We start from the raw sequence: 283,692 nt of genomic DNA on the forward strand, positions 1-283,692 counted from the left end.
TGGACGGCTGGCTCGGCATCCCACGCTAGGAGGTAGGAATAAAGAGCCTTCCTGCCCTCAGTGACTTCCAATCCCATCAGAATCACAGTGCAGTACAAACGAAGTGAAATATGAGGATACTTAACACCTGATTGGGGAACAGTTAGGACAGGGTTTCTCTGTGCAGTCCTGGCTGTCCTGGATCTCACTCTGTAGACCAGACTGGTTTCAAACTCAGAGACTGGTCTGCCTCTGCCTTTTGAGTGCTGGGACTAAAGGCGTGCACCACAACCACCCAGAAAACCCTTATTTCTAATGAACAAAAAAGCCTAAGACTTCAAAACAACCTTTTAGTATCTGTTCTTTTTCTCCTGGGCTGAGGTGGGGCACTCATCAGCTTCCCTGCAGTTTCATTATTTTACTATGAACCCGAAAGTCTGCGGATTCAGGCAGGTTCTTTCTGGGAGCAGCAGCTACACAGCACCCACACCTTCTGCCTTCACACTGGCTTATGGAGACCTCACTAGCAATAACCGTTGGGTAGCACATCCCAGGGCTCTGCAAACAGGCATCACTCTGCCTCTGAGTGAGTCCGGTGACTCCTCAGGGCTGAAGAGCTGATGCCCCCTGCTGGTGCAGAGGTGGAAGAGCACTTACCTGCATGAGCTCTTCCCTGCACAGGCTGAATGCAGTCTTAGAGGAAATCCAATTGCAGATTGTTTACACACAACTACTAAGTCCTCCGGCCTTGGCCTTCCAAAGCCTGAGACCCACTGAGAGCAGACACCAAAGGATCCATCAACCTGGGCAGATAGGGCAGCAGAGAGCTCAGCCGCACCGACGCTGTGAGACACAGCCCCACAAGGAGGTCACCCTTCCTGGGTTACTTATGCAGGCAACTCTGCAACACGTTCAGGCCTGGGAACAGGGTTGGAGGGACTTGTTACTTCCCTAAAGATTGCACCGTCAGCTGAGCAAAGTCACAAGCCACTGTTAAACCTGTTAACTGCATCCATGGTCCCTTTCACTGGGACAACACAGGCTATGAGTAGTTCCTGTAGTCATCCTATGTTTTTTTTATTACTTTTAAAAAATACCAGTCCAAATTCCCACTCCCTCCCGTCCTCCCACGCCCTCCACACATCCTCCTACCCCACCCCTCCAATCCTAAGAGAGCTGCTGGAGTGCTTGCCTAGCATGCACAGAGCCCTGGGTTCCAGCCCCAGCACCCATACATTGAGCATGGTGGTGCACACCTACAATCCCAGCACTTGGGAGGTGGAGGCTGCGTTATTGTCTTAAATCATGTGATTTTAGAAGTGGTAGCTGACATTTGTAGTTTTCTAAGTTTTATTATTAAATATATACCTGTTTATTTATTTATTTTCCTGTATAGGAATGAGTGGCATCCCCTGTCTTCCTCAGTCACTCTCTACTGAGTCTTTATGGGCTGGGTCTCTCACTAAACAGGACACTCACCTTTAACTAGCCTGACTGACCAGCAATTTTGGGGGATCCATACTCCCCACTTCCCACTAGAGTTACAGATGACCCAAGGATACCTTGCTCTTTATGTGGGTTCTGGGCTCTAGTTCAGGCCCTCATGCTTGTATGGCAACTGCTTCACCATCTGTACCATCTCCCCAGACCCTAAACAAATGTTTTTATTATAAGTGTGTTCCAGCAATTTGGACAACCCAATGTACTTTTGTTTGCTGTGTCTCTCAACCCTAAATCAGCACCGATAGGAGAACCACCCCTTTCTTGTGGATAGGAATCATAGGGAGTATAACCACGGGCTCCACTCAGTTCCTGTTTGGTTTCTCTGTAGACAATGCAATGGCTGTGAGGACTTCATCTACAACTGTGGCCACCAGGACACATCTGCTAATCCAAGGCTTCATATAATAAGAAGTACGGAAGTGTTCGCTGTTAGACTTTCACCTCGGTTCCTGATACAGCATCCCTGCCTCCCTGGTTGTGTTCACTACACAAAGTGCCCTCTAGTAAAGAACCTATATAAAAGCTCAGCCTTAGTGATTGTGTTCTCTGTCTACCAATCATAACTAGCTCCTCAAAAAGAATCATTCCGTCTATCCTGGAAACTGAAGGTTAATGGGAAAGATGTCGCCATTAGGGGAGCACCTTGAAGAGTGGGAGACGAGCCCAGCTATGGTTTCCATCCCAGCACGCCGGGATGCAGAGGCAGAGGCAGACAGATCTCTTGAGTTCAAAGCAACTTGGTCTAAAAAGCGAGTTCCAGGACCGCTAGGACTATTACACAATGAAACCATATCTGGAAAAGAAAAAAGAAGAAAAAAACAAGAAGACATCATAAAATACATAGTGGGAAGAGGGAACAGAAAAGAGACAGGGAGTGGAGAGATGAGGCAGGGATAGGGAAAGGAAAGGAGGGGAGTGGTGTGGAGAGAAGGAAAAAGAAATGGGAGAGGTGGGAAGAGAAGAAGAGAGAAAAAAAGCAGTGTCACATGGACAGTAAAGGCAACAATTTGATCCTAAAAATACTAACTCAACGTGCCTCTGCTGTGTGCCAATTCTAGGATGTGAGCATAGGAAACCAAACAGGACTGACAGTAAAGGACCTGAAGGCAGGATGACATCCTGGTGGGCTTCCTGTCTTCACTGTGCCTAAACACACAACACAGGATAATTGCCCTGCTAAAGTACACAACAACCTAAATATTTGCAACAAACAAAAAGAACACGTTGTCTTCTCTACCTTCCTCTATCATGAACCCCACAGGTGAAGCTAGGTTAATCTCTGGTTCCCTGGTCTAGCAGATTTGGGAAGATGTCTCATTGCCTGGTTAAAGCTATGGGGTCCTCAGTCTCTCTTTTTCTTTAATGAACAACAACACACTCCTCTGCCTTTCCAGCCCCTACCTAATCCCCACTCCTGCTCAGGCCTTGTCTCTCCCAAGGACAGGTGTGATGATCGGTAGGTGCAGCTAGGGCCCCCTGCCCAGGCTCACTGTCTGCTAGTAGCCATTAGTGTCTGTCCAGTGTCCTGCTGGAAGGGCAGGGGGATTTTGAGCGTGGAGAAAACCAACTCAACTCACCCCTATACAATTTTTATCTGGGGGTAGAGGTGAGAGGTAGAGAAAAAGAGGTGGTGGGTGCTAAGTTAGAGGGTACAGGAGATATGGCCACATCCAAGAGCAGAGAACATTGGGGCTACAGACATTGTTCATCAACCACCATGTGGTTGCTGAGAATTGAACTCCAGTCCTCAGCACGAGCAGACAGTGCTTTTAAGTGCTACGTTCTCTCCAGTCCCTGTAATATCTGATTGTCAGCTTCCCACACTGGGTAGGGAGCGCCTCAGCTGAAGGATGGCCTGCATCAGATTGGCCTGTGGGCTCATCTGTTGGGACTTTCTTTCTTTTTTACTTTTGGGGATTGGTTTTTAGAGACAAGGTTTCTTCATGTATCTTTGGCTGTCCTGGAACTCACTTTGTGGACCAGACTAGCCTCAAATTCGGATATACACCTGCCTCTGCCTTCTGAGTGTTGACATTAAAGGCGTGAACCGTGACTACCATCAGACTACCTTCCCAGTTTTTATTTATTTATTTATTTATTTATTTATTTATTTATTATGTATACGATATTCTGTCTGTGTGTATGCCTGAGGGCCAGAAGAGGGCACCAGTCCCCATTACAGATGGTTGTGAGCCACCATGTGGTTGCTGGGAATTGAATTCAGGACCTTTGGAAGAGCAGGCAATGCTCTTAACCTCTGAGCCATCTCTCCAGCCCCTACCTTCCCAGTTTTTAAATGGAATTTTCAGCCTATGACACAAGCCTGTAGCCCTGAGTTCAATTCCTGGAACCCACCTAATGTTAGAAGGAGAGAACTGACTTCCAGTATGCATACAAGTGCTCCTGTCTCTCTCTGTCTGTGTGTGTCTCTCTGTCTGTCTCTCTGTCTGTCTGTCTGTCTGTCTGTCTCTTTCTCACCTCCTCCACACACATTACTTAATTAATTCATAAATGGATCTAACTGAAAGACTCTGGCATGTTTTGGAACAGACTTATCACTTAGTTTATCCAGTTAACATGGAGGATTGTTGGGTCCAGCTACTCCTGCCTGGGTCCACACATCACTATCAGCATCCCTCAGACCCAACCCCAGGAGCAATGTCTATATCTCCTTATGACCTCAAAGCAGGGACTTGGCACTTTGCCAGTCACTGCACTGGAGCTGGTGTGGGGTGGTGAGCCAGCCCTCTATCTGTGCCTCTGCGACAGCACCGATTCAGGCTCTGCCACCATCTACAGCAGCTCTGCTGGTCAGGACTGTCTGTGAGGGTGGACATATTCTACTTCTGTGCTACTCACATGGTAGTCACAGGCCCTGCCTGCTGACTGGACCCTGTCAGAGCACAGCTACAGGACTGTAAAGAGAGAAGTCACTTGTGTCCTCCTCTCACTCGAGATGAAACTCCTTCTGCTGGTTGTTCTGCTCACAGGTAGGACCCCTGTCCTCTCCGAGTGCCCCCATCTGTCTTCTCTTCAAGTGCAAGCTCCCACTTGTCACACCTGAAGTTTTGGTTTCCTGTTCCTATTGGGGTCTAATAGCCCCTAGGTTGGGGTTCCCTCCTCACCCTCATGTCCTCAACAGCTGGCACATTGACCTTAGAGGACTCCTTAGAAAAGTCCACTGCAGCCAGGAGTTGGTGGCATTTGCCTTTAATCCCAGCATTTCAGAAACAAAGGAATGCGGATCCCTGTGAGTTCAGTGCCAGCCTGGTCTACAGAGTGAGTTCCAGGACAGCCAGGTCATGCTGAGATGTGCAGACTCAAGTCCACTGCATTCACTTGCACAAGCTAAGAAAGTCCCTCTGCCTGTGCCGTATTTCCCTGGCACCAATTTACCTGGCCCTAACGTGCCACGGCAATTTGATTTTTTCTTATCATTTGAAAAAAATATTTATTTTTATTTTATGTGTATGAGTGTTTTGCCTGCATGTCTATCTGTGAACTGTATATGAGCAGTGTTTACAGAGGCCAGAGGAAGGTTGTGAGAACTGAGCTCATAGACAATTGTGAGCTGCCACGTGGGTGCTGGAATCAGAGCCTGGGTCCTTCCTACACAAGTTCAGCAAGTGCTCCTGGCTGCAGAGCCATCTCTCCAGCCCTTACTGTTATTTTATATGACCTTAACATGTGGATCAGGATTCCTCCAGCTCAACACTATTTCCCACAATTGAAACCTTCCTGCCCACACCTTCAAACTGTTAGGGTTAAATAGGTGCCTGACACCCTTCTGAAATTTATTTTTCCATGTGCTTTGTTTTTGTTTGTTTATTTGTATTTTTAACAAGACAGTTTCTCTGTGTCTGTACTGAAAATAACTCTGTAGATCACGCTGACTTTGATCTAGGATATCCACCTGCCTCAGCCTCCAGATTGCTGGGATTACACAGTGTGTGCTCCACTGTACACTTCATTTTAGTGGGGACCAAGGATCCCACTGCACACTGAATCCTGTCTCATTTACCTGCTCCTCAGCTGATGAACAGTTTGTTATGTCATGTGCTGACATTAAACATAGTGATCTGACCATTGGCCTTGTGTATGAGCTGTGAATGGCTGTACAACAGATTCCTTCTGAGTCTCCAGTGTGAAACAGTAGGAGGTGTTGGCTGCTTCTCTGGCTCAAGGTCTCAGCTAGAACTGTGATGAATCCCACTGCTGGCTGAGGCCGGTTTCACCTGGGCTTGAGTAAAAGTGGGGCAGTTCTCAAACTCAAGAGATGGCTGGATTGCTGGGTAATTGGCTGCTGACTGCAGAGTGTTCTTAACTCCTCAACACAGGGACCACAGGGAAGCTCACAGTGTGGACACTGTCTGCCCTTACAGTCAGAAAATGAGAAGGCAAGCAAGGCAAAGGCAATGTGTTTAGAACTCAGTCTTGGAGAGTCAGCCCAGCCCAGTACAGTGGTGCACATTTATAACACTAACAGTTGGGACACTGAGACCAAAGGGATGCTACAGAGTCTGAAGCTAGCCTGAGTTACAGGGCAATTCCTTGTCTTAAAAAGTTAGACACCTTCCTGATTAGGCCTGGTGACTTGAGTTTGGTCTCCAAGACCTACACAGTGGAAGGAGAAAAGCAACTCCCTAAAGATGTCCTCTGACCTCCTCTTGTGTAGTATCACATTGTTGAGTGCTCCCAAGTGTGTGCTTGCCACCCTGTGTGCAGGCCAGCACACACACGTACACAAACACACACACACACACACACACACAATTCACTGCTCTCCAGACACAGCAGCTGGGAGGAGTCAAGGAGGAAGCTGGCAGGCAGGCATCAGACCCCAGGTAGAGCCAAGTGGGGTTTACTGGGATGTGCTGTGCATTCTTGCAGCAGGCGCTACTGCACACAGCATCAGCCGCCGGGCTGTGCAGAGGTTTAGAAATGCCTTTGAATGTAATCCCAAGAGTGATTTAGAGACACTGGAGCGTGAACCTGAGAGAAATTTCTTTTTTTTTTTAATAGAAAATGTTTAATATATTTTTTTTGGAATTTTTTTTTTATTGAGAAAAGGAGAAAAAAAAAGTTTCCACCTCCTCCCAGCCTCCCATTTCCCTCCCCCTCCTCCCACCATTCTCCCCCTCCTCCCACCCTTCTCCTCCTCCCCCCACTCCTCTCCCCCTCCCTCTCCAGTCCAAAGAGCAGTCAGGGTTCCCTGCCCTGTGGTAAGTCCTAGGTCCTCCCCCCTCCGTCCATTTCTAGGAAGGTGAACCTCCAAACTGGCTAGGCTCCCACAAAGCCAGCACATTACGTAGGATCAAAACCCCGTGCCATTGTCCTTGGCATCTCATCAGCCCTCATTGTTCGCCATGTTCAGAGAGTCCAGTTTTATCCCATGCTTTTTCAGTCACAGTCCAGCTGGCCTTGGTGAGCTCCCAATAGATCAGCTCTACTGTCTCAGTGGGTAGGTGCACCCCTCGTGGTCCCGACTTCTTTGCTCATGTTCTCCCTCCTTCTGCTCCTCATTGGGACCTTGGGAGCTGAGTCCAGTGCTCCAGTGTGGGTCTCTGTCTCTATCTCCATCCATCACCAGATGAAGGTTCTATGATGATATGCAAGATATTCGTCAGTATTGCTATAGGATAGGGTCATTTCAGGTTCCCTATCCTCAGCTGCCCAAGGAACTAACTGGGGACCTCGGCTTGGGCACCTGGGAGCCACTCTAGGTTCAAGTCTCTTACCAACCCTAAGGTGGCTCCCTTAACTAAGAATTGTGCTTCCGTGCTCCCCTATCCAACCTTCCTTTATCCCAATCCTCCTTTTTCCTCAAGTTCCCCCTATCCTCCCCTTCTCCCTTTTCTCTCCCCATCTCTCCTTACCCCCATCTCACCCCACCCCCAAGATCCCAATTTTCTCCCCGGCAATTTTATCTACTTCCCTTAGCCAAGAGGATAACTATATGTTTTTCCTTTGGTTCACCTTCTTACTTATCTTCTTTAGGATCACCAATTGTAGACTCTGTGACCCTTATTTATGGCTAGAAACCAATTATGAGTAAGTACATCCCATATTCATCTTTTGGGGTCTGGGTTACCTCACTCAGGCTAGTGTTTTCTATTTCCTTCCATTTGCATGCAAAATTCGAGAAGTCATTGTTTTTTACCGCAGCGTAATACTCTAATGTGTAGATATTCCACACTTTCTTCATCCATTCTTCCATTGAAGGGCATCTAGGTTGTTTCCAGGTTCTGGCTATTACAAATAATACTGCTATGAACATAGTTGAACAAATGCTCTTGTCATATGATAGGGCATCTCTTGGGTATATTCCCAGGAGTGGTATTGCTGGGTCCAGGGGTAGGTTGATCCTGAATTTCCTGAGAAACAGAAACACCGATTTCCAAAGTGGTTGCACAAGATTGCATTGCACCAGCATGGATGAGGGTACCCCTTCCTCCACAGCCTCTCCAGCAAAGGCTATCATTGGAGTTCTTTATTTTAGCCATTCTGACAGGTGTAAGATGATATCTCAAAGTTGTTTTGATTTGCATTTCCCTGATCGCTAAGGAGGTTGAGCATGACCTTAAGTGTCTTTTGGCCATTTGAACTTCCTCTGCTGAGAATTCTCTGTTCAGTTCAGTGCCCCATTTTTTAATTGGGTTAATTAGCATTTTAAAGTCTAGTTTCCTGAGTTCTCTATATATTTTGGAGATCAGACCTTTGTCTGTTGTGGGGTTGGTGAAGATCTTCTCCCAGTCAGTAGGTTGCCTTTTTCTCTTGGTGACAGTGTCCTTTGCTTTACAGAAGCTTCTCAGTTTTAGTAGGTCCCATTTATTCAATGTTGTCCTAATGTCTGTACTGTTGGGGTTACACATAGGAAGCAATCTCCTGTGCCCATCTGTTGTAGGGTACTTCCCACTTTCTCCGAGAGAAATTTCTTATCGAGGACCATTCATCCCTTGTCGGTGTACAGAGCATTTGGCTGCTTATGTCTCAGACCCCTAAGAATCAGCCCCCATGAGGTTGATATAATCAGGTGAGTGATCCACCTGGTGGGGACTGGATCATCTGCACTGGGATGGGGAAAGGACACAAACACAGCATCTCATGAGGTATGAACAAGAAGACAGGCATATTCACCAAACATCGTGTTTTGTTTGGTTTATTTATTATGTATTGTTGTTTCTTTCCCAACAGCGGTTTTCTGTGTAGCCCCAGGTGTCCTGAAACTCTCTCTAGAGACCAATCTGGCTTTGAACTCAGAGATCTCCCTGCCTCTGCCTCATGAATGCTCAGATTAAAGGCCTGTATCACCACTCAGCATGTATATTCAAGAAGTGTCTTGTCATATAAAGAAATTGGTCCAGAAGGGCCCTGTGTCTAGAGGTCCCTGAAGGCAGAATTGTGAGATATAAAGAGTGGGCCTCGCTGTCCTCAGGCCCCAGACCAGGGCACGGCCATCACAGCCACCATCAAAGTGTCAGCCTCGGCTTTAAAAGGTCATCGAATCCTGAGAATTTATAATTTCACTATATTCCTGCAGCTTTGTTTAAAAATCATTTTTTGAGGGGGCTGGAGAGATGGCTCAGAGGGTAAGAGCACTGGCAGCTCTTCCAGAGGTCCCGAGTTCAATTCCCAGCAACCACATGGTGGCTGGTTTTTTTGTTGTTGTTGTTGTTTGTTTTTTGTTGTTGTTGTTGTTGTTGTTGTTGTTGTTGTTTTGAGACAGGGTTTCTCTGTGGCTTTGGAGCCTGTCCTGGAACTAGCTCTGTAGACCAAGCTGGTCTTGAACTCACAGAGATCCGCCTGCCTCTGCCTCTGCCTCCCGAGTGCTGGGATTAAAGGCGTGCGCCACCATCGACCAGCACAACCATCTGTAATGAGACCTGGTGCCTTCCTTACCAGCAGTACATTGTATGCTTAATAAATAAATAAATCTTTTAAAAAAATCATTTTTTTGAGACAGCATCTACTCTTGTATCCTTGACTTTTCTCGAACTCAGAGAACCAACTGCCACTGTCTCCAAGTACTGGGATGAAAGACAGAAACTACACACAAGTTGCTTTCAATAAATATGTGCTAATGGAAATCAGAGATTATCAAGCCTCGGGACCATTTCTTCTGGATCATTGTGTTGTTTAAATTATCCTGACATGTTTAAGAGACTGCAAGTGAGAATTGACCTCCTGTGGGTCCTCACTCAGCCTCGGCTGTTCCTTCCTCTCCCCAGGTGCTGCGAGAATCATAAAAGGTGCTATGAAGAGGCGAAGAAGCTTGGAGACTGCAAAATTTACGAAGACAACCACTATGACATTCCCTATTATTACTTCTGCTCTGGGAGGAAGCTCATCTGCAGGGGTAGGGTTACCTCCAGGAACTCTGGATTCTCCTTGGCCCTGGGCATGTTTTGAAGGGGCATGGAAGTAACAAGGACAGTCAACATTTAGCGATCATTACTTTCATCTCATTTGAATCACCACAACTTTATTAGGTAGATATTAAATTTAGATGAGGATATTGATGAGGAAGATGAGGAAGACTTGGCCACTTGCCCAAGGGTACCAAGTTTAGAAGTAATGGTTTTTAGTTCTGGAAAACAGGTTTACATCATTCCAATGCTTTTTTAAAGAACATTTAAAGATTTTATATATTTCTGGGAGAGATATGCCTGTGCCAAACACAGATGTGGAGGTTGAGGGCAAAAGCAGGAGTCTGTTCTCCTTCTGCCACGTGAGTCCTGGAGCCGGAACTTGTGTTCAGACTTGGCAGCGAGTACCTTTCTCCCATGAGCCATCTTGCCTGCCCAGAGTCTCTCCATTTAGCTGCTGGGTTATACTGATTCCATATTTAATAAACAACTGAAAGCTACATCATGAGCTACAAGACAAACACTGAACTAAACGCCTACGCTGGGCAAGATTTTTCATTCCCACTTACAGGAGAGGTTCAGAGGGCTGGGAATGCAGCTCAGCTGCTGGAGTGCTTGCCCAGCATGCACAGAGCCCTGGATCCATCCCCAGAACCCATACATTGAGTGTGGTGGTTCACATCAGCAATCCCAGCACTTGGGAGGCAGAGGCAGGTGGATTGTCTGAAATTGTGTAATTTCAGAAGTGGGTGTTCATATTTGTCGTTCTCCTGGCTTTAGGATTAAATATCCGTGATTATTTATTTTCCTGTATAGGAATGAGTTGGCATCCCCTGTCTTCTTCAGTCACTCTCTACCGTGTCTTTAGAGGCTGGGGCTCTCACTGAACAGAACGCTCACCTTTAGCTACGCTGACTGTCAAACAAGTTTTGAGGATCCATGCTCCCCACTTCCCAATAGAGTTCCAGATGCCCCATCTACACCTTGAATCTTGCATGGGTGCTGGGCATCCTAGGTCAGGCCCTCATGCTTGTATGGCAACTGCTTTGCCAACGGTGCCATCTCCCCAGCTCCACAATAAATATTTTTTTGTTTTTTCAAGACAGGCTTTCTCTGTGTAACAGTCCTGGCTTACTGAGATTATATCTTTGAACCTGGTTGACCTTGAATTCACTGAAATCCACCTAACTCTGCCTCCCAAGTGCTGGGATGATTTTTTTTATTATTATAAATGTGTTTCAACAATTTGGCCAAACCAATATATTTAGTTTGCTTTGTCTCTCAAGCCTAAGTCTACACCTATGGGAGGGCCACCAGCTCCTTTTGCCTACAAATGGCAGTGAGCAGGGTCATAGCTCCACTCAACTCCCTTTCTTGATTCTCTGCAGATAAAAACAATGCCGATCAGGATGCCATCTACAACTGTGACCGCAATGCTGCCAGCTGCATCTTATGGGCATTTTCCGACACGATGTTTGAAGAAGTTGGCTTCAACACCTTCTGTTAGACTTATCGCCCCATTTACTGCCTACACCTCCGCTGCCTGACAGGTTGTGTTCACTACACACTGTGCCTTCCAATAAAGCACCTACAGAAAGAGCTAAGCATTGGTGATGGTTTTCTCTGTCTACCAAACATAAATAGATCCTCAGAGAACATCCTTTGCTAGCCTTGGAAACTGAAGGTTAACAGGAAAGACATTGTCATTAGCAGAGCACCTTGAAGAGTGGGTTGCTGTGGGACATGGTCTTGTACTATGTAAAGATTTGTCACTTGAATTGGTTTGATAAAACGCTGACTGGCCTGTAGCCAGGCAGGAAGTATAGGCAGCGTAGCCAGAATAGGAGGATTCTGGAAAGAGGAAAAGCTCAGTCTACAGTTGTCACAGACAAATCAAAAGAAGGCAAAATGCAAATGTCTCACTGATAAAGGGACCACGCAATGTGGCTAACACAGACAACAATTATGGGTTAATGTAAGACATAAGAATTCGTTAATAAGAAAGGCTGAGCTAATAGGTCAACCAGTTTATAGTTAATGTAGGCTTCCGTGTGTTTCTTTGGGACTGAACGACTACAGGACAGGATGGGACAGAAACCTCTGTCAACAGTGGGTGATTAGCCCAGCCATGCCTCTTATCCCAGCACTCTGGGGTAGAGAGGCAGAGGCAGAGACAGGCAGATCTCTTGAGTTCAAGGACAACCAAAGATTAAAAATCAAGTTACAAGACAGCAAGGAACATTACAAAAAGAAACCCTGTCTGAAGCAAAAGAAGGAGGAGAGGAGGAAGAAAAAGAAGAGGAGGAGGAGAAGAAGTAGCCAGCATGAGATACAAATGGGGTAGGGGTGAAGACACAGAAAAGGGAAAGGAGAGGGGAGAGACAAAGCAGGAAAAGGTACAGGAGAGGAGGGGAGGGGAGGTGTTGGGAGGGAAAGAAAGAGAAGCAGAGAGAAGGGAGGGGAGAGAGGAAGAAGCAGTGTCATATGGGCACTAAAGGCCACACCTTGGCCCTAAAATGTGGGACTCAAAGAGCATCTGCTGTGTGCTCATTCTAGGAAGTGAGATATAGGAAAGCAAACTGGACTGACTGTAAACAGCCTGAAGGCAGGATGACATCCTGGTGGGCTTCCAGTCTTCACTGTGCCTAAACACACACCACAGGGCAAATGTCTCACTAAAGTACGCAGCAGCCTTTGTGCTACAAAGAAAACATAGCACGTCTTCTCCTGTCCATTTCTCTATCACAGGACCCCGCAGGTATAGACAGGCTAATCCCTGGTTCCCTGGTCAACCGGAATTAAGAATAAAATGTCCTATTGGTTGGTGTAGGCTACATGGTTCTCGGTCTCACTTTTCATTTAATGGACAGCTGCCCAGTCCTCTGCCTTTCTACCCCCAAAGCCATCCCCGCTCCTGTCCCACCCAAAGTTCAGGCCTTGCCCTGCCCAAGACAGGTCTGGGGAGCAGCAGGTGCAGCTTGAGCTGCCTACACAGACGCAGTGACCTAAGTTCAATTCCCAGCACTACACGTCAGCCCACGGCCATCTAGAATGGAATATGATGCTCTCTTCTGGTATGCAGATGTACATGCAGACAACACACCCACACACAGAAAATACATTTTTTAAAAATCTATAAAGGAGGGGCTGGAGAGATGGCTCAGTGGTTAAGAGCATTGCCTGCTCTTCCAAAGGTTCTGAGTTCAATTCCCAGCAACCACATGGTGGCTCACAACCATCTGTAATGAGGTCTGGTGCCCTCTTCTGGCCTGCAGACATACACACGGACAGAATATTGTATACATAATAAATAAATAAATAAATAAATAAATAATCTATAAAGGAAAATAAAACTGAGGCCCTGGGGAAGATCATCCAGAAATCTAGGTGTACTCGATAGGGACAAAAGTTAACAGAATTGAAGCCATCTCCTTCTCCATCCTATACACTAGCCGTTGAGGGGGAGGGGGGACTTGCTTACTGTGGGCCAGATGCTCGGCCATGTGACTTGTTCTTCAAAACCCACGGAAGTAACTATTATTCTAAGTTTTATTTTTTGAGGGTCTAGTGTGCTATCCCAGGCTAGCCTCCAACGCACTACGTAGGCAAGGATGACCTCAAGCTGCTAATGCTCCTGTCCTCAGCCTGAGAGCTGGGATTGCAGGGGTGCACCATCATACCCAGTTTATGTGCTAGGGATATAACCTAGGGTGTTGTGTTGCCAGGCAACCATTCTACCAACTGTGCTGCATCCCTAGCCAATCCTTATGTATTCAAAATATGCCTGGAAATCACACAAAATAACTTAGGTTCATCTAGTTAGTAAATAGAAAAACAGACTGAAACCCACTTCTGTCTATTTTCCAAGTTTCAATTCCATGCTCAACTCCGTTTGTAGTAAGTGTAAATGAGAAAGAAAACTTTCTAGGACGGGTGTGCTAGCACACACCTTTAATCCCAGCACTCAGGAGGCAGAGGCAGGTGGATTTCTGTAAGTTATGGTAAGCCTGATCTTCAGAGTGAGTTCCAGGGCTTTGGGAAATACCAAGTTCTTCTTGGGGGAGATTTGTTTGTTTATGTATTTATTTTTAGAATTCCACCTCAGTATAGAATACAAAGAAAACATGTATGCCTACAGGTGAGCCCTTGACTTAAAAGAAAAAAGTGAGGGGTGAGTAGGAAGGCTAGAGACATGGCTTAACAGGTATATAGAGCCCTAGCTACCTGTTCAGAGTTCAGTTCCCAGCACTTTCATAAACCCGCTGATGATGAACTGTGGCTCCAGCTCCAAGGATTCCATGACTCTTTGAGCAGCTGCACATACACTCAAGCATACACATGAACAAATTGAAAATAGTAAAATAAGTCTTTAAGAAAAAATCCTGGAGTGAAATCTACAACCCTGTGTGTCTTCTGAATGAATGACTGGGAAGCCCCACAGCTCTACACAGCCCAAGACCACAGATTACCCTGTGAGCTGAGATTGCTCCCGAGGTCAGGACAGGGAAGCATGAGCTGCCTGTCCCCAACTCAGACATGGGGCTTTCCAAGGAAGAGCGTGAGTCTTCATGTGCCTCATGTTTCAGGACACACCGGTTCTTTCCATCGAGCGCAGTGATCACACATACCAGCTGAAGAACCCACATGGAATGAACTGTTCTCTCTTTACACACCAGGTTCAAGGCAGGCGTCCCCTTCTGAGAGCGAACATCAAGTAGAAATCCTTAGGGCACACTAGCCTAAACACCTACTTTCTTGTATACACAAATGTACAGTCCATACAACTTGGTACGCTATTTAAAATAATTTATTGTTTGGTTAATAAAATTTCATTGTGCTGTTGCTCATGCTGTTAAAATATCAAAGTGCTTCAGTCAGACAGAACCATGTGGAATTAGAAGTCAATTATAGATGCCCTTCTGGTTCTTCCCTGAATTAGTGAGGTCTGAATGGTGGCCTCCACAGACCACGCTGGCTCATGGACTTCCCAGGTGTTCCTTCTTCCCAGTGGGATGAAAAGGAAGGTGGCACAGTTGTGCTGTCAAGAACAGCTGCTTCTTTAAAGTCCTTCTTAGGAGGGCAGCTCTCATCTGCACGAGGACTCTGACAGCTGTCTGTAAACGGGGGTGTGCACTGGTGGACTGGCCTGCAGACATTGCTTTGTGCCCTCTATAGGGCGTAGTCAGCTTCCATTAGTTTGAAGGCAAAGGAAGAAACTTTCGGCATCTAAAAAGAAATCAAACAGGATAATATTAACGGAGAGGATGAAATGGTTGCAAACATCAACTTACCTAAAACAAAACAAAACAACAACAAAAAAAGGATGGACCAGGCATGGTGTCACACACATTTAATCCCAGCACTTTGAGGGCAGAGGCAGGTGGATCAGAGGCAGCCTGGTCTACACAGGCCAGCCAGGACTACACAGAAAGACTCTGAAAACCACCGGGTGGTGGTGGCGAACGCCTTTAATCCCAGCACTCAGGAGGCAGAGGCAGGTGAATCTCTGTGAGTTCGAGGCCAGCCTGGTCTACAAAAGCTAGTTCCAGGACAGGATCCATAGCTACAGAGAAACCCTGACTTGAATAACCAAAAAAAAAAACAAAAAGGACTCCCAAAAACAACCAAAAACCAAACCCAAGGCCTGTGAGAAGGCTCTGTGGGGAAAGTGGGGAAAGGAGCTTTCTACCAGCCCAGAGGGCATGAGCTCAATCCCCAGAACCCACAAGGTAGAAGGCAAGGGCTGACTCCTATACATTGTTCCCTGACCTGGACACGTGTGCCATGTTACCTGTGCATCCACACACATGCACACACATACAAAATAAAGCTGCAAAAATGTCCAGCATTTACAAACAGTGGTGATGCACACCTTTAATCCCAGCCCTCCAGATGCAGAGAGAAGTGAATCTCTGTGAGTTCAAGGCCAGCTTGGTCTACAGTGCTAGTTCTAGGACAGCCAAGGCTACACAAAGAAACTCTTTTTTCAGAAAAAAAAGAAGAAATAAAGTACAGAAATGAGTCTTAGTATATTATGGTAAGTAGAGAAAACTATATGCTGGCAGGGTGTGGAAGTGCAAACCTGAAATGTGAGTACAAAGATGGCTGAGGCAGGGGCACTTCAAGTTTGAAGCTAGTTTGGACTACATATCAAGTCCCTGTCACAAAAAAAAAAAATTAAAAATCTACACAGTCGTTGAAAAGTCCATGAACGCATGAATGTATGTACAGATGGAAGGATGGACACACTGACAGATGTATGTATAGATGAAGGGATGGACACACTGACAGATGTATGTATAGATGGAAGGATGGACACACTGACAGATCTATGTATAGATGGAAGGATGGACACACTGACAGATGTATGTATAGATGGAGAGATGGACACACTGACAGATGTATGTATAGATGAGGGATGGACACACTGACAGATGTATGTATAGATGAGGGATGGACACACTGACAGATGTATGTATAGATGGAGAGATGGACACACTGACAGATCTATGTATAGATGAGGGATGGACACACTGACAGATGTATGTATAGATGGAAGGATGGACACACTGACAGATGTATGTATAGATGAGGGATGGACACACTGACAGATGTATGTATAGAGGAGGGATGGACACACTGACAGATGTATGTATAGATGAGGGATGGACACACTGACAGATGTATGTATAGATGGAAGAATGGACACACTGACAGATGTATGTATAGATGAGGGATGGACACACTGACAGATGTATGTATAGAGGAGGGATGGACACACTGACAGATGTATGTATAGATGAGGGATGGACACACTGACAGATATATGTATAGATGGAAGGATGGACACACTGACAGATGTATGTATAGATGGAGGGATGGACACACTGACAGATGTATGTATAGATGAGATGGACACACTGACAGATCTATGTATAGATGGAAGGATGGACACACTGACAGATGTATGTATAGATGGAAGGATGGACACACTGACAGTTGTATGTATAGATGAGGGATGGACACACTGACAGATGTATGTATAGATGGAAGAATGGACAAACTGACAGATGTTTGTATAGATGACTATGGTCACAATGAAAGATGTATGTATAGAAGGAGGGATGGACACACTGATGGATGGATGTATAGATGGAGACATAAACACACAGAAAAATGTTATTCATTCTCAGAGGTTGGTTAATAGTGGTGTCAGAGTTATGGGAATTGGTAGGTTTCTTCCTGAAGTGATAGAAATTCTTTAATTATGTAATAACTACACCAAGTTTGAAAATGTATACTAAAATGTACCTTCAAGATTTTTTTTTTTAAGCTGAGCAGTGGCAGTGCACGCTTTTGTTCCCAGCAGAGCAGCCCAATCTCTGTAAGTTCGAGGCCAGCCTGGTCTACAGAGAGAGTTCCAGGATAGCTTGGGTTAAACAGAGAAACCCTGTCTCAAAACTCACCCTCAAAAGAGAGGTTTATTTTTAATTACATGAGCACTCATGTGTCTGTATGCGCGGATGTCCTCAGACATGAATATATGTCTATATACATATATATATACATATAAACTCAGACAAGAATACATGTCTATATACATACATATATACATATGTCCTCAGACATGAATACATGTCTATATACATACATATATACATATAACCTCAGACAATACATGTCTATATACATACATATATACATATGTCCTCAGACAAGAATACATGTCTATATACATACATATATACATATGACCTCAGACAAGAATACATGTCTATATACATACATATATACATATGTCCTCAGACAAGAATACATGTCTATATACATACATATATACATATGTCCTCAGACAAGAATACATGTCTATATACATACATATATACATATGTCCTCAGACAAGAATACATGTCTATATACATCCATATATACATATGTCCTCAGACAAGAATACATGTCTATATACATACATATATACATATATACATATGACCTCAAAGAGTTCCGAAGAGGATGTTGGACTCCCCTGGAACTGGAGTTCAGGCAGCTGTGAGCCACCAGCTGGGAAATGGGCTCTAGTCCTCTGCAAAAGCAGTGCACACCAGGGACATCTTGTGTTGTGTTGTTTCTAAAGAAAGACAAACAAGGGCTGGAGAAATAACTCACTGATGAAGAGCACTGGCTGCTCTTCCAGAGGTCCTGAGTTCAATTCCCAGCACCACATGGTGGCTCACAGCCGTCTGTAAGGGCATCTGAGGCCCTCTCCTGTACTGCAGACCTACTGGTAGACACAGCGCTCATAAACATAAATAAATACAGAAACCTCTAAAGAAAGACAAATAAACTAGACCTAAAACTGGGTGCACCCTTGGCAAGCTGGGTCAAGAGGACTGCAACAGATCCAAGGCCAGGCTGGGCTACATAGCAAGTGTCACAACAGCCAGGGTTACACAGCAAAACTATGTCCTTAGAAGCCAACAACACAGGGCTGAGTGATGGCTCAGCCTGCAAGAGCATTTGCTGCTCCCAAAGAGGCCCTGGCTTGGTTGCCAGCATCCATGGAGTAGATTACAACCTGTAACTCCTGGACCAGGGAATCTAATGCCCCCTTCTGGCCTCTGTAGGCACTGCATGAATATGTTGCACAGACAAATATCCAAGCAAAACATCATACACAAAAATTAAAAACAGGTTAAAAACAAAAACATAACAACAGTAAAAATCCTATCTACTGTTAAAAGTAAAGTTAGTTTTAATTTTTTTTTTTTTAAAAAAATGGTCATATGGGGGCTGGAGAGATTGCTAAGGGTTAAGAGCATTGCCTGCTCTTTCAAAGGTCCTGAGTTCAATTCCCAGCAACCACATGGTGGCTCACAAACATCTGTAATGAGGTCTGGTGCCGGGGGCTGGAGAGATGGCTCAGTGGTTAAGAGCATTGCCTGCCCTTCCAAAGGTCCTGAGTTCAATTCCCAGCAACCACATGGTGGCTCACAACCATTTGTAATGAGGTCTGGCGCCCTCTTCTGGCCTGTAGGCATACAGACAGAACATTGTATACTAAATAAATAAATATTTAGAAAAAAAAAAAGAGGTCTGGTGCCCTCTTCTGGCCTGCAGACATACACACAGATACATAATAAATAAATAAATAAATAAAGTCATATGTTAAGTCTAGAGCTGTCTTTTTTGTCTGCCACCTGAGTCCTTAATCTAACAGGAAGTTGAATCTGTCATCTGGTTTTTGTTTTTGAATTTGGAGTTAGGGTCTCATACCTGTGACCTAATCTAGCCTAGAACCCACTATGTATGGAGACTGGCCCTGACCTCTAGACCACCGTCTAATTAGACTCTTGAGGGCTGGGGTCACAAACATGAGCCACTACACCAGATTAGACCCTTCTGTCTGAGAAGGTGTCTTACCTTTAGCAGCAGGACTCAACAGGAACTCCATTCCCAGACTCTGAGCACCAGACCTCGGTCACTGTGGATCTATTAAAGGCAGCAACTCTCCGCAGCGGGAATCCAGCTTCAGGCAGGCCAAGTCATCTGACCTAGTGGGTCCAATGTTCAGAATGGCAATAGGAAGCTTCTTCTCCCGGGCAGTGAGGATGAACCGGTAACCAGAGTACACCTGCCCAGATGGAGGACAAGAGTTCGCTCTAGATCCAGGTAAAGAACCACCTCACCTCAGAAACAAAGCACAACAAAAAAAGATAAAAGGGAGAAGAGAAGCTCGGCAGGTAAAGGAGCCAGCAGCCATGCCAGATGGTGTCAGTTCAATTCCCAAAACCCACGAAACCCATGATGAAAGGTAGGTAGGGGAGAACTAATCCCACAAGTTGTCGTCTGACCTACAGACAATCAACCACCAACCAATCAGTCAATCGATCACTCAGTCTACAAGTCTACAAAGGGGTGGTGGTACTTGGGAAATGGTTCTTTGGAGAAAGCTCTTGCTGCCCAAGTGTGGGAGCCTGAGATCAGATTCCCAGCATCCATGTAAACACTGGGTTTGGTGGGAATCGTGTGTAAACCTAATGTTCACAGAGGGAAACCAAACGGTTCCTAAGAGCTCACTGACCAGCCAGTCCAGTCATTCCAGGGCCTCTAAGTTCAGTGAGAGACTGTGTCACAAATTATGCCAGGGATTGGAGAGATGACTCAGTGGTTAAGAGCACTTGTTGCTCTTGCATAGGACCCGGGTTCAGTTCCCAACACCCAGGGCTGTTGAAACCCTGTCTTGGGGGCTAGAGAGATGGCTCAGTGGTTAAGAGCACTGCCTGCTCTTCCAAAGGTCCTGAGTTCAATTCTCAGCAACCACATGGTGGCTCACAACCATCTGTAATGAGGTCTGGTGCCCTCTTCTGGCCTGCAAGCATGAATGTAGGCAGAATACTGTATACATAATAAATAAATCTGAAAGAAAGAAAGAAAGAAAGAAAGAAACCAAAAAAAAAAAAAATGTCCCACAAAGTGACCTTTTATAAAAAAAGAAACCCTGTCTCAAAACAAAAGCAAAAACCCTAAAGTAGGCAGTAACAGACACCCAACACTGACACGCCAGCATACACATGTGCACACTCATGCATATATATATATATATATATACACACACACACTCACACGCACACACTCACACACGAAGACTAAAAGGGAAGCTCAACTAAGAGCAAACCTCTAGGGCTTCACACCCTATAAAACGGGCAAGGGCCTCTGCAACCCTTACAGAGCCAGGTACCTGCAGGGACGATCCGACCACCAGTAGCGAATCAGCCTCTTTCACGCGCCTGTGCACAAAGTCAACCTTGTCTGGGTTCACTGTGTCCCCAAAGAAAACAACATCTGGTTTCAGCGGACCTCCGCACCGATCACAGGACGGGACCTGAAAGCTCCGGACCTGTTCCTCAGTGAGGAACACATCACCGTCGGGGGCCACGCCCTGCGCCTCAGCGCTCCAGCTGGGGTTCAGGACTTGGAAGCGTTCCTGCAGTACCCTGCGGGAAGTCTGTTCCCCACAGCTCAGGCACAGGACTCTAAAGGCAATATGAGACCTTCTGAGTATAGTTCCTGGGAGGGATAAAGCCCCAACCATTTTCAATCCCCCGACAAAAAACAATCACAAGTAGGACATCCAGTTTCATTTTCGTGTTCTCCTTTCCCTTCTTTGCAACCTTCTAGAACAGTGGTTCTCAACCTGTGGGCCACAAACCTTTGGGGTTGAACGACTTTTTCACAAGGGGTCGGATATCAGATATCCTGCATAACAGATATTTATGTTATGATTCCAAACAGTGGCAAAATTATAGTTATGAAGTAACGACAAACATAATTCTTTGACTGGGGTCACCACAACACGAGGAACCATATTAAAGGGCCGCAGCGTTAGGAAGGCTGAGAACCACTAGGCTAGAACAAGGTCCCGACTGATGTTTATCACTACATTTGCGTATGGCCAGCCACCATTTTGTCCACAGTCGATCACCTTGGTACTCAAACCTGTGCCCCTCCGCAGTGCCTGTGTGGACACTTTTTGAAGGGTGGTGGCGCACGCCTTTAATCCCAGCACTGGGGAGGCAGAGGCAGGCTGGGTTTCTGTGAGTTTGAGACCAGCCTGGTCTACAGAGTGAGTTCCAGGTTACTCAAGGCTACACAGAGAGACTCCATAAAACAAACAAATAGGAAGAAACAAGAAGTGAGCATGTTAGGGAGTTAATTCCCCAACAGTGATGCTGGACCATAGTGAGATTGGAGATGGTTTATTAACACCCTAGTTTTCTTCACTTTTGGTGAAATAATTCTCATTTTTTCAACCCAAACTCAGGGTTAGCAATACTACTCACCACCCCCAAAGTGGCTCTTTCTGTACAGTTGCGATAACTCTGAACTACAGTCTAGACTGGGGGTCCCCGAGGGGTGCAGCCCCACTCACGCTACAGTCTAGACTGGGGGTCCCCGGGATGCAACCCCACTCACGCTACAGTCTAGACCGGGGGTCCCCGGGATGCAGCCCCACTCACGCTACAGTCTAGACTGGGGGTCCCCGCGGGGTGCAGCCCCACTCACATTTTTCCTGGTGCTGGGAAACTGAACCCAGAGCTTTGCACATGCGAGCAGCGCACCACACAAGCCAGCCTGCTCCCTTCTCAGTTTCTGTCCCTATTTCCCCTCTCAGTTCTCTCGGCTATCTCCAAAGCCAACGACTTGCCCAGGAAGCCTTGGCTGCGGATCTAAGGCAGCCAACCGCCCTTCGCCTGGGGAACCACACATCCTTTTATGGGCAAACCCCGCAGACTCCAGCACCTGTGCATGCATCCATGGAGCTCTGTCAGCCGCTGGTTCCCCGCCTTAGAGTGCAGAGCATCCACGTTCTGAGTCACCAACCAGTGCAGCTTCCCCAATTTCTCCCAGTTGCTCAAGGCCCAATGTGCTGGGTTGGGTTGGTGAGAGGAGAACTGAGGCCAGCCCACAAAGTTTCTGGCCCAGTACCGCTGACGAACTGGAGCGCTGCGTATGAAATCGATATGCTGGATGGGTCTCCGGTCCGTGCGGGCGTAAAGACCCACCTTTTCCGACCTGTAGTCTGGGATCCCAGACTCCGTGGAGATTCCTGCGCCAGTAATCACTAGAAGTTTCTTGGAAAGGGTAATGAAGCGCTGTAACTCCTTGATCTTCTCAGGGTCCAGAGGAGGGCTTGGCGGCACGAATAACCCAGTAGGTCCATGAGAGCACGGCCGGCTGAGGTTCGCTGTCCAATGGGCTTTTGTTGACCTGAAAGTCAATCCACTCATTCTCCTTCTAGAGAAAAAGAAATCCATGAGAGAAGCTGGGTTTTACCAAGAAAGTTAACCACCAAGCGAGGAATGGATAAACAAAAAGCATGTCTATCCACTGCGGGTATACATCAGCTATGAAAATTCGTCATGGTGGTCCATGCCTAGAATTGCAGCACTCGGGAGATGGAAGCAGGAAGGTTAAGGGCTATCCTCAGCTAACGAGAGAGTTAGAGGCCAGTCTGGGCTAAACTCAAAAGAGAAATCGAGAGACAGTACATGGTGGGGGGTTGTGTTAAATATAAGAAGTCAGTTACAGGGTTGGAGAGATGGGTCAGAGGTTAAGGGCACTGGTTGTTCTTCCAAAGGTTCTGGGTTAAATTCCGGAACCCACATGGGGGCTCACTCTAGTTTCAGGTGATCAGACCCCGTCTTCTGGCCTCTGCAATCACTGGGAGCAAAGGTGGTTGGTACACAAATATATGTGCAGGTAAAATACACGGAAAATTTAATTTAGCAAATTTTAATTTTTTTTTTTTTTTTTTTTTTTTTTTTTTTTTTTTTTTTTTTTTTTTTAGTTTTTTCAAGACAGGGTTTCTCTGTGGTTTTGGAGCCTGTCCTGGAACTAGCTCTTGTAGACCAGGCTGGTCTCGAACTCACAGAGATCCACCTGCCTCTGCCTCCCAAGTGCTGGGATTAAAGGCGTGTACCACCACTGCCCGGCTAAATTTTAAATATTTTAAAAACAAACTTTTCTTCCTTCCGTGGAGCCCTGACTGTCCTGGAACTCATTCTGTAGACCAGGCTAGCCTCGAACTCACAGAGATCCATCCACCTTCTCTGCTTCCTGAGTCCTGGGATTAAAGGCGTGCAGCACCATATGGGTCTACTTATCTGTATTTTCGTTAATACTATCCATCAAGGGACTATTTGCTCTCTAACCCTGCTTTGTTTAAATCAGAATTATTACTTTTTCTTTTCTTTTCTTTTCTTTTCTTGAGACAGGATGCCTGTAGCCCGGGCACACCCAGCTAAACCAGAATTACCTTATTTCTCCATGAGATATTTGAATTCTAGTATGTTAGGTTTTTTTTTATTTTCTCTTTCGTTGGTGTTTGCTTTTGTTTTGTTTTTCTACATGGTGTTGGGTATCCACAACACTATGTAATCACTCATTCTATCACCAAGCTATACCCAGTCCAACATGGCAGTTTTCAGGACGTTGATCTGATCTTTCGGGCGTTTGGTTTTATTCGTGTCTTCACAAGCACACTTTAAATTACTTCATTTCCCTCATAATATCTGTTTAATGTGCTCTGTAAATTCTGCTAGTTGGACACAGAAGACAACGCGCGCGCGCACGCACGCACACACTTGCCTGTCTGGTTTTCTAGTTTTAAAAACAAGCATTGGATACATCCTGTGATATAATGCAGAAATTACCTAGCGACAGGCAAACATTTTAGGCTTGGCTTTCTACACATAAGGTCAGGACCCGGCTTTCTCCAGGACATTCCACAACTACACGTGAAAGCTAAACAAACAGTCGGGTTTGTTTTCCTCCGTGTCCCCTCGGGAACAAAGAGGACAAATGGGATCCCCTGTTTAAAAAAAAAAAAAAAAAAAAAAAAAAAAAGCAAAAAAGCACAACTGGAAACCTAATGCCGAATCGGAATACTTACTTACCTTCCACAATTTTCACCCAACAGTAGGACCAGCTCGCTACCTACCTGTGCATCTTGGGAAGTGTAGTCCGTGAAGCCTATTTAATTGGAAAGCAAACTACAAGTCCCACAATCCTGCGGGTCTCTCACTTCAAGGTCCTACCGCAGTCCTCCCCTGACTTCCGTTTGTCTTTCCTGGTCAGCTCAGTTAAGGTTCCGTGTGCGCTGCTGACACCTGGGATTATGCGTGCCTTTTGGGGGTTTTGTGTTTGGTTAATTGGTTGGTCTTTCTGTGTTACGTTGTTTTTTGAGGCAGGGTCTCTGACTCCAAATTCCTATCCTCCTGTCTCCACTTCAAAAGTGCTCGGATTATGGGCTAGTGCCACCATGCCTGGTAGAGAAATGGTTAATGTTTCCAAAGTCCTGTGTGCAAAAAAGCATCTAAACAGCCCTACTTTAGGAATTCACCCTATTTTTTTGTTTTTCGAGACAGGGTTTCTCTTTGTACCCTTAGCCTGTATAGACCAGGCTGGCCTCGAACTCAGAGATCTGCCTGACTCTCTCTGCCTCTTTTTGCTGGGACTAAAGGCGTGGGTCACCATACCCAGCTAAAATACACTTAATAATTTACAATTGACTTGTTTTCTTTTTTATTTATGTTGTTGTTCGTTTTGTTTCGTTTTGTTTTTTAAATGTAAGTTTTTTCTTTTTTTTTTTTTTTTTTTTATATTTATTTATTTAGTATACAATGTTCTGTCTGTATGCCTACAGACCAGAAGAGGGCGCCAGATCTCATTACAGATGGTTGTGAGCCACCATGTGGTTGCTGGAAATTGAACTCAGGACCTCTGGAAGAACAGGCAATGCTCTTAACCACTGAGCCATCTCTCCAGCCCAGTTTTTTCTTTTTAATATTTATTTATTTATTATGTAAACAATATTCTGTCTGCGGGTATGCCTGCAGGCCAGAAGAGGGCACCAGACCTCATTACAGATGGTTGTGAGCCACCCATGTGGTTGCTGGGAATTGAACTCAGGACCTTTGGAAGAGCAGGCAGTGCTCCTAACCGCTGAGCCATCTCTCCAGCCTCCTTGTTTTGTTTTTTGAGACAGGGTCTTACTATATAGCCTTGACTGGCCTGGAACTTGTTATGTAGACCAGGCTTGACCTCCATTTCATAGAGATTTGCCTACCTCTGCCTTCCCAGAACTGCGATTAAAGGCATGTGCCACCATGATTGGCAAAATTGACTCGGTTTCCTCTATGTATATTCTCTTCCATTTCAAAGTAATTAAATGTCCTGCTATGAGTTAAATATAAGCCTGCCAAGTGGCTTCTTTAATCCCAGCACTCAGGAGGCAGAGGCAGGCGGATCTCTGTGAGTTCGAGGCCAGCCTGGTCTACAAGAGCAAGTTCCAGGACAGGCTCCAAAGCCACAGAGAAACCCAGTCTTGAAAAAAGAAAAAGAGGGGGGCTGGAGAGATGGCTCAGAGGATAAGAGCACTGGCTGCTCTTCCAGAGGTCCTGAGTTCAATTCCCAGCAACCACATGGTGGCTCACAACCATCTGTACTGAGATCTGGCACCCTCCTCTGGCGTGCGGGCAGAATGTTGTATACATAATAAATAAATAAATCTTTAAAAAAAAAAAGAAAAAAGAAAAAGAGAAAAGAGAAAAGAAAAAAAGAAAGAAAGAGAGAGAGAGAGAAAGAAAGGTAAAGAATTATAGGTGCTGGGGGCTGGAGAGATGGCTCAGTGGTTAAGAGCATTGCCTGCTCTTCCAAAGGTCCTGAGTTCAATTCCCAGCAACCACATGGTGGCTCACAACCATCTGTAATGAGGTCTGGTGCCCTCTTCTGGCCTGCAGAAATTATAGGTGCTAGAGAGACAATACTCTACCTCAAAGGAATAAAGTAGCCAGGCAGTGGTGGTGGTGCACACCTTAAATCCCAGCACTAAGGAGGCAGAGGCAAGTGGCTCTCTGTGAGTTCAAGGCCAGCCTGGTCCATGACAGTCTCCAAAGCTACAGAGAAACCCTGTCTCAAAAAGAAAAAAAAAGGCATAAAATAAGAGTAATAGAGAGGGATCCCAAACACTCCTCTCTGGCCTCCACTGGCTCCCCTACACATATGTGTACACACACACACACACACACACACACACAAAACCAATATGGATTATGAGGAATACATCCATAAACTTGAAAAATGGATGAATTTGAAGTTAATACAAGAAAAACCAAGTATAGAGCATAGAGATTTATATGACCAGAAAGCATAAAGAACCACCTGCCTCTGCCTCCTAAGTGCTAGGATCAAAGGTCAAAGGTTCAACTGCTGTTTGATTTTTTTTTTATTTTTCAAGAGAGAGTTTTTGTTTTGTTTTGTTTTTGTTTTTGTTTTTCGAGACAGGGTTTCTCTGTGACTTTGGAGCCTGTCCTGGAACTAGCTCTTGTAGAGCTGGCTGGTCTCGAACTCACAGAGATCTGCCTGCCTCTGCCTCCCGAGTGCTGGGATTAAAGGCGTGCGCCAACATCGCCCAGCTCAAGACAGAGTTTCTATGCGTAACAGTCCTGACACAAACCAGGCTGGCCTCCAACTTACAGAGATCCATCAGCCTCTGCCTCCTGAGTGCTGGGATTAAAGATGTGCGCCACCACGGCCCAATTATACTGTTTGCATTTAATAAGTAGCAAAAGTCAAAATAAAAATGGAGAATGTCCCTCAGGAAAGGAGTTCAGACACAGGTCATGAACAGCTTTCTACTGGCCAAAGAAAAACAGGCAGAGGAACTTACTTCACATTTTATATGCTGCAGCATTTCTGAGGAGTAAAGCCACTTAACCTCTCCAACCCTGGGTTTCTCCTCCTCCTCCTCCTCCTCCTCCTCCTCCTCCTCCCCCCTCCTCCTCCTCCCCTCCTCCTCCCCCCTCCTCCTCCCCCCTCCTCCTCCTCCTTCCCCCCCCTCCTCCTCCTCTTCTTCTCTTCTTCTCTTCTCTTTTTTTTTTTTTGTTTTTTGAGATAGGGTTTCTCTGTTAAACAGTCCTGACTGTCTTGAAACTCACTCTGTAGACCAGGCTGGCCTTGAACTCACAGACAGACATCCACTTGCTTCTGCCTCCCAAGTGCTAGAATTAAAGGTGAACGCCAGCACCCAGTTTGGGTTTCATTCCTTACAAAGGGGTGGGGTTGGCTGTGATGGCCTTTAATCTTTGGCACTGGGGTGAATTCAATCCCTGGGACCCACATAGTGGAAGGAGAGAATTACCTCCCACAAGTTGTCCTAAGACCTACACACACACACAAACACGCACACGCGCGCATGCGTATGCACGTGCAAAATAAATAAATGCAATCAGAAAACATTTTTAACTGAAAACAGGAACCCAGGCTGATACTTGTACACCAATATCAGCATTATTTGTATTAGACAAAAGGTTCAAACAAGCCAATGAGGTTAATTAAAATCGCCATTATTGCTAACTGAAGAATAAGTAGATAAATAAAATTCGATTCGATGGAAAATTATTGAGCCATAAAAAGGCATGCGCTCTAGATGAGTATTACAATATGGATGAGTCATAAAATGTTCCAGTAGGCCGGGAAGTGGTGGCACACGTCTTTAATCCCAGCACTTGGAAGGCAGAGGCGCGCACACACACACACACACACACACACAAAATAACAATAAGGGACTGGTCAGAGATGATTAGCGGTTAAAGCACTGGCTGCTCTTGTAGAGGATCTGGGTTTAGTTCCCAACACCCACGTGGTGACTCACAAACCTGTGTGAGACTCCAGGATCTGATACCTTCTTCTGACTTCCATGGATACCAGACATTCCCATGAGGCACGTGTGCAAGTAAAACACTCGTACACATAAATAAATCTTAGCAATAATCTTTCCTTCCTTCCTTTCTCCTTCCTTTCTTCCTTTCTCCTTCCTTCCTCCCTCCCTCCCTCCCTCCCTTTCTTCCTTCCTTCCTTCCTTCCTTCCTCCTCCCTTCCTTCCTCTTGTAAACAGGGTCTCTCAGTAGTCTTTGCTGACCTCGAACTCAGAGAGATCCACCACCCGCCTTTGTCTCCCAAGTACTAGAATTAAAGGTGTGTGCCACCACGCCCAGCTTAAAAAGAATTCTTACGGCAAGAGAAACACAGACATTACCTGTTTTCAGCTTTGTAAAACATCTAGAGTGAGAGCGGTTGCCAAGGGCTGGCCATGAAAAGGGGCTAGGGAGATAAGAGTTTAATGTCAGAGTTTAAAGTTTTAGTTTGGGAAGACCAAAAGGTTCTGGAGATGTATGTGAATATATTCAACGATACTGAATTTACCCTTAAGACAGTTAAAACTACATTTTATGTTATATAGACTTTATACACATATTTTATTGTGTTAAGATCAAAAACAAGCCTCCTTACAAAACGTAGTAAATCGGAGCCAACGGAATAAATCACGCCCTAACGCCCGTTCCGCCAATCGCCGCTTGCACTCTCGGAACTGAGTAAATTAGCATGTTTGTTCCCATAGTGCTTTGCTGCATGTCCTCACGCAAACCTACTTAAATAAACCAATAATCTCCCTTCTATGTATCACACAGGGAGCACCATAAGATTGTAACAGGCGCTCTAATTTTCAGGCTAACAATAATAGAAGGTTTTCCCCCTCGACTTGAAAAAAAACCCCTTCCTGTAACAGGACCCTCGCTTCCTAGGGACGATGCGCGGGGGGCGGTGTTCTTTAGCTTTGCGCAGTGGCAGTATCGTAGCCAATGAGGTTTATCCGAGGCGCGATTATTGCTAATTGAAAACTTTTCCCAATACCCCGCCGTGACGACTTGCAATATAGTCGGCATTGGCAATTTTTGACAGTCTCTACGGAGACTGAATATTGTGGTCTGAAGAAAATATGTTGGTTTAGCCTTTCTGAGTATACATTTTTGTGACTTTCCGCGTTCTCAATCTCCTTTTGCTATTTAAACTTTAGTTTATTTCCTTTGTCCTACTTTTGGTATTCTTTTCTATTTTTCATCTTTGTATTTGTTACTGTCTTCTCTAATGCTAATCTGTGTTTTCTGCTTGCGATCTCGAGATCCTTGCCGAGTTCACGTTTTAAGTTATTTTCTTGACATTTTTATTTTCTTGACGTTTTTCCTCCTCACAACCGCCCGCCGTTTATTTGAAAGGAATCTCAGTTTTATTGACAAGAAGCATGATGGCGGAGGACTCGCAGCAGTCCTCCCGCCTCCCCAATGCTAGGGTGACCGACGGGACTCATGTCCCCTCGAGGTCTGTTTCTCCTTACCCGCGTTCTCCCGCCGCCGTCGAGTCTCCACCCCGGCCATCGCGATGACGTTAGCGTCATTTGCATAAGAGTCCCCCAGCATCCCAAGCGACGGTTGCGCTGTTTGCAAATCACGAGCGTCCGGACGCGAGATGACCCACCGGGAAGAATCTGTCCACGCAGATGACTGCGATGGAGCTGCTGGGCTTGGGCCCGTCGCGTGGCGGTCGCGCGTGGGCAGGAGCTCACCGTGACTGTGACGCGGATCTTCAGACCTGGCAGGCTGAGCGAGCACGTTTGTTCGTCAGCTTTGCGCAGTGGCAGTATCGTAGCCAATGAGGTTTATCCGAGGCGCGATTATTGCTAATTGAAAACTTTTCCCAATACCCCGCCATGACGACTTGAAATATAGTCGGCATTGGCAATTTTTGACAGTCTCTACGGAGACTGAACATTCCATGTTTAAAAATAAGGTGTGTTGGTCTTTTTTGGGGTTTTCTGTGGGTGATTGTACTTGTTATTTTCACTCTCTGTGGACAAAGCAGCTTTTTCTGAGAACCAAGGTTCGGTACCCAAACTCATATTAAGCAGCAGCTCCCTCATTGCGTGGGAGTGTGTTTGTGTGTGAGAGAGAGGTCACCGTGTGTGTGTGTGTGTGTGTGAAAGAGAGAGAGAGAGAGAGAGAGAGAGAGAGAGAGAGAGATCCCAGCACGTGGGGAAATGCAGGGGGATCAGGAATTTGGATCAAGTTCGAGACTAGAAAACTTAGCCTGGGGGGCTGGAGAGATGGCTCAGTGGTTAAGAGCATTGCCTGCTCTTCCAAAGGTCCTGAGTTCAATTCCCAGCAACCACATGGTGGCTCACAACCATCTGTAATGAGGTCTGGTGCCCTCTTCTGGCCTGCAGACATACACACAGACAGAATATTGTATACATAATAAATAAATATTTAAAAAAAAAAGAAAACTTAGCCTGGGCTACATGAGATCTGTAACAAACAAAAGACAAGCCAGTATTAAGAACTTGTGCTACACAAGTATATCAGTCCTGGTCTAGTATGATGGCACATGCCTATAATCCTAGCTACTCAGGAGCCTGAAGGCAGGAAGATCACAAGTTCAAAGTCAGCCTGGGTAATTTAGCAAGTGTGCTAAGAGGACTTTGTGTCAGACCTGATAGCCTGAGTTCCGTCCTCAGCTCCCATAAAGGTGGCAGGAGGTAATAACTTACAAAGTTGTCCTCTAAGCCCCACATAAGCATTTAACACAATAGCACCTGCCCACATGCGCACAAACAAAGAAATAATTTGGGCCGCACAGTGGTGACACATGCCTTTAATCCCAGTGCGCCGGAGTTCGAGGCCAGGCTCCAGGGCAAGTTCCAGGACAGGCTCCAAAGCTATAGAGAAACCCTGTCTCAAAAACCCCCCAAAAAATAATAATTTTTGCTTAATTTTTTTAATCTGAAATAAAGAACTTAATGAATAAATAAAACAAGCACTGTTTCTGGTTACTTATACCACAAATGGCTTCCATAGACACCAGAGTGGCAGCCTCATTTGAATATTTGCCTTCATCAGTGCGGCTCTGAGTTTAAAAAAAATTCACAAGCCTCATATGTAGCCTTGGCTATCCTGGAACTCACAGAGATTGCCTGCCTCTGCCTCCCCAGTGCTGGGATTAAAAGGCCTATGCCACCACTGCCAGGCTTTAAAAAAAAAAGAAAGGCCGGGGCGGTGGAGGCACATACCCAGAACCCACAGTATTTTATTAGGAGTACATAATTTAAGAGGGCGACAAAAAACAAACAAACAAAAAAACTCAGTGATCAAATAAATAATGTTTTTAGTGAGATGAGTCAAGGAGGGCGAGGGTAGATATGAAGGACAGGATGAGATCCCTCTTTGACACAGTCTCATTACGCACCGTCCTTAGCTGGAGTTAGAGGTGTGCGCACACCGTTTTCAGTTGTCCCAAAGGACACACAGTTTAGGCAGCAGTAGGAAATGAGCAGTTAGACTTGGCCACACGGTCCAGCTTATGCTTCTTGATGGCGTGGGAGTTGCAGGAGCCCTCGGCGTCACAGGTGAGCTCATCAGCAAAACACTCATTCCTGAGAGACCTGGGGTGGGAGCACCTTGGCGAGGGATGGTCTGAATCACTGGGCGGGAACACGTCCACAGCCTGCAGCTTCCGGTCCCTGCCCATCCAAAGCCTGTTGAGTCTTCCCCAGGGACAACGGTTGATGACGGCATTCAGCAGGAGCTGCAGAGGGTTTTTTACCAGTGAGCAGGGGATCTCAAAGGCATGCTTGACTATGTGCGCCGTCATGAGCTTTGTCACGGAGCTAGGAAGGAGCTCGGGAGGGGACTCTGCGCTCTGCGTTCCTCCCTGCTGTGCTGGGCAGGGGTGTTCCCACTGCGCTGTAACCGTGAAGGGAAATACAGTTGATCTGCGCGTCATCAGAGCTCCGTTTCCCCGACAGCGCAATGTCTGAGGTCTCTGACACTGCGGGTGTAGCGGTCTCCCACCCAGTCATTCTGAGAACACCGCCACCTGGCTTAACTTACTATTAATTAGACCTCAGTCTCTAGGAAGTTCGGGCTATACTAATGAAGATCGAGAATTCCAAACACTTCAAACAATGTGATTTCATTTTGTATTATATTGTTTTCGTACAGGGCATTAATTAGTTTTGGGGAGGTGCCTTTTTTTTTTTTGTCTTGTTGCTGTTTTATGGGTTTTTAAATGTTTTTCCTCTCTCCTATTATGCTGGCTAATTTCATGTCAACTTGACCCAGGCTAGAGTAATCGAGAAAATGCCTCCATAAGATCTGGTTGTAGATCCTATGCAGACAAGCCTGTGGGCCATTTTCTTAGTGACTGGTCTGGGAGAGCCCAGCCCATGGTGGATAGTGCCATCCCTGGGCTGGTGGTCCTAGGTTCTATAAGAAAGGCTGAGCAGGGGCTGGAGAGATGGCTCAGTGGTTAAGGGCACTGCCTGCTCTTCCAGAGGTCCTGAGTTCAATTCCCAGCAACCACATGGTGGCTCACAACCACCTGCAATGAGATCTGGTGCCCTCTTCTGGCCTGAAGGCATACCTTCAGACAGAATACTGTATACACAATAAATAAATAAAAACCTTTAAAAAAAAAAAAAAGAAAGAAAGAAAGAAAGAAAGGCTGAGCAGCCATGAGGAACAAGCCAGTGAGCAGCACCCTCCATGGCCTCTGAATCAGCTCCTGCCCCCAGGTTCCTGCCCTGCTTGAGTTTCTGTCCTGGCTTCCTTCAGTGATGAACTGTGATGTGGAAGTGTGAGCCGAATAAACCCTTTCCTCCCAGGGGCTAGAGAGATGGTTCAGAGGTTAAGAACACTGATGGCTCTTCCAGAGAACCTGGGTTCAATTCCCAGCACCCACATGGCAGCTCACAACTGTCTGAAGATCCAGTTCTAGGGAATCTGACACCAATGCACATAAATAAATATAAATAAATAAATAAATCTTTCCTCCCTAACTTGCTTTGGTCACGGTGTTCATCACAGCGATAGTAACCCTGACTAAGACACAATTTTTTTTCTCGTTTCCTGACTTTTTCTTCTGGGTTGCCGAAACATTAAGTCAGACAACACTTGCCATAGTAATGTCTGTCAAGTGGCCACAGGACTCCAGCATCCCGCGCATCTGAAGGGCACTCTCAACCAAGGAGACTATTTTACCATTCTCATCCACTCTGTAGTACTTCAACCTTTTCCTTATTCTTCGGGGGAAGATGTAAGACTTTTCTTGGCCACTGTTTCGCACTCTGCCAACTGCCTACCAAGCACAGGGCTTTTTTATTATTGAACTGCAGATTGTCCAGTAGGCACCAAGGTGCCGTTCTTGAGGAAGGGGAGAAAAGTCCTCCCAACATTGACACTGTCATTGGACTCCTACTCTCTCCCCCCCCACACACACAGCAGCAGCATGGTCTGACTGGAAGACTCTTGTGTGTGGCCCTCGGACTCGAATCTCTCTCAAGTCTGGGACTGTCCGTATGGGTGATATTTGTTTGCTTGTTTGTTCTGTTTTGTTCTTCATACTAAGTTTTGAGAGTCTAGGAGTTAGACTCTCTGTTAGACGAGGGGGGGGGGCATTGCTAGGTAATAAAATGGTGGATTTCCAAATTGGCCACTTTTTCCTTAAGGAGACAAAAAGTCCAACAGTTTTTGTCTCCCATCGGCAGGGGGCCGCTGATGACCTGTCTCCACACATTTAAGGACAAAACAGGCCATGTCACACAACAGTTTGAAGGCAATCAACCATTCTAGCTTTCTTCAAACTCAGGAGCCCTGAAGTAGGGGAGGGAAATTCTTTCGAGGCTTTAAAACCCCCAGTTCTCAAGAAGAGACTAGATTTTCCGTCAAGATTTTTCATCTTTTTTGGGTCCCGAGTGTCCGTCCCCTGGGTCCCTTGTCTGCTTTGCAAAGGATCTTTCTCTGTGTGTCTGCCGCCTGTGTGCGGTTCCTCCCCCCCCCCACCTGCCGCCTGTGTGTGGTTCCGCCCCCCCCCACTTGCCGCTCGAGTACAGTTCCTCTCCCAACTTGTGTGTAACTGCTGATTCTGTCTGCAGTGCTTGAGTTTTCTCTGTTGCTACCTATTTCCACCATAGATTTTTTTTTTTTTTCGAGACAGGGTTTCTCTGTGGCTTTGGAGCCTGTCCTGGAACTAGCTCTGTAGACCAGGCTGGTCTCGAACTCACAGAGATCCGCCTGCCTCTGCCTCCCGAGTGCTGGGATTAAAGGCGTGCGCCACCATCGCCCGGCCCACCATAGATTTTTTTTTTTTTCCTGCTTGAACAGTTTAAATCCCCAAGTAGTAAAGCCACCACTGATGTAAGTAGTCAGATCAGGCCAAATTAGTAAATCCAGTTTTAACCTGGACAGAGCAAAGCAACTCCTGGGTCACCTTTGGGAATGCAGGGGCGGATTCACACAGCAAATGTGGCTACCAGGTCTTATATAGCGTGTAGGTGTGATCTTGAGCAGCCCCAGGGAGGACCTGACTTTTGGTGGGCTTTCTCAGTGTTCAGGTGGAATCTCCATCCAAGCCCCTCCCCCATCTCTCTATAAACCCTGCCCACCAAGTGATGACCCCTCCCTCAAGAGGCGGGTTTGGAATGGAAGGAGTGAGACCAGAGCCTGGAATGGGGCTCCTAACTGGAGATCCCCTACATTCCAACCTTTTGGGGAATATAAGGCTGGCATTGGGGCTTTTAATTCTTTAACTGGCAAAGAAAACAAACCAGATCCAGACCCCTAGGTTACCATTTCAAGAACCCTAAACTGTCAGTTTCACGAAGTAGTTCTAGCTGGCCTGGACAGAGATCTTGCCACGCCCCCTTCCCCACGCACTCACACCCAGTGATAAAGGGAGTGTACTATCACACCTGGCGATGACTGGCTTGTACGTGTTTTACAACCCCCTTTGTGACGGTGTTTCTCTGTAGTTTTAGAGCCTGTTCTGGAATTAGCTCTTGTGGACCAGGCTGGCCTCGAACTCACAAAGATACGCCTATCTCTGATTCCCAAGTGCTGTGGTTAAAGGCGTGCGCCACCACCATCCAGCTCAACTTACATTTTCTTTCTACCAAACAATGTATCTTGAATACATTTTTCACGTCAGTAACCAGTTTGGCTTTCTTCTTGTGTGGCTGTGTCCTGCCAAGGTTAATCCCTTCTGTTGATGGACATTTTGTTTGTCCAATGGGAATGCTGTAAGTAACACTAGCTATAATAAATAGTCTCCTGGCTATATCACTTCTGTGAGTCAGTTTGTCTGTTTGTCTGTCTGTCTCTCCCCTCTCTGTCAGTTTAATGTAGCCTAGGCTAGCTTTGAACTGTGTGTAACTGGTGATGGCCTTGAACCCCTGACCCTCTTACGCCCATCTCTTCCAAGTGCTGGGATTAAGTGTATACACACCATGCCCAGCTTCCTTGTGGGGCATTGTGTGTGGAACTTTCTATAAGTGAGATTGTCAATTTAAGGACAGTGTACATTTTGTATTTTAGGGGTACTTCCAACTTGGCATCTGAAAGCTTGCTGATGTATTTGGCCCAAAACCCATGAATGAAGAGATTTGCAGATACACAAGCGTGCACACATCACGCACACATGCACGCACACGCCTCCCACACTGTCTTCAAGCTCGCCTGGATCCTCTGACCCGCTCCAGGGACTGGAAAGGGATTGGCTCCAAGGCTACCTCAGCAGAGAAAGAACCCACCAGCCGCAAACAATCTGCACAGTGTTTAAGTCTCCACAGGATGTTTGCAAGAAGCACCAGCTCCTAGGTTAAAAATATCCCGTGCCGGAGGGGCCTGAGTCTGTCTCAGAACAGAGCTGCCCCACAGTCCCAGGCTTCTCTGTCACTAGGGGAATCAAGGAGACCGATTGATTCCTCTCCTGCCGCCACAGCCCCATCACACTTTGAAGTCAGACTTTCTGTGTTCCAATCTGGCTCCATTATTCACTGGCTGTGTGACCCTAGGCCACACAATTAGTGACTCTGTGTCTTGGTGCCCATGGCTATAGAAGAGGAGTCATGGTTTTCTCCCAGAGGTCATGGACCTCCACCCTGGCTGCCAAGTGCCTGCAGAGCTAAAAAAAAAAAAAAAAAAAATTAATAAATAAATAAAAAGTCTGATACACTGAAGAAGGGGAGGAGGAGAAAAAAAATCCTAATGCCCAGACAGCATTCCAGACAAATTAAATCAGAGTGTCTGGGGATTGGGTCTGGGCAAACAAGATATTTAAAAGCTTCCCAGGTAATGATAATGCGCCTCCAGGGCAGAGGCGCGATGTGCGGGTGAGGTTTTGTGGGTTTTAAACAAGATAATTTGAGGAAGAAGATTTCATGATGACTGGCACAGGGGTGAGGTTGAGCAGCCAAGAATTCGGTCCCGGTGGTAGTCAGAGCTTCCCGGAGGAGACGGTAGGCAGGCTGTAGACTGAAAAGAAGAGGAAATTACCAGGACAGAGGGGGCTGGATGGGTTCTAGGAGGGTTTTAACACCTGCGGAGCCAGAAGCCCGCAGCCCCTGGCATCCATATATACACCCAGCGAGTCTGGAATGTTTGGTTGGAAGTTCCATCCCAAACCCCCTCCCCCGGGAGTTGCCTCAGTCCAGACTCCACCTCTGAGAAAGCCCGCCAAATGGTAACCCCTCCCCAGAGATGCAGGGTATTTAAATTGACCTCAAAGAAGAAACACGTGGTGTGGTTTTCCGGTGTCCCCCTCTTTCCCCCCCACCCCGTAGTCTCCTCTCTGGGGGGGGGGCTGGAAGGCCACCCAGAGCATTGGTATTCATTAAACCTGGGCTTTTTCTAATTTGGTTTGATTTGGTCTGATTTCGATTCTTGTGTTGCCAGAGAGGTTTATGGGATGCAGAAACTTTTCATGGAGCTTTTGGCTCTGGGAGGAGCTCCGTTCCTCTGTACCGGCTCTAGCTCAGTGGTAGAGTGCAGTCCTCAGGTGTCCAAGCCTCTAGTTCAGACCCAGCCACCCCCCCAGTCCCCCCCCCCCCCCAGACTGTGGGTAACATAGAAAGAAAGAGGGAGACGAAGGGAGGAGGCACAAGGCCCCAGATCATCTCCTGAGGTCAGAGGTCATTGGTGGTTCCTGAGATTGTTCTGATCACATCAGAGTTAAAATGAGACAGTAATGTATAGACCAGGGTTTCAGGGGAAGTCAAGTCTTTCCCAAGTGTCCCCTGTGAGACAGCCCAGCTCTCACAGCTGAGTGACTATGGCTGGAAATTTCTATATGAACCTCAGGTATAAACTAGGTATAAACCGGATGTGATAGCCCATGCCTGTGGCAGGCACAGAGAGGTCCGTGTGCTCACAGATAGGGGAACCAGGAATGTTAAACACACAGGCTTATCCCTTCAAAGGAAGGCGTGTATGACCTGTTCTCCACCCAGAAGGCTGGGAACAGACATGGTAATAGTCTTGCTGTGTGGGCAAGACCCCACTGCACCCTCCCCAGACCCTTCTCATGAGTTTCTCAGTCTATCTTTATGGGAGATATTACACATGTACTTTACAAAGAATTTCCACTTAGTTATGCGTGAAGCTTTGTTGTGCACACACGGGATTGAGTGGATTATCACCAGGGAAGCTTTCACCAAATTGTGCTGTACCTCAATATGCCTATAATAAACTATTTGGGGTCAGACTTTCAAAGTTAGACTCAACATCAGCTACTTAGGTTGACCAAACTGCCTTCTTGCCTCCCTCAGATCCCCCCTACTGGCCATGGTGATTGCAGATACCTCTGGACGTGCCTACGATCCAGCACTATGGAGGCTGAGGCAAGAGGATGGCCATGAATTTGTGGCCATTCTGGGTACATAGAGAGGCTATCTCAAGAACCCTCCCAAAAGAAATAAACAAAAGACACAAAACCTTTAGTAATTTAATTTAGGGTTTTCAAGACAGGGTTTCTCTGTAGCTTTGGAACCTGTCCTGGAACTCACTTTGTAGACCAGGCTGGCCTCGAACTCACAGAAATCTACCTGCCTCTGCCTCCCGAGTGCTGGGATTAAAGGTGTGCGCCACCACCACCCGGCATATGTATTTATTTAATAACTTGCTCTTTGACTGATTTTTTTTAAAATATTTATTTATTATGTATACAATATTCTGTCTGTATGCCTGAAGGCCAGAAGAGGGCGCCAGACCTCTTTACAGATGGTTGTGAGCCACCATGTGGTTGCTGGGAATTGAACTCAGAACCTTTGGAAGAGCAAGCAATGCTCTTAACCACTGAGCCATCTCTCCAGCCCCCTGACTGATTTTTTTTTATGTGTATAGGTGTTTTGTCTGCACGTACGTCTATGCAATGTGTCTGTGCCTATGTGCCATTAGAGATCAAAAGAAGGCCTTGGAGCCTCTGAAACTGGAGTTACAGATGGTTGTGAATTAACATATAGGTGCTGGGAATCGAACCCAGGTCCTCTGGAAGAGCAGCCAGTGCTCTTAGCCTCTGAGCCGGGGGCCGATAGGAATGCTTTGGTTTGTTTAAACAGCTCCAGGTAGCCTCTAGTTCTGTGTAGAGAAAGATGACCTTGAATTTCTGGTCTTCCCGCCTCCACCTCTCCCCTAAGTGTTGAGATCACAGGTCTGTGCCACCATGCCTGGCTTTTGCTTGGTGCTGGGAAATCAAGCCAGGGGCTCTGTAGGGCAGGCAAGTAAATACTCTACCAATTGAGCTCCAACTGAGTTACATTCCTAGCTGAGATAGGCTTTTTTTTTTTTTTTTTTTTTTTTTTTTTTTTGCGGTCTCCTGAGACAGGGTTTCTCTATAGCTTTGAAACCTGTCCTGGAACAGGCTGGCATCAAACTTAGAGAAATCCACCTGCCTCTGCCTCACAAGGGTTGGAGTTAAAGGCAGCAGCCACCATCACCCTGCCCTTTTCAGGTCTTTTCAAGACGGGGTTTCTCTGTGCAGCCCTGGCTATACTGGAACTCACTCTGTAGGTCTCAGAGAACCACCTGTCTCTGCGTCCTGAGTGCTGGGATTGAGGGTGTGCGCTATCCCCGCTAGGTTTGGGATAGGCTTCATAAACCAAGCGAGGTGGAGAACGCTTACTTGCTCCACACTACACAGCTTCTGAGTAGCAGACCGGCAGAATTTCACTCCCACTGTATAGACAAGGGTAAGTTGATGCTTGGATGGGTAGGACGCACAGGCGGCAGGTGCGGAGCTGAGATTGGACCCTGACCTGTCTTGGGGCTGCCAGACAATAGGGGATTTCCCTAGAAGTCAAGGTCTCCACTAGGATCCACCCTTTGAGTGACAGGGCTCCTCCTTGAGATGAACATATACATATTTACATACACTTACACATACATATACTTTTATAAAAATCTTTCTATCTATCCTTCCCTTCCATTCTCCTCCTATTTATTATTATTATTATTATTATTATTATTATTATTATTATTATTATTATAAGACAAGGTCTCACTCTGTAGCCCTGGCTGGACTGGAGCTCTCTATGTAGACTAGGCCATTTTGAACTCACAGAGATCCCTCTGCCTCAGCCTTGCAGCTGCTGGGATTAAAGCCAGGGGCCAATGAGTCTGGTTTTATTAGGCAAACCTCCCAGGCATCCCGTTTTGAATGCCAGCCCCTCCTTCTGGAATGTCCTTCCCACAGCCTCTGCTCCAAAAACCAAAGTTAGGGTTAGCTCTTCCTTCCTTCCATGAAATCATAGTTTTATTCTCTCATAGCAAAATCAGCTTAGAAATGTATCACTTGGCCTTCTCTCTCTCTCTCAAATATATTTATTTATTTTTATGTACACTGGTGTTTTGCCTGCATGCCTGTCTGTTTGTGCGTGAGGGTATCAGATGCCCTGGAGCTGGAGTTACAGACAGTTAGTTGTGAGCTTACATATGGGTGCAGGGGATTGAGCCCTGGTCTTTTGGAAGAGCAGTCATCCCTCCAGTCCCTCGGTCCTTTCTCTTACCATGACCCAATTTAAAACACTTGAAGGTCTCTCATTTATTTGATGGTATGAATGTTTTGCCTGCATGCGTGTATATACACCGTGTGCGTGCCCAGTGCCTGTGCAGTCCAGAAGAGTGTGCCCGATTCTCTGGAATGGGATTTACAGGCAGGTGTGAGCCACCATGTGGTTGTTGGGAATGGACCGCCGGTGCTCTTAACCCCGGAGACTTCTCTCTGCCCCAGTGCTTGCAACTCTTAGATCTGAGGTGCGGCCCCACACACTCCAACCTCAGCCCAGTCTCCTTTGTAGTTTCAGATAGAGAGAGAGAGAGAGAGAGAGAGAGAGAGAGAGATGGTAGATGATAGATAGATAGATAGATAGATGATACATAGCTGATAGATACATACATACATATACAACATCTCTAGAGTCTTGCCTGTGTTCCTCATTAGACATTATCTCCTTTTCCAGGTTTATTTTTATTTAATTTCATCATCTGATATTATATCCTGAATTTATTTACCTGTTTTGTTTTTTTAAAATATTTATTTATTATGTATACAATATTCTGTCTGTGTGTATGCCTGCAGGCCAGAAGAGGGAACCAGACCCCATTACAGATGGCTGTGAGCCACCATGTGGTTGCTGGGAATTGAACTCAGGACCTTTGGAAGAGCAGGCAGTGCTCTTAACCGCTGAGCCATCTCTCCAGCCCCTATTTACCTGTTTTTTAATTAATTATTTATTTCTTTGATTTTTTTTTTTTTTGAGGCAGGGTTTCTTTGTAATCTTTGTCCTGGAACTCTCTCTGTAGACCAGGCTGGCCTCCAACTCACAGAGATCAGCCTCTCTCTACCTCCTGTGTGCTGGAATTAAAGGCAAGCACCACCATATAAATTGTTGGGTGTTTTGCTTGCAGGTAAAACACATGTGTGCAGTGCCCAAGAAAGCCAGAGGAGGGCGCTAGATCCCCAGGAACTGGAATTATGAACCTCATGAACAGCCATGAAGCTACTGGGAGACAAGCCAGTCAGGGTCCTGTAGGTGCTCTCAGCCTCTGAAGCATCGCTCTAGCCTTCACCAACTTTAACACTGATTTGTGTTTGTATGTGCGTGTGAGCGTACAGGCCACAGCATTCCTGTGGAGGTCAGAGGGTAGCTTATGGCAATCAATTCTCTCTTCCCATGTGCAGTTTCTGGGGACAATCAATTCTCTTTTCCCCTGTGCAGTTTCTGGGGACTGAACTATATTGTAAGGCTTGGTGGCATGTGCTTTGCCACGGAACCACCTTGCTGGCTGTTTTTGTAGCATCTTAAAGAGGGAGAAAGAGATGGATTTAAAAACAAGTAAATAAAGCCGGGTGGTGCTGGTGGTGCATGCCTTTAACTGCAGCACTCGGGAGGCAGAGGCAGGTAGATTTATTTCTATGAGTTCCAGCACAGTCAGAGCTATACAGAGAAACCCAGTCTCTAAAAACCAAATAAATAAAGAAATAAAAAAATAAACCAGGTAAATAAATATAGGACATAATGTCAGATGACGAAAGTAAATAAACCAGGATAAAAAACTAATAAAGAACACAGACAAGAATCTAGAAATAACCCTGGTGCCTTTAATTCAAGTACTCAGAATGTAGAGGCAAGTGGATCTCCGTGAGTTTGAGTCCAACTTAGTCTACAGAGAGAGTTCCAGGACAGCCAGAGTTTTTACAAAGAAAAACCCTGTCCAAAAAAAAAAAAAATCAAACAAACAAAACAACAAAGACACCTTTAAACCCAGCACTCAGGAGGCAGAGGCAGGAGGATCTCTGTGAGTTCAAAGCTACAGAAAAACCCTGTCTCAAAAAACAAAAACAACGCCTTTAATCCCAGCACTCGGGAGGCAGAGGCAGGCGGATCTCTGTGAGTTCGAGACCAGCCTGGTCTACAGAGCTAGTTCCAGGGTAGGCTCCAAAGCCACAGAGAAACCCTGTCTCAAAAAAGCAAAAAAAAAAAAAAAAGAAAAAAGAAAGAAAAGAAAAAGAAAAAGAAAAGAAAAAACAGAAAAAAATAGAGATACAATATCTAGGAGGCAGATGAAAGGACATGAACAACCATGCATGCATGATCTGTAAAGACCATTCCAGAAAGAGCAGACCCGAAGCTTTGAAGGCCTGAGTTAGAGCTGGTTCGCTAGGCAGAAGCAGTAAGATACAAACCTGGGACAGGGCTATAGCTCAGCCCTGGAGCTCCTTCCTACCATGCATAATGACCTAGATTCATTGCCACAAAAAATAAAACACAAGGCCGGGCGGTGGTGGCACACGCCTTTAATCCCAGCACTCAGGAGGCAGAGGCAGGCGGATCTTTGTGAGTTCGAGGCCAGCCTGGTCTACAAGAGCTAGTTCCAGGACAGGAACCAAAGCTACGGAGAAACCCTGTCTTGAAAAATCCAAAAAAGGGGCTGGAGAGATGGCTCAGTGGTTAAGAGCATTGCCTGCTCTTCCAGAGGTTCTGAGTTCAATTCCCAACAACCTCATGGTGGCTCACAACCATCTGTAATGAGGTCTGGTGCCCTCTTCTGGCCTTCAGGCATACACACAGACAGAATATTGTATACTCAATAAATATATTTAAAAAAAAAAAAAGAAAAATCCAAAATAAATAAATAAATAAAAACACAAAAAGGGCATATACTTGGACCCGTGGTCATTTTAATATGTAGGGTTCCCCCATTAAAGAATTCTGCTGTCTAGGAGTGACGTCATGAGGGCATGAGACTAAAGGCATTGCTACAATTCTTGATCAGTCCATGCCTGGAGCCTTCAGAGGCAAACAGCATCCTCTACAATAGGTCCCTGCCACGATGGACTCAGAGCACCAGAGCAAAGCAACCTCCTGATGAGGGCGCTGTCAGCCTCAGCAAGCTGAGTCACAGGGCAGCAGTCACTGCTTCTCCGAGCTGCTCCCCAGCAGAGGAAACTGTGGTCCTGAATCCTATGACCTTGAACTGCTAAGTGTGTGGTAACACACCTACAGGAAACAAGTCAAAGGAAGGGATTTGAGGCGTGTTGCAAGGGAAAAGAGAAATCGCTTGCTGTGTTTGAGACGTCGGACAGAATGCTGAGCCAGGGAAGACTGTATGAAGACCAGACGGGAGGAGAAGAGTTGGATTTTATCCCAAATGTAACAAGAAACTAGCGAAGTGCAGCTGACAAGACCTAATTTACATTTTTAAATGTTACATTTTAAGTAAGTCAGTTGTTCCACTGTTAGGTATTTATCCAAGAGAAATGAAACCGCATGTCCACATGAAGACATCCGAACACCATAGCAAGTTTATTCCAAGCAGACCAAGCTAGAAAAACAAGCTCAATGTCCACTAAGAGTATAATGCAGCAGATGGTTCTGCCACCTCCACGCAACGGAGCACTACTGAGCAATTAAAAATGAGCAGAGTACTGACCCCTAATGCAGATGTCAAAGGAAGCAGACGTCCCCTGTGCACCCTAGAAAAGAGTACCCACCCCCTGAAAAAAGAAAAGAAAATGGTAAATTGAAGGTACAGAGGCTGGAGAATCAAGAAGTCAACGTTGCCTGGCAGTGGTGGCACACACCTTTAATCCCAGCACTCGGGAGGCAGAGGCAGGCGGATCTCTGTGAGTTCGAGACCAGCCTGGTCTACAAGAGCTAGTTCCAGGACAGGCTCCAAAACCACAGAGAAACCCTGTCTCGAAAAACCAAAAAAAAAAAAAAAAAAAAAAGAATATTTTCCAGTTTATTTATATTTTACATCTGAGTGCTCTGTAGGCCAGAAGAGGGCATCAGATCCTCTTACAGATGGCTGTGAGCCACCACAATTGAACTCAGGACCTCTGGAAGAGCGGCCAGTGCTTTTAACCACTGAGCCATTGCTCCAGCTCCATGCTGGCACTCTTTAACACAGTTCCTCATGCTGTGGTGACCCCCAACCAACCATAAAATTATTTTTGTTGCTACTTCGCAACTATAATTTCGCTACTGCTACTGTTATGAACCATAACGTAAATATCTGTGTTTTCCAATGGTCTTAGCTACTCCTCCCGGAGGGGTCATGGCCCACAGGATGAGAACCACTGCTCTGGATGCACATACAACTAGAATTGAGGGTTGGGTGTAGCTCAGTCAGAATAGTGCTTGCCTGGCTAGCATTTATGGAACTCTGCGTTCAGTCCCCAGCACTGCACAAAACCAGGCATGGAGGAGCACCCCTAAAGCCCTAGCAATCATGAGGTGCTAGGCCTTCCTAGGCTACAAATCTAGTTTAAGGCCAAACTGAGATACCGGAGGCCCCAAACAAAATAAAACAATAACAAAATAAGACAATAACACAAAAAAGTCTACTTATCACTTTAAAAACTACAAATATTTTTAATTTAATCTCTTAGTTAATTGGTTTTTTTTTTTTTTTTTTTTTTTTTTTTGGTTTTTTCGAGACAGGGTTTCTCTGTGGTTTTGGAGCCTGTTCTGGAACTAGCTCTTGTAGACCAGGCTGGTCTCGAACTCACAGAGATCCGCCTGCCTCTAAAGATTTATTTTATGCCAGGTGGTGGTAGCTCAGGCCTTTAATCCCAGCATTTGGGAGGCAGAGGCAGGTGGAGCTCTGAGTTTGAGGCCAGCCAGGTCTACAGAGTGAGTTTCAGGACAGCCAGGGCTATACAGAGAAACTCTGTCTCATAATAACACAACAACAAAAAGCAGAAAGAAAAAAGAATATTTATTTTTATTTATGTATGCTTGTTTTGCCTGCATGCATGGTGTGTTCCACATGCATGTAGTGCCCACAGAGGTCAGAAGAGGGCGCCAGATCCCCTGGAACTGGGATCACAGATAATCAACAGCCATGTGGGTGCTGGGACTCAAACCCAGGGCCTCTGGGAAGAGCAGACCCAGGGCCTCTGGGAAGAGCAGTTAGTGCTCTTAAATGCAGAACCTTGTGCCTCCAGCACCCTTATCTGTGTTGTTGAAATATTTTCCCCACAAAGAGTAACGATTGTGTAACATATTGCAAGCTCCAGAAGCTTACTCTTCCAAACTGTTTTTTTTCCCATAATTCCCTTTTTCTTCAGCACATCAACGGTAAAGCTATCCATATGCCCATTTCCTCGGAGACAAGGTCTTACTGTGTAGCCCTGGCTACCCCACACTTACTCTGCAGACAGATCAGGCAACACAGGTTTGTGTTGCTCCTTCTGCCTCCCTTTCTTGTGCAGGGGTTATGGGCAAGCAATGACTCTGCCCAGATTTTTATTTTTATTTATTTTTTTTTTTTTAAATATTTATTTATTTATTATGTATACAATATTCTATCTGTGTGTATGTCTACAGGCCAGAAGAGGGCACCAGACCTCATTACAGATGGTTGTGAGCCACCATGTGGTTGCTGGGAATTGAACTCAGGACCTTTGGTAGAGCAGGCAATGCTCTTAACCACTGAGCCATCTCTCCAGCCCCTTATTTTTATTTTTATTTTTTTATTTTTATTTTTTTGAGACAGGGTTTCTCTGTGGCTTTGGAGCCTGTCCTGGCACTAGCTCTTGTAGAGCTGGCTGGTCTCGAACTCACAGAGATCCACCTGCCTCTGCCTCCTGAGTGCTGGGATTAAAGGCGTGTGCCACCACCGCCCAGCCTCAGATTTTTAATTTTAATTCTTCTTCTTTTTTTTAATATTTTAAAAATAAATAAATTTTTAATATTTATTTAATATTATGTATACAGTATTCTGTCTGTATGTCTGCAGGCCAGAAGAGGGCGCCAGATCTCATTACAGATGATTGTGAGCCACCATGTGGTTGCAGGAATTGAACTCAGGACCTTTGGAAGAGCAGGCAATGCTCTTAAGCACTGAGCCATCTCTCCAGCCCCCTTTAATTTTAATTCTTAAAGACAGTGTTTAGAGCTAGGTGGTGGTGGTGCCTGCCTTTAATCCCAGCATTAAATCCATTAATCCCAGAGTTTGAGCCCAGCCTGCTCTACAGAACTAGTTCCAGTACAAGAACTGTGTAGCTCCAAAGCTACACAGAGAGCCCGGCAGTGGTGGTACACGCCTTTAATCCCAGCACTTGGGAGGCAGAGGCAGGCGGATCTCTGTAAGTTCTAGGCCAACCTGGTCTACAAGAGCTAATTCCAGGCCGGGCGGTGGTGGCGCACGCCTTTAATCCCAGCACTCGGGAGGCAGAGGCAGGCGGATCTCTGTGAGTTCGAGACCAGCCTGGTCTACAAGAGCTAGTTCCAGGACAGGCTCCAAAACCACAGAGAAACCCTGTCTCGAAAAACAAAAAAAAAACAAAAAAAAACCACACAAAACAGAAAAGAAAATCAAAGAAAATGTTCTATTTTATTTCTCAAAACAAGGTCTTACAACAGTTCAGGCTGGCCTTGAATTTGAGGCTACCACCCTGCCTCAGCCTGTCAAATGCTGAGGTCACAGGCATGAGCCAGCATGCCCACTTTGTCTTTGAACTTAAAAAAAAAAAACAAAAAAAAGAATGATTAGCTGTGTGTGGTGGTGCAAACCTTTAATCTCAGTATTCAGGAGGCAGATGCTGGTGGATCTCAGTGAGTGAGATCTCTTCTACACAGCCAAGGTCCAGGACAGGACAGTCAGAGCTATACAGCTACACAGTGAAACCCAAAACTCTATCTATTTCTTTTTTTTCAAAACAGGGTTTCTCTGTGTTGTAGCTCTGGCTGTCCTGGAACTTGCTCTGTAGACTAGGCTAGCTTTGAGCTCATAGAATATCCACCTGCCTCTGCCTCCCGACTGCTGGGTTTAAAGGTGTGTTGCCACTATCCTTCCAGCCTCAACTGTGGCTTCCGTTCTGTGTCTAGTGGATGGTGTTAAGCTCCTGGTGCTCCCTGGGATCTGGCATGTTACTCAGTGGTACTGTAGGTCACCAGTTCTAGTGCCGTGGATCCCACAGTGGGCAGCTCACAGCCTGGACTTCTGCTAAGGGGTCCTCTTGGCTTTTGGTTCCAGGCTCTCTGCTGGGTTGCCCTATGTTTGTGTGTTCTGAGTTTCTACTTGCTATTTATCCCCCCTTGTCTTTCACAGGTATCACCCCTAATTTGATCTCTGCATCTTCTTGGAGAACCTGACCTGGCACAGAAGACTTAGTGCCTTGGGCCTTGAGAAACAGGGAAGCTGAAGCTGTGTGTGCAGGAGTGTTTATATAATGACAGACTGCGGCACCTAACTACCTCGTGGGGACTTAGATAATAGCTACAGTATGTATGCCAGACACTTAGTAAACGCCAGCTATCTATCTGTCTGTCTGTCTATCATCTATCTATCTATCTATCTATCTATCTATCTATCTATCTTTATCACTTGTCTTAGTTATTTTTAAACGCTATGACAAAACACCATGAGCAAGGCAGTGTATAGACCAGTTTATCAGAAGCTTGCAGTATCATAGGGTGTGTATCCACGATCATCTTGGTGGGGTGGGCAACATGGCAACAGGCAGGAGTGGTGTTGGAGCCATAACTGACAGTTGGGTCTTGATCCACAAACCTCAAACTTATTCTCCAGTGACACACTTCCTCCAACAAAGGCCACACCTCCCAATCCCCCAATCCTTCCCAAACAGTTCCACCTGCTGGGGACTAAGTATTCAAATATATGAGCCTTTGGGGGCATTTTCATTTCTTTTTCTCTTTCTTTCTTTTCTTTTCTTTTTTTCTTTTTTTTTTAGAGATGAGGATATTGGAGATTAAACCTGGGGCTTCTTCTAGGCAGGCACTTTGCCACTGAGACATAAGAAAAGGTTTTTTGGGGGGCTGGAGAGATGGCTCAGGGGTTAAGAGCATTGCTTGCTCTTCCAAAGGTCCTGAGTTCAATTCCCAGCAACCACATGGTGGCTCACAACCATCTATAATGGGGTCTGGTGCCCTCTTCTGGCCTGCAGGCATACACACAGACAGAACATTGTATACATAATAAATAAATAAAATATTTTAAAAAAAAGAAAAGAAAAGGTTTTTTGGTTTTGTATTTTTTTTTAAGATTTATTTATTTATTATGTATACAACATTCTGCCTCCATGCATGCCTACACACCAGAGGAGGGCGCCAGATCTCATTACAGATGGTTGTGAGCCACCATGTGGTTGCTGGGAATTGAACTCAGGACCTCTGGAAGAGCAGATGGTGCTCTAAACCACTGAGCCATCTCTCCAGCCCCGGTTTTGTATTTTTGAGACAGGGTCTCTCCATTATGTAGCTCTGACTGTCCTGGAACATAGGCTGACCTTGAATTTACAGAGATTCACCAGTCTCTACTTCCCAGGAGCTGGGATCAAAGGCCTGTGCCCATGCCTGGTGAAGAGTTCAAATTATTTATTAGTTATTTTAGATAGATTCTTATATAGCCCAGGCTAGCCTCATATTCAGTGTGTAGCCAAGGATGCTGTCTTAATTAGGGTTTCTATTGCTGTGAAGAAACACGATGACCACGACAACTCTTTTTCTTTTTCTTTCTTTCTTTTTTTTTTTTTCCTGAGAGGCAAGGTTTCTCTTTGTAGCCCTGGTGTCCTGAAATTGGTTAGTAGACCAGGATGGCCCTGAATTCACAGAGATCCACCTGCCTCTGGCTCTTAGAGTGCTGGGACTAAATGTGTGTGCTACCATTGACCAGCTCCACAGCAACTCTTATAAAGGAAAACATTCAATTGGAGCTAGCTTATGGTTCAGAGGGTTAGTCCATTATCTCATGGTGGGAAGACACGGTGCTAGAGAGGTAGCTAAGAATTAGATATCTGGGGAACGGAGAGATGGCTCAGTGGTTAAGAGCACTGGCTGTTCTTTCAGAGGTCCTGAGTTCAATTACCACCAGCAACCACATGGTGGTCTCACAAATATCCATAAAGACATCTGGTGCTCTCTTCTGACCTGCAGGCATACATGCAGACAGAACACTGTATACGTAATAAATAGAAAAAATCTTTTTTTAAAAAAAATATTTATTTATTTACTTATTATGTATACAGTGTTCTGTCTGTGTGTATGCCTGCAGGCCAGAAGAGGGCACAGACCTCATTACAGATGGTTGTGAGCCACCGTGTGAAAAAAAGAATTAGATATCTGGATCCTTTGCAGTAGGCAGGAAGTGACAGTGACACACTGGCTTGGCTTGAGCTTCTGAGACCTCAAAGTCCACTCCTCTGTGACACGCTTTCTTCAACAAGCCACACCTCTGTTCCCTATGCCCCCCCTGCTGTTTTCGTTCAAACCATCACGATGACTTTGAATTCCTTACTCCTCAATCTCCACCTCCCAAGGACTAGAGTCTGGCAGGATTTATTTCTTGTGTCTGGCTTGTTTTATTTCTTTATTTATTAATTTTTTTTTTTTGAGACAGGGTCTTGCGCAGTCCAGGCTGAGCTTGAACTGTGGATGGTGGTGTTAAGGACAACCTTGAACTTCTGGTCAACCTGCCTCTACCTGCTAAAACCTGGGATTATAGTCTCGTGTCACCACACTCTGTGTGTGCTTATTTTAAAAAGTTATTTATTTATTTTTATTTTTCAAGACAGGTTTCTCTGTGTAACAGCCCTAACTGTCCTGGAATTCACTTTGTAGACCAGGCTGGTTTCGAACTCATAGAGATCCACCCCAAGTGCTGGGATTAAAGGCATATACCACCACACCTCCTGGCAAAAATGTTTTTTTGTCAATTTTTTTTTTTTTTTTTTGGTTTTTCGAGACAGGGGCTTTGGAACCTGTTCTGGAACTAGCTCTGTAGACCAGGCTGGTCTCGAACTCACAGAGATCCGCCTGCCTCTGCCTCCCGAGTGCTGGGATTAAAGGCGTGTGCCACCACCACCCGGCTTTTTGTCAATTTTTAAAAAATATTTATTTATTTATGATGTATACAATATTCTGTCTGTGTGTATGTCTGCAGGCCAGAAGAGGGCGCCAGACATCATTACAGATGGTTGTGAGCCACCATGTGGTTGCTGGGAATTGAACTCAGGACCTTTGGAAGAGCAGGCAATGCTCTTAAGCACTGAGCTATCTCTCCAGCCCTTTTTGTCAATTTTTAATTTTGAGACAGGTCTCCATAAATTGCCTGGTTGGTCTGGAAAGCTGTCTGGGGTCCAGACTGACCTCGAATTTGTCATCCTGCCTCAGTCTCTTGACTAGTTGAGATTACAGGCTGGACTACCATGCCAGATACCAGTTCAGTTTTTATACCGTTTCTAAGTATAGGGGACCAGAGCCCCCTGGGCAACTGTGCCACTCTCTGGAGATGGCTTTTTTTGTGGTTTTCGCTTTGCTGTAATGTTGGGTATCTCTGCCCAATGCAGAATTTGGGAGGTTTCTAGGACGGGTTAAGGGGGAAACACGGTAAAATTAAAGGTTTCATAACCTCCAAGGTACTGAATCTGGAGCCAGAATTTGTCGAAGACAACTCTAATCTCAGCAGTCAGGGGGCCCGGGTACAAAGGTCACAAGTTCCAGGACGACTGGAGCTACAAAGAGACCCTGCCTCAGAAAAACTACATCGGGTCACAGCAGAGTAGTGACCCGCACGCCACCGTCCAGAGGGCAAACCAAGGAACGTCCCAAGGCTCCAGGTCTTGCTGATTTAATCCTCCTGGGAGGTGGCCTACCGGGACTCAGATGCACAGGTGGACAAATCCGATTCTGACCGAGCGACACCGACACTTTTGTAAGTCGGTCTGAAGGTCTATCGGACAAAATGACTTTGAGAGTCGGACTGAACTCAGGGGTTACGGCCTGGAGACGCCTCCAGTCCACTCAGCCACAAGGGGGCGCCACCACCACGCCCATGGGTCGCCCCCCGCGGGACTGGGCGTGCTCGAGGTCGGCGGCGGGGCGTGGCCAGCGTGCGCGCGGGGGCGTGGCCAGCCTGCCGCGGGTGCGCGCAGCGGCGGCAGTGGCGGCGGCGGCGCGGCAGCGGGTTCCGTTCCGGGCCGAGGCTGGAGGCGGAAAAGTTGCGGGACGGAGAGGAGCAGCCCCGGGACGGTCAACGAGGGCGACAGCGAGCCGGGGACCGGCGTCTACGGACCGGCCATGGACGACCTCGGTGAGTGCGGGAGGCGGAAGGCGGAGCGGCCAGGGCCCGGCGGCCGCGAGCGGGCTCTGGGGTTTCCGATCCCACCCTGGCGCCCGGCTGGGCTGCGGTGCCTGCGGCCCGGGTTTGCGCGAGCCTCTCTTCGCTGCGTCTCCTAAGGACCCTGATCCCACACTGGGTTCAGGGACCCGTCCGGTTCGCCACGGGGGACAGCGCCTGGCTCCCCGGGCAGACGTCCTCCTCAGCTGCGGGACCCTCACTTCGCTTCCCCACCCCCACCTCCGCACGGCTGCCTCCCGGACTCGGTTTCGGAGGCTGTTCCCTCTCTGTGTGGCTCGCTTCTGTTCCCTCCAGGCCACCTCCCACTTTGCAGACACCCCCCTCCCCCGGTGTCAGGGACAGATCCCCTTTCGAGAGCCCACCCGTTTCACATCACAAGCTACAGGAATGCTTGGGAGGACCACACCCCCACTCGAATGACAAGTGTCCCAGGCTACTGCATAGACCCCCCCACAACCACAACCGCTTCAAATCTAGTCACCCCGTGTTAGTGACCAGTATGGACCAGTATGGACCAGCCCTTTCATTCACAGACCAACCCTTCCCCTTCAAGTCTAAACTTAGAAAGGCAAGTTGGGGGTGGGTTATGACTCCCGCCCCTCACCCACCATCCCCAGACCCGGGTGAAATGCCAGAGGAATGAGGAGGAGAATGGCCCCGCAGGGTATGGCCATCCCTGAATGTGTCCTAGCTGGCAAGGTCCCCCACCCCCAACGTCAGGTCTGCTGGAAGCCTTTCGGGTAAGGACAGGATGCCCAGAACAGAGTTTCACTGTCCTCATGTTATTGGAGCCTGGAGGCTGTTCTTTTCAGTCCACTCTTGGTCTGGTGTTAGGACAGAGGGAAGAAAGATTCTCCTGGAAGTTAATTCTGAACCCATGGGGATTGATGCAAGGGTTCTAGGAATTCCCCGGTCCCTGTCTTTCCTCCTAGGGCCCCAGTTGAGGAGGCATGTGTGGGTAAGTTCCCTTCTCTGTAGGAGCCTTGTCTTCTCTCTCCGGACTGTGGGCGGCTTGTGTGACCACTGGTGCCATCGGTGTCCCTGGCTCTGGGGAGCAGATTCACTAGATAAGACTGAGGGGCCTCTCTCAAGCCGCACAGTGCTCGAAGTTAAGATGGATTATTTGTAGGCACTGGACCTAAATGCCTCCCTGCAGCTGCCTTGTGGGATCAGGGAGCCCCTGAAACACCCTGGAGCTGGGGATGATGTTGGGTCCTGTTTGTTTCTCAGAGTGGGATTGCTGCCAGGCATAGTTATGCCTTTGGGTCAGGCTTGGCATCCGCATTCCCATCGCACTCAAGGTTGGCATAGCTTCCAGGCAGGTATTTTTCGTTTTTATTTTTCCACATAAAAATACCTAAGCTGAAAGGAGGCTGGGACGAGGTGCTTCTGATGAGGCCCCTGAAAGTCTCAGTGTTTCCCTGTGGGAACTGGGGAGCCTGAGCCGAGTCCCAGCGGCTCACAGGCTTGGGAGGGCTCTCTTGGTTCTGCACAGTCCCTGTGCTGTTTGAAGGACTGAGAAAGCCTTTGTAGAGTTTACAGAGTCCGGAATTCCCATCTTCTGACGGTCTTCCATTTAGGGCCAGAACACTGGGTTGTCTTTGAAAGGAAAGAGAGTGTCTGGCAGACGGGAATTGTAGGAATCAAAATGTGCTCTTTATGGAGTGCTTGCCCATGCCTGGATTTGTCCCATCCTCACGACGGCCATCCTGCACAATCACCCCAGGCCACCTTTTTCCCCATGCAAATTGGGGAAGCAGAGCCCAACAGAGGCTGTTTCTCTGACTCAAGGCTGCACAGCCAAGAAACACATCCGAGCCCAGTCCCTGTGCGCTCCTGTGTGCATTGCTTCCCAGGAAGGGAGCAAGCAGGCGCTGGCAGGAGGGGTGGCAGTGGGGCCAGCCTGCCACCTGTGACTTCTGCTGCCTTCCGCAGACTCTCCAGTTGCTGGATCCATGCTACCCGACTTGCATAGTCTGAGCTCTCAGGAGGCCGGTCACGCCTGGCTGACCAGAGCTTAGGGTGGGGGGAACGGGTGTTCAGGAGGGCAGAGGAATTTGCTTCTGAGCCTAGGCGGTCAGCTGTCTGGATGGCTGCTCAGCACCCTGCCCGTCAGCTGTTTTCCTAAGTTAGGGTGGATATGATGGCCAGCCCTCTTGTTTTTATTTGTTTCCCAAGAGAGACCTGAACTGTGACCACCCTGGTCACTGAACATGGAGGATAGTTTAGGGTGGGCTCCCTGTGGCAAGGCCACAGGGTATATAGATTCCATGATAACTTTGTTTTTTGGCTTAAGGGTAAAAAATAAATAAATAATTTGGAGCACTCCTCTCCTCCCCATAGTGGTCAATGAAAGAATCACCATGTGCTGTTTAATAAGTTACAAATTTATAGCTCTTTGGGCAAAAAAAACAAAACAAAACAAAAAAACCATAAACACAGTGTCCTGCCCTTCTCTGTGTTCTCTGTGCCTTGTGCTGTCGGGTGGCTGGTTGGTGGCTTTCCTCATTAGAGCTTAGATGCTGGTTTGGCTGGGAGCTCGTTCTGTTCACGTTCTGGCCGGAGTTTCCTGGACAGAGTTCTCACAACACAGATGCACTGATTCTGCTCTCTGCCCTGGCTCTTTTCTCTCCGTGTTCACATCCTTAATGTATTTGGGGAGGCCTGATGGTGGTCCCTCGTGCTCCACAGGAGACAGGCACTACGTGCAGCGCTCACTCTCTCTCTTTTTCCCCCTACAACTATTAAGAATAAGGTGTTTTTATCTCTGCTTCACAGATGGAGAAACCTGAGCTGGGGAAGTTATGTGACAGAGCTGGGGTTTGAACCTAGACTGATCCAGTTCTGGAGCAGATTGTCTTAATTATGAAGCCGCAGGAGCTAGTACTAATCATGGGGCGGACCCAGAGGCCTGCGAGGAACTGATTGTTACCTTTGAAATTTCTGCTCCGCCAGCCAGGGAGGTCCCTAGGAAATGACTTGATAGCATTGCCTTCTCATCCACTAATGTGGGACGCAGCCAGCTGTTGGCAGTGTCCAGTCTGCTGGAATCTGCTCATGTCTCCTTTTAACTTCTCAGCAGTCTTGACCCTTTGGAAAACAGTGCTGCTTTGTGTTTGGGGGCGATACTGGGGGGGGGGGAGTAAGGGATTTGCCTGGGGCATTCTGGGCTACAGAGCCGCTCAGTTTCCATGGAGAATTTGGCCTTAGCGCTTGCCTGTATGTGGTACCTCTGTGTGTCGGGCCTGGGCCAGGTCACCCAGTCACTGGGCTGTGGCAGAGGCAGCATCTATCCATGGAGCAGTGGTATCCTGGTGGATGTTTTGCAAGGTGCATGCTAGTAAGGGCTTCAGCTTGGATTTGAACCCTGGGTTGTGTTTGATTGTTAGGCAAATGCCTTTTTGGTAAGCTCAACATGGATGGAATGGAAAGTCGTGGGCTTTGGGCAGGGCATGGCCTTATCATGCTGTGAGTGGTGGCCCTAGGGAGCATGGCAGTGTTCTCTCTTTCAGCTTCTTCAGCGATGGCCCTGTGTTGGAGAGACTGGGCCAACCATTGGCTGGGGGCCTAACAAAGGCCAAGAGATACTGTCGAGGCACTGAGTGACCTCTCCATGTGCTCATCATTGGGGGAGCTTCTTGGGGAGCTTCTTGTAGGTCTTTACAACTTATTTATTTGTTTGTTTGTTTATTTAGACAGTGATTCTCTATGTAGCTGTGGCCATCTGGAACTCACTCTGTAGATCAGGCTGCCCTTGAATTCACAGAGGTCCTCCTGCCTCTGCCTCCAGATGCTGGGATTAAAGATGTGCGACCACTGCCCCTTTCCTGGGAACTGTCTATGCACTGGAGGGGCTGAAGGGCATTGGTGGTCATGCCTGCTGGTCAGTGGAGGGCTCTGTTCTGCTCTCACCAGCCACCTGTCCAGTCACCTGTCCCCTTGACACAGCTGTAGGCTTATAGCACAGCTGCCAGGAGTTGGTCAGCCCTTCGCCACCCTACACGGATGCATCCTTAGTTTCATTGGGGTATATGTACTTTCTGCCATTTGAACAATACCATCTCTAGTGGAGAAGCTGTTAAAAATGTCAGGGTAGACTTCATGTGGTGGTGTACACTTCTAGCCATAGATTTCAGGAGGCCAAGGCAGGCAGATCTCAGCTTGGTTTACATAGGGAATTCCAGCCTCAAACGTGCTGAGACCCAGCCTCAAAAAGAAAATGAAAATGTTAAGGAAAGGAAGAAAATGGAGGGTGCCGCCGGGCGATGGTGGCGCACGCCTTTAACCCAGCACTCGGGAGGCAGAGGCAGGCGGATCTCTGTGTGTTCGAGACCAGCCTGGTCTACAGAGCTAGTTCCAGGACAGGCTCCAAAGCCACAGAGAAACCCTGCCTCGAAAAACCAAAAAAAAAAAAAAAAAAGAAAGAAAGAAAAGAAAAGAAAATGGAGGGTGCCCTGTAGGGGTAGGAGAAGGGCAGGGAGAGGAAGAGGGGGATTAAAAAGCCGAGAAGTGTTGGTTAACCAGCTCGTTAAAAGGAAAGGTCAAGGTTCATCTCCTCACCAAGCACAAGCTTCCATTCTCCTGTCAGGCCTCGGTATACATTCAGACTCTGATATATTTCTAACTGACTGATTGCCTAACCACTGGGGCTTAGCACTGGCCTCCCTAGGGAAGCTTTGGACACTGAGCCAGTAGAAGGCAGATGTGCTGTTGGGAAGGCCTACCACAGCCCCAGTGGCCAAGGCTTCCCTTGAAGATGGCCCTAAATGCTGCTTTCTGCTGTGATGTGGTATTGTGGTTTAGGGGAGAAGAGCGTCTTTCGTGGGGCGTGGGAAAGTAGGAGTGAAGTGTCACGAAGCCTGTAGCATTCATTCACTCATTCATTCATTCATTCATTTTTTGGTTTTTTGAGATAGGGTTTCTCTGTGAAAGATTTCTGGCTCTCTTTGTAAACCAGACTGGCCTCGAACTCATAAAGATCCACCTGCCTCTGTCTCCCAAGTGCTGGGATTAAAGGCGTGCACCACCATAGCTGGTTTTGCAAATTAATTTTAAATAATGTAGTAAAAAAAGAAAAATCAAAACCTAAACCAAAAAGTCAGATGTATCCCTTGGTGTCTATAGGAACTGACTGGTCCAGCACTTCCCCGTCAGTAGATATTAGTCTCACACACTCGTTTCCCTGCATGCAGAACTTCCTAGATGCTTCTTCTAAAAATAACCTTTTTGCATTTATTTATTTTATGCATATGAGTGTTTTGCACACGTGTATGTCTGTGTATCACGGTGCATCCTGGAACTGGAGTTTGGACTGTGGTGAGCTGACTTGTGGGTCTTCTGCAGGACAGCCAGTACTCTTAACACGTGACTCATCCCCGCAGCCCCCAGCGACCTTGAACTCCTGCTCCTACACAGTGAGGGGTCAGACTTAGAACTTTGTACAGTCAGGCAAGCTTTCTGCCAGCTGAGCTACAGCCCAAGCCCTTCCTGTCAATTTTAAACTGAAACCATCTCAGGCTGGGGAATGGCTCAGTGTCTGCTTTGTTGGATTCACAGCCACCATGTGACAAAGAAGAGTATAGTGGCCCACATGGGGTGCTGAGACAGGCTGAGCCCCAGAACTCACATGGAGTGAGCTCCAGATTTAGTGAAGAGATCCTGTTTCAAAAAATAAGTTGGGGGGCTGGAGAGATGGCTCCGCGGTTAAGAGCATTGCCTGCTCTTCCAAAGGTCCTGAGTTAAATTCCCAGTAACCACATGGTGGCTCACAACCATCTGTAATGAGGCCTGCAGGAAGAATACTGTACACATAATAAACAAATAAATAAATATTAAAAAAAAATAGTAAGTTGGTAGACCCCTGTGAGTTCGAGGCCAGCCTGATCTACAGAGCGAATTCCAAGACAGCCAGGACACATAGAAACCCTGTCTTGAAAAACCAAAACATAAAAAGATGGGGGCTGGCGACATGGCTCCGTGGGTAAAGGTGCTTGTTGCCAAGACCTGCAGCTTGAATTTGATCTCAGGCCTCCCACGGTGCAAGGAGAGAACAAACTCTCAAAATCGTTTTCCGAACTCATAGGCTCTGGCAAGTGTCTCTGTACCCCTCCCCATGAATTAAAGATCAAAAGACACTACACTTCAAACTCTGACCCTTACACATATGAACATGTATGTGCATACATGGACACACATCCCCCCCCCCCACCAATTTAAAGCGTCCCTAGCTTACTTAAAACATCCAGTATGCCCAGCACTCCAAAGGCAGGGACAGGCGGATCTCTGAGAGTTCGAGGCCAGCCTGGTCTACAGAGTGAGTAACAAAACAAACAGTATGATGTAAGTGCTTGTTATTGTGGCCCTCCTGCATTGTTCATGGGACGACATGGACTGAAAGGGTCTGAGTTTACAGTTCAGAGCAATGCGGGCGGGGTTTCTCCTGTCTGTCTTCCACTGCTGAATCTTCAGGTGTGGAACCTGTGGGTGCAGAGGACCAGTTGTGTATGGATTTATACAGTATGTACACGGATATGTGCGTCCTTAGGAATCAGGTGCTGTACATTTCACTGGGTGGCAGAGTGTTAGGTGGGAGGTACACGTTTCCATTGTTTGGTTTTCAGTTTCTCTGAACGTTTGAACACTCTTAGGATAATAGGTATTGAAAAAACAGTTCAAGCCCTCCTTTTCCATGGTGGGCTCCAAGCTGTAGAGTCGGGGTGTTGGCTTGTGTCTGCCTGTGCTGGCCTGGGACGGCCAGTGATGGTAAGACAAGCAGATGGGAGGAGGTGCACTATCAGCTGGGGAGGTAGAACACAACGCTGTGACCTGTGCAGGTAAAAACAGACTGGATTAGAGAGACAGCACACTCTGTAGGTGTCAAGTAAGTGGGGTTATTTTGGCTGATGTGGCATTAATCAGACAGGGTGAGGACACGAGAGGTGGTTAGAATTAAGGGGTTGTCTGGGCCAGTGGATTTCAGAATAGGAATGGCTATCTTCAGGCATTTGAGCCCAGGGAGTTGGGGGCTGGAGCGGGTGGGTGGCAGTTTGCCTTACATCTCATAAACTCCTTTCCCTGGCCAACATCTTTAGCCGGTGGGCATGGGGCCATGGGCTCTCGCTCAGATTGGGCCCTTCCGGCTCCCCAGTCCTTTCAGCTCTTTTCTGGAATCGCCATTCCCTTGGTCCCCACTTGCACAGTGGCATGCTGAGTCAAACTGGGCCATTTGGGCCTCTGGCTTTGGTGGTGGGGGACTGACACTAGTCTAGTACTGGTGGCCCTGGGCTCAGGCAGAGCTGAGGGCCCTGTGCCTAGCAGAAATGTTTTGAGCTGTCAGCAGGCCCTCAGGAAGTAGGTGCTTCGTGCCAGGAGGGGAGAATCTTTAAGTTTCAGGTTTGTCCGTCAGCATGGCTGCTTGGGAGGGGATCATGCAGGCCTCCTAATGAGGTCTGGAAGTGGTATGTCAGGGCCTCCTTATGCTGCCTGTCTGAAAAGTAGTCTGATGTGTGTTTTATGGGGGAGGGGCTGGGGCCTGGAGGAAGCTTTATGTAATTCTTGGCCGGAGCTCAGGTAATTGTTTTAATGAAATGGAATGCAGCTTATTCAGAACTCGCTTGGCAGAAACAACCATGTTCTGGTCCGTTTTCTTGTTGAGGAGCTCGGGGTATAACGTTTCCAGCTGTTTTGAATCAGAGGCCTCTGAGTGAGTAGACAAGGTGGATGGAAGCCACTGGGGAGCTCCTTCCTCATGTAGACAGGGAGCTTCATTCAGACTGCCCCATCTCACCTGCACATGAGTGAGTGTGTCTCCTGCTGGGGACCAGCCTGTGGTCTCTCCTGTGCCAAGCATGCCCTGTCACTGGGCTGCCTACCCCAGTGCTGTGTGTCCTTTTGAATGAGCCATGGAGCTTTGGGCCTAGCAACAGAAACCCTGCTGGAAGCAGGCTGTGAGGAATGTGCAGATGCTGAGCACACAGCAGACAGGCCTTCAGGATGATGTCAGTTTACTTCATCCTCACAGCCAGCCCCTCCCCCTTTTTAAGCAGGTTTATTATTATTTTTATTTACTGTACACGAGTGTGCATGCTTGTCTGTATGTAACTGAGTGCCTACACAGGCCAGAAGAGGAGGTCAGATCCCTTGGAACTGGAGTATATATATCCCCACCACCCAATGTAAGTGCTGGGAATTGAACCTGTGTCCTTTGAAAGAGCAGCCAGTGCTTTTAGCTGCTGAACCTCTTACTGGCCCCTTCTCAGTAAAATGCCTTTAGTTTTAAAAATTGCGCTTATTTATTTGTCTGTCTATCTCTCTCTCTATATATATATCTATCTCTCTATCGTGTGCATGTGTGTGGAGTTGAGGGAGGATACCTTGCCTGAACATTCCCTTTTCTTCTACCATGTGGGTCCTGGGGATTGAACTCAGGTTGTCAGGCTTGGTGACAAGTGCCTTACCCACTGAGCCATCTTGCGGTCGTACCTCCCTGACCCCTACCCAGTTGCATCAGTTTGGTCCACTGTGACCTCATGGTCCCAGTCTGCTGCTATTCATCTTGGCCCTCTGTTCTTCATTTTTAGTTTTTGACCCAGCCTGGGACATGCTCACACCCTGTCACCTTCCTACCCTAGTGGGTGTGTTTTCTTATCCTTCCCTACACCACCGGCTTCCCTCCTAGGTGCCTTGAGCCAGAGCGCCTTCCCTTTTTCCCTGAAGATTTCCCTGAGCTTGCTATTTTTCTCCTGTTTATTTACTTTCATGACCTCTTTTAGAACTTTTGTGCTGGCAACTCCCAAGTTTCTGTCTCCACCCCTGACGTGGATTCTATTGTCCAGATTCTTCCGGTTTGCAAGCCAGCAAAGACCCAGCTCATTTCCTTTTTGCTCTCTCTTTAGGAGGCCTCAGCTATTGTCTGATCTCTGTGTATGCACCCCCTTTTCTTGGCCTGTGTTTAGATAATGGACATAACTTTTGAGTAGGAGACAGTTATCCCGACCTACAAATGAGGAAGTGAAACAGAAGCTCACAGGAGTTAGGGGAAGGGGCACACCCTGTGCCACTGCTGACCACAGTGAAGGAACTTTAACCTCGGTCTTCTGGTACTCAATACAACCACCTCTTGAACCACCACTTCCCCCACAGCCCCCCTCCCTGGATGGGGGTTGGGGTGAGACAGGCATTCATATAGCTCAGGCTAGCTTCAAACTTGCTCTGTAGCCAAGGATGATTTTGAATTTATGATTTCCCTACCTCTGTCCCCCTGCTGGGATTATTGGCATGTGCTACTATAACTGGCTGTTTTTGATTTTTCATACTGCACACCCAAAGGTGGGAAGCCACAGGCCAGGTTTTACCTATAAACCTGTGTTATTTGGCCTTCCTGATGTTCAGAATATTGTTGCCAGTGCTTAAAACACCAAGAGATTATGCCTCAAAACATTACTTCATTTCTTTTGAAAACTCCGATTTGGCCACACTGTACCCATATTCTCTCTGGAACAGTTTAGGTGACCCCGTAGTCCCTGCCCTAATAGTTGAGCTTCTCTGTTCCTGCACTGAGTTTAGTATTTCTCCATGTTCCTGCCTGGCCCCTGCTTTCAGGGGTTCTCTGTAGCCTCTGTTTTATAACCAACACATGGTTACCAAATCTAGAAGGTTCTTTTTATTTATTTACTTTGTGCACCCGTGCGTGGTGTGTGTGGTCCATGTGTTGCGGCATAGTTGTGCTGTCAGAGGACGCTTTTGTGGGGTTGTTTCTCTCCACTTGGACGTGAATTCCTGGGCTGTGCCCTAGGCCCAGATGTCTGTCCAAGCTGCAGAAAATGGCCTCTTTCCCTTATCTGCCTCCCTATTAATGTAGTGAGCCACCTTTTTTTTTCCTCTCAGAGACAGGGTCTCACTATATAGCCCTGACTATCCTGGAACTCACTCCGTAGACCAGGCTGGCCTCGAACTCACAGAGATCCACTTGCCTCTGCCTCCTGAGTGCTAGCTAGGATTATAGTTGTGCTCCACTGCCATCTGTCTGTTTCTAATTTTTTAAATGTGTGAGAATGCATGTGTGTGCTTCATGCCTGCAGAGGCCAGAAGAGGGCATTGGATTGATTCCCTGGAACTAGAGTTACCGATGGTTGTGAGCCATCATGTGGATGTTGGGAAGCAATCCCTTGTCCTCTGGAAGAACATCCAGTGTTCTTAATTGCTGAGCCATCTCTCCAGTCCCCATTTTTGTTTGTTTGTTTCCTTTCTTTTTTTCAAGACAGGGTTTTTCTGTGTAACCACTCTGTCTGTCCTAGAACTCGATTTGTAGATCAGGCTAATCTCAAACCTCTATCTGCCTGTCTCTGCCTCCTAAGCGCTGGGATTAAAGGTGTGCAGCACCACAGCCCAACCTCATTTTTTTTATTTTTTATTGTTTTTAATTTCAGGAGACAGGGTCTTGCTTCGTAGCTCTGACTGGCCTCAAGCAAGCCCTGAATAGTCCACCTCCTGAGTCCTGGTATTAGAGGAATACTCCACCATATCTGGTTAAAACACTCTTGGAGTGTTGGGTCAATGACAATGATTAACAGTGACTCTTGGGGTCATGTAGACTCTACTCTAAGGTTTGGTTCTCCATGTCACCCTCAGTGTTTAAACTTTTACCACACGTCTGTGACCTTGGCAGTGGGCATCAGTTTATCTATGCCTGCTAGACTGTTTAGCTGCCTGGGGAGTGTGATTCTGGTGGTTCCCTAAGAGAACATGATTTGACCACTTCATGGCCATGTGAGCCTCTGCCTTGGAGGTAATTGTCTTACTTCAGTGCTAGTAGCATAAGGTTGGGTCTCGTGTGGTGTTTCAGTTCTCCTCTTTGGTAGCCTAGACAGTAGGGGCAGGAGGTTGTTCCTAGCTTGGCTTATACTGACCACTTACCAACACTCTCATCCCAGAGCTCCACTGAGCTCTTCTGAGATAGATCTGCTTACTCCCAGTCAGCTCTGGCTTCAGGGATGCACTGTGGCATCCATGAGGCTCCAGAGGACGCTGGCCATTCGGGCTTCTTTATCAGTAGGGAAAGGGAGAGGGAAAAGCCGGGTGTAATGGCATATACCCATTACCCTAGCATTTGGGTAGCTGAGGCAGAACATCACTGTGAGTTCCAGGCCAGCCCAGAATACGGAATGAGGCCCTATCTCAAAACAAACAAAACAAAACAGGGTCTGGAGAGATGGCTGAGCAGTTTAGAGCACTTGTTGCTCATGCAGAGGACTCTGTTACCAGAACCCACATGGTGGCTCACAGCTATCCATAACTCCAGGTCTGGGGCATCCAGTGTTCTCTTCTGGCCTCCATGGGCACTAGGAATGCATGTATTGCATGTACATACATACAGGCAAAATACTTATACAAATAAAATAAAATAAATTTCAACAGAGAGATAGGGAGAGCTGTGCTGTTCTCCTGGATGGGCAGCAGGAATGCTGGGGTGGGTACAGCTCCTTCATGGAAGCTGGCCCCTCACCGGGGCAGTTGGTCTTGGATCTTATTGGGGCTGCCCTGGGCTCTGTTCAGGTTTGGAGTGGCGCAGGATCCTGAGCAGGCTTTTCCTGTCAGCTTCCAGGATCATTCCTCTTCCTCGGGTGAAAATGGGAGTGTCCAGTGGCCCACACTGTTTCCTGTGGGCTCCTGGCCCCTGGGCTGGCCATATGGTCAGGCCTTCTCATTGCAGATGAGCTCCGGGGCAGCTGGGCTTGTTTGACCTCTCTGGCTGCTGTGGTGCCGGAACATCTAGACTCGCTCCTTGGCTGTCAGCCTAAGCTCTGTTGGTCACACGCTGCCTGTCTTGGAAGGTTCTCTGCCCCCAGAAGTGGGTGTGTGGCTCTTCACCGTCCTGAATGTCAGCCTTGCTACATGTTTGGGTTGAGGCAGCTGCTGGACAGCTGGTGACCTCTCTCTCCCTGCCCTACTACCTCAAATGGCCTCTGCTGCCTTGTCCTGAGCTGTCCAAGAATTCCTGCTCCTTCCCTTTAAAAGAAATCAGCACATGAAGTCAGTCTGCCGAAGGGGCCAGGCAGGAACAAGCCTGTGTCACCTGGAGGTGGTTGTCATGGCTTCCTGTGGTCACTTGTGGTCATTAGTTTCCAAACATCCTGTTTGTGCCTCTAGAACCGAGCGATTGTCCAGGAGGTAGTTCAGCTGTTCGCTGCCTCAGCCTCAGGCAGAGTGTGCGGCTGGGGTATCAAGGTTCATCCGCCCACAAGGCTCTTGGTTTGCTGTCTCTGACTATGGTAGACATGGCTGGTGGCATCTTTTAAGCATGTCCTGTCCTTCCTCTGTACAGTTTCTTCTCCCTGATTGCCAGGGGCGTTTCCCCTGAACGTTCTTGCAGTTGGACATTGACAGCCCCTCCCTGCCCCAGTCCTGGGCATCTCAGGGAGTCTCCAGCGTCTGCCTCCTTCAGTCAGAGCTGCTTAGCTTGCGCCTGTGATGTGTGTTGGGTTTCAGAAGGGGTTTTGTTGGGGTCGTCCTTCTGTTCTTCAGTATTCCAGGAGGGCCTTGAATTTACTGTGTGCCAACGATGACCTTGAACTTCAGATCTTCCTGCCTCCACTCCCACACCCAGTGCTTGTCAGTGCTTGGGGGTTGGACCCAGGGTTCCATGCACACTAGGCTTTAGGAGTGTTTGAGAATAAAAATGCAAAGGCATTTGAAAAGAGGTTATCAAGTTCAATCCCATACTGCCTGAGCACGGCAGGCCTGAGCATCTTCTCCTCCTTCATCTGTGGGTGGTTGGAGCCCTACTTTTCCTTTTTGTAGAACTCCACATGTGCCACGAGGTCCCCTTCTCATGCCACTGAGCTGATGATAATGTTATTTAATTTTTCTGTCAAAGAAGATTTGTGTTTACTGTAAGGGAAAAGTGTGGAAGTGTAAGTCTCTGTATTTATGCTCACATGGAAAACTAGCATTCTCCGGGCACACCTTTGATCCCAGCACTCAGGAGGCAGAGGCAGGTAGCTCTGAGTTTGAGGCCAGCCTGGACTACAAAGTGAATTCCAGTACAACCAGAGCTACATAGAGAGATCCTGTCTCAAAAAAACAAGGGCTGAAGAGATGGCTCAGTAGTTAAGAGCACCGGCCACTCCAGAGGTTCTGAGTTCAATTTCCAGCAACCATATGGTGACTCACAACCATCTATAATGGAATCTGATGCCCTCTTCTGACATGTAGGTATATATGCGGACAGAACACATGAACATGAAAAAGTACATTTAAAAAAAAGAACGAAAAAACAAGCTATAGTGGCTCACACCTTTAATCCTAGCACTTGGGAGGCAGAGGCAGGCGAATCTCTGAGTTCGAAGCCAGTCTTGTCTACAGAACAAGTTCCAGGACAGGCTCCAAAGCTACACAGAGAAAACAAAAACAGACAAGACTCCCTAAAAATAAAAAACAGAAACTCAAAGAAGGGGCTGGAGAGATGACTCAGTGGTTAGGAGTAGTGGCTGCTCTTCCAGAGGTCCAGGTTCAATTCCTAGCTCACACCTGTCCAGGGGACCCAGCACATTTATGCAGACATACATGCAGGCAAAACACCAATGCACATAAAAGAAAGAAGACTAGCATTTTCGAAAAAATACCTGTACACAGATGTTCCTGCTTACCACTGCTAGCAGTTTGGTATGTCTTTTCCAATAATTTTCTATAGAAAAGAGTGTAGACGAGGGTGACCTTGAACTTCTGACCCTCCTACTATGGACTTGTGCCACCACAGCTAGTTTATGTTGTTCTTGGCAGTGCTGAGAATTGAACCCATGGCCTCACAGGCGCTAAGTTGGTGCTGGAACATGTCCTGGCACCTTTCATTGCTTTCATTCTTGTCCGTACGTGGGACCAAACACCTACCCTGAACTGTAACTGAGCTAAATCTTCAACTGCACTCCTTTTCAGACAGGGTCTCTGTAGCTCTAGCTGACCTGGAACTCGGCTCTGCAGATCAGGCTGACTTGAACTCCTGCCTGGCTCTCTGACTCCCAAGAGCTGGGGTGTTTCTTATTTAGATGAAGTATACATAGTATACTATTTTAAAGCTATAAATAAAAAAAAACACTATAATACAGTGGCATCTAGTATATTCACAGGTTTGCTCTTTCTAACTCTTCTGTTTTCTTAGGTTTTTTGAGACAAGGTTTCTCTGTGTAGCCATGGCAGTTCCTGGAACTCAGTCTGTAGACCAGGCTGGCTCCAAACTCAGAAATCCACCTGCCTCTGCCTTCCTTTTTTTTTAAATTTTTCTGAGACAGGGTTTCTCTGTAGCTTTGGAGCCTATCCTGGCACTCGCTCTGTAGACCAGGCTGGCCTCGAACTCACAGAGCTCCGCCTGTCCCTGCCTCCTGAGTGCTGGGATTAAAGGCGTGTACTACCACCGCCTGGCTAGAGATTGTGTTTCAACCTTCTGGCCCGCACAGCCCTCTGGTCGCACTGGACTCTGATTCTCATTCTTATGAGGTTGATACCAAGTGTGTTGGGAGGCAGGTACTGGGGGAGCACAGTGTGAGGTGAGTGTTGATGTCTATGTCTATTTTGTGTATGCAGAAGTCATATTGGAGCTTGCTTGGCAGTGCTTCTCTGCCTCTATGTGTGCGGGGCGGAGAGGGGATGGACGGATGGACATGAGAGAGTCAAGTGTGAACAGTCAGGTGTGAACAGTCAAGTGTATGGAGGGGAGGGGTGTTTCCTGCCATGTGCCCATTCTTCACCCCACCCCATACCTCAGTGAGGAAGGCACGGCCTCCTGTACCCCACACTAACAACAGCCAGTTCTGGAATTACTTTTTCTCTCTGGCTGTTGCCGTGGTTAAGCTTTCATTCTCTTTCCCTTTCAGTTCCGCCAGTTTTTGCTTCCTCTGCTTGAAGCCCTTTTATTGGCTCACATACACTTAGAGGATGCTTACTTCTTCAAGTTGATACCCTTTTATAATTACAAAATGTCCCTTTTGGGGCCTGGACAGATGTCTCAGCGGTTAAGAGCACTGGCTGCTCTTCCAGAGGACCGGGGTTCAATTCCCAGCACCCACACGGCAGCTCACAATTGTCTGTAACTCCAATTCCCAGGGATCTGACATCTTCACACCAATGAACATAAAATAAAGTTAAAATAAATTACATTAAACAACAACAAAAAACCCAAAACAAAACAAAATGTCCCTTTTGCTGTGGAGTCTTACTTTGTGTGTAACCAATAGAAACAATTTAAACTTTTCCACCCTTCTCCCACCCCTTCTGGCTGTCCAGTTAAATAAGATAGCTGGGAGCTCCTGCAGAGGTGACCCCACTGTATGGACGCCTGGCTCCTGCAGTGGTGACCTCTCTGCACAGGCGCTTGGCTCCTGCAGAGGTGACCCCACTGGACGGACGCCTGGCTCCTGCAGTGGTGACCTCACTGCATGGATGCCTGACTGTGCAGTGCAGATGGGCATAATGTGTCCCACAACCTTGAGGACAGTGGGCAGGGCCTTGATTGCTGACCCTCACCTGGAAACAATTCCACATCTTACAGCCTTTCTCAGAGGAAGTTTCTTGTGATGTGGTAGGCTTCCAAACTGGTCCTTGAACTTGAGGCCTGCCTTCTGAATCTCTGAATGAGTTAGCCCACATCTTCTCCAGGGTTTGCATTATGACCCATAAAGACATTCTACTGGGGCAGTGGTGGTGCACGCCTTTAAAAAATAAAAAAGAAAGACATTCTCATTGGGTGAATTGCCATTCCTGCCCCCATCCTGTCTCCCTGTAAGCCCTGACTGTCCTGGAACTCACTCTGTAGAACAGGTTGGCCTCGATCTCAGAGATCTGCTGGCCTCTGATTCCCAGTGTTGCGTGGTCTGGCTTCCTGATTGACTTGTTCCAGGGTGTCAGTGAATGAGTAGGCAGGAGCAGGTGAGAACAGTCTGTAACTCTGGCAGTTGCCACTTGGTTGACTTCAAAGGGTCACTTTCACTTTTTCTTTTGAAAAGACAGGGTCTCCCTGTGTTGCTCAGGCTGGTCTTGGAGTCCTAGGCTCAAGGGACCCTGAGTATCAGTCTCTCAAGTGTCAAGTGGTGGGTATAGGTCATGCCAGCCGCACTTTGACTTTGGGGGGAGGGACAGTGCTTTCTACCACTGAAGCTACTTCCAGGCCTTTGGCCTTTTTAGCGTTAGTGGTTATTTATTTATTTATTTATTTATTTTGCATACAATATTCTGTCTGAAGAGGGCACCAGACCTCATTACAGATGGTTGTGAGCCACCATGTGGTTGCCGGGAATTGAACTCAGGACCTTTGGAAGAGCAGGCAATGCTCTTAACCACTGAGACATCTCTCCAGCCCTAGCGTTAGTGTTTTTATGACACATCTTCATCTATTGCTTTTGAGTCTGCCTTTATATTCAGAGTTTGTTCCTTATAGCCTGCATAATTAAAATCTCATTTTAATTAGTTGGACAACATCCATCTTTAAATTAGAGCCTGTAGGCTTTGACATTTAAATAACTGTTAGTACAGCGGGTTTAAGTCCCCTGTCTTGTCTTTTGTCTTGGCTTGCAACATCTGTTTTTTTTTTTGTTTGTTTTGTTTTGTTTTGTTTTTTCCTTTTGGAGTCATTAGTTTTAGGATTCTGTTTTCTCTTGTCTTATTTAACTGTACTTCATTGGTTTATTATTTTAATGGTTTTGCAGGCTTAACCTCAGTTGATTTCAAATTTTACTATTCATGTTTAATATAAAAAAATCTCTTAATATAGTAAAATTTGATTTTTCCCTCCTATGCTTTTTGTTGTCATAATTCTACCCCTGCATAAATTATAAAACTCAACACAGTGTTCTCTGCCTTTTAAAAACTGGTTATCAGTCCCTAGTGGTGGAGGCCCACATCTTTAATCCCAACGCTTGCGAGACAGAAGCAGCCAGATCTGTCTCCGTTACACAGAAAAGAAGCACATATATGTGTGCTGACGCATGATGATGGCTGGGTGGGAGTGTAGTTCAGTGGGAGTGTGCACGCTTAGACTTTGTGAATCTCGTCCTCAGCACCAAAAACAAATACATAAGCAACAACAACATTCTGGAGAATTTAACAAAAATGTAAGAATGACATTTCTTTTTCCTCCTCCCTGGCTGGTGTCCTCGTCATAGTGCTCACCTGCACTTTGTAGTTCATCTCTTCCTGGGGCAAGCTACTAACCAGCGGTACTCCCAGACTCTGGGCTGCAGAGTTGATGTTGCTCACACATTCCAGCCTTGCATATGTCACAAAACACAGCTCATTGAGAGCTGGAGTAATGGCGCAGGACCTGGGTTCAATTCCCAGCACCCACATGACAGATCATAACTGTCTGTAATTCCGGTTACAGGGGACCTGACATCCATAGCAAAAACACCAGTGCACATAAAAATAAATTGGAAAAAAAAATCATAGCTCATGGTATTTGGCTCCTCTGCTCTATTGGGAAAGTTGTGACCAGCTCCTCAGGACTCAGGCTACTGCTAGGTAGTGAGCCACCCCAACCCCACAGCACTATCCAAGGTGCTGCCCAGTGCAGGTCCTGACCCTGCCTGGTGCGTTCCCTCCTGAGCAGTGAGCTCCCCTCTTCCACTTAGAAGGAAACCAGGCAGGCCACACAGTGAGCTGAGGCCTTGGGGCCCACAGCGGGCTACGCTCCGGCCACAAAGTCTGTGAAGTATTCCTTTTCCTTTCTCATATTTTAGAGTTAGGGGTAGTGTGGTTAGAGGGAGGAGGCAGTAACTAGGTCATAGTAAATGGAGCATACTCTGGTGTCACTTTCCATCTTGTGCTCACGGAGGACCAGGAGGTGGCTCTGCGTGGAGGGGTATCCAGGGTCTTTAGCTCCTTCTGAGCATCTGTTTGTACTAGGCTCTATCCCGTGCTCACAGAGGCTGATGGGTATGAGTGTGCTGTTCCCTGCCCTCCCCGCGCTGTTCAGGAGCTGTGGGATGTTGACAGTGCCTGCTAGATTGACATGTGCTCTCATCAGGGAAGAGCATGGTGCTGTGGGAACGCAAAAGAAGGGGTCCTTAAACCCCAGTCCAGAGTGAGGTCAGAGGAAATGGTGCTTTAGACTGTTGTTAAGTACGTTTGTTCATTTATTTAATTATTTTTTAAAGGTTTATTTATTTGTTTTTTCTTTTAAACATATTTATTTATTTATTTAATTTATTTATTATGTATACAATATTCTGTCTGGGTGTATGTCTGCAGGCCAGAAGAGGTCACCAGACCTCATTACAGATGGTTGTGAGGCACCATGTGGTTGCTGGGAATTGAACTCAGGACCTTTGGAAGAGCAGGCAGTGCTCTTAACCACTGAGCCCTCTCTCCAGCCCCAGGTTTATTTATTTGTTGTGTGTCCATTGTTCTGTCTGCATGAATGCCTGCAGGCCAGAAGAGGGCTCCGGATCTCATTACAGATGGTTGAGAACCACCATGTGGTTGCTGGGAATTGAACACAGGACCTCTGGAAGAGCAGTTAGTACTCTTAACCTCCGAGCCATCATTCCAGCCCCGTTAAGTTTATTTTACTTAGAGCATGGACATTTAGAAGAGATACGGTGCCTTGGGGTGGCATTGCCATAGACAAACATGGGTGTGTAGAAAGGCTTTGTTTTTGAAGTAGACAGCCTATTCTGGAATAATGTTTGTGAGCCTCTCACAGAAGAGGCCCCAGTGTAAAGCCAACACATTGCTTTTTGCTAGGTAGAGAAGGTGAAAAGTGCTGGGATTAAAGGCATAACCACCGCCAGGCTAAAGGAAACCCTTTTGATCCTGTGTTGCTGAAGAGACCAAGGTGTGTGGATTTCAATGGATAAGACAAGGTTTAACCCAGTAAAGAAGATTGGAGGGTGGTCTGTGGAGAGGGATGGTAGGTGCAGAGACCTGGAGGGAGGAGGCACATGTATGTACATGTATGTGCTCATGTTTCTCCTCATTGGATCTTTCAGCCTGAACCACAAGGTTGAGGACGTCACCAGTCTGCTTCCTCCATAGAGCGACCTTTTAGGGTAGCCTTGATATTGCGGCAGAGTTGAGGCTGGGACATGGGTGTCTGCCAACCTCCAGTGTGATACTGAGTTTTGTCCAGGCAAAAACTCTGTAGGCTCAAATGTACCTGATATCCCAGGCCAGTTCTGATGATATTTCCATGAGAGCAGGGGACCTGAGATGACGGCCTGGGAGGGCCCCAGGGGTCAGTCTCAAGCTTCTATAGCAGGAAGGACCCGGCTCCTCTGATAACATGCTTGTCTGAGCCCTTCCTGGAAGAGAGCTGTCATACATGGCGTCATACGTGGCTCTGACTGCCTAAGAACTGCTGAGAGTCCCTGAAGCAGGACACATGCAGCCTCTAGCATTTTCCAAGTCTTGGCAGTAGGATGACTTGTTTGCAGCTGGGGGGAACAGTGGAGGTAGGGAACCATATCATTTTTCAAACTGCTACTTTCCAGGGCCCTGAGAAATTCATAGAGTTGGGTCGTGAAAGAAAGGCCCTTGCCCCTACCGAACTTCTTCCCCTTCCTACTGTGTCCCTGCTTGTCCTTCATCTCCCTCTGGTCCCTGCTACCTTGACTCTGACCCCTCCCCGGACCTGCTTCCTCCTATCTTCCTGTCTTAGCTAGTGGCTGTTCTGTCCTCCTACAGGACGTGTGTGGGAGGCATCCTCCTCCTTGTGCAACTACTCAACTACCAGGTCTTGTTGGGTTTTTTTTCTCCCTTGTTTTATTTACAGCATTGCAACTTTTGTTCTTTACTCCAGTTGAGCTCTGCCTCCCTCCCATCCTGCCTGAATACACTGACTGAGCAATCTAAAGGCAAGCCTGGTCTTGCGTTCCCCTGACAACCACTCTCTGTAGAAGCCCTTGTAAGTCCAGACTCCCCTATAGGCCCTGAGCCCTGGACTCCCCTCTACCAAGCTGGGACTTGCACTCTGAGCTCCATTCTCTGTCCCAGTTTTTTTTTTTTTTTTTTAAGACAGAGTTTCTCTGTGTAACAACCGTAACTGACCTGAAACTCGCTTTGTAGACCAGGATGACCTTGAACTCACAGAGATCTACCTGCCCTTGCTTCCTGTGTGCTGGGATTTAAGGCGTGTGCCATTACTCCCTGGCTCCCAGGTTGTCCTTAACCTCTCCTGGGAATCCCTGTCTTGGCCCTCTGCTCCTCCCTGCTCATAATAGACTCTCACTAGTTAGTGCTCTCTGCTGCAGAGCCTGTGTCTCTGGGGCCTCCAGTATTGAGGCGGTAGGGGATGGCAGTATTGAAGCTACCTCTTGTGAGGGATGGTTAGACCTAGAGCAGGCAGGAAAGCTGGGTACAAAGTGAGACAGGGGAAGGGGGCTGGAGAGAGATGGCTCGGTGGTAAGAGTACTGGCTGCTCTTCCAGGGGACCCAGGTTCAAGTCCCAGCACCTACATGGCAGCTCATCATTTTCTGTAACTCCAGCTCTGGGAGTTCTGACACCTTCACATAGATACACATGCAGGCAAAACACCAATGCACATAAAATAAAAACATAATTTTAAAGAAAAGGTGAGATGGGGTTCATTTTGTACCCTTTGACCTGTGGTAGCTCTGTGGAGTATATATTGCTGGCCGTGCTGTCAGCTCTGACCCGGGCCAATGGTTTGCCCTTCATCAGTTCTCCATCCGCTTTGCGCTGGGACTGTTGGGAGCTTTCTCCCCAGAGTAATGTGGTAAGGACCCAGATACAATGTGGTTCACAGATCTCCTGGAGGCCATTCACTGATGCCAGTTGGTAGTGTAAAAGTCGTCTTCCTTTGTGGGGATTGGAGGAGGATCTCCATCCTTTCTCTGGAGAGGAAGGACCAGGGAATGGCCAGTCCTGCCCAGGATGGGAGTTGAGCTGAATCAGGAGGAGGAGGAGGACGGCAGGGCCAGGGGTAGGCCACGCTCAGAAGGTCCATGGCCTCTGGAGTGAGTCCTGAGTGAGCTGTGTCTTGAGGCCCCTCAAAGGCTAAACTTTGGAGCCAGGAACTGGGGGGCTTAGACCCATCCCTAGACACCTTCCTTGGTGTCAGCACTCTTGGGAGAAGATGTGTTTGGGGAGTGTGTTGGGCTAGGAGGCTGGCCTTGAACCAGATGCCCAGTGCAACTAGTGGCATCTTTCTTCCTCTTGGCCACGTTGCACCAAACTTCCACATCCTGAACACCGGGCGCTTGGTTACTTGTACTTGGTGATCATTCTAATTTGGGAATGGCTTTACCGTCAGGGAGAGAAATCGGATTTTTAACTGGGTCTTACAAACTTTTACCCAGACAAGGTCTCACGCAGCTCAGGCTAGCCTTGAACTCTTAATCTTTCTGCTTCCACCCCCTCAAACTCTGGGATGAGAGTCACAATGTCATGCTAAAATTTTTTTTTAAATATTTATTTATTATGTATACAATATTCTGTCTGTATGCCTGAAGGCCAGATGAGGGCACCAGACGTCTTTACAGATGGTTGTGAGCCACCATGTGGTTGCTGGGAATTGAACTCAGGACCTTTGGAAGAGCAGGCAATGCTCTTAACCACTGAGCCATCTCTCCAGCCCGCTAAAATTTTTTTGACAGAGACCAGTGTCCTGCTACTGTGTCTTAACAAATAATGCTGGTGACAGTGTGGAGAGCCCAGCTGCCTAGCTGGCACCTGTCAGAGAGCCTTCTCTGCAGTCATTTTTGCAGTGCGAGGCATTCGGTCACATCTGTTTAGGTGGGCAGTCAGGGATGTCAGCTTTGTGGGTGGGGCAGCTCTTCAGGTTCCACCCATCACCTGGCATCACATAGTGAGACTGGCACTGAGACTGTATAAGGACTGTGTGCTTTAGATTTTATTACCTTTTATTTATTTATGTGTGTGTGTGTGTGCGCGCGTGCGCGCGTCAAAAGACAGTTTGAGGGAGTTGGTTCTCTCCTTCTACCACGTAAGTCCCAAGGAGTGGACTCAAGTTGTCAGGCTCGGAAGCAAGCACTTTCATGGCCTCCCATCTCCTCAGCTGACTGAGGGCTTTGGGCACTCCAGCTCCGCTTTGTGTTCCTTAGGTGGCTGTGGAGGGCTCGGGAGTCTGCGGGATGTAAGGGATCAGCACAGGAGGAAACTGAGCTCAGAGTGCTGTGCAGGCAAATGGTGGAGCTGGGACTTGAGGGCTCACTGTTGAGTGATTCCAAATCCACACTGCATTTTGTCACAGACGCACACACTTGCCACGGCCAAGGGGGTGATGTGAATGGCTAAGTAAACAAAGGTGCTGCATCCAAAGGAGGCAGCTACCACTTCTCGTGGAGAGTTGACCAGCTCAGACATTCCTGAGTGACAGATTTACATCCCAATAAAGGTAGTGCCAGTTAAGCCGAGAACACCTTAATGCAGTCAGTCTACTGAACACTGCAGTTTAGCACCCAGCACCCAGCAGGGTGCCCCTGTTTACCCTCATGACTGGGCGGGGTCGTTGCTGCTGCCTAACAGTTCAGGAGGATGTCATACCACATGCCATCAGCGCAGGAGAAGTGACCTGCAGAACGTTAACATGGCTACTGAGTGTGTAGGATTGCCTTTGCTCCACATGAGGTTGAAAACTGTCAGTGCAGCCACCACGTGTCAGGGCCCATCTGTGCTATCAGCTCCTAGGAAGCCCAAAGCCTTGGTTTTCATGTGAAATCTTGTAGTTCTCTCATCTTTCTTTTTTAAGCTTACTTATTTATATATTATGTGCATTGGTGTTTGGCCTGCACCTATATCTGTGTGAGGGTGTTGGACCCCTGGAACAGGAGTTACAGACAGTTGTGAGCTGCCATGGGGGTGCTGGGAATTGAACCCAGGTCCTCGGGAAGAGCATCTGGTGCCATTCCTCCAGCCCCCCCCCCCCCCCTTTTGAGACAAAGTCTCAAAAATTTAGCTCTGGCGTCCTGGAGCTCACTATGTAATCCTGGTTGGCCTCGAACTCATAGAGCTCTGCCCACCTTTATCTCTTAAGTGCTGGGACCATGCCTAGTTTGTGTGGGGGGAGTGTATGCGTGTCATGGCACATACTTGCCAGCTGGGCGGTGGTGGCACACGCCTTTAATCTCAGCATATGGGAGGCAGAGGCAGGTGAGTTTGAGGCCAGTCTGGTCTACAGAGTGTGTTCCAGGACAGCCTCCAAAGCTACAGAGAAACCCTGTCTCGAAAAACCAAAAAAAAAAAAAAAAAGAAAAAAACAGAACAACTTGCACTAGTCTGTTCCTGTTCTCTCCTCCTGCCGTGTGGCTCTAGGGCTTGAACTCAGATCATCAGGCCTAGTGGCAAGAGCTGTTACTGCTGAACCATCTCATTGGCCCTCTTCGGATTTCTTAAGCACAAACACAGTTATTCCTGTGCAGACTTTACACTGGGCTTTCTGATTCCCCCTATTCCGCTTGTGAATCTGTCTCTGCTGCCTCTGGAATCCCCAGGAGGAGGATAAGAGTTCACTGCTGAAAGAGGTCCTGGAAGTCTATTCAAACAGTGGCCCTGGGCTGGAGAGATGGCTCAGAGGTTAAGAGCATTGCCTGCTCTTCCAAAGGTCCTGAGTTCAATTCCCAGCAACCACATGATGGCTCACAACCATCTGTAATGAGGTCTGGTGCCCTCTTCTGGACTGCAGCCATACATACAGAAAGAATATTGTATAAATAAATAAACAAATATTAAAAAAATGTTTAAAAAAACAAACAGTGGCCCTGTGTTGTTAGTCCACCAAGAAGGTAGAAAGGTAAGCGGACTGGAGAGGTGAGGGGCCGTAGTGTTGAGGACAAATGCGCTCTGAAGCCTGCGGTGTTGAGTTAGAGCGGTCTGGACTCAGGCCTCACCTCTGGCCAGCCCTCCACCAGCTCTCTAGGCTCTGGCTGTCCCAACAGCAGCTGGAACTTCCTGCCTCCCACTCCACCGCCCCCTCCCCACCACACATGCCCACTCCGCTGCCCTTGGCTCTTAGGATAACAGAAACCATTGTCACTTTGACTTCTTTTTCATTTTCTTTGCTTTGTTTTGTTTTGTTGCTTTGCAGGGTCTTTTTGTGTAACGGCCCTAGCTGTCCTGGAACTGACTCTGCAGACCAGGATGACCTCAAACTCACAGAGATTCGTCTGCTTCTGCCTCCTCAGTGCTGGGATTAAAGGCCTGCGCCACTACTGCCTGGCCTTTTTCATTTTTTTAAAAGCGCATATTACATACACAATAATATATTTCATTATGACATTTTCATACATGTATATAATCTTACCATATTTATTCTCTGTTATTCCCCTTTTGCCCACTTCCACTCATCTTCCCCCTTCTGTTTTTTGTTACTATTTTGGTGAGCTAATGAGTTCCATTAGGGTTGATTCCAGGACCGTGTGTAAGAGGTTATTTGCTGGAGTATGGACACTTTATTAGCAGCTTTACCATAGAAGAGAATGTCTTTCCCTTTCCTACCCATATAGATCCTCAGGGGAGCATGAGTTCTCCCTGCCATTCCCACTTTTGCAGAGGACCTGGATGCTAGGCTAGTGTTATGGTTGCTTTTTGTGTCTTGGTCTGAGATTTATCCTCATGTAGAACAGGAAATCTTGCTTACGGTCAGGGAGATTGGACTGATCTTCTCCCAGCTCAGGCTTCATCTAGGTATGTCTCAAAAAACAGAGTGGGCCCTTCACCAAGGAATAGCATCCATGGACACAGGTATCACAGTGCCGCAAGGAGCAAAGAGGACAGAGCCTTCCCTTCTTCATAAAGGACTAATGAATTGCATCAGACAGGTCAGTAGTGGGACAGGTCAGCTCACTGGCTTCTGCGGTGACCATTTCCTGTCTGGACACCAAGATTGGCTGACGATTTTGTTCCAACAGAGGTTACTTGTTTAACCACTAGGTTCTCTGATTCACACAGCTGTCCCATTTGTCTTTGGGAAGTTACTCAGGCATTCCATAGGCAGCTGTGCTCCATACGTGCTGAAGAGCATGAACGGCAGGTAATTCAGGTGCTCTAGATTTACTACAGCTGCCCCACCGCAGGTGCGTTGTCTGCCTCTTCCATATTTCTTCCTGAAGAGCACACTGCGGAACCTAGAACCTGCCAATCAGGTGGTGTGACAGTTGCCCAACCTCCCTTCAGAATGTGACTTTTAGAAGACTGTCTCTATAGTTCAAAGTCCAACTTCTGAGCAAGCTTTGGAATGCTCCCTGTGTGTACATGGGGACTTCCTGTGTGATATTTCTGGCGTTGTGACCAGGCGCTTCTGTCGCCATCTGTCCCCATTCTGCTGGGTTGGATCTCCTGAGCTCCGGACTGTCTCCTGCAATAAAATCTGAACTGGAGATGTGGTGGGTCCCACCCTGCTCTGCCCACATTGGTCTCCTGTACCAGTCCAGGCAGCCTTGGGTCCACTGTGCCTCCGTGCCCAGTGCAGACTCCCTCAGTTGTGTGACCATGAGGACTGGCATCTGCTTGGCTAGCGGCTCTGGGATTGGTGGGCTTCTTGCAGGCTGTTCACATGGTCTTTTATGGTTGTATTCTATTTTATCCTCCCCTGTTGCCCCAGCATGTGAGCCCTGTCAGCCAGACTGAGCCCAATGTTACCCGGGCACATTTTGTTTCAGGAAACCATATTTTCTGTTTTCTCCTGTTGTGGTTTCCCTCTGTGACTCTGCAGCCACCATCTGCTTCCTCCCTGTCCAGGAAGAGGCAGATTTCCCACTGTGAGAATTGCAGAGGATCTTCAATTCTGGTGAAATTTGCTTTGCCCCTTCAGGACAGGGGCTGGAGGTGTCCCTAGTAGGAAGGCATCGTTATCCCACCAAGGCTTCCTGCTGAATTTTGAGGGTTACCTGTGAGCAAGTGTGGAGTGATTGTGGGCAGGGGACTGGGATGGGACCAAGAGCTTCCGTGCGTGGGATGGGTTCCTTTCCAGGAGGTGCCAACTGTCTGCAGTGACACCAGCTGTCAAGGGGCCCCAGCGTTTCCTGGAGTTCTGCACTCAGCAGATGGCTTCCTAAAATTGTGAGACTGAGGAGGGCCAGGCCTGGATGGCATCAGTGCTTCTAGGGAAGCACAAGTGTCACTGAAGGCCGATGAGGGGTGTGCTGTGGGCAGCTGGCTGGTCCTTTCACAGCTTCCTTGTTTCTTAGAACTTCTGGTCATCCGAGATGATGCCAAAGGTGTGTGTGGGTCCTGTGGGCTTCGAGCTCTCTGCCTTCCACACTGAGGCTCGTGTGGATGAGACTGGCCCTCGTGGAGTCATCTCGAACCCACTTCAGTTGCTTTTCTCAAAGTAAAAGCAGATCATTACTCATCATCTCCGCTGGCCAGTGATGGGTGGTGCTACATCTCATGATTAATTGCACATCAGGCTAGAGACTAGGGGCCAAGGACAGCTCTTGGTCCTTGGGTACCCTAGCATGCTTGTGCCCTTGACCTCTGGGGCAGGTGGAAACAGCATTTACAGAGGACAAACCTGGAACTACTTCTTTGTTTGGGGGATGTGTGTATGTATATGTGTAGGCAACCAAGTGCTTGGAGGATGCACTTGACTTTCCATTGGGAACATCCAGGTTGGCGAAGTGACCTGGGACAGCTGTCTGTCTCATCCTTGTTTGACGGGTTTGGTGTACATAGGAGAGCTCATCCGCTTGCCTGTGGCCTGGTCTGCAGGTTGCAGGTCTATGCCTGGGGGATCCTTGCTTTGCTTGGCAGTGCTCAGGTGGGAGCAGCTGTGATATGATTAGAGGCCAGGAGGAAAACACTTGTACAAGTTGACCTAGAGAACAATAGATTAGAACACGGAACCTTCCGGAAGAGAAGGATAGGAAAGAGGCCATGGGTTAGGGTAGGGTAGGCAGTGGTAGCATTGTACTCCAGTGACTGCCTTCTTGGTTCCTCCCGGGGCTGCAGAGTTCACTTCCTGGGCCTCGGCCTTCAGGCTGTGGTCCAGGAAGCTTGACTGCTCTGGAAAGCTGTTTCTCCCTTCCTGTAGTCCTACCTATCTTTGGTCCCTCTGCGGCACTCTGCACTCACCCTGGGATGGGCAGTAGCTGCTCTGTCCTGCCCTTATTTATTTCTCTGGGATCTTTGCTGAAACTTGGGCCCCGCTAGTTCAAAGTCACAGGACCCATCTGCAGGGGAGATGGGGAGTGACAGTGCCTCTCAGCTTTTCTGTCTCACCTCTGAGTTGGAGGCTGCTCGGCTCAGCTGATATTCTCTGAGGAGAGGGATGAGGTCAGTGGTTTGCTCAGTGAGAAGGCCCGAGTTAGTGATGACCTGTCATAGCTCCCAGGATCCCTGGCTGCAGTCCCTGGCTCAAACTTCTTTCCTGTCCTGTTCCCGGAGACATGAAAATCAGTGATGCAGATTTATTCTACTCGAACACAGGATGCCTCCTCTGTGTTAGAGTGGGAGGCCCACACTTACTTTATTGCCAGCCACCATGATGGCTCTCTCTATGCTTTTCCTCCCATCACTCAGTGAGCTCTGTGAGTTGTCAGAATAAGCGGAAGCTCATAAACAATCTAGTAAATTCTCACAAGGCTGCTGAGCAGTGGATTTGAAGTCATTTGCTTCTCTATTGGGAAGGCTGCTATTTCCACTGTAGGACAGTGCACTGGGGGTGGAATACCAGAAGGGTATACAAAGAGCTATGTGACTATCCCAGCCCCCAGTGACACCAGAGCAGCCAAATCTGTGATATGGACAGGGTGGCTTTATGTGTGGACAGTGGGGGCTTTGTGGTGCTGTGTAAAATTGTCCCCTGAAGTCCCTGAGTGCCTGTTCAAAAGACTCTTGGAACCCTCTCTGTCCTTCTGTGTCCCTGCCGTCTGTCTCTCTGCCTCCAGAGCGCAGCCTTGCTTGTTTCGGATTCAAGGCAGGGATTTAAACTTCTTGCTTCTGGTCATTTTGGTCCTCAGAAGGCTTTCTGGGTTTCCCTTAAGGTTTCTTGGGCTCCTTTGTCTTCTGGAGATGTGAGCACCCTGGAAATAAGCAGATGGAGGAGGGAGAGGTTTGGGATGAAATGATATTGTTGGTAGAGAGAGATACACAGCTGGGTGAGGGAATGGGGGTGGGATGAAGTGGGGGTGTCCTAGTCTTGCTAGAGAGGAAGGTTTTGGTCAAGCGCTTAAGCGGGGAGTGAAGGCTGGTTTGGCTTCACGCTCTAAGAGGCTCAAGAGTTCTGCCCTTCGACACTTAAGTCAGAGAAGGCCATTAGTGGGAGTGTTTGTCCCTCTTGATCTGTGTGGGTTTATACTTGCGGCTTTAGAAATATTTGGGGCCAGAAAAACAGCTCAGGCTATAGTTCTTGCATTGTGTGAGACCCTGAGTCCAGCACCGGGGAAAATTGATTTTAAAATTACGTCTACTGGAGAGATGGCTTAGCGGGTAAGTGTAAATGTACTGTTCTTGCTCACAACCCCTGTAACTGCAGCCCAGGGGCTCTGCTCTCCTCTGCCGATCTCCAGGCACTGGCCCTCACATTGGCACACCTACACACAGACCCGACACACACATTATTAAAGATAAATCTTTTCTAAACTTTACCTCCAGTGGCAAGTGGGACAGCTTAGCAGGTAAAGAAAGACACTTGTGACCAAGTCTGGTTACTAAGTTTCGCCCTTGGGACCCGCATAGTGAAAAGGCAGAAGGACTCCACCAGTTGTCCTCTGGTTTTAATATGTGCATGTGTGCGTGCACACACACAAATAAAATGTATTGGCTAATTTTAAAAAGATTTGTTTTTATGTGTATGACTATTTTGCATACATGTCTATGTGTGCACCGTGTACATGCCTGGTGCCCGAGGAAGCCAGAAGAGGGACTCAGGTCTCCTGGAACTGAAGTTACAGGTGTTTGTGGGCCCCATGTGGGCGCTGGAAACTGAACCCGAGTCCTCTGCAAAAGCAGTGCACACTCTTAGCTGTGGAACTATCTCTACAGCCCTTCAAGAGTGTACAAGGAGAAACAGTATATAAGTATACTATGCATGATGGTTTGTGCTTATAATCCTGGCTCTCCAGGACACCCAGTCAGGATTGAAAATTGGTACCAGCCTGAGTAATATAGTGAAACAGTGTCTCAGGGCGAAAATCAGAACAAAGATGCATATATAGGAAGATGTACAGGACATATGCAAATGTGTGGGGACCAGGCATCTGAGGACTGTACTGTGACTGCTCCTTTCTCAGCACACATACTTTCCAGTGAGACACCCGAAAGGCTGTCTGCTGTGGGGATCCAGGAGTAGGGGGAAGTTCCTACAGAGAGCCTGCCATCTGGTGGGGGGGCGGAGGTGAAGTGTGGGGTCCGCAGAAGAGGTGGCTTTTAGGGGGACTGGTAGATAGCCTAGTGCTGGAGGCAAAGCCCAGTGATTAGAGGCTGGGGCCAGCCTGAGCTGCACAAGGAGCCACAGCTTTAAAACAGTGTGGCAGGGGAGGGGCAGAGGGTATTTCAGGAAGCTCAAACCATTTTTATCTACTGGAAGGGGGGTTAGGAGAACCAGGGAGGGGATGGGACTGTGAGAAGGCCTGAGCTTGGTTTCAGATGCTAGACCATATCGTTTGCTGTGAGCGATGAAAACAAAGATATGTGTGACATGGGGAGGCCGAGTGAAGGAAGAGTTGATGTGACCTGGGGACAGTTACACGGAGGAGCTGGAGGAGGGCAGTCAAGGGAGCAGACGCCTGCTATTAACACCGGAGGAGGACTAAGCCTTTCTCCAGTTGTTGTGGGCTGTGTTCCTCAGTCAGAATTTGACTAGTAAGGAGTAGAGTAACTGGTGCCTGTAACTCCATAAACACTGGAAAGATTACAGCTCATCCCAGGAACAGGCAAACTTTTGAACTTTTTGTTCAGGTCTCTGTGGGGCCAGAGATGACTCACTGCCGAGCCCCTCCTAAGCTCTGGTGGTGATTAGCAAGGGGGAGCAGCGGAGGACCCGCCCTGCTCTGCTGCAGACTCATGTGCTTGGAAGAGCCCAGATTGCAGGAAAGGCCCGGAGTCGTGCTGGAACAGACCGGGACGTTTACTGGACAGGATTCTCTGGGCTCCAGGGCTCTTTACATGTGTGAATCAGCGTTACCCACTGAAGGAACTGTGGGCTGGGCCTTCGGGAGCTCCCTGAACTGACCTTAAAAGGTTTAGTGTTAGCCAGACACTTTTAATCTCAGCATTGGGAGGCAAAGGCAGGTGGATCTGAGTTCGAGGCCAGCCTGGTCTGCAGAGTGAGTTCCAGGACAGTCAGAGCTACAAAGAAACCCTGTCTTGAAAAGCAAAAGAAAAAGGGTTTAGAGTGCCTGGGTGAGATGAAGCAGTGGTTAAGATATGAAGAAGGAAATGTATCCATTGTATTCTGGGACCTGTGGGGGAGGGGCTCTAATGATGAGTTCTTAAAGTATGAAGTTCCTGTTTTCTTACTTGGGTGAGTTGCCAGATCTCATCTCAGGTGAGCGCAGGCACCTTCCACTTCTCAGTACTGTTGTATAAGTTTTGGAACCCGCTCAGGAGGAAAGGCCGCTCAGCTGGGACCTGCTGGAGTGGCTCCTGTGTGGGTGCTGAGTACCTAATACAGAGGGGAGACCTGGCAAGGTTGGGCTTTTGCCTGGAGCTTCGGATGACTTCACAGTAGCCTTCCAGCCTTTATTTTCTTCTGTCTCAGCTCAGCTGTGCTCCGTGACCTTGGGTACAAAGCCAGGCATCCAGTGAAGAAAGGGGACCTGCTTGCACACTCAAGTTGTATAAGCCTCTGGCATGTGGGAGCTGGGAAGGAGCCAGCTCCTTTCTGCTGCAGGCTGGAAAACTCTAGAGCCTTCTCCCCTGATTTCCTGTATGTCACTCCGGCCCACACTTCCTTCAGGGCAGTTCCTGTTGAGTGAGGCATGAGTCAGCTAGGGAAGCTTGGTGGCTGAGTCTTCATAACCTGCAGGCATGGCTATTAAATATTGAAGTGACAGTATGGTATTGATCCCATCTCCTCTGTCCCCAAGGGGAGAGCAGCCCCTGTCTGGAATTCAGATAATAGCAGTGTCTTAGATTTAGACAGAGTCCTGAAGAGCTCACAGTGCCTTGACTTCATCTATGACCCTGTTTTCCCTCCTTAGAACGTTCTCAGAAATGGGGAGAAATCAGATTGTGCCCCTTTTACACGATAGGGAAGACAATCTGCTCCATAGCTGGACCCTCCTCCGCAGACTGGCCCGCAGCATGGTACCCCAGTTCCTCCTTTATACTGGCACTTTTTTTCTGTCCTCTTCCACAAGATAGAATAAGGTTGCCAATTTCTAGAGCTTACTTCTTGGAGGAGAGACAGTTGATGAGGGGGTATAACCCAAATTGTGAGGGAAACCCCTCTAGAAGGTTGAGTTTCTTGTGAGTGTTGAGGCCTTAGGGCACTGGGCAAGGTAAGGGCAGATATCTTCATTGTGGATTGGCCCTTGCTGGCTACAGCTGCCTTCCCTGAGGATAAATATACCCAGATCCCCATTCCTGGGGAGTTACTCACTGAACAAAAGTACCCCGCTGTGGGTTAGATTACCTCTACTCTAGCTCTCTGCTCTCAGCTCAGCAACTGAGGACAGCAGCTGGGAGCCACCGAGGGGGTGGGGCAGATCTGCCTTCCTACTCCTCTCTCTTTTCTAATCGAGAAGATGGGTCCTCCCTGAGCTGGGCTTGCTGTTTACATGACTCCTTCCTTGGGAAGGCTGAGTCCCACTCCCTGCTTACATACCTCTGTCTGGCAGCCCTGGGACACTTTGGTCACCTGGGTTACCCTGGTGACCCGCAGAGGACTGAGCCCTTTTCTGGGCATAACGTGGTAGACAGGCTTCTTTGCTGCTTAGACATCCGCTGGATCCGACTGGATAGCCAGTGCTTGTGAGTCTAGTGCTGCCTGTCTGAGAAAGGCATAGAAGCTGAGACTGGGAAAGTCCTCAGGTGGGGCAGGCGTGTGGCTGCTCTTGCAGGTGCTAAGGGAGTTTAGTTGTGCTAGGCTTTACCCAGGCTTTGAGTTAAGTCAGATTGCAGAAGGGTGTTGGGAATAACTGTTGTGGGCCAGGCCTCAGGGGTACATGGCATGGTAAAGTGGGCCTTCCTGAGAACTTGAGGACCAGCTCTCTGTAGAGCCTGCGTCCCTGGATGGCAGATCCTGGTTTGGTAAGGGCCCAGGTAGAGCAGCCTGCAGCTGGGAAGGGATGGGAAGTAGAGACGCGTTGGGAGGTCTATTAGTCAAGGTTCTCTAGATAACAGAACCTACGTGGTGAAAGTACAGTCACATAGTCAAGGCCATATACAAAGTGGCTTACAGGCTGTGGTCCTGTATACAGTGACTGTCTACCAAGTGTAGAAATTGTTTAGTTCACAAGGTTGGCTGTCTCAGCTGGTCTTAAGTGTGTACCAGTGTGGGAATCCCTGCTAATGCCCCAGCCGGCAGAGTAACTATCCTAACTGTCTGTACGAGGCTCCAAGGAAATCTGGTTCACAACTTAGTTAGCCAGTGTTGGTTCAAACTTCGAGAGTCTGACCCCCCCTCCCCTCCTCCAGGCGGTTTATTTTAGACATATTTTAGTACAGTACCACTTTGGAAAAAAAGTTCCTGGTGACAGTTACCACAATAAAGCTTAAACTACGTTGAGACTCACAAAGTACTTGTGGCCTCTTCCACGAACTTAAGGGCCAAGGGGAAGATCTGGTCATTGTAGAATTGTAGAGGTCACCAAGCTACGAAGTACCTGAGACATCTCCCATAGGGATGGGCTGGTTCTGTTGTTGTTGTTGTTTTTCTTTTTGTTTTTGTTTTTTTTTTTTTTTGAGACAGGGTTTCTCTGTGTAGCTTTGGAGCCTCTCCTGGTATTTGCTCTGTAGCCCAGGCTGTCCTCAAACTCACAGAAATCTGCCTGCTTCTGCTGGGATTAAAGGTGTGTGACACCACCGCCCAGCGGGGTGGGTTTTGTTTACTGAAAAACAGTGATCAAATTTAGTCTGGGAAGAGTCTGGGGGATTTGGTGTGGCCTGGCCAAACAGGTAGCATAGATCACTAGGCTATTAATTACATAAAACAGGTATCCATCCCTTCCTTCCAGTGAAGAAAGCAGCCTGCACTTCAACATTCTTAGCTTCCCTAGTGCATATCTGTGAGCACAAGGACCTCATGTCTTCTGCACACAAGAGTCCCCACCTTGGTTCTAATGCCAGTGAAGGAATGGGCTTGCCAGCAAGAGCAAGAGGGGAGAGCTTCCTCCCCCACTCCTTTATACTGGCTTCCAGCAGAAGGTGTGGTCCAGATTAGAGGCAGACCTTCCCCCCTTAGAAGACCCAAATGAGAGGCTGGAGAGGCCCCGTGGTTAATAACTGCTCTTACAGAGGGTGCTAGTTCAGGGAAAAAAAAATCAGATTGAAAGTGGATTTCCCCACTTCAAGTGGTTTAAATAAGGAAAAGTCCCTCACAGGTATTCCCGGCCCCTTGGGTATTAGCTAATTCCAAACGTAGTCAAGTGGACAACCAAGAACAGCCATCACAGGTTCCCTCCAGGGCCTTGTGTTGGCCAGAATGATGCCTGCCTGCCGGCCCAGCACTAGATGTCCTTTCTTCTGGTAGGAGCTTCCCATTCACTGGCTGCCCAAGGCCAAGGAGTGCCTGCTTTCTTGTTTGACCCTAATTGTGTGTTTGAAACGGGGTATGTAGGTGTTCGGTTTTCTGAAACACCTGTTCAGCTAGGGAGCAGGCCGTCTGTCTCCAAATCCCTGCATGCCAGCTGTAACATCCGCGCTGAAGGGTGTGAGAGGAGTAGCTCGAGGCCCAGCTCCATCTCCACAGAACTCGAATCGTCTTCATTGGACCTTTAACTCACCTTCTTGGCACCTGGCCAGCATCCAGACTCTGCTTTTTTGACAGTCTTGACCACATACCCAGAGTGTGGTTAGGACTGTCAGGAAAAAGGGGCCAGCATGTGAAAGAGCCCTGGCTTCTCTGCTTTGAACTGGAGCCAGTGTGTGTCTGTGTGTGTGTGTGTGTGTGTGTGTGTGTGTGTGTGTGTGTGTGTGTATGGGGAGGAGGTGCTAGAGACTGAACCCTGGATTGCCAGACAAGAGTTCTGAGGTCTTTGCTACCAAGTTCTGAGGTGTTTGACAACCTAAGTCCTTGGGGTCCATGTAGTAGAGGAGAGAACTGACTCTCCGGAAGTTTTCTTCTGGCCTGCTCACCCACACCTAGGCATTTGAATGAGGGCTCTTCCTCCTCCATAAATGAATTTAAAAACAGAGAGGGGCGGGGCGGGGGGGGATTCTGCTACTGAGCTCGTTTCTTAGTCCCACTGATTTTCTTTCATCCATTGTTGGGTGCTGTTTATCTGTTGATCAGCTCGAGTCCTCAGAGGATAGTCTGGTAGACACTCCTCTTGTTGGGGACTTGAGGGGACTCTGGGTACTGGCACCTATGCCTCTGCTGGCAAAGGATCTTGAGGGGCCCAGCTGTAGCATTTGCTGAGGAATGTGGTCAGAGCAGTCTGGTGAGCCCCTTGTTAGCTCCTCCTCAGGTAGGCTTTGGGTGCCTCCCTTGCCTTCATGTGAACCCCCTCAGGGCTGCAGGCCTGTATGTTTCTATCTTGGTTAGTTACCAGAGCCTAGAAGGGTCCTTCCTGCTTTAATTATTATCATTGTTTCATTGATGCCAGGTGGTGGTGGCGCATGCTTTAATCCCAGCACTCGGGAGGCAGAGGCAGGTGGATCCCTGTGAGTTTGAGGCTAGCCTGGTTTACAGAGTGAGTTCCAAGACAGGCTCCAAAGCTACTGAGAAACCCTGCCTCGAAAAACAAACAAACAAAAACCAAACAAAGAAAAGATTGCTGTTAGTTTGTTTTGAGACAGGGCCTGGCTGCTGGCCTGTGGTTGCAGCAGTCCTCCTGCCTCAGCCTACCGAAGACCTCTTTGTCTCGGCCTGGCCACCTGTGCACGGTGTTATCCAGCCGCCGTGGAACAGCCTCCTGACCTGAAGCTGCTGTTGCTTGAGCCAGGCATAGCTATAAAATAGAAAGGGGGGTACTTGTACCCTACATTTGCAGAGAGAGTAGAAGTGACTCAGTGTGTTCCTCTGCACCCATGGAGCCCTTGAACTTCATGCCACCCTTCAGTTGCACCTCCATATGTTCTGGATTGCATGCCCAGGGTCTTGGCACGCAAGCCACTTTACATGCCAGCTGTGTGCCTGTAAGTCAGCCTGCTTGTCTTGGTACTGAAACCTCTCACTACAGCTGGGAGTCGACTCCCTAGTCTTTCCCCAGCTCAGCAAGAAAATTCTGTGGTTGCTTGAGGTTACGCGGGATGGCAGAAAGGTGATGGACCAATGGCTCCCTCTGGTGGTCAGCAGCAGATGGTCCACACCCTTACTCAAAATGCATAGCACAGTGATTTTTGCCCCTGGCCAGCTGGGCACTTTGCACCCTGCCTACCTTCTCTTTGCCCTTTTGTACGCAGGGTTGCATGATCTTGCTCAGTGACCTCTTCTGTGGGCTCAAGCTTCAGGCCTTAGCAATGTGATGCTGAAGAACTTTGAGGCCTCTCTAGCTTGTGAGAAGGATGCAGGTAGTGGTGGGTCTGTTCTGATCTTTGTGCCTGAGGTGAAGGGGTTTCCAGTACCCCCTGTATATTTAGAGCTAGGCAAAGGTCGTCGCCATGGCTGAAATCTGGGGGCAATTCCTGGCAGGTAGACATCTTGGCTGTGTTTACTCAATCCAGGGGAGGAGCTTGTTGAGCTCGAGGAGGGGACTTTAGCCTTTAACCAGTTTGCTGGTTATGGGAAATGCCAGCCTTTACAGTGGGAATCCATAGTCCCAGGGTTTGTGTTTTGACTGCTTCCTAAATTCCTATAGCAACTTGTGGGGAGCTTTGAGGCACAGGGACTCCAAGTCTAGTTAACCCACCAGGCAGGACTAAGGGTGCAGAGAGGAGAGGAAGCCTTGTCAGAGCTTGTGCCTGTTTAAGTACTTGCTGAAGTTCCTCTCTCTCAGGTAAGCAAACATTCGGAGGAAATTGGGAAATAGTGTGCTTTCTCCATCACACACACACACACACACACACACACACACACGAAAGAAAACAAATGAAAAACATTCATGGAAGCTGCGTGTAGTGATGGAGGCAGGAAAATTGAGAGTTTGTGGCCACCTGGTTTATATGACAGGGCTGTGTCTCAGACCCCAAGGAGTGTAGTTCAGTGGTGGACATTGCTGTGCACAAGGCTCCAGCTTCTATCTCTAGTACCATAAAAACAGAATAGAAAAAAAATGAAATCAAACTAGAATTCAGCCCATAAACCAATAGAGCCAGACAGAGCATCACACCATGGTGCAGGGCACGGGAACTTGGTGAGCGGGCAGTGAACCACTGACTCACTGTCTAGCAGGGAAGGTTGTTGTCTTCCTTGGAGTGTTTGGAACTGGGGGGCAGTGGGGACCTCAGCTTGGCCCTCTATGGTAGTGTTGTTAAGGAGGATGGCAAGTTCCTGGCCCTGGTTGGTGTACAGGACTGGCCACGGCTCTTGCCAACCCCGTCAGGACTGTATTTGTGGCCTGCTCTATGGAGCCCTGCAGGGTTTCCCTGCAGGCTTAGTCCCTGGTGGTGGAAGAGGGGTTCCGCCTACTTTGGGTTGGGCCCAGAGGAAATGGACAGCAGGTGTCCTCTGGGATTGGCTTTAGACATTAGTTCCTTTTACGCCCTTACCTAGACACATATAGATTCCTGTAGTTCCGGTTTGTGGAAGGCAGGAAGTCAGAGCTCCTCCAGGGGACCTTGAGGGGGTGGGGCCACAGGAGCAGAATTTCTTCAGCCGGAGACTGGGACCCAGGGCCTTGCCCTTGGACCTGCTTCTCACCCAGCCACACAACAGGAGCCAGGGGTAGGTGTGCCCACCTTAGCAATGGCAGTCAGGGCTGCTAGGCTAGGGCATGACCTCATAGGCCTCGCCAAGGGCTTTGCTTCCCTCTTCTCTGCTCTCTGCGAGGGAATGGGGTGGGGTCAGGGTGGCCAGCAAGGGTCAGCATGACCAGAGTGACAGTCCCCTGGCTTGTAGGAAGTTGAGCTCCTTCGATTTGGTGTCGACTTGTCACCTTGTAATCATAGCAGCTCCTGCAGGCTTGGTGGCTGAGGCTTGTCATGTGATCCTGCCTTTTCCTGCTTTCTTACTTGGTGTAGGTACCTCTGGCTTCCAAGCCTACTCTCCTCAGCCTTTTAAGTCACCAGAGGGGGCAGTTGTGACCACGTGTGTTGATGCCTCGTGTGGTGCCTAGTCAGTGGTGATCAGTGTGGCCACTGCTCTTGATTGTCACTCACGAGAGCCTGAGAAGCCCAGAGTGAACAAGTCAGTGAGCAGTGCAGGACGGAGGGTGTGGCGTTTGGGGCTGGACTCTACCCAGGCCATGGCGCTGTGGAGGGTCCCAAGACGGGAGGCACACGGTGGGAAGGCCAATACCTCCAACTCCTGCCTGCCCCTCTAGCTGTCCCTTCCTGTCAAGAGCCTGGGCCCCTTGTTGGCTACCACATGCCAACAGAGTAATGGCAGTTTGTCTTCGAGGGCTGACCCTGCCCCCTCAACCCCGCAGTTAAAAGCAGAGTCCTAGGGCCCTGGAGTTTCTAGGGCTGGGCTGATAGCCAGGTTTTGGCAGAAGCATTCAGCAGAGCAGTCTTGCCCCCAGCTTGTTTGAGAGGGTGGCAACTGCTGAGCTGGCTTCATGCCAGCCCCACCCCCGCACCGGCAGATACCTTACTCATAGCCTGGGGCCTAGGGAGGAGCTTAGAGCAGGAATTCTGCTCCCACCTGGAGGACAGGTGCTCCCTAGGGCCACTTCCTGTCTTCAGACTGAGGAAGCAGGTTCTTATAAGTTCAGAGAATGCCTGGCTCTCTCGACCCAGCCCCTCCCTGTGCTATGCTGTGACTTGGGCTCGTCCCGCCCGGTTCTCCCAGTTGCCCTGCAAGAATAGAGTTCCAGCAGACATTTCTTGCTTACACCAGGCTGCAGCCTAGCCTTATCAGGAGGATTGCAGAGCCCAGCCCGCCTCTAACTCCTGTGGGAACCCCAGGTCACTTCTGTTGATGTGGCAGATGCCTGCCAGATAGGACCTCTTCAGGTTCAGGTTCCCAGGGACAGTGCCCAGCAGGGTCAGCTCTCACTGGTTGATGCTTCTCTTTGCAGACGCCCTGCTGGCTGACTTGGAATCTACCACCTCCCATATCTCCAAACGACCAGTGTTCTTGTCAGAGGAGCCCCCCTACTCATACCCAACTGGAAACCACACTTACCAGGAGATTGCAGTGCCACCTCCTGTCCCACCACCCCCATCTAGCGATGCCCTCAATGGCACGATCCTTGACCCCTTAGACCAGTGGCAGCCTAGTGGTTCCCGATACACTCACCAGCAGGTAAGGTGGGGTCTGAGAAGCCCTCAGGGCTAAGGGGTAACAGGAGCTGATCTGCTAAGAACATGGTGAGCAACTGGGGAGGACTGGGGTCCTGGGCTGTCCCAGCCATACTCTGCCCTTCCCACCCACCATGTGAGGGGCCAATGACCACGTATTAATCACCCGACTAGCTGTGGAAATTCCCTGGTGAGACAGGCTGTGAGCAGTCACTGCCTGGGGGTGGCCGGCTGCTCCTGTCTCCTGTTCCCCTCTTTCCTGAGTACTCTTTCTTCTGCAGCCTCCATCCCCGTCACCCGTGTACAGCTCCAGTGCTAAAACTTGTGGTGCCTCCAACCCTCCGGACGGCTCTCTGTGTTCCCGAGCAGGCGAGGAAGAGCACGTCTACAGGTACAGACCCAACACCCCACATCAGCCCCATTTCTGGGCAACTCTAGGTCCACTGGTTTAACTGCAGAAGGCCCCAAGGCCCCGTGCCTGTCCACTGGCTCCCCTCTGCCCTGTCCCTGCGTCTCTAATAGGACCAGCTCCACTGTTGCAGCATCTGCAGTTGAGGAACTGAAGCAGTTTCCTTCCTCCTCCCTCCCCACATTCCTTCCCTACCCTCCGCCTTCTTACTGAGGAAGCTTTGTGACATTCCACACCCTGGGCCTCGAGAATCTAAAGCCTGCCACCTCCAGTGCCAGGCTCCTGGGCAGGCAGGCAAGCCTCACTTCTCTCCTCTGCTTCTCAAAGCTTCCCCAACAAGCAGAAGTCGGCAGAGCCTTCACCCACTGTGATGAGCTCCTCCCTGGGCAGCAACCTCTCGGAACTGGACCGGCTGTTACTAGAGCTGAATGCCGTGCAGCATAATCCTCCAGGCTTCCCTGCAGGTATGAGTGGGTCTCTAGGCTACTTGGGGGCCTTTGGGTTCCTGGAGGACTGAGGAATGAGCAACCATTTTGTCTCCTTATCTCCGAGATGAGTCCAATTCGAGCCCCCCACTGCCTGGAGCCTTGAGCCCCCTTTATGGCTTCCCAGAGAATAACAGTTCTCTGGGAGGAAAAGCTGGGCCTCTGATGAAAGAGAAGCCAAAACGAAATGGAGGCCGGGGCCTGGAGGATGTTCGGCCCAGCGTGGAGAGCCTCTTGGATGAACTGGAGAGTTCTGTGCCCAGCCCTGTGTGAGTATCCACCAAGCTCTTCCCAGGCTGGGGAAACTCTTGAAAATCTTAACCAGATAGGCTCCAGGACAATAGATAGAACCAGGAACCAGATAGAGTTCCAGGACAATCTGGGCTACATAAGTGAGTTCTGGACTACATGAAACCATGGCACAAACTATGCCATAAACTGTAAGACTGGTTAGGCAGACAAGGATAATGAGGATGGTCCCACATAGTGAACAGAGTGAGACCAAATGGTATATAATGTTTGGGAGGCTTGGCTCTCAGCTGTGGCACTCGTAGGAAGCACTAATAACGTCAGGTCTTGTTTGTTTATTTTGAGGTAGGGTCTCTCTCTATAGCCCAGACTGTTCTGGATCTCACTATGTAGTAATCCTCCTGCCTTAGCCTCCCAAGTGCTGTGTGTACAGGTAAGAGCCACTGCACCTGCCTATGTTAATGTTGGTGTTTATTGATGTCATCATGTGTAGAGTGTTGTAGAGGGTACATAGTGGGACTTTGTTCACTGGGTAAGCTTGCCCCTGTCTTCCTGTCAGTGGCGCTATTTCAGCCACCTGCCTTCTGGTCACCTCACTTCACCTCAGCACTGTTCCTTAGTTCCTCTTTCCCAGGGCTGGGGATCCCTAAGGTGCAGGGTGCTGGTGGTCTTCTCTGGAGTCAGAGGTGTTGTTGATCTGCTCCCCTATGGAGCCTGGGGCTAGCTAGCCCTTGGGCTCCATACTGACACCTTGCCTGTCCTGCAGCCCAGCCATCACTGTGAACCAGGGTGAGATGAGCAGCCCACAGCGAGTCACCTCCAGCCAGCAGCAGACACGCATCTCGGCCTCCTCTGCCACCAGGGAGCTGGATGAGCTCATGGCTTCACTCTCAGATTTTAAGGTGCACTGTGATCCCTCTGTCTTCTCTGCCCCCATCCGTTACCCTACCTCAGTATGGCCTCTGGCTCCTCAGGGCCCTGGGGGAGGTGGGCTAGGCAGGACATGAGACTGAGCTCCTTTGCAGCCAGTGAAGGCAGAGAAACCAGAAATGCTTTTAGCTGGGACATTTCCTCCCTCTCCTGGCGATCCCAGCCACTAGGTCAAGGGGATCAGGAGGCTGGGACATAGTGACAAAGAGCCCTCTGTTGATAGCTGCCCTTGGTGGGGGAGGTTGTGTCCTGTTGGGCCTCGTGGGATCAGGATCCCGTGCCTGAGAGGTCACTTGCCCCAGCGCTATATCTCCCACGCTAGCTGTTCTGAGAACACCGCTTTCTTTCTGCCTGTGAGGATGGGTTTACCAGCATCTTCAGCCCTTCTACCCTCCACGTTCTTTAAGGACCTGAGTCCTCAGAGCCCTGTCTGTGGAAAACCTAACCTGCCAAGCCCCTGACTGGTCAGCATGAGGTGTCCCACCTTCTCCTCCCAGGCTCTCCAGGCCTGCCAGTCCACACCGTTTTATTTAGAAGATGTAGTGCCTTGTTAGGAATTAATACTGACAGAGCTCTCCAGTAGTTGCTGACTTCAGCTCCACATGGGCCAGCCAGAGAGATCTGTGGGGCACAGCTTAGGGAATATGAGAAGGGAGCCAGGCAGTCTGTCCATTCTTGGCCCAGAAGGTACCTCCTGCCTCCCTTTAAGCTGAACTCATACTTGGAGCTCACAAGAAGGTGGGAGATTGGGTGGCAGGTAGAGTCCGGGTTGGTAAGCCTTGTTAGTAGGTGATGAGCTGCCATTGAGAAACAAGCTGGGGTCTAGGCACTGGCTGTGCTGGTGCCTATCCCCTAAGGCTGCAGTTGCTTCCTTAGACCTCTAGCCCAGTGCCACATGAAGGCAAGCTTTCTCTTGGAGCCCTAGAGAAAGGCCTTGAGGATATAGGAAAGCTGGGAGATAGAGTGGGGTGGGTGGAGCATGGAGCTGGGGCACCTGGAACCACCTCTGGAGCCCTCTCCCCAGCGCACATCTCATCGTAAGTCTCCTTGGTGCTTACTCTGGGTGACTTTGTAAGCATGACTTTGTGCCTGCTTTCTGTTGCCTGGGCCTCCTAAGGTGCAAGGACATGAAATGAAGCTCAGGCAAGCATTTCTAGGGCTGGACTCTTTTCTGAAGACTCTGATCTGAGTATTGCAGCCAGCGTAGATGGTGGCTCTCTGAACACTCAGGCCATGCTGCCTGTTGCCTCACCTCTCCCCATGTCTCTCTCTTTCCCTTTGTCTTTCTCCTCCAGACTAGTTCTTCTCCTGTGGTGCTGAGCTCCCAAGGGCTGCTGCCCAGCTCTCCTCCATCTCCACCCCTCACCCTCGATCCTCCTTCCCCCACTAAATTCTCCCCTGAAGGCCACACCCCTGAGGTCCTCAGTAGGGAAGGAAATAGTCAGGTCCTTCTACCTTTGGTGGCTCCCAGAAGGCTTGATTTGGTCAGTCTCGAGGGGACACCTGTCACTCAGAACTCAAGGTGTCCTTCTGTGGAGGGTTCTCAGCAATCATTTGGTGCTAAGAGCCAGGCTCAAGTTAGGAATGACCTCATAGAGTCCATGAATGAGCCCTTTAGGACTCCCCTCGGCCACACTCTACACCCTGCTGCCAGCACAGGATCCCAGGGGCCACTGGCCAACTGTGTGTGTTCAGAGGAGACTGTGGCTCCCGTTTGGAGATGGCCACAGGCTATGTCAGCATCCGGGCCTTACAACTTTCAGGAAGGAACTGAGCCAGCTATTGTGGCAGTGGACCGGCAGGCTGTGCTCCCAGACACCTGGAGTCTCACCAAGGAATATGGCCAGCATGAGCAAGCACAGTCAGAACCAGGGGGCCTGGAAAGCAGTTACCCTGCCCCAGCTGACAAGGAGCAGTTAGGTGGGAAGATTCCCTGGAGGGGAAGCCTGGGGGAACCAACCCAGCCACTCCAGAACCCAAAGAACCCAGGAGGTGCCACCAAAGCCGTTCTGGAGGCCAGGAAGGAAGAGCCGGAGTTTTCTCATGCTGTGGTCATGGGCACACCCACCACCTCGGAGAGGATTTCCACCGCTGGCCAGGCAGGCACCAGCTTGAGCAACCACTAGGCATGACCCTGGCAGGACTTGAGTGTGGGCCACTCCTTGCTAACTGCATGCAGCCCTGACAAATGTCTGCCTGGGTAGAAAGTGCTGAGGACGGTGGCCCTAAGGACGTATTCAGCAGTGATCCTGTGAGGCCAGTGTTGTTCCGGGCCCTGCAGAGTAGCAATGATGCTCCGCCTCCTGCTTGCCTAAGACTGCCTTCAGGAGAGCTGTCCCAGTTTCACTGTACAGAAGGATACAGCCATGACTTTGGGAACCACACAGACCCACATACAACTCTGGCAACACCTGTTAAACATGGGACTTGGGGGACCCATCCAGAGGCTCAACTTTATCTTTAAAATGGGAGTAATAATAGCGCATTTTCCAAGGTCATCCAGAAAATTGGATGAATTAATTCCTGAAAAGTAGATGAAACAGTGCCTGGCTTTCCTTCCTCCACTCCTGGCTGTCGGTCCTGTCTCAGCCTCCTGAGTGCTTGGATTATAGTTGTGTGCCTTCTTGCCTGGCTCTTCCTTTATTCTTGTAAGATTCAAACTCCATACCGTCTCTCCAGCGCCCCCCAACACTGCAGATGAGCAGGTTACAATATAAACTAGGAAAACACTGGTTAGAAGATGGAAAGAAGCCAGGCGCTGGTGGCGCACACCTTTAATCCCAGCACTCAGGAGGCAGAAACAGGCAGATCTCTGTGAGTTCGAGGCCAGCTTGGTCTACAGAGCAAGTTCTGGACAGGCTCCAAAGCTACAAAGAAACCCTTTCTTGAAAAAAACAAACAAAAACAGAGAGAGAGAGAGAGAGAGAGAGAGAGAGAGAGAGAGAGAGAGCGAGCACACTCTACTTTTCTATTTGAGTTGTAAGGAAAGAGGGAAGGGTGATAACCCCATGAGGTTAGCCAGGAAAACGCTGCTATCCCATTTTAATGGCAGAGAGACGGGGTCCCTGGAAGTTGAGTACTGTGTCCCAAGTTAGAGGCTGACTTGGGTGTGAATGCTGGGCCACAGGACTCTGAGAGCTGCTGTGCCCGAGCCAGCCCTACCCGCCTCCTGCTTCCTCCCTCAGCTCTGCTGCTCTCCATTCCGCTGCTCTCGCTTCCCCTGTGACACCCTAGTGTGGCCCAAACCATCATGCTTTGCCTGGGATGGGATGGTGACAGCTTTGCCCTCCACCCCCAGATCCGCTCTGTGATCAGGAGGAGCCGGGAGACAGGCCACGTCCACCCCATGTCCCGGGAGCCCTCCCCTCGCCGCCGGCTGGACCCTGCCACCCTGAGCAGAACCCCATCCCAAGAACGGCTCATTGCAGAGCTGCAGGGCCGGCTGGGCATCCAGCTAGAGGCAGAGGAGGTGGCAGGGGCCTCTGCCCAGGACTGGCTAACTGAAGGCGTTGTCATCACTGCGCAGCCACGTGGGAGGCGGGCCGGGGGGCAGTTGGTGGAGAAGGTAGCCAGCAAATGCCGGAGCCAAGGTCTGGGAAGTGGGGTCTGGAGGTTTCCTCAGCTCCAGTGCTGGCTGAAAAAGATTTTGGGGTGGTGGGTTGATTTCTGCATTTCATGGCCTTATGATAAGGCTGGTCACACGACTCTGCCCTCTGCTGTCTGCTGTTGAGTTCTTGCCTTCCTATCTCTCTCCCCTCTCTTCTCCCAGGTCATCTACCCTCCTGACTCTCCCATTCCCCTGAGAAGAACCCTCTCTGTCGTGGCTCCTCCTCCTGACCCTTTCCTCCAGCATCACCCCGACACCTTGGCCAGCAGCTCACCTCTCCGGCCCAGCCTGCCCACTCCCTCCTGTCCAGGGCCCGTAGCTGGTGCCTGTGCTTCTCCTGGGGTCCAGAGTGCAGGGAGAAAGCCCCAGGAGGAGGACAGGCATGGGCCTCCTGGCCTCACTCCTGTGCCCCACACCGTGAGGTCTGTGGGCTGCCAGACCAGCGAGGACCCACTCTTCCACCCGATGCAGGCAGGCCTCCCAGGGGTCCCAGCCTCTGCCCTACCTGTACCGTGTGTCATCCCTGAGCCACCTCAGACTGAGGATATTGTGGAAGCACAGAGGGCTCGTCCTCAGCTGTGTCAGGGTGGCTGAGTCCTTGGTGAAGCTGACCCGGGGCTTCCTGAGCCTGGTATCTAGGCCTGACATCAGGAGATCCCCTCCCCTGTCTCTTCCCTGGGGCACTTACAAACACTGATCCCTTCTCCTGCCCCGTGCCTTCTCTCTGTCTCTCCCCTCCTCCCACTCTCATTTTTGGTACTTGCCAGCAGTGAGAGATCCTCTGAACCTGCGCTTCCTGTGTGAAATAACCCAGTGACGAGGCCTCGGTCTTAGTCTTTAAACAATGTCTTCTCCTCCTTTCTTTCCCATCTAAGATGCACGGCCTGGAGCAGAGAGTGGATGGAGAGCGGCAGTGGGCAGCCGGCTGGCCCCCCAGCAGCAGGCAGAGCAGCCCTGAAGGGCAGGACGAGGGAGGGGTCAGTGCTTGGGCTGGGGTCTGAGTTCTTGCTTGGCATGTTTTCCTGGGCTTGGTCATACAGCTGGGTACTGGAAGGCCTCCTTAACCCCAGGACTGCCTGCTGATGTAACCACCCCCCTACCCCCACCCCAGAGGATACTACCTTTTGTCTCAGTTAGCCCATGCAAAGGCTCATGGGTGTTCTGCTGTGAGTTGCCCACTCCAGACCTTAGAAATCTGACTGCCTTGTCTGTGCCCACAGTTTATGGCCCAGGGGAAAACCGGGAGCAGCCCACCCCCTGGGGGACTCTCAAAGCCTGGGAGCCAGCTAGACAGCATGCTGGGAAGTCTGCAGTCTGACCTGAACAAGCTGGGGGTCGCCACGGTTGCCAAAGGGGTCTGTGGGGCTTGCAAGAAGCCCATTGCTGGGCAGGTAAGAAGAGGGGAGAGAGGTAAGCTCTGGGATCTTGGCTTCTGTCTTCACTCCGAGTCACTTTGTGTCTGTCCTCTCAGGTTGTGACTGCCATGGGGAAGACATGGCACCCCGAGCACTTTGTCTGCACCCACTGCCAGGAGGAGATTGGGTCCCGGAACTTCTTCGAGCGGGATGGACAGCCGTACTGTGAAAAGGACTACCACAGCCTCTTCTCCCCACGCTGTTACTACTGTAATGGACCCATCCTGGACGTGAGTGCACACATGGGGGTGCTGGGGGGCGCAGCAGGGCCCTCAGCCCCAGGGCTCTCACAGACAGGAAGTGACAGGACTGAGCCTGGCCCTGGTGAGTCACAGCAGCCCTGGTGCACGTTAGGTAGTTCTAGCTCCCTTCTACCTCCCAACCTGGGGTTCTGCTGCTGAGGCCCTGGGGATTAGGAGCCCAATAGACAAGGGGCTGGGTGCCAGCTGTCTCACTGTTCCCAATGTAATGTTAGGAGATGCCCGGAGTCTGCTCCTCTACTTCCATCAATCACAGTGAGAAGCACAGGTGTAGACTTGAGCAGCTCTCGATACTTCGTATTTGCAGTTAGCAGAGACCCCTTTGGAAGTACCCTGCTCTTTGGCCATGAACCTTGCCCATGATTCATCCCATTTTCTGCTTTCACAGAAAGTAGTAACAGCTCTTGACCGGACGTGGCACCCGGAGCACTTCTTCTGTGCCCAGTGTGGAGCCTTCTTTGGTCCAGAAGGTATGGCTAGGCTGGAAGGCAGGCGTGCCTGTCACCCTCTGGGATGACCTCACTGATGGTGGAATCAGGGTGGCTCCACATCTAGATACCCTAATCTGTCCCTACCCTACCCCCAATCCTCAGGGTTCCACGAGAAGGATGGCAAAGCCTACTGTCGGAAAGATTATTTTGACATGTTTGCGCCCAAGTGTGGCGGCTGTGCCCGTGCCATCCTGGAGAACTACATTTCAGCCCTCAACACCCTCTGGCACCCGGAATGCTTTGTGTGCAGGGTAAGGCGTTTCTACTGCAGCCAGTGGGTCTGGGAGCAGGCAGCGGGAGAAGGCAGGCTCTCGGAGAGTGAGTTGGGGTGTGTGTGTGTGTGTATGCACTTCACGACAAGCAGCGAGTTGGAGATCCTACTGGGCCTCAGCCGGTCATCCTGAGTAGAGCACGGGAAGATCAATAAGATGCCGCAAACCCTGGGGCTCAGTAGTGGGCAGCGTTTCCAGGGTGACCCGTGGTCAGGGAGCCCCGCAGGTGTGACTGGGGCCCAGCAAAGGCTTTTCGACAAGTACCCCTGGGGAACAGTTGTGGCCTTTGCCTTGCATACCCGCCCACGCACTCCAGTCTCCAGATGGAAATGCAGGATGCAGAATTTAAGCTCAGGTTTCTTTTCTTTCTTTCTTTCTTTTTTTTTTTTTTTTTTTTTTTTTTTTTTTTTTTTTATTGTGTCAGTTTCTGGCAGCAGCTTTCTGGCCACCTGCTTAAATCCAGAGCTCTCAGCCCTGTGAGTACAGGCCATACAGTTTAGTAGGATCATGGTTGGGTCACCTCACTTAATTCCTCTTCTTCCTTCAGGGGAAAATTAAGCATTTAGCCTAGCACATAGGAAATGACAAGCAAGTAGGGCCACCACAGAGGTGACAGTCCTATGGAGGTGACAGTCCTCTGTGCACCATCCACCAGGGACAGTTCCTGAGCCTTTTCCCTCTTATCCCCGACAGGAATGCTTCACGCCGTTTGTCAACGGCAGCTTCTTTGAGCACGATGGGCAGCCGTACTGTGAGGTGCACTACCATGAGCGCCGCGGCTCTCTGTGCTCTGGCTGCCAGAAGCCCATCACCGGCCGCTGTATCACAGCCATGGCCAAGAAGTTCCACCCCGAGCACTTTGTCTGTGCCTTTTGCCTCAAGCAGCTCAACAAGGGCACCTTCAAGGAGCAGAACGACAAGCCTTACTGCCAGAGCTGCTTTGTGAAGCTCTTCTGCTAGGCCGTCCCCACCACCCTCCCCGGCCAGCGCCCCCCACTGCTACTGTGACCCAGGGACCTCGCCCAGGGATGACGGGCCAATCCACAGAAACTGGAACCTTGTCTTGGCAGGTGCAGATGCAGGACAGAACTGTGGAGGCCGTGCTTGTTCCTCACCCCCCCCCCCCCAGAGCTTCAGGGCCCTTCCTTCCCTTCTCTGGCTCTCCCAGGCTCTGTGCACTTATCTTCACCAGAGGTCCGCAGGCGTGTCCTCATGAGCCAGCACCCACAGCGGAGCCTCACACACCTCTCAGCAGTGGGGTCAGAGTGGGCAGGCTGAGAGGGTCAGGTACCCTTATTTACCTTATTTACCCTTATTTCTCTCAGTTACCCTGAGCATACTGGGGACACCGGGCCCCCTTAACACAATGCCAGCATAAACTCACCTGTGGGCCACCAAAGGCACTTTGGGGTCCACTGCCCAGTCTCCCAGGGTCTGGGTGACTGCCCTGGGTTTACCAAGAGAGGCTTCTCCAGCAATAATGTTTTATATAGCCACATCTTTATCTCTGGGGACATCGTGAGGTGGGGAGGGTCACCCGTGCCTCAACACTGTACCGATTTTGATAGATTTCTACACTGAGGTTCAACTTCGTATTGCTCAACTTGCTTTTACTCCTCTCCACAAGATGATTTTGAAGAGATTTAAAGAAGGCCCCCTTTGTATTCTTGTCTTTGTCCACCGCCACTGGTGCTGCCAGCGGCCTTGGCTTTGTACTGAGGGCTTGGGATGGGGGAACAATCTGTGTTTTATTTTGTTTCTTAGCACAAGTGAGTTGAGACTCCTTCTGCAATGTCACAGTCCCAGGACTGTTTGAAAACTGCTGTATTTTCTGATGCTCCCTTACTGCCCAGGCCAGCAGACTCTCCAGTAAGAAATGGTCTAAGGGTGCTCAGCCCTTTTGGACCTGGAATTTTGAACCTCATGTGTTCTGTTCCCAAGGGAGGCGAAGGGGAAAGTATATATTTGGGGGTCTGCTTCCTGCCTGAGTAAGCCATCAGGAGCCACTCTGCTCCCCGTGAACTTTCTGGCGACAGGGAGAACCCACTGAACACTCTCAGCCGCCTCATTGCTTCTCTGGGGCTCTTCTGCCTTCTCAGGAAAGCTGGTGTCTGATTTTGACCAGGAAGATCATACATAAGGGTCTCTGGTCTCGATTCTACTGGGCGCATCGCTCCCTTAAACTTCCCAGTGACTGGGGCAAAGTTTGCTGTTCCCTCTCTCAGGTGGGATTCATGCTTTGCGGGGAGGGGTTCTGGGAAGAATACCCTAAGTTGGCGAAGGGATCCTAGTAGGATTTGGGGCAGAGGGACTAGGCCCTGTTAGAGCTATGGGAGGCTCCATAGCTCCCATTCCAAAGGATGGGACGGGAGCAGCCAGTCCTGGACCAGAGATCCAGACATTACATCAGCTTCCTAGTAGAGGCTCAGTATGATGGGATCATCGACAAGGATTCTCTGTCTGGGCTAGACTAGCAGCGCCCCAGGTCTGGGAAGGTGAGCTTGGCTCTGGAGGTCTGACACGGCACTTCCACCCACAGGCCTTACTGCTCTGTTTACAGTGACCCGCCCCAGGCCCCTCTCCGAGAAGAGATGGGGTATCTGGAGGGCCATTCTCTGGGTCAATGGATATGTGATATTTGACTTTTTTTCCTATAAACTTCTAACCTGGCTTTTTCCATTTCAATTCCTGTGATTTATGCCAATAAAGTTTGCCATTATTTTCACCTGTGTTAGTGCTATTTCTTGGACGTTTGATGTTGCTACAGTAGAGAAATCAAAGTCTCTCTAGACTCAGAAGAGTCATAGAAAGAAGGCAAGTCCTTGACATCCCCTTCATGGAGGACCAAAAGCAAAAGAGGATCCTGGGAGCTTGCCTGGGCCCATGGGTCACTTCCTGCTCCGGGCTGTCATGTGGATTCACTGAGGGTGTCTGCCTTTGGCGTGTGGGTAGCTGTCCACTCACTGATCAAGGAGAAAGGAGAGAATGGAGGCTGGGCGGTGGTGGCGCATGACTTTAATCCGAGTATTTGGAAGGCAGAGGCAGGTGGATCTCTGAATTCGAGGCCAGCCTGGTCTACAAGAGCTAGTTCCAGAACAGGCTTCAAAGCTACACAGAGAAACCCTGTCTTGAAAAACCAAAAAAGGAAAAAAAGAACAAAAAGAAAGAAAGAAAAGAGAATGAAAACACAAAGCCCCACCCAGGCAACACCTTGGTCCACTCACTTCTCTGGCCTGCTATAGGCTTCCTGCTGCTGGTCAGTCTCTACTGCCTCCTTGTGGTCATGTCCATATTTGCATGTTTTCTCTTGTCAGATCTCTGGAAGCCAAACTGGACCGGTTCATTCCACCCTAAAATGTAGCTTCACAGTTTCCCCTGCCCTTTAGGTTAGGTTTTCAGGCGGCTTAGTGAATGTTATTCTGAATGTTGACTCTCACAGTGAGCTTTGGACGTGACCTTCAACACCCACTCAGTGATAATGACTTGGTTTATTTTCCCAACCCTCGCTGGAGTCATCCTTATAAAAATATGATTGGCTTTCTCAGTAATGCTTTGTGGATGCTTTCCCATGCCACTGGATATAGATTTGTATTTGTATCATTTCTAATGGCTTCATACCATGATATTCTACTGGTATGCTACAATTAGAGGTGGCATTTATATTGTTAGGGCCAGCATGTCCTTGGAGATGTGCCAAAATCATATGTATACACTTGGAAAACTGCATTTAGAGAAAAACAGATGTAGGGTTTGGCTGACTAGCACGGTGAGGCCCATGGTCTTTGAACCTGTTCCTAGATGGTTTAACTCAGAGTTTCTCATTAAAATATTGCACCTCAGGACTGAGGGAGCCAGGAGCATCGGGAATGTGAACAAGTGCTTAGCACAGTGCCAGGCGTGCAGAAACACCGTCACCAAAGAGCAGCTCCAGCGGTTCTCAAACTGGGCTGACCTTCAAAGGCACCAGGGAGCTTAGACCAGGATACTGCTTGCTTAGCATGAACAAGGCCCTAGGCCCAATACCAGTCTCCCAGATACACACACATTCGTTTATATCGATATTTATATACTTATTTATTCATGGGTCTGGAGAGCTGGCTCAGCAGTTAAGAACAGGGAATGCTCTTCTGAAGGCCTTGAGTTCAGTTCCCAAACACCGGGAACACCAGCCCTAGAGGCCCTGATCCCCTTGGGTATCTTCACCCATGCGGCTTACATTTGCACTGGCTCATACACAAACACATAAACACATAAAACCTTTAAGAAAAACCACATGTTCCCGGGTCCTACTCCAGTAGACTCTGCCTACTTAGGGACTGGGAGTGCAGGTGTTTGTGATGCTCCTGGGCTGGGTTGTCAGGTTTGGGAACTGCAGGGTGAAAAGATAGCTTTATGCCTACGAAAGCAGCACTCAACTGGCAGGACTGGATATCAGAGCCCCAAACCCCACCCTCGCTAGCCTAGGGGAACATTTTGAGAAGCAGAACTGGGGTCCACGGTTGTGACAGATGAGTGTTGGTCATGTGTACTCTGGTTGCCCTCACTGGGGATTTCCGACTTGCTGATGAAAGTCATGGAGATGGGAAGAAAAGCCCTCCTATCCCCTGAGCTTTCTATGGTGGGACATGTGGTGACTGGGGAGCCTGAGGCGGGAGTATCAGTGGAAGGCTGGGTCAGGTGACAGACTGTTTCAAAGCCAAAGCCAAACAATTATCCAAGTGCTGAACGATCATATTTAATAAAAGAAGCTAATGAATTGATTTTCTCCTATATCCCAGAAACGGTATAACAACCTCCTATTAGAAATGAGGAAGGAAGACAGGATGGTCGGTACTTCCTAAGACAGCACAGCAAGTGGCAGAACCAGCTCATCTGGGCCATCCTGCATTCTCCCATTCAACAAATACGTATATGCCTGTTGTCTGGAGGCACAGAACGAACTATCTGCCTGTGTGGAGCTTACGTTGACGAATATAACGTGATAAATTATACAGTGGGTTAGCCGGCGTAAGTGCTGTGCTGAGAAAGGCAGGGGAGTTTTGATTCCCAACCCCCACTTCTTAAAATTTAGTATCAAGAGTCAGGGCAAGTCTCATTGAGTAGATGGCGTTTGCAGCAGGACTTGGAGAAGGTAATGAGTTTCTCTGGCAGATTCTAACAGGCACCATTCCAGGAAGATGGAAAAGTTGGGCAAAAGCCCTGAAATAAGGGCGCGCTCTTGACAAACAGCAGAGACCAGGCTAGAGACAAACGCTTCTGTAGGAAAGTCAAAGAGGAGATTGCAGGGTGAAGGTGGAAGCGGTCGTGTAGGACCTTGTACATAGTTTAGGTTCTAGGCTTTTACTCAGAGAAAAGAGGAACCCCGGATGAGTTTTGTGCGGATAAGGACATTGGTTTTGGAAAAAAAAAAAAAACATAAGGGGACATTTCTCAGCACTCGGTTTACCGTACTGATTCGGAGACGCTGCAAGGCGGCTCCAGCCCGGCAGAGGGCAGCAGCTCCGGGAGCGCTCCTCTAACACAACTGGGAGCAGTCCTTAGTCACCTACCCACTGGAGTGGCAGCGGTATCACCCAATGGCTGCCTAGATTAATTTGGTGAGGCGGGACAGTTGATGGCGCCAGCCAATAGATACGTACGTCGTCGTCGGCTATGACGGCTCCTAGTGCCCATATAAAAGGCGCTCACGGGCGCGCGGCCCTCTCTCGCCAGGCGTCCTCGTTGGAGGTTGGGTTTTACTGTGTGACTCTGTGGGAGGGTGGCAGGAGCACGGGGACTCTGGGGTCGATAGCGGTGGGCTCGGGGTGCGGCTAGGGAGGCACGGGACTGGGCTGCCCTGTCCCGCCTGCGCCTCCGCTGTTGGCGGCGGACCCCCACCCTCCCGGGCCCAGTTCCCGCGTGGCCGGCTCGGCCTAGGCCTCGGGCCGGGGACTGGGGTCGGGGTGGCCGGGCTCACGCTGATCTTCTCTTCCCCAGTGACATCGTCTTTAAACCCTGCGTGGCAATCCCTGACGCACCGCCGTGATGCCCAGGGAAGACAGGGCGACCTGGAAGTCCAACTACTTCCTTAAGATCATCGTAAGTGCGGAGCGCGCCGTGGACGGGCCGCTTCCGGCCCGGGCTCTCACGGGGCAGTCACCTGCCCGGCGCTTTCACAGTTAGGCTGTCTAGAGAAATTCTGTAGTCCCAGCTTCTGTTGCCGAGCTAGCTCCTTCACCTGTAGAACCCTTGCCGTCTGTGGGAAAGGCTGAGCCGAGGAGTGACTCACTGTTAGGCATGTTGGTGCAGGTGTCTGGTGACTTACTACAAAAGGCGTCTGAAGCGGTTCCTAAGATCGGCTACCTGCTTTTGTAGGCATTAGCCTCTGTTTACCATATGAGTTTTAGACACAAGAGATTTTTGGCTACAGTAACGTTTATGTTCACAAATTAAGTTCCCTGGTTAGCTCTGCAGTAGTGTGCCCTGCCTGTCTCTTCCCCCGATCGGTGTCATTTTAGTCCACCAGCATACCTTACTTGAAAGATAAAAATGGAATTTTTTGAGGTCGGGATTACCCTTGTAGCTCAGGCTGGCCTGTAATTAGCATTAGGCTTCAACCAGCATGGCAGATATGCTACCGCACCCAGCTAGAAGGTAATTTTTGACTACCTCTCAGAAATTTATACCATTCATAACCAGCAAGTAAGTTGGGGTCAAATTAAGCTGAGGTGACTGGCTCCTAGTTTAACTCGAAGCGTAAACGAAACGGAGTAGGGAACTAGTCGTGAGGTTTGGTTTCTGCTGATTTTGTTTCAAACCTTGGTTTTTCTGGCTTGTTTTAATAGCAACTTTTGGATGATTATCCAAAATGCTTCATTGTGGGAGCAGACAATGTGGGCTCCAAGCAGATGCAGCAGATCCGCATGTCCCTGCGAGGAAAGGCTGTGGTGCTGATGGGCAAGAACACCATGATGCGGAAGGCCATCCGGGGGCACCTGGAGAACAACCCAGCTCTGGAGAAACTGCTGCCTCATATCCGGGGCAATGTGGGCTTTGTGTTCACCAAGGAGGACCTCACTGAGATTAGGGACATGTTGCTGGCCAATAAGGTGAGGAGGACACTCGGACTGCATGGCGAATGAAGGCAGAGTTTAGCCATGTTTATCAGTGGAGAGATTTTCAATATTTAATACCTTTTTTCCGTGCAGGTGCCAGCTGCTGCCCGTGCTGGTGCTATCGCCCCATGTGAGGTCACTGTGCCAGCCCAGAACACTGGTCTGGGGCCCGAGAAGACCTCTTTTTTCCAGGCTTTAGGCATCACCACTAAAATCTCCAGGGGCACCATTGAAATTCTGGTGAGTAGACAGGCTTGAAGGCTGCGGGCCTGTTTGTTGTATGTCCAGATGGTAAATGGTCTGACTTTCTCATTCCTTAGAGTGATGTGCAGCTGATAAAAACTGGAGACAAAGTAGGAGCCAGTGAAGCCACGCTGCTGAACATGCTGAACATCTCCCCCTTCTCCTTTGGGCTGATCATCCAGCAGGTGTTTGACAATGGCAGCATTTACAACCCAGAAGTGCTTGACATCACAGAGCAGGCTCTGCACTCTCGCTTCCTAGAGGTATATCCTTCCCCTAATGCTGGGAGCATGGTAGATACTGGCGTATGCCAGGTATCCTCAGCCTCTCCATCTTCTCAAAGTCTGAAATTGTGTGTGCTGGGTGTTCAAGGGTAATCGTGAGACAGCTGGACGTGGTGCCTTATATCTTTAATCCAGTGGAGGCAGACTGTCTTGTAGTGTAGACCAGACTGTCCTCGAACTCCCAGAGGTCCATCTGCCTCTGCCTCCCAAGTCCTGGGATTAAAGACGTGTGCCACCCCTGCCTGGCCTCAGTTTCCTTTTTCTTAAGGGACTGGCTTGTCTTTATTTCCTCAGCCGCTGTGCCTGGTTTTGTCATCAAGTTATCAGTTAAGGAATTTTTTCCTTGTGTGAGCAACATAACTGAAATTATGTACGTTTCTGGATTTAGCCTTTTTAGTTTTTTATTGATTTTTTTTGAGCATTTTTTATATAGTTTCTACTCAACTCCCATTATGCCTGTCCCAGTCATTTTAAGATTTGGAAGATGTAGTGAACAGGTCTAATAGCATTTGCCCTGTCTTGAGTGGGCAGTGACAGCCTCATAGGTTTGCAGCAGGCTTTGCAGGCTTATGCAGCCCCAGATCACTGTGCATGGACAGGACTTAAGTCTGGATTCTGGTATCTGCAGTGGGTCTTGGGCTCCAGTTCAAGGGGTAACTGTACAAGTAGCTCTACTTAATAAGTTTTATTGGCAGATTACATCTGGAAATAGTTTAACCATTTTGTACAATAGTGCTTAGTGACTGATAACAGCTTAGATTTAAAAACGGTATATGGGACACCAGGTTGCAGTAAGGGTAAACACATAACTTGATGGGTCTGGGCTGCCAGGAGTATCTGTAAGCAGGCTTAGAGACTGACAGGGTAAGCCTAAATGTAACTTCTTGTTTGTCCTCTCCCATGCAGGGTGTCCGGAATGTTGCCAGTGTTTGTCTGCAGATCGGCTACCCGACTGTTGCCTCAGTGCCACACTCGATCATCAATGGGTACAAGCGGGTTCTGGCTCTGTCTGTGGAGACTGAGTACACCTTCCCACTTGCTGAAAAGGTAAAGATACTCTTCCAGAATCATTGGCTTGACATCAGGATGACAAATGGCAGGCTACTGAGTTAGTGAATTCACACTCCATTCTTTCACACAATAGGTAACTTTGAGACAGCCAAAGCTGGGTGACCTTGAATCTAGGAAGTGCTAGGATTATAGAAGTATATGCACCACCAGGTTTGGGCTTATGTTACCAGTGTTGGGGCTTTCCTGCTAGGCAAGCATTCTACCAACTGAGGTGTTAATATATCCCCAGTACATTGTTGACTTCTGAGACTTGGTCTCTGTATAACTCGCTGACCTGGAATTACTAGGTTGGCCTCACAGATCCACCTGCCTCTGCCTCAGTGTTGGGATTAAAGGTGTGGTCCACTACTGTGTACCCCAATACATCTACTTTTGAAAGTATTCCTATAGTTCTATTTCTATCAGTTTGAGCCTTCCCTGAACAACATATACATAGTGACGTCCATATAAAGGGGGAAACATTTTGGAGATGGAACAAGAGTATGTATGTTCTCACATTGAAAATGACAGACCCCCAAAGATTTAAGAGCTGGGCCCAAGTGTCCTCTCACCCTCCCACCCCGACCGTATTTAAGATCTGATGGGTAGCTTCTATACAGGAAAGCTTTACTGACTGGGACCTTAAGTGGAAGCTACACAGACAGGAGGGGTGTGGGTGGTGGGAGAGTGGAAGATCACTCTTTTCATCTTTTCTTCAAGGTCAAGGCCTTCTTGGCTGATCCATCTGCATTTGTGGCTGCTGCCCCTGTGGCTGCTGCCACCACTGCTGCTCCTGCTGCTGCAGCTGCAGCCCCAGCGAAGGCTGAAGCCAAGGAAGAGTCGGAGGAATCAGATGAAGATATGGGATTTGGTCTCTTTGACTAATCCTCTCAAAGCAACCAATTCAGACAACTTAATCCAAGAAACGTGGAAATAAAAGCTTACTTCTGTTAAAATTGTCTTCCTGTATTTACTTTGTATATTTTGAGGTTTGGGAAACTAAAACCAGGGTTAAAAAGCAAAAAACTTGGGAGACAGGGTTTTACTGTGTAACACCCCAGGCTGGCCTTCAACTCAGATCCTCTTGCTTCTGCCTCCCAAGTGTTTTGATTAAAGGTGCCTTGCCACTGCCCCACTTCTAATCTTATCTATGGGGAATATGTTCCAAGGTCACCAATTAGCTACTTTGTATAGTTGAACCTTGCTATCTAGACTTGGGTCTCTGAACTTAACTGGGTATCAAAGCTAGTGGGTGCTCAGGCTGAGGAGCTGGGGGTGGTTCATGTCTGGAAACAGCCCTTAGGCTGAGGCAGGAGTAAAAGGCTGGGTTGAGGTCGTGGTCTTGTTGAAATAGGCCTGTAGCTCTCGGGAGCATTCAAGGATTGCTAGGACCTCTGCTCACTGGGCCATCTGCCTCACCAGACCAGCCCAGTTCACTTTAGGCACTAATTTAAATTGGCTTAGAAATTGATCCTCCTGCCTCAGCCTTCGGGTGCAGCAATTAGTCACAGAATGATGAATTGTGTTTAATACCTATGTGTTTTTTTGTATTTTAGATGTGTAGTTGAATCGATGTAGAATACAGAGGGCTGGCTACAGTTTTTTCTAAGTACATTAAGATGAGATACATAATCGAGGTAGTAGCATGCTTGAATACAGGGACAGTTGGTAACTGGCTACTAAGCAGGTAGTTCATGTTACACTTGGGAGGGTGCACACAATTTACAAGGTTAGAGGTTGTAGGCCTTCACAAAACCTTTTCAGTCTATGCATCCAAGGTAAAGCATAAGTGTGTCAAATCTGAAAAGCACCTAATCCATGTATCCTATTGATATTAGTCACGGAGCTTGTGGCTTATTCACTACAGATCAGTATAGCTAACTTACAACTGGTGTCAAAAGTTTGAAAGTCTCGGCTGAGGCCAACAAGTAGCCTGGAGACCGCGTTCTGTAAAGCATAGAGTCCTAATAAAAATTAAATCTTCAAAGATACGGAGCTCTTCCTCACTCCTTCCTCCAGCTATCTTAGGGACCAGACTCCTAGCAGGACCGCGCAATTCCCTCGGCATCCCTGATCCTCCCGCGAAGTCTAAGGACTAATCCTTTGGGTTCATTCCCGGAGCCCAGGAAGCGGCTTTCAGTGGCTCCGCCAAAGAACTAAGAACCTTCAGGAACCGCCCCATGGGAGTGTCGGGGCTGGATCCGGGATCCCCAAAGATGCGCGGCGTCTCCCGGAGCCAGGATGAAAAAAGCCTGTGCACCGGGCTCCAGCGCGCGCGCCTGGCCGCCCTCCCGCTCGGGGGCGCCAGGCGTCGTCTTGCCGCGTGGGCCCTGCCGTGACCCGGAAGCGCTCCGGAAGCAGTTCCGGAGTGGGCGCCGGCAGGATGGCGGCGGACACGCAGGTGAGGCGGGCGGGCGGCCACGGGGCTAACGCGGCGGACGGCGGGGCCAGAGCGCGGGCGGCGGTGGCGGGAGCGCTGGGACCGAGATTGCGGAGCTGACAGCGGCGGAGGCCGCCGCAGGAAGAGGCGGCGGGGCTGGCACCTCAGGGCTGGAGGCTCGGTTCGGCCCTGGCGGCCAGAGCGACGCTGGGCTCGAGGAGTCCGGGGCTTCGGCTGAGCTTCAGGGCAGCTGGCGCCCTGCTGTGCCTGCTCCGGCTCCGGCGGTTGCAGAGCTCCACCTCGGAGTCTGCCACGGTTTTCCAGAGCCCGGTGACCGGGAGCCGCGGGGCAATGCAGAGTGCACCCACTCTATGCGACCACATAGAATGTAGCCTTATGTCCACACGGGTTTGGAGTCGTCTCTGCTCGTTGATTTCTCGGAGGCTGTAGATAAATTACATCACCCCTCTACGTTTCAGGCTTTTTATATGTAAAATGGTGTTGAAATAATATCTGTCACATAGGGTTGTTGGGAAGATGTAGTTTGGTTATTGTTGTTGGATCCCTTCAGCTAGAAGGAGTCTTGTCACCCTTGTTATTACCTGTGGTTACATTGCAGTTCAGGGAGGGTTTAAGGACCCCTCTTTCTCCATTCCAGCTTCTTCTGTAGCGTGTGGAAGGATGAAAAGACTATCAATGGAAAAAAGAAGCTCTCTCCTTATTCCCCCTGCCACAACTTAAAAATACGTAGGTTTTAAAACTGGAGACCAAGTTGGCATTGGACTTGTAGCCGTCCTGCGCATGCCTCCTTAGTGCTGGGATTACGCTGCCTGGCAGAAACTGGTATCTATTAGACAGTTTGGGTCTCCAGGATGAGAGTAGTTGATTTTTATGTTTGAGCCTCGAGACCGGCCAGAGGGGCCATTTAACCTGAACATTCAAAAGCTGTTTTGCGAGGGTCTCCTGTACAAGGAGCTGGTCATTTGTTCAGCGCTGTGCCATGGTGAATCCCAAGAAGTAAGGTTTCAGTGCTTCTAGAGGATTGACTATTTAACACTAATACTGGTAAAAGAGTCTTCTCCTCAGCCAGGTGGTGGTGGCGCACATCTTTAATACCAGCGCTCCAGAGGCGGATGGTGGATCTACAGAGAGCAACTTTGTCTTGAAAAACAAAGCAAAACCAAACAAAATCAGAATCTTCTCTCTAGAGTTATGTTGTCCAGTAGTGTGGTCCCCCTTGGCTGTGTTATCAGAATAGCCATAAGACTTACTTAAGTTTGTCTGAACTATCTGAAGTTAAAAATTCTCAAGCACATTTTAGTAGTCACATGTGACTAGTGGCTGGTGTATTGACCAGACTAGGGAAGCATTTCTGTCACCTTGGAGACTTCATTCTTGGGCAGTGCTGTCTACAGTGCTGCCTGTGAACTCGGAGGGCATGATTGCCAGTCTTCCCAGCACCCAGTGTGACAGCTAAAGGAGCCTACTATTCTTTTCCTCACTTTTGTTGTGACAAGGTTTCCAGGGGTTGCTTACTTTTCTTGTTTTCCTTTGCCATGCTGGGGATCCAGCTCAGGGCTTCATGCATGTTAGGCAAGGACTGTGTTACAAACTACACTCCCAACCCCCCCCCCCCACCTCTTTGTGGTTTTTCGAGACAGGGTTTCTCTGTAGCTTTTGGAGCCTGTCCTGGAACTAGTTCTTGTAGACCAGGCTGGCCTTGAATGCACAGAGATCCTCCTGTCTCTGCCTACCCAGTGCTGGGATTAAAGGCGTGCACTGCTACTGCCCAGCTGAAAAGTTCTTTCATATTTGTGAGAGAAACTATAACATGAATTTAATGCCATATTGACAGTGAGGTGACACATTTGGGAGGCAGAGACAGTTCTAGGCCGTCCAGGGCTATGGTGATGCTCACTTTTAATCTCAGCACTCAGGAGGCAGAGGCAGGCAGATCTCTGAGTTTAAGGCCAGCCTGGCCTACAGTGCTAGTTCTAGGACAGCCAGGGCAATGGGCTTACACAGAGAAACCTTGTCTGGTGGTAGGGGGAGAAGAGAAAAAAGAAAAACAAAGCCAAAGGAGTTTAATGTTACTGTCTTGTAGGGCAGAGAGTAGTCTGTATGCATCTGTTGTTTGTTTGTTTGTTTGTTTTTTCTCAGACCTCACTAAGGTTAGTAGGATTTAAACAGCAAGATGGCTTATTGGGCAAAAGTGCTGGCTGCTGTTCAAGCCTGGTGGCCTGAGTCTGAGTGCTGGGAGAGCACTGACTCCTGCAAGCTGTCCTCTGACCCTCTCTGTCTCTCTCTGGCCTGTGGGTGACTCAGTGGTAGAACACTTGCCTAATAGTCATTAGACCCTACGTGCCATCCCTATCCGCTCTCCTACAGGATATTTTAGGGCTGAGGGCATGTCTCTGTAATAGAATGTGTTTCTGACATGATGTATGAGGCTTTATGTTTGATCCCCAGTGCAGCAAAAGCAAACCCAACCAGTGGAGGGGAGGATGGAGAACACAGGCAATAGTAGCAAACTTTCAGGAGCTAGAAAATGACAGAGATACAGATTTGCCGGACAGTGGTGGTCCATGACTTTAATCCCAGCACTCAGGAGGCAGAGGCAGGCGCAAATCCATGAGTTCAAGGCCAGCCTGCTCTACAGAGCAAGTTCCAGGACAGCTAGGGCTATACTGAGAAACTCTGTCTCAAAAACAAAACAAAACAAAAACAAAAAAGAAGAGAAATGCAGGTCTTTGAATACCAATGGAAGTGAGTCCCAATCCATCAGTTAGGAAACTCAGGAGCCCTCCTGTGATCCTTTGCAGAATCTTCGAAAGGTGAAGTTCTGGAGTCAGCTGACATGGAAGGGAGAGTGACTGGCTTAAGGAAGATGGTTTGAACCTAGGTTTAGATGCTGTCAGATCCCTAGCTTTTCCACTCCGGCAAGAAACTAAAGTTTTCTCTCTTGTGACCTTAAAACTCAGTGCTGTCGACCCACTGCTGGGAACACTTCTTTAGGATCACTTGTCAAGGAAGTTGTTAACAGAATAACTCAAGAAACTTTCCCCCAGTGGATGGATATGTTTCTAGACCAGAGGACTCTGCACAATGGATAAAAGAGACTCACAACAAAAGCATATTACCATGAAATTTCAGAATCTTAAAAAAAGAATCTAAAAGCTTCTAGAAAGAAAAACTGGGTGTCCTCCAAAAGATCAGTCAGAATTGGCATTCCTATATTCCCAACACAGGATTCGAGGTGGAGGCCAGCCTAGGTGCATAGTAAGACCGTCTCTGAACACAGCAAAAACCACTATGCTGGCTTTGGCCTTCACAGCCACAGCTAAAGGCTATTAGTGCAGAGGAGAAAGACAGAAGCTTCAGTACTCAGAAGGAAACTGATTTCAACATGGAATTCTGGGTCTTGGCAAACTTGAATATGGTGCTAGCACCTTTGCACACTGTACGACCTCTGAAATGAATGGTGTGCTCCATACAGACATCGTGGTACACTTGATGATAGTACCTTACACACCGGAGAACCACCTGCCAGCTTGGGGTAGGACAGAAAATTCAGAGACTTCTTCAGGAGGAAGGACAGATTTTTCTGGAATGAAGACACAAAACTAAGAGTTTGAGTTGAATAATTAATAAGATTAGGTAAAACAAGGCAAACAGGCGATGGTGGAAAGGGCAGTTCCCACTGCAAGGAAACAGACGCTGGACAGCATGAGGTGCACAGGTCGTCAGGTGGAGGGTGTGTGCTGTATTGCACAGTTGGACACTGACCATCTCAGCTGCTCGTGTTATAAACTGAGGACTGCTATTGGTGGGATGGGGAGCATGGTGGAGTCAGGGCATGAAGGGTAAAATAGAAAAGCCAAGAGTCCCAGAGCCAGGAAGCCTCCATCTTCAGAGGTACAGAGGTGACTGCTGAAGTATGGCTCAGCTCAGGCGTGAGGACAGACCTTCTAGAATCCTTGGGTTATGTGCCAATGTGAAAGTAAAACAAAGAACACTTAACTAAAGCAAGTCCAGGTGTGCTGACATCTTTCTGCCCTGCACTTGGTAGGCAGGCAGATCTCTGAGTTCAAGGCCAGCCTGGTGTATATAGTGTTGCAGGACAACTAGGACTGTGTAGAGAGACCCCTGTCTCAAGAAAACAAAACCAAAGCAACAAATAAAAAAAAAAAACCACACCCAAAAATATCAAAACAAGAAATAGTTTATGTACAAGTTTGGATGCCATTGTATTTATTGCCAAGAGACTTATAGCAGATTTTACACATAAAAAAAAAAGCAGGGGCCAGCAAGGTGCCTCGGTGGGTAAAGCACTTGCAGCAAGACCAAGCCTCAGGGCCCACAAGGTGTTCCCTAATTTCCACACTCATGCCCCCTTCTCCAAAGTAAATGTGAAAATAAATGCATTGTTCTGTGTCTCTGCACCCTTAATTCATGTTACTAATTTGGGCTTCCTTTGAAGAACCCTCAAAACCAACCCCAACCCTGACTCCAGACTTGATTGCCTCGTGGACCTGCCTCGTGGACGTGCTGCCTGCTCACAAGAACTTTATAGAGCAGGTTTCCCTAGGTTTCTGAGAATGCTCACAAACTGCGCTGACTCAGATGTGGAAGACTGGGCATGTTGGTGTCTCTTTGTAGACCTGTTTGGTTTTGAGAACACAGATGCTGCGGCCATTGGCTCTACTTTGAGGCAGAGCCTTCTGCCTTGGAGGTGGTTCTTTCAGATGGGACTGTCGATGCTGCCCTTGCAGGTGCGTTAGCTTTAGTACCAGTGCCTTGAGGTGAGTGCTGTTGACGCCTTAGCTAGAGAAACTGGAGAGCAGAGCTGCCGTTGTTGTGCTTCGTTTCCACGGCTGTTGAGAGCAGAGCTGGGGTCCAGCTCGCTTCACAGTTAGCAGTGTGTGCTTCTGTTCTGCCAGATTGGCCAGGGTGCTGGCACTCTCTCCTGGGAGGTCAGAGCGTGATGGTGGAAAGGGAGAGAGAGCATGCCGGCATGTAGTAGGCCCTCCTTAGATTTGGACTCTTCTCTCACAAACTTGCTTTGCCTCTCACTGTTTGTCCATAGTTCTTCACTTTATTAATCTTAAGTCAGAAGTCAATACTTTTTCACAAATGTTTACTTAGCTATGTTGTATGTGCACAGACATTTTAGGAAGTCTATTATGTGTTTTATGAGATCATTTTAATAAAATAATAAAAAAAAAGAAATCAATACTAATAGTTCTGATTAGTTCTAGGTCTCTGCCTAACTTAAATAATTGTCCATTTTCTGGGATTGTATTCAAATTTTTTGTTTTTGTTTTCAGAATTTTTTTCTTAATTGTTTTATTTATTTTTTAAAAAATTAATTTTATTTATTTATATGTGCTCTGTCTGCACATATGCCTGCACAACAGAAGAGGGCACCAGACCTCATTACAGATGGTTGTGAGCCACCATGTGGTTGCTGGGAATTGAACTCAGGACCTCTGGAAGAGCAGACTGTGTTCTTAACCTCTGAACCATCTTTCCAGCCCATTCTCAGAATTTTTGAGGTATATTTGTATGTAGAAAAAGCACCACCATTTATACACCTCTCCTCTCTCTCTCTTTCTCTCTTTCTCTCTCTCTCTCTCTCTGATACAGGATCTCAGGTCCTGCAAATCAGGAAGGCAGGCCTTGAACTCACAGAGATTCTACTGCTGTGATTAAAGGCATGTGCTAACATTCCTGGCTCATATTGCTTTGGGTTTTGTTTTGTTTTTTAATTTTTTTTTTTTTTTTTTTTTTTTTGGTTTTTAGAGACAGGGTTTCTTGGTAGCTTTGGAGCATGTCCTTGAAGTAGCTCTTGTAGACCAGGCTGGCCTTGAACTCATAGAATCTGTCTGCCCCTGCCTCTCGGGTGCTGGGATTAAAGGTGTGCACCACCACTGCCTGGCTCATACTGTCTTTTTTTTTTTTTTTTTAAATTATTTGTTCTGTTAGAGTGTCATGCTTGTAAATAGTATATCTTGATCTTGATCATATTCACCCCAGTTCTCCCTCTCATTCCCCGAGTACCCCGATACAGTTCCCTCCCACATTCATGTTCACTTAAAAACTATTCTATTGTATGTGTCAGTGCCTACATGTTTGCATGTGTGTATATGCATATGTATGTGCACCCTCTGTGTTCCTGGTGTCTGCGGAGGTCAAAAGAGCGTGTCAGATCCCCTGGAACTGAAGTTACAGGTGTTTGTGAGCTGCCGTGTAGGTCCTGAAAACTGAACTTTGGCCCTCTCCAAGACCAGCAAGTGCTCTTAAACACTGAACCATCTCTAGCTCCTCCCCACTTTAAAAATATGTTTACTTATTTAAAGTGTGCATAAGTGTGTGCATGAGTGTGCTCTTGTGTTCCCATGCCACATTGTGTGTGTCGAAGTAGAGGACCTATTTGTGTAAGTCCATTTTCTCCTTTATTTCCTGGGTCCTCAGGTTTGGTATTTAGTCCAGTCAGTGCTGCCTGTATGCACATGAATGTGGGGCCACCCACTGGAGCGGGGGCAGCCATCAGCCATGGTGTACTTTTGGGGTATGTCTGAGAGGATACTTTCTGTCTAGAGATTGTTGGATTTTGTCTTGCCTTGCTTAACTTTTAAAAAGGTATGTCGGGGAGGCGGTGGTGGGGAAGAGACAGAAATCTTTAATAAATAAATAAATTAAAAAAAATAAAAAGGTATGTTGTACCACTTGTTGGTGGTAGCACACACCTTTAATTCCAGTGCTCGGGAGGCAGAGGCAGGCAGATCTCTGAGTTCAAGGCCAGCCTAGTCTATAAAGTGAGTGCTAGGACAGGTTCTAAAGCTACAAGGAAGCCCTGTCTCAAAAAAATAAGAAGAAAGGTATGTTGACTGGATTAAAACAGTGCATCTAAACAGTGGGTGATTTTTTTTTTTCTCCCTTGTCCCTGGAGATTTGATAGTGTCTAGAAACTTGATTGTCACAACTGGGGCAAGAGGCGAATGGGTTACTAATGGCTGCAACTAGTGGGTAGAGCTGAGAAACGCTGCTAAGTCCCCATGATGCCCCAGCTGTCAGGAAAATGGCCGTTCTGCCGTGTGCACACTGAACGCACACCCTCACTGTTTGTGGTCTGACTGGTGACATTTTCTGCGGGTTTGGTCTTCACAGGTTTCCGAGACACTGAAGCGTTTTGCCGTGAAGGTGACAACAGCTAGTGTAAAGGAGCGGAGAGAAATTCTCAGTGAGCTGGGGAGATGTATCGCTGGCAAAGGTGGGTGTTTGCCCTGCACCTGCAGTGCTCTCGGCTTCCTCCTCCTTCCCCCTGACTTCTGCCTTTACCTTTTTTTCCCCCTGGTTTTTAAAGACAGGGTTTCTCTATAGTTTGAAGCCTGTCTTGGAACTAGCTCTTGTAGACCAGGCTGGCCTCGAACTCAAAATGATCCGCCTGTCTCTGCCTCTCAAGTGCTAGGATTAAAGGTGTGCGCCACCACCGCCCGGCCTGCCTTCACATTTTTTTAATATAAAATGTGCTTCGAAACAGTTAAAACAGTTGGGTCAGTGCAGATAGATGCTGAAGTCATTTGTAATTTTAGCTGTGTTGGCGTCAGATGTTTCTAGAAGACAACACCAATCTTTCTGGGATACTTCTTTTTATGTCCACAGAATTAAGAGGATGGCAACAGGTGGTTGGCTAGTTAAGAACCCTAAGGTCTGTTAAGATTGACAGATCCATGGTTTCTAATGCTCTCTGAGGACATACACTACAGGTGTTTGAATTTTACTAACTAGCTTTTTTTGGGAGTGTGTGTGTGTGTGTGTGTGTGTGTATGTGTGTGCTTATTTGAGAAGAGGACTCTGTATAATGGCCTCAAGCTGCCGTTCACCTTTCTTATCACTTGGTACTGGGATTATAGGTGTGGTGTGCACTACCATGACGAATTTAAACAAACCAGTCAACTGGCCAGCCGACCTTCCGTCCCTCTTTTCCTCCCAAGACAGGGTCTCCTGGATGGACCAGCTGGCATCTAGCTCCTACTGTCCTCTTGCGTCACCGTCTTTTGTAGACCAGGCTGACCTCAGACTCACAGAGATCCTCTTGCTTCTGCCTCCCGAGTGCTGGGATTAAAGGTGTGCACCAGGGCGGTGGTGGCGCAGGCCTTTAATCCCAGCGCTTGGGAGGCAGAGGCAGGCGGATCTCTGTGAGTTCGAGACCAGCCTGCTCTACAAGAGCTAGTTCCAGAACAGGCTCCAAAACCACAGAGAAACCCTGTCTCGAAAAACCAAAAAAAAAAAAGATTGTTTAAAGGTGTGCACCACCAACGCCCGGCTTCCACTCTGAATCTGGCGTCGTCCTGAACTTCTGTAATCAGAGTGAGGTGCAGCCTCCTGTATGGAGCTGTCATTTCTCGTTCTCTGTCCTCTGAGCCCAAGTCGAACATGAAGCTAGTGGTGTCTCTCAGAGGTCGGTGTGGGGGTCAATGAGAGTACAGTTGGTGGCAGTGGCACACTTGCAGTTTATGTTTCTGGTCGTTATTCCTGCTCTCTCAGCCTGTTCCTGCCTCTGGTTACTGTCTAAGTGTTGAGAGTGCTACAGGGCCTGGGAAACATCACCTGAAATGGGAAACGCCAAGAAAGCTCTTCCTGGGCTTGATCATCTCACAGTTTAGGCCAGATTTCCCTGAGTTGAGCTTCTGTCTGCTGGCCGCATGCCCTGGTCTGGCTGGTAGTGCTTGTCCGAGTTGACTGTCCAGCATGAGTGAGCACTCTTGTTCAGCCCAGCTACCCCTCTGGCTGGCCTCCTTGGGTTTCTATTGTTCACTTCCTTCCTTGTAAGGTGGGTTCAGACAGCAGAGCCTAGCTTGTGGGGATGGCACACATGAACATAGATGAAGTGCGCAGAGCAGCACTGAGCACCAGGTGCTCTCAGCACACTGTTTTTCTTCATCTGTCTTTGTTGTTAATCCCATCCGGCACCTGGTTCCCTCTGCGCTTCCTACAGTTGACTAAACTCTCAGCAAGCTTAGACGTTCACCACCTAGTTACAGGTGCTCTTCCCTTTCTGGCTACTTGTGGTACTTTAATCTTTTTTCTTTTCTTTTTTTTTTTAATTATTTATTTATTTATTTATTTATTTATTATGTATACAATATTCTGTCTGTGTGTGCCTGCAGGCCAGAAGAGGGCACCAGACCTCATTACAGATGGTTGTGAGCCACCATGTGGTTGCTGGGAATTGAACTCAGGACCTTTGGAAGAGCAGGCAGTGCTCTTAACCTCTGAGCCATCTCTCCAGCCCTTCTTTTCTTTTTTTGGGGGAGGGTAGAACACTTTGCAGTCTTGCTGTAGACCAGGCTGACCTCTACCTGACAGAAATCCACCTGCCTGTGCCTCCCTGAGTGCTGGGATTAAAGGCATGTGCCACCACACCTATTTTATGGCATTTTAATCTTGGGCTTTAAATTTTTTCTTTTAATTATTATTTTGTGTAGCCATGTGTGTTTTGTTATTGAGACTGGGTTTTTGTGTTGCCCAAGCTGACCTCAAACTTCTGGAATCAAGCAATCCTCCTACCACAGTCTCCTGAGTGGCTGGCTGCAGGGTAGGGAGAGATACTACTGATTTATGCTTTCTGTCTGTCTCTTTATCTGTCTATCTTTCTTTCAATTTTTGAGGCAGTCTTACTGTGTAGCTCTGGCAGACCTGTAACTTGCAATGTAGGTCAGGCTGGCCTTAAACTTACAGAGATCCTCTTGTTGCTCCTGCTGGGTTTAAAGGCATGTGTTACCATACCTGGCCGGTCTGCTAATTTTTAATTACTTATTAGCCTGTGCATGAGCAGATACTTGCAGGTGATCATAAACTAAACAGCACAGGGTAAAGCCAGTGTTCAAGCCAGGAAGTAGAAGAGCCGTACCCGTATTGATTGTCCGCCCTGTAGAGGCGGGGAAGATAGCGAGCAAATTCTCATGCTTGCTCTTTACTGCCATTGCTTTATCAAGTGTCTGTGCTACTCCGAGCTTTTCTGTACCATGTGTTTTGATACTGCCTTTGTTTCCTTGGGGTTTTAGCTTAAAGATTTGGGGCTTACTGGAGTGTTGGTGCCAAGATCCTGTCTGAGAGAAGGACCGATGTAAGCAGATGCTGATCACTGTGTGTATTGAGTCTCTGTGTAAACTTTGCTTTCAGATCTGCCAGAGGGAGCAGTAAAAGGGCTCTGCAAGTTATTCTGCCTGACTCTGCATCGATACAGGTGAGTCCCACCCAGAGACACGGTGTCCAGTGTGGGATAGGATAGTGGGGAGAGTCCAGTTGTGAGAGCCAGGCTTCTTAGGGCCACGCTCTGACCTCTCTGTACTTTAGTTTCCTCATCTGCAGAAGAGATGATGCCATTATATACCTCATGGGTGGTCGTTACTGTGAAGGCCTGGGACAGTGTTTACCTCTGTGTGATCTCAGCATATGTAGCCACTCATTAGTCTGTGAAGTCATGGGGTGTATACCATGGCTGTAGATCCTGCCCTTCTTGTCATCCTCTGCTCTTACCAGTACTTTAGAACTCTGGGGCAAGGTGGATTTATCTAGTTGATTCCTGTCACCTGGGATCCACTGGAATCGGGTACCATCAGTGTTTCCCCAGAAAGACCAGTGCTTGCTGAGATCACCCTTTTCCCTTCCTTCCTTCCCACCCCAGAGACGCGGCCTCCCGCAGGGCTTTGCAGGCGGCCATCCAGCAACTGGCCGAGGCCCAGCCAGAGGCCACAGCCAAGAACCTCCTGAGCTCTCTCCAGTCCTCAGGTGTTGGCTCCAAAGCAGGTGTTCCGAGGTAAGAGGTTAAGTCTGTGGGCCTCCAGGGGTTCGTGGAGTCCTACTCAAGTAGGCTGGTACAGATGAGCAGTGTGAGCATACCTGCCTCTTACCTTGGCACTCTGAATGGCACTTAGAGCCTGTCTCTAACAAGGAGAACCAGGCTAATAGAGAAAGTGGCTTTTCCTGAGGAGCAGAACTGGGAGTCAGTGGGCCCAAGGCACTGAATGGGGAAAGCCAGATTGCTTTAATTAATTAATTAAAAATTATGTGTATAAGTGTTTTGCCTACATGTATGTCTGTGCACCAAGTATGTGCCTGGTACCAAGAGACACCAGAGGAGGGCGTCAGGTCCCCTGCAGCAGACAGTTGTGAACTGCCTGTAGGTGCTGGGAGAATTACCAGATCCTTTGGAAGGACAAACAGTGCTCTTAACCTCTGAACCATCTCTTCTTGTCTTTATTGTTGCAAATGTCAAGTGATGAGATTTTGGCCAGTGAGGCCTAGACTCTTGTCCTGAGTTGTCATTGATGATGTTAGGGAACAAGTCAAGGAAGGGTTCACATACTGTGCTGTGCCTCAGGATGTACGTTTGTCTCTCTCCCTTCTCTACAGCAAGAGCAGTGGCTCGGCCGCCTTGCTGGCTCTGACCTGGACCTGCCTTCTAGTGCGCATTGTCTTTCCCCTGAAAGCTAAGCGGCAGGGAGACATCTGGAACAAACTGGTAGGTTCCCTTGTCTTTGGAGGATCCATGAGGGTCACCTTTGCGCAGTTGTGTGATGTTTAAGCATTTCTGGAGTCCCAAATGCTCTCACAGGTGGAAATTGTCCCAAGGTATATGTTTGGTGGTGGGCGTAAGTGCAGCGGGAATCACATTCGTCTGTTCATCAATGTTCCCAAGCTTCTCTGGGTCAGATGTGATTCTAGGCATTGAATGCAATGATGAGTAAGACATGTGGGCCCTGCCTTCATGAGAGGCCAGACTGGGGAGATAACTAGAAGGCAGGGACCCCAGAAGACGCAGTAATATAGATGAATATAGATGATGTAGATCATGTATTTCCTGGCTAGCGCTCTCTCACCTGTGTTTGGATTTTAGAGTAATAAAATGAAATTCTGGCTATTGTCTTGGTCATCTAATCTCTCCCCTTTCTATGTCTGCTCCTTGCTCAGTCTCTATTTCTTCTTCCCACCTGTCTGCTACTCAGAGATGGCCTGTTGGCAGGGTGTTTGGGGTTCTCTTAGATATCTACGTAGGCTGGGTGGGGGTTCTCTTGGATGTCTGGATAGTCCAGGTGGGGGTTCTCTTGGATGTCTGGATAGTCCAGGTGGGGGTTCTCTTGGATGTCTGGATAGTCCAGGTGGGGGTTCTCTTGGATGTCTGGATAGTCCAGGTGGGGGTTCTCTTGGATGTCTGGATAGTCCAGGTGGGGGTTCTCTTGGATGTCTGGATAGTCCAGGTGGGGGTTCTCTTGGATGTCTGGATAGTCCAGGTGGGGGTTCTCTTGGATGTCTGGATAGTCCAGGTGGGGGTTCTCTTGGATGTCTGGATAGTCCAGGTGGGGGTTCTCTTGGATGTCTGGATAGTCCAGGTGGGGGTTCTCTTGGATGTCTGGATAGTCCAGGTGGGGGTTCTCTTGGATGTCTGGATAGTCCAGGTGGGGGTTCTCTTGGATGTCTGGATAGTCCAGGTGGGGGTTCTCTTGGATGTCTGGATAGTCCAGGTGGGGGTTCTCTTGGATGTCTGGATAGTCCAGGTGGGGGTTCTCTTGGATGTCTGGATAGTCCAGGTGGGGGTTCTCTTGGATGTCTGGATAGTCCAGGTGGGGGTTCTCTTGGATGTCTGGATAGTCCAGGTGGGGGTTCTCTTGGATGTCTGGATAGTCCAGGTGGGGGTTCTCTTGGATGTCTGGATAGTCCAGGTGGGGGTTCTCTTGGATGTCTGGATAGTCCAGGTGGGGGTTCTCTTGGATGTCTGGATAGTCCAGGTGGGGGTTCTCTTGGATGTCTGGATAGTCCAGGTGGGGGTTCTCTTGGATGTCTAGATAGTCCAGGTGGGGGTTCTCTTGGATGTCTAGATAGTCCAGGTGGGGGTTCTCTTGGATGTCTAGATAGTCCAGGTGGGGGTTATCTTGGATGTCTAGATAGTCCAGGTGGGGATTCTCTTGGATGTCTAGATAGTCCAGGTGGGGGTTCTCTTGGATGTCTAGATAGTCCAGGTGGGGGTTATCTTGGATGTCTAGATAGTCCAGGTGGGGGTTCTCTTGGATGTCTAGATAGTCCAGGTGGGGGTTCTCTTGGATGTCTAGGTAGCCAGGTGAGGGGGTTATCTTGGTTGTCTAGGTAAGCTAGGTTGGGGGTTCTCTTGGATGTCTAGAATGGTTGATGGTTCTGGAAGTAGTCTTGAGGGTGCTGTTGTGGATCTACTTTTTGGCTATGAGATTTGACAGAGCCACTTACCTACCTTCCTTAGACATTCTAAAGAGATTTGCAATGGCCATAGACACTGTAGAGCGTAGTGCATGTAGATACAGATGACTGGAACCTGCCACAGTGTGGGTTTCGTTGTTAACAAATGGCTTTCTACTAAAGTGGTTACTAGCAGGCAGGTTCTCTGGCTTATCTCCATTGAGTTCTTGACAGCTGCTACCTGTGCTGGCAGTTAGCTTAGTGAGCAGGAGGGTCCAGCTGCAAAGTGTTACAGGACAGAATGTGTCAGGAGCATGTGACTTGTTGCAGGAGCTAGAATCTGGGCTTTTCCTTTCCTGATTCTGTTGTCTGTTATATATGTAATTAATTCGCCATTCACTGGCTGGCACTATGCTAAAAGCTGGGGCTGCTGTGTGAATTAGGCTGAGAAACCTATGCTTTTGTGGAGCTTATGCACTGTTGGAGAAGATGGAGTCTGGTGCCATGCTAAGGACAAGCAGGCTGGAGGGGCGGGCGTGTGGCTGAGGGTGGTGGGAGCAAGGCTTCTGTGAGGAGAAGGAAACTCTTGAGCAAGGACTGGAGCTACTCAGAGAGGAAACCCTGATACAATTCTGAGTGGGATACGGGTAAGCTTGTTTAATGATGCAACTCTCAACATGTGAGAAGGGTATGCTGTTAGTGTTGTAGGGAAGGGTCTGGTAGAGAAGGATCCCTAGCCACCGTGGTGCCTGTGCTACCGGTTCTTAGGACTATAGAAATGTTTTCTGTGTATCTGACAGTTTTTGGTCCCAGTGCTGCAGATTTAACCAGGTCCTTGGCTGGTCTGGAACTCTTCCTCCTGAGGGTTGGGATTAAAGGTGTGCACCACCATGCTGAGCGTCACCTTACTTTCTACAGAGCCTAGCACAGTGTCTGCTGTTTACTGTTCATCGAGTATCTGTGGTCTTTCTTATTTTCTTAAGATTTTTTTTCTGCTTGGTGGTGGTGATGCATGCCTTTAATGTCAGTACTGAGGAGGAAGAGGCAGGCAGATCTCTCTTGAGTTTGAGGCCACCCTGGTCTGTAGAGCTAGTTCTAGGATAGCCAAGGCTTAAGAACTCCTTTCTCAAAAAACAAAACAAAACATGTATTTTTTGTCATTTTTGAGCCAATGTCTCACTGTGTAGCCTTGACTGACCTCAAACTTGATGTGTACAACAGGCTGACCTGGAACTCACTAAGATCTGGCTGACTCTGCCTTCCGAGTACTGAGATCAAAGGTGTCTACCATGCTTGACTGTAGGATTTGGTCCTTAATGAAGGAAAGTCTAGGCATATACATATATTAACTAGGATTTCTTGTTCTGCTCCTGAATGGCAGTTGTCTTACAGATGTATGTTTATTGTATCTTTTTGAAATTTTTTGTTATTGGGGTGAACTTTGAGCTTCGTGCATGCTATGTTCTGAGCTACATCCCCATTTGTGTCTTTGTTTGTTCAATATTAATTTTTCTCCCTGAACTATAAGGTGCCAGAAGGCACCTTGTTCTCCTTGTGTATACTGTGGCTCATAGTAAGTGTTTAGCAAATATTTATTAAATAAATGCGTGAATGAACAGTGTTAGGTGAAAGACAGGATTTAGGGGGCTGGAGAGATAGCTCAGAAATTAAGATCTCAGGCTGCTCTTGGGGAAGACTCAGGTCTGATTCCCAGCACCCACATGATGTTCCACAACTGTCTGTAACCCCAGTTTCAGGGAATCTGACAGCCTTTTCTGACCTCCAAGGATATGTGTGTGTGTATGTTTATGTATGTGTGTGTATGTATGTGTACAAACATACACGCAGGCAACAGCTCTTTACACATGAAAAAGAAAGGGGGCAGATTTAGGACAAGGAGTTGGTAGAGACAAGAGGGTTGGGTTAGAGTGGGTGGGATGGAGCTGGAGTCTAGAAGGCCTGGTGGATGTCTGTGGCAGTCTATGAGGGTCACAGGACACCTTTGAGTTGTATCGTGATTTGGCGTTTCTTTGTGCTGGCAGGTGGAGGTGCAGTGTCTGCTGCTGCTGGAGGTGCTGGGTGGCTCCCACAAGCATGCTGTGGATGGTGCGATGAAAAAGCTCACTAAACTGTGGAAGGAGGTGAATGGAGCTGGTGGGAGGTAGGAGGCTGTGCCTTTGTACCTCTGCCATCTGACTCACCAGCCTTCTACTTCCTCTTCAGAGCCCTGAACTGGTGGAGCAGTACTTTTCTGCTATCCTTAGCTTAGAACCCAGCCAAAACTATGCTGGCATGCTGGGGCTGCTCGTGCAGTTCTGCACAAACCACAAAGAGATGGACGTGGTCAGCCAGCATAAGGCAAGTGTCTAGCGACTGACAGTGGGTTTGCTCCATCAGGGGTCTGGAGGACAGCCATGGAAACTTGCTTTGTCTTGTGGCCTGTAGTGGTAGTCTGTGTGAATCCTGGTGTAGTCACTGGGGTGAGAGACTTTACTGTTCACACCAAGCATTGTGCCAGGAGTCGGGGTGCAGCAGTGAGCACAAGACTGTGATCTTTGTGGAACTGAATCAGAGAAGATGCTGACATAAGATAGATTGTCCCCTGTTAATTGTATCTGATAAGTGTGACAAAGGAAATGTGCAAGATGGGTATCTGACTGGTACTGTGGTCAGGGAATGCGTCTCTGTAAAGAAGGGACTTAGGGAGTAAAGAGAAGTTGACCAGTAAACAGGTGGGGCAGAACATTTTGGGCAGAGAGCAGGTAGGAAGAGCATCGAGAAGGCAAGTGGGGTTCATCTGTGGGAGTGGGTAAGAGAGCTTTCAGATATCACTAGCTCTGAGCAGGCAGGGATGTCAAAGCCCTGCCAAGGTCATTGAACTTTGTGTCAGGAGCCATGGAAATGACTGCTTCCCACCTTTCAGTGGCGAGCATGGGAGTGTGGGAAGCCATGGGAAGTGGGACCTTTGCTTAATACTGAAGTTTTGGGACCTTGTGTCCTGTAGAGTACCCTGCTAGATTTCTACGTGAAGAACATTTTGATGAGCAAAGTGAAGCCTCCGAAGTATTTGTTGGTGAGTGAGTGGATTGCACAACTACCACACAGACGGTATCAAATCCTGGTTTAAATTCTGGATGCCACCCTGCTTTTTCCTCTCAGTCTTTCCCATGAGGCCTGGGTGTTTAACTCTTTATTTTGTAGGACAACTGTGCCCCCTTGCTTCGGTTCATGTCCCACTCGGAGTTTAAGGATCTGATTCTGCCCACCATACAAAAATCCTTGCTGAGGAGCCCGGAGAATGTTATTGAAAGTAGGTTCTTGCTGAACAGGTGGGTGGGAGGGAATGCGCTGCCTGAGCAGTTCTGTTGCTGTTGGCTTCGCAGCAGGGGCACTGTGTGTTCTAAGTATGAGATATGTTCACTGCCCTCACCAGGTAGACAGGAACTCCCTTCAGAATATGCTGAAATACATGGGCTTTCTTTTAAAATTATTTTCCAGGACAGGCTCCAAAGCCACAGAGAAACCCTGTTTCGAAAAACCAAAAATAAATAAATAAATAAATAAATAAATAAATAAAATTATTTTCATACCCAGGCAGTGGTGCCACACGCCTTTAATCCGAGCAATGGGAGACATAAGCAGGTGGATCTCTGTGAATTCAAGGCCAGCCTGGTCTACAAGAGCTAGTTCCAGGACCGTCAGAACTGTTACACAGAGAAATCCTGTCTCGAAAAATAACAACAAAAAAATTATTTTTATGAGTGTGTGTGCATGCTCGTGTATGCATGTGTGCGTGTTTATGTGCATGAGCATGCACACCTGTGTGTCTGAGTGCGTGTGTCCACAATTTGGAAGAGGGCATCAGATCCCCTAGAAACTAGAGTTCTAGGCAGTTGTGAGCTGGCTGATGTTGATCCTGGAAAAACAACCAGTGCTCTTTATTGCTGAGCCCTATCAGGTACTGTCTTGTTTTAAAAACTATGGAAAGTTAGGTGATGGTGATGCACACCTTTAATCCTAACACTTGGGAGGCAGAGGCAGGCAGGCAGTCAGGATGGATCTCTGTGAGTTCGAGGCCAGCCTGGTCCACAAGAGCTAGGTCTAGGACAGGTTTGATAGCTAGAGCGAAACCCTGTCTCAAAAAAAAAAAAAAAAAAAAACTATAGAAAAGTTTCCTCTTAGAATACTAACTGTAATTATGGAGGCTGTAGAATCTTCAGGAGATATTTGAGATTAGAAATCTTTGCTCTTTGCTCTAGACAGTTCAGACAGTTTGGTGTGAAGAGCAGAGCTTTAGCTTACAGGTTGATAACCTTGTGACCTTGCAGAGGCAAAAGGCAGTCCTGTTACCATGGAGCTAAACAGGAGACTCCAGATGGCATCTTCTGGGGAGTGGGGCAAAATAGGCACTGGCACTTGAAACTGATGAGCATTTCTTTCTGTCCCCTTAGCCATCTCCAGTCTCCTGGCATCAGTGACACTTGATCTCAGCCATTATGCCCTGGACATCGTGAAAGGCTTAGCTAGTGAGTATACTGACCCCTCTGCAGCCACTTGCTGCACTGTGAGTTTTGGTTGTATTTGTTTTTTGCTCAGAGTGGGTGGGGCATGGTTTATGTTAGAAGTAAACTTTAGCGTCAACAAGACAGCTCCTTGAGTTAAAGGTGGTTTCTGCCATGTGTGCCAAGTCAAGGGTGGTCCTGGGAACATGATGAAAGGAGAGAACCTACTCCTACAAACTTCTCTGACCTGTACATGTGTGCCACGGTACCTCTTTTCCTCCAGACATAACTAAATAAATGTTAAAATGAAAAAAGGAATAAGGTTTTAACCGCCAACAGGGAGAGGAGTTTCTTTTCTGAGATTGCTGATGATGAGGTTGGAGAGCTGGGGTAAAGAGCCAGGACTAAAGTCTTCATGTTTAGCTGCTGCAACCTCTGAGCTGTGACTGTGTGTGTCCAGATCAGCTGAAGTCCAACAGCCCCCGTCTGATGGATGAAGCTGTGCTGGCACTGCGCAACCTGGCCCGCCAGTGCAGTGACTCCTCCGCCACTGAGGCCCTGACCAAGTACCTGTTTGCAATCCTTGGAGGTGAGCAGCCTTGTCAGCATAGCAGGTGACACACAGCAGGTGTTCCCCTAGCCTTGGAGCCAGGATGTGGTAGGAATTTGATTCTGAGTCTACTCCGGGGGAAGCTTTTGATGAGGAACACTTCCACATGTGGTGGAAGCACACCCATGGCGGTAAAGACGGTGATGCCAGTGATTTTAAGAATGTGTTTTTGTGTGCATGGGAGGAGAAAAGGAAAGAAAGATATGAAGATGTTAATGGTGTCTTTGAGTAGTGGGAACATGCTGATGTAGCACATTTTTCTTTTTATATTTTCTGTAAGAATGTAGTACTTTTGTTTGTTTGTTTTCTCAAGACAGGGTTTCTCTATATAGCCCTGGCTGTCCTGGAACTTGCTCTGTAGACCAGGCTCGTCTCAAACGCACAGAGATCCGCCTATCTCTGCCTCCCGAGTGCTGGGATTAAAGGCGTGCGCCACCACTGCTCAGTGAAGAATGTAGTACTTGTAGTCAGAAAACATAAGGCTATCAAGTGCTATTTAAACCCAGCTTCACAGCAGAAAGGCTGCTTCCGGAGTCTGCATGTGTGTGACACGGGGCCAACATGAATGATGACTTTTGTTCCTTCCTCACAGGCTCAGAAGGAAAGCTAACTGTCGTAGCCCAGAAGATGAGTGTCCTTTCAGGTAGGGATCCTCCCGGTTCATGGCAGTGTGCTGTAGTAACGAGGGAGGCTATTGTCCTGTCAGATAAAGCGAGTCCTTTGAACCCTGATGCCCAGCAGTGTTGGCTGTGCCAGCTTGCTTAGCAGTACTCTGCTGTCGGCCTATGTGGCAGGAAGCCTGGTTTCTATAAAAGGAGAGACTGGAAGAAAATTGAAGGAGTGTCTGTAATGGCCAGGGGAAAGCGTGGCTGCTGGGGTACCCAGAAGAGGTCTGTGATCTGGTGTACCCTGTTGGCAGTGGCAGGAAGGCTTGTCTGCTGTGGCTTGTGTAGGGGAGGGAACAACCAGAGAATCTGCTTTTCAGGGATTGGAAGCCTCAGTCATCACGTGGTATCTGGGCCTTCTAGTCAAGTCCTGAATGGGTGTGTGGTTGAGCTGTTCATCCCATTCCTCCAGCAGGAAGGTAATTCCTTGTGGCATGGGGAGCATGGTTTTCCAGGCAGTCTTCCAAAAGCCTATCTAAAGGCACACCTCCTTGAGTTAGCAGGGCTGGGAATGTCTGAAATGTCACTGCTTCCTCCCCTGGGACCCCGGCTTGCCTTCTCCCATGGCTTGCAGCGATTGGGTATGGTTATAAGATGTCAGACCGACTGGACTTGTGCCACTTACCCTAGTGCATGAAGGTACCTTGGTACACGCCATCTCTGTCCTGGCGCTCTGGTGCAACCGGCTCACTACAGAAGTGCCCAAGAAGCTTACTGACTGGTTCAAGAGAGTTTTCAGCCTTAAAACCTCCACCTCCGCAGTGAGGCACGCCTACCTGCAGTGCATGCTGTCCTCTTTCCGAGGTAAGGCGTCCAGGAAAGGGGTGACTGAGCCCAGGGCATGCTCCCTGCTCGGGGCTTCTCTTTTGGTTCCCTGACTAGACCTCATTTTCTTCTGAGTTCTTTGTTGGTTGGTTTTTGATTTTTTTGGCATTCCTGGAACTCACTTTGTAGAACAGGCTGGCCTCAAACTCACAGATCCACCTGCTTCTGCCTCCCCAGTGCTGGGCTTTAAGGCATGCGCCACCATACTAGGCTCCCTTGTTAAATTTTATTCAGAAAGGACCTGTTGTTGTACTGAGATCATGAGTTTAAAAGGTCAATGCTATGTGAACTTGATTTTGAACCCTTTAAAAAATTGCCACTTTCATCTCTTCAGTGCTGAACACAGCTACTGATACTGACTGGCATCCCATCTTCTCCAACCCAAATAGCCAGGGGGGAATTTGATTTCTTTACTAAAATCCTCTTGATATTGATTCCTCTCTCTAATATAGGCTCGTATTTCATTTAAATGATGTGTCGATTTTAAATTTATGAACTACTAAATTATAAATTTAAATTGCTAATTTATGAATTAAATTTATGGAAAACATCAAGAAGATTCCAAAGATTCCTTCTTGAGACAGACAGAGGAAATGGGCTTTGTGCCCACACATGTTAGGAGTAGGAACAGATTCTGTCAGAAGCGCTTGTCTCGAGTTGACAGGATCCATGCCTTAGCGACAGCACAGCTGGGTATTGTGATTTAGACCTGCAGTCCCAGAACTCGGGAGGTAGAGGCAGGAGTTCCAGGTCATCTTTGGCTACATACTGAATTTGAGGCCAACCTGGAATACATGAGTAGTTATAAAAAACAAAATGGGTGTTTTTAGGTATAGCTGTAACTTTTTTTTTTTTTAATGTAATTTACTTAGAGATAGGGTTTCTTCTCTACATAGCTCTGGCTGTCCTAGAACTCACAGAAATCTACCTGCTGGGAATGAAGGCTTGCACCACCGTGCCTAGCTTATTTATTTATTTTTAGTGTGTTTATATCATAGGTTAGCAGATTGGCTAGAGGTTGTCTTGTTGTGGGAAGAACACCAGATTGGAATGGCTAGGCTTGTAGTTAGTAGTGGTTCTTTGTCAGCCAGCTGTTGACAACCCTGGACAATTTACTTTGCCTCTCTGTTTCCTTATCCTGTGGAAGAGCAGCTGATGATCAGATTAATAAGATTGTTTTATTTTTAATTTTTTTCTTTATTTTTTTTTTCTCTTTAATTTTTTTATGACTGTAGAGTTTAAATCCCAGATTCCTTCTCTGGTTCTTTGAGATACTCAGAAAATTAACTGAAGGGTTTTAGCCAGTTTACACTTGGGTGGATAATGTTTTCTCAAATAATCGCATCATTTCTGTAGACCAGGTCGTCTCTAAGATGCTTCTGTCTCCACAGGTGACACACTCCTGCAGGCCTTGGACTTTCTGCCCTTGCTCATGCAGACAGTAGAGAAGGCGGCCTCCCAGAACACTCAGGTTCCCACAGTCACCGAAGGGGTCGCTGCAGCGTTGCTGCTCTCCAAGCTTTCTGTGGCTGACTCACAGGCCGGTAAGGGTCTGCATGCGTCCAGAGTGCCAGGTGACAGAGTCCTTGGTCGAGTGTTGGATGCTTAGCAGCCTGTCAGCTTGTCAGCTCCAGGGCTGCCTGTTACCTGCAGAATGAGCTCGGGGTCACAATAGAAGTGCAGCCTTCATTTGTCCTCGACTCACTGTTCTTGCCTCTGTTACTTCAGTGCTTTGGGTTGGGCTTGTCTGTGATGCCTGTACTGTGTGGTTGAGTATTAGGACTTAGTGTTTGTTTTTTTTAATTGTTGTACTTGTTTATTTTATGTGTATGAGTGTTTTGCCTGCATGTATAGGCAGCACAGGTGCTCAGTACCACAGAAGTTGGAGGAGGGTGTCTGATTCCTTGTAACTGGAGTTGTAGACAGTTGTGAACTGCCATGTAAGTGTTAGGAACCTGGGTCCTCTGCAAGAGTAGCTGGTACTCTTAACTACTAAGTCATCTTTCTAGACTTCATGTTTGAATTAGTTACATAGAATGCTCTGGTTCATTCCTGTTGCTACAATAAAGCACCCCGACAGAAAGCATCGTGGGGAGACAGGTTCATTTCAGCTACAACTCCAGTTTATGCGCTGCCATTGTGGGAAAGTTAAGGCAGGAACTTCAGAGAGCTGGTCACATCATGTCTACTGTCAGGAGCAGAGAGAAACATGCTTGGTAACATGCTGTGTCATCCACCAACCATGCATGGGAACAATTCAAGTCAGAGCCTCCCTGTCCTTTTCTGCCTTCGCTGGAGTCCTTTTTGTTAGTCGCCTTTGTCACTGTGACAGACTACTTGAGAAATTCAGCTCAGGATGAAAGATTTGTTGTGGTCCATGGTCTCAGAGGGCCCAGTCACATGGCGGGCAGTTGCCCATTGTCTTTGGATCTGTGTCAGGCAGGGAGTGTGTGGCTGAGCAGAGCTGCTTACCTCTTGGTGGCTGGGAAGCAAAGCAAAGCCACAGGTCTCAGCATCTCTTTCCAGAGTGTGCATTGGTGACTGACCTATGTCCCCCAGGCCCCATCTCCTGAAGGTTTTACCACCTGCCAGTGGTGCCATAAGCTGGGGATCATATCTTCAGCATACGGGCCTTGGGAGTGGGTGCACAGCATCTAACTCTAGGGTCTCCTCCCCTTCTGCCTGTGCACTCGCCTGACCTTGTACCCACTGTATACACCAAGACCTATGACTCCCTGGGCGGAGATACACACGAACACAGCCTCATGTTAGCACATCTCAGGGTGCGTGCTCTGGGGTGGGAGGACAGAGATGTGAGTCACTGAAGGAGGTTGAGTCTTCGTTTGAGGAATGAGTGTTGGGAAAGGTTTCATGAAGGAGGAAGCATTTGATCTCTGAGAAGCTACAAGGATATGACTCTCATGAAGAAATGGCCACAATTAGGAAAAGGCAGGGAGAGCTGCATCGTGTGCACCTCAGGTGTTCCAGACAGGTTCTTGGGTAGTGGGGATTCCAGAGGAGAAGCTGCAGGCAGCAGAGAACTCTACAGTGGTGCAGACTGCAAGTGAGCCCAGAAGGACTGATGCTTGGTTTCAGACTAGGAGAACAGTGAGCTTGGGAATGGTCTTCATGGAGTGTCTTTCACAGAGCCTGCCCAGCAGCTTCAGCTTAGAAGAGCCACGCTGTGGGGGACATGGTGCGCTGTGTCATGGGGTGACCTTTGCTTTCTTGCAGAGGCCAAACTGAGCAACTTTTGGCAGCTGATCGTAGATGAAAAGAAGCAGATTTTCACTTCTGAGAAGTTTTTACTCCTGGCTTCAGAGGATGGTGAGTTTTGCGACCTCTGACGGGTCCTTAAGGAGGTCCTGTTTCTGAGCACCTGCTTAGCCAACAGCTCTGTGAGCACCCAGAATCGTGATCTGGCCAGCAGCGTGGCTGTTTTCTGAATGAATTCATTCTGTGTGGGAGAATCAAGATCCGTAGAAAGGCGGACTTGGGAGGATTGTAGCGACAGTCATGGAGCTGTGATATTAGCTGTAATTATAGCTGAATGGGTAATTGGTGCTGTCTGGTTTCCTTATGCTAAGTGCTGTGGAGTTGTGGCAGCTCTACTCCCCCACCAGGCGACACAGAAACTACTGGTTTCTATCCTGGCAGAAAAGGAACAATGATCTTCAAATGTATGTGCAAAATTCTAGGTTGCCTCACAGGAGTCTGCCACTAATTAGTGATGTGAAGTCTTTTGACTCATGAATCACAACATCCTATTAATGAGCTACAACTATTAGTCACTTTCTGCTTTCTTTCTTTCTTTTTCTTAGCTTTTGATTAGGAACGACATTCATAGTTCAGAGACGAGGTGGGAAGGTGGGAGGGAATCTTCATTGAAAACCTCCTGCTTTGACCTCTAGCCACTCAATTCTGCTGGCCATTGACAGTGGTTTGATCTGCTGCTTCTGTATCCTCGATATTCTACATACCCATCCCTTTGTGTGTTCTCTGCCTCTTTACACAGAGTAGTGTGTTGCTGTCGCCCCCATGCCTCCCAGGCTGGAAATGAGTCCCTTGTTCAGTGAACTACATGTCCAAGTCGCTGGCCGAGAATACAGTGAATTGTTTTTTTTTTTTTTCTTTTTTGAGGTTTATTTTATGAGTTTGAGTTTTGCTTTCATATATGTCTGTATCTGGTAGGAACTCTTGAAGGTCAGAAGAGGGAGTTAAATCCCCTGGAGCTGTAATGAATTAGGGATGGTTATGAGCCACCATGTAGGTGCTGGGAATCCAACCCAATCCCTTTGCAAGAGCAACAAGTGTTCTTAACCAATGAGCCATCTCACCAACCGCCCCCTCTTTTTGTCTTCAAATACAGGTTTTTATTTTGTAGCCTAGGCTAACCTTAAACTCAGGTTCTCAGTGCTGAAACCTCTCAAGCACTGGGATTATAGGTGTGCGCCACCACTCATAGCTAATAATTCTGTTTTCTTTTTCAGTCAATTTTCTAAATTGTTATTGTGCTATACCTTTTTTCTGCTCCTCTCCCTTTCTCCCCTCTCCTCTTCTATCCTCTCTTATGACCCCCTTGCTACCAGTTTCTCAGGAGATCTTGTTTTTTTCTCTTTTCCTAATTAGATCCATGTATGTCTCTCTTAGATAGCTAGTAATTTTTTTAAAGATTTATTTATTTATTATATACACAATGTTCAGCCTCCATGTATGCCTGCAGGCCAGAAGAGGGCACCAAAACTCATTATAGATGGTTGTGAGCCACCATGTGGTTACTGGTAATTGAACTCAAGACCTCCGGAAGAGAGGCTTTTAACCTCTGTGTTATCTCTCTAGCCCCAATAGCTAGTAATTCTTAATTATTAAAATCAGTGTATACCTTCTTTACTTCAAAATATATATTACATAATAGAGAAAAAGACATAAAAATGAACTGTAGCTTCATATCTGGTGTTAATCACATTTACATCTTTCTGTTAATTTTTTATTTCATTCCAACTCTTTTTGGGGTTGGGGAAGAATACATTTTTAGTTATTTAATTTTGTTTTCTTTCTTGGGGTGTGTGTGTTTGTGTGTGTGTGTGTATACACGCCTGAAAGTTGGAAGACAACTTTTAGGAGCAGGTTCTCTCATTCCGCTATGCAGGTTCCAGGGATTGTATTCAAGTTATCAATCAGGTCTAGTGGCAAGCTTCTTTACCTACTGAAGCTCAAAAGACTTGCCCTGGCCGGTGAGTGGTGACTCACGCCTTTAATCCTAGCATTTAGGAAGCAAAGGCAGGTGGATCTCTGAGTTCGAGGCCAGCCTGGTCTACAGAGCTAGTTCCAGGACAGCCAGGGCTACACCCAAGAAACCCTGTCTCGAAAAACAAAAATAGGCTTGCACCATTTCTTTCCCTTACAGCCCTGTGTACTGTGCTGCATTTGACGGAGAGGCTTTTCCTCGACCACCCGCAGAGACTCACCAACAGCAGAGTTCAGTACGTGAGCCTCACTTTTCCTGTCCCCTGGGCCAGCAGAGCAAATGTTGATAGGACTTTGAGGAGTGGGTATGTGGCAGGTTTGGCTGTGGAAGACCCTATCCCAACTTCCCAGGACATCTGTCTTTGTGTTTGCAGACAGTACTATCGGGTCCTGGTGGCTGTGCTCCTGAGCCGTACATGGCATGTGCGCAGGCAGGCACAGCAGACAGTTCGGAAGTTGCTGTCCTCTCTCGGGGGCATTAAACTGGCCAATGGCCTTTTGGAAGAGCTGAAGATTGTCCTCAGTTCTCACAAGGTGAGAGGATCAATGTGCTTCTGCCCTGGCCTTTCAGCTGACCACTCCTGGCATGTTTTCCCTCTCAGACTGGGTGATTCCAGGACTCTATGCATTTCACCAAGCTTTGGTAACATCTTTGCATTTTAGAGACTTTCTTTTCTGTTTCCATACCTTTGATGTAGTTCAAAATATTTTTGGATATTTTCTTTTTAGTTAGTGTTTTATTTTATTTTATTTTTTTATTTTTGGTGTTTTTGAGACAGGGTTTTGCTGTAGTTTTTAGAGCCTGTCCTGGAACTAGGTCTTGTAGACCAGGCTGGCCTTGAACTCACAGAGATCCGCCTGCCTCTGCCTCCTGTGCTGGGATTAAAGATGTGCTCCGCTGCCGCCACCACCGCCTGGACTTTTTGGTTGTTTTAAAACACTTAATTTTAAACGCATTCTCGCTTTTGATCTTTTCACAGTACCTTTGAAGGCAAGAAGGGCTTGTAGCCTTTTTTTTTTTAAAGTCTAAATCAGTTTATTTTGTTTTGTTTTTTTCAAGACAGGGTTTCTCTGTAGCTTTGGATACTGTTCTGGAACTCGCTTTATACAGCAGGCTGGTCTCGAATTCACAGAGATCTGTCTGCCTCTGCCTCCCAAGTGCTGGGATTAAAGGCATGTGTCACCGATTGGCCCCTAAACACCTTTTTTTTTATTTTAATTTTTATTCTTTACATACATTATATCCTGACTGCAATTTTCCCCTAACTCCCTCTTCCCAGTCCCCCACAACCACCCTCCTCCCCGATCCACTTCTCCATTTCCCTTTTAAAAAAGAGCAGTCTTTCTAGGAATGTCAACCGAGCATGGCATAACAAATTACAATAAAACAAGACACAAACTCATATCATGACCGGATGAGGTGACCCATCGGGAGGAAAAGGGTCCCAAGAACAGGCAAAAGAGTCAGTTTCTTCCGACTCCTGCTGTCAGTTCCTCCAAGAACAGCAACAGTGTACCAGTAACATATATGTAGAGGCCCTTGCTCAGACCCGTAGAGAGTCCGTGATTGTTGCTTCAGATTCTGTGAGCCCTATGGGCTTTGCTTAGTTAAGTCTGTGAACTGTGTTCCCACAGTGTCCTTGGCCCTCTGAACAAGCTGGCTATCTAGGCTGTCTGTCTGGGTTCTCTCAAGCAGTAGACAGGGCAGCCTGGACTGTTGAAGCGTTCTAGGTGCAAGGCATCACCATTTCCCCCTCAGCAGTGTATATGCTTGGTCTCCAGAACCAGTTTTATGATTCATTCTCTAAAAGCTTCCTTAGAGGTTTTTTTTTTTTTTTTTTTTTTTTTTTTTTTTTTGATTTTTCGAGACAGGGTTTCTCCGTAGCTTTTGGTTCCTGTCCTGGAACTAGCTCTTGTAGACCAGGCTGGCCTCGAACTCACAGAGATCCACCTGCCTCTGCCTCCCAAGTGCTGGGATTAAAGGCGTGAGCCACCATCGCCCGGCTTCCTTAGATCTTTTAAGTGACTGTGCTCAGTGTCTTTCCAGGCACATCACGGCCTGTGGGCTCCAGCAGGGACTCCCTGTGATAGCAGGAGAAGCTCAGTGGCCCTGCATGCTCTCTGGTTACTGCCGTCCACAGGGCTCTCTGGGGACTCATTTGTTCATTCTCTAAAGGTGCTGCCCATGGAGGCTCTTGTGACAGATGCGGGAGAGGTGACTGAGATGGGCAAGGCCTATGTGCCTCCACGGGTCCTACAGGAAGCACTGTGTGTCATCTCTGGGGTGCCAGGGCTCAAGGGTGACATCGCTAGCACTGAGCAGCTGGCCCAGGAGATGCTGATCATCTCTCACCACCCGTCCTTAGGTCTGTGGCTGTGGTAGGAATGGGAGGGGGGTGGCTGTTTAGGGCAGGGTAATGGTAGCTCTGGCAGAAGGTTTCAAGAAGCCCCTCTCCTTCAGTGGCAGTGCAGTCCACACTCTGGCCAGCACTTCTCACCAGGATGAAGATTGACCCTGAAGCCTTCATCACCAGGCACCTGGATCAGATCATCCCCAGAATCACTACACAGAGTCCCCTGAACCAGGTAATAGGTCCATGAGCTAGATTTGTATTTAATGTCAGTGCCCAGGGACTCCCCTTGCAGGGTACAAGAAATGAGGGCTCACAGAAGCAGAGAAAGAATAGTGATGTGTATTCTTGGCTCCTTGATTGTAAGTGACAGGACGCATACTGGCTGGAGCACAAAAGGGAGCTTAGGGCCTCCTTTATGGGCTGTGTTCAAGGATGGGAGTAGTTTGGGATGGTGCCGCAGACTCAGCCGTGCTCTTAGGACAGCAGAGGTGCTTGCTGTCCTTCCTCCATCATGAAACCTATCTCATCTCTGAGCCACTTCTCTCTGCTTCCCACGTCTGAGCCGCATTCTCAAGTGTCTGGTAAGAAAGAGTTGTGGGCTCACACCTTTTCCTCCCACCAGCTCCAGTGGAAAAACACACATTTTCCTGCAGTGTCAGCTGGCATGGGGTCTCGTCGCCCCAGTTGACCTGTCCCCAAGACTGTCTTTCTGGTTAGGGGTTACATGCCTGCCTTTGGAAATGGTGAGGTTGTGGTCCCTGGACCACGGAGTTGAGTGGAGTGTGCACTCCAAAACAGTGATAATAGCAGAGTGGGGGGAAGGCTCGTGAGTGAGACAAGCTCAGACACAACGAGCTGCACTGGTGGGCGTTACTCAGAGCACAAGGCAGGAACGGGGAGCTGATTGCAAGGGTCATTTGGGTGTGGCAGAAATCTATTTTGGTGTTAGTTAGGGTATAGATTGACTCTTGTCTGTTTGTCTGGCAGTCTTCCATGAACGCCATGGGCTCCCTTTCCATCCTGTCTCCTGACCGAGTCCTCCCTCAGCTCATCAGCACTATCACGGCCTCTGTGCAGAATCCTGCACTGTGCCTTGTGACTCGGGAGGAATTTGCCATCATGCAGACCCCTGCCGGAGAGCTGTTTGATAAGTCCATCATCCAGAGGTGAGACTCACTTGCTCGCTAGTTGGCTCAGTTACCTTTCCTCCCCAGGTCTGGGTTTCAAGCTTATTTGATGAGGATGTCTTTATTAGGAACATTGTGAGTAAACAAAACAACCTGTCTGTCCTAAGCTGCTCATATTCCAGGCCCAGTGCTTAGGCCCTAGATGTTGGTGAGCCCGGATCTAGCACTACCTGGGTGCATCTTAAGCTATCAGGCAGCTGGATGTGGTGGTGTATGCCTGTAATCCCAACCTTTGGAGGCTGAGATACAGGGATTGTAAATTGGAGGCCAGGGGGACTATATAGAGGCCCTTCCTGCATTGTGAGTGTCTCAAGAAAAAAGGCTGAGGAAATGGACCTAAGTAAGCGCTTGCTGGCCAGCCAGCCTAGTTAAGATGTCAGCTTACATACAGATTCAGTGAGATACCTCATCTCAAAGATACCATGGAGAGTGGTGGAAATACTGGAAATTAACTTCTGGCCTGCACACACACCACATGCGAGCACATAAACGCATGCATGTGGACACACACATACACAGGAAAAACAAATATTAAGGTTTGCTGACAAGGCCTGGTGGCTATACCGAGGCTAAGCAGCCTGGTGGCTGTTTTGAAGCTGGATAACTGCCTCCCTGTATTTCAGTGCCCAGCAGGACAGCATAAAAAAGGCCAACATGAAGCGAGAGAACAAAGCCTACTCCTTTAAGGAGCAGATCATTGAGCTGGAGCTGAAGGAGGTGAGTACAGGGGTTCATCTCCAGCAGCCAGTGAGGTCCAGGAAAACTGAGGCCACAGACTCTCTTTGTGCGTTCTTCTGTCCTCTCCAGCACTGCCCACTGTTCTCTGGCTCGCCTGCCTGTTTCAGCCCATGCTCTCCCTCGGTCGTCCACATCTCATCCCTTTCCCCTCCCAGAAAAGTGACTCCCTGCCCATCTGTCCAAGGGTTGCTTCACTCCCTTCCTGGCTTGTTGCTTTTATATCATTTTCCATGCTTCACAGTTACATTATGTATTTATTTTCCTGTTCATTGTCTAACTTTACCTGCTAGATTGTGAGCTCTTGTGAGGGGAGAGATCCCATCTTATCCCCAGTGTTTCTAGAACCTCAAACAATTTCTGGCATGATGTAAGTGCTCAATAAATACGTTGAAGGACTGAGTGATCTTTCTGTCACTCAAGCAGTCTCTGTCCTGTAACAACCTTGAGTGGGTCTGAGGGCAGGCTAAAGTTTTTAGTCTGCAGTCATGTGACCACCAGAATGCCCATTAGAGGTCATTGAAGGTTGTGTTGTTTCTCTGACGTTTCTCTCCTCATCTTTTAAAGCTGAGAATATTGTTTAAAGTTTGCTTCTTTGCTACTCTCTCCATTCTGTAGGCATCCAGTGGCCATGACCTTTATAGGGGTGAAGGGGGGCATGTGCTAGACTTAAGGGGGACCTGGAATTCTTTTTGGAAGCTGGCTAGCTTTTCTCTGATGGGAGGCAGATCTGTTCCATGGATATAGAGTTGGTTTCTGGTCCCGGTCCTTCAGGAGATAAAGAAGAAGAAAGGCATAAAAGAGGAGGTGCAGCTGACTAGCAAGCAGAAGGAGATGCTGCAGGCCCAGATGGACAAGGAGGCGCACGTCCGGAAGCGGCTGCAGGAGGTAAGTAGCTGCCACCAGCACATGACAGCGCCAGAAGGATGCTCTGTGTGTGCCAGCTCTGCTCTTTTCTGACTCTTTTGGTGATTCTGCTTGCAGCTGGATGGGGAGCTAGAGGCGGCACTCGGACTGCTAGATGCCATCATGACCAGGAACCCATGTGGCCTGACCCAGTACATCCCTGTTTTGGTCGACGCCTTCCTGCCCTTGCTGAAATCTCCCCTGGCTGCTCCCAGGGTCAAAGGCCCCTTCCTGTCCTTGGCTGCCTGTGTCATGCCCCCTAGACTCAAGGCCTTGGGTTAGTCCTTATTTGCTGGCTGTGGGGTTGTCAGGGATGTTTGGGAATTGGGCTAGAGGTGCCTGTGGCTGTTCTAAGTCGACATGTGGTGTCCTAAGCTGCTGAATTTTGTTTCCACATGGAGGCAGCCTGTGGAGCCTCAACTGGATGTGCTCAAGAACAATAAAGTACTGCCTCTTCCCTCCATTTTGTGTCCTCTCTGCCTTCTGAGGAGCAGGCTTTACAGCTAGTCAGCATCTCATCCTTCTGGAGTGGCCTTGTTTTAGTGCTGGAGACAAAAATCTAGGGCCACACCCCAGCCCTCTGTAGCGGGCAGTCTCCACAAAATCAGGTTCAGTAGCAGTGAGAGAGCTTTGGTGTTGTGGCTGGTCATTGTGCCACAGCTCATAAGACTGCTAACTCTGAAGAAACACTAGCCAAGTGAGAGGTGGGGGCGTTACGACGGATGGGTTTACTCTCGAGAGTCATTGGTGACTTTAAGCAGGCTTTCTTCCTAGCCTAAAGGGAATGTTGTCATGACTGGGGCTGGAGTCTGCAAGCTCTTCTGAAAAGAAATGTCAGCTGGGACATGTGGAACCTGCCAAAAGTATTAGTAGCTGCCTGTTTGGAGGAACTGTAGCTAGAGCTTTGCTGTGGGGTCAGTGACTCGTGGGTGGCTCGTGCTCCTCAGCACACTGACTTCTTTAGTATCCAGAGTATCAGCTCGGTCGGACATGGTGCTGCCTGCCTGTAATCCCAAAATTTGGGAGGTAGAGGGAGGAGGGTCCTGAGTTTCAGGCTAGCCTGGGCTACATCACCCCCAAAACACAAAAGGGCAGCTATTGCCTCCCTCTCGTCTTTTGATGCTGTCATAGAGACTGAGAAAAGACAGAGACAAGGCTGCCTCTGTCCCCGCACTGCCTGTATGTAGGGCCCTATGGGGTGTCCTTGTGGCTCATTTGTTGTCTTGCTTTTCTTCTCACAGGCACCTTGGTGAGTCATGTGACACTGCGCTTGCTGAAGCCAGAGTGCTCTCTGGACAAGTCCTGGTGCCAAGAAGAGCTTTCAGTGGCTGTGAAGAGGGCAGTGTCGCTGCTGCACACCCACACCATCAGCAACAGGGTGGGCAAGGGTGAGCCAGGTAAGGGACACGGGGCAGTGTGAGAGGTGGGAGCCAAGGCGCCCCTGAGCTTCCTGTGCCTGTGCTGTTGGGAGGGCCCTCCTCCCTGGCTGTGGTTCTCCTGGTTTGCTTCTATTCCGTCTCACTTTCTGAAACTGGCCGTCCTGTGAGGTAGGAGTGGGACTGGGTCAGTACCAGGTTGCTGGCCATCATACCTGGCGTTGGGCTTCCAGTGTCTTCCCCACCTGCCCTTGGCCTGCGCAGTCGCCCCAGCTTCTCTGCTCTGCTGCTCTCACAGATGCTGCACCACTGTCCGCACCGGCCTTCTCCTTGGTCTTCCCGATGTTGAAGATGGTGCTCACTGAGATGCCCTACCACAGTGAGGAGGAGGAAGACCAAATGGCCCAGATCCTTCAGATCCTGACTGTCCACGCGCAGCTGAGGGCTTCTCCAGACGCCCCACCTGAGAGAGTGGATGAGGTTGGCAGGGAGCGCTCTTGTCCCGTGGTTTGAGGGGTCTGGGGAGGCCAGGGCTTCCTTGCCTTGGGTTTTGGTGTTGTGTCATTAGCAGCAGTCCCCAGTGTAGACAGCGGGCTCTTCAGTGTAAAGGGGCCATGCTGCTGCTTGCATAGGTCTGCGTCTATGATTTGATTTTACCATTACTTGAGGTCCTGTGCCATGCATGCACTATGTTTTATTTAATCTGCTAACTTATTCATGACTGTTTTAGCATAGTATCTTCCCTATTCTGAAAAGCACTTATGTGTTTGTGTGTCTCTTGCATATCTGTAGCACATGTTGGTTTTGAGTTGCTAAGTTACATGATGTGTACTGAGCTAGCCTCTCAGAGTTCTCTTTCCTTCAACACTAACAGACTTTGTGTGAGTCTCACTGTGTAGCCCAGGCTAACCTCGAACTCACAGAGGATCTCCTATCTCTGCCTCCGAGCACTGGGTAAAAGTGTACACCACTACACCCAGCTGAGTGCTGGGTTTTGGCATTTCTTTCTTTCTTGTAAAATTGAGTCTTTCCTCTTAGGCTCACAGTCCATCAGTATTTCACGGGGAGAGTAATACAGACTTCAGAACCTGTCATAGTCTGGGTTAGCACTCACAGGCTTGGTTCTAGATGAACCTAATGATGTTTCTACAGTGGCCGAGTCACTGCTGTGACCTAGAATATCCTCCTGTAGGAAAGGGAATACCAGTTGACTGGCTGCCTGGCATGGATATGGACCTTCCCGACTTTATCGTCTTAACTTTTCTCCCGTTCTCTCCCAGAATGGCCCAGAGTTGCTGCCTCGAGTGGCCATGCTGCGCCTGCTGACGTGGGTGATCGGAACAGGCTCCCCTCGCCTACAGGTGATCTGCTTTCCAGTTGGCCTGTGATGTGGTTTCTTGTGACGCTGACCTAGTTTTCTCTTGACCCTCTTGTGTAGTAGGGCTGCTACGGCCTGGCTTGACTATGGGTTGTAGCCCTAGAGGTGCCATGGGGTGGGTTTTCTAAAGTCACCTGTCCAGTTCCCTTGGTGTAAATGAGTTGCTGAACTGAACTAATATACCAATGTTGTCCTTAGGTTCTAGCCTCAGACACACTGACCACCCTGTGTGCCAGCAGCAGTGGGGAGGATGGCTGTGCCTTCGCGGAGCAGGAGGAAGTGGATGTGCTGCTCTCTGCCTTGCGGTCTCCGTGTACCAGTGTGCGGGAGACTGCACTCCGGGTGCGTGCTGCTTTCCTGTTACTCTAGACAAGTGTTTGCTACATAATGAACATCCCTTACCTCAGACAGGGCTAGGAGGCAAAGAGAGGAGGTCATGGGTGGGTTAGGATCCTTCTAAGCTTGTCAGGATGTGGCACTGTCCATTCCTGATTCACCATGGAAGATTGTCAATATGGGTTGTGACTCCTCATCCAGTCACTTAGAGCCTGTCTTTTTTCTTCCTCTTCCTTTAACGTATTGATAAGATATTCTGACAGAAGCAGTTTCAGGGATCAAGGTTTATTTTTTGATCAAGGTTTATTTTAGCTCGTTGTTCTAGGTTATAGTCCATTGTGATAGGGAAGGCACCAGACCCTTGAAGCAGTGGCTATATTACATTGGCAGTCAGAAAAAGAGAGTAGCGAATACATGCTTCTCTGTGCTCAGCTGGCTTCCTCCAGTCCTCCAGAGTCCAGGATCCCCCTCCCTGGGGAAGGGTGCCGCCCACAGTGGGCGAGTCTACCCACATCAGTTAACACAGCCAAGATGGTTCCCCATTTGCATGCCCAGTGGCCCATCTTCCAGGGGATTCTAGATTCTGTCAAGTTGACTATTAATAGTAACCATCCTGTGACTTAACTCACAGGGTTAGGGCATTTATTCAACTACCTACCTCTCTTTAGCTTTTCTGGATGACTTTTAGATTGTGGTTCCCAAATGCTAGTTTCCCTACTACTGGCACTTGGTAAAATGTGGGAAAATGATGGCAGTATGTTATTTTTTTAATTCATTCAACAAATAACCTTTTGAGCTCTTGACAGTCATGTTCAGAGTTAAATTAGTAATTTTTATTTAAATTTTTTTTTAACTGGGTATGGTAGTGTACACTTTTAATCCCAGCATTTGGGGGCCGAGGCAGGCAGATCTCTGAGTTCAAGGCCAACCTGGTCTACATACTGAGTTCTGGGACAGCCAGGGCTATGTAAAGTAGCCCTGTCTTTTTTTTTTTTTTTTTTTTTTTTAATGTGTACATCTTCTAATTTTTCATACATCATCATTTCACAAGAGAAGAAAAGCTGATTTGGGGGGTATGATGCGTGCTCTGAACCACTGAGCTGTATCCTGAGAGCCCCGTAAACTATTTGAGGGGTCTGAGAAGGTCGCCAGTTGAGCTGACTCCCATCCCTTCTAGACCAGCTTTGTCCAACTCCTGTCTGAGTGATGGGCATGTTTCCTGCCTGTGCTCTCTGTGGTAGCCGTGTGGTAGTGACTGCAGTCTGGCCGCTACGACTACCTGCTTGCCTTACTTCTGGTTGACTTTCCTTTAGTAGCCGCGTGCAGCTGATGGTTGTATTTAGGACAGAAGTGAGGAGATGGGACACATTCACCTTTGAGATGTCAAGTCTCACAGTCTGATCCTTCCTCCTCCCAGGGACTGATGGAGCTCCAGTTTGTATTGCCAGCACCCGACACTGATGAAAAGAACGGCCTGAACCTGCTGCGGAGACTCTGGGTTGTTAAGTTTGACAAGGACGATGAGATCCGGAAGCTGGCTGAGAGGTGAGAGTCCTTCTGGCAGGGTTTGCTGGGCACGCACTTCAGGCCCTTGCTTGACCAGTCTGAAATTTTGGTCTGCTGCAGGCTCTGGTCAACCATGGGCCTCGATCTGCAGTCAGATCTCTGCTCTTTGCTGATCGATGATGTGATCTACCATGAGGCGGCGGTGAGGCAGGCTGGGGCTGAAGCCCTTTCCCAGGCGGTGGCACGGTACCAGTGGCAGGCAGCAGAGGTTATGGGCAGGCTCATGGAGATCTACCAGGAGAAGCTCTACGTGAGTGACCTGCACAGCTGCTGTGGTCTGGGGCAGGGGAGGTGGGCAAGTGATCTTCTGCTCAGCTTGTGTCATGGTTCAGGGGTCCAGGCCATTGGTCTGTCTGCCCCTGGGACAAGGGAGAGCACTGCAGGGCTTTTAGCCTCTTGTCTATTGCAGAGACCGCCCCCGGTACTGGATGCTTTGGGACGAGTGATCTCAGAGGCCCCCCCAGACCAGTGGGAAGCCAGGTAAAGGCCTGCTTTGATCTTGTTGCCAAGCTTTCTGAGATGCACTAGCTGGACTGGGGTGCATACTACAAGGGGGTAGCGTGTGCTGATGCCAAGGTAGGAGAGTCAGGCCGCCAGACCTGCGTCAGTGCTGGCTCTCCGTGTAAGTGCAGCTCTGCGTCCTTGGACATTGTCTCTCCATCTGTGTGAGGAACATGATTCTAGAACCTACCTGGAAAATCACTGGTTCTAGTCCATTAGCAACAGGCAGTGTGCTCAGCAGATGTTGACCTCATTCTCTAGGCCCCTGGAGTCACAGCTGGTATCTAGGTATCTAGGAGCAAGTATGACATTGGAAGACACTTGTCACTCACAGTGGGCTTTCATGAGACAGTATATGGCTAGCTTCCTGAGTGACTGACCACACTTTGTCAGGGTTATCGTTGCTGTGCTGAAACACCATGGCCAAAGCAACTTGGGGAGGAAAGGCTTTATTTGGCTTACTCTTCCACATTGCTATTCATCCTCAGAGGAAGTGAGCAGGCACTAAAACGGCAGGAACCTGGAGGCCATGGAGGGGTGCTGCTTACTGACTTACTCCTCATGACTTTTTCAGTCTGCTTTCTTATAGAATCCAGGACCACCAGCCCAGGGGCAGCTCCACTCATAATGAGGTGGACCTCCCCCCCTCCCCCCCTTAAAGCCTAAAGAAAATGCCCTACAGGCTTGCCTACAGCACAATCCTGTGGAGAGACATTTTCTCAATTATGGTTCCCTCCTCTCCAGTGACTCTAGCCATGTATAGTTGCTATAAAACCAGTCAGCACACCCACATTCTCTGTCTCGGTGTGACTGTGTGCTAGTATGGGGTGTTGTATGGAGCCATCGTGTTTATTTCATTTTTCACTCAAGACCATCAGCTCAGAATAGGAATTTCTTGTCTCTAGCTGAGGAGTAATTCCACTTTGCCTTTGTTCCTATCCAAGGGCTGTCACATCTGTTTCCTTTACCGAAGTCTTTCTTCTTCCACCACGTCTCACAGATAGAGGGGTGTGCACTTCCTCCCACATCAGGGAAATAGGCACAGTGGGTCCTGGCCTCAGGACACCCCGCAGGAGATAACCAACAACTGCTCTCCATTTCACAGAACACTGGGCAGTTGCTTCATGGTGGGCTGCGTCCCCTGCCCCAGAGCTGTTTGCTCTTGTCCTCTGACCTTGCCCACTCATGAGCTCCCATTTCTTTCCTAGGTGTGGCCTAGCCTTGGCCCTGAATAAGCTCTCACAGTATTTGGATAGCTCTCAGGTGAAGCCGCTCTTTCAGTTTTTTGTCCCTGATGCCCTCAATGACCGAAACCCAGATGTCCGGAAGTGCATGTTAGATGCAGCGCTCGCAACACTCAATGTCCATGGGAAGGTGAGCAGTCTCAGCAGTTGGGGCGGTAAGACTGAGCAAGTGACAAAGAGAAGTGAGCGCCTGAAACCCTGACAGGGCACCAGCACCTAGCGGGAAACTTTATCTGTGTCAGAAAGACCCCCAATCCTTAGGGGTCTGCTGTAGGCCTGCTGGAGAACTAGCCAGCATTGCCAGCGCTGCAGACCTAGCCTGTCCCTTTGATGCAGCCTGTAGCTGACCCGTGGCTCCGGGATCTGGCCGTTTCAGGAGAATGTCAACTCATTGCTGCCAGTGTTTGAGGAGTTCTTGAAGGATGCACCCAATGATGCCAGCTATGACGCCGTGCGGCAGAGTGTGGTGGTCCTGATGGGTTCTTTGGCCAAGCACCTGGACAAGAGTGACCCCAAAGTAAAACCCATTGTTGCCAAGCTCATTGCTGCCCTCTCAACACCGTCTCAGCAGGTACCTCCATTTTGGTAGCCTGTGGATCACTGGGGAATGGGAATCCATGGTGGACAGGCTGTAGGATGCCAGTAGGTGAGAAAGTAGCCGTTTTTTCTCCAGGGAGAACCTAGGTATTTCAGTTTTTCTTACTCATTTGCTAGAGGTTTGGTTTTTAGAGTGTGTGTGTGTGTGTGTGTGTGTGTGTGTTTGCATGTGTGTGTGTGTTTGCTTGCATGCGTTTGTGAGTAAATCTGGGCACTGATTAAAAACAAAGATGACACAAAGATAATTCCAACACCCTAGAGACAGAGGCAGGCAGATCTCTTGTGAGTCTGAGGTCAGCCTGGTCTAGACCTAGAACTCACTGCCTGCCTCTTCCTCCTGAGTGCTAGGATCAAAGGCGTGCACCACCAGCTTTACAAGCCCCTTTGCTTTTCTGTTTTTCTTTTAAATATCTATTTATTTATTTTGTATATAATATTCTGTCTGTGTGTATGCCTGCAGGCCAGAAGAGGGCACCAGACCAGACAGTTGGTTGTGAGCCACCATGTGGTTGCCGGAAATTGAACTCAGGACCTTTGGACCTTTGGAAGAGCAGGCATTGCTCTTAATCACTGAGCCATCTCTCCAGCTCTGTTTTTCTGTTTTTCAAGACAGGGTTTCTTTGTGTAGCTTTGTTGCCTGTCCTGGAACTAGCTCTTGTAGACCAGGCTGGCCTTGAACTCACAGAGATTCACCTGCCTCTGCCTCCACAACCCCTTTTTAATCACAGGCATTTTTACTCAAGGCTGAGTATTTATGTATGTAAAATAGATATGCAAATCGAATGTCAGTGGTGATAAACCATAATATTTTCCCTTGTTTTTGTTTTTTCGAGATAGGGTTTCTCTGTAGCTTTGGAGCCTGTCCTGGAACTAGCTCTATAGACCAGGCTGGCCTCGCACTCACAGAGATTCGCCTGCCTCTGCCTCCCGAGTGCTGGGATTAAAGGCATGTGCCACTACCACCTGGCATAAACCATAGCATTTTCAAAACATTTCTTTGATATACCATGATTTTTATCATGTACTACAGATGAGAACAGATTTTGTACTAATAAGGATATTCTTGTTTTTATATAAATAAGTTTTACATATATATTTGGTACCACTTAGGATCTAGAACTTTAGTTTGAGATAATTTTTGTTTTATAATCAGTGCTGAGATTGTCACTCTGCATAAATATATGGTGCAAAGTGGCAGGTACATATAACATTTTACTTTTTAATTTCGTTGGAAGAATGGACATTTCTCTGTGAGTGTGAAAGTCAGAGGACAACTTGCAGGAATAGGTTCTCTCTCCTTGTGAGTCCCCAGGATGGAACTCAGGTCATTATGACTGGTGGCAAAGCTGGTCTACTTGACTGAGCCTTTTCCCTGGCCTTTCCCTTTTAGATGTATATTTAAGGCATTTCAGAAATTGTTGGAAATTCTGTTTTAATAGCAAGCCAAAATTCATAGAATAATTTAAAAAAAAAACAAAAACTTGGGGGGCTGGAGAGATGGCTCAGCGGTTAAGAGCATTGCCTGCTCTTCCAAAGGTCCTGAGTTCAATTCCCAGCAACCACATGGTGGCTCACAGCCATCTGTAATAAGGTCTGGTGCTCTCTTCTGGCCTGCAGCCATACACACAGATAGAATATTGTATACATAACAAATAAATAAATAAATATTTTTAAAAAAAACTTGGGTCATCAACTCAGTCAATTTTTATTTTATTGATGTGTTTGTTTATGAAGGCAGGGTCTCATTGTATAGCCTAGGCTGGCCAAAACTTACTTTGTAGACCAAGCTGGTCTTGAACTCACAGAGATCTACATGTTTTGCCTCCTGAGTGCTGGGATTAAAGGTGTGCGCCACCACTCCCAGCTAACTCACAACAGTTTTAACAACTGTAGCCTTCTAACACAATGTGGGCCACACCTACAACAGTTTGATACTTACACATTGAGAGGAATGAGAGGGAAACACTGCTAGTCTCTGTTTTCTGCAGTGGAGCCTTGATGTGTCTCTGAGAGCAGAACACCGCTGCTGTTCCCGACCCACAGTGGTCTCGGTGGGAGCCGAGGTGCTGCCGCAGGGGTCACTGCTATTGGGTGGTGTGACAGCGCTTGGAGGACAGTGCAGTTGTGTGTTCGGAACCAACAGTGACGTCACCAGAGGTGACAAGCACGAGCATTGCCGGGAGCACCTCAGAGTCTTATGTGTTTGATTTTGAATTAATTTTTGGCCATTATACATTCAGAAATTTGTACTGTTTCCTAATGGATTTACAGTGCAGCCCCATGTGGGTTGTGAAGCACAGTGAAGACGCAGTGGTTTAGACTAGAAACAGCACTGTGCTGTTGCTGCTCTTGTCACTGACTGCAGCGTGTACCCTGTGGAGCATGTGCCGTCATGAGTAGATAGGAAAGAAACACTGCTTCTTTGATGCTTTGACACGTGAAGCGGTGGCTCAGATTGGGTGTGAGACAGGGCTACTGTGTGGGCCACCAGGAACAACTGTCACTGAGCTGCTTGCCCTAATGAGATGGCCCCTCCCACAGGTCCAGGAGTCTGTTGCCAGCTGCTTGCCACCTCTTGTACCCGCCGTCAAGGAAGATGCTGGGGGAATGATTCAGCGGCTCATGCAGCAGCTGCTGGAGTCAGACAAGTATGCAGAGCGTAAAGGAGCTGCATATGGGCTGGCAGGCCTGGTGAAAGGCCTGGGCATCCTCTCCCTGAAGCAGCAGGAGATGATGGCTGCACTGACCGATGCCATTCAGGATAAGAAGAATTTCCGAAGGCGAGAGGGTGGGTGTCCCTGAGCTCAATGCTGACAGCACAGGAAGTTGGTGCCCATGCTTCAGAGGAAGGGAGGAGGGACCGTATGACCCATCCAGCCCTGTGTCTGGTGGGGTTGGCCTGCACTTTCCCCCTTATTCTTTCTTGCACTGTTGGGGGCTGAACTCGAGGCCTCACTCATGCTAGGCAGGCTGCTGTACTGCTGAACTACATGCCAGCCCTTCTTGTTTTAGTATTCCAGGGTTTCCTTATATTCCTTAAATTGCCAAGCATAGCCTACAACTTAGTGGTCCTCTTGCCTCAGGCTCCAGAATGGTAGGAGTATAGGCTTGTCTCCCTACCTACTTTCTAACTGCTAATAGAGCCGAAAGTGTGCCACACTCTGCCACATCCCTGCCCTGAGTACTGAGACAGACTGCTGCTCCCATAGGCACCGTAGCCCGACGAGGTACCAGGTGGGTGCTGGCCCTTGTATTCCCAGCACTGTCTGCCGTCCTCTTCCCCCAGGAGCTCTGTTTGCCTTTGAGATGCTCTGCACCATGCTGGGAAAGCTCTTCGAGCCCTATGTGGTCCATGTGTTGCCCCATCTGCTGCTGTGTTTTGGGGATGGGAACCAGTATGTACGTGAGGTAAGTCCAGAGGCAGGAGTGAGAACTGCTCCCAGGCAGGCTTTGTCAGGCAGGTGTCTAAGGTGGGTTCCAGCCCCCACTGCCAGAGGCCTTTCAGCTCGTACCTGAGACTCTGGTTACTCCTATGGATTTCTCTTAGGTTCCCTTACACATTGAAGATTTTATTTGTGTGTGCATGTGTATTATGTATTTGTCCATGCTCACGTGGACAGATGTGCATCCTGGGAACTAGAAAAGGGCAATCCTCAGACTGCCAAACAAGTTGCTCCTTTTTTTTTTTTTTTTGTTAAGATATGTTTTCTCTGTTAGCCTTAGCTGTTCTGGAATTTACTTTGTAAACTATGCTGGCCTTGAACTCAGATCTAGCTGTCTCAACCTCCCAAGTCCTGAGATTGAAGGTGTGTGCCATTACCAAGCAAGTTGCTCTTAACTGCTGAGCCATCTGTCCAGCCCAAGTACTGAAGCTTTTTGAGCTGTGTTTTGACTGTTCCTCTGGACCTGGGCCCTACACAGCCTTGATCAGTGTAGGGACACAGGGCTAGTGTCAGGCTTGAGGCTTGCCTAGGTGAGGAGGCCCCTGAATGTCTTCTTCTCTCCTCCCTTGAGGCTGCAGATGATTGTGCCAAAGCTGTGATGAGCAACCTGAGTGCTCATGGTGTGAAGTTGGTGCTCCCGTCCTTGTTAGCTGCCCTGGAGGAGGAATCCTGGCGGACCAAAGCCGGTGAGACCGCCGTTTCTGTGTCAGCTTTCTGCTCTGACAGTCACCTCCAGCAGGGCCGCAGGGCCTCACAGCCACTGTCTGTGGGCATGGCAGAGTAGCTTGGTCAGCTCTGAGGAAATCCTGAGCTTGAAAGCTGTGGTCTAGAACCTTCTAAAGCAAATAGTCTAGAGCCATTCTGGTTGGGAGGGTCAGGGCCTGGGGCCTCCTTTCTGTTCCTTCAGATTTTGCTGTCTTAAAGTTTAAAACAGCACAGACGTGAGATGAGGAAACTGAGGCAGAGAACACCCACAGGGCTGAACTAGGCCTCCCTGCTCTCCCAGCTAGATCTCTACTGCTGTGATAAACACCATGGCCAAAAGAGATTTGAAATTATAGTCCATCACTAAGGGAAGTCAGGGCAGGAGCTGATGCAGAGGCCATAGAGGAGAACTGCTTACTGCCTTGCCACCATGACATGTTCAGCCTGCTTTCTTATAGAATCAAAACCAACCTGCCTAGGCATGGTACCACTCACAGTGATCTGAGCTCCCCATGTCAATCACCAATTAAAAAAATGTACTAAGACTTGCCTGTGGGCAAATTTTATGAGCCATTTTCTCAATTGAGATTCCCTCTTACCAAATGACTCTAAATTTGTATCAAGTTGACAGTACATTAACCAGGACACCCATTCTGGTATTGTCTCTTTACCCTGTGCTACTGCTCGTCACCTGGAATCCCACAGTGCCGCAGGCCTCTTTCCAGGGCCTGAAGAGTCTGCAGAGAAGCAAGCTGGGTATCCCTTCCCACTCTAGCCAGCAGGTGTCTTGCTGACCAGTGCTGACTTGTGTCCTCTGTCTACAGGGTCTGTAGAGCTACTTGGGGCAATGGCGTATTGTGCTCCTAAGCAGCTGTCATCCTGCCTACCCAACATTGTGCCCAAGCTCACAGAGGTGCTGACAGACTCCCACGTCAAAGTGCAGAAGGCTGGACAGCAAGCACTCAGGCAGATCGGCTCTGTCATCAGGAATCCAGAGATCCTGGGTATGCTTTTCCCATGGGGCACTTACCTGACTTCACCTGCTACCTTCTCTAGGATGTTCTGGGGAGTGTCGGCTAAGACTGTTGCTCTCTGAGGACAAATATGTCTGTGGTGAAATACCTTTTTTGCTGGGAAGCCCTTTCCTTAGACTAAACAATTGAAGGGAATTTGGAAACAGTTTGTTCTCCCACTGGTCTGGAGCACCTGTCATTGGCTTCATAGCTAGGGACATCAAGTCATTGACTCAGGAGATGCCCAGCTCTGTGAAATCCTGTGCACTTGACTGAGCTGGGAGGCAGCTTGCAGCTCATCAGCACCGTCTGGAGCCCTGGTTTTTGGAACTCTCTTCTCATTCCATCAGGCAAAAGAATTAGCCATGTTTTCTATTTTTTAATTAAAGGAATTAGTAATATTTTTGTGTTGTATGTATGTATGTATGTATGATTGTATGTAGGCACAAGTGTACAGTGGCATATGTGTGCAAGTCAGCAGACAGTTAATGAGAATCAGTTCCCTCCATAGTTCCATCATGCGCATCCTGAGTATTAAACTTAGTTCAGGCTTGGTGGCAAGTGCCTATACTGACAGAGCCCCCTCACTGGCCCAGATGTATCTTTTGGTGTAATTTTTGGTCTCTGGCATAGGCTGGCCTATGTGTGCAGACTAACATTGTTGGATGATTTTGAACTTCTGATCCTCCTGCTTCTACCTCCCAAGTCCCAGGATTATAGGTATGTGTGCACTGATTCCAGGGTTTTGTGCATGCTAAGCATGGATTCTACCAACTGAGCAACATCCCAGCCCACGGTGTGTTTCTTTCTGAGGGCTGGGAAGAGACTGAATGCTGGCAACAAAGCCCAGCCATCCACACTGACTGACACGTCACTTGCATCATTTTAAGCTTAAACTCTGAGTACTGGTGCCTGGTACATGTAGTTCAGCCATGAAATTATTAGACATGTATGTTTTCATTAGAAAATGAAACGATTTGTGACCGAGTATATTTGTGTTTTGGGAATGGAACCTAGGGCCTTGGCCGTGCCAGATGAACAGTATACCACAAAGCTGTGTTGGCTTCGTTTTGTTTTGTGACAAGGTCTTACTATGTAGCCCAGGCTGGCTTCAAACTTAACAATCTCCTACCTCTAGCCCATAAGTACTAGGATGACAGGTGTGTGCCACATGCCTGTTCATCTTCCAGATTTCTTTGTATTATGTTTAATGCTTGTGTCTGTGTGGATATATGCACATGCTAGGCACTGGCTGCAGCTCATTTCTTGAAACTAGTCCATGATGTTATGTCCAGTCACGGTTGCGGTGTAGAGGGCCAGCACCACACTTAGGGAGTAGGAGTTCCTTCCCAGCTGAGGCACCCAGTCTTCTTTCTCTCCCTAAGGCTCTGCCGCTTGCCAGACTTGTACAGATTAGTATTCTCCTCTGTGACATGCAGCCATTGCCCCGGTCCTGCTGGACGCCCTGACGGATCCATCAAGGAAGACTCAGAAATGCCTGCAGACCCTGCTGGACACCAAGTTTGTTCACTTCATTGATGCCCCGTCCTTGGCGCTCATCATGCCTATTGTCCAGAGAGCCTTTCAGGACCGTTCCACAGACACGCGGAAGATGGCAGCACAAATTATTGGCAACATGTACTCCCTGACAGACCAGAAGGTAGTAGCCCAGCTGGCTTAGGGTATGAAGTCCCAGTCTACAGCACATATGGAAGGATGTGGGCATTGTCTCTGCTTATGTTTGCAGGAAACCCTGGGCCATTTAGGGTGGGAGGTGGAAATCTGGGAATCTCCCAGAGTGCAATAGTTCAAGGACTTAAGTGTGTCCTTGGCCAAGGTCTGTCTCCATGACCTCTGCTACAGACTGGGTGGAAGACAGGCTGCCTTTCCCTCGTACCTTTCAGGAGAGTTCACCAGGCAACTGGAATTTTCCTTCATTGGAGTGTTCCCTGATTGGGAGTATGTGCTTCTACAGCCTCTAAGAAGAATTAAGTGTAGTTGGGGAGTTTGTATTTGTGATTTTGCCATCCACCACAGCTGTGCCTTGATACTAAAAAGAAGTTAAAGTGGAGTTCTTTTTTTTAGGTGTGGGGTGAGGGGTATTCAGAACAGGTATTCTCTGTGTATCCCAGGCTGGTCCCAAACTCACAGAGATTCTCTTGCTTTGCCTCTCGAGTGCTGGGATTAAAGGCGTGCACCACCACTACACAGCTAAGTGGAGTTATTTCTGTTTCAGACCATTTAGGAAATTAAAAACCTTAAAACTGTATGTGTAATGTGTACTTGTAATCTCTGCACTCAGGAAACTGAGGCAAGGATTAAAAAAATCCCAGGGGCTGAAGAAATGGCTTAGCACAAGTGGTTCTCAACCTGTGGATCGTGACCCTTTTGTGGGTGGAAGGTTTGAATGACCAACACTTTCGCAGGGGTCACAAATCAGATATTTACATTATGATTCATAAAGGTAGCATGATTACAGTCATGGAGTAGCTACAAAATAATGTTATGGTCGGGGGTCACCACAACATTAGGAACTGTATTAAAGTGTTGCAGCGTTAGGAAGATTGAGAACCACTGACTTAGCAGTTAAGAGGCCTGACCTGGACTTGATCCCTAGTACCCACATGGTGGTTCACAAACATCTAACTCTAGTTCCAGGGAGGTCAGTCCTCTGAGACTGTGATGCACAGGTGTACATGCAGGGAAAGCATCCACACACATAAAATACTTCTTTTTTGTTTGTTTGTTTTTGAAGACAGAGTTTCTCTGTGAAGCCCTGGCTGTCCTGGCACACTCTCTGTAGACCAGGTTGGCCTCGAACTCACAGAGGTCTGCCTGGTGTGCATGACATGGAAGGAAATCAGAACCAGAGCAACAAGATGCCACAGGTCTCCTTTAACACGAGAGCATGTTGATGTTGCCACGTTACTGCAAATGTGATGGCACGTGCTTTTACAGCCAGCACTCAGGAGTCGGAGGCTTGAAAATTGCCAGAAGTTCAAGACTAGCCTGGTCTACATGACAAATCTAGGCCAGCCAGAGCTACATAGCAGGATCGGGGGAGAGAGAGAGAGACAGACAGAGACAGACAGAACATGGCATTCCTGAATATCATTTCTTAAGTTACAATAAGTTTCCTCCATAATAATAATTTAGTAGTATATAATATCCCAACAAGTTTATGTGCCATAATTTACATAAACTACTTGTCGTGTAGTACTATCTCCTGATGGAGGGGAGCTGGTTTTGGTTTTTTCCTATTTTAAGAGCTATTGCAAGCCAGACATAGTGGCATACACCTTTAATCCCAGGGCTCTGGGAGTTCAAGGCCAGCTTGGTCTACAGAGTAAGTTCCAGGCCAGCCACAGCTACATAGTGAGACCCTGTCCCAAATAAATAAATAAATAAATAAGTAAGTAAGTAAGTAAGTAGATAAGAACAGTATATGGTCCTCTCGCTCACTCTCTCAACACAGGGTCTGCCTCTGCCACTGAAGTGCCAAAGAGTAAAAGCGTATGCCATCATGCCTTGCAGTTTTATTTTTTAGCTTTTTTAAAATTTTGTATTTTTAATTTTTTTAATTAATTTTTATTTTTTAGCTTTTAAGTTGCATTTTAATATGGTGTGTGTGTGTGTACATGCACTTCCATGCAAATATGGAAGTCAAAGAACAGTTTGAAGGCGTTGGTTTTCTCTTTCTACCATGTGGGTCCTGGGGATCAAACTCATGTTCTCAGTCTTGGCAGCAGGCGCCTTTACCCATTGAGCCACCTTGCTGGCACCATAAGACATTTTCTGTTAGGGTAGTTTTTTCTTATAATTAATTTTTATTTTATTTGTGTTGGTATGTTGCTACATGTATGTCTGTGTGAGGATGTCAGATCTTGGAGTTACAGACAGTTGTGAGCTGCCATGTGCGTGCTAGGACTTGAACCCAGGTCCTCTGGAAGAACAGTCAGTGCTCTTAACCACTGAGTCATCTTTCCAGCCCCGACATTTTCTGTTTTGAAGATTATTCCCTAAATCTGAATGCTACAAAAGAAGACAAACAAACATTTTAAGATAAAAAAGGAAATATGAAATGAAATTCTGTCAGCAAAGTGCTAGAGATACTTTTTTGAGGATTACAGGGCCAGGGCGGCAGTGGCCCCAAGAAAGAGATGGAGAGCTCCTGCTGCACTGACCTGCTAAGCAGGGTGGGGTGACCGTTGTCTGTTGCCCTGGGCAGCTAGTTCCGGCAAGGAACCAATCAGAAGAGGTGGACTGCACAGTTACCCAGACATTTTGTGAGCTGTGAGGTCCTCCTCTTGCTCTTTGTCAGCAGCAGGGCAGCGTCAGGGTCCACGGCAGAACAGGGCCTGGAGAAGACAGGAATTGGGTCTCTGCCTGAATCGCATCTTATGTTGTTATAGGACTTGGCTCCTTACCTGCCCAGTGTGACACCTGGCCTGAAAGCCTCACTCTTGGACCCTGTCCCTGAGGTGAGTCTGGGTGTAGCCCAGTGTCTAGAAATTCCCACCAGACCATGTGTGTGCCTTTCGGAGCAGGGGAAGACCAGGGTCTTCCCTACTTCTGTGTGGGCCTCCCTGAGCTGCATCTCCTCACCACCTCTGTTCTTGCTTACATGACAGGTGCGCACAGTATCTGCAAAGGCTCTTGGGGCCATGGTGAAGGGCATGGGGGAGTCGTGCTTTGAGGACTTGCTACCGTGGCTGATGGAGACGCTGACATATGAGCAGAGCTCTGTAGATCGTTCTGGCGCTGCCCAAGGTGAGACCAAAGCATGCCCAGGGACCGTCAGGGATATCTTAACAGGCTTCCAGTCTAGTGAGTTGATTTCTTTCTTGTCTTTCAGGGTTGGCTGAGGTAATGGCTGGCTTAGGAGTAGAGAAGTTGGAGAAATTGATGCCAGAAATTGTGGCTACAGCCAGCAAAGTGGACATCGCACCCCATGTCCGAGATGGCTACATTATGATGTTCAACTACTTGCCCATCACCTTTGGGGACAAGTTTACTCCTTATGTGGGACCCATCATCCCTTGTATCCTCAAAGTAGGTACCAGTGACGCTGCCGAGGAGGGAGGAAATGAGGAGGATGCTACTGCTCTCCTGAGCTAGCTTGGGGCCATCCTGCTCCTCAGAAAGCCCAATTTCCTTTGGGTCTGGGTGCCCAGAAGAGGCAGTCCTGGCTGATTGCTCTCTGCATGTCTAGGCTCTGGCTGATGAGAATGAGTTTGTTCGTGACACTGCCCTACGTGCAGGACAACGCGTCATCTCCATGTATGCTGAGACAGCCATTGCCTTGCTACTGCCACAGCTGGAGCAAGGCCTCTTTGATGACCTCTGGAGAATACGGTAAGAAGTGGGACCAAAAGGCCCAGTGGCTCCAGCTCTGATTCTCAGAAACACCAGTTGAGAAGTTCATGTTGTTGAGAACTCTTAACTTTCTCTACACCTTTGCTTTTAGACAATTTATCACTCTTGTTTTCCTGTAGCAGAGTTGGTTCCTCCTTCGTGTGTGTGTGTGTGTGTGTGTGTGTGTGAGAGAGAGAGAGAGAGAGAGAGAGAGTGTGTGTGTGTGTGTGTGTGAGAGAGAGAGAGAGAGAGAGAGAGAGAGAGAGAGAGAGTGAGTCAGTCAGAGGTCATCCTTGGGTTTCATTCTTCAAGAACCAAAGAACCACCCACTTTGGTTTTTGGGAGGGAATCTCTCACTGGAACCTGGGGCTTGCTGATGAGGCTAGGCTGCCAGCCCAGGGATCTGCTTGGATTCTTGCATGGGCACAAGGGATTAAACCTATGCCCTCATGCCAGTATTTCACCAATTGAGATATCTCTGGCTCCTTGTCCTGATTTTTGAGACAAAGTCTCCCTGATTGACTTAGAACTCACTGTAGCCAGACCAGCCTCAGTTTTGGAGTCCTCCTGCCTGTCTGGTGCTGGATTGCAGGTTTCCACCACCATGCCCAACTTTGTAGCAGTCTTTATTCTGGGTTGCTTTGAAAATATTATCCTGTTCCAGGTGGTGGTGCACACCTTTAATCCCAGCACTCAGGAGGCAGAGGCAGGCGAATGTGAGTTTGAGGCCAGTCTGGTCTATAGAGCAAGGTCCGGGACGGCCAGGGATACACAGAAAATCCCTATCTCAAAAATACAAAAAACAAAATAACAGCAATAGAACATTCTCCGTATTAACTATATAGTTTCTACTGAGATTTTTTTTTATTAATTTTTTTTTATTGAGAAAAGGAAACAAAAAGTATCCGCCTCCTCCCAACCTCCCATTTCCCTCCCCCTCCTCCCACCCTTCTCCCCTTCCCCCCAAACTCCTCTCCCTCTCCCTCTCCAGTTCAAAGAGCAGTCAGGGTTCCCTGCCTGTGGAAAGTCCTAGGTCCGCCCCCCTCCGTCCATGTCTAGGAAGGTGAACATCCAAACTGGCTAGGCTCCCACAAAGCTAGTACATGAAGTAGGATCAAAACCCCATGCCATTGTCCCTGGCTTCTCATCTACTGAGATTTTTAATTGAGAGTATCTTTTATTTTAAAATTCTACTTCTGGAATTTATTCAAAAACTGCATTTAGTAAAGTGCTCAAAGTGCTATACAGAGGGTTGCTAAATTGTGGCTACAGCCAGCAAAGTGGGCATCACATCCATGTCCACGATGGCTATAGTATGTTTCCGCCTTTGGCTTTGGCAGTACTGGGCATGGAGCCCAGGGTCTCACATTCCAGCAAGTGCTCCACTGCTGAGCTGTATCGCCCAACTGAAGCTTTGTTTATTGTCCAAGAAATTGGAGTTGATTTAAGAATAGAGACTATGCATACAGAAGACTTTAGTTGGGTTTGATTTGTTTTGTTGAGATAGTATATAGCTTAGGGCAGTCTTTTTTTTGTTTTGTTTTGTTTTGTTTTGTTTTGTTTTTCGAGACAGGGTTTCTCTGTGGTTTTGGAGCCTGTCCTGGAACTAGCTCTTGTAGACCAGGCTGGTCTCGAACTCACAGAGATCCGCCTGCCTCTGCCTCCCAAGTGTTGGGATTAAAGGCATGCGCCACCACCACCCGGCTTAGCTTAGGGCAGTCTTGAACTCACTGTGGACCCCCAAGCTAGCCACAGACCCAATCCTCCTTCTTCCACCCCTGAAGTTGTAGGGCTGTAGATATGTGTCATCATGCCTGTGTCTCACATGCTCTTTATTTGCATGAGTATTTTACCTGTGTGTATGTCTCTGCCACGTGTGTGTGCCTGGTGTCAAAGAGAGCAGAAGAGGACATTGGACCCCCTGAAACGAGAGAATTACAGATGGTTGTAAACCACCGTGTGGGTACTGGGAATTGAACCTGGGTCCTCTGTAAGAGTCAGTGCTCTTTTAATTGCAGAGCCATCTCTCAAGCCTCTCTCTATACATACTTGAAAAATAAGTTTATTCTTTTTGCCTTATGGTCCAGGGGGTTGAACCCAAGATATCCTACATGTTGGGCAAGGGCTGTGTCATGGTGACACCAGCCCTTCTTCATGACTGAAGTACCTTGCTTACTAGTAGAAAACTTGGGAAATGCATGAGGTAGTGTGAGCAGGTGAAGCTTATCTTCCGGTCCCATTCTGAGATACCCACCGTGGATGTTTTGAGTACCTTTCCTGGCAGTCTTAAGTCTGTATAGTACTGGGTCAGACCCTAACACTGTCCCTTGAATCTGTTGTATGAGTCTGCTCTTGACTTCAGGTTCAGCTCTGTTCAACTCCTTGGGGACCTCCTGTTTCACATCTCCGGGGTCACTGGGAAAATGACCACAGAGACAGCCTCAGAGGATGATAACTTTGGAACTGCTCAGTCTAACAAGGTGAGAAGGCCTGGCATTGGGTTCCTTCCTGTGCTTATGGGAGCAATGACCTGATGCCGTGCTCTGGAGGCCTCACCACCCTGTGTTACAGGCAATCATCACTGCCCTGGGGGTTGATCGGCGGAACCGGGTCCTGGCAGGGCTCTACATGGGCCGCTCAGACACCCAGCTGGTGGTGAGGCAGGCGTCACTGCATGTGTGGAAGATTGTCGTTTCCAACACCCCCCGCACGCTGCGCGAGATCCTGCCCACTCTCTTTGGCCTCCTGCTGGGTTTTCTGGCGAGTACATGTGCAGATAAGAGAACGGTGAGTTTGCTGGACCCAGAGCCTAGGGAACTGGATTTACAGAGTTTGAGGGGGGATACATGTGTCCCCTACGTAACAGGAACATTTATATATTTAGTCATTCAGCAAATATTTACTGTGTACCATGCTGTGGCCTAGTGTTTGTGGATATAGAAGAAAAGGCCCCTCCCTCCTTATCCTTGTTAATGAGATGTGTATTAATCAGATACTCACATGCACGTGTCAGGTGTGCTTGTGATAAATGCAACTCACACTCATGCCCACAGTAAGGACACACGGCCCAGTGAGGGCTCAGCAAATACTTCTTAGAAAAGTGGCATTTGAAGATGAATAGTTAATAAGCACTGACTAAGGCCAGAGAAATGGCTCAGCAGTTAAGAACTGGTTGGTCTTCCAGAGGACCCGGGTTCAATTCCCAGCACCCACGTGGCAGCTCATAATTGTCTGAAACTCAAGTTCCAGTGGACCCCATTCCCTCAAACGCCAATGAATATAATTTAAAAAAAAAACAAAGCACTGACTAGCCAGAGAGGTGGGAAAGACAACTCCAAAAACTGCCCCATGGATCTGCTTTAGCTGCAGAGGCCCCACGATAAGACATGGCCTATGGAAGGCTGTTGTGGCCAGAGTGGCAGACCAGGGAGGAGCAAGCACCGCATGAGAGGAAACTGGTGCCGGGCGGAGAGAGACAGGGATCGGTGGCTGGGAGGAAGTGCCCAGTCTGGACTGATCATTTCCTTCAACCTGTGCTCTGTGTATTTAGTTTTAAAGAAGAGTTTGTAGCTGGGCGGTGCTGATGCACCCCTTTAACCCCAACAATCAGGAAGCAGAGGCAGGAGGGTCTCTGTGAGCTCAAGGCCAGCCTGGTCTACAGAGTGAGTTCCAGGACAGCCAGAGCTGCTGCCCAGAGAAACCCTGTCTCTAAAAACCAAAAAATAAATGAAAGAAAGGTTTGTATGAGTTCAAAGATGAAGTTAATATTTTCCCCAAAATAATCTGTTACAAATTTAGTTCCTTTTTTTTTTTTAAATATTTATTTATTTTTATTTATTAGGTATACAATGTTCTGTCTGTGTGCATCCCTGCAGGCCAGGAGAGGGCACCAGACCTCATTACAGATGGTTGTGAGCCACCATGTGGTTGCTGGGAATTGAACTCAGGACCTTTGGAAGAACAGGCAATGCTCTTAACCGCTGAGCCATCTCTGCATCCCCAAATTTAGTTCCTTTTGAGCAAAAGCCCTGGGCTGTGTTGAGTGAGCTGAGATGGTTGGATTTCCCTGTGTTCTCGATGAGCTTCATGTTCATGTGTAAGGCTGACATGCCTGTGCTGATAGTTGTATGTAAGGCTGACCTAGTTTTATATGTTTACTACTATTTGTGATTTATTTTGGGGACAAGAATGGTGTAGGCTAGCCCCAAAACTCCTCCTCTTCCTCCTTCAGCATCCCTAGTACTAGGATTACAGACTTGGCCACCATGACTGGTCTCCACACTTCCCTGAAGATAGGATTGTGGTTTATTTTATTTTTAAAGTATGGGTGAGGGGCTGGAGAGATGGCTCAGTGGTTAAGAGCATTGCCTGCTCTTCCAAAGGTTCTGAGTTCAATTCCCGGCAACCACATGGTGGCTCACAACCATCTGTAATGAGGTCTGGTGCCCTCTTCTGGCCTGCAGACGTACACACAGACAGAATATTGTATACATAATAAATAAAAATAAATATTTAAAAAAAGTATGGGTGAGTGTTATGTCTGTGTGTGAGTATGTGCACATGGGTGTAGGTGCCCACGGAAACCAGGTGAGGGTGTTGGATCCCCTGGAGCTGGAGTTGCAGGCAATGGTGAGCCACCTGGTATTGGGTGCAGGGCACCAAACTTGGCTGTTCTGGGAGAGCAATGAGTACTCTCAACCACTGAACCATCCAGCCAGCCCATTTTGTTTTATTCTCTTTTGTGTTTGGTTTAGACAGAATCACTAGCTCAGGCTGACCTTGAACTCACAGTCCTCTGCCTCCCCTACACTGGCGTTACAGGCAAGGGCCATGATGTCAGCAGTGGCTTTCCTTTGCTGTGTATACAGCATTTCCTGGGATGGTGCCTCAGATGAAGCCTGCGAGCTCGGGGCCATTGTTCCAGAAGTGTTCTCTGGGTGCCCTGGGATTTGCAGACATTTGATGTGCGGCCCCTTTTCTGCTGACAGATTGCAGCAAGGACACTGGGAGATCTGGTTCGGAAGCTAGGGGAGAAGATTCTCCCTGAGATCATCCCCATCCTTGAGGAAGGCCTAAGGTCCCAGAAGAGCGATGAGAGGCAGGGTGTGTGTATTGGTCTGAGTGAGATCATGAAGTCTACCAGCCGGGACGCTGTGAGTATCTTTACAGGGCCTGCAGCCCGTGTAGCGTGAGTGACTGCTGACGTGCTCTGGGGAGGGCACTAGCCTCACTGGAGGGGCTGTTACCAGCAGCATATTGCCTGCCATGTGTAGACTGTGCCTCCAGTGGATGACTCTCCCACTCTTGAGATTGCTACAGATGTGCCCCCCTTTGTCACTTCACCAACACCTCAGTGTGAGAAGGTGGCAGGGGCAGGAGGCTGTGTTTCCTGGGCCCAGAGCCCCCCAGCTGGTCTATTAGAGACTAAACATTTTTAGCAGAGTTCAGACTGAGGACTTTGCTTTCCAAGAGGTGAGCAAAACTGTCTGGGAGCTGGAGAGCAAAGCCCAGGGCCCTTGCCAGGGTTCATCAAATCCTGTAGAAGATGGGAAGTCCCTGTTACTAGTGATGATGGTAAGCTTTATAGTTGCTAAGTCTAGGTGAGGGATTCCTTGGGACATATCAGATGTTCTCTCTGTCTGTCCTCACTTTGGTCTTATTATCAGAGCTAATAGACCCGTCCAGCAGAGGGCATCTGTTTGCCTGAGTTTGGGGCCCTAGTCAGCTCACCTTGTTGGTTCTGCATGGGTCCAGTTGTGCTTGCATTGTTTCTAGGTGCTGTATTTCTCTGAGTCCCTTGTGCCCACGGCGAGGAAGGCCTTATGTGATCCCCTAGAGGAGGTCCGAGAGGCGGCAGCCAAGACCTTTGAGCAGCTGCACTCCACCATTGGCCACCAGGCTTTGGAGGACATTCTCCCGTTTCTCCTGAAGCAGCTGGTGAGTGGATCCCACACTTAGCAGTGTGGCCTTTACTGTCTGTGTAACAGTGAAGCACGGGGAGGCTGCCAACGCAGCAGGAATCTGGGCTCTGCAGGGGAGTGGGTGCTACAAAATCTGATGTGACTTTGTGCCTGTCCTTGGACAGTAAGGAAATGTGGAGGCAAGGAGGTAAGTGGAGGAGGCAGTTGACAGCAGGGGTGCAGTGGGAGCCAGCTCCCCAGTCATCCCAATGTTTCTCTGCAGGATGACGAGGAGGTGTCAGAATTTGCCCTGGATGGTCTGAAGCAGGTTATGGCTGTTAAGAGCCGTGTGGTGCTGCCCTACCTGGTGCCCAAGGTACATCCCCACACATGTGCACCCCTATTCCAGGGCCTCCTGTGCACGCACGGATGTTGAGTCTAGAGAAGTAGATGCAATGAGCTCAGATGCTCCCTTGTCTCTCAAGATGTATTGGAGCAGGCCTTGAGTCAGAGCAGGGGAGTGGACACCCTTGGGTCAGAGCAGGGGAGTGGATGCCCTTAGGTCAGAGCAGGGGAATGGGCTGTCCTAGAACCCAGTCTGGGCCTGGCACTAAACAGGTCCAGTCTTCATTAGGTTGATATTGTCATCATTCCCCCAGCTGACAACGCCACCTGTCAATACCCGGGTGCTGGCTTTCCTTTCGTCCGTGGCAGGCGATGCTCTGACCCGTCATCTTGGTGTGATCCTCCCAGCAGTCATGTTGGCCCTGAAGGAGAAGCTCGGGACTCCAGACGAGCAGCTGGTAGGGTGGCAAATGTGCTCCTCTAGCTTTTCAACAGCCATTGCAGCCTCCTTGCCTGCCCGAGACTCCATGCTCAGCACACATGTCCTTGTGGTTTTCAGGAGATGGCCAATTGTCAGGCTGTGATCCTCTCAGTGGAGGATGACACTGGACACCGCATCATTATTGAGGACCTGTTGGAAGCCACTCGCAGCCCCGAGGTGGGCATGCGGCAGGCCGCTGCTATCATCCTCAACATCTACTGCTCCCGCTCTAAGGCCGACTACACCAGCCACCTTCGGAACCTGGTCTCGGGCTTGATCCGCCTCTTCAATGACTCCAGTCCTGTGGTTCTGGAGGAGAGCTGGGATGCCCTCAATGCCATCACCAAGGTGAGGGAGGGGACTGCTGACCCCAGAACTATCTTATGGTTGCAAAATGTTGTAGGCTCCCCAGCTCCTGTTTTGTGTTTGCTTTTGTTTGGAGTCTTGTTGCCCAGTCTGGTCTCTTAGATTCAAGCAGTGTTCCCACCTCACTTAGGAAGTAAGTGCTGGGACTACAGGTTTGTATCACTCCGTAGGCTTCAAACTCCAGTCATGAAGTTCAGGCATGAAGTTGTCATCACTGTTACTCGCCGCAGCGTTGGCACGTTTGTGGCCAGTCTTATCTCCCTCTCCCTCCTTGGCCCATGCCTTGAGAAGGAAGGGCTGTGCCTCACTGATGCTTCCCTCCAATCCTTGCAGAAGCTGGACGCGGGTAACCAGCTGGCCCTGATAGAAGAGCTGCATAAGGAAATCCGGTTCATAGGCAACGAGAGCAAAGGCGAGCATGTCCCAGGCTTCTGCCTGCCCAAGAAGGTGAGCTGAAGCCTAGCGGCACAGGGAGCTGGCGCAGCAGTGGTCCGTCTGCTGTGCTCCATGTGATGGGCATCTTTGCAGACAACGGACTGTTGTGTCTTCTGTGGCGACCTCCCATGACTGGGTTCACAGTGCTCTTAGTTACATTATGAAGCCATCTCTGCCAGAGCCAGTAGGTCAGACGTAGTAGCCGTATGTTTCCTGTTAGCAGCCTGTTGGGTCGTTTGTCTTCTAGTCAGCTCACCCTCTTGGCAGTGACCCTGATCCAACCCCTTTATTAACTGTCGGAAGTGCCTTGTGTTTGGTGGGAAACCTGTGGGCCTGGTGCATTTGGACTGGTCTCTCAGTTCTGGTTCTCTTGCCAGGGAGTGACTTCCATCCTTCCAGTGTTGCGGGAAGGAGTCCTCACTGGCAGTCCTGAGCAGAAGGAAGAAGCAGCCAAGGCCTTGGGTTTGGTGATCCGCCTGACATCAGCTGATGCCCTGAGGCCATCTGTGGTCAGCATCACTGGCCCCCTGATTCGCATCCTTGGGGACCGGTTCAGCTGGAATGTAAAGGCGGCTCTGTTGGAGACACTCAGCCTCTTGCTGGCCAAGGCAAGTGAGTTAGGAGCTTGTTCCATTTGGGTCCTGGAGAACAGATCTGTCTGTGGGAGACCAAAGTGAGATGTCCTTTCAGAGCAGAGGGGGTTGGACCATGGACACTGCACTGGGTGTCCTATGGGAGCAGAGGGGGTTGGACCATGGACACTGCACTGGGTATCCTATGGGAGCAGAGGGGGTTGGACCATAGATGCTGCACTGGGTCACTGCAAAGTCCTGCTGTAGCTCTGTGGCCAGGAGACCTTAGCCTCATGTGGCCTTTGAGCTGCTTTCTCACCCGCTCGACCTGCCCTTGCTTGTCCTTGGGACTGGGACGCCACTAAGCTAAAGCCTCGAATAGCCAGGCCTGTGAAAGGGTGCCGGCCTCTGCTGCCATTGTGAATGCTGAATGCCTCCAAGCAAGCTTTCTGGTGTTCTTGAATCACACCTGTTTTGATCTGTGTGAGAGCTTGGCTAGCTCCTGGTGGTCCTGGTTGTCATGTTCATGTCATCAGTATGCCACAGTCATGACTCTTGGGTATGGGTTTCTCCCGCAGGTTGGAATTGCCCTGAAGCCCTTCCTGCCTCAGCTTCAGACCACCTTTACCAAAGCCCTGCAGGACTCCAACCGGGGCGTGCGCCTGAAGGCTGCGGATGCACTGGGGAAACTCATTTCTATCCACATCAAGGTGGACCCCCTTTTCACAGAGCTGCTCAATGGAATCCGTGTGATGGAGGACCCAGGTGTGAGGTAGAGTGCCACTCGGGAGCAGGCTTACAGGCGTTGAGAGGCGGGAGGCGGTGCTGTGGGAGCCTGGGGTTAAGGCAGTGTGTTTCTTCTCTAGAGATACCATGTTGCAGGCCCTGAGGTTTGTGATTCAGGGTGCAGGTGCCAAAGTGGATGCTGCCATCCGGAAAAACATTGTCTCTCTCCTGCTAAGCATGCTGGGACATGATGAGGTATGACTTGGGATCAGAGGCTACACTGGGAGTTCTGTTGCTTCTAAGTTCTTTTCTCCACATTGTATGGCGTTACCCTGCCCTTACTGCAGGACTTGCCACTTTCAGTCAGACTGGGAGGGATCAGGGAGTCTTGGGCTGCCACCTTCTCAGCCCTTTGAGCTTCCCAGACTACCTCAGCTGTCCCCAGTCTCCTCCGCAGCCCGTGGCAGGAGTGACAGCTGAGACTGCCCGAGGCATGGAGTCCAACCCCTCAGCCCCAGTGCCTGAGCAATGAGAGTGGGTGGCGGTCGGAGCTGTGCTGGGGTCCCCCAGGTTTCCTGAGATTTTTGTCTTAGCAAGAAAGAAGTTGGAAATACTCCTGAAAGAAAATTAAAACAGCTCGAAAGCCATAGCTTATTCTTTTCTCGGTTGTCAGCTACCTTATGAACGTGGACACATTTCCTAGTGTATTTTTACCTGGTGGAGACAGTAGGCTGACTCCCTGCTTGGTATTGATGCTTCTGGAGTTCATAGTTTTGTTGTCTTGACTGTGCTTGGCATCAAACCAAGGTCTGGTGCGTGCTAAGCAAGTGTCCTCACTGAGCCTAGTGCAGCCCACTCTGTCTGTCTTGTGGGTGAAGCAGCTTAATCCCCGGGCCTTTCACCAGTTACTTCAGCTTCAGCTGCTTTCCCTCTGTGTTCCCCTTTATAAAACATACTGCTCCCGGAGACACAGACATTCTTCAGGGGCACCCTGCTGCTATCTGGAAAAACATCATCTCATGCATGTGCCAGAATGGATGATATGTCCATGTGTAAGAAGAGGGCTTCTTGTTGGGGTTTCTGTCCTGCCCGGTTCCCACAGTCATTAGGTCCCAAAGAAAATCACAGCGGTCTCCCTAAGTTTTAAACTGATTAGCCCATTAGCTCAGGCTTCTTGTTAACTCTTATAACTTATATTAGCCCATTATTCTTTTTTTTTTTTTTTTTTTTGGTTTTTTCGAGACAGGGTTTCTCTGTGGTTTTGGAGCCTGTTCTGGAACTAGCTCTTGTAGACCAGGCTGGTCTCGAACTCACAGAGATCTGCCTGCCTCTGCCTCCCAATGCTGGGATTAAAGGCGTGCGCCACCACCGCCCGGCTAGCCCATTATTCTTATCAATGTTAGCTACATGGCTCGGTACCTTTTTCAGCAGGGCAGGTCACATCCTGCTTCTGCTTCTTCGGTGTCTGGATAGGACTGGGGCAGAATGAGCTTCCTCCTTCCCAGAATTCTCTTGTTCTCTTTGACCTGCCTCTACTTCCTGCCTGGCTATTGGCCAATCAGCATTTATTTAAAACATAATTGACATAATACAGAATTGTCCAGCACCATCCTTGTAAAGGTCTTAGTAGTTACAGAGGGTAAGATTTATCCATGGCCAAGCTCTTACCAATTTATAGGGACCTGGGGTTCCTGGTTGTGTTCAGTTCCATTGGTTTCCTTCACTGTGGCAGATCTGTGAGGGTGGTGAGTCCATGGGAAGACCTTTCTGTTTTCCCTCCCACAGACAGCCCTTGTAGGACTGACCGAGAGAGACAGAGACATTTTCAGGATTGTGTCTTCCTTAATTTTTTTGAGGCAGAGTTGCTCACTGAGTCTAGAGCTCCCCTTTTGGGCTTGACTGACTGACAAGTGAATCCTTTGAGTTCACCTGTCTCTACCTAACAGCGCTGTGTGTGGGTGTTAGGGTCTGAACTTGTGGCTTCATGGTGAGCATTTCACTCACTGAGCCATCTTTGTTTTTTTGGTTTTTTTTAAACAATTTTTTTTTTTAAATATTTACTTATTATGTATACAATATTCTGTCTGTGTGTATGTCTGCAGGCCAGAAGAGGGCACCAGACCTCTTTACAGATGGTTGTGAGCCACCATGTGGTTGCCGGGAATTGAACTCAGGACCTTTGGAAGAGCAGGCAATGCTCTTAACCACTGAGCCATCTCTCCAGCCCCCTAAACAAATTTTTTAAATTTCATATATTTTGTGCATTGGTGTTTTGCTTACATGTATGTCTATGTGAAGATGTCAGACCTTGGAGTTACAGACAGTTGTGAGCTGCCATGTGGGTGCTGGGAATTGAACCCGGGTCCTCTGGAAGAGCAGTCAGTGCTCTTAACTGCTGAGCCATCTCTCTAGTCCTTTTTTGATAAAAAGTTTTGCAAGTAGCCCAGGCTGGCAAGTAGCCCAAGTAGCCCAGCTTGTGATCTTGCTGCCTCTGTTTCCTTGCTGCTGGTGCTGCAGGTGTGAGCTGGCAAAGCCTGGTATGTGGCTTCATACTCTGTGCGTACACCCATGGAGGGTGCTGTACTGCTGAGCGTGTGCTGAGGACACGGAGGAGTGCCTAGTCATTTTGGTCACAGTCTGCTAGAGCGTTTGCAGGGCTGTGCACAGTGCAAGCAAAGGTTACTATTTAGACGAATTTGCATTTCCACAGTGGAAGTTAAGATAGCTCTCATAGAGAAAGGGTGTCCGAGCCAGTTCTGTGTTTGGTGCTCAGAGGCCCACACTGTTGACAGCATATTCTCTGAGCTTATACTGAGATTGAATGTGGCAGTCAAGGGTCAGCCTGGCTTGAGTTTTCCTGTCAGTCATTGAGTCTGAACTTGGTTGGTTGGTTTGTATCTTAGGGTCACTACTGCTGTGACAAACACCGTGACAAAAGCAGCTTGGGGAGGAAAGGGTTCATTGGGCTTACTCTCCCATATCATGGTCCATTGCTGAAGGAAGTCAGGGCAGGAGCCTGGAGGCCGGAGCTGATACAGCAGCCATGGAGGGTGCTGCTTCCTGGTTTGTTCACATGGCTTGCTCAGCCTGCTTTCTTGTAGAACCCAGGACCAGCAGCTCAAGGGTGGCACTGGGCTCTTCCACATCCATTACTAATTAAGAAAATGCTCTGCAGACTTGCCTACCAGTCAGTCTGATGGAGGTGTTTTCTCAGTTGAGGTTCTGCCTTCCCTGATGACCTGTGTCAAGTGGACATAAAACTAGCCAGCACAGTTGGTTTGGAGGGGCAGTCAAACTTAGACTTACTAGCAAGATAGCATTAACTTTGAATCTCCTCCTTTTTTTTTTTTTTTTTTTTTTTTTTTTTTGGTTTTTCGAGACAGGGTTTCTCTGTGACTTTGGAACCTGTTCTGGAACTAGCTCTGTAGACCAGGCTGGTCTCGAACTCACAGAGATCCGCCTGCCTCTGCCTCCCGAGTGCTGGGATTAAAGGTGTGCGCCACCATTGCCCGGCTGAATCTCCTCTTTTGATTTTTTTTTTTTGGAGTAAGCTGGCTATGGAGCAGGCAAGGAGCCTTTTGTATATCTAGCTTTGGTTTTGACAGGAAACACTGACTCTTGGGTACTACGGAAGTGGCGTAGTATAAGAGCACTCCCCTACCGTGTGTAAGCCACAGTGCTGCGCCCTCGCACTGTAAAAGGTGTGTGTGCGGCATGCTGACACACATCTCCATCTTCATTGTTTTCACCAGTGGCTTCAGCTTGACAGTCTAGAGCAAACCCCCATTGTGAGGCGCTGACACAGCAGCAAGTCCCCTGGGCATGGGGCTTGTAGAAGCAGAGTCCAGAGCCATTGCTGTAACTGTCTGTGCTGCGGCCTTGCCCAGCTGTGCCCTTGTGTCCCGTGCACTGTGGCAGCTGAGATGCTAACTGTGAAGGGTTCAGGCCCCGAGAAGCCAGACGCTGTGACGATGCCGACTATTGCTACTGTGGTAATGGCTGACATCTGCACATACGCTGGGGTTCTCTGTAATTGAGTGCAGTGCACCTCATAGCCATTGTAGTGAACTGGGGTCCCAATCCAGTACTGAGAATGGGGATACCTAGAGTGATGATGGTTTCAGAGTCCTGAGCCGAAGTGTCCTTCTCCTGCCCTCATTCTTGGGGACCTGATGGTACTGGCCACACTCTCACTCACTCCCTTCTCTTCTCTGTCAGGACAATACTCGAATCTCCTCAGCTGGGTGCCTTGGGGAGCTGTGTGCCTTTTTAACCGAAGAGGAGCTCAGCACTGTCCTTCAGCAGTGCTTGCTGGGTAGGTCACTGCACAGGGCCGGGGGGGGGGGGGCTTGGACACTTGCCCCCCCCCCCCCGCCCACTTGAAGGATCTTGAAGCCCCTGAACTACACTTGTCCTTGGGCATCCAGTTGCTAGAGCAGACTGGGGTCTCTGGTGCTTCTTTCTGTAGACCTGCCTATTGCTGTTCATAGAACATAGCCGCAAGCCAGGAGCAGCCTGAGAACTGCCATGAAAGCAGGGGTTTCTGGTCCCTTGACTCTGCACCCTGGTCTCAGTTGGGGGGGATGAGCCCCTGGATCGTAGCATGGGAGTATATTGTAAAGTGCAAGTTGATGCCAGTTGTGTCCTTCTGCCCAGCTGACATATCTGGTATTGACTGGATGGTTCGGCATGGCCGGAGCCTGGCGCTCTCTGTGGCTGTGAATGTGGCTCCCAGCAGACTCTGTACAGGCAAACACAGCAATGAGATTCAGGACATGATCCTCAGCAATGCCGTGGCAGACAGGGTAAGAGCCGGTCCTGTCCTCCCCTGACCCTCCTCCATCACTGTGTCTAGCTGGGTGTTCAGATCCTGGGTTCTACTGTGTCTGGTTAACTTAAATGCCGACTGAATGGGTCCTTCAGTCTCCAGTTTAATTATCTAAAGCAGAGATGTTGGGTTACAAGAGGATGATAGCCCTTCTTGGTCAGATCTCTGATCCTTGTTCCTGGCAACCATTGACTTTGTTTTTTCCTGCCATCTGGCAAATGTTTAAATGAGAGCAGTGGTGCTGTTGGTGAGGGGTAATCCAGGATAAGATGGCCGTGAGGGCCTATAGTTCCTGGGGGCAGGACACTTCCCTGGTCCTGCTGCTTCCAGGCATGAGTAGGGGTCTCCTCTTGGGTGACTCTTGCTGTTCTCCACAGATCCCCATTGCCGTGAGTGGCATCCGAGGCATGGGCTTCCTCATGAAGTATCACATCGAGACAGGAGGGGGGCAGTTGCCACCCAGACTCTCCAGCCTCCTCATTAAGGTGAGTGGGGACAGTTCATGAGGAGCTCTGTTGTCCGAGCTTCTGTCCCACCTGGTCCTGCAAACAGAGGTCTATATTAATTATAAACTGATTGGCCTATTAGCTCGGGCTTCTTATTTAAGACAGGGTTTCTCTGTTGCTTTGGAACCTGTTCTGGAACTGGCTCTTACTAACTCTTCTCTGTGTTAGCCATGTGGCTCAGTACCTTTTTCGACGAGGTAGTCACATCTTGCTTGCTCTGTGTCTGGCTTCCACCGTGTCTGGGTGATGGCTGCAGACTGACTTTTTCTCTTCCCAAAATTCTCCTGTCCTCATTGCCCCGCCTATACTTCCTGCCTGGCTACTGGCCAGTCAGCGTGTTATTAAAACACAGTTGATGGGGACAGACCATCGTCCCACAGCGGAGCTCCTGTGGGGCCTGGGAAGAGATGGCAGAGTGCTTCTGTGTGCCTTTTCTCAGACTGCACACTCAGTGTTTGTCACATTCTTAGGCCCGTGACTCCAAATCAAGGTAGCAACAACCCCTTTGTCACATACGCCTTTAATCCTGCCCTTGGGAGGCAGAGGCAGGTGGATCTCTGTGAATTTGAGGCCAGCCTGGTCTACAGAGCTAGTGCTAGGACATCCAGGGCTACACAGAAACCCTGTCTCGAAACAAAACAAAAAAAAATTTTTTTTTTTTTGAGACAGGGTTTCTCTGTGGTTTTGGAACCTGTCCTGGAACTAGCTCTTGTAGACCAGGCTGGTCTCGAACTCACAGAGATCCGCCTGCCTCTGCCTCCCAAGTGCTGGGATTAAAGGCGTGCGCCACCACTGCCCGGCTCAAAACAAAATTTTTTAAAAAAACTTTTTTTTTTTAATAGCAGCAAGTGGGAGGGGTGTGTGTGGTCTGGAGGCCAGAGAACATTCTCTCCTCCCTCCTCCCACATAGGTCTGGAGGGTCCGGCCTTGGCAGTAGTTTCATTTGCCAGCTGAGCATCTCACTGGCCACCAAGACGGGATCTTACTATGTAACCTTAGCTGACCCAGTCTATAGATTCAAGGAGGCCTGCCTCTGCCTCCCGTGTGCTGAGATTAAAGGCACATGCCCCCGTACCTGGGGATTGAATTGAATTCTAATATCTCCTTGCTGTCTTCCCTTAGCTGGCATGACACTTACCAGTCTGGCTGTTGTGTAGGTCAGATAGCTAGGGAGCCTGAAATATTGGCACATGTCTGTAATCCCAGCACTTGGGAGTCAGAGGCAAGAGGATTGTAACTTCTGCTGTCCTGGGGAATAAGGGAGTAGGTGAATGCACCAGGTGACCCGACGTCACGGCAGGGCTCTCACTGCTTGACAGCTCCCTCCTCAAACATTAGTGTGCACAGAGGTCGGAGCCTAATCAACATTTTAGTAGGATGGGGCCATGCTGGAAACCCTGTGACCAGCCCCTAGGCAATCACAGTGCTGCTGTGCTTAGACCTCCCTGAATGAGGTTCCGGAAAGGAGCCACCCTCTGCTGAGTTTAGAAAGGGGCTGACTAGCTGGAATGCCTGTGACCAGATCAGCGTTCGCTGTTCACTTAGTGTTCATTTACACTGAAGGTCTGCTGGGTTTGACCCTGAAGGTGTGGGCATGAACAAGGCAGACGAGCTCCCTGGAGCCTATCAGAGAAAGGCCTGGATTAGATAGAATTGAAGGGTGAGGGGGAACCATTTGAATGAGGATCTCAGGGCGAGCACATCCCGGACAGTGTGACCAACAACAACCAAAGACCTGGGCAGAAAAGAACATGGCTGTGTGAGGAAGTGAAAACCTCATGTGGGCCAGGTTGTGAGCCAAGGGGCTAGCAATACTACATGAGACGGGAGAGAAGACACCCTGTCACCTGCCAGGGAAGGAACCCTGTCATACAGTCACTTTTGAAGCGGGAACAGTCTGGTCTTCCTGCTGGAGGGAGTGTCCACCCTGGAGATCTGGGCTTTTCTGAGAAGCAGTCTGGATATATCCCTGTGTTCCTCTCACAGTGTCTGCAGAACCCATCTAGTGACATCAGGCTGGTTGCTGAGAAGATGATCTGGTGGGCAAATAAGGACCCCCGGCCCCCCCTGGAGCCCCAGACCATCAAGCCCATCCTGAAGGCTCTTCTTGACAACACCAAGGACAAGAACACTGTAGTGAGGGCCTACAGCGACCAGGCCATTGTGAACCTGCTCAAGATGAGGCAGGGCGAGGAGCTGTTTCAGGTGGGGTCCGTCATGGAGTGCCATCAGCACAGACTGTGGCATTTGTCCTGCTGTCCTTGTGCAGTAGTAGAACAGCAAAGCCCTGTTCTCTCTGCCACAGTGCGTGTTAGTTGTCAGGGGCAGGTGGAGATTCGGGTACCTGGGACAGACTCTTTGGTATGCCAGAAGCCTGGGCAGGGCTGCCCCATCTGAGCCCCAAGCAGGGCCCTTCGCCCTCCCTCAGCAGCACTGTCTAACAGAAAATTGCGTCCTGCGTCCCCCAGCTTAGGAAAGGCGCAGGGAGACGCTTTCTGAGTTGTCTGGTCCACCCGAGGTCCTTACGTTGCTGCGTTCTACCCCAGGGGCTCTCAGTCTCAGCGTGGCGTCCACCCTGATTGTCTCCTCCTCATCTTTTCAGTCACTCTCCAAGATCCTGGACGTGGCCAGCTTGGAGGCGCTGAATGAATGCAACCGAAGGTCGCTGAAGAAGCTGGCCAGTCAGGCGGACTCCATGGAGCAGGTGGATGATACCATCCTGACGTGACAGGCCAGGTCCTCTGCAGAAGCTCCGCTCCACATCTTTGTTCACTGTTTTCATTTTTGAAAATGCGTTTATTTCAAGGGGAAGCTCAGGAGATGGAGTTCCCAGAAAGTATTTTAGTATTCAACTGACCAGAGCCAAAGCCTTAAATCAACCCACACACAACTGAAGATGGTCTCCTCCATCTCCTGCCCTTATCTTTGGAGAAGAGAAAGATAAGCGCACTCATAAACCTCAGAGTGGCAGCTAGGGGGCATTGCTCAGCACTACGAGGCCCAGATTCTCCTGGCCAAGAGCTCCCAGGGTCTGAGTGGGCACAGAGCTGCAGAGCTCTGCGGATGCTGCATTTGGGTTGTTTCTGACTTGTCGAGATGGTGATGCTCGTCCACCTCTGCGGTTCCAGGTCTTGGGGGTGTAGGCCATTCAGGAGGAGTGTTTAATAAAGGCTTTGATTTCATCTTGACAGAGGTGGAGCTTTTGTTGTCCGTCTCTGACTGTGTAATCCAGGCTGTCCTTGAATTCAGAGATCCACCAGCCTCTGCCTCCCAGTATTGGGATTAAAGGTGTACACTACCACCCTAGGCAAGAATCAGATTTTTATAATCTCCAGCCATCCATCCCTTAAACATGAAGCTCTCTGCATCAGGAATAGGGACATTTTACGCTCTTGTTGAAAGTATGAATGAGTCTTGGTCTGTTTTTCAGTCTGCCCTGCTGTCAGCTTCACCCACAGGCTTCTCTGCCCAGGCTCAGTGCACAGCCAGGCCTGAGGTCTCCCTTAGTGTGGTCATGCAGTAGGGACAGTGGTCTACTCTGTGGAGCAATGTTCCTATGGCCCAGGGACATACATGCAAGAGGGAACCTGAGCTGCAGCTCAATATCTGCCCCGTTTATGAATGACTTCCTTCCTCCTAATTCCTAGAAGGCTCGTGACACGCCCCCTAGTGAAGCAAGCTTTCCTGGTCCCAATGTGAAATAAACATTTATCAAAATTACTGGTCAGTGCTGGGCTTGGTGGCAGTGGTGACACAGTTCTATAATCCCAACACTTACATAGTTAGGACTAGTCTAGCTACATCAGATCCTGTCTTAGAAAAAACTAAAGTAAAAAGATCAGTATCTGGCCAGGTGGTGGTGTCACACACCTTTAATTCCAGCACTCAGAAAGCAGAGGGAGGTAGATCTCTGTGAGTTCAAGACCAGCCTGGTTACAGAGTTCCAGGACAGCTAGGGCTACACAGAAAAACCCTGTCTCAAAAAAACAAGCAAAAAAAGAACAAAAGATCGGTGTCACTAACAGTATAGCAGAGGTTAAAAAAAAAAAAAAGTGGTCTTCTGACTGACAGTACTGTGTGAGACTAAGTGACCTCTAAGATATGTCCAGTGGGACCTCCTTTTATTCTGGGTGTCACGTGTCACAGACTTCTTATTTCACAGCAGACCTGATGTCATCTGGCTGGGGGTAACTGTAGAATCCTAGGGCTGGAAGGGACCTTGAGACGTCAGCTGAGTCAGTCCCCATAGCCAAGCAGCCAATGGTCTCAGATTTTTGGTCGCCATGGCAACTGGGATTCAGATGGTCCAGTGTCCTCCTAGCTGCCTAGGGCATCTGTCAAGCAAGCTGTTTGTATATGTGCTCACCTCTCCCAGGCTGGGGTGAAGTACACAGCTCAGAAGCAGGTTGTCCTCAGAGTTCCCTCCACCAGCGTGGGTTTCATCCATCCCAGCTGGGTAGGCAACCTGATGTGCAGAGGGTGGGGCACACCCAGTGACTAGAAGCTGAAGGGAAAACAGCTTCCAGTTCCAGAAACTGGAGGAGGATGAGCACTGTGTTCAGAAGAGATGACTGGCCGAGCGATGGTGGCGCACGCCTTTAATCCCAGCACTCGGGAGGCAGAGGCAGGCGGATCTCTGTGAGTTCGAGACCAGCCTGGTCTACAAGAGCTAGTTCCAGGACAGGCTCCAAAACCACAGAGAAACTCTGTCTTGAAAAACCAAAAAAAAAAAAAAAAAAAAAGATTCCTCTGTGTAGTCCTGGCTGTGCACTCGCTCTGAGGCTGGCCTCCAACTCAAGTGATCTGCATTCCTTTGCTGGGATTAAAGGTCTGAGGCACCACTGCTCTGAGTGTGTTTTGTTTTTTAAGGTGGGACTTCGGTCCTGAACTCACTCTGTAGACCAGGCTGGCCTCGAACTCAGACGTAGACCTGCCTCTGCCTTCTGAGAGCTGGGATTCAAGGGCTACACTAGCACCTCTGGCCAGCAATGCTCTAAGTGTGGTTCTATGAGGATGTTCCAAGATGTTTCAAGTCTTGCTAAAGCAGAGCAATAAGTTAGAGTTATATCCCCAAACTCAGGGACCTGGGGCAGGAGAAATGCTGTAAATTCAAGCTCATCTGAACTATGGAGTAAAATTCTACCTTAAAAAGGAAAAAGGAATTTTACTTTTGTTATGGAGTGTATATGCATGTATCTGTATGGGAACCAAACACAAGTGTCTTCCTAGATTGTTCTCCATCTTACTTTTTTGAGGTAGGGTCTGCCATTGAAGCTGGAGTTCTTTAATCCTGCGGAATGGTGGCCCTTGAGCTCCAAGAATCCCCCTGTCTCCACTCACCCAGTGCAGGGATTATAGCCACATGCTGGCGCACACAGGGAATCCTATGCTTGGGTGGCAGGCACTTCACTGAGTTCTTTCTCACGTCCCAGCTTCAGTTGGTATTTTGCCATGCTGGAGGTATAACATGGGACTAGGCCACCTGCCTCCAGGCCTCGGGCCAGTCTGAGATCCAGCTGTAACACGTTCTAACTTTTAGAACTCTGACTAGTTCTGATGCCAAAGGAAGTGATGTACAGTCCGGTGCTCCAGAGATACAGGAGCTTTGTAGTCAGCCTCAAACTGTCTGTCCTGCCTGCCGTCCAGCTCTAGAACAGGTGTACGTGGCCACCACAGGCCTGTCATCTGCACTGAATGATAAAGGTGTGCTATGCATAAAGCAAGGCACATGGACAGTGTGAGACTCAGGGAAAGGGCCAGTGTGGCTGGCGGGGTGAATAAAATGCCCCCATAGGTTTGTAGACATGAGTGCTTGGCACTACTTAAGAAGGATTAGGAGATGTGGCCTTGTTGGAGAAAGTGTGCCACTGGCTTTGGACTTTAAGGCTTCAAGGGCCCAAGCCTGGCCCAGTGTCTCTTCTGCCTGTGGATCTGCCTGTGGAACTTTTAGTGACCTCTCTAGCGCCATGTCTATGTGCCACTGTACTCCCCGCCATGACAGTAGACGAGGCCTCTGAAACTGCAAGCAGGTCCCAACTGAACACTTCATAAGAGTTGCTCTGGTCATGGTGTCTCTTCAGAGCCAGAGAACACTGACTAAACAGCCTGTCATTGTGCACAGTGAGACACAGGTGAGCATAATGCTGTTTCAAAGTGCCTTCAGTTTCTTGGCCCTTTTGTTTGAAAAGATTTATTTGGAGCCGGGTGGTAGTGGCACAAGATTTATTTGGAAGACATGGTTGTAATGGTGGTGATTGCCTTTGCCAGTCCAGGACAGGAAGGGATTGGCCACCGGTCTCCCCCACCCTCCCACAGGGCAAAGGGATTGGCCACCGGTCTCCCCCACCCTCCCACAGGGCAGTGCTCCTTATTTAGAGGAGAACTGAGGTGCCTATGGGAAGGAAGTGCCTGGGTTTGCATGTGGCTCTGGAGCAGCTGGTTTCTGCTTTGCACAAGAGGCAGAACTGTTGCTTCCCTGGGTGGTTCTGAGATGTACTCCTGAGTTCTGTTAGGGGGGGCTCCCCTACTTTCAGGGGGTAAGTGGGACGACAATGTTATAGCCCAGGAAGAGCTGCTTCAAGGCATGTTGTCAGTAGGATTTCTGGGTGAGACCTGAGTGTGCCAGCCCGAGTCCCCAGACCCGTCTAGAGCGTCTTTCTCCCAAGATAGTAACAGAACAACTAACATGTGGATGTCTCAGAACAACACCCTCTCCCGAGAGAGCCTTGCCTGATCCTTCCTATCACTTAAGGTCCCCACCCCAAAGGGAAGTGGGGAGCTGGGGCAGCTCACATGTCCTTTCCCAAACAGCTTGACCTCAGGACCCTTTACACTTCGAAGCAATCAAAGACTCCATAGAATGCTTGTTTATGTGTATCTTACCCAAGGACGCTTGCATTTGGAAATCTCAACAAAAGCAGTCATTAGAAAATAGTAAGCCAGGGGCTGGAGAGGTGGCTCACAGGTTGGGAGCACTGACTACTCTTCCAGAGGTCCTGAGTTAGGTTCCCAGCAACCACATGGTGGCTCACAAACATCTGTAATGAGATCTGGTGCCCTCTTCTGTTACGGGAGGTCCTCCCACTCCTCCAGCCTATCGCCGCTGAGATACCAGCCCATTGGGGCATGGTCTCTCTCCCTTTAAAAAAGCGGCCACTTCCCTCTCCTCTCTCTCTTCACTTCCTGCTCCGCCGGCGACTAGACTCCCTTCCTGGTTGCGCAGAGGGCTGACGGTGATCTGTAAGTTTTTTCCCCTTTAAATACCACCCTATTAATCATAATTCCAAACTGGTGTGGCATTGTTTATGACTTACGCCTTCACTCTTCTGGCATGGCGGCATACATGGAGGCAGAACACTGTATATATAATAAATAAATATTTAAAAAAAGAAAGAAAATAGCCAGACGGTGATTGAGTACACCTTTAATCCCAGCACTTGGGAGACAGAGGCAGCCGATCTCTGTGAGTTCAAGGCCAGCCTGGTCTACAAAGACAGCCAAGGATACAAAGAAAAGCTGTCTCAAAAAAAAAAAAAAAAAAGAAAAGAAAAAAAATGCACACCTTGGTGATATAGCTCAGTTGGTAGAGTGTTTGCCTAGCGTGCACAAAGCCCTTAGACCTATCTGCAGTGCCACATAAAGCTTGGCATGGCATTTATGTTCACTTTCACATTCCTGCATGACCACAGCCTATGGCCCTTGAATTTACCCATATATTGCAGCTCTGTCCATGCCTCTCCTATGCTGACCCAAACCCACACTCTGACTTCTAGGTGCCACTCTTCTTCTTCAAGGCCTCAGAGACCCCCTCTCTTCTTCCTAGTCCTTCTCCTGAACCCCTCAGCAGCTCCTAGCCCTGGAACGTACAGCGTCGCCCTCAGCCTCCCTGCTACCACCTGCTTTTTGTTCACTGCTAAGAACAGAGGCCTGCCACCCTGAACTTCTTGACTCTGAGCCCCTATCTGCTGTACTTCTCTTCTGACCCATGTCCCAGTCTCCCAAACAGTGTGAAAGTAGGTTTCTAAATTTTGGTTACTCTAAGTCTCTGGCTGTTAGACCAGTGCCAGGCATAAAGTAGGCTCCCAAAAATCGTGGTTTTAATTTAAAAATTGTTCTTTTAAAAAAATACTTTAAAAAATATGTATGGAGAGATGGCTCAGTGCTTTAGAGCACTACTCTTCTAGAGGTCCTGAGTTCAATTCCCAGCAACCACATGGTGGCTCACAGCCATCTGTAATGAGATCAGATTCCTTCTTCTGGTGTATACATAAAGCTCATGAATAAATAAAATTAAAAAAATGTATGGGCCGTGTTTGCATGCGTGTCTGAGAGCCTGGTGCCTGTAGAAGTTAAGAGGGCAACAGTTCTCCTGGAGTGACAGACATTGTTTGCCATGTGGGTGCTGGGGACGAAAACTGGCCCTCTGCAAGGGCGAGTGCGTGCCTGTAAACCGCTGGGCCCTCTCTCCAGCTCCACTAATTGTTGCATTACCGACTTCCTTCTCCCACCGTGAAGATGTGGGTGGTGTTTTGCTTCTGGATAAATCTAGTAAGCACACCCATATTTACTGAATTAATGAATGAATCAAATGATTGAATTTGTTGCATGAATCTAGTTGCCAGGTGAAGTGATGTTTTAAAAGCAGCTTTGTCTGGCTGTCACTGTTTGCTTTATTTGGTATCTGCCGCCTCCTGTTCACCACACACTTCAGGTCCTGCAGCTCTGTCTGGCTGCTGCCGCCATGAGTTTGTGTGTAGCTGATGCTGCTTCTCTGCTGGGAAACTCGTTTTTAGGAAGGAAGAGAAGCTGTAGGGCTCCCTAGCCACAGCTCAGGACCGGGTGATGAGATTTCCAGCTGTATGTGGTCCTGATCAGGTCGGAGGTTTATATTACAACACAGCACATGTGTTTATGGGCCAAGGGCTCTTCATTGATGCAGCTGAGTGAATGTGCTGGGAGACTCATTTTGGGGTACCAGAAGCATATCCAAGCCAAAACTGTGGATTCTCACAGGCTGAGACAGCCTGTCTAAATGCAGCTGACATTCAGGGCCCACCTCTACTCTGATGTCACCACGGCATCTTTCTGCTGGGATCTTTCCCATCACTCTTGCTAACGGTGGCAATTTATCTCTTCGAAAGTCTAGGTGGAGATTTGCCAGCTGTTCTATCTACTGTCTTCTGTCATTCATTTTTAAGTCCTCATGAGTGGATCTGAGTCTGCAAATTCTTGGAGGGAAAAAGTTTGATATCCTCTACAACGTGGGGTATAGTAAATAGTAAGAAGCCATTAAGGAGTTACAGAAAATGAAGGAATTAGCACCTGTTGGGGTCTAGATGACACCTGGTGCAACTGGGACTCTCATTTCCTTGTAGTCACTTCTGCTTCACCTGCCACAGTATCTGGCAGCCCTGACATCGGGTTGCTGCCTTGGAAATTCTGAAAGTCTACACTAGGAAACGGCTCAAAGATCTGTGTAGCCCTGGCTGCTCTGTAGACCGGGCCTGCCTTGAACTCACAGAGATCCTCCTGCCTCTGCCTCCCCAGCACTCGGATTAAAGGTGTGCGCCACTACTGCCTGGTCTATGATGTTTCTGTCCATCTGTTTTATTTAAACTTTTTTTTTGAGGTTTTTAACTTATGTGTGTGAATGTTAGTCTGAATGTATGTCTCTCCACCATTTGTTTGCAATGCCTGCCGAGGCCGGATGATGACAGATCCTCAGACTGGAGTTACAGACAGTTGTGAGCCACCATGTGATTTAACCCGGGTCCTCTGGAAGAACAGCTGGTGCTCCTAACTGCTGACCCATCTCTCCAGTCCTTCCTTCTGTTTCTAACTGCTGGTCACAGGGATGGCAGCGTTAACTCGCCCACAGACAGGAAGTGTTTCGTCAGTAACACAGGCCACAGCATCTCTTCAGCCAGCACCTTGATTCCAAGCTTGTGCCCATCACACATTACATCATACACACTTGCTTCTGAAAGCAGTTCAAGGCTTGCACCAGACACTCCACTGCTGCCTGCCTCCAATACCATGATTAGCAAGAAATTATCTCCCGAGAGCTGGGGCATAAAAAAATAAAATAAAATACAGAGATTCTGAACTGCGTGAATCTACTAGCAGCAGAGTCATTACGGGATAGCACAAGCATCTGATGGAGTACCACACTGTGAGGCAGTTACAGGATTGCTAGAAGTATATTGTGTCTTTGTAAGCAAGGCAATACATATGTGTACTTAAATGCACATAGAAATTTGTGGGAAAGCATGTATCCATCCAACTAAGTATCATATGCTGTCCAAGAAACTTTAATGCGTTACTATGTGGAGTGGTTCAGACGGAAAAACTAATTTGAACTCTAAATTCAGTAAGAATCTATACCTTTTTTTTTTTTAACATCACGTTTTTTATGGGGAGAGATCAGGAGATTGAAAGAACACAGTAGTGTCCCAACAGGAGCTTGGCTGAAAAGGACTGGAAGGTTGTACGAAGCGTGACGAGGGGGCTGCCTGTGGAGCTCAGCTCGCAGAGTGCTTGCGTAGCATGGTGCGAAGTCCTGGGTTCGAGTCTCAGCACCACATAAAAACTGGACTGGGGGGCTGGAGAGATGGCTCAGTGGTTAGGAGCATTGCCTGCTCTTCCAAAGGACCAGAGTTCGATTCCCAGCAACCACATGGTGGCTCACAACCATCTGTAAAGAGGTCTGGCGCCCTCTTCTCGCCTTCAGGCATACACACAGACAGAAGATTGTATACATAATAAATAAATAAAATATAAAAAAAAACTGGACTGGGGGTACAGGTAGGAGGGTCAGAAGTTCAAGGCTATCCTCGGCTACTTGGCGAGCCTGGGGCCATCCTGGGCTACTTGAGAACCTGCTGGGACAAGTCAAAGAAACAGGGATGGAGCAATCCCTGAAGTCGCAGTGAGGATGGCGGTGGCCGCGCACCGGGAAGGGCAGGTGGGCAGCCACCCAAACTGGAAAAACCTGAGGTCGGTTCTGAATTGCGTACGGCTGAGTTCCGGCGCCCCAGGCTCCTTAGGCCACGGGAAACTGAGGCCGAAGGAGCCGCCGCGCAGGCGACCAGGGTGCGCCCTACGATCCGAATCCGGAACCGCTTCCCGTTCGGCCAGAAGCGTCAGGTTCTCGGGGTCGCGGGGCTCGGAGGCGACTTCCGCCCAGCGCTGACCTCCAGGACGAGCTGCAGCCGGCACCGCCTCCCTTCCGCCGGCTCGGGTCTCCTCCGGGCCCCGGCCGCCGGGCTCGCAAGGGACTCCGTCGGGGAGCGTGCGTCGTGCGCACGCGCGAGGAGGGCGCGGCCGGCCAGGGCTGCGGCTGCGCAGAGGCGGGGCCAGCCGCCGCGCCTGCGCAGTGGCGGGGCGGGGCGGGAAGGAGGGAGGCGGTGGCACCGGCGGCGGCTGCTGAAGAGGAGGAGGAGGGTGGGGGGAGCGGAGGGAGGTGTTTCTGTCAGTTCCGGCTGTTTGTTCGGGAAGTGGATCCGCCGCTGCCGGAGCAGCCGGGAGGGAGCTGCGGATCGCGAGGCCAGTGCCGACCCCGCCCGCCCGCTCGCCCGCGCGCGCCGCCCCCGCCCGCCATGGCCCGGGACTACGACCACCTCTTCAAGCTGCTCATCATCGGCGACAGCGGTGAGGGCCGCAGGGGCCGGAGGCGGCGCGGGCCCTGCCGGGCGCGGCCCGCGGGGGCCTCGGGGCGGGCGGACGGACGGGCGGACGGGCGGGCGGGCGGGGAGGCGCGGCTCGCGCCGGGCGGGAGGCGCGGAGCTCGGCGGCCGCAGGCCCCGGGGGAGCAGCCGGGGACTCCGGGCTGCTCCTCGGCGGGTCGGGGTGCCCAGCGCGCGGGATGCACGGCCCGGCGCTGGCTCCTGCCTCACGTGTGACCTTGGTCAAGTCGCGCGATTGCTGGAGTTGGAGAGACCCGGGTTCGAGTCCCGGGAAGACAAGCTTTTTCACTCTGTGACCTTGGGCAAGTTGCTTCACCTTTCTGAGCCTCGGTTCCTGCATCCGAGAAGTGGGGACTTGTTAAACTGAGCGTTGTGAGTATTCGGTGAGCTAAAGTAGGAAGAGTGCTTAGCGCCTGACCCAACGTAAAGTAGTAACCCGTAAGTAACTGTTTAGTGTTGTCTGCACGAGTCCCCCTCCCTCCCCCCGCCGTGAAGACTGAGGCCTCTGTGAAATGGGGCTGTTTCCAGGACCTGCGTCTCTGGGTTGCCGTGCATTTGGATGAGGTGCGGCAGGTAAAGCCATAAGCACATTCCTGCAGAATGGTTACCAAGTCTTCACTTGGTTCAGAGTAATAGTACTGATGGGCTGTTGTTACACTCACGGTGATGGGAACAGTGCCTGGCGCACGGTGTGTGGACAGTGCTTGCTGTAACCTTACGGGGGAGGGGGCTTCGTCCCATATTTAAGTGCTTTGTCCATGTACACACACTCCTTGCGGCACTGCTCCATCTCTGATTCACCGAGCAACTTTTCGTACCCAGTGTTAAAATGCATTTTGTTCAGTGAATGAACACCAAGTAGCCTTAGGAAAGTCACACTGGTTTCTGGCCAAGGAAGAAGCATTGTAGAGATGTTTGGAGTGTGGTAGGTGACCAGGTCTACAGGGTGATGTTGAGTTCAGGGAGGCAGGTCCCAGGATGTTGATGGGAGTGTAGCTGAGGTGCTGTGACTATATGATGTTTTGGAAGGAGGCTGGGGAGCAGCCAAGTCTATAGATTAGACTTCAGTTGAGTGTGGGATAGAGGGTCATGTGACTTGAGACAGCCAGGTTGGTGGTAGAGCCTGTGGATCATTAAGGAAATGGAGCACCCAGTCCCCTGAGACTCAGGATGTAGGCTTGTTGGGTGGCAGTGTCATTCATGGGTCATGGAAGTCACCAGTGAGGCCGGGTTGGGCTGTGGCTGGTGGTTTGGATCCTGTGGAAGAGGACTGAGGTTTCGGTGGTTGCTGCTGGTAGAGGGACAATGTCGGGAAAAGTTAGGGCCTGGCTGGGTGGAAGAGTAACTGGCTGAGAGTGGAGTTAGAAAGGCGGACGGCTGATTGGCTGTATTTGAATCACAGCCTGTGGCATTGCTCTGTACCCTGAGGATCTGCTTTCTTCCCATCAGAGTTAAAGTCACCCTGCTGTGGTCAGAGGTCTTACCCTTCCTAACGTCTTGTGCTGGTGTTAATAGTCCAAACCTGAAAGGGTTAAACTCAGCAAGAAGATGTAGCTTGTTGGCTTTTCTGTGAACCCCAAGAGATGTTTTTGGCTTGCGTCTTACAGTGTATTTTACATGATGTATTGATTTTTTTTGCTCAGAAGCCAGTCATGGGAGAAGATTCATTGGTCAGGGTCTGGGGTCTGGCTCCCAGCTCAGTAGGAGTGTGTAGGCCTGGGTCGTGGAGAGGAGGGAGGCACTTTGCTTTTTGATTTCTCCTGGCATTTGGCTGACCCCCCAACGTTGAACACTTTGGAAACTGGGAGATATTTTGCAGCTGAGCAGGGGCCTGCCTTCACCTGCCTGCCCTGGGCCCCTCGAGTGTGTGCTTCTTAAGGTGTGTCAAATTGTTCACACGCACTTTCTCATCTGATTCTCACCCATGGCCGCTGTGGTTTGTCAAATAAGGAAACTCAGGCTTAGAGGAGCTGCCTGACTCGCCCCGAATCACACAGTTTTCAGAAGCAAAGCTGGAGCCAGTGTTGTGAGGGCAGGTGGAGCTGGGCTTAGAAACCCGGAGTCCTCCGACCCACTTGGCCATGTTGTAGTCACTTCTGGGGTGTATTCCCTGGGCGTGGCTTCTATACTTTCTTCTCAGCTATTCTGACTTTGGCTTTGGTTTATAATGGTGCCCACTGATGCCAGTCACCCTCATTTGTAGAACCTGGAGGCTGGTATACCATCAGAGACCTAGGGCAGACTGGAGCTGGGAGGCAGGCATGGCTTGTCTGAGGCACACCAGAAGGTGGTTGCTGAGGAAGCAGTCAAGTTGATGTCGCTTTACTCGAGTTCACAGCAGACTGGTGCTGAAGCAAAGCTGGGATGAGGCCCAAAGCAGCATACAGAGGAGGGTAACGGCCAAGGGTGGCATCGCTTGCCTGCCAACAGGCAGCAGATGTGCCGGGGCCTGTGCCCCTTGGAAGGCAGCAGACCGGCTAGAAGAAAGCATTGCTGTGGTGAAAGTGTGTCTCGTAAGGTGGGCGCATCTGCAGGGTAGATAGCCCCTGGGATAGTCCAGAGGTGGCGTCTGGTTTTCTGTTCCTCAGGAGAGCAGTGCTGGAGATTGGTATCAGGTCTATGCGGCAGACCCTGTTGTGATTAGGGGTTACTCCGCAGCTCAGGATTTCAGGCCCAGCTGTCACTGCGGATGATACCCTCCCTTGTCTGTCAGAGATCTGAGATTTGGATAAATTTAATAATTATAACAATAATAATAAAGGGCAGGTGTAGTATTGCACATCTTTCATCCCAGCACTTGGGAGGCACAGGCAGGTGACTCTGTGAGTCTGAGGCCAGCCTGGAGCATCTATCTATCTACATTGGAAAGTTCCAGGTCAGATAGACTCTAAGGGAAAAAAGAAAAAGGATTCTGCTGGCTTTTGCCCCTAAAGTTTGAAAACTGCTTCATGACACCTGGTGATGCTGCTGTTACAGTGTGATGTTCCATCACTTTCCCTGAGACCGACCTTGTTGAGCCGTCAGTTTGTGGAGGGTGTAGTTGGTGGCTGTTAAGTGCTGGACTCAGCTCATAGCACTGAGTGGATGAAGGAGGTGAGGTTCCTTAGTGCTTAAGGAACTCACTGCTTAGTGACCAGACATGAGCTTTTAGCTGAGTAAGCTGGATCTAGAAGGCTTCAGGAGGAAGCAGAGGAGGCCTCAGGGCCAATGGGGTTAGTATCAGGCAGAACACCATGAGGACCAGCCCAGAGCTTGGGCTCTCCTTGGGTTTAGCAGGAAGCCTCATGGCGGAACAATGAGGAAGTGGTGCTGAGCAAGAGCCCTGTAAGCTGGAGGCTGAGCGGCCGGTGCCCTCATGCTTCAGCTGTGTGCTCAGGAACAGGTCCCCTCAGGTGTCCTCAGAGAAGCAAGTTCTTCTGGGTGCCCCCCAGCTGCTCACTGGAGATGGCCTGGAGAAGATGTATGGGTCAGCTAGAGAACAGCTGTGTAGCTCAGGCCATGCAGTGGTTTGCAGTCTTGGTCGGGGGTGGAGCAATGTTATCTTTCAGAATTGGAATCAAACTGTGGGTTTCTCATGATAGGCACATCTCCTTACAGTTTGCTTTCAGTCATTCAGCCATAATTCAGACATTATGGGGTCCTGGGTTTGGATCTGGTACCTTTGAAGGCATTTCTGTTAGAATAGAGCAGAAAGGATGGGTGTAGGAGCCCTGGGGTCATAAAGATGTTCCTGAAAAAGATGTGAGAATGATGGTTATGTGGCTTCTGGCTGCTTGGTTTAAAGTCTCCTCAATACTGGATACATTGTGTTTGTTCTTGTGCCCAGTTCTGGAGAAGTCAGGAGACTAGATCTCAGGGACTGGGGCTTTTATATTTCTCTTGGTATTGTCAAATTGTTTTTCAAAGAAACTGAAATCATTTGCATTCCTACTAAGCGGGCTGAAAGTGCCCACATCAAGGGCTGGGAATATAGCTCAGGTGGAAGAGTATTTGCTTTGCATGCACATAGCCCTGGGTTCAATCCCCAGCCCACCTATAACCCCAGCATTTGGGAGGTGGAGACAAAAGAATCAGATTCAAGGCCATCCTGTGCTACATGGTGATTCAAGTCTGGCCTGGGTTACGTGATACCCTGTCTGCATGATACCCTGTCTACGTGACACCCACCCACTCCTCCCAAAAAATAGGAGGATGAGGGAAGGAGCAAGCAGACAAGCCTGTCAGGACACTAGCAGAGGTGTCCAGGGGGGCTTGACAGGCCCGGATTTAAATCTGTGTCTGATCTTCTTTGGAGGCATCTTAGGTCATTCTCCAAGCCCTGGTTTCCTTATCTGAGGAGACACATTTGAATTCTGGGAGCACCATGAGCTGCTATGCAGACCTGAGTGTCTTGATAATTTCATTCATTGATGTAGCCACTGCTGGGTAATGGAGACAGGAGGACAGGAGGCAGGTAGGTGCCTTGGCCAATCAAAGCCACATGTGTCGAGGGGAAGCTAGGTTCTTAAGGCACAGCCAGGAGCCACTGTGGCAAATGCAGTGGTCCGAGCATCCATGGGTGGTAGCCAGGTAAGTGCCCAGCAGACTCCCTGTATGAAGCATTTTTCTTTGGGCCACCAGCTCACAGATAATGATGTGGAGACTTACTGTTTAATAATTATGGAAGCGTGACCTTAGCTTAGGGTTTGTTCTTAACTAGTTCTTATAACTTAACCTATACTTTTAAATCTGTGTTCCATTGTGTAGCTCAGTATTTCTCTGTACTGCCCGTCCTGCTGCCTCTAGTACTGACCGGCCACTCTCCCTTATGCCAGATTCCTCTTCCTACTTCCTCTCTCTCTGTCCAGATCCTGCCTATACCTCCTGCCTAGCTATTGGCTGTTCAGCTCTTTTTATTAAACCAATCACAGCGTGCATCTTCACACTGTACCGATACCCCACAACACACCTGCCTCACTCATACCGCCGTGCTGACTTAGCTGGGGTAGATGACTGACAGCTGGTTCTGGTCCTGTGGGCCCGAGTGTCTTCACATGCAGAATGCCCTGATGAAACCAAGGGCTCTTTCCCAGCTTTCCATTTCTTTCCCAACTGAGCTAACAGGAGGTTTTCTGAGGACCTTGCTGAGGATGCAGGTGGACTGGTCTCATTAGGTTGACCTTCCTCTTGCTTGGCTCTGTTGTCTGGGGCAGCCCTCAGAACAGGGCCTGGGCATGAGCCCTCTGTCATCTCCCCCAGAGGATTTGAGAGCTGCTTGTCTTACCTGAGGACCAAGGAAAAGGTCAGAGATTTACTGGAAGAAATGTTGGTGTGTGGAGAAATGGGTCGGCCTTGAAGACTTCAGCCCCACTGGGCTCCTTAGGAAGGATGGGCTGAAGGGAGGCCCCCTCCCTCCTGCTCATCTCCCTGCCTTCTCTCCTGCAGGTGTGGGCAAGAGCAGCTTGCTGTTACGATTTGCAGACAACACCTTCTCAGGTGAGTCCTCCTGGGTGCTATTGGGTGCTTTGGTTTTGAAATCTCCTACCCTGTTCGAGAGCCTACCTGCTTCTGTCTGATGCAGGAGACTTTATCATTCAGGTTGTTGGATGAGAGAAAGTGGGGTCGGAGGCTTAAGTGTGAAGCTCCTGCTGGTCGTCCTTACTTTCCGACTGAGGGTCTATTTGTGCCCCGCATTTAGGAGTTTAAGGGAAATGTCCATAGCTTTAAGAATGACAGCTGTCCTGCACTGTCCCTCTGCTGCCCTGCAGCCTCTGTCGGGTGTCTTTTCCTGATCACACCTGCTGTTCAGAAACATGCTCCAGCCTGGCTGTGCACAGACCTCCACCCTGTTTCTGATTGTTCTTAGCCGATGTTGTCTCCTGTGGGTCTCTGGCTTGGCCCAGAACTTGCTATGTAGACCAGGTTGGCCTTGAACTCACAAAGATCCACTTACCAAGTAGTGGGATTAAAGGCATATATGCTGCGATGCCCAGCCTTCCTTTCGTTCTGTAATGGCTGGGAAGGTTGCTTCTGTCTGGATGCTCTGACCTTCACTAGCCGCTCAGGTCACGTGGCTTCTGGTTGCTTCTGTTTTAATCAATGCTGCATTTCTGGGATACATTGTTTCTTCTGTACACACAGAGCTGAGGTCACTAGGTCACAGGGTCTTAGGGTGTTTACACTTTCCTTGGTACTGCCAAATTGCTTTTTAAAAACCTTGTATTGCGGGTTGGTGGTGGCACACACCTTTAATCTCGGCACTAGGGAGGCAGAAGCAGGTGGATCTCTGTGAGTTCAAGGCCAACATGGTCCACAAGAGCTAGTTCTAGGACAGTCCTTCCCCTCCCCCCCCAAAAAAACGAAAACCAAACCAACAACAACAACAAATACTTTCTATTGGGCTGGAGAGATGGCTCAGAGGTTAAGAGAACTGACTGCTGTTCCGGAGGTCCTGAGTTCAATTCCCAGCAACCACATGGTAGCTCACAACCATCTGTAATGAGATCTGGTGCACAGAACACTATATACATAATAAATAAATTTTAAAAAAAGAAAAAAAAAACTATTTATGCCAGGAGGTAGTGGTGCATGTCTTTAATCTTAGCATTTGGGAGGCAGCCGCAGGTGGATCTCTGAGTTCCAGGCCAGCCTGGTCTACAGTGTGAGTTCCAGGACAGCCGGGGTTGTTACACAGTGAAACAGAACCCGTATTGGACTGAAGCGGAGGGAACGGGGACACACCATGGAACGGGGACACGCCATGTGTCTTCATTACTGCTCTGCTGCTGTGAAGAGACACCATGGTCATCGCAACTTTTATGAAAAGGAAGTCTTTAATTGGGGGCTTAGTTTACAGTTTCAGGTTTATTTTATTTTTTTTAAATATTTCTTATTGTTTATTTACTTTATTTTATGTGCACTGGTGTGAAGGTGTCAGATCCCCTGGAACTGGATCTTCAGACAGTTGGGAGCTGCCATGGGGGTGCTGGGAACTGAACCCTGATCCTCTGGAAGAGCAGTCAGTGCTCTTAGCCGCTGAGCCATCTCTCCAGCCCCTCAGGTTTAGTTTATCATCATGGCAGGAAACTTGGTGGCTGGTGCCATGCTGGTCTGCAGCTGAGAGCTATATCCTGATCCTCAGGCTAACAGAGAGCACCAGTGAGCCTATGCCTGGCTCCTGGCACGGGCTTTTGAAACTCCAAGTGACACACTTCTTCCAGCAAGGTCACACCTTCTCATCCTTGAAATCCTTTCAAACAGTTCCACTGCCTGTTGACTAAACATTCAAATATGTGAACCTATGGGGGCCATTCTTATTCAGACACCACCATGGTGTGTATAGGTCAGAAGACATTTGGGAGTTGGTTTTCTCCTTCCGTCACATCATGTGGGATTGAACTCAGGTCGTCATGTTTGGCAGCAAGACCTTTCCCATTTGAGCCACTTCACCATTTCCCACACTGCTTTTCAAGGACGTACTGGTCATCTTCGCTCCTGTGGGTTCTTTTTAGCTGTTTCTGGGGGTTTATCTGCATGTATGTCTGTGCTCGTGAGTTTCCTTGAGGGTGCTGGGAGTTGAACCCAGGCCTTCTGTTGGGTGTGGAGCAGATCTACCCATGAGATGTCAGTGGTACTATGACAGGCAACACTGTCTCCATGGCCTCAGAACAAAGCCACCCTGGTTGAGAAGCACTGGTCTTCAGAACCTGTCTCTAGCTTTTTTCTTGTGCTGTGTGTTGACTTTGCTTTGCTTGCTCACGTGTGAGAAGCTGTTGGCCCCGGAGGTACCAGACGCTGACCTGGATTCTGGGTGCTTGCCCTGGTGTGGACTGTCCCTCCACCTCACCACCTTTGCTAAGCTTTCCTGCTAACGTCCTGCTTCCACTTCTGTCTCACCTTGAACTTTGCCCTTTCCCATGCCCTTGCCACACTTCACGTGGTCGTCTGTTTTTGGTATGTTCCAGCTGGAAGGATGCTTTGAGGCAGGCGTTTGTAAACCTGCACCATCCTGAACTGAAGCAGTCGGCAGCTGCTCTTAATGCATCTTCCACACAGATATCTTAAGAGCAATTTCCAAAGCATCTTGTGCCCTGGTGAAAACTCACTGCCCAACTGTCACCACACGCAACAGTACAAATTCTCAGTAGTAGCACAAAGGACTGGAGAACTGGCCTTGACTCCTTATTCACCTCCCACCCCAAACTCGCCATCTCCCCAGGAAGGTGCAGGGTGCAGTGTTGGGTCCTCACCCTCCTCCTCCAGAACATACACACACACACACACACACACACACACACACACACACGCACACACACACACGAAAATAGAGAAGAGAAACCAGGATGAATAGGTTTGCCCTGTCTCTGGTCACAGCCGGCATGTCCCTACCCCGCCTTTCCAATAAAGCCCGCCTCTTTCCCCAATCATTTCCCTTTTTAATTTCATTGGTGACATGTATTTCTAAGTGACCTTTCTTTGTGTCACTGTGTCCTGTCTCAACTGCATTGGGCCTATTACAGCAGGTGTGCCTTCTTTGTTCAGGGCTCTGTCCTTAGGGCCTTGACTGTGGGGCACGGACAGTGGGGTGGGGTGGGGTTTTGGGTTCCCTACCCTGAGTAATGGGCTACATTCGTACAGGCAGCTACATCACCACAATCGGAGTGGATTTCAAGATTCGGACTGTGGAGATCAATGGGGAGAAGGTGAAGCTGCAGATCTGGGACACAGCGGGGCAGGAACGCTTCCGTACCATCACCTCTACGTGAGTTCCCTTGGCCCATGCGCCTCGGATGTTTGCCCGAGGCTGAGTGACAGCGCTGAGTAGAAACAGTGTGTCAGAGAGGGAGTGGGCTGGGGGGTTTCTGCCCTCCGTGGGTGGTGGGAGCTGTGCCTTCCCTCCCTGAAGATACAAGAGAAGGCTATGACTGCTGTGGTAGCCACAGGGCTAGGGATCTGCAGTGTTTGGGCACGCGGCCCTGGCTTCTGGCATGACAGACTGCACGCTCCTCGTGGTGCTTAGTTTTACTTGCTGGCAGCTCCTTTCTCTTCAGGTGGCAACAGCATCAGTGTGCCACACTGGGTAGTAGTGACAGGCCCTCCCTGGTGCCCAGTAAACCACTGACAATTCCTGGAGGGTGTCAGCTCTGTGCAGTCTCTGGTCATCCACCCTGACTGCTCAGAGATGGCTCTCTCTCTGGAGGCCTGGAAGCCCATAGGTATGTGGGCCCTTCTTCTGTATCCCCGATCTGTTAGCTGGGAAATCCATTGTCTGGCATGTCACCTTCATTTGCAGTGCTTTTGTGGGACTCAGCTGCCCAAGGAGGAAACTTCTCCGGTGTTTGTGAAACTGTGGGATTTAAATTTCTGCTATGTGTGTCCTTGGGCAAGCTGCCTAACGTCTGTGCCTGTGTCCCAGAGATTTTTATGTAGGATTTCCCTGAGTACTAAGGCTTGAGTCCAGGACTCGGGCTCTGGCATTTTCATGGGTCACTTCTGGCTTCCTGTGTGCTATGCTGCTGTTACCCCATTTTGCAGTTAAAGGCATGTCTGTGTGTTTTTGAGACAGGCTTCACTATGTAGCTGTGGCTGCTCTCAAGCTCCCAGATACAGACGTGTTTCTGCTGGAATTTAAAGGCATGCACCATCTCTCCCAGCTAAAGGTGCTTCTGAGAAGTGGGCTCCATGTTGTAGTGCATGCAGGGTGGTCTCTGGACACGTCCCAGGCCTTCCTGCATAACAGTTCTGGATTTTCGTGGTTTGGTTTGTTTCCAGCTTTGTCGTGGAAGCGCAGGTGGCCACTCTGAGGGTTAGGACGATGTGTGTGTTTGTACTGTCTCCTGTGCCATAGCTCAGAACTCCTGAGGCACAGGGTACTGTTCTGTCTGCCTGTATGTTTGGAGAAACCAGGGTTAGCCTTGCTAAGCTCGGGGTTTTAGGCTGGGTCCATTCTGAAGCAGAAGGTACTTGGGGCCTGGAGAGACTAATGACCCTGTGCCAGCAGCTGGTGAAGAAGGGAGGGTCGGGAGATGGTTGAATGTTTTGGAGGTGTGGCAGTCTATGTAGGAGTGGGAATGTTTGTAACCTGTGCATCTGCTAAAGGAGCCCTTTTACTATCCCCCATCTTAACCCTTCCTGAGGAGATTTCTGGTTCTCGGGTGGCTGTGGGAGGAGAGAGGGAGGAGCGAGAAGGATGAAGCCTTGCCCTGGCCTAGGAAGCAGGCCTGGGTGCTGAGGCTGCAGCTGGCCACTGGACTAAGTGGCTGTCACGCTGCCCTGCTGCCTAGTTGGGACAAGTGGATGTGAGGCACTTGGGTGGGAAGACTTGGAGCCCTCGTGTTGTCTCGCTAGCCAGAGATCTGAGCCACTCCTGGGGCAGCAGGAGCTAGGGCAGTGATGTGCCGTTTCTTGTGTCTTCAGCAAAGGGAAGGTTCCAGAGGCATTCTGCTGCAGGACAGTCTTCTGTCCACATGGTTCCCTACCTGCCCCAGAGACATCCACCCGGCTGTGCTGAGCTGAGATAGTGGAACTGCCAGGCTCCCTCAAAGCCAAGAAGGCTCACAGACTTGGGACGAGTCCTGGGCGGGCTCCACTACGTCTGAGGGGTGGACAGATGCTTGGGCCGCAGTATAGCAGGGCCCTGGTGCTCTGCCCTGCCCACCCACTCTTGGTTCTGCCACCTTCATCTGGGACTCCAGATTGCTAGGAAGGAACATTCATCCTGATGATAAAGAGCACCCAGCACTGTCTGTGTGCTGCTCCCAGCCTCGGGGTGGCATCTGTTAGCTCCTCTTCCTCACAGCCACGCTCAGAAGTTTGTACTAAAAACTATTTTATAGTTGAGGAAACTAAGGTAAGGGGTAGGGATGAAAGCCAAGTAACCTTTCCACAGATCACAGCTTTCAGAGACAGGTCCGACCTCAGAGAGCTGACTAGACAGCTGGGTGCCTCCTACCATTCTGGGTCCTGTGGATCCTGGTGTAGCCATCGTGGGACCCAGGCTGGGGAAGTGCTCCTCAGGACAGCTAAATGGGAGGCAGCCTGCCCTCGGGGTTTGTAGTCTAGGTGTTGTAAGACCTTAGTGATCAAAAGTAGAAGGTTTGGGGAAACAGCGCAGGCCCAGGCGGTTTGTAGAGTGGGGCCAAGGGTGTGGTGTAGCCTCTGGTCTGCTTCAGGATTGGTGCTGTCCGGCTTTCTGTGCACCAGATGTTCAGAGGGGAATGACAGCACCGTCCTTCCTTTCAGACCTTTGGGCTGGTTTGGGGTCTGCAGGTTTAGTTGAGTTCTTACAGCTGCTGGAGGCCTGTGTAGCCTCTGCGTTCTCCTTCCCTAGTACAGTGAGCCAAGAGTAGGAAAAGAAGTGTCGCCTATCCGCCAGAGGAAAGGGACACATTTTGCCATGGCTTCTTGTAATGTGCAGCCTCTAGGAATGCCATTTTACCACCAAGATTTGAAACTGAATTACATGATGTCAAACACGAAAACTGCCTGAACTTCAAAGAAGCTTCCAGCTGGTGGTACACCCAGTCACCTGGGTGACTCTTCAGGCCTGGTACACCTCAGACTGTTACCAGCCTCCACCAGTGCTGCCAGGGGCAGGCCAGTGAAGCCAGTGCTGTCCTGCTGATCAAGCTTGGCTCTGTCTGGTGGTCGAGGCTGGGTGCAGGGCTGCCCTAACCCCGGGCACCCTCACCTTCCCCAGCCACTGTCCTATACTAAGCAGGCCCCAGGGAAGCAGCTTCTCTGTCCTGGGCCAAAACCCTGATGCACATCTTGGCCCTACAGGTATTATCGGGGGACCCATGGGGTCATTGTGGTTTACGACGTTACTAGTGCTGAGTCCTTTGTCAATGTCAAGCGATGGCTTCATGAAATCAACCAGAACTGTGACGATGTGTGCCGAATATTAGGTGAGGCTGGACCCCAAGGGTAGGGACGGTGGGAGAGCAACAACTGGTGCTCTTGCAGGCGGCTGACTCTGCTTTGTCTTAAAGTGGGCAATAAGAATGACGACCCTGAGCGGAAGGTAGTGGAGACGGAAGATGCCTACAAATTTGCTGGGCAGATGGGGATCCAGCTCTTTGAGACCAGTGCCAAGGAGAATTTGAATGTGGAAGAGGTAAGCTGTGCTGATCCCTGGGCTAGGGGAGGTGAGGACCATGAGCTCTCTGCTCAGGCATCTGAGTGACCAAGTTATTTAATGCCCACTGTTGGCTGCTGCTGTGCAGGCCCTTTAAGTCTCAGCTCTTAGCTCAGCTGCCCTCTGAGGTAGGATCCCATATTTCACGGAGGAAAACTGGAGTTCCTCTTACTGAATAACCTTAAGAATCAACTAGTGAGAGGTGGCGTCAAGTCAGATCTTTCCTACCTCAAAGGCATGCAGTTTCTATTCCAGCTGCTTCCTGTTGGCCCTCCCTTGAGCCCATCACTACCACCTCTTCCCTGTCTCTTGGTTGCTTGCTTTCCTGGCCTCTGAGCACAAGTGGGCGCCTGTTCCTGGGGCTTTGGGTAGAGCATCCACCCTGGAGGCCTCTTCTTCACTTGTAGCAGCACCTTGAAGAGCGGTTGTGATTCTGACGGAGAAAAGCTAGAACTTTTGGCACAAGCCCCACTTGGCCCACTCACTGGCCCCAGAGGAGTTTAGAGGTGCCAGGGAAGTTGGGTTCCCACTGCATGAGAACACAGAGCCTCAGAGCCAGACACATATGGGACTTCCCTCCTGGTAATTCATTTGTTCACCTGTGTGAGAGTTGTTCTCCAGGCTGTGAGGATAAGTGAGTCGAGCTGTGCTTGCTCAGGAGATGGAGATGTTGAGCTCAGCTCTTCGTAAAAAAATATTTGTGTGCAAGTGCATGCAGTTTGCATGTGCGGGATCCAGAAGAGGGCATCAGATCCCATGGGGCTGGAATGAGAGGTGCTTGTCGGGCCCAGCTTGTAATGGGGGCGCTGTGACCAACCCCTGGTCTACATGTGGCACAGTTCATGTTCTTAAGCACAGAGTCATCTCACCGCTGGTTTGAGGACGTCTGAGCCCCTAGTTCAGCTTTTTTATCCCTGTGGCTTAGCAGCTGTCTTAGCACCATTGGTCCTGGCAGCACGACATTGGTAGTCAGGGTTGTCTGGCCCTGGCTGCAGTGAGGTGGACAGCCTGTGTGTCCTTCCGTCTATATGCAGAGCAACATACTCTTGTCTTTTCAGAGGTTCTGGTTGCTTCTTCCTCTGTACTAAAAGGGACTGAAAAGATGACTCGGTGATTAAGATTTTATGCTCTCCCAGAGGACCTGAGTTCAGTTTCCAGCACCCATGCAAGGCAGCTCACAGGAGTGGATTCTGGCTTCCATGGGTACTGCGCTCACGTGCACTTACCCACATACAGGAAAAGAGACTGGGAATACTCCAAGGATTGACTTCCCCAAGATAGCTGTGGTCTTTTAGCATTTTTTTTTCACCTTTAAGTCCGCCACCTCCTCCTAAAGTAACAATTCTCAATCTGTGGGTCATAACCTCTTTGGGGGTCAAATGACCCTTTCACAGGGGTCACATATCATATATCCTGCATATCAGATATTTACAATATGACTCATAACAGTAGCAAAATTACAGTTCTGAAGTAGCAATAAAAATAATTTTACGGTTGGGGTCAGCACAACTGAGGAACCGTACTAAAGGATCGCAGTGTAGGAAGGCTGAGAACGCTGTCCTGGAGTGTGTTTTGAGGGCACACAGTACACACCTGGAACCCTGGCACTGGGGAGGCAGAGGGAAGAGAATTGTGGGTTTAGGCCAGGTTGGGCTACATAGTCATAGTGAGACACCCAGCATGCATGCGCATGCATGTTTTAAGAACACACAGTTCATAGAGGAATAAAAGCGGCCTGTGCTAGCCAGGAGGGGCTCTGCACTAGGTCTCAGGTCGGCCTTGCCCTGTCATCTCCAGATGTTCAACTGCATCACAGAGCTGGTTCTACGAGCAAAGAAAGACAACTTGGCGAAACAGCAGCAGCAGCAACAGAACGATGTGGTGAAGCTCACGAAAAACAGTAAACGAAAGAAACGCTGCTGCTAATGTCCCAGCCACTGCAGAGACTGCAACTGCATCCCTCCCAGCCCGAGGCTCTTGGAGGCTCCTCGGGGACAGTCTCAGTTTAGTGCCGTTATTTAAAGAATTCTCTCCACGTTTTTTGTACTGGGAGGAGCCATCGGCACTTCCTGCCCCTTTCCCCTTGAGTGCCAAGAAGGTGTTGGACGAGCCTGCCCTTCCCCACTGGTGCCGACTCCCTGCTGAGGCGCCTGGACCTGGTGAGGACGCTACCAGCTGAGTGGACTGATTAACCAGTTTGTACATAGTGTATATTGCATTAACCAGCTGCACACCCTCAGCCTGCTCTGGCTTTTGCCTCCTTCCTGCCAACCTGCTGCAACAGACCCTCCCAAGCCCTCCCATCCCATCCCATCTCGACGGCAGCTTCCTGAGGAACCAGTCTCATGTCCTAGCTGAGTCGTTGGCCAGCCTGGGCCCATGGAGTCACTCTGCATGGGTCTTGCCCCACAGCTGCTCTGGGAGCGGGGGAACCTGGCGTCCACTCAGGCCCTGCCCTCGGCTGGCCCTAGGCCATCAGTTCCACAGAGAAAGTCAGTTCTGCCCTTTTAGCCAACAGGTTTCTCATTCTGCCTTCCAGATACCTCTGCTACAAACCCAGGGGAGCCGTGGCTTCTCACTTACCCAACATGTTTCAGTACCAGCAGAAAGATAGCCGGGGTACCTTTGTTCAGAGGTGGAGCTTGCAAGGGTTTAACATAAAGCCAAATGAAGCCAAATCAAATGAATTAAGTTCCCCAGTTATTTCCTCGAGACCTGATTGGCTCAATAGCAAAAGTTGTGACTGTTCCACTTTGGGTTCAGTGTTTTTAGAAAGTGTATGGTTTCTGTCATTGTGGGTTAGGCTCTTTCCCTTTCGTGGGAAAAGGGGGCTTTGCACCCTTGTTCTGTATATGCAAGGGCCTCCCACTGGAGCTGGTTTCTGAGGTAGCACCAGGCACCTCTGGCACTTCCGGAGTTGCTGGACAATGGGACGACACCTCCAGGCTAGGATAGGCAGCTCTGCATTACTGACAGACCTGTTTTAGTATGAGGATGGTAGGAAGATTTCTTAGCCACTGGGAAGAAGTGGCAGTGGTGTGGGGGCAGCTAGTCTTGACCTGCCCACCCCAGTCCCCTGGAGTAAAAACCAGGGTAATCTACATTTGATTACCTCCCCTCCCTTTCCCCTAGAGGATCATGTAACTGGGAAGAACTGATTGGACACCATGATGCGTTTTATTAGATTTTCTTTCCAAGGCAACTTCCAGGCACAGTCCTGACTGGACAATCATCACAGATTACTGCAGATTTTCCATGGTAACACTGTGGATGGGTTTTTAATCAATAAAACTGGGGCTTTCTTCTCACCTGTCTCTCCACTTGTCCAAACCGTCAAAGCTGGGGTTCTGTGCAACAGGCCTGTGTTTCTGAGCCTCAGGCTCTGTTGGGGCTGTGGGCCTAGGAAGGTAGGTGCTGTGGAGGACACTTCAGGGCCAAGCAGTACGTGGCTCCATCTGATCCAGGTGAGCTGGGAGTTGAGGCAGATTGATTTTAGGACTGTCTTGGCTGACGGAGGGGGGTGGGGTGGGCAGAAGGTGTCACACGCTTCTTAGCATGTGGGAACCAGTGTGAAGGTGTTTGCCAATTCAAGCAATAAGAGGGTGATCTTGGAGCATCTGGCCCAAGTTAGGTGCCTCTGTGGCTTCTGGCCTGTTAAGGCCCAGGTGATGGGTGATTTTGGTGACAACACTGTGCCTGTCCCACGGAGTGTTCCATGCATGAGTGGGGTGGGGTGGGGATAAGGGTGGGGGTAGGGGACTCAGGGCTAAACTGGTATCCTGGTGGACCTGATGTGAAACTCCTGTCAAACAACAAACTTTTAAAGGTTTGCTAGGATTATTTCTGTATTGAAAGTTTCTAATTATGCTTTTTAAAAAAACTACTAAAAATAAAGGTTCAAGCTGCCAAATTTCTCTCCAGGGTCTACTTGCTGTCCTCCAGCTGTGCTCTGGGTACTGGCCGCTTCCACTGTTTGTTAGGTCCAGCTTTTGCTTTTTTGTTGATCTCTGGTGCTGCATGGGAAACTATCAGGGGGCAAGTCTGTGTTTTCCGTGGATGGGGCCCAGAACATGTGTGGGAGCAAGTGTGCCAGGGGAAGCTCCATGTTTATTCTTTACATGCCGGAAGGATGCAGCAGAAGCTTTTGCTTTGAGTGAGTGCTTTCAGCTGGAAGTTTCTGCTATGCTGAACAAGAGGGTGTGGGGCAAGATGCTGCCACCTTCACAAGTAACCCTTCTGGTACTAGCCCCTCTGTAGCAGCAGCAGCCAGTGGTGGCTTTTGACACACAAGTCATGTTTGTAACAAAACCCTCCAAATACTCAGGAACTGAGGCAGGAGTTCTGTAGAAATTCATTTTATTCTTATTCAGACTATTTTCAAAAGAAGCAGTGGTGCGCTGTTTTTCTAAAAATATGCCTTTATAGATTTATATATGTGTATTATAAAATCCATACGTGTATTTACATAATTACTACATACAAAATTACAGCACTGTGGTATGTACATATCTATAAGTACATTCTTTCCGCTCAGCCCTGCTGTGCTTTTCCCCATTGAGGACAGGAGGCTTAGTGAGTGGTAAGCAGCTGCAGGCTGGGCCCACAGAGCCTCTGAGCTGGGGCCTCAGCAGAGATGGGGTAGCTGCTGCAGAAGGAGCAGAAGCAGCAGGCTGCAGGCCTTGTCCCTTGGGCCTGGTGGGCAGTATCTGGAAGCTCCCAGCAGCCTTACCCCATCCACCCTGTGGCCTGTGGCACCCACGCTACCTTCAGTGTGCGGGTAAGGTTAAACTAGTCCCCTTGGAGGCCATTTTGTGGCCTCAACTTGTTGGTTTGGGCCATTGTATTTGAGGTGGGAGGGAGCTGTGGAAGACAAGTGCTCTCCCAGCCCTACCCCAGAGGGGAAGTCTGGAAGCTAGAGCCTATAGAGAGCCAGCAGGATGCTGCCCGGGCCCAGACCTCACTAGGGTTAAGGACTGCCTGCACTGGAGGAAGCTGAGGTGTGCTGGCGGCCAGAAGACAGGACCTTCCCTGCGATACAGAGTGGCCTCAACAGAACTTGGGTGACCCAGTTCTTAAGCCCCACAGCCATAGGCTGGGGCTCCTGCTGTACAGGACTCCAGCAGAGGGCATGCACATGGGTGAGGGGTTATGCCTCCCCTTACTCCAGGCAAGTAGCTGGGGCAGGAGTGGAGGCTCAGGCCTCCTGAGGCATGCACAGGAGGGCCTCAATCTCTTTCCCCATGTTCAAAATCCAAGGAGGCAGAAAAGCCTGTAGTGTGGGCTGTGATCAGCTGGGTCTGAGTGGCAAAGCCCATCAATGGACTGCATGGGAAGTGACTTGAGCCCTACTCACTAACAGGATCCTGGGGAAGCCCAGGCTGAGACTTGGCTTAGGCAGTGGGGACAGGGTTCATTCCTGTCCCTTGGTAGGGAGCAGCTTTCAGAGGACAAGGCAGGTCCCCTACTTCTCAGTCTCCATTGCACTGACAAAAGGGAGTGGGTTCTCAAGACCCAACTGGCCCCAGGGCAGCCGGGCCGGCAGTACAGCTGCCCAGCTCCAGTTGACGGGAGACCCTTTTCAACTGCCTCTAGTCCCCCATTCTCAACAGCCTGACTTCTCCCCACTTAAATTTTCCTGAAGAAGGAGAAGAGCCGTTTGCCATCCATGGTGCTGGGTTCCTGCCCCCGTCCTACGCCGTGGCCCCTAGAGAAGGCAGCAGCAGGCTGGCCCTGTTCCTTCAGCTGCGTATCCATCAGCTGCCTGTCAATGACCCTGTGCATGTCATCCTGCAGAGAGGGAGAGGGAATGGGGATTAGTAGCTGTCTTACCTGGCCCTGGGGTTGGACAGGGAAGTGACATGTCAGGGCAGGTGAAGATGAGGGATGAGATGAACAAGCACTGCAATTGGGGCTGGTGGACCAACCATGCCAGGACACATAGGTGCCATATAGCGCTATCTCAGCCAGTGTCTTCGGGCCTAAAGAACAGAACAGCCCTCATACTAGCTCACGGGGCTGTGTGGATGCCTGTGATCTGGCTTGCTACCCCACCTTAAGTCAGCTCAGACCAACCTTAGCTTGTCAGGTCTCTAGTCCAATGACCTGGGCCCAAGAGGCTACCTGTGTCCAAATTTCCCCCTTCAAATTACTTTCAGGCTAAGTCACTAATACCCACACACCAGAGGCAGTGTCTCTATGTTTGGGACTGCCTTCACCCCTCTGGCCAGACTCTCAAACAACTAAACCTGTGTGCAATGTTGAGACTGTCTTGTTCCAATTCAGTCCTACTTCTATTAACTTCTTCATGGGGGGAAGGACCTTACCTCTCTAATTAGCTGGTTACTCAGAACAAGTCTCCCGTCCTGTTTCACACGAGAGCAGCTTTGAGCAGCTCCTTCCTAGTCCCTAAATTTTGGTTACCGTGGAAGACACTACCTGACAATGGGCTCTACTACTAACCCAGTCTCTAAGGAGCTCTGTGTGATCCACCACCAGAAAGCAAACACACCACACCTCCGACCTCCTTCAGCTTTTAGCTGTAAGCTCTGTGAAGTTCTGACAAAAAGACCCCAAGAAAAACTCTTAGGGGCTCACTGGCTTGAATCTAAGCACACGACAAGTGAAGCCAGGTTGGGGTGGGTGGGCTCCATGCAGCAGGGAAAGGCTGGCTCTGAGCAGCCACTTAGGAGATGAGAGCACAAACCTGGAAAGCCTGGCCTCACTTGCATCCAGCTTGTCACCTCTGTTTCATTCAAGTTCTGATCAGTGGGAATAACCTGAATGTCTTTTCAGGTTTCAGAATGAAAGCAAAGGGCCTTGCTGGCCTCTGGCACCCTATTCTCACCCTCCATCACACTCAGCATCCTCCCTGGCTCCTCCTCCTCCTCCTCCTTTCCCTGCCAGCCGATTTTCCATTTGCCTCTCAGATTAAACCCTGTGTCATTTTTGCCAGCACAAAGCACATGGCTCCTACTTCTAAAGTCTCAGTGTGGAATCTTAGCACAGTAGTCTATACTTAGGACAAATTCAATAAAATATATTGTTCACTACCAGAGAGAAAAGTCAAGAGACTTTTAGAAAGAAGTCCTTCATGTATTCTCTGGCACAGTCACTGCAAACTGCATTTTTATACTTTAAGTAACCAAATTCATCAAGCAAATTCTATGAACACATCTCCTTAGAACTTTACACATGTGCACGAGCTGGTTATGATCCCATGACTGCTGCTATTCTTGTGGTAAAAATCCATCTATGATAAGTTGGCATCAGCCTGCCAGGACTGCCAAACCCATAGCAGTGATGGGAGAAGGGAGGCTGGGGCTCAATGGCATGTCACACTACACAGAGATGAGGCCGAGTTCCGGAACACAGAACACAGTGAGCCATGGGGAGGTGGCAGATGCAGAACGGAGATGGCAGAGGGGAATGGATGAATGGACACAAGGTTCAATCTCACCTCAAAGGCAGGAGGGGTGTACAACTAAAGCTGTTGGTACAGGAACTGAGAAAGGCCACTAGATCAGAAACCAAAGGAGCCAGATAGTAAAAAGCCCTGAGGAAGCAAACTGTAGTTGGGAGAGAAGAGAGAACAGCTGTGGTAAGCCAGGGTTCTGGCTAGCTGGCTGCTGGTAGGAGCCAGGGAGCCAGTGACCTGATGGTGTCGTCAAGACTGTGTGGTTGCCAATCCCACAGAGCCACAGTGTAATGGTCACTGCTATTCTGCCTGCCACTGTGGGGCTCACCTCAGCAAGTCACAGGTGAGTTTCCATCTGAAGAGAGACGTTAACCACTAGACCCACATTCTGACAGCCTACCAAAAGAGTCCGAGCCCCGGGCAGCAGGGAGTCAGGAGACCCTGAAAATGGTGGTCCCAGAGCTGGCCACACTGACTCACTTTCTCCAGAGCCTGTGCCAGACGGTGCCCATGGAAAAGGGAAGCTGCAGCAACTGCCCGAGGACTGCTGAGCTGCGCCCAGCTCTGAGTTTTCATTCAGTCACACGACCTTAGTTTAAAAGAAGCCAGGGTGAGCAGCTGAGGGAGGCCCATTCTGTGTCTGGTGGAAGCATGCTCCCGACAGAGGCTGGCTGAGCTTTCTGTCTCGAGGCCACTATAAGGCATTCTTCCCTGGGGTGAAAATGGAAGCTCCTGGGACCTCTTGTCAAAACTCCCCTTACAGATTTCGGTTCAGAGATGCTTCATGCACTCCCCACTAGGCCTCAGCTCCTGCTTACCTGCCAAGCCTCAAGCTGCTGTGAGAGATTCAGCTTTTGTTGAATGGCATCCAACAGCTGGCTGTTGAGAGACATCATGTCCATCTTGCACTTGGCGAGTTCTAGCTCTACGGCGTTCTTCCTGCAAACAGATAAACCGCAATGAGGATGGGGACCTTGTGCCAGGGGCTTCTGGTTATTCATTGGGAGACCTGGCGTCTAAGGGTAAGGTAAGGGGCTGATCCCACACCACAGGGTCACTGTAACTATGCCCCTTGAAGGACTGTAACACGCTCCCTAACCAACCTGTGGCAAGTGATGATCTCTCCTCTTTAACAAGAGCAAAGTGGTCAAAAGAGAACAGCATTTCCATGAGAACAAGAGCCCAGAAGTGATCAAGGGCCTCTCACAAAGGAGCTGTTTGCTGTCCCTTCCCACAGGCTGTGCACACTGTGGAAGGTACTCAGTTTGGACTAGCTACTCCCCCAATGGAATCACCCCTAAGATAAAGATGTTCAAAGGAAGCCACATAATGGTGATCAAAGTTTAATAGCTCCAGTATCTAATAATTGGGGAACTGTTTCAAAATAAAAGAGACAATACAACATGAGCAGCAGTGAATCACAGACATGGGGTATTTACTGACAATTTACCATGATGGAACCCTGGAGGAGGAAGAGGTCGGGCTTCGTGAAGCAAAACTGCCAGCGTGTCAACATACAAGACACACAAAAACACAGCGCATTATGTCTGGTGATGTCACTGATGCTAACTTTGCCCACATAGTTTAAGATTTTTAAATGTGCATGTTTTGGGCACTGTTTTGCTCACCTTTCCAACAATATAGTTGCCCAATGCAAAACAAACGAACAAACAAAACCTACCACCACCACAACCACCAACAAGAAAACAAACCTGTTGGGGTGGGTACGAAAGGAGGAGCAGTTAACTGCGTTGTGTCTGCAAAGGCAGCACCCGCTGCAGCCTTGAAAGCCAGACCATGGGGAGCTGAAGGACCCAGAAGCCACCAATCTGGCCTCAGAACAACACACTAAGCAAGCAAAGCCGGAAGGAGTAGGTGAGTCTCATTTGTAAAGCGCTCAGACCATATTTCCTCCCTGCCTTGCCCTCTACCCTGCAATTAGTCACCTGATCCACACCCCACCCTGACCCAAAGTGGTGCATTCACCCACCACTTTGCCCTATAGGCAGCTCTAGACAACTATGGGCTCATCCCGGCCCTGCCCACTGCGGCTGCAGGCAGCAGGGATTAGACCAAGTCTGTCCAATGGGCAATGGTTCAGAAGCCGCAGGTTGCTTCCGTCACGATCGCTGCCATTGGCTGGTGGAGAACAGCAGAAATCCTCAGGGCAGCAGTTGCCATGGACGCGATTTGCCTGACAGTTCCCAAACCACAGGCGCCCCCTAGCTGCTCTAGCCCTCAGGAGGTACCAAGTGTTTGCCAGCAGGTGGCGCCACGAGCAGCCCGGAGCTAGGGGAATGTGCTGACTAATGCCAGGGCCACGGGCCGGGGCAGAGCTGCAGTGCAAGAGGGTAAGGCGAGTTTTCAAAAGGAACCCAGACCCAGAAGGCACGGGTCCACAAGTCGCTGATCAATACAGCAATCATATTCTTGAAAAAGTATTTCCAGTGCCCAGAATAATTCCTCATATAAATGAAGTCACTGGGACTTTTTGTAAAGCAGATTGCTATTTTCAGATTAGCTTCTGCTATCCACATTGGTGATTCAGTGGTACAGTTTCTCACCTGTAAGGTTAACTTCTGTGAGTGCTTTTCAACTGTAAGGTGATAAAACTCATAGTGGTTTTCCTGGACCTCACCTATTGTGTGAGAGAGATAAGGAACCCCTTAAGGTCCCAGCAGCCCAGTTTAGTGAGGCCAGTCTCTCTTCCTTGAATACACATTAAATAACCAGGTAAGGAAGCAGTCCCATCCCAGCCACTCAGACTGAACTGTTTTGGAGAGGCCCCGGGTGAAGATAATGCCTGCAGGCACTGAGAACCAGAAGTGTAATGGGAATCCATCCCGTGGGCACACAGGGACATAAGCAGAGCCTTACTGGGCTATCTCATTTTCAGTTCCGAACATGAACCAGAAGTGATAGGCAACCCAATGTGAGATCTGATCAGAGAAGAAAACAGACAGAAGGGTAAAATGGGATGAAGACGATGAAAGACCAAAAGGCAGACCGTGAGAAACTGCTCTTGTTTACAGCACAGCTAGGGCAGAGACCAGCTCTCCAGCTATGGGGATGTCAGTTCCAGAGGATCAACAGGCCTGAAGGTGGAGCTTACTTTCCTCCTGGTGCAGGAGGTGGTGCAGGCCTTTAATCGGGGAGAATTAAGTTTGAAGCCAGCCTAATACACAAAGCGAGTTCCAGGACAGCCAGGCTACACAAACGACCCCTGATTCAGAAAACAAAAACAAAAAACAAACAAAAAGCCAACCAACAAACTCAAACAAACAAAACCAAACAAAATAAAACTCAAGCAAATGAAACAAAAATAAAACCCTTTACTTCCTCTGTAGACACTGAGACAGGCATCAGAGAGTAAGCACACTTTTCCCCCCCCAGTTTTTATCTCCTCAGTAAAGGGGGCAGATGACTGTGGGCATCAGCTGGGTGTCATGGTGCAAACCTGCAAATCCCAGTACTCGAGGTTGAGACCAGGGAATAATTTAAAGTTAGAGGCTAGTCTGAGCCGCATAACAAACCAACCAACTTCTAGTAAAGTGTGGACCATGTAAAAATGTCCTTTAGCCTCTCTGTATTTCCAAATTGTTGAATGCAAAGAAATGCATTTATTCACTTCATTTTTGAAAACAGTATTTGAAAAAAATGACCTGGTTTATTAGAAATAAATGGAACAGTAGAAATTGTAAAATGCTGTATAATCAAACCCAACTGCAAAAAGTGAAAGATTCTGGTTCCTCGCCAAACAAATGCGGTTAAGAGGGACAAGGAAGAGGGAATGTTCCAGGCTTTCAGAACATTGTCAGTCAGGTGAATACATGAGCTTTGGAACCAGATTTTTTGTTTGTTTGTTCGTTTTGTTTTTTTTAAACAGGGTTTTTCTCTGTAGCCCTGGCTGTCCTGGAACTAGCTCTGTAGACCAGGCTGGCTTTGAACCCACAGAGATGGAGCCAGATTCTAAACAACTGAAATCACATTTATGAAATAACTTGTGTGCACTGTGGAGAAGAGGTTTAAGGACACTGACTTAATGTTATTAAGAACTTGTTTTCATAGAGGAGTATAGTTTATTAGCAAAGCACTTGCCTAGCACTGATGAGGCCTACTATCTATGAGTTTACTCCTTATCATGAAAAATACCACAGAAACAAAAAACCTCACCCAGCCAACTACAATACTGTGCTGGTTAGGGAAGCAAACTGAAGTATCCATGGAGGAGGGAGCAGAAACCAGTCGTCGTCGTCATCCATCCCCCCCCACTGAATTTGAACTGAGGTCACAGGTCAAAGAACTCAGCTACATGACTGAACCTGACAGATGGGTAGATGAGGGTTCTTATTATGTTTCTTTCTTTTGTGAATACTTAAGAATGCTCATAATAACTGGGTGGTGGTGCATGCTTTTAATCCCAGCACTCAGGAGGCAGAGGTAGGCAGATCTTTGTGAGTTCAATGCCAGCCTGATCTAAAGAGCGAGTTCCAGGACTGGCTCCATACCTACTGAGAAACCCTGTCTCAAAAAAAAAAAAAAAAAAAAAAAAAAAGTTCATAATAAATTAAAAAAAAAACTAAAAATAATCAAAATGTGGTAGATGCACATAATGACACTGGAAAACTAAGCTCTAAGTGGGAAATATGCTAAGCCATGCACTGTAGCATCCGATGCTTTAAAGAAAAAACTAATTACACAGCCAATATATTACAAGTATGCCAACACACCCATAGGAAAAGTGTCAAGTCACATAACAACCTTCACTAGCAGAGTCTACCTGGGACCAAGAAAAGTGGGTAGCAGGGCAACTAATCCTATCTTTGTGTTCTCCTGTATTAAGAGTGTTGTGGGGTGTGTGTGTGTTTGAGACAAGGTTTTATTATGTAACCTAGGCTGGTCTTGAACTCACTCTGTAGAGCAGGGTGGCTTACACTGGAGATCCTCTGTTTATACCTCCTGAGTTCTGGAACACAAATGTATGACACGATGGTGGGCTTATAACAGAATTTCCATCCATTATTAATTTATTTATTTAGACAGGGTTTCCTGTGTTACAGACAGCCCTGGCTGCCCTGAAACTCACTCTGTAGACCAGGCTGGCCTTGAACTCAGAGATCCGCCTGCCTCTGCCTCCCGAACCCTGGGATTAAAGGTGTGTGCCATCGCAGCCAGGCCACATACCTCACTCAGTTTTATTAAGAAATCAAAGTAGAGGCTGGAGAGATGGTTCAGAGGAACAGCACCTGCAGCACAAGCATAATGCCGTTAAGTCTGGATCCCAGCACTCGTGTAAAAAGCTGGATGTAGCCATGTGTGCCTGCATCTTCAGTGCTACAGGGGATGGCAACAGGGCTGCATAGTTATGTGGTCATCACAGTTAAAGTAAGAGTAAACAACCCATCTCCACTCACTTTGCAATAGCCTCATCCCGGTCCCTGATGGCCTTCTGAAGCTGCTCCTTTGGCTCCTTGTCCTCAGACGTCACTCTGAGTCGGTCCCTCTCTTCCTTCAGTGCAGTCATCTCCACACTCAGCAGTGTCACCTAGCAACAGATCAGAGGAAAAGGAATGCGATAATGCTGCTGCTGCCGTCCTGGGGGCTTTCTCCACGAGCTCAGCAAGATGGCTCAGCAGGTAAAGGCGCTTGCTGTGTAAGCCTGACAACCTGAATTTGAGTCCTAAAACCCAAATAAAAATGGAAGGAGAAAACTGACCCTACAAATTGTCCTCTGACCTCTACCACAATTTTGAGGGGCTGCAGAAATGGCTCAGCAGTTAAGAACTCTTTGTGCTCTTTCAGAAGACCCATGTGTCCAGTCCCACCGGTACCCTCTGTTCACAGCTGGCTGTAACTCCATCTTGAAGACTTCAGACATCCTCTTCTGACACACACATAGTTAAAAATAAATGTTTGAAAATAATTTTTTAAAAAAGGACATCCGCAGGTTCCAGGGGCATGTGTCGGGAGCGGGCTGGTAGTGTCCTTGTTGTTGCTGTTTCAACGCCGAGACCCCCCCCCCCCCCCCCCCCCCCGGCAGCAATGCTTTGTGCCCGGTTCTAGCTCAGTGGCTAGGGTTTAGGGTGGAGGTTGAAGCTGACGTGCAGCCATGGAGTCAGATCCCTGTGTCCTCAGCATACCAGCACTGCTTTGACTGAGAGGCACTCCCAGGTAGACAGTAAAAGATCACACATGCATCAGAGCTCTGGAACACATTTTTGGAGGCAGGGTCTCAAATTCTGGCACAGCTTGATGTTCCCATTCAGTTCCACAGATCAAAGCCACATGGAATTTCAACACCTCTGATCTGTCACTTTGATCCTACTACCTTTTCTGTGGTCCATTCCTGAGTGAATGGCACCTGCTCAGTCCTCAAGACCAACCTGGGAGTTACCATTTGGCAATGAAGGGCTCCTCTCGTGTCTGCTTCAGCAACACATTCCGTCCTACCCCACAGCAGAGTGACCTCACTCAAATCCACCACTGTCACTGGAAACATGTCCTATCCGGCTGTAAACCCCAGGGCTTGGCTGCAAATAGTATTTAATCCTAAAACACTTGTGCACTCAACAGCTGACATTTGAGATAGACATTAATTCAAGCCTTTACTATTTGGGGGACATTCCTGGTTGTATGCCTTGCTGAGAGACAGAGATGTCCTCCCAGTAGGAAAGCCAGATATGAGGAAAGCATCTACTTTTCCTTTGCAGTCTGGACATGTGACCTAGAGTTGCCCCACCCCCACCCCTGTAAATCTGGGAGGAGAAGGAAAGCAAAACTGCACGTGAGCAGGGACTATTTGCCAGACAGCAGACTGGGTCTGTTCTCTGCTTCCCATGACTACTCCTTCCTGTTTGGGACCTAAGTGATCCAATTGTTCTTGAAGTTGATCCTATAAGCTATCAGATTTAATTGCAATGCATTCATTTTCTACTTAAGTTACACAAAGCAAATGTCTGTGGTGTGTGACCAGTCTGGTAGAGATTGCAATAAACGTGTTAAGCAATGAAGATTGATAGGATCAGACATAAATAGGGATGCCCAACCTCATTCTCTTGGTAAGTATTACACACCCACTGACATTTTTCCAAGGGAGGATTTATCCACACAGGTCTGCTCCTTCCCATCAAGTGACATCTGCCACCCTGACTCCAGGACTAGACTGAAGATCAAGCTCCCAGACAGAGCCAGCAGCTACTTTGCATGAATGTAGAAGACATCCAATGATGAGAGGACAGGAAATATGTTGCATATTTTTAAAAAAATGTCAGGAAAAAGAGATTTTTATGTATGTGGTCTATGTGTTTTTGCCTGCTCATACATATGTTAACCTGGCACATACCTGGTGCCCTCTGAGGCCAGAAGAGACTGCTGGACCCTTGGAACTTCAGTTACAGACAGTTACAAGCTGCCATGTGGATGCTGGGAATCAAACTCTGGTCCTTTGGAAAAGCAGCCAGCATTCTTAACTGCTGAGCCATTTCTCCTAGCCTCAAATTTGGCACTCTTAAGAGCCTAATAAGGAATGTAAGGGCTGGGACTGGAGCTCTGCCCTGGTGCTAACAGTTTGGAATTTCTGCAAAGGCTCTGGTTTGTACATGCACTCACTCCAAGGCAGAGGTGACTGGGGAGAGGTTTAGCCTTACCCTAGGGTACTGGCAGGTCTGGCAGCCTGATAGCCTGACCCAAGACCTAGGAAGAATGTGGCAAAGACAGACTTCTTCAGATCAAAGACATGTGGGGTGGCTTCAGAACAGCTGAATAAGGGGGACAAGAAAAGTGAAACCCTATGCTGAGTATGATACTGGGTCAGACCAACCAACACCCAATACACACCAAATAAAACTCCAGAAAAGCTTTCCACTGCCCCAGCTGCCAGCTTCTTAGGAAGGGATATGGAAATCAGGAAAAACAAACAAACAAACAAAACCTACCTTCCTACCCCAACTAGTTGATGTCAGGCTCAAATGTGATGAAGGCGGGCTCCAGGGCTCCAGTCTTCCCAGTCTTCACTAAGGTTAGATCTGATGGCTGTCTTCAAAGTGGACCTGGCTTGTCTATTCATGCATTTAGGCTATACCCACCACCCACCTTCTTCTAATAAGACAGAGGGCCTTACAATTAAATAACACTAAAAAGCCTACCCTGAAGCCATGAAACCTACTCTTTCCTTCAACAATCAATTACAATTCTGTGCTAGAGACTTAGTCTAGTGGCCTGTGCTAAGACTCCAGGAGAAAAAGCTGAGTGGTAACTTGCACTGGTCATTATGGGGTCTGTGATCTGCTTGATTGGAAAACAAGATGGGAAAGTAGTTACTACAATAAGATGGAGCCAGTGGGTCTTCCGGGAAGATAAAGAGTTCAAGGAGGAAGTGAAACCCTCTCTGAATGAGCAGGGTGAAGGCCTAAGCAGGCAGGAGGGAGGATCTTCCAGACACTGGGGAGTGTGCACAGCTACTCTATTATTGCTCATGTTCTCTGGGTGGCCAGGGACTTGCTAAGTCTATGTCCTGATATGGAAGCTGTTCATGGCTCACAGGAGGTACCCTGCTTTCAAATCTCACTACAGGCAACTGCCGCCCCGTGAGGGTGGCTGGGCTCCAGAAGCACACACAAATGGACAAGCAATATGCAAAGCTAGCTGTGAAAGAAGGCAGGACCGAAATGGCAGTGGCCAGAAGGATGAAGACAGAGTATACCAAGTGGTGTACTGGCAAGTTTCTGTCAATTACCTGGGAAATGGGAACCTCAGTGGAGAAGATGCATTAATCAGATTGGCCTGTAGGCATGTCTATGGGACATTTTTCTTGATTAATGACTATTAATCAAGGGCCCAGTCCATTACGAGTGGTACCATTTGTACAAGTAGTCCTGGGTTGTGTAAGAAATAAGGCCGAGTAAGCCAAGGGGAGAAAACCAGTAAGCAGCATCCCTCCATGACCTCTGCTTGGGTGGATCTGTAAGCCAAGTGAGCATTCTATTACAACAATAGAAAACCAACTAGAAGACCAAGTATTTATAGTAGCCTTGAGCACTTGCCTGATCTCATGCTCCCTTGAAAACCTTGCATAAAAAGACTCACAGAAAATGCTGTGAAGTTGTTCCTAATGCCTAGGTTACAAAGTGATCAGGGGCAGGGGGACCTCATGGATATCTGCTTTTAATTTGTTTTTAGATTTATATAGTTTATGTGAATGAGTGTTTTGTCTATACGTATTTATATATACCATGTGTGTGCCTGTTGCCTGTGGATGTAAAGGTAGTACTGGATCCCCTGGAACTGAGTTATGGATGACTGTGAACTACCACGTATGTTGGAAATTGAACCTGAGTCCTCTGTAAGAGCAACAAGTGCTCTTAACTGCTGAGCCATCTCTCCAGCTCCTGGGTGCCTGTCTTTTATAGTCTACAATTAATCCTGAAGACCCCCTCCATCTGCTGGTGGCTGTTCTGTATTCACCAATGCCAAGGAGGATGCTGGAGACAGAGGGCAGAGAGGTGGTGGGTGCTAATACTGGCTATGGATTTTACCTCAAACAGATATTAGCGGTTATTGCACTCTTTTAATTAAAGTCTGATTAGTTTCTGAGGTGGCAGCATGCACCACACCCACACTGACTTCTGTCCAGGTTCCAGGGGAATAAGAACACTCTCAAGAAGGAAAGCAATGGACTTAAGAGACTGGATCACTGAGTGGATGAGGCTTAACTTTGGCCTTGCTGTTCCTGAAATCTCAGACCCAGGTAACCTCGTCTGCACCCTACTACCAAGGAGCACAGAGATAGCTCCAGCTGCCCTCCCAACACTGTTAGAGACCCTAGAAAGCAAGTGTTCCACACAAGTATCACATGTGCTCAGAGTCTAGCCTCAGTGCCAGGCATATAGTGGGCAGTGGGCAGATTGTGAACCAACCCCCATGAGGAATATCAAGCCTTCAGTATTGGCTGCTATTTTTAGGACTAAGTGAGAATCCCAAATCTGTTGTAATAAGGGTGGCAGGGCTGCGTCCCCAGCACCCTGGCAGCCTGGCTAGCTTATGCTCCGAAATAACAACACACAAACTGTATTCATTTAAACACTGCTTGGCCCTTTAGCTCTAGCCCTTACAGGCTAATTCTGATATTCCGATCAACCCATCTCTAATAATCTGTGAGCACCTATCTTACCGGGAAAGGTTCAGCATGTCTAACCTGGCGACTTGCTTCATCGCGTGCGTCTGCCCGGGAGAGCGGAGCATGGCATCTCTCTGAGGCATCTGCTCCCGAGAGGAGAGCTGTGGAGTCTGAGCTCACTTCCTCTTCCTCCCAGCGTTCTGTTCTGTTTACTCCTCCCACCTATCTTCTAACCAATGAGGGCAAAGCAGTTTCTTTTTATTTAACCAATGACCTTCCTCCATCACAAATCCCTACCTTGGGTGTTAGTGTGACTCCCATGGGCGTCCACATTAGTAGATGCAGGTGTAGCTAAGGGGTTTCTTCTTTGAAGAAATTCTACAGTCCACATGGGGCATGAGTGGAGTCTAGGGAACTCTCTGTAAGGAAGCTCACAGGTACTGGCCTCAACCAGTTATCAAATGAACTTTTGTTTTTTGAGACAGGGTTTCTCTGTGTAACAATCCTGGGTGTCCTGGAACTCACTCTGTAGACCATGCTGGCCTAGAACTCACAGAGGTCCACCTGCTTCTACCTCCCGAGTGCTGGGATTAAAGATGTGTGCCACCACACCTGGCTATCAACTGAACTTCTAAGAAAACTTAGTAGACATGACTTCCTAAAGTTCCATACCAACCTATATTTAAGCTGGGCAACCTATATTTAAGCTGTACTTCTGAGGATCTCAGCGTTTAGGCAGGAACATGTCCCCTACCTGGCTAGTAGCAAGCCACAGTTGTGACCTTTACCCTTGCCCTCTGCCGTCTCACACGAAGATTAGCGGTGGCTGTAGATGTATTTTTCTAAGATGATAGTAAAAGAGACAGAAGTTGATAATAAAGGTATCTTAAGTGTAAGAAATTTTACCCAGGCCAGGAAACACAGGTAAGCGGTGTTGCGTATAGGTCACTCCTGTGTATGTCTGGTCCAGAGGAAGTGTGTCCTAGGACAGATCTCAAAAACCTCTTTCTGGGTGAAGCATCTCCTAAGTCCTTTAACATTTTTCAGATCAGAGTACTGATGTCCTTTAGTGTTCACAGAGAGATGGAATCATAATCAAACAAGAAAGGAACAGCAGGGGCAACAGTAAGTTCCCAAGAGCTGAAAAAAAAAGGTCTCAAAGGTGATAAAGCTAATACTTGTAAAGATCAACTTTTTTTAAAAAAATATTTATATATTAGGTATACAATATTCTGTCTGTGTGTATACCTGCAGGCCAGAAGAGGGCACCAGACTCCATTACAGATGGTTGTGAGCCACCATGTGGTTGCTGGGAATTGAACTCAGGACCTTTGGAAGAGCAGGCAGTGCTCTTAACCTCTGAGCCATCTCTCCAGCCCGATCAACTGTTTTTTGACTGACAACTCCTGGCCTGGGAGTTGCTGGGAAAAACATCAGAAAGTGGCCTGGGAGCTGTGGCTTTCCGTGGTCAGCACCAACCAACCAGCCCGATTTCTACCTCTGTGAACACACCACCTCAGGAAACACAACCAGCTATTTCTGTCCCTGCCAATCTCACTCGGGCAGAATGAGGACTGATTTTTCTCTCCTGAAGACACCCAGTTCCTCAACTTTGGGTCATAGCCCCATGAGAACATCATGGAGGAGAGCAGCATCTCACAAAAGTGGGAGTGGAAAAGGGACCCATGTACATTCTCTCCACTGTGAAATGGGGGTGCTCACCTGACTGTGGAGTTGCTGCAGCTCTTCTAGGCTCTGCCTCAGTTTACCCCTCTCTCCCTCCATGAGCTCCCTCAGGGCTCTTGAGTCCTCACTGGTCTGCCTTATCTGTTCTTCCAGTGAGTCATCGTCCATTCTCCGGGTGCCCTGACAGAAAGAGGGAAGCCAGTAGTAGGTAGGGAAGAGAGGGAAGAGAAATGGGGGCAGGCGCAGGTCAGAAAAATGAAAAGAAATGAAGGAAGGTGAGAGGATGAAACAGGGGAGACCTGGGGGGCTAGGGAGAGATTTTTCTGCATTTAATTTTACCCTAGAAAAGCTCATTTTTATTTCAAATTTTGGGAGAAGCAGCTGTACGTGCTATGAATGGCATATACCACTGACAACTTCCTTATCCCACAATGACTCGGCCTCTTGCTACTATCTAGTCTACAGATCAACCCAGGCTGTTTAGACAGAAACATCTGCTCTTCAACTTATTGCCTCTAATAGAACAGAAGACATTAGCTACTCCGGGAGGGTGAATCAGGAGAGAAACCAGGGAGAATCTACCATTAAGCTGTAGAGATGGCCAGTCCACTCTGGATGAAGAGGAAAGTTCTCTTCCTCACACGAGGCCTCCTCTGGGGTTCCCAGAGAGCCTGCTCAGTTCCTCAACCTCCTGTGCTGAGACTTTCTCTCTCTCCTTCTGTTTTTGGGTTTTTTTGTTTTGTTTTTGTTGTTGTTTTTTTTTTTTTTGGAGACAGAGTCTTACTATGTATTTCTGGCTGCCTTAGAACTTACTACATAGACCAAGCTAGCCTTGAACTCAGAGATCTGCCAGCCTCTGCCCACTCATGAGCACCTTTCTCTCAGGACCAATTACAGAAGAGCAACTTGGGAGTTTTACCCAGATACAAATTTCTCTATTCAATGTCTCTAAGAAAAAAACCCTTCAACTCTAGGCCACTAGCGCCTTGTATATAACTATATGGAGAAAAGGACTATGCCATGGTACAGTTGTTCTCAACCTGTGAGTCTTGACCCTGTGGTAAACATCTATCTCCAAAAATATTTACATCAGGATTCATAACAGCAGCAAAATTACAGTTATAAAGTATCAAAGAAACTAATTTTATGGTTTGGAGTCAGCACAACATGAAGAATTGTATTAAACGGTTGCAGCAGTAGGAAGGTTGAGAACCGCTACCATGGCCATTTGCAGTCCTACCTCCTGGTTACTGGTACTTAGTACTCTCAAACTAATGGCTCGGGATCCTGGCAGCACGTTATGAGGGAAGCTCCAGCTCAGCTTACCGCACCATCTACAATGAGTTCCCACTGCACATTGGCTGGATGCTGTAGCTGACCCTTACCGTGGGCTCCATGCCATCTACAGTGCTCTGTATCAGTCTCTTGAGATCACTGAGGGCAGTGCGCAGGCTGCCAGCAGGCACGTCCTTGGCGGAGGAGGTTTCTGAGGACTCATCCATGGAGGAATCTGTGGACACGGCTGAATCGGCACTGTCGTTTCCTCGGAGGTGTGAGCAGAGATAGCGGACCTGGCAGTAGGCTTCCCAGAGCTGCAGTCTCAGCTGTGTCACAAAGTCACTCTGTTACAGACTGGGTATTCAGTAGTTAAAGCCAAAACACAGACTTGAAATCCTGTTTTTAGGACCAAGGGTTTTTTTTTTTGTTGCTATTGTTTTTTAAATAGTCTACCATAAGAAATATTTTGGACTTAGTCCATCTTCTTAGACTTTCACTTCTTTCTGAGATTAACCTGTAGCCCTGGCTGGACTGGAACTTACTGTAGCTGCTCTGCCTCAGTCTTCCTAGTGCCCATGACCAGCTACTACCAATTCTTATTTTCCCTCTAATCAAGTAATCTGCCATGCAAAGTATTTCTGTTACATAATTAGCTTCACTGATTGGAATCGGGGCCTAGCGGGAAAGGAGTGATTATGGAAGGCATAAAGAGACAAATGGCATCGAAAGGGTGGACTGCTGGACTGCAAATGCTGGAGGACTCTGTATCACCTCCGAGGCCCAGGGGAGGGCCTGAGCGGAGGACACTGGGCTCTAGCTGTTCTGCTCAAGGTTTCAGTGGCCGTTCAGTGAGTGGACCACTGCTCCAGCTGTGGCCATAGGAGCTCATGCAGGGACTGTGGCCTGTTGCCAAGCGGCAGTACAGTGCTGAAGAGGAGGGTGGAAGAGAACCCCGGGGTCTACTTCTCCTGCCAGAAAAGTGACATCAGCACCTGCTCTCTCTCCTGCTCCAGCTCCTCGGCCTCCATGCTTTGCTCGATCTCTGACAGCAGGGACGTGCTGGTAGCAGCCGAGCTCTGCAGGCTCCTCTCCTCCGTGAGCTCTTCCACTTTCACCTGCAGCTGCCTGTAGGACAGCCGTACCTCCTGCAGCTCCAGCTGGCTTTGGTGCAGCTGTGGGGAAGAAATGCTAGGCAGCTTATCCAAATCACAGCAAGCAGTGCCCAGGACCTGACCCTGCTGCTAGACTTGCCAACTCACAGGAAAAGAGTTGGGAGGAATGTATCAAGTTGTGGGTGGGACAAAGTCAGCAAGACCCAGCTCAGGGAAATTCTACAGAACAAACAACTCCATTCCATCAATAATCTCAGCGAAAAAGTTACTAGAATAACCTAGTGATTCAGAAGACTCAAGAGGTGGGCGGTGGTGGCGCACACCTTTAATCACAGCACTGGGAAGGCAGAGGCAGGTGGCTCTCTCTGGGTTAGAGGCCAGCCTGGTCTACAAAGTGAGTTCCAGGACAGCCAAAACTATACAGAGAAACCCTGTCTTGAAAACCCAAAACAGAGAGACAAAGACTTAAGGGGCTGATGGCAGCACATGTGTGCAGTTTAAGCACTTGGGAGTGAAGGCAGGAGGATCTTGAATTTGGGCCAGATTAGTTAAAAAGAACGTGTCTTAATAGTAGCAACAACAAAACCAAACAAAAATCTCAAAATATAAATAAAGCAACTAAGTGCAAACTATTTTGGTTTGTATCTTGGTTAAAAAAAAAATTACACAGGGTGTAGTGGTGCACACCTTTAATCCCAGCACTCAGGAGGCAGAGGCAGGGGGCTCTCTCTGAGTTTGAGGCCAGCCTGGCCTACAAACCAAGTTCCAGGATAGCCAGGGCTACACAGAAGAAACCCTGCCTTGAAAAACAAAAACAATTATTATTATTGTGTGAGTGCATGTGTTATATATGATATGTGCGCAAGAATATGGATATGCACTTACTATGACACGCATGTGGAGGTCAGTGCTTTTAACTGAGTCATCTTGCCAGCCCTCCTTAGCAGTTTTAAAAAATGAAGTTAAACCTAACTGTCCAATGATCCAGCAACTCCATTCTAAAGTGTACACTCCCAATGAGATGAGAGATTCAGTGAGAGACATGTCTCAAACAACAAAGTGGAGGGGCTGGAGAGATGACCCAGTGGTTAAGGGCACTAGCTGCTCTTTCAGTGGTCCTGCCATTGAGTTCCAACACTCACACGGTGGCTTACAGGGGGATCTGAAGACCTCTGGCTCAAGGGCACTGCGTGCATGTGGTACACAGACACACATGCAGGGTCTGGGTCAGCAGATGAAAGCTCATGGCATACAAGTCTGAGGGACTTGGATTTGATTCCCAGAACCCACAATGAGAGGAGAGAACCAAGTCCTGGAAATTGTCCTCTAACCTCTATGTGTTCCATGGCACATGGGCTCTCACACGCACACTTATAATAATAAATAAGGTGGACAGTGATTAAGGAGGACTCCCAATACTCAGGCATCCACATGTACACACATGCATCTATATGCCTGTACACTCAAGTGTGCATGTTTATGTGTGTGTGTGCGCGTGCGCGCACGCGCACACACACACACAGAGAGATATCACCCCAACCCTAGGTTAGTATGGGTGAAGAGCTTCCTGGGATTTAAATTTATTCTTTTATAAAGTGGTCTTTCTGGAACCATCTCTGTTTCATTAAAGAGAGGAAACAGCTGGGTGTGGCAGTGTACAGATGTACGTCCTGTACTTGAACTGCCATTGCTGAACAGTCAGGTTGGGCTGAGAATGCTGGAGTGCTGGCCTTGAATGCCCAAGGCCACTGAGTTGCTTTCCTCAGACTCTCTTCTAAGCCACTGTGCCTCCTGCAGATGCAGAGGCGTGGGATCGAAGGCAGCAACTAAGAGCTCTGGCTCTCATTAAGGGAGCCAGACTTTAGCCAATCCTCTAGGGACCTTCAACCCATCACTGCCAGGAAGTGGCTGGCGAGTGGTCTGGTTGAGCCCTAACTAGGATGGGCGAGGGTCCAGCTGCTGACAGGATGACAAGATGTACTACCTAGTCCCTGGATTAGCAACGCCTGCTGGTAAGTACAGTGGGAACTCCTCTAGCCCAAGTATTAGGAAAACTTGGGAGGAAAGAATAAAAATAACACAAACCAGGATTATAGGGAATAAAGAGACATTCCTAGGACCCAAGCAGCACAATTACAAGCAGCATGTTCAGCGGCAAATGCTTTACAATTATTCTCTAGGCAGCGCCACACACATCTCAGCAGGAGAAGCTTCCACAGTTAAGTATAAGTTCTGGTGCACTGGATACAATTAGTTCAATTACCCACACACACTCAAAAGTGTTTAATTAATTGTAACAGCAAGAGAACAAAAGGGCAGGAGGTGCCTCATTCTCTGGTCAGTGACTGATTCACCACCTGGACAGATGTACAGGAAAACCAAATCAAATCATGGGAGAACCTGGTAGCCATAGGAATCCTGTAAAGTAAATGGTATCTAGATGAGCATGGTTGCACACACCTTTAATCACAGCACTCAGGAGGCAAGAGGTAAGTGGATCTTTGAATTCAAGGCCACGCTGGTCTACAGAGCAAATTCCAGGACAGCCAGGGCTACACAGAGAAACTCTCTCACAAAACCATAAAAAAAAAAATAACACGTTTGTATAAGAAAGGTGACAGTGTATTTCTATGTATGAAAAGGGTGACATGAAATGCTTTTATTAGTACAGTTCACTAAAGTGAGCAAAAGTGGGGACAATCTCCCTCTTGACACCGAGGGGCTAAGATGTTGTGATGGCCCAGATTTGCTCAATTACACACGATCAGAGTCAGAGCAAAGTCTAGACTCCAAGGCACTGCTTCATGGGTTATCCTACAGTGATGGGGGCCTGCACTCTGCTGATGGAACCTACCCACTTTCCAGGGTCTTGCCCTATGCATTTCTGTAAGGGGCTAAGAGCTCCTTAGAAGGACAACTGACATCTTTACTGAGTATTAAAGCAAAATCTTTTTCTTAAGTTTAGTAAAGCCAGAATGGCCACATGTACCTGTAATTCCAGCACCTGAGAGGGAGGGACAGGAGAATGGATATAAATCCAAGGCCAGCCCTAGTGTACCTACAAAGTTCTGAGTCAGCCAGGACTAAAGCTAGAGCCTGTCTCAAACAAAACCAGAACAAATGAAGTTTAACAAAATACTTGTTATGAAGTGTGAGTTTTAATCCCTATTCTAAAGTCTTAAGATAAAAACAAAAAACCATAGCTGAATTTGATCTGTGGCTTAAAAATCTGTTTTTGGTGGGAGAAACCACTCTGTAGGCAAAGGCTCACCACCCAGCCTGATGACCTGTGTTTGATCCTCAAGACCCATGTGTAGGAAGGTGAGAAGTGGTTCAGAAAAATTCTTCTCTGAACTCCACATACATACTGTGGCATGTGCATCTACCCATACACACACACACACCTCCACATGAACACTGTGACATGTGTATTTATACAACTCATACACATACAGAGAACACACCTCCACATGTGAACCTATACAACAGACTCAAACAACCCTCTACATGTGTACCATATCATGTAAACCTACAAAACATGCACACAACACACACACACACACGTTTCTGACAGCAGGACTCCAGTCATACAGCCAAAGAGATCAAAGGGGTGCCCCGATGATGGAGGCTTTGCCTTACTGCTCAGCCTCCTACCCGACCTTATCTGAGGATTTAAAATCAGGGATTAAACACATTCCAAGGCCACTGACTCAACATTTTACAAATCTGGGTTAGGACTGTTCAAGTGCTACCTGGGTCAACTGGATTTTTTTTTTTTTCTGTCAGTTGAGGCCATTTTGGTGACAGGGCTTTCTGGAGGAAACTAGTAACTAGTGGCAACTTAAGATTTTACATAAACAAAAGGCACAGACAGAAACAGTTACACAGGGGCTGGAGAGATGGCTCAGATGTTAAGAGCACTGGCTGCTCTTCCAGAGGTCCTGAGTTCAATTCCCAGCAACAACCACATGGTGGTTCATAACCATCTATAATAAGATATGGTGTCCTCTTCTGACTTGCAGAAACAAATGCAGACAGAACACTGTATACATAATAAATAAATTAATTAATTAAAAAAAGAAATAGTTACACAAGTAGGAAAGGGGAAGAATAAATATGATCCTCCAAAAAGGGTGGAAATGTTCTGATTTGCTAGGGGGTCTTGTATGACCTCTTTCTTTCTTTTGAATGTCCATTCGCAGACATGACTTCAGGTTCCTGATGCTACAGGACACACAGTCCACCTACACCAGGTAGTACTTGGAAGTCCACCCTAGTCCTGCTTCTTTCCCTCCATTTCCAGGTTCCCTGTTAGGCAGTGGGCATGCACATTTCTTTTCGGCTATCTCTGGGTTTTGTACTTCTTTTCCTATCTGTTAACAGCAGAGGGCTTCATGTGGCCCCAAGAGCTGCTCTAAAACGGACTGCAAGGGCAAATGCACAGCAGCAAATCAGTTCTACGGGGGCTGGTCAGAGGCGCTTCAAGTCTATCAAGGACTTGGTCCGTGACTTTGGATAAGTGATTTGTTTTCTGTAAGCTTGAGAGAAGTATATGAAAGCTCTCCATTCACTAGAAAGTGACCTACACTTGCTCTTATTATTAAAAAATGATCACATTCCTTTCCATTTCAAAACCTGCTGTGAGGCATTAGAACCAGCTCCATATTCTCCCTTCCCTCCCTTCTTCCATTCTGTGCTGCTGGGGATTGAAACCAGGTCTGTTTGCTGCCCCAATTCCCTACTACAGAGCCACACCCCAGCCCCATTTTCTACTTAGCATTTTTGAGGACCTACTCTATGGAAAGTTATTAGTTGAACAAAAATCACAGGGGGTCGGGGGATCTAATAAATGTCCCTCAAAGAGGCAAACTGCTTAGGGGCAGCAACAAGTGTTCTTACTTAGACACCAGACAAGGTGTTTCCTTTTATTGTCTGAGACAGTTTCTATACAGTCTAGCCTGGCCCGGAACTTGTTACACAGTCTAGATAAACTCTGAACTCTCATTCCTCCCGACTCAGCCTCCCAAGTGCTAAGATCAAAGGCGTGTACCACCATGTTCGGTTTCAGTTAAAATGTCACCCCACATCAGAACTTCTAAATAAGCTTCCCTCTGAACCCAGTGGGGCCTCTGTGGCCTGGTCTTTGGGTAGGGACTTACCTGGCATTTAAGTATTACCTGCCCAACCACTTCCCCACAAGTGATACCAAAACAACCCACTGTACCCTCCCCCACCATGCCCAGAGGGAAATGATGCTCTCCTACTCTGTAGGCCCAGCTCAGCAAAGCACCTGGGAACAGATGCTACCCTCTATTGCTGGGGAGAGTGGGAGATTATTTTTCTGTTTTGAGGTTATTTCTTGTCAAGTCTGATCTTGGATTTCCATTTGAGGCCTGGTGGCAGTTCCCAAACAAGGGCAAATATGATTAAGAAGCAGTTTCCCTTAGGGAGATTAAAAATGACCAATCAGGTTCACAAAGTGGTAGCCTGTGCCTTTTCTAGCCATCAGCAGAAGCTGAGTATGTCTTGCTGGGTTCTGTGGGAAGGCTCTTGGTTTCTGCTCTGTGCCAGGCAACTAAATCCCTCTGCTGGGCAACAGCAGCGGCAGAGATCACCACACCGGGAGTTGAGTACAGAGCTCCACAGGCTGGCAGACTGCACAAATGCTAGGGTGCTCCAGCCATTAACAGCCTAGAAAGAACTGTGTGACACTGCTCCAAGGACCAGTGGCTCAGAACGCATAGAAGGGATGATCTGAGGACAATATACTTACCCAGCTATAGGCATGGTAGAATCCCCTGGGGAATTACAAGACCCATGTGAAGATCTCAGAGTCACCCACCTGGACAGCAGCAGTGGTGTTGGCCTCATGGCCTTTCCTGTTTGATTAAGCGCTCCCACTGTCTAGCCCTAGCTCTATGGGATAGAATCTCTGTGCGGTACCTGCAGGTCTTTGTCATGGCTCTGCCTTTCTAGGATCAGCACTCGGTCCTGTAGCTCCTCTACAGTCCCTTGAAGCAGGTCGTTCTCCTCTAAAGTGGTGCTGAGCCGATGCTCCAACTCCCGTTTTCGATCCGACAGCATCTTGATCTGAAAAGATGGAGAACCACAGGGTGGTGTGGAGTTCTATCTGGTTGAGTATAGGAGGAGGGACTAGCCCAAAACGTGAAGGTACGCATCTCTGCGTACTGTGCCCAGAGGCGTGGTGCTCGTCTCGGAGAACAGAGCTGTGTGATCCTGGGTTGAAGGGAAAGGCCCTCCCCTTTAGAAAGTTGCCTGGGAAGGAGTAGGAGTTAGCCCAGGGGAAGCCAGAAGTGGGCTGCCAGGCAGAGGAAGGATAGTTAGTGCTCTGTAAATTCCAGAGATAAGTCGGAGAAGGCCCCACCCTGTCTGCCCTCGGCCCTCCTTTGGCAGAGTAGGGTCTGATCTGCCTACTCTTCAAGGCATAAGCACCAGGAAGTTCCCTAAGAGGTGCTGTGCTTTTGCAAGCAGGCTCACTGCCTCCTCTCCCTACTGCTGATTCCCCTGGTGCCAACATCCCAGCTCAGACCCGGGAACCTGGCTAACAAGAAGCTAGCAGGTTATAGACGGTAGAGTGTCTACATCAGCCCACGCCCAGGAAAGGAATGAGACAGTGGCTTCATGGGTAATTTGAACAAATAATCTGTGAAAAGAAGCAAAGATCTCCCTTATGGAAAAGGCTGTTTTTTTTGCACACAGAAGTCAGTGTCAAGACACATGCATATCTTTCTTTGTAAGGCCTGTTCGCTCTCTTCGGTGTCAGGGAGAAAGCTAAGAAAGAGATGCCCAGTCTTCTTTGGTTTCCGTGTTTCAGAGAAGCATCTCAATCATTGCTCCTCGAGGCCAGAAATACCTTACCAGGGCACCACCATGCCCAGGGGCTCCAGAAAGCTTTCCCAAGTAGTCCTAGCTTTGGGGGGAGGGAAGGACTCGGAAGTCCCAAGATCCTCCTGATCCTGCTCCTGCCATCTATTAATTCCCCGTCGTATTTATTTCTCACCCAACTGCATGCTTGTACATACTTTCCTGTCATTGTCAAGATGTTTCCCTTCCCTGTGCTCAAGTCTGGAGAATGCCTTAAGGCTCTTCCTTGTCTAAGTTCTAGAGACTGAACTTAGTACTTTTCTAGAGGAAGAATTAAGTAAGTGACTGTTCTAGGTTCCTGGCCCCTACCTTTCCCTCTGCCTCTTTGCTGCCCCCACTCTGCATTAGAGTTTTGCTCAGAGCACAAATCCTCCCTGGCCATCCATCAATCAGACAGGATGCTGTCCTGGGGAAGTGAGGTATATGGCCTTTGTCCAGAGAGATCAGGTGTCTGTCCAAACAAAGAAATATTGTCTCTCAAGTGTGCACCTGGGTTAGAGACCAAGAGGGGCAAGTCTTTGGTGAATGGCCCACTATTCCTCTCTCTGAAGCAGACTTACCCATACAAAGGGAATTTTCACTCTGGTTCATTTTTATTTATGTGCCCTCTGACCTTTCAATTCTCCTTCAGATGGATCATCTTTGTTTCCCAGGTTTCCAGTAAAGTAATGAGGTAATAAGATTCTGATAAATAACTGGCCCTTAAGAAACACTTAATTTTCAAGGTTTCATGAAGTCAATTAAAATGAAAGATTTCACAGCTTAGTCTTTCAAACAGCAGTTGTCACTAGATGAAGCCAGGGTGTGGTATTGGGTTGTTAACTTCTTCACTCAACCCCTACATACCCTAAAACTGGTGACAAACATTCCCTGGCAATAAACATTCCTGGAAAACTTGTTCCTGAGGGGCTAGAGAAAGTGAACAGGTGGAACAAACAGGAAGGCAGGCAACTTGGAGGAGTGGGAGCCTGGCAGGGGCAGTAGATGGCAAGTCATGCACACAAATGGTCACAGACAGGCATGCCAAGACCCCACTGGAGCAATCTCTACTTACTTCAAGAACCTGCTGCTCAGTATCGGTAGGAATCCCAAGGGAAAGGAGGAAAGAAGGGAATTGGAGGCAGAAAAGAGAAGATATTGACAGACTTTAAGAAAACATCCTCAGGTCACTTACGATGCAGGGAGGGTTCTCTGGACTGATTACAGTGTTTGATCCCCTGGCCACAGAAGAGGGACTCCTTTTGTCAGGCTCTACACTGTTTCTCAGAGTCTGGTTGGTCAAAGGGGATGAAGGTCCTGAGAGTGAACCAAATGGGAGTTTGCCCTGGGAGAGCCCCTTTCTGCTGGTTTGACTCTCACTTTCTCGGCGGCACCCATGCTGTTCGTACCACAGTCCCCAAACACTAAAGCTACATTCCTCCTCCCCTGCTTGAGCCAGGGGCACGGACCCTTGCTGCCATATTCTGGCCTCGCATATGCTATACCACCACATTTCAGGAATCATACAAAATGCTCTCATTATTAACTCCTTAGCAGCATCTGCTGTTATCCTCTACTATAAAATACAAGTTTCTGTTCTACATTGTGGGGCTTTTTGGTGTGTTAGTAATGGGAGTATTTTGTATGATACCTTAAACATGGTGATGTACTGAGCTAGAATAAGAGGAATGAAGAAGAGAACAGTGTCCTTCCCCAGTTTTTGTGTGTAGTTAGCGAGGGTATTTCTTGTCGAGATTATTCAGTAAAAAGTAGATCATTCATGGTTTCAATTCCCTCAGATATAACTCTCCACATCTTTATTTTTCCAGACAACAGGCTACCCACAAGAGCAAGGATCAAGTGTTCTCAAGTTCTCACAGAAATGTTTCTTAGATGCTTCAGTACTTTTTATAGAGAGCAGGGGGTTTATTCCCTAGCTCAGAGACTCTTTATCCAAAAATCCAGTGCACAGCTTCAAGTGTGGCCCACACCAAGGCCTCACCTCGGCCTGAAGGCTCTCCAGGCGGATGATGTGCTGGTTGGTGGATGAATTTTTCTCCCGAAAGTCTTCTCTGAGTGCATGGACCTGCATGGAGAGCTGTTTCTCAACTTCAGATGCCTGCAAGAGAGATGTTTTCAGAGTGAATCAAAGGGAGGGTGCAAATGAAGTGTGTTGTGATTCTCAAGTGTCTTATTTTGCACATCTGTTTCACAGGACTTCTGGGTGACTGTTGGTTTCCACTCTCACCATAAACAACTACCTAGGTCTCAGGCTACTTTACCCATAGGAAACAGGTCCAGGAAACAGTAAGTCCTCAAATGCTAGTTAACATAGGAGATCAGCAAATATTTTACAATAAAATAGCTATAATACATTCTGTCTTAGGGTTTTGTTTTGAGCCAGGTCTCACTTTATAGCCCAGACTGGGCTGAACTCACTCAGCTCCCAAGTGCTAAGATTATAGCTTTTAGGTATGGGTTATCAAACCCAGTCACTTTATTTTTCTTATTTATTTATTTATTTATTTATTTATTTATTATGTATACAATATCCTGTCTGTGTGTATGCATGCAGGCCAGAAGACGGCACCAGGCCTCATTACAGATGGTTGTGAGCCACCATGTGGTTGCTGGGAATTGAACTCAGGACCTTTGGAAGAGCAGGCAATGCTCTTTACCGCTGAGCCATCTCTCCAGCCCCCACACACCCAGTCACTTTAGGAATTTCTTTATTTTTCTCCTCCTTTTCCTCAGCTATGGTTAAAGACATTTATTTATCTTATCTAATTTCATACCACTTCTCTTCAACATGAATGATATTTAGAGTTCTCTGTCGTGTATGTTATGGTTTTGGACATTAATTCTCAAGGGCATTCTTGCTACTTTTAATTCTCCAGTTACTGTCTGGGGCTGAAGTCCCCTTCCCTAACCTATGTGAGAGCAGGATGGAGAGCCCAACACGCTGCCCTGTGGAGAGGAGAGCTTCAGGGCAGAGCAAGACCACCTCTGGGATCTTTCTGAGGCTGCTGGAACTGAGCAGGACTCACGGTTTCTTGGAAGAGTTTGCTATACCCTGAAATGGCTAGGAATTATTTTCACATGGGATGGGGATACCATTGAAATGTCTGGCTAGATGTTCAGTGAGGCACTATCCATAACGGGTCTATCTTTAACAGCTCTTTCACCTCCAAGAAATATGAAATCAGTTGTTTATTTTTGTTATTGTTTTTAGTTCTACAAATTCAACAAATATTGCCTCACTACAGAGAGCCATATATAAATCTTAACCTATTCCTTTCTTTTAAAAATAGTTTTTATTTGTATTTTTTTTTTTTAGTTTTTCGAGACATTTGTATTTTATGTACATTGGTGTTCTCCAGTATGTCTGTGTGATGGTGTCAGATCCCCTGGAACAGGAGTTATAGACAGTTGTAAACTGCCATGTGGGTGCTGGGAATTGAACTCAGGACCTCTGGAAGACAGCCAGCACTCCCAACCACTAAAAAAAAAAAAAAACCTCCTCAGCCTCCTACCTATTTCTTTTTTATTTTAATGATGTTACTTTACATACAGACTGCAGTTTCCCCTCCCTCTTCTCCAAGCCCTCCCCCCCCCACCTACTCCTCTTTCTATTCAGGAAACAGCAGGCCTTCCATGGATATAAACCAAACATGGCATATTAAGTTTCAATAAGACTGCTCTTTGGACTGGAGAGGGACAGGGAGGTGATGGGGAAGGAGGGAAATGGGAGGAGGTGGAAATTTTTAATTAAAAATAAATAAATAAATGGAAAAAAAAAGACTAAGCACCTCTCCTCATATTAAGGCTGGACAAGGGAGCCCAGTATAAGGAGTGGTGTGGCAAAACACAGCCAGCAAAGTCAGAGAGAGCCCCTTTTTCCATTGTTAGGAGTCCCACAAGACAACCAAGCTATGCAACTGTAATATATATGCAGAGGGCCTAGGTCAGCCCCATGCAGGTTCCCTGGTTGTCAGTTCAGTCTCTCTGAGCCTCTATGAGCCTGGGTTAATTGATTCTGTGGGTTCTCTTATGCTGTCCTTAAACCTTCTGGTACTACAATCCTTCCTCTACCTTAGATGATTCCTGACATCACCTCCTTGACACAACTCACAAAACAAAGCCAAAGAGATGCACAAACCCAGCTGCTCTGAGAAATGCTCCTGGAGACTAACCTCCAAATCATCTTCCTAGAAAAAAAATTGTCTCTTCTTATCAGAAAAGCTTAACTAGAGGAGTCTGAGCTCTTTAGCCATTTAGTTATAATAATGCTTTTTAAATATATGATTCAGACGTAAGACTTTCAAAAACTTTTAACTTATATTTCTCATTTGAATCTCAAAGAGACTATAGAGGCAAGAATAACTGGACTCATTCTGTAGACCAGGCAAGTAGCACTGCCTAACTCCTTGGGCCACAACACCACAGCTACCTCACAGCCAAAGACGGATCATTTGCCTGTGGTGAAGAATGGAGCTATAAGAGTTATAACCCAGTTGGGCATGGTGGTACACTCCTTTAATCCCAGAACTCAACGGGCAGATCTCTGAGTTTGAGACCAGCCTGGTCTCCAGAGACTTCCAGACCAGTCAGGGATACACAATGAGACTCTCTCAAAAACAAAAACAAAACATATACTCCATGAAATTGGAAAATCTAAAAGAAATAGACCAATTACTAAGTTCATCCAAACCACTAAAGTTAAACCAAGAGGAGAGCAGCAATCCACATAGACCATGACAGGAGAGTCAAACAAGCCTGGGTCCAGATGGATCAACAGTAGATTTCTATCAGACTTTCAGAGATCTACAGCCAATCTTCACGGTATGCAAATAAACAGAAACAGAAGGAGCACCCCAAACTCCTTCTACAAAGTCAGATTGAAAAGTGAGGTAAAGATGCAATAGGGAAAAAATAAAGAGTTACAGACCAATATTCTTTTTTTGGGGGGGGGGGGCGGGATTTTATCGAGACAGGGTTTCTCTGTAGTTTTTGGTGCCTGTCCCGAGTGCTGGGATTAAAGGCGTATGCCACCACTGCCCTGCTCTCAGACCAATATTCTTGGTGAACATATATTAGAAAAATGTAGTAACAACAACATAAAGGACTTCTAGCCAAAATTCACATTATCAATAGAGGCACCCTCACAAAAGCATATATATATATACAGGAAAACCCCAATGCACATAAATTATACACACATAAAAGAAAATATACAAAAACTACAAGATATCTGGCACAGACAGCTATTATGTAAAAATCTGAAATAAAAAACTGGTATTTCTTATAAGGAACACATACAATTTGAAAAAGTTGAAACCTTGGAGAGGATCTGTTCTAAGCCAATAATGTGCAGGCGTGGCTCTGAGACATGGTGACAAAAGATGAACCTATCAGGATATAATCTGAGTGTATAAGGGCCAGGCCAGTAAACTCTTAGCTCTCATTCCTGGTTCTTTTTCTTTCTTTTCTTATTCTTTGTTTTGACAAAACAAAAACAAAAACCCAGCCATAGCCTAGATGATTTTCAGGACTGCTAAGAATGCATGCTCTAGAATCAAGACCACTGCCACTAGCCTGTGAATTCAGAGAAGGCCTGACGCAGACTGTGGTCCTGTCAGAGCGGCGTGTGTAAAAAGTCACTCTGACATTTAGAAAGAGAGAAGACTGGTCTAATGTTGTTTGATTTGAGCTAACTTTAGAATTAGAGCACAGCAGTGGCTCTGTTATGACCGTGTTTGAGTCTCCACCACTAACATGACCTCTTGGCATCAGACCAGCAACTGCAGCGGTCACTGAGGAAGAAGGAAGGACAAACGTTAATACGCTTTCATTTCTGAAAGAAGACCATCATTCAGTGTCAGATCTCTATTGTTAGCTTATTTAAAAAATGGAATTTAGAGAGAAGGGGCTGGAGAACTGGCTCAGGGGTTAAGAGCACTTGTGGCTCTAGCAGAGGAAGTTCAGGGCCCAGCACCACACAGTGGTTTACGACCATGTGTATCTCCATTCCCAGGGTATCTGATGCCTTCTTCTAACCTCGACAGGCACCAAGCATGTATGTGGTGCACTACATACGTGCACATAGGCAGAACATTCATACACATAAAATAAGTAAATCTTTTTTAAACAGAAAAGATTTTTAAGTGTTCTAAGGATTTACATATAAATGATACAATCTGTGTAACTTCATAAAAATCTGCCTGATCAGAGGCTCAAGAAGTACCTCGTTAAGGTTGTGCAGCTAAAGTGAATTAGTGTTAGATACTGCTATTGATATTATTGCTTTTTAATCTTCATCTTTATAAAATGCAGACAAGTCTAACAGATTAAATGAAACAAGGGCAAATCTTACAGAGCCTAAAGAGTTTAAGGCAATGTGTCAAAGGGGTTTATGAAGAGAGAATTACAGTCCTAATGCTGCAGGGAATCTAGGCCGGCTCTTCATTTACCAGTCCTGGTACAATCAGAACAGAGCAGCCCCAAAATGTCAGGGGGGTAATGGAAGAAACAGTCCCCAGAATACAATTTGGTCTCTCCAGTTGAAAATATGATGGTTTTTCTGGATCATGACCTGTTCGTGCTTTCAAAAGAAAATGGTTTGAAGCCTGTGAAACTTCTCAAAATAAACAGGAAGGTGGAGAAGGTAAACAACAAATGACATCCGTGGAGCAACCTCAAATAGGGCAGTGACAGGAACAGGTTGGGGTGTACACACAGGAGGTCCTCACTGGAAGGCAAATGGTGTCACAGGGACATACTCAGGATGTTCCAAGAAAATGATGGTCATGCCTAATACTAAAAAGGAAAATACAAGTATTTAAATTTTTCTCTTGTGGTACATGGCTACAGGGGGACCTAACTAGACCTAAACAAATGCTAAGAAGTAAAACTATTCTTGATCTTTTTTTTTTTTTTTTTCTTTTTGGTTTTTCGAGACAGGGTCTCTCTGTAGCTTTGGTGCCCGTCCCGGAACTAGCTCTTGTAGACCAGGCTGGCCTCGAACTCCCAAAGATCCGCCTGCCTCTGCCTCCCGAGTGCTGATATTTTTTAATGAACAGTATAAATGCAAGGACTATGTAATTCATTTTGCTTCTCTAAAAAAAAAAACAGTTGTTTGAGATAAAATTTCAATACTTTAAATGAGTTAGTCCAGCTATGACTGTAGAAAATAGAAATAGGATTAATTTAAGCTCTAGAAATGCCCCTTTAGCAAGGTCCTAGCAGTATCCCCAGAGTATTAATGAGCTAATTCCCTCTGATTCAAAAGGCCTGTCATGGTACAGGGTACTATTGCTCCTTATAGGTCAGCAGAGACTTGAGCAGATTTTCCTCAGGTTTTGGTGTAAACTACCCACGACTAATATATGGATTCTCTGCTTGTGTTTCTCCCAGAACCCTCACGCTGCTTCTGCATGTGGGAATGTTTAATACTCAGAACCCACAACTTCTTTCCCTGCATCCTCTAAAGAAACCTACAAATAAAATCCTTTCTTTTATAAAGTCATTACAACTTCACAGACGATGGAAGTTGAACTCGGGGGAGGGGGAAGACCACCACGCTGGGAATAGAACCTAGGGTCTCAAGCATGCTGCACCACTGAAAACACTCCTAAGACTCCTCCCCATTTTGCATCAGGATCTTGCTATATTGTCCAAGCTTGCCTCAAAATCCTGTAGCTCAGTTGTACTCCTGCTTCAGCCTCCTGAGTAGCTGGGACAACATGCATCAGCCACTGTGTACAGACTAAAATCTTTTTTTTGGGGGGGGGGCGCTTGTTATTAAATAAGCAGAAGAGTGTGCAAGTAGGCTGTAAATTCAGACTTTGTTCATACTAGGAGTATAGATCATGTTCTGTTAGTCTCAGTTGAATGTAACAAACTGAACCTGTGTAAATGGAAGATAACAAAACTCTGTGAGGTATTTTCCATGTCTAAGCACTGCTCTATTTAACATTTTCTTTCATTTTATCCACGGATGCCACGGAAGAAACGGAGTTCATCCTGTGTTATAAAGAAACTGAGGCTCAGGCCGAAGCAATGCTACACAGGACCCTGATCTAGGGGAAAGACCGTCCTCATACTGACCTCTGGTCACATTTATGATAAGAAAAAACATCAGATTGGTATTTCTTGCTGAATGCTTTGAGATAGCTTTTGCAACCTATCTCAGCCTTGCCTTTCCCGTGAGCCAGGTTCCTCTCTCCAGACTGCCCACGTGACACAGCAGCTTGACTGCGGTCAGGGTGTTTAAAACCCAAACTCCTGACTCTGGGGCCTGCCCCCAGATAGGCGGCTCTTCCAGCTTCCTTCTTGGCATAAGGTCACTTCATTCTTTCAAGGTTTAAACTGATCCTACACAGAAATTATTCTTGGTTCCCTCTTCTCGTATCCAAACCATTTATCAATCCTGTGAATTTAACCTCTGACATTTACCTCAGAAGCACGTTGATGTTAAAGAATGACAATCTGGGACCAGCGGTGGCACATGCTTTTAACCTCAGCACTGGGGGAGGGGGAAGATAGGTAGATCTCTGAGTTTGAGACCAGCCTGGTCTATAGAGTGAGTTCTGGGATAGTCAGAGCTGCAACACAGAGAAACCCTGTCTCAAGGAAAAGAAGAGTAACGAGCTGGTATTTATAATGTTGTTAGAACAGCGCCTGGCCCGTAAAGATGTATTTACTGAGCAAGGTAACTATCTAGCACCCTATGGCCCTCCCTGCCCCACTCTCACCCTGGCTCCAGCCACCTGACTGGAGCCTCACCCTCACTTCATATTCTCCTAGGTCACAGAGCACCTTTCAATGTTCAAGTCAGGCCATGTCATTGCTTCAAGATGTCTAGAAGCTTTGGCTTCCGAACAAATACAACACACTCCTTAAAATATTTCATTTCTATTTATGTGTGTGCCCTCAGGACCTAGAAGGCAGAACTGGATCCTGGGAGCTGTAATTATAGGTAGTTGTGAGCTGGATGATGTGGGTTCTGGGACCCAATCTCTGATCCTCTGGAAGAACAATAAATACTCTTAACCTGTGAGCCCTCTTTTCAAATCCTTATAATATTGTATAACTACTTTCCCACTCCAAATTCATTTTTTAAAAAAATGATTACACCTTATCTTTCTGTACATATGTATTTATGCATGCACACACATATGCCTCTGTGCATATGTGGATGTCAGAGAACAGTGTGTAGGGAGTCAATTTCTCCTTCTACCATGTGGGTCCTGGGGATAAGCTCAGGTCATCAGGCTCAGTAGCGACCAATCTGCTGAGCCATTGTAGTGCCTCCCCACCCCACTTTCCTTTGATCTATTTTTGTATGATACATTCTATCTGTTGCTGTCCTCAGCTCTGTGGCCTTCTACCAAGACGAACCGTACATCTGCCACCATCCTGCCTGGAATACTCTTCCTCTAATACTGACAAGGCCCATTCCTCACTTAGGACTATCCTGAAATGCCATCTTACCAGAAAGGCTTCCTTTGTTTGCTATCATGGTTTGAATGTGTTCCCTCTCCCAATTTATATGTCGAAAATAAATCACCAAATTCATGTTGATGAAATTTATAAGCAGGGTCTTTGAAAAGTAAATAGGATTAGATGAGAAGATGAGAGTAGAGGCCCTAAAATGGGATTAGTGGCTCTGTAAAGAGAAAGAGACCTTTTTTCCAGTGGGTATTTTTGGTTTCTTTGTTAAAAAAAAAAAAAATCAGGTGTCCATAGGTGTAAGGATTTATGTCTGGGTCTTCAATTCAATTCTATTGATCAATGTGTCTGTTTTTAAGCCAATACAATGAGGTTTTCATTACTATAGCCCTGAACTACAATTTGAAATCAGGGATGGTGATACCTCCTGCAGTTCTTGTATTGCTCAGGCTAATACCCTGGCCTTTCTGTTTTGCCATATGAAGTTGAGTACTGTCCTCTGAAGGTGTGCAAAGAATTGTGTTGGAATTTTGAAAGCGATTGCATTGAATCTGTAGCTTGCTTTAGGTAAGATGACCATATTTACTATGTTAATCCTACCAATCGATGAGCATGGAAGATCTTTCCATCTTCTGCTATCTTCAGTTCTTCTTCAAGACTTGGAAGCTTTTATCATACAGGTCTTTTGCTTGCTTGGTTAGAATGACCCGAAGACATTTTATTTATATATATATATATATATATATATATATATATATTTTTTTTTTTTTTTTTTTTTTGGTTTTTCGAGACAGGGTTTCTCTGTGGCTTTGGAGCCTGTCCTGGAACTAGCTCTGTAGACCAGGCTGGTCTCGAACTCACAGAGATCCGCCTACCTCTGCCTCCCGAGTGCTAGGATTAAAGGCGTGCGCCACCATCGCCCGGCTCATTTTATATTATTTGAGGCTACTGTGAAAGGTGTTGTGTTTCCCTAATTTCTTTCTCAGTCCATTTCTCATTTGTATATAGGAGGGCTACTGACTTTTTGTTGTTGTTAATCTTGTATCCAGTTACTTTCACTTAAAGTGTTTATCAGCTGTAGTTGTTTCCTGGTGGACTTTTTAGGATCACTTATGTATATTACCATGTCATTTGCAAATAGCAATAGTTTTGACTTCTTCCTTTCCAATTTGCATCCCTTTGATCTCCTTCAGTTGTCTTATTGCTCTAGTTAAAACTTCAAGTACTATATTGAATAGATATGAAGAGAGATGACAACTTTGTTTTGTTACTGGTTTTAATAACTTCTTTGCATTTCTCTCCATTTAAATTGATGTTGACTATATTATATATAAGCTATAAATTGCCTTTATTATGATTAGGTATGTTCCTTGTATCCACAGTCTCTCCAGGACTTTTATCATGAGAAGATGTTGGATTTTGTCAAAGGCCCCTTCTGCATCTACTGAGATTATCATGTGTGTTTTCTTTTCTTTCAGTGTGTTCATATGGTAGATTTTATTGATTTTTGTATGTTGAACCATCTCTGCATTTCTGGAATGAAGCCTACTTGATCATGGTGGGTGATATTTTTGATGTGTTCTTAGATTTGGCTAACAAGTATTTTATTGAGCATTTTTGCATCATGTTCATGAGGGAAACTGAACTGTAATTCTTTTTTGTTTGTTTTTTTTGAGACAGGGCTTCTCTGTAGCAGCCCTGGCTGTCCTGGAATTCACTCTGTAGAGCACTCTGGCCTTGAACTCATAGGAATCTGCCTGCGCCTGCCTTCCAAGCGCTGCAATTAAAGACATGTGCCACCACCATCCAGCTGGTCTGTAATTCTTCCTTTGTTGAGTCTTTATGTAGTTTGGCTATCAGAGTTAACTGTGGCCTCATAAAATAAATTGGGCAAAGTTCCTTCTGTTTCTATTTTGTAGAATAATTTGAGGAGTACTGGCCTTAACTCTTCTTCGAACAAAAGGTGATGGTCTAACTTGATGTCAGCATGTAGAATGCAAACAAATCCATATTTATCACCCTGAACAAAACTCAAGTCCAAGTGGATCAAAGATCTCAAACATAAAACCAACCACATTGAACCTGAGAGAAGAGAAAGTGAGCAGCAACCAGAACACATTGGCACAGGAGATGATTTTCTGAACAGAACACCAATAGTGCAGGCACTAAGAACGAAACTAATAAATGGGACCTCATGAAACTAAAAAGCTACTGTAAGGTAGAGGACACGGCCAATAGGACAAAACAGCAGCCTACAGAATGGGAAAAGATTTCCACCAACTCCACATCTGACAGAAGGCTAATATCCAAGATACATAAAGAACTCAAGAAACTAGGTATCAAAAAATCAAATAATCCAATTAAAAATGGGTTACAGACCTAAAACAGAATTCTCAACAGAGGAATTTCAAATGGCTGAGAAACACTTAGAGAAATGTTCAACATCCTTAGTCATCAGGGAATCAAAACGACTAAACACAAGTGACAGCTTACACTGGAAAGGATGTGGAGCAAGGGGAACACTCCTCCACTGCTTGTGGGAGTGCAAACTGGTACAGTCACTATGAAAATAAATATGGCAGCTTCTGAGAAAATTGGGAATTAATCTACCTCAAGATCCAGCTATACCACTCTTGGACACATACCCAAAGGATGCTCCATCTTATCATACTTGCTCAACTATGTTCATCGTGGCTTTACTTATAATAGCCAGAGACTGGCAACAACCTAGACATTCCTCAAACAAAGAAAGGATAAGGAAAATTTGGTGTATTTACACAATAAAGTATTATTCGGTTGTTAAAAACAATGACATCATGAAATTTGTAGGCAAATGGATGCAACTAGAAAAACAGTATCCCGAATGAGGTAACCCAGGCCCAGAAAGACAAACATGGTCTGTATGCATTTCTAAGTAGGTAGTAGCTGTTACAGATCCCAAGAAGTTAGATAAAGAGGAGGGCTCTAGTGGGACACATGGATCTCCTTGGGAAGGGGAAATAGAATTTGCAGGTGGAGTGGGGGCAGGCTGGGATGGGAGCAAGAGCAATTAGGAGGAGAGGGATGGAGGGAAAGAGTACAGGGAGAGATAACTGGAATTGGGGGCCATTTGGGGGTGATGCAGAAACTTCCTGGAATGTATAAAGATGACCCTAGTGAGGACTCCTAGTAATGGAGGCTATGGAGTCAGAACTGGCCATTTCTTGTAGCCAGGCAAGGCTTCCAATAAAGGACTGAGCTGTATTCGGTTGAGTTGTTGGCAGAGGGGGGCCAATGGAGATCCCCAAATAAGCCAGGTTGATGACAGGACAGAGGATTGCCTCCCCCCTGCAACCGGCAAACTGATGGGGGGTATTGCCAAGAAAAATAGCCACATGGGGGCACTGCCAAGGGCAATATCCACATAGCTCATTGACTGTAAAGAGATCAAGCTGGTGCCTACATGGAGCCTTCACCCTTATGTAGTCTCTTTGGTGTGGGAAGGTACTCTGTACGCTACTGAAAGAGGAATCTGGACATCAACCCAGCCTCAAAATCTTTGACCTACAATCTGCCCTGCCTGCAAGATGTACTGAAGCAATGCTGGTGCAGAACTTGGATGGCCAACCAATGTCTGCTTTAACTTGAGGACTAAGAGAGGGAGCCCATGCCTGACACTGCCTGGAAGCCAGGACCACAGACTGGATAGTTTAGAGACCTAGGGTTGCAATCAAACATGACCAACTAAAAGAGAGAAAATACACACACACACACACACACACACACACACACACACACACACCAGTGAAATGATTCCTAATGATATTCTGTTGTACTCATAGACTGGTGCCTTGTCCAGTCATTATGAGAGAAGGAGAGAAGAGACCAGAGCTCACACAACTGCCCTGTGATATCCTCCACGTTACAAGGTTGCAAGACCCTTGTAGATGCCGTGTAGATGCTGAGCAGATGCTGACACTGTGTTCTTGGACTTCCCGGCTCCAGGACTATGATCCAAGTAAACTTCTGTCCCTTATTAATTAATTGGCCTAAGATATTTTGTAACAAAATGTACTAAATTCATGCTATTACTTACCACACCTTATATACAATTTTTAATTGAAGATGTCTCTGTCTGCCTTTGACTAAGTCCCCAAAGGTCAGGGCCTTTGCTTTTCATGCCACAATCCCAGGTCTCAGAACTGTGGCAGGCCCAGAGAAGGCACATTTACTGTACACAGAGAAAACAACTGTGTATGAACTTACTTTCAACTTAAAACAACAGGGCAAAACAAAGAATAAAATCTCCATGCTGCATAAATATATTTTTAAATATTAAATATTTTATCATCAAATCCTTCCCATTACTTAAGCAACCCCCCCTTAACCTCTGCTCCTAATTATCAACCATCACAAAACTCTATACAAATTAGATCTGAAGCTTTTGTTGTATTTGTTATATCCATTTTATATAAAATAATCAGAATTCAAACAGCGTTATTTTCTTACAGGGGGAAAACCCATGGAGAGACTTTTTTTTATTTATTATGCACACAATATTCTGTCTGTGTGTACGTCTGCAGGCCAGAAGAGGGCACCAGACTTCACCACAGATGGTTGTGAGCCACCATGTGGTTGCCAGGAATTCAACTCAGGACCTCTGGAAGAGAAGGCAATGCTCCCAACCACTGAGCCATCTCTCCAGCCCGAGCATCAGCTTTGGCTACAAGGTGAGTTCTAAGCTAGACTGGGTTACAGAAGACCTTGTTTTAAAGTCAAGTAAAGAATCTCTTGTTAAAGAAGTTCAAAGAGATCCTCAAATCACCTTACACAGTTACATTTATGTGACCCATTAAATTTACAGCTAGTTATTTATCCTCAGGAAATAATTAGAGAATGATTTATATACCTAGCCAATGAGTTATATATTTAGCAAACCCCTAAGGTCCACCCTACAGAAATATGTGCAATGCATGGGCAGACTTGTTTACACGACAGCATATTACCTAATAGCCAGATCATACCATTACAACCAGTATATTAAAGAAAACATTAAAGTGCATACACTGGGATGTAATAAACCAAAGCAAATATGTTTTATGTATTAATGTGAAGTAAATTAAGGTAAATTATAAAAACAAGATGGTAAGAGAAAGAAACAACAAAATAATTTGTATTGTGTGATTTTGCTTATGTAAAATTCCACATTAGGCAAACAAAATGACAGTATTTATGGATACATATTTAGCAGGTAAGACTCACTAGGAAAGCAAGGAGAAGAATGGTTAGGTAACTGTAGGGCAGAAGAGAGATTCCATGGAAAGAAAGAAGGCTGTGCTGGTAGAGACTTAACTGGGCTGATGTCGGTCTATTTCCTGTGTGATTACATGGCCCTCTTAACTGTAACATTGTTTCAATGTTTGTCCATGCTTTATATCTCTCCTCTATATTACAGTTTTTTTAAACTTTTCTTTTGATTTCATGTACATTGCTGTTTTTTTCTTGCATGTCTGTCTGAATGAGGGTGTCAGATCTCCAAGAACTAGAGTTACAGACAGTTGTGAATTGCCATATAGGCACTGGGAATTGAACTTTGATGCACTGGAAGAGCACTCAGTGCTCTTAACCACTGAGCTGTCTCTCCAACCCCTGGATTACACAGTTTTAACAAGGTTTCATTAAAAAGATTTTAGTGAAAAGATATTCCTCAGAGTTTTATTTACAGTAAGTTACTTAGTCAAGATGTAAGGGGAGTGTTTCAGGGTCAGCCATCTTTTTTTTTTAAATTTATTTATTTATTAAGGATTTCTGCCTCGTCCCCACAACCGCTTCCCATTTCCCTCCCCCTCCCCCGATATAGTCCTCCTCCCTCATCTGCTCGAAGAGCAATCAGGGTTCCCTGACCTGTGGGAAGCCCAAGGACTGCCCACCTCTATCCAGGTCTCGTAAGGTGAGCATCCAAACTGCCTAGGCTCCCACAAAGCCAGTACGTGCAGTAGGATCAAAAACCCACTGCAATTGTTCTTGAATTCTCAGTATTCCTCATTGTCCGCTATGTTCAGCTAGTCCGGATTTATCCCATGCTTTTTCAGACCTAGGCCAGCTGGCCTTGGTGAGATCCCAATAGATCATCCCCATTGTCTTAGTGTGTGGGTGCACCCCTCGTGGTCCTGAGTTCCTTGCTCGTGCTCCGTCTCCTTCTGCTCCTGATTTGGACCTTGAGATTTCTGTCCGGTGCTCCCATGTGGGTCTCTGTCTCTGTCTCCTTTCATCGCCTGATGAAGGTTAATATTCATGAGGATGCCTATGTGTTTGTCTTTGGATTCACCTTCTTATTTAGCTTCTCTAGGAACATGAATTATAAGCTCAATGTCCTTTATTTATGGCTAGAAACCAAATATGAGTGAGTACATCCCATGTTCCTCTTTTTGGGTCTGGCTTACCTCACTCAGGATAGTGTTTTCTATTTCCATCCATTTGTATGCAAAATTCAAGAAGTCCTTGTTTTTTACTGCTGAGTAATACTCTAATATGTATATATTCCATACTTTCTTCATCCATTCTTCCGTTGAAGGGCATCTAGGTTGTTTCCAGGTTCTGGCTATTACAAACAATGCTGCCATGAACATAGTTGAGCTTATACTTTTGTTGTATGATAGGGCCTCTCTTGGGTATATTCCCAAGAGTGGTATTGCTGGATCCAGGGGTAGGTTGATCCCGAATTTCCTGAGAAACCAAAACACTGCTTTCCAGAGTGGTTGCACAAGTTTGCATTCCCACCAGCAATGGGTGAGCGTACCCCTTTCTCCACAACCTCTCCAGCAAAGGCTATCATTGGTGTTTTTTATTTTAGCCATTCTGACAGGTGTAAGGTGGTATCTTAAAGTTGTCTTGATTTGCATTTCCCTGATCGCTAAGGAAGTTGAGCATGACCTTAAGTGTCTTTTGGCCATTTGAAGTTCTTCTGTTGAGAATTCTCTGTTCAGATCAGTGCCCCATTTTATAATTGGGTTGATTAGCCTTTTGCGGTCTAGTTTCTTGAGTTCTTTATATATTTTGGAGATCAAACCTTTGTCAGTTGCAGGGTTGGTGAAGATCTTCTCCCAGTCAGTGGGTTGCCTTTTTGTCTTAGTGACAGTGTCCTTTGCTTTACAGAAGCTTCTCAGCCTCAGGAAGTCCCATTTATTCAATGATGCCCTTAGTGTCTGTGCTGCTGGGGTTATACGTAGGAAGTGGTCTCCTGTGCCCATGTGCTGTAGAGTACTTCCCACTTTCTCTTCTATCAGGTTCAGTGTGTTCGGACTGATATTGAGGTCTTTAATCCATTTGGACTTGAGTTTTGTGCATGGTGATAGATATGAATCTATTTTCATTCTTCTACAGATTGACATCCAGTTTTGCCAGCACAATTTGTTGAAGATGCTCTCTTTTTTCCATTGTATACTTTTAGCTCCTTTATCGAACATCAGGTGTTCATAGGTTTGTGGGTTAATGTCAGGGTCTTCTATTCGATTCCATTGGTCGACTTCTCTGTTTTTATGCCAATACCAAGATGTTTTCAATACTGTAGCTCTGTAATAGAGTTTGAAGTCAGGGATGGTAATGCCTCCAGACAATCCTTTATTGTATAAGATTGTTTTGGCTATCCTGGGTTTTTTGTTTTTCCATATAAAGTTGATTATTGTCTTCTCCAGATCTGTGAAGAATTTTGATGGGATTTTGATGGGGATTGCATTGAATCTATAGATTGCTTTTGGTAGAATTGCCATTTTTACTATGTTGATCCTCCCAATCCAAGAGCAAGGGAGGTCTTTCCATTTTCTGGTGTCTTCTTCAATTTCTTTCTTCAAAGACTTATAGTTCTTGTCAAGTAGATCTTTCACTTCTTTGGTCAGGGTTACCCCAAGATATTTTATGCTATTTGTGGCTATCGTGAAAGGTGATGCTTCTCTGATTTCCCTCTAGGGTCAGCCATCTTTGATGTGAAGCTCAGCTCAGAGACTGTATGGTGACCTTGAATAATACATTTAGCAGAAGTGAAAGACCCTTATGACAAGAACTTTAAGTCTTTGAAGAAAGAAATTGACGAAGATACAAGAAAATAGATCTCCCATGCTCTTGGATAGGTAGAATCAACATAGTAAAAATGGCAATTTTACCAAAAGCAATCAAGATTCAATGCAATCCACATCAAAATCCCAATCTTCACAGACCATGAAAGAACTCAAATTCATATGAAAAAACAAAAAAGCCAGGATAGCCAAAGCAATTCTGTATAATAAAGGAACTTCTGGAGGCATCGCCATCCCTGACATCAAGCTCTATTATAAAGCTACAATAATGAAAGCAGCTTGGTATTGGAATAGAAACAGACAGGTGGCCCAATATAGTCAAATCAAAGACCTGGATAGTAATCCACACACCTATGAACACCTGATATTTGACAAAGGAGTTAAAATTATACAATGGAAAAAAGAAAGCATCTTCAACAAATGATGCTGGCAATAACTGGATGTCAGCATGTAGAAGAATATAAATAGAAACATATCTATTCGGCCGGGCGGTGGTGGCGCACGCCTTTAATCCCAGCACTCGGGAGGCAGAGGCAGGCGGATCTCTGTGAGTTCGAGACCAGCCTGGTCTACAAGAGCTAGTTCCAGGACAGGCTCCAAAACCACAGAGAAACCCTGTCTCGAAAAACCAAAAAAAAAAAAAAAAAAAAAAAAAGAAACATATCTATTCCCATGCACAAAACTCAAGTTCAAATGGATCAAAGACCTCACTCAATACAAATCTAGCCACACTGAACTTCATAGAAGAGAAAGTGGCAAGAAGCCTTAAATGCATGGGAACAGCTGACTACTTCCTAAATATAACACTATTAGCACAGACACTAAAAGCAACAATAAATAAGTGTTCTGAAACTGAGAAGCTTCTGTAAAGCAAAGGACACAGTCAATAAGACAAAAAGGCAGCCTATATAATGGGAAAAGATCTTCACCAACCCCACATCAGACAGAGGACTAATCTCCAAAATATATACAGAATTCAAGAAACTAGACATCAAAATACCAAATAATCCAATTAAAAAGTGGGGTACAGATCTAAACATAGAATTCTCAACGAAAGCATCTCAAAAGGTTGAAAGAAACTTAAGGAAATGTTCAACATCCTTAGCCATCAGGGAAATGAAATCAAAACAACTCTTGAGTTTCCGTTTACACTGGTCAGAATGGCCCAGACCAAAACCACCGATAACAGCTTATGCTAGAGAGGATATGGGTAAGGGGAACACTCTGCCATTGCTGGCGGGAGTGCAAACTTGTACAGCCACTATAGAAATCAGTATGGCAGTTTCTCAGAAAATTGAGAATTAACCTACCTGAAGACCCAGCAACACCACTCTTGGGAATATGCCCAAAGGATGCTCAATCATACCACAAGGACATTTGTTCAGTTATGTTCATAACAGCATTATTTGTAAGTGCCAGAACCTGGAAAAAACCTAAATGCCCCTCAATCCAAGAATGGATAAAGAAAATGTGGTATATTTATACAATGGAATACTACTCAATGGTAAAAAAAACAATGACATCTTGAAATTTGCATGCAAATAGATGGAACTAGAAAAAAAATATCCTGAATGAGATAAAACCCAGATCCAGAAAGATGAACATAGTATGTACTCACTCATAAGTAGAAATTAGACTTAAAACAAAGGATAACGAGCCTATAGCCCACTACCCCAGAGAAGTGAGGTAACGAGGAGACCCCTAAGAGAAATACACATGGATCCACCTGGAAAGGGGAAATAGACAAGATCTCCTGAGAAAATTGGGAGCGTGTGGGTGGGAGGAAAGGAGGAAGAGAGAAGGGGAAAGGGGAGGAGAACTTGAGGAAATAGGATGATTGAGATGGGGGAAGGACAGAGAGGGAGAGCAAGGAAAGAGATATCTTAATTGAGGGAGGAATTATGGGGCTAAGGAGAAACCTGGCACTAGGTAAATTCCCAGGAATCCAGAAGGAGGACCCCAGTTAAGACCCTAAACAACAGTGGAGAGGGTGCCTGAACTGGCTTTGCCTTGTAATCAGATTGATGACTATCTTAATTGTCATCATAGAACCTTCATCCAGCAACTGATGGAAACAGAAGAGGAGATCCACAGCAGAGCACTGGGCTGAGCTTCCAAAGTCCAGTCGAAGAGAGGGAGGGGTGATAATGTGAGCAAAGGGGTCAAGACCTAATGGGAACTCACTGACTCCTGTCTGACAGCGGGGGGGGGGGGGGGACACGGACAATATAGGACCAAACTAGGTCCTTTGAATGTGGGTAACAGTTGTATTGTTGGGGCAGACTGTGGGGCAGTTGAGACCAGGATTAATCCCTACTGCTTATACTGGCTTTTTGGAACCCATTCTCTCTGGAGGGATACCTTGCTCAACCTAGATATGTTGGACCTGCCTCAAAGCAGTGTGCTAGACTTTGTTGACTCCCATGGGAAGCCTGAGGAGTGGATGGGGGGGGGGGGGTGGAGTAAGGTGGAGGGAACAGGAGGGGAGAGATTGGTATGTAAAATGAGAAAAGATTGTTTTTTAAAAACATAAATTAAAAAAGTACAGCACATTATATACTATTATCTGTATTATTTGTATTTTAATATATAAAGCTTGCCTGAAGATCAGAGAGTAAAATAGCCACCCTGGTCAGCCTTACACACCAGGCAGTGCAAAACATATCTTTAATCCCAGTAGCCACACTCCTTTGCCATAGAAACCAAGTAATGGTGCATGCCTTTAATCCCAGCACTAGAGAGGAATATAAAACATGAGGAAACAGTCTCATTCTGAGATACCTGGAGGCATCTCAGATTGAATTGCCATTTCAGACTGAGGGAGATGTAAGAACCAGTGAGTGGCTGGCTGCTTTGCTTTTCTGACCTTCAGGTTAACCCCACCCCAATACATTTAGTATCTGTAAGACTCATCCATTTCACTGTGAAGAAATAGGAGGTGACTTCCTATCACACAGGGCTGATATGGGGATCAAAAGAGGCAGCACGTAGCATAGTACAGGGTCCATGGTAGCATGCAACACTTTCTACTGTTACTCTATAATCAGGCAGCAGTAACAACAGAGACAACCCAGCTGAGAGCACATATCCTGCGCACAGCACAGTTATAGTAAGAACTCTGGGACTCACACAGTGCTGACACAGTTGTGAAGACAAGACAGTAATCTAAATAAACATTGCTAGATGAAATTGAGGTGCTGGAAATGGCAAAGAACCCTGTTCTTGCTGGCTGCGAGGAAGCCAACAGCTGTGTTGTGAACTGCCTGTGCCTCAGGAGCAGCCTCTGGGAGGCAAGGGTGTGAGCTCTGCAGAGGTAGGGGAAAGAACTGGCTAAGAGCTTTGAAGGCCTCGAGCTCTAGATGAGAGCCTTGACTTCTCGGTTGTGAAACCTCAAGCAGAGGGCTTAGTTAATCCCTGACCTTTAGTAAAGGCGAGCTAAAAAATAATAAATAATAAAAAGTTTGCTGAGTCTACATCCTTTTGAGAGGAATTGGTGAGTGGAGCCAAATTATAATAAGGGAGCTTCAGAGCGTCTGGAAGATCTTACTTCCCAAACAGGATCAGGAAGTAACATGTCCTGCCCTTGTCAAAAATCAGCTAGCCAGGTGTCTCTGTTCAAGCCGGTGTTCCACTTGGGAAAGGAGAGCCAGTGCCAGACTCAAAAACCCCTTTGTGTTCAGTTAATTTTAGTATCATAATTTGAGTTAAAAATATGTCCAGTCTTGCCTTCCTGAGCTACTCTCAAATAACCTTGATTGCATATGCAGGCTCATAGATCTGTTCTTCATTAAAAGATAATTCTTAGTTTGTCCCTTCTTCTGATGGCAGATCTCACCTATTATGTTGTGATTTTCCCAATTTCATTCTTACAGATAAAGCACAATTCCCATTAGCCTACAACAAATATGGGCTCATTTTCTAACACTGGGGCACAAGATCTATAGACTGAAACCATGTGAAACAGTTAACATGTAAAAATGTGGTTGGTGATACTATATTTTTAGGAGAAACTTCCAAAAACTAATGCCTGAACATTTTTATCAATTACCAATTTTGTCCAACAGGAAAAACAAAACATAATTGAAGTTGTCATAGTTCAGCTACTTGTCATCTGATACTTTGCGCATTAGAAGTACACATCTTTTAGCCAGAAATATTTAGCCCAAATCCATTAAAATTTCATATACAATCTCTAGTTAACAGGAAGAACCAGGAAATAGAAGACTGAGCTAGAGTTCACTACGAGGAAACAGCCAGGCAAATGCAAAAGCTGGAGCTGTCTACAGGAAAACTGGCCCAGTTTTTTCAATTTAACATTAGAACAGAGAAAGAATGAACTTGATTAACACCTGAGGGACCAGACACTATGCAGAGTTAAGGACAGGAAGCTGATTTCTAAACAAATTAGAAAAGGCATCTTTTGAGGTCATGTGGAAGAAAGATGAATAAGATTTGAATTTCTATATAAAAATTATTAAACTGGAAAGGTGTAAATACCTGCTTTTAAAATACATCATTACAGTTTATGTAACTTTAAGGCCAGGCTTGGTGATACAACCCCAGCACGCAAAAGCCTGAAATAGGGAAATCTTGAGTCTGAGGCGACAGGTCTGAGTTCCATGCTAGCCCAGAATACACGGCAAGTTTCTTCCTCAAAGACTCTAATATTGTATATGGTTTTGGGCTTAAAAAAAAAAAAAGAAAAACTAAAGATATATTTATATGGCACTACTTTTTTGGTGATTATCTTCATCTAGACGTCAGAAACATGATGGTACTTTTAAATTACCTGAGTTGCATTTCTTTTATAGTTTTTTTATAATAAAATAATAAAAGGTTAGCTAAAAAAGAAAGAAAGCAAAATGTCTCAAGACATTGTATTATTGGAGTTAAGTAGATAATGAGCTCAGAAAACGAAACAATCACATTGTGTCCTAGACCGGCCAGGAAAGCCTTCTTGTAGGAGCACAACTGAGGTGACCTTGGGAAATGAGTAGGTCCAGTCAGGCAGAACTGCTGATTCATCACCTCATCCATCAGTTTGAAAGTGACAGGGCTGTGATGACAACAGCATGACATACCTGAGCCAAAACCCCCAAATTTTACTTTAATTCCTCCTCAATCCCATTTAGCTGAGCCTGCTATATCACATCGGTAATCACATACTCAGGAGGCTGAAGCAGGAAGATCAAGGCCAGCCTGGATGACACAAAAACACATCTCCCGTTTAGTCTCAGCCAGATGATCCTTTTTCTGTCGTCATAGAGTAATTCAAAGCCATCACCACTGGGAACAACAGTCAGACAGGCTGATGTTGGCCTCCTTCCTAAGACTGTCTTCCTGGCATCTCAGAATGGAATGCTTCCCCTCTGAAAATGGAATGTTCTACTGGAAGGGAAGCTATGACAGGAATTTTATTTTGAGACTGCCAAGACAGCAAGTATCAAATCATTTCAAACAACATTTGACTTTTACCACTTTCATAAATGCATATGTCCTTGTCTCTTCCCTCATATCCAACGGGCATTTAATAAGCATCTATTATGTGGCTGGAACACCAAGTGGAACATACAAACAAAAGGAAACTATAAACAAATGCTGAACTCGAATGAAATACACCTGATCCTAATAAAAAGCCTACCTCTAAGTATTTACTAGTGAAGTCATCAATTTATATAAGTGTGTAAAAAATATGATGGGGTTGAGGATGACTATTTGAATGGCTAGATGTATAGTATAAATGACAGGCTAGCTATAAAATACAGTAAGTGTCTATATGGTGTTCACTGAAGAATTCTGTATTGCTTTTTTTTTTCTTTTTTTTTCTTTTTTGCTTGTTGAGACAGTCTCTAGCCCAGATCTCAAACTACTGATTCTCTGGCCTTAGCCTTCTAAGTACTGGGATTATTTAACACCACAGCAGATTTATTTAAACACTTAGAGAATAAAATGTTAGGACAAAATATGATAAATCCTTTCTAGTTGGATTTACGTATCAGCCTCCTACCCCCTCATCCTGCAGTATGTCCATTTTTTTTAGGTATTGATTGAGTTCAGTCCCTTTTTTCGCCAATGACATGTTGACAACACCTGGATCAGTTTTCCTGCAGACAGTTCCAGTTTCTAAATTTTTCTGGTTGGTTCTTCCTGTCGTCTTACCTATAGTTGGTAGCCTGTCCTTAACAAATATTTGTTGAATCTGTGAAAACCAAAGCCAAAAAAGGTTAAGCATAGAGGTTCTAAATTCAGACCTGGAAATGTGTTTTAAAAGAGAAATTTGAAGAGGTAGGTTGATCTCTGAGAGTTTAAGGCCAGCCCAGTCTACAACAGCTAGTTCCAGGATAGGCTCCAAAGCTACAGAGAAACCCTGTCTCAAGAAACGAGGGGGGGGGGCAGATTTCAAATATACTTGAGTCCAAAGACTGTGAAATTCTCAGACCAAAAGGAGCCTAGAGCTGTTACACTTAGACAATGCTAAATGTTTACTTACTCTGAGACACAGTAAAGACAAAAACCTTAGGAAAGAGAAATGCACTTCTTAGGAAGAAGAAAGTAAGAGAAGTATCTACTTCTAAAAAAATAAGCCCTCAATATAAATGTAATGTGGGCATGAGTCCTGGATTCGGAGGCTGAAGCTTTACAACATATGAGTCATGCCATGAGATTTGGGGCAAGAGGTTCCTCTTTGGTAAAAAGAGAGCAATATTTACTTTTTTACCTGAGTCCTGTTCATAGAAACAAAGCCTTTGTAGATCTTTGAGCACAAGACTCCTGTGAGGAATCCTCCTCCTGTTGGCCATGAGTGATGGAAGCCTGTTCCACACTCCAAAATCCACCTGTCCCTTCAGCAAACAGCAGACCATCATCAGTCCCTTTCTAGGGTTTATCTCATTCCTTTAAGAAGGGTTTTAACTTTCCTCTCATGTACTAACATTAATCAATCTATACTCCTCCTACTTGCTTTGAGTTCAGTCCACTGGGATTTAGCTAGTATTCCAGGAGTGTGTTCTGTTGCTGCTGTTTAAGAAATACAGCTAATAATACAGTATTGTTTATTTGAAATTTTCTGAGGGTAGATTTTAAATGTTCTTCCCTCACACTCACAACACAAATGGTAGCTTAATGTGGTGATAAATAAGTTATTTAATTTGAGGCAGTAATCTTTTTACAATGTATACATATTACCTTAATTTTCAGTTTTCAATTATTTTTCCATACAGCTTAGAAAAAAAATACTAGTTCAGATTAGTGGGTATTGGCAACAGAAAAATAACTCTGGGATAATAAAGAAAACACTGGCTTACAAAAGCTCTTCGTAAACTAATAATATGTACTGAAAATATCCAAGAAAGAGGCAGAACATTAAGCATTTCCTGGATTCATTCAACCACAAAACCTCTTTTATTTTAAGACATTTTCTTTGGGCTGATGCTAATAAATAGCACTCTGAAAAAACGATGCAATAAACACTCAGACATTCCACAAAGATCTTTTAATGTATAACCCACTGGTGGAAACCAAGTTAAAAATGAAAAAGAACACTTAGATTTAATCATCATCTGTTTTCTATAGAATAAAACCAAAGGAGCTTTGTCTAACTTACTGAAGTTAAAATATGGTGCTAACTCTTAGGCAAACTTATAGCTATGCAATTCAAAGTACACAAGAGAAGAATTCCTGGGGCTTTAATGGTACATTCTGTGTGTACCCATGGTGATCTTTTTACATTTTTGTTTTGTTTTGAGACAGGGTCTCATGTGGCCTAAGTTCTGTTCTCCAACTTGTTACTTAGCCATGGATGACTACTGTCTAAGAAACTTTTTTATTGCTGTGATAGAATACCACAATCAAGGCAACTTATTAAAGAAAGCATTTAATTTGGCTTTTGGTTTCAGAAGGTCAGAGCTCATGATGGTGGAGTGAAGAGAGAACTGAAGGCTCACATCTTGACCCACAACATGAGACAGAGAGAAGCACACTGAAAGGAGTGAGTCTTTTGAAAAGTCACAGCCTACCTCAGTGACACACCTCCTTTACCAAGGCCATACTTCCCAATCCTTCCCAAGCAGTTCTATCAACTGTAGACCAAGTATTCAAATACTGAGCCTATGGGGGATCATTCTCATTCAAAACACCACACCCTTGAATTCATCTTCCTGGCTCCAACACCTAACTAAGCTCAGGGATTATAGGCACGAACAACTTGTGGTGGTGATCTCAACACAAGTGTCCTTGTACACTTCAGAGAAGGATGCAAGCGAGTCCTAAAACCACAGCATTAAGAATTTTGGTTCTGCCAGAAATGATGGTCCATGCCTTTGATCCCAGTGCTCTGGAGATAGAGGAAAGTAGAACTCTGTGAGTTCAAAGTCACCCTGGTCTACAAAGCAAGTCTCAGGAGAGTAAGGACTACATAGAGAAATCCTGTCTCAAAACAAAACAAAGAGCACAGCAGTTCTTTTTTTTTCCTCCCTCCAAAACAGGCTTTCTCTGTGGAACAGCTCTGGCTGTCCTGGAACTTGCTTTGTAGACCAGGCTGGACTTGAACTCACAGAGATCTGCCTGCCTCTGCCTTTCAAGTGCTGGGATTAAAGGCCTGCACCACCAGTGCCTGGATTTTCTGGTTTTTCAAGACAGGGTTTTTTGATGTAGCCTTGGCTGTCCTGAACTCTGTAAATCAGGCTGGCCTCAAACTCACAGAGATCTGCCTGCCTCTGCCTCCCTCGTGCTGGGATTAAAGGTGTGCGCCACCACCACCAGGCAGAACTTTGGTTCTTAAAGCATGGTCCCACATGCTCAGCTCAGAGCCTACCTCTGCTCACCACGCCTTCCTCCTTAGTAGAGCTTTGTAGTAGTTTGAAAGAAAATGGCCCTTAAAGGAAGCCTTGCTGGAGTAGGTGCGGCCTTGTTGAAGGATGTGTGTCACTGTGAGGGTGGGATTTGAGGTCTCTTGTGCTCAAACTACACCCAGTGTCAGTTACTTCCTGTTGCCTGAGGATCAAGAAGTAGGCCTCAGCTCCTTCCCCAGCACCATGTCTGACTGTACACCACCATGTTGTACCATGATTATAATGAACTGAGCCTCTGAAACTGTAAACCACCTAATTAAATGTTTTCCTTTATAAGAGTTTTTGTGTTCATGGTGTCTCTTCACAGCAACAGAAACCATAAGACACGCTTCTTCATGAACTTATCTCAACAGGCTCAGTCATCCTTTTTCCCCAATCTACCCTTCAACTCAGCTCCCTGCATACCTGTAACTACAGAACTACAAACTTCTTAAGTAGCTATTGGCAGCCACTGCTGCCTATTTCACAAAATAATGTTTTCTTATTAATATTCAGTATTCCTCTTGTTTTGTTTGGAAGACTAGCAGACCAATTCTTGGATAAGTGATTTAGCTTGGGTGGCTTTATTTGTTGAGGTAGAGTAGGGTTTGGTTTTCTGAAGCAGGTCCTTGCTTTGTAGTCTAGCTTGGCCTCAAGCTTTCAACCTTCTGTCTTTCTTAGCCTTCCAAATTCTGAGATTATAGCCCAACACCAGCCACTACACCAGACCATTTGCAAATGCCAACAAACAGAGAAATAAGAGGAGTGAATAAAATATAGCACTGGAGATATTTTTTTCTTAGTGAAAATGAAATCTGGAGTGACTTTATCAAGATTGTATTCCTTTTCTTTCCTTTTTTTCATTTTATTTTTATTTTACGTGTATATGGATGTCTTGCCTGTATGCATGTCTGTGTACCACATGTGTATCTGGTGCCCAAGAAGGCCAGAAGAAGGAGCTAAAGTTCTCTGGAACTAAAGTAACAGAAAGTTGTGAGCTGGCATATGTATACTGGGAATCAAACCCCGGTCTTCTGGAAAAGTAGTCAGTGTTCTTAACTGCTGAGCCATCTCTTTAGCCCCATTCTGGTATTTCTAATGAAGTCTGTAGTCCCAAAAAATAATGTCACAGTCCAATTTGAATCCTTGACTAAAACTAGCAGTCATGACCCTCAAAGATTAGGTTTTATGAGAAAAGTTAAGCCACTAAACAGCTAGCCTTCAAAACAGATCACTTCCTGATGAATCCCAAGACATTACAGCATGGTAAGGAGAATGAGATTAATAGCTACTACTACATCTCACTTAAAAACTTTTATATCTAGCCGGGCGATGGTGGTGCACGCCTTTAATCCCAGCACTCGGGAGGCAGAGGCAGGCGGATCTCTGTGAGTTCAAGACCAGCCTGGTCTACAGAGCTAGTTCCAGGACAGGCTCCAAAGCCACAGAGAAACCCTGTCTCGAAAAACCAAAAACAAAACAACAACAAAAAAAAACACAACAAACTTTTGTTGAAATACGGAGTCTGTTGAAATACGAGCGGCGGGCTGTGTCCCGCCACCCAGCTAGCTTTACCCGAAATAATTACATGGAAACTGTATTCTTTTAAACACTGCCTGACCCATTAGTTTCAGTTTCTTATTGGCTAGCTTTTACATATTGATCTAACCCATTTCTATTAATCTGTGTAGCCCACGAGCTGGCTTACCAGGAATGATCTTAACCTGCGTCTGTCTGGAGTGGGAGAATCATGGCGACTCCCTGACTCAGCTTCTTTCTCCCAGCATTCCATTCTGTTTACTCCGCCTACCTAAGGGTTGGCCTATCAAATGGGTCTAGGCAGTTTCTTTATTAATAAGAAATCACTCCCACATCATTTCCCCTTTTTCTGTTTAAACAAAAAAGAAAGGCTTTAACTTTAACATAGTAAAATTACATATAGCAAAACAGTTATCAAGCAAGAATTATAGTTACAATATTTATATCTATTTTATCTTTTATCATAACTAAGGAAAACAATAACTATCTATTCATTCTTCAACTCCATCAAAGACTCCAGAAGGATATAATACTACCTAAGTAAACAAGAAATAAGAAAACTCTAGAAATGACAGAGACATCTTGCTGCCTGGATAGTCACCCAAAGTTCTTTTGTATGCTTGGGGCATCCATCTTCAGCCTTCAGGCCCATAGTATCCAGCAGACATTTCCATGAAGCAGGAAATTTCAAAGACAGTTCAGTCACTATCTGCTGTGTCCTGCAGAATGTCTCGCAGACTCTTTCATGAGTCATGAACCCCAAAAGACCGTCTCACCTTTAGGCAAGTTCAGCAGTCCTCTCTCTGCGGGTTCTCTGTGTCCATTTTATGCAACAGTCCAGGCAAGAGCAGTTTCTTGCCCAAATGGCTATCCAACTCCATAAGGAACTTCTTCGATGCCCATCTTCCTCTCGAAGTAGATTGGTGCCACCAGGAGCAGATATGTCTCATTGTCATGAAAAGTCCTAAGTTATTAAAACATTAAATGCCATATTCTGCAGTCTTTGAAAGATATGAAGAATGTCTATCTAACTGAAATGTATCTCTATATATCTAGAAAATCTAACTAACATGACTACAAGATTGACTATTATTGATGATTAACCATTAACCTATATTTCTTAATTATACATTACATTTTTAAATGAACTACACAATCACAATACCTTAATCAAGATCAGAAATACATATACATATAACAAAATTGACTGTAAAATCCACACCAATGCAAATTACTCATACCTATATCATTTCCCCCTTTAAATGTGAAGGAACATTTACAAACAATATTTTGGGAACATGGGCGCAGTTTTTTCTCTCCAAACTGCTTCCTGCTGAATGGGGGCGCTGTTAATCAGATCATTTAGGGTGTAACCTGTGTGGCAGGTTTATCTCAGTTGCCAGTTGAGTGAAGTAATTGTTTGAGGGTGTTCACAGGAACTTTTCGGGAGGTCGTGGTCTATCATACCAAATTGGGATAGAAGAAATCCACAGGGTCTGGTCCTCTGTGAAAACAAAAGAAGACCCTTTCCAAAGCATCATATCCTTAGACCCAAATTTTGAAGTCATACCCTCATGATATCCATTTTGGTTTAGCTTGGCAGCCCATGTAATGAAATGTCTGTCTGTACTTAGCTCCTTTACAGTCAAAAATTTTAAAGAAAACACAATGTACATAATCCAGACTCTCTGTGAATTTTCCATTTTTACGTGGCTTATTTTTCTTTATTTCTTTTAATCTCTTAACTATCTGTACTCTGTCTCTTTAAAGACTTTACCCCTTTTTTTTAAGACATTTGCTTTATTCTCTATATTCTTATTCTTCTCTCTCTCAAGCCTATGTACATTCATCCAACGCTGTGATCCACTGAGGTCTGTTATGTCTGAATCTGTTTTATTGTGAATCTGTAATATTTTTACTATCCAGGAGCATTTCTTAAAATGTTAAGCACTTCTTAAAAACTTAAGTTGCACCATGTACAGGTAATACGGTACCACCTGTGTCCTGCCCAGTCTAAACCTTAACTGTGCTGTTATTATGGTAATTACGGTAGTTCCTGTCAACCAGCACAGTTCAGCAAGGAGCAGCCGCTCTTGCCTCAGATCCATTTGGTGCCCCTGAGCTGTGCACAGTTCCAGGCACACAGCAAGTCCTCATTGGAGCTGCACTCAGTAGTTTAATTTTGAGACTGAGCATGCAGCACAGAAACTCTTTTTATCCAAGTTACAACCAAATCTGACACGCAGAGCACTGCGCAGTCTGAAAACATGTCTCTTTCACCATGCTCTTCCGCCTGCCTAAGCCTGATTCTGCCATCTGCCCAGGTGCAGGCGGGGAGCGCTGAGAGCACTCTCCTTCCGATCCCAAGCGGGAACACAAACATCCAGTCCCATAAAATCCATTGAAATGCTTTAAAGCCAGAGTTTGCATTGGCGGCACAGTCCCAAGAAGCCGCACTTTAAAATGACGCAGCTTTTTTTTCTGTTGCTGTTGTCGAATCAGGAAATCTCTCTACAGCATGCCACCAACAAACAGCAAAAATCTGTGTTAAAGTCTCTCTCCCTTATTTTTAAGCCTTCTCAGGTTTTTAAGTGGATTTAGCCCCACGTTGGGCGCCACTCTGTTGAAATACGGAGTCTGTTGAAATACGAGCGGCGGGCTGTGTCCCGCCACCCAGCTAGCTTTACCCGAAATAATTACATGGAAACTGTATTCTTTTAAACACTGCCTGACCCATTAGTTTCAGTTTCTTATTGGCTAGCTTTTACATATTGATCTAACCCATTTCTATTAATCTGTGTAGCCCACGAGCTGGCTTACCAGGAATGATCTTAACCTGCGTCTGTCTGGAGTGGGAGAATCATGGCGACTCCCTGACTCAGCTTCTTTCTCCCAGCATTCCATTCTGTTTACTCCGCCTACCTAAGGGTTGGCCTATCAAATGGGTCTAGGCAGTTTCTTTATTAATAAGAAATCACTCCCACATCATTTCCCCTTTTTCTGTTTAAACAAAAAAGAAAGGCTTTAACTTTAACATAGTAAAATTACATATAGCAAAACAGTTATCAAGCAAGAATTATAGTTACAATATTTATATCTATTTTATCTTTTATCATAACTAAGGAAAACAATAACTATCTATTCATTCTTCAACTCCATCAAAGACTCCAGAAGGATATAATACTACCTAAGTGATCTGAAAATAAATAAATAAATAAATAGTGATCTGAAAGAACCTCATTATCTGATTTGATTATGACATGTTCCTCCTACAGATTAATGTTTTTAAAGACTTGTTCCCAGCTGGTGGTACTGTTTTGAGAGCCTGAGGAACCTTTAGGAGGTGGGGCCTTGCAAGGTAAGCCCTCTGGTATACCTTGGGGTGTCATGGGATTTAACCATTCCACAAGATGGAACCCACACATGACACTATTATCAGATTCAAAAACGTAGAGAGGTCATAAGTCCTATCAGAGAACTATTACCATGACTCTGCCAAGTCAAGATAGTATAGACTGACTCCTAATGACTCTTCTTTCTGTACTTTGCCCTGCTCACTCTAGTTCTCTGGGACCCTGCACTCACAGTGCCACGTTAACTTAGAGTGCTCTGGGTGCTCCTTCAGTTCTTTTCTTTTCCTTCCTTTCTTAGTTAATGCGTATGGATGTTGTACTTGCATGCAGTCTGTGCACCACATGTATGCCTAGTGCCAGAGGAGGTCCAGAGAGGGTGTAGCGTTCCCTGGAATTGGAGTTACAATTATAAGCTTCCATGTGGGTGCTCTGGACACTCAGCCAGCACTCTTTAACTGCTGAGCCGTCTTTCCAGGCCTCCTCCTCTCAATCCTTACTGTGGTACCACAGCCCAGAAAGTCAAGGCAATTTTTGACAACTGTGGGCTTTCCCTCATTTTCCATCCTGGAGATTATCGTGCATTACCCCACACCCAGAGTCTTAAAATGCTGTCTCTAATAGTTTTTGCTGTTGGAAGGTAAGTATAATCTTTGCTATTCCAGATTGGTTAGAAGCAAAAGTCTCCAATTTATCTCTGAAAGCTAATTTATTCAAACTATTATCTACATCTTTCATTATTTTTAATGTCTCTTTAAGTTTCTTAATCTTGAACAACAAAGTCCTTCCTCTTGTCTCTATTAGCTCTATGATTTAGAACGGACAAATCTGAATTTGTCTGACTGTTTCCTGTTAAGTCCAATAAGTTGTTCCTCTAACCCATGCTACAACACTTAACTTGAATGCATGATAGCCAAGATTCAATCCATAAGATTACAAAAATAAGATAACTTTTTGGGAAAATATAGAAAATAAATCATTTAGGTTGTATGAGTGACATATTAATTCTGTCACATATTCTTATTCATTTGTCTACCATAATTTTTTTACTTTAAAATTTTTTCTTTATTATTTATTATGTGTACAGTGTTCTGCCTGCAGGCCAGGAAGAGGGCACGGGAATTGAACTCAGGACCTTTGGAATGCAGCCAGTGATCTTAACCTCTGAGTCATCTTTCCAGACCCCGTCTACCATATTTTTGTCTTTTATTAACAGTTCTTTTAAACTATTTTAATTTTTTAAAGATCAAGGATCATACAAAGTTAGACATTAGACTGGATTTAGTCTGTACTTTCCTATACTGCTCCTGTATATCCTGTAAACTGGAAGTCAATTAATACCAAGAAAGATTCAGGTTTATATTTATATTACTTGTGTTTTAATAAACAAAGCTTGTCTGAAGATTAGAGGGGGCAAAGCAGTCATATTAGTCAGCCATACAGGCCAGGGAGTGATGGCACACCCTTAATCCCACGATTTGGAAGACAAAAGCAGATGGGTCTCTCACAGTTCAAGGCTACTCTGGGCTATACAAGATGGATCCAGAAACAGATACAGGTGGTGGTGGTTCATATCCCAGTGTTTGGGAGTCACAAACTTTTAATCCCAGCACTAGGGAAGTGGAGGCAGCAGCAATATGGCTAGGCAGAGAGAGGAATATAAAGGGGAAGAGACAGGAACTCAGGGGAGTGTGGAGTCTGAGGATTCATGGAAACAGGATCTTGCCCTTTTGGTCTGAAGATTTGGTAGAGGTAAAAGGTCTCTCTAGTGGCTGGCTGCTTTGCTTTTCTGATCTTCAGCTTGAACCCCAATATCTGTCTTTGGGTTTTTATTATTCATGCTACACAAGTTAAACATGTTTTATAAACAAAACAAAGAATGCCATAACACAAAAAAACACAGTAGGTCATGGAAAACGTACTGTCGTGTTGTCCCACTACTGCTGTCAAGATAGACCATGTGTCTTGATGTAATCCCTTTACTGTAAAACTGTAATTTTCCTTATTCTGTAAATAATCTGTGAGGTAATGTCTAATGTCTCATCTACCTTTTTTCTTTTCAGTTGTTCGAGACAGGGTTTCTCTGTAACTTTGGAGCCTGTCCTGGAACTAGCGCTTGTAGACCAGGCTGGCCTCGAACTCAGACTTCCACTTGCCTCTGCCTCCCAAACGCTGGGATTAAAGGTGTGCGCCACCATTGCCCGGCTTCATCTACCATTCCTCTAATGGTTTCATCATCTGTTGAAACTTTTTGTCTAAGGCACGCTTTTTTTTTTCTTCAGGGGAAATGGCTATCTGCTATTAGTTTTACAAATAATTTACAAATTGCTGTATTAAAGACTTAAATTAGCCGGGCGGTGGTGGCGTACGCCTTTAATCCCAGCACTCGGGAGGCAGAGGCAGGCGGATCTCTGTGAGTTCGAGACCAGCCTGGTCTACAAGAGCTAGTTCCAGGACAGGCTCCAAAACCACAGAGAAACCCTGTCTCGAAAAACCAAAAAAAAAAAAAAGACTTAAATTAAAGACTTCCTAGAATTCAATGAAAATGAATGAACAACACACCCAAATTATGGGTCACAATGAAAGCAGTGCAACCAGAGGAAAGTTTATAGAACTAAGTATCTACATAAAGAAATTGGAGGAATCTCATACTAGCAATTTAACAACACACCTAAAAGCTTTAGGTCAAAAAGAAACAAGCTTACCCAAGAGAAACAGACAGCAGAAAATAATCAAATCAAGGGCTAAAATCAGTAAAACAGAAACAGAACAATACAACAAGTCAACAAAGGGTTGGTTCTTTGAGAAAAATCAAAATCAATAAAAAAGAAAAAAGCTGGGAGCTGGAAGTGATGGCTCAGCAGTTAAAAGCACTGCCTGCTCTTCCAGAGGTCCTGAGTTCCATTCCCAGCAACCACATGATGGCTCACAACCATCTGTAAAGAGATTTGGCACCTTCTTCTGGCCTGTAGGCACACAAGCAGACAGAACACTGAATACATAATAAATAAATAAAATCTTAAAAAAAGAAAAAAGAAAAACATCATCCAAGCTAACTAAAAGATAGACAGAGAATATCCAAATTAACAAAAATCAGAAACAAAAAAGGGGAACACAACAACAGACACCAAGGAAATCCAAAGAACCATCAGGTCATACTTTAAAAATCTGCACTCTGCAAGTTTGGAAAATCTAAAAGAAATGGACATTTTTCTTGATAGATACTACCTAACAAATTTAAACCAAGACTAGATAAACAATTTAAATAGACCTATAACCCCTTAAGGAAATAGAAGCAGTCATTAAAAGTCTTCCAACCAAAAAAAGCCTGGGGCTAAACAGTTTTATCATTGAATTTTACCAGACTTGCAAAGAAGATCAAATGCTAATCCTCCTCAAATTATTCCACAAAAGAGAAACAGAAGGACCACTGCCCAATTCATTTTATGAGGCCACAGTTAACTCTGATAACCAAACCACATAAAGACTCAACAAAGAAAGAATTATATACCAGCCAGACAGTGGCGGCACGTCTTTAATCCCAGTGCTCGGAAGGCAGAGGCAGGCAGATTCCTCGAGGTCAGCCTGAACTACAGAGTTTGAGTTCCAAGACAGCCAGGACTGCTAGCTACCCAGAGAAATCTGTCTTAAAAAACAAACAAAAAAGAATTACATTGGGTTCTAGCCATAAATAAAGGTCAGTGAGTCTATAATTTGTTATCCTAAAGAAGCTAGATAAGAAGGTGAACCCAAAGAAAAACATATAGCTATCCTCCTGGGTATGGGAAGTAGACAAGATTGCCAGGCAAAAATCGGGATCTTAAGGGTGGGGTGGGAGGGGGTAAGGGGAGATGGGGAGAGAAAAGTGAGAAGGGTAGGATGGGGAGAACTTGAGGCAACGGGATGATTGGGATAAAGGAAGGTTGGATAGGGGAGCAGGGAAGCACATATCTTAATTAAGGGAGCCATCTTAGGGTTGGCAAGAGACTTGGACCTAGAGGGGCTTCCAGGTTCCCAAGGCAAGGTCCCCAGTTAGTTCCTGGGGCAGCTGAGGATAGGGAACCTGAAATGATCCTATCCTATAGACATACTGATGAATATTTTGCATATCACCATAGAACCTTCATCTGGCGATGGATGGAGATAGAGACAGAGACCCACACTGGAGCACTAGACTGAGCTCCCAAAGTCCCAATGAGGAACAGAAGGAGGGAGAACATGAGCAAAGAAGTCAGGACCACAAGGGGTGCACCCACCCACGGAGACAGTGGGGCTGATCTATTGGAGCTCACCAAGGCCAGCTGGACTGTGACTGAAAAAGCATGGGATAAAACCGGACTCTCTGAATATGGCGGACAATGAGGGATGATGAGAAGCCAAGGACAATGGCACTGGGTTTTGATCCTACTGCATGTACTGGCTTTGTGGGAGCCTAGCCAGTTTGGATGTTCTCCTTCCTAGACCAGGATGGAGGGGGGAGGACTTTGGACTTTCCACAGGGCAGGGAACCCTGACTGCTCTTCAGACTGGAGAGGGAGGGGGAGAGGAGTGGGAGGAGGGGGAGAGGAGTGGGAGGAGGGGGAGAGGAGTGGGGGGAGGAGGAGTGGGAGGCTGGGAGGAGGCAGAAATTTTTTTTTCTCAATAAAAAAAAAGAATTACAGTCCAATTTCCTTCATGAACATGATGCAAGAATACTCAATAAAATACTTGTAAACTAAATCCAAGAACACATAAAAAATATCACCTGTGATTATTAGGCTCCATCTCAGAAATGCAGAGATGGTTCAACATATAAAAATCAATGTAGAGCCGGGCAGTGACACCTTTAATCCCAGCACTCGGGAGGCAGAGGCAGGCAGATCTCTGTGCGTTCAAGGGCAGCCTGGTCTACGAGAGCTAGTTCCAGGACAGGCTCTAAAGCTACAGAGAAACCCTGTCTCGTATAAAAAACACACACACACAATGTAATTCACCATATGAACACATTGAAAGAAAAAAAAACGCACATGATAATCTCATTAGATGCAGAAAGAGTCTTTGACAAAATTCAACACCTCTTCATGATAAAAGTCCTGGAAAGACTGTGGATACAAGGAACATACCTGTTGCAGATTATTTTAAGATGTATTACTTTTATTTATGCTCTGGAACATTTGTTTAATAATGCAAAGATGTGTTTGATTAAATAAAATTCACCTGTAGTCAGGAGGCTGCGTCAGCAACTAGCTGACGGCAACTTGAAGCTATGCAGGAGCTGGGTAAAAAGGGTTTTTAAGGAGGGGCAAAGAGTTGCACAAGAACTTCTTGGGAGACATGAGGAGGTGCTTGTAATTCAGCCTCTCTGGGGAGCAGGATTCTACCTCAGCCTTTTTATCTTGAGTTCTTTAGAGGGACAGAGATTTAGATATGTTCCCTTTGTAGCTTTGAAAGAGTCAGTGCCTGAGGAACAGAATTTCCTCAGGTTGCAGCTTACTGCAACCTGGACAGCTGCTGGTAGTATCCTAGTTGCTAATTACTGTAGACATGTCCTCATTGTTGTCTAGGTTCTCTGGGATTGTGGTTTGTAGGCTGGTTTCCTTTGCTTTATGTTTAAAAGCCACCTATGAGTGAGTACATGTGATAATTGTCTTTCTGTGTCTGGGTTACCTCACTCAAAATAATGTTTTCTAGCTCCATCCATTTTCCTGCAAAATTCAAGCTGTCATTTTTTCTGCTGTGTAGTACTCCACTGTGTAAATGTACTATAGTTTCCTGATCCATTCTTTGGTTGAGGGGCATTTTGGTTGTTTCCAGGTTCTGGCTATGACAAATAATGCTTCTGTGAACATAGTTGAGCACATATCCTTGTGGTACGATTGAGCATCCTTTGGATATATACCCAAAAGTGGTATTGCTGGGTCTTGAGATAGGTTGTTTCCTAATTTTCTGAGAAATTGCCACACTGACATCCAAAGGGGTTGTACCAGCTTGTATTCCCACCAGCAATGCAGAAGTGTTCCCTTTTCCCCACAACCTCTCCAGCATAAGTTGTCATCAGTGTTTTTGATATTGGACATTCTTACAGGTATAAGATGGAATCTCAGAGTTGTTTTGATTTGCATTTCTCTGATGACTAAGGATGTTGAACATTTCTGTAAGTGTCTTTCAGCCATTTTAGATTCTTCTGTTGAGAGTTCTCTGTTTAGGTCTGTACTCCATTTTTTTTTTATTGGATTATGTGATCTTTTGGTCACCAATTTCTTGAATTCTTTGTATATTTTGGAGATCAGGTCTCTGTTTGATGTGGGGTTAGTGAAGATCTTTTCCCATTCTGTAGGCTGTTGTTTTGTCTTGTTGACCATTTCCTTTGCTTTACAGAAGCTTTTCAGTTTCAAAAGGTCCCATTTATTGTTTCTCTCAGTGTCTGTACTACTGGGGTTATATTTAGGCAGTGGTCTCCTGTGCCAATGTGCTGAATGAAGCGTATTTCTCATTTTCTTTTCTATAAGGTTCAGTGCGGCTGGCTTTATGTTGAGGTCTTTAATCCATTTGGACTTGAGTTTTGTGCATGGTGATTAGATATGGGTCTATTTTCATTTTTCTACATGTTGATATCCAGTTATGCCAGCACCACTTGTTAAATATGCTTTCTTTTTTCCATTTGATATTTTTTGCTTTTTTGTCAAAAATCAGGTGTTCGAAGATGTGTGGATTGATATCCGGGTCTTCTATTTGGTTCCACTGGTCCTCCTGTCTGTTCTTATGCCAATACCAGGCTGTTTTCGGTACTGTAGCTCTGTAATAGAGTTTGAAGTCGGGATTGTGATGCCTCCAGAAGTTCTTTTATTGTACAGGATTATTTTGGCTATCCTGGGTTTTTTGCTTTTCCATAAATCCATGGACATGATTTATGTCCATGGCACTATGACTGGCATTGCAGGTACAAAGGATCTACAATAAAGTGCTTAACTCCAGTCCTGAAGCTTTTCCACAGCACGTTAGAGAAGCAGAGCTACACTCACTGTCTGCAGTTACAAGGTTTAAGGACAGTGTGCAGTTCTAAACCCCTGAGAGGCATACAAGTACCCGACTTTTGTTTTATGATTCCAGTTTCCTCAGATGAGGAAAGTAGGCAATTCAAACTCTCCAAACCTCAAGTTAGTAATCAAAAGGGCCAAGATAAACCAGGATTCACCTAGTGCCCAACCTGCACCGTTTCCCGATGCCAGAATGGAATGCTTCCTAAAGAGTGATAGATGGAATGTGCCCTAATTTCAACAAGGTTCAAGGGTTTTCCTTTCATTCCAGTGCCCTCCTTCCCAGACAATGACTGAGCTACAGAGGGAAAGGAAAGGCTTGTCTGAGAGGGTCTAGAGATGTGGCAGCAGTTAACCAGGAACTGCAGACAAGTCTACTTTGTTCCTTACTGATGAAGGAACAAAGATACTTTAGTATCAGCTGCTGATACTAAATTAGGCAAGAACAGCTGCCTTCAATTCTGGGTTCACATTAGAATAGTAACACTCATCCCTGGATACACTTAACTAATCAACTGGTTTAAAAAATCATGGTGCCTGGGTCTTCTCTAAGACCTCTTGCCTCTCCTGGTGAGATGCAGGCATCACCATTTGTCTCAAACAGCTGCTCAGGTGATGCTGCTGAGAAACCAGGGATCAAAGTATCAACTTCAGACACAGGTCACAGTAACCAAATGCCTTGGGAGGACAAGCTTCCTATCTTGTCCCCACCTCCAAAATGAAGCAACAGGAGACACAAACAATAATCTGGTTGTGAGAATTAAGTGTTGACACAGATGACTGCAACTATCTAAGTCTTCATAGACTCAGGTGAGTTGGAACACATGCCTCTGGCTTCTCAGCCCATGCACTTCCTATTATACTGCTACTTACAGCAGCTGCTGAGTAGCTATCACATGGCCTCCATTTGACATATTCTCATTTAGTCGTCACACGATTTTATGAGATGGGTCTCTGTCTTATAAACAGCACATAACAGACAAAATGGGGTGAAAATTTACTCAGCGACACAATGCTTGCATACACAAAGCCTGGGCTCCATTTCCAAGCTCCCGGCCTTACTGCTTTGGGTCTCTGGTTTTATGTTGAAACAGACTGCCATTATTCAGTCCTGGCTGGTCAGGAACTTGTAGTAACCCCTCTGCCCCTCAAGTCTGGGATCACAGTCACATTCCACTAACTCCAGCTAACTGGTATGTATTTCCAGTTGTGTTCAATTTATAAACCATGTATCCTTTGGGATACCAAATTGCTATGAGTTGTACGGAAGAGCCGCTTACTTGTTTCCCGGATGCCCAGACTCCCTAAATAATTACACAGAAACTATATTATTTAAATTACTGCTTGGCCCATTAGCTCTAGCTTCTTATTGGCTAACTCTTTTTTTTTTTTTTTTTTTTTTTTTTTTTTTGGTTTTTCGAGACAGGGTTTCTCTGTGGTTTTGGAGCCTGTCCTGAAACTAGCTCTTGTAGACCAGGCTGGTCTCGAACTCACAGAGATCCGCCTGCCTCTGCCTCCCGAGTGCTGGGATTAAAGACGTGCGCCACCACTGCCCGGCTGGCTAACTCTTACATATTAATTTAACCCATTTCTATTAATCTGTGCATCGCCATGTGGCTGTGACTTACCAAATAAAGTTCTGTCTGGCGGGGCTACATGGCTTCTCCTACTCTGCCTCCTTTTTCCCAGCATTCAGCTTAGTTTTCCCTGCCTACCAAAATTCTACCCTATCAGGCCAAGCCAGTTTCTTAACCAATGGTATTCACAGCATACAGAGGGGAATCCCACATCACTATGAGTACTCACAATGTACTAGGAACCAATGGTCTAGTCACTGGGAAAGGAATTTAGCAGTAATGAGTATATACAAAAGGAAGCAAAATCTTAATTCTATGGTATGTAAACCTTTTAGTAAATAATCACATGTGCAACATACTTGAAACACCGAACTACAGAATACATGCTTATCTTCAACTATAGTTCTATACACACTCAACTTTCAGAAAAGATGTTCATCCCTCTATAGGAAGTGCCCTGAGACCACATCCTGACCACATCACATCAAGGAGTGAATTAACCATACTAGACAGAATATATAAACAAAAGAAAGGTACTAGAGTACTACTCTTAGTGGCCACTAGAAGGAAAAATTAAGTGGAGTAAGAATACAGCATCCGTGTAATCCTAGGACATGGAGGGCTGAAGCAGAAGACTCTTGAGTTCAAGGCCAACCTGGTCTACATAGTGAGCTCTAGGTCAGACTAGATTATCAAAGACCCTGGCTCAAAAATAAAATAAACAAAAACCCAAAGGCTTCATGATAAAGTGGTAACTGAGATTGGTCTTAAGAACCTGGGGAAATTACAAGTGGCAATGGGAGGGGACATTACCAAATGGGAAAGCACGAGGCTTTCACAGGAAATAGGCTAATTTGGTGAAAATACAGGCATAAACACATAAATGCAAAGTCCGGATGGCACAGGGCTTTCCTGGTTATGCAAATGGGACCATCTTCCAGGCACTATGATCTGCTCAGAGGTCCAAAGAGAAAGGCTTTTCCATAGTAGATCAAGGCAAAGGGGAAAAGCTTTAGGATGGAGAGAAGGGGAAAGGGCAGACCCTTAAATTCTCTGGTTCTGACAGATGGGAGGCTCACCTGAAATCAGCATCCATGTCTTCTCCAGGGCTTCTGCTTCCTCCTTTTCCTTGACTTTGAGGGATTTTTTTTCTCTCCCATTTACAGTTAAAAGTGTGTGTGTGTGTGTGTGTGTGTGTGTGTGTGTGTTTCAAACAAAAAAGATTCCATTTGTTAAATAAATTCCTCACTCTTTAAGAAAGTAACATCCCATGAAAAGAATATATTATCAACTAAAATCTTACTACTTTGGGGACAGGATGTTAGCTGGCTCCCATTTTATGCTATGTTCAATTTCATTTTGGTTTTGAAGAATAAGTCAAATACAGAAATAGATGGTAAATGCTGAGGTGACAAGTCTTAATGCTCTCCAAAGGACTCCTGTTCAACAGTGCAGTTTTTCTTCAATGACATAAGCCTGCCTGTCAGTCTTTATGTAAACAGACTGCAAAATAAACCACCACTGGCTTATCAACCAGAATCATCTTCACTGCAATGATGGTTAGTCATGGCTTTTCACAAGTTGGTTTTTGTTTTCTTTAAATAATACTTGCAATAGCCACAGCTGCACAGGCTCTCTGACCTTAGATGAGTCATATTCTTTGACACCTTAGTTGTTTCCTTAACTGTGAGCTCAAAACGGGTCACACTAGATAGCATCTGTTAACCTTGTCCTTTATCGACTCTAACTCCTAGGGATTCTATCTTGATATAAAGCTTTCCTCCCAACTTTTAAAAAACACCAGTGTGTGTGTGTGTGTGTGTGTGTGTGTGTGTGTGTTATGCCACAACACAAGTGTGGAGTTCAGAAGACAATCAACAAAAGTTAGTTTTCTCTGTTTTACCACGAGATTCCTAAGATCAGAACTTGGGTCAAAAGGCTTGGTGGCATGCACCTTTACCTGCTGAACCATCTTGCCAGGCCCACCACCTTGAAATCTTAAGTCAAAATAGCAATTCTTTCAGTCTTCAGAGTAAATAGTTTGCTTTTTGCTTAATTCCTGCCTGCTAGGTTTATGTGTGGCAGTAAACACCACTAGGAATAAAAACTGTTCAAAGAATTGATAGCGCAACACCTGTAAAACTAGCTCTTGGAGGCACAGGCAGGTGATCTCTGACTATGAGCCCAGTCTAGTTTATACAGTGGGTTTCAGGCCAGCCAGGGCTACACAATTAGATCCCTTCTCTTAACCATAAGCTCAAACAAAAATCTCCAAATCACCTACCAACCCTCCAGTTAAAGACATAATCTCTACCTTGACGTGCCCAAAAACTTGCTTGAAAACAAACATAACCAGGTTACTGAATGAAAAGTAAGATTCTGAAGACAGGCTTTACTGTTTTGATAAAAAAAAAAAATCTGAATGAGGCCGGGCATTGGTGACACACGTCTTGAATTCCAGCACTTGGGAGGCAGAGGCAGGTGGATTTCTGTGAGTTCAAGGCCAGCCTAGTCTACCGAGCCTGTTCCAGGACAGGTTCCAAAGCTACAAAGAAACCCTGTCTCAAAAAATAAAAAATAAAACAACAACAAACCCCCAAAAACAAAGAATCTGAATGAAGAGGCTAGAAAGACGGCTCAGAGGTCAAGAGTGATTGCTACTCTTGCAGAGGGCCCGGGTTCAGTTCCTGACACCACTAAAACAGTTCACAACTGCCTATAACTCCAGTTCTAGGTATTCTGACGTACTTTTTTGGTCTCTGGGTTATGCAATATGCACATACATGGTACACAAACTCACATAGGCAAACACATATACACATAAAAAAAATACCAAATAAGTCTACAAATAGTATCACCAGGGGCTGGAGAGATGGCTCAGAGGTTAAGAGCATTGCCTGCTCTTCTAAAGGTCCTGAGTTCAATTCCCAGCAACCACATGGTGGCTCACAACCATCTGTAATGAGGTCTGGTGCCCTCTTCTGGCCTGAAGGCATACACACAGACAGAATATTGTATACATAATAAATAAATAAATATGTAAGTGAGTAAATAAATAAATAAATGTATCCCCAAATGCCCCATCTCTCAGGTAATATCATGGATAATGGCTATCACTTGTGTTCAGCCCTAGAACAGGAAGTGGGAAGCTGGTTTGTGTGGGTCAGGAGTTGGAGGTCTGGTCTCATTCATATTATGATGCTAGTTTTGTTTCTGTACAATATAATTTAGGTCTTAAATGATGGATCATGTCAAACATTCAGCCAATATCTCATATCTTAAATTCATATAATACAACACAGAACCCATATCTGTCAATGTTAATGTTGTAAAAGGAAAGACTTATGCTACAACATCTCTGACATCACAATTACACATATTGCACTCTACGCCTTATCAGAACAGTGTCATAGAAAGAGGAATAACTGGTATCCATAGCAACATCAGCAGACTGGGACAATGTGAAAAGCTGTAACCTAGCAACTGATGACTAGAGGTGTGTAGGGGGAATTCTTTTTCCAGTTCTGAAAATGCAGCCAAGAATGTAACTAATCATACAAGGGCAATGTGGAAAATCTGACTTATTTGTAGAAAGCCAGATAATGTCAACCTCATATAACCCTTGTTCTATGATGTCTAATTTTGAATAGGAAAAGCATGTAAACATCTCACTCCTGGCACTATTAACGGTATGCACGGAAAGTACCTATGTGTAGTGATCAGAATGGAAAATACATTTTGTTCAGGCTACCTAACAATCATTTCAAGCTCTAGTTCTCAATACACAGAGGCAATGAATTTGGGTGAGTAAAAAAGCCATGTTCCTGAGGAGGACTATTTTCTACATGCAAAGAAGGAAACAACACAAAGCCCCCAGATTCACAATGTACCACATCCTGTGAGAGTTCTCTCCAAGAAGTTTCTTTCTCAGAAGAGATCACACACATAGACAAGAGGTTCACAAGTAAAGGAGCCATTCAGCTCAACTTCGTTTTATTAATAACTCTTTCTGAGACACAGGGTAAGGATTCACTCAGAATCAGAACAGGGCACACAGGGTAGAAACCCAGTTTTTTCCCAAGCTAATACTTTTCTTTAAAATACAATGTAATCTTCCCCTTAAACAGAACACTTTATCAGAATGAGAAATATATTTCTATTATGAAAAGCCACTGAAATCAGTGTTTTTATCTAACAGTCACCCTACTTAAGATAACCATGAATGTACTTACCTTAGAAAGCAATCTGGAAAATATTCTTTGGGGGATATGGACCAATTTCAAAAGAACTTACCTAATTCTCATTATTAGAGATATAATCGGAGTATAAAAACACTGTCTCCTCTTTGGAATGACATGGTGTATTAAAAAAAGAGATGCAGCCGGGCGGTGGTGGCGCACGCCTTTAATCCCAGCACTCGGGAGGCAGAGGCAGGCGGATCTCTGTGAGTTTGAGGCCAGCCTGGTCTACAAGAGATAGTTCCAGGGCAGGAACCAAAAGCTACGGAGAAACCCTGTCTCAAAAACCAAAAAAAAAAAAAAACCAAAAAAAAAAAAAAAAGAGAGAGATGCAACAAAGCAACAACAAATTCCAAAATCCTGTTACAACCATTGATTGAAGAATTACAGTCATCAGTCACTAAAACCCAGAAAAAGCAAAGTTCAGGACCCTCTCTGCTGACACTGATGGCTGTCTGCCTCTCCACCTCTTCTCCTAGGCACAAAGCTGGCCTGTCCATCTCGGCTTCCACAGGAACTGCATGTGCCCCTGTTCCTGAGCTCTGAACAACGAAGCAATAGAAGCAAGGTGCCTAATTTCCATGTATGGTCCAGAGGAATATTAGACACTTCCCCCATCTGCTACATATTTGAGAACCACCTATGGGAAACATGGTCACAAGACGGAAGGAGATGGCTAGACCATTGAACTGTTACCTGAATGGCATATTAAGTGCCCATCAGGAATGCCTGATTAAGCTCCTAAAACTCAGGATTTATATGATGCAGCAACAGTGGCATTAATTGAAAAGGGCATAGCTAGAGTTACTCTTCTACAAATAATGAATACAATCCTTGTCTTTTTTCTTAATCAAAAAAAAAGAGGTGGCTTGTTTTTATTGTGGAGTCAATAGGAGCCCTACTGGAAGAGCAAACGGCTGGAACCACCAACTTCTGCAAGTCATTAACTTCCCTGAGGCTCAGTTTCCTTAACTAGTGATTGGTTACTGATCTACAAACCATGTTTTTTTTTCCCCCCACAGCCCACCTACAAAATACTCTCCTTAACAAAGATGGTGAGACAGGCTGCAGGTCAGTGTCTCTGTACAGCACAGTCAGCTGCAGCACAGCTAAGCTCTTCATGGTCTCACATGTTAAATGGGTGTGTGGTATTCACTTCAGGGGACATAATATCTTTGTCATGTATTGCAAAGATTTAGAAATTTTTATGTGAAAAACCACTGGTCCAGATAGGTTAGATGTTCTCTTAGCTCTAAACTGTGTAATATAGCTCTGGATTGCTGTTGTAGCCCCAAATGCTAATGAAGAGAAATGGCAAAGATGGGATCAGAATGCCCCCCCCCAAAAAAAAACCAGAAAAGAAAGAAAAAAGAAAGACCTGGTTTTCTAATGACTATAATTATTCACAAAAACATTTTATTTTTCAATGTGGCAAATATATTATGACTGGAACCAGAGGCCTGGTGGCACAGATAACAGAATGGTACAGAGTTTGCTGATAACGTCACCTATTTTTCTTTGCCTGTAAACCTTTCGGCCATCTGCAACCCAACTGCCAGTTACAAAAGTTGCAGGCTCCACCTCACACCAGCCCAGGCAGCCATTTAACCTTTTTCATCTGTCCAATGTACATTTTCTACAGGAACCTAGGGAAACCGAATTTCAGTTTCAAAGACATAAAATTCTAGTTTATTGGGCAAGATCTAGCAACCCTATACTCTATCCCTGCAAAAATCATCTGACTCTTGATCCACACAACCTCCAAATATTAAGCTTAATATGCTAGAACCTAGGCTCTCTTTTTTTAAAAAAACAAAGTTAACTATATACAGCTATATCCAATAAAGACAACTTGGAATACTCAGATCAGGCATGACTTTCCCAATGTAAATAAATTAAGAACAGGCTCCCAGTCAAGACAACACTTACTAACAAACACCCATATGCTGGAAGAATATGTAATTACCACCCCATGTTTAACTTACTAATTAGCAATGGCACCTGTCTAGAAATGCTGGTGCTGACTTCAGAGATAAGTGCTGCTCTATGCAAACCTGTCCTTACTTAGCTGAAGTGACCTTCTCGACAGTTTCTAATTTTTCTAGAACAGCTTTAATTTAAAAGAAATTGTTAAAACCAAACCCGAGACTGTTGGGTTTACTGAACCCAGTGTCTCTGAAGCTAAGGCAATACGAAACAGTATCCACCAACAAGTATCACCTAAAATGTCAATAAAATCAGTGAGGTAGAAATACACATGAAGAGGTGTTTCCTTTCTTACTGACTACCCATCCTTGAAGATATACAAAAGCCAATTTTCAAACCAGATGCTAACCAGGAAGCAATGTGAAGCCTTGAACAAGGGTCAAACCTTGTGATCCTCAGGCTCCGATGGGAAATGATGTGCACCCATCACAGGTGGTAATGAGAGCAGAGGCAATCCTGCAGGGGAATGTCCCGTTAGAAATTTAAGTTACTGTTATCTGGGTGGGTTAATTTATTTACTTAATGTACGTGCTGCATAAAATTAGAACCTAGGGCTCCAGGCATGTCAAGCACTCTATCTCTTTGCTACACCCCAGCCCTACTAATTTGTCTTTCTAACAAGGGAGGGTGACTGAAAGCTTGTTGAAAACTGTTAATGTCTTTTTCCTACACACACATATATGCACACACACACACAAAAAAAAGACCCAACCACTAGGGTCTCACTATGTAGCCCTGACTGGCCTGGAATTCCTTATGTAGAACAGGCTAGCCTTGAACTCAGAGATCCACCTGTCTTCTAAGTGCTGGTATTAAAGGTGTGTGTCACCATGCCTGGTTCAAGCAGACTTCTAAGAAGAAGCAAATAATAATACAGCCCCACCTCAAGAAGAACTGAAGTCATTCAGCCATCAACAATACTTTTGATGAGCAGCTGTTGTTAACTGTAAAATGTTCCAAGAACAAGGCCAGTTATGCATCACCCAACACAGAATGACTCCTACAAAGCAACCCTGAAACAGGACCTGGTAAAAAGTTGTTTCAGGAATGTACCAGACGCAAAGCACAGCTGCTAACCTCAAATCAACTTATTTTTCAGGAAAGATTCGCTTTGGCTAGTGTGCCAACTGCATTTACTCTGTGGGAGTGAGACAGCAGAGGCCGACCAAGGAGTGCTGCTCCCATTGCCAGGAAACAGACAAAGCACCTGCTTGCATCAACTTCCTCCTAGACACCTCCCATCTCACAGACAGCAACCCACACGAGTAGTTATGCTTCATAGAAGTAGGGAGAGGTGGGGTGGGTGGGGTTAGGACAATAAAGAAAGAGTAGGCAAAGCAGTGACCATTCTGAGTACAGCTTAAGTACTCTGAGGAAATTGTAGGTGTCTTAGTTTGCTTTCCATTGCTGTGATAAAACATTACTACCAAAAGTCAACTGGGGGAGGGAAAGATTTATTTCAGCTTACTGTTGTAGTCCATCATGAAGCAGTCAGGGCAGTAATTCAAGCCAGGCACTGAAGCTGAACACTGCTTCCTGGCTTGCTCCCCGTGGCTTGCTCAGCTTGTTTTACACAACTCAGGAGCACCTGCCTGGGGACAGCACCACTACGGGCTAGTCTTATGGAGGCAGCTTCTTAATTGAAGCTCCCTCTTTGGAGATAACTTTAGCTTGTGTCAAGGTAACAAAAACTACTCACCACACTAATGGGAAGGAGCCCCAGTTTCTAAGAATTCAGAAGCTATGGAAATTGACTTAATATTTTATATCAAGTAAATATACCATTCGATTTACATGAAACTAACAAGGATGTTGTTAAAGGGTAGTACATAAAATCCAAAAATCTAACCCTCTAGTTAATGATGCTATCACTCCTTCCTACTTTGAGGAAAAACACAGAAGTGATAGTTTTGATTTTTCTTTAACCACCCCCCAATTTCCATAACTGCTATTAGTCATCGGCAAAATATACCATTTAATCCTTCTCACCTCCTCTATGACAAGCATCCTTCCACTTACAAAGTTGCTTGCTTCTACAAGGACCTCCATGCTTTTACCCCTGGTCCTAGGATCCTCCCACAACAGCTAGAGCAATCCTTAGATTAGATCCCGTTCCCCTCATATGACTGCCTTCCTGGCACCCAAAATCCTAACTCTAGAGCATGCAGGCAGTGCTCTACACATTCCAGCTACTAACAAACCCTCTGTTTTTATCTACTGCTGTCTTAGTTCAGCCACACCTGCTGCCTTCCCACTCACTCTTGGGGTTTTACACTGTTTTCTGCACGGGACTCTTCTTACCACCTTTGTTCCTGCCCTAAACCATATTCCCAAATTTTCTTCCTGGCAACCCCCACAGCTACCACTTTCTCCTTTTACTTGGCTTTTAGTCACAACACCTATCACTGCCTGATTGTGTTATTTATATACTTTTCTAGACTCTTTTGTTGTTGTCTGACACAGGGCCTTGCTATATATTTATTTATTTTTTTTGAAAAGAGGCCATCTTTTTTTAGATTTATTTATTTATCATGTATACAGTGTTTTTCCACAATTTCTAAAGTACCTATGAAGACTAAACTTTCTTTTTAAGCAACCATGAAACCATAATCTTTTACAGCTTACCTGCCCCCGAAGCACTGGCACCATGGTATTCTTGAGAATCACTAGCTGAAATCAGGAGGTTCCAGTTCAGTCAAGGACTTTGTCTCAAAAAATATGGTGGAAATATGGGAAGACACCTGACAGCATCCACATCTCCACACAAGTGGCTCTCACATCTGTACACAAGTGTGCATCAATTACACATATGTGTGTGTGTGTGTGTGTAGGCACACATACATCAAAAGAAGATATCAAGAAAGAGCAAAATAATAAGCAAGGCACGGTAGAACATGCATATAATCCTGTTAGTCAGTAGACTGAGACAGGAGGATCGTAAATTTGAGGCCTACCTGAGCTATTCAGTGAGACCCTTAAACAAGCTTCAGAAAGTGCAAAGATATTCACTTTAGCAGTGTTTGTAATACATGTCACTCAGTAGCAAATGGTTACATTTACTTTCCATGTATTTTATAAGGACTACTATATACAACCATTAAAAACATGAAAGAAGTCAAAAAGCTAGTAATGGAAAAAAAACCAGAATTATGCAAGTGCTATACATGGTAAAAGTTAATATCACATTGTCATTTATTTTTCCTTAGTATCATGGGAATTTTTCACAGTTTCAGACACCAAATGTTCTCTACCATGTTTTTTTTTTACAGTAAATACCAAATATTTCTGCCATCCAAAAAAACCCAATTAAGATATACCTAATTATTTTTCTTCTTTGGGAGGGTGGTGGTGCTGTGAACTGAGCACAGACCCTTGTGCAAGGACAAGGGCTTTACCACTGAGCTGCTTCCGCAGTCCTTTTTTTTTAACCTAAAAATTTACCTTGTATTTAATCCCTGCCAATACATTAAAATAAAAATTATAAAACTTGAGAAACTAGGGATAGAAGTAAGACTAGAATTTCCAACTATCTATAAAAGGCTATTCATTTAAGAAGCCAACCCATCCTAGCTAAAAACAGCAAAGTTTACTGAAAGAACACTCTTTGGGGAGCTGAGACTTCACAGACTGGCTTCACCTGAACAGCCTACAATGGGTCTTCATTTTAATCTCTCCATCGCCATCTTTAAACAATCCCTCTGGCACATCTTTCTATCAGAGTCCCTCTAGTCTAAAAGGAAGGCTTTGATTTCTCCTAGTTTTGGAGCAATGCCTAACTTCCTACTGAAGGCTTTGAACTACCTATCTCAGTGATTCAATGGTGATAGCTCTTTCTGGCTTCAGGTAGCCTTTGGACAGCACCTTTTGTATACTGCCCCAAATACAGCTTTAAGTTTTGTCACAGTTAGATACACTCATAGCCAGAGTAACCAGGTGCATGACCAGTCCTGGGTGTGAGAAACAGGAGGTACTTAAACAGTCACAGTGTGTGGTGGTTTGAAAGAAAATGGTTCGCAGAAGAAAGGAACTATTAGGAGCTGTAGCTTTATTGCAGGAACTGTGTCACTGTGAGAGTGGATTTAGGTCTCCTAGCTCAAAAGCAACATCCAGTGTGGGACTCAGTTCACTTTTTGTTGCCTGTGGATCAAGACATAGAACTCTCAGCTCCTTCTCCAGTAGCAAGCCTGCTTGCATGCTGACAAGTCCCACTATGACGATGATGGACTAAACCTCTGAAACTATAAGTCTCCCCAATTAAATGTTTTCCTTTATAAGAGTTGCCATGGTCTCACAGCAATAGAAACCATAAGACACAATGAGAAGAAAACAAACAATAGGTGTGCCCTGTGAAAATGAGCAAAAAGATTATAACAAATGAGAAGATAAAATGTTATTTCAAGGTGAATTCTCAAGAGTTTTACTTTATGAAGAAGCCATCAGGGCTGCACAGGAAGGAACAACATAACCTCAGTAAGACTGTGCTCAGAAGCTGTCACGAGCCAGCCCTCCCCTGGACATTTCTGCTGCCTCCTTCTCCAAACCACAGACCACTGTGGTCTGTATGGTGAAGACAGCACACAGCTGGGTGTTCTTCTGTCCAGAGGGCATGATCCAGAGAGGAGGAAGATACAGGATAATATCCAAATCAAAACAAAGGCAAGTCTCCCACAGGACAAGAACAGTTTTGGTAAAAAGCTAGAATGCTCATTTCCCATATCCACTGGCAAGATGAGAAGGCTGCAAGCCACTCTCCCGGTGAACAACTGACCTGCAGACCAGGGAGGCACAGTGCTGTTCAACGGAGCCCTACAGGCTGCAAATCATCAGAGGTTCATCACTCATCTCATCATGGCAGGTTCAGTTTTTCCACAATTTCTAAAGTACCTATGAAGACTAAACTTTCTTTTTAAGCAACCATGAAACCATAATCTTTTACAGCTCACCTGCCCCCCCCAAGCACTGGCACCATGGTTCCTTTGGTAACTGGTTTTCAAACCATACACACTAAGTGTGAGTATGAAATGGTTCATATTACAGTCTATGCATAGGGGTTAGTCTTCAGAAAGGTGTATGTTCTAAACATGTTATTTATATAATTTTTTGTTCTTGTTGTTGTTTTTGTTTTTCGAGACAGGGTTTATCTGTGAGCCCTGGCTGTCCTGTAACTCACTCTGTAGAGACCAGGCTGGCCTCAAACTCAGAGATCTATCTGCCTCTGCCTCCTGAGTGCTGGGATTAAAGGAAGGTGCCACCACCGCCTGGTCCAACAGGTGTTTCTTGAGCGAGGCTCTAGGAATACAGTGGAAAACCAAACCCCGTGTTTAATGAAGCTAGCAGGAAGAGATACAGAAAACCAAAGTAATCCACAGGAAGAGTGAATGCGGGACTGACCAGGGAGGTGCAGCCACTTCACAGTGAGTGGGCAGTGAAAACTGTTGGCGATCACATATGAGCTGACATCTGAGGAGTGAGGTGGCAGCTGTGGAAAAGCTACAGGAATAGTGTTCTGGGTGGGTACTGTTAGATTGTAAACTCCTTTGAAAGCTGGGACAGCTCTGTTTTCTTTGCTGTTGTAAACAAGTATCTATCAGGATGGAAGTCAATAAAAGGTTGTTGGTTACCTTTATTTCTTTATTTATTTTTTTAAATATTTTTGTGGTTTATTTAACTTTATTTTATGTGTATTGGTGTGAAGGTGTCAGATCCCCTGGAACTAGATATCTTCAGACAGTTGTGAGCTACCAAGTGGGTGCTGGGAATTGAACCTGGATCCTCTGGAAGAACAGTCAGTGCTCTTAACCACTGAGCCATCTCTCCAGCCCCCATGTTGGTTACTTTTAAATATTCTAAGAAACAAAAAACAAAACAATACAAAGAAATATCTGTTGGATAGTGAATTAGAGAAGACCCACTTACACACACACATAAAACCCTTCCACTTTTTATTCAGAAAAATAAAATGTAGGTAAATCCTTAGAGGAGAAAAATGAGATTGATGGGCTTGGAACTTTCCCAAGGAATAAAATTAAGCATTCCAGGTATTGCTCCATTGGCCACAGTGTTCCTTAGTTGTCTAGTCTTAGAGGTATGAATATTTAATGTACAAAAGTGTTATGAAAAGTATGGAACCTTCCAGGAGAGTGGCATTACCATGAATATCTCCCTCAGACAACACCAATAAGGATCCAAGAAGTGTGTTGTTTTGTGCAAAATAAAAGTACACCAAAATGTTTTTTTATTATGGGCTGGATTGAGTTCTCTTTTAAAGTCCAAATGCCATTTCCTCAGAATGTGAACTTATTTGGAGAATAAGTCTTTACAAATATAAACAAATTAAATTTTGCTTTATGTGTATGGATATCTGTTTGAATGGAGCTGCAGATGGTTGTGAGGTGCCATCTGGGTGTTAAGAATCAAACCTGGGTCCTGTGCAAGAGCAGAAAGTGCTCTTAACCCTGAGCCACCTCTCCAGCTTCCTTTATAAATGTAAACAAATTGAAATGAGATCCTTAGGGAGGATCCTAAGTCAATATAACAGGTAGTCTTTATAAGGAGAGTAGATCTCAAAACAGAGACAAACTGGGCATAATGATAAATGCCTTTAACCTAGTACTCAGGAGGCAGAAGCAGGAAGTGGATCTCTGTGAGTTCCAGGCTAGCCTGGTTCACATAGTGAGTTCCAGGACAGCTATAGTTACACAGTGATACCCTATCTCAAAAACAAAACAGCAACAAAAGAAAACAGAAACAGTGGGATGACAAAATGCACGGAGGCGCAGGGAGGCAGCATCCCAGCCAAGGAGACAGGACTGAAACAGACGCTCTGATTAGAAGGAACTGACTTTGACTGTGGACTTCCAGCCTCCAGAACTGGGAACCAGTAGTCAGTCTAGGATATGTTGTTATGGCAGCCTTACCAAACAAACAAGTTTCTATAAACTACTAAAATTTTAAAGTTGGGTGTGGTGGCACACACCTTTCATATCAACACAGGTGGGTGTCTGTGAGTTCAAGACAAGCCTAATCTACATAGAAAGATCCTGTCTCAATTTTAAAAACACTCCCCCATTTTATGTTTTTAGTTTTAAATTGGCAAAAGAAAAAAAACAATGAAAATTTTAAGTTATTTTGACCCTTCGATTAAAAGTAAATAATAGTTTGGTTTTTTAAATCAGAAAATCTATATATGACTACAATTCAGGGAGGAACCAGTGCTTATATAACCCATATAAAAAGTATATGAGGGCCGGGCGGTGGTAGCGCACGCCTTTAATCCCAGCACTCGGGAGGCAGAGGCAGGCGGATCTCTGTGAGTTCGAGACCAGCCTGGTCTACAAGAGCTAGTTCCAGGACAGGCTCCAAAACCACAGAGAAACCCTGTCTCGAAAAACAAAAAAACAAAAAAAAAAGTATATGAGGAACTGAGTGGTGGTGGTGCATGCCTTTAATCCACTTGGGAGGCAGAGGCAGGCGGATCTCTGTGAGTTCAAAGCCAGCCTGGTCTACAAAGCAAGTTCCAGGACAGCTGGGGCTGTTATACAGAGAAAGCCTGTCTCAAAAACAAACAAATATATAAATAGTTCCTATCTCATATCATACAAAAAATCCAGGTAGATTAAATATTCAAACATTAAAAAGCATTTATGTTTTTCTAATTAGAATACAGTGAGGGAATCTAGCGGCTTAATCAAAACACAAAAAAAACTATTTATGAAATGACAAACATATTTGATTTCTTTAAATACTTAGCGATGGATAGATGGCTCAGCAATTACAGGCATATCCTCCTGTTTCAGAGAACAAAAGTTCAATTCCCAGTACACATTCTGGGCAGCTAACACCAACCTGTAACTCCAGTTCCAGAGGGATTCATTACCTCTCTCTCCACAAGCATGGTACTCCCATGCACACACCCACACAAAATTACAATAAAAAAGCTTTTTTAAAAAAATATTTATTTATTATGTATAATTTATTTATTTATTATGTATACAATATTCTGTCTGTATGCCTGAAGGCCAGAAGAGGGCGCCAGACCTCTTTACAGATGGTTGTGAGCCACCATGTGGTTGCTGGGAATTGAACTCAGGACCTTTGGAAGAGCAGGCAATGCTCTCAACCACTGAGCCATCTCTCCAGCCCCCTAAAAAAGCTTTTTTAAAAAGCCTACAAACTTTTTTGGTATACAAGACCCCTTAAATAAATAAAATGAAACTATAAGAGCATCAAGAGTTAAAACAGCTAGGCAGTGGTGGCGTGTACTCCTTTAATCCCAGCACTTGGGAAGCAGAGGCAGGCGAATCTCTGTGAGCTCGAGGACAGCCTGGTCTACAAGAGCTAGTTCCAGGACAGGCTCCAAAACTACAGAGAAACCCTATCTTGAAAAACAAAACAAAACAAAAGGAGTTAAAATAAAACCCAATAAAGTATGTGAGGAAAGCAACAAATAATTCAAAACAAACATACAGATAAAAGATGTTCAGCCTCACAAGTAATTTATGAGATGGAAATTAAAACAATAAAATTTCCTTTTACATACAAAGGATTGGTAAGAATATTTAAAATCTGATAATAATGAAGAGTCAGGTAAAGAAAGATGAGACCCATATACACTGACTCTTACACATTTCTGATTAAGATTGCAAATCTGTAACAAAGCTTTCAAGAATTTGGCAATATTACATAAAGCTGAAGAAGGGTTTACGCTCAGATGCAGTAATTCCTGTTACAGGAATTTAATTGCACAAAGAAATTAAAATATATGTGCATAAAAGAAAAGGCACAGAAATATTCATCACAGAAAATTTGTAATAGTGGAAAAACTAGAAGTTTAATGTTCACCAATAAAATACATAATATTTTACTGTCACTGCATAAGGGAATGCTAAGTAACAGTTAATATAGATGAATTAAGGCTATATTTATCAACCTGTGTAAAATCCAAAAACATAGTATTGTACCCAGACGAGGAGTTGCAAATCATTTTACATTATATTTCCATTTGTCAAATATCTAAAATATAGAAAATTATACAGTTAATGGATGCATACACAGACATGTAATGACATATGTACACATAACATGAATTTATAAACATCTATGTATGTATAAGTACAAAAAGTATGAATGAGAAAGCCAATTCTAAAAATGTAGACAGCAGTGAGAGCTATAAATGTAAAAACAATCTTAACTTTTTAAAAAAACTTATTTGATACACAAATAAAAATGTTTTCTTCGTATTTAAAATAAGCACAGTATGCAAGAGGCCCTGGGTTCTATCCCCAGAACTGCAAAATAAACATATACACACCTACCCATAAGTAAATCTCAACTAAATAGAACAGAGTGTTAAGATTTGGGCGGGCTGATGGTGAGAAAGAAGGTTTTGCTATATAACACAAGACTGGTCTCAGCCTTCCAAGCTCTTATTCTTCCAAGTATTATGGGGACGTGCCACATCTGGCTTCAAAATGTTACAACTTTTTAAATGCTGGATTTATATTTCTCTCTGCAGTTTTCTGTATCCTTGTAATTGTTTTTAAAGTTTTTAAATAGACAAAGCAAAAATCTACATAATAATTCCATCCAAAGAGTCACTAATGGGGCTGGAGAGATGGCTCAGAGGTTAAGAGCACTGGCTGCTCTTCCAGAGGTCCTGAGTTCAATTCCCAGCAACCACATGGTGGCTCATAACAATCTGTAAACCATCTGTAATTTGATCTGGCTCCTCTTCTGGCATGCAGACCAAACATTGTGTAATAATAAATAAATAATTTTTTTAAAATGCCAGGCAGTGGTGGCACACACCTTTAATCCCAGCACTCAGGAGGGAGAAGCAGGCAGATCTCTGTGAGTTTGAGGCCAGCCTGGTCTACAGAGCTAGTTCCAGGACAGGTTCCAAAAGCTACAGAGAAACCCTGTCTCAAAAAATAAAACAAAAAACAAAACAAAATAAATAAATAAAAAAAGTCACTAACATAATATAATTCAGTCCTATAGAGAACTGAAGTACTGGGTAAGTCCATAAGTAAAATGGGTCTAGAACCAAGCATAAGATTAGTAGTACACATGAGAAAAAGAAAGGGAATGATGTAATTAATGTGTCATGAAAAATTATAGGCAAATGTACAAAATGATGACCTAATCAATTTCTCCAAACGCTAGAGCTGTGCATTTTGAGGAAGGAAAAGCTCAGAATCCCTTAAGCAATTTTAAATCTCATCTCTAGAAGGAATCAATTGGTTTCTCCATTGTTTGGTCAAATAGTTGCTCAAGTCTGTTCCTCGTGTTTCAAATAGTGAGCTGTGCTTTATTGATATAAAATGTGAAAATACCTTATTTTACCTCTGAAGTTTCTAACTAACACAACTGAGATTTGTTTTGAAAATAGTATCTTACTCCAACTGCTTTTGAAGACTGAAAAGGCTTAATGGGAGCCTGGTATGACTGTTATCACTGTCATTAGGAATAAGGCTGTTTTGGCTTTCAGCTGGCAAATGGGCTTTGTGAACACACCACGGTTGATGTGGGAGTGTCATATCAATTTGTTGCTTTCATTGGTTAATTAATAAAGAAACTGCTTGGCCTGATAGGTAAGAACATAGGTGGGTAGAGTAAACAGAACAGAATGCTGGGAGGAAGAGGAAGTGAGCCAGATGCCATGCCGCTCCTCTCCAGGGCAGACACAGACGTGATGAAGCTCCGACCCAAGGTGGACATATGCTAGAATCTTCCTGTTGGGTCAACACCTCGTGGTGCTACACACATTAATGGAGGTGGGTTGATAAGGATGTGAGAGTTGGCCAGTAGGAGTCTGGAGCTAATGGGCCAAGCAGTGTTTAAATGAATACAATTTGTGTGTTGTTATTTTGGGGTATAAGCTAGCCAGGCAGCTGGGAGCCGGGTGGCAGGAATGCAGCCCGCAGTTCCTTTCTACACACGGTGCCTCAGCAGTATCCAGATATGGTAAGTTAAGTCAGTGACCAATCATCTTAGGACTCATCAAAAGAGCAGAGTCATGCCTTTGCTGTTGCTATCTGGAAGAAAAGCTCTAGAAACTGGACATTATGTGTCAGGACTCCCAACAATCCCCACTTTAACATTTTAAGATATTAACCCAAGCCAAGATCTCCTGGAAGGCAGGTCCCACTGTCATCCTGCTGTTGACAGTGATGAGGAGAGTACCTTCCAGCTCCTATTAAACAGTGGTTCTCAACCTTTAATACAGTTCTTCATGTAGTGGTGACCCCCAACCATACAATTATGTAATTTTGCTACTGTTATGAATTGTTATGTAAACAGCTGTGTCTTCCAATGGTCTTAGGTGACCCTGTGCAAGGGTCACCAACCCACAGATTAAGAATCACTATATTAAGCCCTATTGTGGTGTTACTTTTTAAATTAGAAAGTGAATCCACACTTTTCTCAAACATGTCAGCCTGAATTTTTTTTTTAAAAAAAAGATAAGGATAGACTCTTAGGAGCTAGGAGAGAACTTAGAAGAACACTTTATCCAAATGACTAGAAATTGGAGAAGATAAATTCAGCATATGAAATGATACCCAGTAGATACAGGGTATCAAGGAATAAAATACAACCAGTTCCAACCCCACTTTTAATTTTAAATGTTGTGGTTTTTTTTTTAAACAAAACAAAACAGATCATGACGGAGCATGCTTAGAATCCCAGCTCTTGAGAGGTTGAAGAGGAAAGATCTCAAGATCAAAACTAGCCTGAGTTATAGAGGGAAACCCTTGCGTATCAAGAAAAACAACCCTCAACGGATCAGTTATGGATTAAAATGAAAAACTATTATAAACTTATAATACATGACTTTTACTTTTAGACTTCATTTTCTTCCACTATTTTTTTCACTTGTGTATCTTTTTTTTACTGTTTTTAATTCTCCTACTATTAAGACATAACATTTGACCAGATGCAGAAATCCAATCTACATAATGAGAACATGACAATCATGATGGTTACCACTTATCAAGCTTATACACCAGATACTTGCTGCGGTTTGAACCTTACATGAACCTATTACTTATTCATTATAACATGACCTGGTTAATAATAATATAGTTGTTTCTAGAATATAAAGGAAGTCACTAAAGGTAAAACAACTTTTCTACAGCCAGGAGGTGGTGGGGCACACACCTTTAATCCCAGCACTTGGGAGGCAGAGGCAGGGGGATCTCTGTGAGTTCAAGGCCAGCCTGGTCTACAAGAGCTAGTTCCAGGGAAGCTCCAAAGCTACAGAGAAACCCTGCCTCGAAAAACCAAAATACAACAACAACAACAACAACAAAACACTTTCCTACATTCAACCAGCTAGTAAATGCCAGAGTTGGTGTTTGGCCCCATGGCTGTCTGGCTTCAAAGCCATATGATCTTTATTGCTGCCTTAGAAGTCTGGAATGGAGGGTACAGAAAATCTAGTTAGTCCTAAATTGAAAGAAACTTAATCAAGTCACGTGTCTTTCTTCCCTGAAGTTTTCCTAGATGTAGAATGAGAGCAATATCATTTCCTTTTCTCATCATAATGAGATCCAGAAGCTCATGGGATATATATATACTCACAGCATTCCATTTTAGCTAAAAAGATTTGTGGACACACAAAACGTGTCTATGAATGTTCATGTTTAGTTATTCATATCAACCAAAGAATAGAAACAACAATGTCCATCAACTAGTGAACAGATAAACTGTTGCATATAACAATGGGATAGTTCCCAATCACAACATGGGTGAAGTCATAGATGAATCTGGTAAACACTAAGTAAAAAGAGCCACACACAAAAGGCTACTTTTGTACGCTAGGATTTCACTGCCACGAAAAGTCTAAAACAAGGAAAAGCACGGGGATCAAGGTAGATTAAAAGTTGCCAAGGGTTGAGACATGAGGGTTTTCTAATGGCTTTAACACTTCTTTTGGGAAGGTAAAATATTCTCTAGATAGACAGTAGTGATGGTTGCATAACTCGGTAAATGCAGTAACAACTACCTAATTGCACGCCTTTAAAGGATACCATTTATGGGGCATGAATTACATCTCAATACAGCTGTTTGGTTTATTGTTAAGAACAACTTTGGAATGGATGAAAATAGAGAACACTATCCTGAGTGAGGTAACCCAGATGAATATGGTATGTACTCACTCAGTGGATTCTAGCCATAAATAAAGGACATTGAGCCTATAATTCATGATCCTAGAGAAGCTAAATAGGAAGGTGTACTCCCCCCCACCCCCAAAAAACATGTAGTTATCCTCCTGGATATTGGAAGTAGACAAGATTTCCAGGCAAAAATTGAGAGCTTGGGGGTGGGGAATAAGGGGAGATAGGGAGAGAGAAGTGAGAAGGGGAGGATGGAGAGAGCTTGGGGGAATGGGACAGTTGGTATGGAGGAGGAGTGGATATGGGAGCAGGGAAGTATATATCTTAATTAAGGGAGCCATTTGAGGGTCGGCAAAAGACTGGACTCTAGAGGGGTTCCCAGGTGTCCAAGGGGATGTCCCCAGCGTGTTCCTTGAGCAGCTGAGGAGAGGGTGCCTGAACTGGCCCTATACTATAGCCACTCTGATGAGTATCTTGCATATCAACATAGAATCTTCATCTGGCGATGGATGGAGATAGAGACAGAGACCCACACTGGAGCACTGGACTGAGCTCCCAAGGTCCAAATGAGGAGCAGAAGGAGAGAGAACATGAGCAAGGAAGTCAGGGTCGCGAGGGGTGCGCCCATCCACTGTGAGGGTGGGACTGATCTAATGGGAGCTGAACTGGGACTGATGGAGCATGTGATCAAACTGGACTCTCTGAATGTGGCTGACAATGAGGGCTGACTGAGAAGTCAAGGACAATGGCACTGTGTTTCTTAAAAAAATATTTATTTATTTATTTATTTATTATGTAGACAATATTCTGTCTGTGTGCATGTCTGCAGGCCAGAAGAGGGCACCAGACCTCTTTACAGATGGTTGTGAGCCACCATGTGGTTGCTGGGAATTGAACTCAGGACCTTTGGAAGAACAGGCAATGCTCTTAACCACTGAGCCATCTCTCCAGCCCCCTGGCACTGGCTTTGTGGGAACCTAGTCTGTTTGGATCCTCAACTTCCTAGACCTAGATGGAGCAGGGAGGACCTTGGACTTCCCACAGGGCAGGGAGGGAACCCTGACTGCTCTTTGGACTGGAGAGGGAGAGGGAGGGGAAATAGGGGGAGGGGAAGGGAAATGGGAGGAGGTGAGGAGGTGAAAATTTGTAGTAGTAGTAGTAATAATAATAATAATAATAATAATAATAATAATAAAAGAACAACTTTCGAGACCATGGCAGTCAAAGCAAATACATGTAAAAATACTTTGAAAAAATGTATTATAGAAGTATTGGGCTATTTTTGACAGTATATATTACATGGTTATAAAGAGACATGGTGGTGCATGTCTTTTAGTCCCAGCACTGGGGAGGCAGAGGCAGGCAGATAGACCTCTGAGTTTCAGGCCAGCCTGATCTATAGAGAGAATTCCAGGACAGCTAGGGCTACACAGAGAAACCCTGCCTCAGGAAAACAAACAAATGAACCTCATTACATACATTGAAAAAAAAAAAAAAGCATGGCCTCCTACCACTGCTGCTGGCTGCTATTTTTTCCTATGAGGATTTTGATTCCCTTCAAAGTACTTAGTTCCTCTGGCTCCTGAATACCCAGTT

The 283,692-nt window shown here is 47.0% G+C and overlaps 6 protein-coding genes and 2 non-coding genes across 18 annotated transcripts in view; 6 read left to right on the plus strand and 2 right to left on the minus strand.

Annotated features, from left to right (window-relative positions):
• Positions 1–14,637: 14,637 nt before the first annotated feature.
• Positions 14,638–24,336, minus strand: Sirt4 (sirtuin 4). 2 transcript variants are annotated; one of them, XM_041648543.1, is made up of 6 exons: positions 24,305–24,336; positions 22,149–22,643; positions 20,587–20,881; positions 19,269–19,479; positions 17,842–17,976; positions 14,638–15,074 (listed from the first exon to the last, which is right to left on the minus strand). In XM_041648543.1, exons 2-4 carry the CDS (start codon positions 22,634–22,636, stop codon positions 19,327–19,329), a joined length of 936 nt encoding a protein of 311 aa, XP_041504477.1. In that variant the 5' UTR covers positions 22,637–22,643; positions 24,305–24,336; the 3' UTR covers positions 14,638–15,074; positions 17,842–17,976; positions 19,269–19,326. The 2 variants fall into 2 exon arrangements, with proteins under 2 accessions (XP_041504477.1, XP_041504476.1); XM_041648542.1 differs by lacking the exon at positions 17,842–17,976.
• Positions 24,337–29,021: 4,685 nt separating this feature from the next.
• On the plus strand, positions 29,022–29,162 carry LOC121446650. Its single transcript, XR_005974085.1, has one exon. It is a non-coding gene; the product is annotated as a U4 spliceosomal RNA (small nuclear RNA).
• Positions 29,163–29,868: 706 nt separating this feature from the next.
• On the plus strand, positions 29,869–30,009 carry LOC121446649. Its single transcript, XR_005974084.1, has one exon. It is a non-coding gene; the product is annotated as a U4 spliceosomal RNA (small nuclear RNA).
• Positions 30,010–50,977: 20,968 nt separating this feature from the next.
• Pxn (paxillin) lies at positions 50,978–100,431 on the plus strand. Of its 4 annotated transcripts, XM_041648214.1 has the most exons (15): positions 50,978–51,130; positions 89,366–89,592; positions 89,870–89,979; positions 90,325–90,461; positions 90,550–90,751; positions 91,498–91,633; positions 92,957–93,760; positions 94,960–95,226; positions 95,431–95,739; positions 96,144–96,245; positions 96,489–96,659; positions 96,740–96,913; positions 97,332–97,413; positions 97,537–97,685; positions 98,400–100,431. In XM_041648214.1, exons 1-15 carry the CDS (start codon positions 51,118–51,120, stop codon positions 98,664–98,666), a joined length of 3,150 nt encoding a protein of 1,049 aa, XP_041504148.1. In that variant the 5' UTR covers positions 50,978–51,117; the 3' UTR covers positions 98,667–100,431. The 4 variants fall into 4 exon arrangements, with proteins under 4 accessions (XP_041504148.1, XP_041504145.1, XP_041504146.1 ...); XM_041648211.1 differs by lacking the exons at positions 92,957–93,760; positions 94,960–95,226; positions 95,431–95,739; XM_041648213.1 differs by lacking the exons at positions 50,978–51,130; positions 92,957–93,760; positions 94,960–95,226; positions 95,431–95,739 and adding an exon at positions 87,926–88,071.
• Positions 100,432–103,380: 2,949 nt separating this feature from the next.
• On the plus strand, positions 103,381–107,333 carry Rplp0 (ribosomal protein lateral stalk subunit P0). Its single transcript, XM_041648319.1, has 7 exons — positions 103,381–103,433; positions 103,683–103,784; positions 104,531–104,794; positions 104,894–105,040; positions 105,121–105,306; positions 106,234–106,374; positions 107,098–107,333. The coding sequence occupies exons 2-7, from the start codon at positions 103,731–103,733 to the stop codon at positions 107,260–107,262; spliced, it is 957 nt and encodes a 318-aa protein (XP_041504253.1). The 5' UTR covers positions 103,381–103,433; positions 103,683–103,730; the 3' UTR covers positions 107,263–107,333.
• Positions 107,334–108,747: 1,414 nt separating this feature from the next.
• Gcn1 (GCN1 activator of EIF2AK4) lies at positions 108,748–173,864 on the plus strand. The gene is made up of 58 exons (XM_041648350.1): positions 108,748–108,778; positions 115,928–116,030; positions 118,946–119,009; positions 119,451–119,582; positions 120,179–120,287; positions 124,015–124,113; positions 124,196–124,330; positions 124,977–125,045; positions 125,174–125,282; positions 126,424–126,498; positions 126,935–127,063; positions 127,677–127,727; positions 128,070–128,168; positions 128,380–128,553; positions 129,966–130,118; positions 131,809–131,901; positions 133,982–134,057; positions 134,196–134,355; positions 135,998–136,187; positions 136,283–136,407; positions 137,163–137,341; positions 137,986–138,079; positions 138,872–138,985; positions 139,082–139,280; positions 140,245–140,400; positions 140,678–140,859; positions 141,660–141,740; positions 141,956–142,099; positions 143,511–143,638; positions 143,720–143,909; positions 144,069–144,139; positions 145,369–145,534; positions 145,781–145,975; positions 148,543–148,789; positions 149,288–149,409; positions 150,016–150,130; positions 150,974–151,153; positions 152,602–152,822; positions 155,575–155,643; positions 155,794–155,932; positions 156,018–156,214; positions 156,375–156,517; positions 158,880–158,997; positions 159,089–159,304; positions 161,506–161,670; positions 162,293–162,454; positions 162,701–162,793; positions 163,077–163,220; positions 163,322–163,591; positions 163,943–164,056; positions 164,422–164,652; positions 165,195–165,388; positions 165,483–165,597; positions 169,561–169,657; positions 169,999–170,147; positions 170,548–170,655; positions 172,663–172,881; positions 173,279–173,864. The coding sequence occupies exons 1-58, from the start codon at positions 108,761–108,763 to the stop codon at positions 173,402–173,404; spliced, it is 8,016 nt and encodes a 2,671-aa protein (XP_041504284.1). The 5' UTR covers positions 108,748–108,760; the 3' UTR covers positions 173,405–173,864.
• An 8,206-nt stretch (positions 173,865–182,070) lies between these two features.
• Positions 182,071–197,783, plus strand: Rab35 (RAB35, member RAS oncogene family). 2 transcript variants are annotated; one of them, XM_041647977.1, is made up of 6 exons: positions 182,083–182,325; positions 187,785–187,835; positions 190,977–191,100; positions 194,121–194,245; positions 194,330–194,454; positions 196,273–197,783. In XM_041647977.1, exons 1-6 carry the CDS (start codon positions 182,274–182,276, stop codon positions 196,399–196,401), a joined length of 606 nt encoding a protein of 201 aa, XP_041503911.1. In that variant the 5' UTR covers positions 182,083–182,273; the 3' UTR covers positions 196,402–197,783. The 2 variants fall into 2 exon arrangements, with proteins under 2 accessions (XP_041503917.1, XP_041503911.1); XM_041647983.1 differs by lacking the exon at positions 194,330–194,454 and having other exon boundaries at positions 182,071–182,325.
• Positions 197,784–198,381: 598 nt separating this feature from the next.
• Positions 198,382–283,692, minus strand: part of Bicdl1 (BICD family like cargo adaptor 1) — a 95,676-nt gene continuing 10,365 nt past the window's right edge. The window contains exons 3-12 of one of the 6 annotated variants that reach the window (XM_041647945.1): positions 224,946–225,062; positions 224,019–224,030; positions 222,023–222,169; positions 215,960–216,139; positions 215,075–215,293; positions 213,726–213,869; positions 207,304–207,434; positions 202,708–202,828; positions 201,932–201,989; positions 200,126–200,262 (exon numbers count right to left, since the gene is read on the minus strand). In XM_041647945.1, coding sequence (XP_041503879.1) covers positions 201,933–201,989; positions 202,708–202,828; positions 207,304–207,434; positions 213,726–213,869; positions 215,075–215,293; positions 215,960–216,139; positions 222,023–222,169; positions 224,019–224,030; positions 224,946–225,062 — 1,128 coding nt within the window. In that variant the 3' untranslated portion in view covers positions 200,126–200,262; position 201,932. Of the gene's footprint in view, positions 200,263–201,931; positions 202,041–202,707; positions 202,829–207,303; positions 207,435–213,725; positions 213,870–215,074; positions 215,294–215,959; positions 216,140–222,022; positions 222,170–224,018; positions 224,031–224,945; positions 225,063–283,692 lie in introns of all 6 variants that reach the window. The other 5 variants (XR_005974010.1, XM_041647932.1, XM_041647957.1 and 2 more) reach the window with 5 other exon arrangements.

Source organism: Microtus oregoni, unplaced genomic scaffold (genome assembly GCF_018167655.1).
Source record: "Microtus oregoni isolate MIOR12 unplaced genomic scaffold, Mior012 000003F_ref0000135, whole genome shotgun sequence".
In the NCBI taxonomy this organism is placed as follows: domain Eukaryota; kingdom Metazoa; phylum Chordata; class Mammalia; order Rodentia; family Cricetidae; genus Microtus; species Microtus oregoni.

What these genes read in the sequence shown, in the direction of transcription:
- Sirt4 (XM_041648542.1), bottom strand. Translation starts at nt 22,636, where the DNA reads ATGAGTGGATTGACTTTCAGGTCAACAAAAGCCCATTGGACAGCGAAC. An exon ending in CTCCATGGATGCATGCACAG is followed by an intron (nt 20,882 to 22,148) that starts GTGCTGGAGTCT and finishes TATTGCCTTTAG; the next exon opens with AGTCCTGTGCCTGAGCTGTG. An exon ending in TGGTCGGATCGTCCCTGCAG is followed by an intron (nt 19,480 to 20,586) that starts GTACCTGGCTCT and finishes CCATCTGGGCAG; the next exon opens with GTGTACTCTGGTTACCGGTT.
- Pxn (XM_041648214.1), top strand. An exon ending in AGTTCTGTGCCCAGCCCTGT is followed by an intron (nt 90,752 to 91,497) that starts GTGAGTATCCAC and finishes CCTGTCCTGCAG; the next exon opens with CCCAGCCATCACTGTGAACC. An exon ending in AAGGGCAGGACGAGGGAGGG is followed by an intron (nt 96,246 to 96,488) that starts GTCAGTGCTTGG and finishes CTGTGCCCACAG; the next exon opens with TTTATGGCCCAGGGGAAAAC.
- Rplp0 (XM_041648319.1), top strand. Translation starts at nt 103,731, where the DNA reads ATGCCCAGGGAAGACAGGGCGACCTGGAAGTCCAACTACTTCCTTAAG. An exon ending in ACTACTTCCTTAAGATCATC is followed by an intron (nt 103,785 to 104,530) that starts GTAAGTGCGGAG and finishes TTGTTTTAATAG; the next exon opens with CAACTTTTGGATGATTATCC. An exon ending in CCTTCCCACTTGCTGAAAAG is followed by an intron (nt 106,375 to 107,097) that starts GTAAAGATACTC and finishes CTTTTCTTCAAG; the next exon opens with GTCAAGGCCTTCTTGGCTGA.
- Gcn1 (XM_041648350.1), top strand. An exon ending in TCCAAAGCAGGTGTTCCGAG is followed by an intron (nt 119,583 to 120,178) that starts GTAAGAGGTTAA and finishes CCTTCTCTACAG; the next exon opens with CAAGAGCAGTGGCTCGGCCG. An exon ending in TCGTTCTGGCGCTGCCCAAG is followed by an intron (nt 155,933 to 156,017) that starts GTGAGACCAAAG and finishes CTTGTCTTTCAG; the next exon opens with GGTTGGCTGAGGTAATGGCT.
- Rab35 (XM_041647977.1), top strand. Translation starts at nt 182,274, where the DNA reads ATGGCCCGGGACTACGACCACCTCTTCAAGCTGCTCATCATCGGCGAC. An exon ending in TGCAGACAACACCTTCTCAG is followed by an intron (nt 187,836 to 190,976) that starts GTGAGTCCTCCT and finishes ACATTCGTACAG; the next exon opens with GCAGCTACATCACCACAATC. An exon ending in CGATGTGTGCCGAATATTAG is followed by an intron (nt 194,246 to 194,329) that starts GTGAGGCTGGAC and finishes TTTGTCTTAAAG; the next exon opens with TGGGCAATAAGAATGACGAC.